This window comes from Eumetopias jubatus, unplaced genomic scaffold (genome assembly GCF_037043125.1).
Source record: "Eumetopias jubatus isolate StellerSeaLion01/CBP00866 unplaced genomic scaffold, mEumJub1_p1.0 scaffold_14, whole genome shotgun sequence".
NCBI lineage: Eukaryota > Metazoa > Chordata > Mammalia > Carnivora > Otariidae > Eumetopias > Eumetopias jubatus.
The window spans coordinates 90657667-90946024 of record NW_028274820.1 but is presented as its reverse complement, the minus strand read 5'-3'; the positions used below and the strand labels follow the sequence as shown (position 1 = coordinate 90946024).

General features: G+C 38.4%; 3 protein-coding genes and 3 pseudogenes across 8 annotated transcripts; 3 read left to right on the top strand and 3 right to left on the bottom strand.

Moving 5' to 3' along the window:
* Positions 1 to 1873: 1873 nt before the first annotated feature.
* STMP1 (short transmembrane mitochondrial protein 1) lies at positions 1874 to 18015 on the bottom strand. Its single transcript, XM_088018392.1, has 5 exons — positions 17957 to 18015; positions 15981 to 16117; positions 15539 to 15888; positions 3719 to 3772; positions 1874 to 2749 (listed from the first exon to the last, which is right to left on the bottom strand). Exons 1-5 carry the CDS (start codon positions 18013 to 18015, stop codon positions 2675 to 2677), a joined length of 675 nt encoding a protein of 224 aa, XP_087874518.1. The 3' UTR covers positions 1874 to 2674.
* Positions 18016 to 22891: 4876 nt separating this feature from the next.
* NUP205 (nucleoporin 205) lies at positions 22892 to 101192 on the bottom strand. The gene is made up of 43 exons (XM_028106277.2): positions 101146 to 101192; positions 92868 to 93010; positions 91163 to 91334; positions 88780 to 88924; positions 88241 to 88400; positions 87544 to 87772; positions 85188 to 85352; positions 80672 to 80847; positions 77889 to 78005; positions 77567 to 77704; positions 75119 to 75269; positions 73906 to 74111; positions 72060 to 72242; positions 70407 to 70457; positions 69600 to 69809; positions 66673 to 66772; positions 66107 to 66244; positions 64785 to 64974; positions 63198 to 63318; positions 61347 to 61428; positions 60903 to 61067; positions 60467 to 60591; positions 58750 to 58864; positions 56705 to 56854; positions 56054 to 56125; positions 55547 to 55704; positions 54943 to 55023; positions 53739 to 53930; positions 52829 to 53096; positions 52640 to 52738; positions 44650 to 44798; positions 43228 to 43419; positions 42233 to 42354; positions 40312 to 40450; positions 38219 to 38345; positions 33530 to 33606; positions 30916 to 31044; positions 30571 to 30697; positions 27444 to 27610; positions 25779 to 25902; positions 25215 to 25343; positions 24811 to 24884; positions 22892 to 23217 (listed from the first exon to the last, which is right to left on the bottom strand). The coding sequence occupies exons 1-43, from the start codon at positions 101171 to 101173 to the stop codon at positions 23065 to 23067; spliced, it is 6039 nt and encodes a 2012-aa protein (XP_027962078.2). The 5' UTR covers positions 101174 to 101192; the 3' UTR covers positions 22892 to 23064.
* Positions 101193 to 112805: 11613 nt separating this feature from the next.
* On the bottom strand, positions 112806 to 113731 carry LOC114211634 (SREBP regulating gene protein pseudogene; annotated as a pseudogene).
* Positions 113732 to 137806: 24075 nt separating this feature from the next.
* On the top strand, positions 137807 to 282772 carry CNOT4 (CCR4-NOT transcription complex subunit 4). 6 transcript variants are annotated; one of them, XM_028106271.2, is made up of 12 exons: positions 137807 to 138012; positions 200925 to 201190; positions 212753 to 212950; positions 220143 to 220229; positions 221196 to 221297; positions 222024 to 222149; positions 225617 to 225741; positions 244678 to 244735; positions 247728 to 247977; positions 249235 to 249732; positions 280485 to 280697; positions 281378 to 282772. In XM_028106271.2, the coding sequence occupies exons 2-12, from the start codon at positions 201017 to 201019 to the stop codon at positions 281677 to 281679; spliced, it is 2133 nt and encodes a 710-aa protein (XP_027962072.1). In that variant the 5' UTR covers positions 137807 to 138012; positions 200925 to 201016; the 3' UTR covers positions 281680 to 282772. The 6 variants fall into 6 exon arrangements, with proteins under 6 accessions (XP_027962072.1, XP_027962071.1, XP_027962074.1 ...); XM_028106270.2 differs by having other exon boundaries at positions 225617 to 225750; XM_028106273.2 differs by lacking the exon at positions 280485 to 280697.
* LOC148162545 (signal transducer and activator of transcription 2 pseudogene) lies at positions 232756 to 235118 on the top strand (annotated as a pseudogene).
* On the top strand, positions 233978 to 235118 carry LOC148162544 (signal transducer and activator of transcription 2 pseudogene; annotated as a pseudogene).
* Positions 282773 to 288358: the final 5586 nt, after the last annotated feature.

Below are 288358 nucleotides of genomic sequence, written 5' to 3'. Positions count from 1 at the left end.
TAACAATTCAGTCATTCAAGATCAAATCTTGTGAACCAGGAGGTATGATCAAGGTAGATACTCTAGATTTTCATCAGCAACCAAGAGAGTGACCACAGAATGACAAATTTTGCATGGCTCATAAACTGGTTCCAAAAAAATGACTGCAGAAAAATAAAGTATTCTGACCAAAAGCAGCATGTTTGGACCAATATCTATTATTTATTGGGCAATTTGCAAAGCACTGTGCAACACATCACATACATTATCTCAACTGTTTCTCAGGTGAGCCGTGTGAGGTAGATATTGCGTCCACATCTTAGAGAATACAACGGTGTCAAAAAATAAGCCCCTTGCCCATGATCTCACTTCTAGGGTGAAGCCAAAGCATAATATGCTGTTAATCTGTATCACACACCAGGACAAGCTGCCAGAGATAAAACCTATACCCATGAATGAGAGATCCCTGTTTCCAAAGAGAAACAGAACCCCTTTGTTTTAGAATCACACAGTACCAATGTTAGCACCCTCTGAAAAAGTGTCTCTAAATTCCTCTTTTCAGTTTATGGATTCTGCTAAAATGTCTTCAGAAATGGCATTATCAGTGAGCTGCCCAACAAGTCCCTAAAACAAAACACACAATCAAATGGGACTTTATCTAGAGTTAGTGCAAATTACACTTCTAGGGTTTAGTTTATAGCTATACCCTGCACAGATATGTACAGTAACTTTAGGTTCAAAGTTATCACTGTAACAGCAAAAGACAGGAAAACTAACATTCATCAGTAACAGATTAAATGCATTATGGTATATCCATTCAATAAAATCTCATGTAGACAAAAAAGGGAAAGAGGTTTCTTGTTCCTTACATACTGATATGGAATGATCTCCAGTAAGGGGAAATAAAGGGTGGGGGGGCGAGGGGTGAACTCAATACAGTTATGATTTGTGTAAAAACCCCCCCCACACACACACATGTATTTGTTCAGGCACAGAATCCTTCTCAGAGTATACAGGAGACTTGATAGTGCCTGCCTCCAGGAAGAGGAACTAGGAGCTGAAGAAGAGGAGTACGAGAGGCCCTTTGTTCTGAATCACTTTTGTATCCTGACCCAGGGTACAAGTGATGTATACAAATATTTAATTTTTTAAAAATGGACTAATTATATATTTGACAAATTACAATGTGATCTTTCTCTTTCTCTCCTTTTTTTTAAGATTTTATTTATTTATTTGAAAGAGTGAGAGAGAGAGAGCACATGAGAGGGGGGAGGGTCAGAGGGAGAAGCAGACTCCCCCCTGAGCAGGGAACCCGATGCGGGACTCGATCCCGGCACTCCAGGATCATGACCTGAGCCGAAGGCAGTCGCTTAACCAACTGAGCCACCCAGGCGCCCTCTCCTTCTTTCTTAAAGCAACAGAAGTTTACTGAATACACTGCAAGGGGGCAATGGGCAGGACAGCAAAGGAGAGACTGCCAAGAGGTGGTGGTGAGGGGACACAGTTATAGGGAGAAATAAGGGACTACAGAATTCTCCCTTTCTGGCAATCTTAGGGACCGTGACCGGTTTTAAGTAGCCCATTGGTTGGTTAGGGCCTATGGTTTAATGAGCCTGTTTGCGTCAGCTTGGTGGTCACTGTGGGCCCTTTTGCCTTGCTCAGGTTTTTACTGCTCAAGCCTGTTGCCTAAAAGTGGCCTCTCTGTTCCACCCTGACAGATCAACAATGACAAATCTTTGGCAATTGGGTGGGGGTCTCATCTTCAGTAGCTTCTTCCGGCTAAATGAGGAACTTAGAGATGTCCCTACCTACAGGTCAACATACAATGGTGATTTCTGATTGCAGGAAAAAAAAAAAAAACCCTCAAAGTTTCTCATGAGAATCACTATAAAGGTATAATGTAAATACATTTTTAATGTCAAGAGGCATAAAATTTCCTTTACAACTTGTCATTTATCCATCATGTAACGTGAAATGCACCTATAATGCCCTAAGATAAGTAGGATTCTTTTGAGGGAAAAGAGCCAAATCAAAGACACGATTAAGGAAAAACATGCATACTAGACTATGAATTCTACGGAGGATAAGGGCCATTATTTTACATTTTTAAACTAACTCCCTAGTTCCTGACAGGGTTCTCAGAATACAGTTTCTCAGTTAATGAGTAGTAAATTGATTTACTGATTAAATTAGCACTTATGGAGCTGTCTGACAACAGTATATAATAAGTGGATAATTCCGGAGTAACTGGCTTCTGGGCTTTAATTTTAATGACTTTAAAACAACATAATTTAGTACCAAATGTTTAAAACACCCATTATAATCGCTAAGCCGTGTAATCAGCATTATTTATGTCTGATCGGCTATATAAAACTCATCAATTTTTCTTTAGAAAAGAGTAGAAATTCCAAGAATAAAGGAGAGACTACAAATTAAAGGTCACATTTACTAATCTAGCACCATAATTCCAGTCTTAGGCCGTCTCAAGTGGCTGGAAGGAGGAAGGGATGAGGTGAGGAAGTTGGAAAAGGGTGGTTCTTAACTTGTGGCCCCATCTATGCTCTCAAGCGACGTAGGATCTAACAGGAAAATTGTTGAGGCTGGAATTCAAAACAAAAGCTTTTGGTTCAAATGGTAAGGAGGCCCTCAAGAACAGCAGAATCCGTATATCCAGAAGGCAGTGCTGGAGTCCGCCTCATGAACTAGGGGGTTTCTTCTTGGCATCCAAGTCCTTTTTAATTTCTTCTAGTTTTTTAGCCAGGTTTGGTATCTTTAAAGAGAAAAAAGATTATTGTAATTTTTCATCAACGTAATCAATAGTCTTTTACTTCTCTTCCTCCAACAATAAAGGGTTGTTGTACAAGTCTTTATTTTCCTCTGAAAGTGACCTGATAAACAGGCCTCCTAACTGCATAAGAAGGATCTCAGAAGTTGGAAAGTAATGTATGCTCCCTCCCTGAAAGCCAGATTCTGACTTCTCCTTTTATATACTCACTTAGCACCTCAATCCAGTGCCAAATAGAAGCTGTACATATAAACAGTAAAGGTGATATAAATTAATAAAGCTCCTTCCTAGAAAACCATATAACTCAAGTGAAGATTGATAAAGAATTACTTTTGTCACATTAAAAGCTTCACCACAAACAGATCAAAAGTTAGTATCATGTTTCCCTTCCTTTCCTCTTCCCGCCCCTTCCTTCCTTTCCCTCTCTTTACAACACCCCTTCCAGAATTCCCATTCATGGGCAGTTTTGTCACCTGATTTTCAACTTCCCATCTATAAAATGAGGCTAATATAACTCCTCACTTCACAAAATTCTGACCTCCTTAACTAAGCTGCATTATAAAGATCCATCACTAAAATTCTCAGTCATTACTACCACGTAGCGGGTAGTACACTACCAATTAGTCTTTAAATTCCCACTTATCACATAATTTTCCATAGAACTGTAAGAAGACTCTAACTTAGTAATTAATTACTCTGGGCTAACAAACATGGGTCAGGATCACAAGACCATCTTAAATTGATGGGATTTTGCCCTCTTGTGGTGATATGGAGGACAGATGCTTCTGTGAGGTGTATTTTTCAAACAATGGAAAATCTTTCTACAAAATTCAGGACATTTTCCTCAGATTTATGGACTTCATTTATGCTGGAAGGCATACCTGACTTTAACAAAGACAAATCACTACAAATTTGTGACATGGAATCGGGGTGGACATGGATATGGTCACTTACGTCATAGTTCTGAGCCAGATACATTCCAACCACGTTGCCAAAAGTAAATCCAAGCTGAAAGAATAGAACAGGAAGAGTTACACTGGATACCAAGTTCTGTGCCATCTGATACCATACCAAACTATATATAGACAATAGTCTAAGGAGCTCAGGACAGTTCAAGACCCCAGTTTCCAGTCTAGGGCTAGGCAGTATGAGATTCAGTTTTCTTCTATAAAATAAACATAGAAATACTCTCCCAAAAGGTTAAAGAGCATACAAAAGAGAATAAATGGCAGCACTAAACAAATCTACCCTAGATTCTCCCTGACCCCTCACAACCTCCATAAATACTTAACTGTCAGTTCCAGAAACCCAAGCCAAAGAGATGATTTTGTTGTTAAAAGTAATTTGGTTTTTGTCTGTCTTTCTTTTTTGGTTATAACCAAAAAAGTATTGTTACCTCTTGCTACATTAAGTTAAAAATATCCGATTAAAAAGTACTCAACTAAACTGTATTATCTTGGACAATGAAGAGATTTTCACAATTCAATCTCTTCATACCTGAGGCCCAGGGTAACGAAGTGATTTTTTCAGGGTCATTCACAACAAAGGAACACAGAACCTAAATTAGAGTCACACTCAAAACCGAAAATGTATCATGACAGAAGAGCATGGGAAACTCTGACATACAACTGAGACAGCACATGGCTTAGCACTCTGCCATGGGTGGAACCTAATGGGCAGAACACTTAAGACCTGTGGGGGACAAAGATTCCCTAACCAGCTCTTACTCAGTGAGGAGAGACAGGCATGATTTTTAGAGAACTATAAATGCTTATGCCACTGGGTGACTATTTTCCTGAACAAAACCTGTTTCATGAAAATTTAAAGCACTCCATTCACCACAAAAGAACCAAAGCTCATTAAACTTTGAGTCTAATGATGATCCATAATTCCCTGGGGTTTTTTCCTCCAATAATTAACAATCTCCAACAGGATGCCTAATTTCTAATTTCATAAATTCAAACTGGCATTTGTTTTTTTGTTTATCATTTTCTCTAATCGGCATTGCTCCTATTCAATACACAGCAGAGTTTAACAGAAAAAGTATGGCACTTAACACCGTCAGTTCTACATGGTGTGGTCAAACCTTCTCTTCAAGTCAGAGATACATATAGGGAAACAGAATACAGCCTTCCTGAGCTTTAAACACCAAAAGCATAATTTAAATTGGTTGTTAGTTAATTAAGGAGCATAAAAGCAGCTATCCATTCTCTAATCAGAGTCCATTTTCTAATCATTTGATTAATTAGGCACATTCTGTGAAATAATAGTTTTACCAAGTTGGCACCAAGAAGCAAAATGATTTTTTTCACTCCTGTGGGTTGAAACCAGGTAGACAAAAGTTTTCCAAATCCAGAAAGAGTATTATATTTACTTGTAAGAAGGCGGCAGGGGGCGGGGGAGGGGGGAACCAAATGAGAATTTTAGCTCTAACACCAGAGAAAATAACAGGGTGAAAATTTTCAAGAAAAATAGAATTCTGGTTCTACTACTCACTATCAAGCTGTGTAGCTGTACTGATTGGAGTTTGCTGATCTATAAAACACTATACTAACAATGTTCCTTCCAGCTCCAACATTCTAGGATTCCTGGTTCTTACCACGTGTGTCTTAACATAAATATGGCATATCTAATGTTGGCTTCACTTTGGCAATTTCACCAGCACATGAAAAATTGGTAGTTGTTTTAAAACACAAAACAAAACAAAAACTATGGGCCTCTAGACAAGTGCTATCCAGTTCCAGCTTCAGAACACCACCAGGTCTACCACTGGGATATTGTAAAATTAAATACACAACATAAAAGAAATGTTACGTATTAAGTGAAATGTTGAGGAAAATGCATGAAGCCAGAAAAGCATTTATATGTTATTCATGGGATGCTCACTAGGCAAGTTTACACAGAGAAAACATTTTAATCTAATAAAAAATATAAAATATAAATCTGAGGAATGGTGACTCATTAGTCTGACAAGTTAGATTGGAGCCAGATTATAGAAGGCCTTGAATGAGTCTGCAACCTCTCTGCAGGGAAAGATTGCTTAACTTCTTCCAAGCCAAGACCTGGACGCCTCGTCAGGCATCCATCCAGATGGCTGTATGCCACCTCCACGGGGCCCCCTCCACATCACTGATTCCCCCACAGTATTCCCTGCAGAGAAGGTAGTGCAGAAAAAAGAAAAATGACTGCTTCCCAAGCTCAACACTAAATAAATTACTATCACATCCCTTCTGCAATCATATATAGCTGCTTCTCACATGCACATGGGGGACAATAAATGGTAAAACACCAGAAATGTGGGGACAGAGGAGTGACATGAGCAAAGTGGTTAGAGAACAAATGGGTGGGAGGAAGAGGCTACAGCTAAGAGCCACAGGAGGCAAGTCTAGACTGGCCCAGGCAGCGTACATGAGACAGAATTTTCCAGCTCTACAATTACACCATACACTTAGAATCGGTGAAGCTCCTCAATCTATTACAATTCTGAAACCCAAAACTCTAATCAAACTGTTTCACTGTAACTCAATTGGCAGCAAAATCACACCTGACCTGAACTGATATGATACTATTTATAGTCTATCACATTTCAGTGTGAATACTCACTTTTTGCTACAGAAAAAGCAATCTTTTAAGCATAGGATCCTGCCCCACATCCCACTGGAGAATATGTGTAACAGTAAATATTTTAATGTAGGTCATTAAAGAGTGCTATCCCAGAATGCTGAGTTAAATAACAAGGTATATGCAGCTTTAAACCCTTCTAGAATCTTTAAAAAAAAAAAAAAGTCAAATACATCTGGCCCCCAAAGGTTTTGATTAAAAGATTGAAGACCCTTATATACTAAAAATAAATTCATATTCAGCCCTGTGAAGGGATTCTAAAACAGTCCCTACACATTTTAAGAGTTCATACAGGATGTGTAGGAAGAAAAGCTACATTTAAATAAAATAGTTATATAACTGAAGGCAGCAGCCAGTACAGGACCCTGAATGTAACAGATGCAGGAAAAACCATAAATGGGTCATGCATTAAGTGGCCACATGAATGACACAGAAGTGATTCTTCTAAGAAACCATATGTGAAAGAGACCACTGTACCTTAACTTATTAAAGCCTCTAATTATGCTGAGAAAGTATTAAAATTTAAACTGGGAAGGGAACTGAATGTGGAGAATCAAGGCATAAGGTATGAATGAGGAGATGATGACTTGACTAAAAGAAATAGGACTGATCAGAAGAGAATTTGAATTTAGAAATGGAGAGAAATAAGTATGGAGCCCTGGGTAGGGCTGGCTCAGGGACCTCAAAGAGCAGGCAAAGTTTAGTTCCCATGTAACCTCGGTAGGGAGCCAATGGCTACTCTTTACCAGCAACAATATGATGAAAGCACTGCTTTGGAAGTATTCACCTAGCAGCTCTACTCAAAAAAGGCTGAACAATGAATAAGTACAGATCAGAGAAGGCCCAGATTAGTATGGTAGCAGAAGAGACAGGAAGCAAACATGACTGAATTGTTTTTCTTCTTAAAAGTCAATGATGATGATCGCAAAACAGGCTCCCTTAACTATAGAGAACTGATGGTTACCAGAGAGGAGGTGGGTGGGGGGAATGCGTGAGCACCGAGTAATACACAAAATTGTTGAATCACTACATTGTACACCTGAAACTAATATAACACTGCAGGTTAACTATACTGGAATTAAATTTAAAAAATAACAATTAAAATAAAAATCAATGATGACCAATGAAATAGAATGGAGAGTCCAGAAATCAACCTTTACATTTATGGTCAAGTGATTTTTTTTTTACCGATTTATTTATTTTAGAGAGAGAGAGCAGGGGAAGAAGGGGGAAGGGCAAAAGGAGAGAGAATCCCAAACAGACTCTCCACCAAGCTCAGAGCTGGACATGGGGCTGGATCACATCACCTGGAGATCATGACCTGAGCCTAAACCAAGAGTGGATCAACAGACCAACTGAGCCACCCAGGTGCCCCTGGTCAAGTGATTTTTAACAAGGGTGCTAATACATTCAATGGAAAGAATAGTCTTTTCAAGAAACGATGCTAGGGGGCGCCTGGGTGGCTCAGTTGGTTAAGCGACTGCCTTCCGCTCAGGTCATGATCCTGGAGTCCCGCATCGGGCTCCCTGCTCAGCGGGGAGTCTGCTTCTCCCTCTGACCCTCTTCCCTCTCGTGCTTTCTATCTCTCATTCTCTGTCTGAAATAAATAAATAAAATTAAAAAAAAAAAAAAAGAAAGAAACGATGCTAGGACAACTGGATATCCACATGCCAAAGAGAATACGGACCCTTATCTCACATCATAAACAAAAATTAACTCAAAATGGATCAAGACCTAAATGTAAAAGCTAGAACTATAAAACTCTTGTAAGAACACAAAGTAGTAAATCTTATGACTTTGTATTAGGCAACAGTTTCTTAAGCAGGACATCAATAGCACAAAAAGCACAGTTTCTTAAACAGGACATCAAAATTAAAAATGTTTGTGTTTCAAAGAATACTATCAAGGGGCGCCTGGGTGGCTTAGTTGTTAGGCATCTGCCTTCAGCTCAGGTCATGATCCCAGGGTCCTGGGATCGAGCCCTACATCGGGCTCCCTGCTTGGCAGGAAGCCTGCTTCTCCCTCTCCCACTCCCCCTGCTTGTGTTCCTGCTCTATCTCTCTCTGTCAAATAAATAAATAAAATCTTTAAAAAAAAAAAGAATACCATCAAGAAAATGAAAAAAAAAAAAAACAAACCCAATGGAATGGAATAAAATATCTGCAAATCACGTAGTGATAAAGGACTTGTATCCAGAATATAAGAATCCTTATGACTTAACAAAAAGACAACCCAATTTAAAAATGAGTAAAGGATTTTTCTTTTAAAGATTTTTTTTTTAAAGATTTTATTTATTTATTTGACAGAGAGAGAGCAGAAGCGGGGGGAGTGGCAGGTAGAGGGAGAAGGAGAAGCAGACTCCCTGCCAAGCAGGGAGCCCCTTGAGGGCTCGATCCCAGGACTCTGGGATCATGACCTGAGCCGAAGGCAGACACTTAACAACTGAGCCACCCAGGTGCCCCAAGATTTTCTTTCTTTCTTTAAGAGACAGAGAGGGAGAGCCAGAGAGATCAGAGAGGGGAAGGGAGAGGGAGAAGCAGACTCGCCACTGAGCAGAGAGCCCAATGCGGGGCTCGATCCCAGGACCCTGAGATCATGACCAAAGCCAAAGGCAGACACTCAACCCACTGAGCCACCCAGGTGCTCCTGAGCAAAGGATCTGATAGACATTTCTCCAAATAAGATATACATGGCCCATAGCACATGAAAAGATGCTCAATATCACTAATCATTAAGGAAATGCAAATCAAAACCAGAATGAGGTGCCACATCACACCCACTTGGGATGACTTTAATCAAAAAGATAAACAAGTGTTGAAAAGGAAGTGGAAAAGTGGAACCTTCATCCATTTCTGATGGGAACGTAAAATCGTACAGCCACTCTGGAAAACGGTCTGGCAATTCCTCAAAGTTGAGCGCAGAATTACCATATGATGCAGCAATTTTACTTTAGGGTATATACTCAAGCGAACTGAAACATACATCCACACAAAAACTTGTACACAAATGTTCACAGCAAGATTATCCATAAAAGCCAAAAGGTGCAAACAATCCAAATGCCTATAAACTGGTGAATGGATTAACAAAATGTAGTATATCCATACAATGTAATGTTATTCAGCCATAAAGTACTAATTCATGCTATAACATGGATGAACCTTGATAACACCATTCTGAGTGAAAAGCAGTCGGAAGAGACAACATACGACTCCACTTAAAGGAAATGCCCAGCAGAGGTAAATGATAAAGACACAAAATAAATTAGTGGTTGTCCTGGTCTGGGGAAGAGGGGAATGAGAAATGAATGCTAATGGATATGGGGTTTCTTTTGGGGACAATGAAATATTGGATATAAAATTATAGTGGTAATAGTTGCCCAACTCTGTGAACATATATAAAAAACCACAGAATTCTACACTGTAAATGGATGAGTTGTATGATGTAAATTATATCTTAAAAATATTTTAGGGCGCCTGGGTGGCTCAGTCAGTTAAGCGTCTGCCTTCGGCTCGAGTCGTGATTCCAGAGTCCTGGGATCGAGTCCCGCATCCAGCTCCCTGCTCCTCGGGGAGCCTGCTTCTCCCTCTGCCTCTGCCTGTCTCTCTCTCATGAATAAAATAAAATCATTTTTAAAAATCATTAAGATTTGGTAAAATATCAGCTATATGTGATAAAACTGGAAATCAAAGACAACTTCAAGGCTTCTAGATTGGACAAATGTTTGAAAAGAATGGAAATGTTAGAGTGAAAAAAAACGAGGACCACAGAGATAAACAGTTGGCTCTACGTATGAACACCACAAAAAATCAACTCTTTTTTATGTAAGGACACATGAGCTGTTTAATCACAACCACTAAGTCTTAAAAATAAGAAAGCCAACTCCATAGCATTTTCTTATCATTTGCTGCTCAACCCCTTCCCCAATCAAAAAGTTACATCTGTCAATTAGCAAATAAAGCTACAACTTTAACCGGGGATGGCTCCTGGCAATAACCCCAACTGAATACTACCTAACAATTCTGAAATAGGACTCATCAAATCACATTTTCAAAGAGTACACACCCAAACCCGTTATGACACAGAATCTGAACCACCTCATATTTACTGACAAGGGCTTAAATCTAAAAATAATCTCATTAAAAATAAATAATAAAAATAATCTCATTTTATTTAGCAAATATAGCACAGCTAGCATTCAAAAGGATACCTAAAAATGTTTTATGGTCTCAGGTGAGAAAAGCTACACACTGACAAGAAAACCAGAAGTATACATTATCTAACATTAATAAAAAGACAAATTGATAATTTTATTTCTCCATTTAAGTCTAGAGACCTACAGAAGCTGTCTCAAGACTGCTCATTTCAAGGAGGCAAGAAAAAAATTCACCTTTAGTCTTTAAACATTTAAGACTTGTGAAGAAATTATCAACTGTGTTTAGTATCTGCTTCGAGTAATAATAAAACTCATATTCTATACATTAAAACAAAAATCTGCTGAGGATATAACCTATATGTCTTCTACTACCACCACAGAGATGTGCATTTTAAAAATGTAAGCTAGGTTTTATATTCAGTAATTTTCCTTAGACAATGAAGGGGGGGGGCTGTTAATTCTTCAATTGAGCCAGTAAATTAAATAGGCACATTCATGAAAAAGATAGCTGTAACACTTTGGAAAGAGGTCCATCAGGTAGAACCCGTCTGCCTGTTCTCAAAGGAGCTGATTCAAATATTCAAGTATCTTTCGAATATCTGAGAGTAGTAATCAGGCAAAGGAGGAATATCTAACTAAATAAATAAATCATAGTATTGACTAAGTGCCACGTGCTTAGGAAATCTAAACATAAGCTATGTTGCTTCTTCCCCTGGGATTTATGACCTATTCTAGAAAGACAAGACTAAAATAAGTGAAGGTGCAGGGAATAATGCCTCACCAAATGATGGTCTGAATGGGCCACAGAGTTCAAGTGCGTCATGTTAGAAATCTAATGTAATCTCTATAAACATATTAAAGGTGAAAAATCACTTGATCATCAGATGGGGAAATAGCATGATAAAATTCAACAGCCGATCACAACAAAAACTCTTAAACTAGAAATAGAAGAGAATTTCCTTAATGTTAGGAAATACCAAAAACACAAACATCATATTAAAACCTGAGAAGCATTTCCACTAAAAGCAGAAGAAAAACTAGGATATCTGCTCTCCTATTGGAAGTCCTAACTCGAGACAAGACAGAGAGACAAAAATTGGAAAAGAGCATGAAACTGTCACTTTTGCCTTCACTGGAGAGATGACTGCCTTCACAGCATTGCATTCGATTTACTTCCTTTTTAAAATTTTTTTTAAAGTTTATTTATTTAATCTCTATACCCCATGTGGAACTCAAATTCATGACCCCAAGATCAAGAGCCACACACTCCTCTGACTGAGCCAGCCAGGGGCCCCACTTTTTTTCTTAATTAAAAAAAAATTTTTTTTTAAGGAAACTCTATACCCAATGTGGGGCTCAAACTCACAACCCAGAGATCAAGAGTCACATGTTCTACCCACTGAGCCAGCCAGGCACCCTGTCAGTGATTCACTTCCAAGTGAATCCGCAAATTATGGGAGCTAAAAGATAGCTAAAACTGCTAGATACAAAAATCAATACACCAAACTTAGCATTTCTATACATCAGCAATGAATCTGAAAGTGTAATTTTAAAAAGGATGCTACTCACAACAACTAAAAAGTACCTGGAAATATAAATAGAAAAAACAAAGTCAAAGACTATAACTGAGAAGACAGTAAAACATTGATGAAAGACATTTAAGATGTAAATTAACAGGGAGAAGGATAACAGTGATTCATGAGCTTTCTTTATGAAAAGTTTATGGAAAAAGATGGGAGTTGAGAGTAGTTGGGGAGGCAAAAAAAAAAAAAGAGGACAGGCAAAACCAGATGGGAAGGCCCATAGGTGGTCCAGATCAGTAAGACAGCCTAGTCAATCCAAAACAGAGGAGATATGTCGAAAGGCAGTAGTAAAGGAAAAAGGAGTCAGATGAGCAAATCTTGAAAATCTGATGTGCAAGTGGTTACTATCTGATGTGCAGGGACTAAAGACCACTGACAGTTTCTGATCATGTGAATAAGATAATTAACACTGGATGGTTACTCTGGCAGTTGCCAAGAGTGGACAGAACACCAAGGGTGTCAAGGGAAACCCAGAATAGGAGAAGACAGCCTTACTTTTCTATGGCTGATCAGACTGGAGCAGGAGTGCCATGTTTCAAAAAAAAAAAAAAGGACTGAAAAACTAGAATATTCAGGGAATAGGCTAACCAGCGTGAACCTGAAACCATAAAGAATGGACGGAAGAATCAAAGATGTTTCATCTAAAGAAAAGACTAGAGGGGGTCAGGGAGATAGAGAGAGGTACCAAGATAATGCTCTTCAAATGTGTAAAGGATTGTCATGTGGATTAGAACTGCCCTTTAGGGGCGGCCTGGGTGGCTCAGTCGTTAAGCGTCTGCCTTCGGCTCAGGTCATGATCCCAAGGTCCTGAGATCAAGCCCCGCATCGGGCTCCCTGCTCTGCAGGAAGCCTGCTTCTCCCTCTCCCACTCCCCCTGCTTCTCCCTCTCCCACTCCCCCTGCTTCTCCCTCTCCCACTCCCCCTGCTTGTGTTCCTGCTCTCGCTGTGTCTGTCAAATAAATAAAATCTTAAAAAAAAAAAGAAAAGAAAAGAAAAAGAACTGCTCTTTAACACCAAGAACTAGTTAGGGAGACACTGACCAAAAATGATATAGATCATCTAAGTAGAGAGCCTATTTTAATGGGAGGTGATGAAACATAAACTGGAGGCCCCCTTAGTAGTGGAAACTAACGTGTCAGCATGTTAGCTGAACTGTAGAACCTAAAACAACTCTTCCAATTCAAAACCCACATTCCTATACCAGCTAAGCTGGTGTAGCTAGTGCAATGGTGGAGTAAAAGACACCTACTCTACAAACTTGGCAGTGGGGACATAAAGATGGAACTTTCATAAGGTGAGTAATGAAGACCCCATGGCTTAAAACAAGAGCTAACATTTAGAGTGCTGTGTGCAAGGTAGCGTTCTTTTTCATGAATTAACTTCATAGCCTTATAAGCAGCCTTTTAAGCAGGTACTATTATTGCCCAGTTTATGTTGGGGAAACTGAGGCACAGAGCAGCTAAGTAACTTGCCCAAGAGCACGCAGGGAAATATATGTGCTAGGCATAGCAGCTAAATGATATGGAGAATGAAGGAGAGAAATAAATCAAGGATTATGTCAGTATTTCAAATTTGAGACAGCCAGGACTGGAGAACAGAGAAAGAAGTTAGGGGTGAGGCATGTGTTGCAGGGTGGGGAACAGAAGAGGTAATGGGTCCAGATGTGTTGGATCTGCGATAGAGCAGATGACAGGAGATGTTCAGCGGACAAGAGAGGACAGCCAACTGGGGAACTCAGAAAAAGGGACGCAAGGTAGTCCTGGAAGCAGCAGCAGAGGAAAGGTGACAGCATGGCAAGGAACACAGTCCCTGAGGGGGGGGTTGGAGGAAAGAGCAGAGAGTCAAGGACTGAGCCCTGAGAAAAACCTAGTAACCAAAAGAAGGGAAAAGCAGCCAGCACAAACAGGCGCGATTAGATAGGGCCCCTTCCCAGCTGCTGCACCAAGATACTGATCCCCTCAGCCCTTGGAGGGGCCAGCACCCGAGCCAGTCACCTTCACGGGTTCTTCCATAAAGATAAATCCACGTGTGTTATAATGTTAAAGAATGTCAGAAAATACAGACACAAACGATCCAAAAGCCAAGGGAGGAGGGATTAAGGAGGTCGTGCTTAAAGGTACCAAGAGCAGTAGCTGGTGCCAGTAACAGTCCGACAGGCAGTATGCACAGAGCTCCCCTCCTGTCAGGCTTCCCCTCAAAAGCTTCCAAAGTTTCCTTACTACTGTAGCAAAACCTTAAGGAAGCCTCTGCAGTAAAAGCAAAGGGCAGCAGGACCACAGGAACAAGTTTCTGAGACCAGGATGAGGGGCAAATATTTTAATCCCCGGAGGCATGAACAATGAAAGGAATAGATAAGCAATCTTAAATCCTAAAAAAAAAAAGGCAACCCTAGATCTTAAAAAAAAAGTAATTAATCAACGTCCTCTCAGTCTGTCAATGAGCTACAGCTGTACTAGGCTCAATGCTATCATCTTACACTTTGGGGCTGATGTTTTTTTGTTTTTGCTTTTATTTATTTATTTGACACAGAGAGAGACAGCAAGAGAGGGAACACAAGCAGGGGGAGCGGGAGAGGGAGAAGCAGGCTTCCCGCGGGAGCCCGATGCGGGGCTCGGTCCCAGGACCCTGGGATCATGACCTGAACTGAAGGCAGATGCTTGACTGAGCCACCCAGGCGCCCCTGGGCTGATACTGTTTTTAACCTGAGTGTTTCCTACAACTAAAAGGCAGTAATTATTTCTACTGACTCCTACTTAGGGCACTGGAGAAACTTCCAGAGGCAAAAGAACAGCCCTGTCTTTGTTGGGCAATTTATGTCAAGGATACCTCTTTCCTCCTAAGGATTTAAAAAATCAATTACCACCTCAAAAAAGACAAAGGGGGCACTTTAAAAAATTCTCTTTGATAAAATACGTAACATCCCGGAGGGCATCTCCTCTCCAGAGCGCTCCATTTGGCCACCTGGAAGGTAACTGGAACGTTCGCCTGCCTCTTCATCAGAACGAGAGGTAGGAAGCATCAAGATCGGAAGGCAACAAACACTTGGAAGAAAGACTCGGACTTGGCAATGTTTGGCGAGCCCTCCGGAAACCTTTACCAGGCAACCTTTGAAATACACTCGGCTGTGCCAGAAAGCCAGTTTTTAACCGGAATAAAGAGCCATGGGATAGAATTTGTTTACTCACAGTAGCACTCATTTCCCCCCAAAACGAGCCCCCTGGAGGAGTTCCGTGCACACCGGGGTCTGACTCATGCCAGCAACCAGCCATCCTCAAAGTCTGGAAGCCATAAAAGACCTGACGAGGGCTCCCCGAAGCCTCCAACTCTGCCCTTGTGTTTCCGCGCCTCGAGAGGTGGCTTACTAACTTAGAGTTCAGGGCTGGCCCTCCCGGCCTCCCGCGTTCCCAGAAAACCTACCAGCAGGGCCGGCTGGGGTGTGGGGGCAGGACAGGGGAGCCTACCAAGCCCTGGGGCCCCAAAAGCTTTAACACGAGGATCACCCACTGCCTGCCGGGACGGCACAGAAGTGGCTGTGAAAATGCCCGCTGACACCTCCAGGTCTGAGGGACTCGGACGACTGCACAAGTACTGGCCAAGGGGCTTGGGCCCGGCAGACACCAAACCCCGCAGCCCACCCCGACAGGCGACGAGCGGGCGCCGCGGGGACCCGGACACACGCCCAGACCCCCCGAAACCCGGACCTAGGCCGGCTGGACGGGCCCCGGACCCACCCCCGGCCCCTCCTGGGCAGCTCCCCTCACCAGGAACTGGAGCATGGCGGCGGCGAGGAGGGCGCTAAGGGCGGCGGCGGCTCGGTGGGCCGGTCCGAGCCTGCCTCTCCCCGAACGAGGGGCGGAACCCGCCGTGGGCTTCCGGGTCACGCCCGGCCCCGCCCGCGCCTCCCGCCTCGCGTCGCCTCGCCTCACCCCGAGCCGCTCGCGGCGCTGCGCCGCCGCCTGGCGGAGCGCCCCGGAATTACCGCCCGGACCGGCCGACCTGGGGAGAAGGCCCGCGCCCGGGGAAGCCTCAAGTCCCAGGCAGGTCTGGCTGGACAGATTTGATCATTCAGAATCCAGGACGCCAGTCCCCAAATTCCGCTCCTGTAAACCTGGGTCGGGCCTGGGATCTAGATTACTACCAGCGCCCCAACGATTCTGATGCAGAGCCAGGCTTAGGACTCCCTCACCTAGAAGGACTGCAGGAGGCAGTGGATCCCATTCCTAGGTGCAAAGCAGAATCATTCGTGGCGCTTTTGCAACATGATCTACCCAGACCCCACGCAGAATCTGTGGGAGGGGAGGGGAGCTGTACGTTTCAAAAGTGCCACAGGTGTGCTATGTAACCTGCACTTTTGATAGAGGCTAGGTGCTTAAGTGGTTAAGCTAGAGGCCTTTGGAATCTGGCACAGCCACGTCCAATTCATGACTGCCTTCACTCCCTGGCTACTTAACCTCTCTCAAGTTCGCTTTCCTTCTCTGTAAATGGGGCAAATTCCAGCTCCCCGTTGAACTGTTATGTGAATCAAATGAGACAACGTGAGGGATCAATAAATGCTTGTCATGTGTCTGGGGTGGACAGTGAGCTCTAGAAGACCTCTCCTCATCCTGTCTCCACACAGAGCTACCCCATCATACTATACGCCACCTCCTTCTCCTGGTCTTCAAAACCTTCAACAACCTCCGTTAACACACACTTCCAAAGTGAGACCACTTTGCTCTCAGCCTTCTGAATTCACCCCTTATCTGTTATATTAAGTAGAACTCTAGTTCCAAACCATAAAAGCCAAATCATAATAGCTTAAAACATATGGGAGTGTGTTATGGAGATAAGGTGGACAACGATGGGGAATGGGAAAGGTGTCCAGAATTAAGCAGCATTTTCTCTCCATTTCTGCTTTTCTCCATACATCTGCTTCATTGTCCTCTCATTTTGACTTTTTTTCTGCCTTCCAGAATATGACCATTGTTACTGGAGTCTACTCATTAAATGATCCGATAGAAAAACTGGATCACTCTTCCCCAACCATTTTCAAATACCTGGGAATGGAATGCTGATTGGTCAAGTTAGTGTCGGGTGCTCTCTCATCAATTATAACCAGAGGAGTGGGATCTCTTTGAACTAAAGTGCCTGCCAAGAGAGAGATGCTGATAGATGGCTATAACACACTTCATTTTCCAATGTATCTAGATTAAAACAAGACTCAGTCAAATCTTGACCAGTGCTCCTCAAATTCTAATGTGCATTCAAATCACCTGGAAATCTTGTTAAACTGCAGATTCTGATACATCTGAGCTGGGGCCTGACATTAGGCATTCCTACCTAGCTTCCAAGTGATGCTGCTACCAGTGACCTCTGAGATATTTTGAGCTGCAAGACACCACACTGTGAGCTCCATGAAGATGAGGATTTCATTCCGTTCATGACTCCAACCTCAGTGCCCATCAAGTGCTTGGCACAGGCTCTGAGCACAGGATTTATTGAAGTTCCTTGCATAAAACCTTACCCCTTCTCACAGATAAATCCTGAAAGGAAGCCTTTTCCTCTAAGGTGTTTTCAAAGGTTCTTTCTCTTATACCCCCAAATAACCACAAGGAGAGGGGGGAAAAGGGCAGAATTTTTTTGCTACTTTGAGATTATTACTTAAATGTCCTCTGATGAAAACACTTCAAGATTCATGCTTTCCCTTTATCCCTTCAGGATCTCCTGACTTTCCAGGTGGTCCCCTCATTCACCAAAGCCTTTAGCATCTAACAGCCTTCTTTTCGCCTTGCCAAGCTATCATGATCATGGGTGACTCCCAAGGCCACATATACTTGTATTTTCCAGACTCCTTACCTCCGATGACCTTCATCCTCACACCACTTCAGCAATCTACCACCATGTTCATAACCCATACTTTATCATCTACTGGACCTGCTCCACCTTTGAAGTATTATAGTCCCAAATCTTATTTCCTATTTTACCAATTCTTCTATTTTAGCCAGATCTCCAGTCTCAGCTGTTCCATATTCTTAAAAGCTGTGAGCTCCCCTCTGCCTTCACTCCCTTTCCAGCTGGTCTAAACCCCAAGAAATCTGAACTTCAATCTATGGAAACAACCAAGATGCCCTTCAGTAGGTTAGCGGATTAAAAAACTGTGGTACATCCAGACAACGGACTAGAAATCAGTGCTTAAAAAAAAAAAAAGCTATCAAGCCATGAAAAGAACTGGAAGAAGCTTAAATGCATATTACTAAGTGAAAGAAGCTAATCTGAAAAGCCTACGTACTGTATGATTCCAAGTCCATGAAATTCTGGAAAAGGCAAACCTATGGGGACAATAAAAAGATAACTGGTTACGAGGGTGGGGGTAAGCGGGAATGGAGAAATGAACAGGCAGAGTGCAGAAGGTAAGATTTCTAGGGCAGTGAAAATACTCTGTATATTATAGGGATGAATATATGTCATACATTTGCCCAAACCCAAAGAATACACACCAAGAGTGAACCCTAGGGCTTTGGGCGATTATGATGTGTCAATGTAGGATCATCTCTGGTAAAAACATACCATTCTGGTGAGTGATATTGATAATGGGGGGAGGGGGAACTATGCATGTGTGGGAGCAGCAGGTATATGGGAAATCCCTGGATGGGAGTAAATTGGAGGAACCACTGAGAAAAATACTGCAACGTCTAGTGAAATTTAAAATCCTTTTTTTTTTAAGATTCTATTTATTTGAGAGAGAGAGAGAATGAGAGATAGAGAGCACGAGAGGGAAGAGGGTCAGAGGGAGAAGCAGACTCCCTGCTGAGCAGGGAGCCCGATGCGGGACTCGATCCCGGCACTCCAGGATCATGACCTGAGCCGAAGGCAGTCGCTTAACCAACTGAGCCACCCAGGCGCCCGAAATTTAAAATTCTTAATCTCCCTCTCAGGATTTCCACTTCTAGTTATGTAATCCAGAGAGGCCTTCCTACACGTCCTATGTCTCATCCAACGAGACACGTGTGATAAGCATTGCAGCATTGTTTGTAATAGCAAAATACTGGGAATTTAAATGTATGCCAGTGCACCAACAATAGAATGCATAAATTAGGGTATTTGTAAAATGCAGTACCTACCATTCAATATTTATAATAAATGAGTATGAGGGATTATTAAAAACACAATGTTGAACCAAAAAAAGCAAACTGCAAATTGTTCCATAGTATGACAACACACATATAAAGACTAACAACCTGTAAAACTAGGGATAGGTTAAATGGGTGATGGGGATTAAGGAGTGCACTTGTGATGAGCACCAAGTGATGTATGGAAGTGCTGAATCACTATCCTATACCCCTGAAACTAATATAACATGCTGTTAACTGGAATTAAAAACTTAAAACCAAAAGCCCTGTAAAACAATCCTTTTTAATGCTTATGTACACACACATATGTAGTGGAAGCATAAAACACGAACAGCAAATTCAACAATGAATTCTTGACAAAGCTTATCTCTGGGAGAGAAGTAGGGGAATGGGATCAGGGAGTTCACAGGAGCCCCAACTGTATCTACCACAGATTTCCTTAAAAAAATAACTCTGGGGCAAAGATGGTTAAAGGTTTGATGAAATTAGCTTTTTCGGCCGGAACCGCCATCTTCCAGTAATTCGCCAAAATGACCAACACAAAGGGAAAGAGGAGCGGTACCCACTATATGTTCTCTAGACCTTTTAGAAAACATGGAGTTGTTCCTTTGGCCACATACATGCGAATCTATAAGAAAGGTGATATTGTGGACATCAAGGGAAGGGGCACTGTTCAAAAAGGAATGCCCCACAAATGTTACCATGGCAAAACTGGAAGAGTCTACAATGTTACTCAGCACGCTGTTGGCATTGTTGTAAGCAAACAAGTTAAGGGCAAGATTCTTGCCAAGAGAATTAATGTACGCATTGAGCATATTAAACACTCAAAGAGCCGAGACAGCTTCCTGAAGCGTGTGAAGGAAAATGATCAGAAAAAGAAGGAAGCCAAAGAAAAAGGTACTTGGGTTCAACTGAAGCCCCAGCCTGCCCCACCCAGAGAAGCACACTTTGTGAGAACTAATGGAAAGGAGCCTGAACTGCTGGAACCCATTCCCTGTGAATTCATGGCATGATAAATGTAAAGAAAATAGAAGACCTCAAGACTAAAAAAAAAAAAAAGATTTGATCAAATTAAGTATATGACGTGAGGACAGAGTGGGTATCTGCACGTTTATTACATTGATTCTATTATTTGTATGATTGAAGCCATACACAAATCGTTCAAATTTGAATACATGATAAAAAGCAATGGCTAAAAAGGTTTTTGGAAACATAAGTTCACAGTCTTGCCGTATCAACCTATAGATTATTCATTGCAATGGAGAGGTGTGTCAAGCACTACCTTAATTAAGTGAGCAAGCTTAAAATAATGGGACAGACTGATATGTACCTCCTGATACGATATGCTGAAGGAATATCACCCATAGAATTGTAATATTCTTGCCAAAACTGTTTAACCTGAATTAAGAAACAAAAACTGTGGGACCTTTTCCAAAATAGCTTAAAAGTGTCAGGTTAAACAGCTTCTCCCCTGAAAAGGGAGGGGAACTGCTTCTGAATGAAGGGAACATGACAGAACTAAATGTAATGTGTGATTCTTGGTTTAATTCTGGGTAAAAAAATAAAAGTTCTAGAAGTACATTGGGGGGGCAATTGAAATTTGAATACAGACTGAATATTAGACAATTATTAATTGCATTTTATTAGCAAATGTCAAGTGCAATAATGGTATTATGATTTGGAAGGAAATACTTGCTGAAATATTATGGATAAAGGCTCACAATGTCTACAACCTACTTTCAGACAGTTAAGGGAAAAAAAGATAAAGCAAATGTGCAAAATGTTAACAGTTGGTGAAGCTAGGTTAAAGTATACAGGTTCACTGTACTTTTCTTTCAACTCTTATGAAGAGTTAACATTTTTCAAATTAACTTGGAAAAACAGACAAATATTTAGAAGAGACTCAATTGTGTTTGAACAGCTTTTATAGCTTAAAGTTCAGACTTATATACTCATGCAACACTATTTTATGAAGACTGCAGTAATAAAGAAGGTACTCACCTCTTTTTTTCTAATCCCACCAAACAGATTAACTCAGTAAAAACAATGCTTTAAGATCCTACGCTTATTTAGCAGTTTTTAGGACTAGATGAACCTTCCCTTTAAATGCTAAACCTTTTTAAAATGGAAGTTCTACAACATTTGATCCCGTTTGCTTTGCTGCAGAGCACAACAGCCCCTCTCCACACCCCAGGTAACCATGCTGAGTCAGGCAGTGTGTCCTCTGCAGCCCCCAAGGCTGTTAGCTTCTCCCTCCGACTTTATTATACAAATCGCATTCTTGGTCAGCCTTCTAAGCAGCGCACCTGCAGCCGCAATCCTTCCTGCCTTCCCTCCCCACACGTTCTCCAGTGTCCAACTTCCGATCCAGCCTGCTGGGAGTTTTGGAAGAAATGATGGGAAAACAAGAAAACAAAGTTTAGTAAATCTAAAAATCTTCATTTTCAATTTAGCTTCACACTCCCAAGGTCTACAGAATGCTTTGATTCTGTGCCCCAGGCTCCTTTCTGAGGCTCCTGCCTGTGTTCGGATGTCCAGAGGCCTGACTGGAGTGGGTGGGGGTGGAGGAGAGCTACAGTCGCTACCCCATGGTGCACCCACTTATTCACACATTCACACTCCCCTAAGACTTCTATTTATTAGCAGGATGCTTTTCAGCTAAAGACTAATGTTTCTAAGTGGTGGGCAGTAAATTAACTTCAAAATGTAACAATGACAAGGCACTTTTAAAAAGATGCTAAAAAGGGCGCCTGGGTGGCTCAGATGGTTAAGCGTCTGCCTTCGGCTCACGTCAGGATCCCAGGGTCCTGGGATGGAGTCCCGCATCGGGCTCCCTGCTCCTTGGGAGCCTGCTTCTCCCTCTGCCTCTCTCTCTCTCTCTCCCCCTCTGTCTCTCATGAATAAATATATAAAATCTTTTAAAAAAAATAAAAAAAAATAAAAAGATGCTAAAAAGCCATGGAAATGATATAAAAATTTTTTAAAGAGCAACACTACATAACTAAGTACAACTTTTCTGCTACTGCATGAGTCAAGACTCTCTTTCTGCAGTCTCTCCTATATATTAGGCTGAAATAACTGGTGGCTGGAAAGGGAAAAATGGACTTTGAGATGATGCAGTCACTTGAACGTTAAGTACAACTGGGCAAGAAGTAGAGTGGTGATTGTATACGTTCTTTTGCCCTAAACGTAGCCATCATATTAATTACATGAGAAATATCAGCAGGTGATTAGTTTGGGAAATTTCACAATCATTTCTAAGGAACAAATGCAAATTATTATACTATCATTTACATGCAGAAAAGAAAAAAACAATTTTAGGAAAGAGATGGCTTCATTTCTTGGGATTTTTCTGTAATACATTCATAGTACTGAGCACACTATTCCGTTCAAGAACATAGCTATATAGTTTGTTGCCCACTCCACCCCGTGGAGTAACCCTGAGTATCACAGAAGCGGACTGTAGACAACAAAGGGGTAAAACAGTAGAGTTTTCAGACTATGCCTTCAATGTAACATTCAGAATTGTATCCCTAGGGGAAAACCACCACTGTGGAAATTTTATTTGTTGGAGTCCCATTAATGTTGATCATTTTCTAGGTAAAAGTTCAAAAGACTAACCACACGTTTGTTTTGTTTCTTTTTTTAAAAAGTATTTATTTTTTTACTAGTGAGGTTGGAACCAGGCAAAGAAATTTACAGAAAAGATGTCCATATATAAAGAAAGAAATAGCAAAATATTTTTTGGTCATAATTTAGAAACAAACTAATCTATAAAAAGGGGACAGTTCTCCCCAGTTCATCTCTTCCCTAGAAGAGCATGAGCACAGGCTCTCAGTTCCTGGATATTCTCAGCAGTCCTCGGATACGTCTGACAAGAGCTTGTATGAAACTATAGCGAGATCGAACTTTTGAGTATAATCCTTCAATGTCCAGAAGTTTCTTTTGTAGTGATTCTCCAAAAGCATTGATGGCGTCAGCCTGAAGCTAGAGGTAACACAGATGACATGTCATTATTAAAATTACAGTCTCAAATATTTTTTTTATTCTATGTCTTCCAATTTAAAATACCTCTGAATTTTTGTAATGTGGTCCTTTCTCATGCAGCAAAGTAACTAAACATTCACATTTCCATGCTAGAATTTATTGGTATAGAATTGTTTTTCCCTCTTTCCTGTCTGTATAAAAGTGTAAAATCTTAAATAGCAACAACTACAGATGCTGCTGTTGATATATGGGCATATACACAAAAACATTTCCCGAAGGGCAATACAAGAAACTGTTAGGAGTGGATGTCTTTGGGGAAAAGAAACAAAGGGTAAGTTGGAAAGAAGCTTTTACTTTTATTTGATTTTTCAATTAAAAAAAAAATTTGCATGCGTTTATTTTCAAAATATATAAGGAGAGGAAAGGAACCTGGTATACATTTTAGAATTCATGTAATTTAGAATGCATATGTAGTTTTGGATGGATTCTTTTGGTACTATACTGAAACACTAAAATTAAGTGTAAAATTAGATGACTCTACCTGCCTTCAGTTTTGCAGTAAAATCAAAGCACAGAGTGACAAGATTATTTATTAACCTGCATTTCTTCTAACTATAACAGAGCAGTCTAATGAAACAGAAATAGTCATTAATTCAACACATATTTATCAAACATCTTCTGGAAGAACTATTCTTTGGCTAATTCTGCCCATGGCCTCACTAAAATATTGGCTTCCCTAAACAAGCCTAGCCAAAACACGAATTACTATTATGAAGTCACTTAAAGGGCAGATGTAGTCAGGGCTAGGATGAGAGCACGCTATGTATGACGTCTGGTTAAGTATAGTCTGGGGGATGCTCCTTCCTGGATAAAGCCCAACCTTCAGCTTCAAGAAAGGCAGTGACCAAGAGGGATTAGGGAAAAGCAGAGGCTTTAACAAACCAGGGCTAGGGACACTCAGATGCCTAGCAGCAGATCTAGTTATAATTCCATTTATCTAACATCACGTACCCTGCTAACTGCTTTGTTCCCAAGACTCCTATTAGGTTCGTGTGAGGTTTTTACGTTAGTTGTTTTTGGAATGCTCTTCTTCTGTTCCAATATTACTGGTCAAGAGGTTCTTAATACATAATACTGTATCATATTATAGTCTCCGGCAATGGAATTTTTAATGGCTGCTCACAATCTCTCCATTAAATTATTTTCTGAAAAATTAAGTGCTAAGTGACATTTTGTGCCTAAGAAGTCCACAAAGTTAATCTAAAGAAACTGGGAGTTTCTGGATCACGATGCCTACTAATGACTGAACTCTCACTATGTTCTTTCCAGGCACTACTGCCCTAGAAGCCTCACATATGAAACCTCATTTCATTCTGACAAAACTCCTTGAGCCTGAACTATCGTTCCCATTTCTTCGGTGAGGAAATGGAGGATCGAAAGTAAGTCGTTCAAAGTCCCAGAGCTGTTAGGCAGCCAGGTCAGAATCAAAATCAGGTCTTTGCACACAATCCTGAAAATCATCATCATACTAACATACTAGGCTTTTCCTTTTTCCTTTCAAAAAAGAAAAAGAGTATGAGAATAGAACCTCACCTGGTCTATGTCATGTTGGCTCACTCCAGTCAGTCCACTTCTAAAATCCAGGTTGGTTTCTGGAGTGAAGGAATCTGGCAATAAAAGACACAAACAAACCAGCTTTACAAGTATGTATCTATCATACGGTGGAAGAACCTGAAGACCAGGGGACTCTGGAGCTGGCCAGCCTTTAACTGCAAGAAGCTAAAGAGCGGAGTCTAAGATGTTCTTATGCTCCACACAGTCTCCCATGAATAGAAGTAAACTACAAGAAACAGCTATGTCTAATAACTAAGTAGCTCTAGATTGCCCAATCCACTCTTAGTAACTCAGAAACACAAAAAATAAAAGTGTAACTAGTTTTTCAAGGCACTGCAATCTATAGGTATGTATGGTTCGCTAATTTTCAGAATAAAGTTTACCTTGTAGTCTTCTGCTTTTAAATAAGGTTCTGGAGGCAAACAAGGAATCCTGAGAATCCGTGGGCGTGCAGTGTAGCAAGTAGTACTCCAGATGGCGCCAAAGAATAAATAGGCAGGTCTCTATGATAACTACGAGAGCTCGGACTAAAGGAAAACAATCTCATCAAACCAGTTTCCTAGGAGGAAAACAAAGGAGAGACCACACTACCTCCGTGATGTACCCACAGCCTCGGTCTAATAGCGAGGGGAAAGGTTCCACTGAAGGTGTCCCCCCACAAAGAAGGTGTGTTGAGAAGAAGGAGGTGGGGACCGGGGGGTGCTGTGTCCCTGCCTCCTGTCCAGACAGTGACTGTATACATTATCAGGATTACTAACTAAATCTAAAAGATAAGAAAAAAAATTTTAGTTTGGAAACAGATCAGGCATTTTACTGGAAAAAAAGTTATGTCCCTTTTCATGCAGTTTTGATGCCCAAATAATGACAATCAATAAACAGTTCCTACATTTAAAGATTCTCTTAAAGGTCACCATTCAAGTTCCCACTGTGGTTTCCATTAAGGATACAAGAACAAAGAGAAAGGAGTTTGGCTCGATTGTTGATCAACTTCACCAAACGCCGTCTTGCTAGAACATATTTCTGGGCAGTGGAGATTTTCTCAACACCAACAGGCATCACAGACTGGCACAACTGAGGACCAGAAACAAACACAGTATTAGCGATGACATAAACTCTAACAGAAACTTCATGGAAATCTACAGAGAGGGTCACTATGATAGGCACTGCGAAAAACATTCAAAGAAGTTTAAACACCCTTGCAGACAAGTTATTATCTAGTTAGGGAGCCGGTAACAAAAAACTGAGAGCCAAAGTAGTCGAATTCACAAATGAAGATTCATCTGCAGCTTTCTGGAAAAGGTCTTATCTCTGAAACAGACGTTTCCAATCTGCTGAGGGGCCGACCAACCCTCAATTTCCTGTCAAACTAAAACAAAACACAACAGAAGGTTTTTCAAGTCATAGGTTTAACAGTGCCATGGAGAATTTCTGTAACAGCCATCATGTATCTTCTGAAGGAAACGTAAAGTAGATTTCTACAGCAGAAACTAAAATAGGCTCATCAACCCAGAACTCCCTTCATCACACCTCTGCTCGGCAAAAGCACAGTGAGCCAACTCAAAATTCAGCTGCTGGCTTTGGCGGAAGGCACCCTGAAGTGGGGCTGGGAGAGCACCACGTCCTCGACGGGAAAGCTGCATCCCTCTTGCAAGTACTGGTGTCGCCCATAAGCTACACATGATGGGGAAGGGCTGCCAGAGGTAAACCGCCCAATCTCAGGGATTACCTGAACTCCATCAGTTACTCCTATCTTGGGACTTGCTAGCTGTGTGGCTTTGGGTAAGTTATCCAAACTTATAGGACCTCCATTTCCTCATCTGAGAAAACAGGCGTAGCAACAACATCTGCTTCATGTACTGAGACAGAACTTGTAGCTTAGGGCCGGGCACATTGTCACCACCCACTACACGTTCTCTGTGATTACTGGAAGAGTGGCAAGAGGGAGTTTTGACTACTCTGAAGAGTGACATGGAGTTTTTCAGGACAGTTGGTGCAAACGAGGAATGGCAACATGGTTCCACATCCAAGCCGCCGCAGGCCACCAGGAAGCTTCAGCATGGACCAAGGGAGCCCTGGTGTCGTTCAGCTGTGCCAAATGGGAAAAGCAGCTACTGAGGAAGCAAGCCTAGCAACTCAACATCGTTAACTACAATAAACAGCAGCAAGTGATTCTGGGTCACTGAGAGCCATCCCATTTGTCTGAAAAATTCACCCAACAGATACTGAAGATGCTGAAGGCACAGAGACATCTTAACTTAAGGGATCATTTCTATTGAATTAGCCTCTGCAATTGAAGCCCAAGTTTCTCAGCACAGATTTTAGAGTATAAATTACCAAAACTCTTCTTTGAAAGCCAGCTGCCATTCTCCTGAAGGGCAGGCGGTGTCAACAGGTGCCACTACCCTGTCTTCCATGCAAGAGTTCCCCTGCTTACCAGGCGTGCCGCTCCAGAGGGGGACTCTCCTTCAAGCCACACAGAGCAATCATTTCAAGCCCTTTCATCTCACTGCATACATCAACTTTACTCACAGGTCGGACACCAGTACTGTGACCCTTATTAGGAAAAGCAATGGCTTCTCAAATATCTCCACAGCTCATTATAAAATTCATACCTCTTTGATCTCATCTGGTGGAAGCTGCTCTACATTCTGTAGCTTGTTGACACTCCTTCGATGGCTGTCGTAGTAGCTGAAGAAATCATTAGCACTCTGTTTCAACAGGTAGACAATGATGCCCAAACCAGGCAGGCGCCAATATGGAATCACTGGAGCTTGAGTATCTAAAGTTGATAATAAAAAACAATATTCCACTTATAATACCTGTTTTAAACAAGGGATGCCCAGGATTTGAAGGGCATGTAAACTATTATTAAAACCAACCCAAATTACTTCTGAATACTTCTGACAGTTCAGAGGATTAGAGTGGAACTACTGTGATCAGTAATGTGCATAGAGCTAGAGCCCTAAAGAATAAGGAAATTTGGCTGGTGGACACTGATAGAACTCCCCCTTTACTGGGGAAGACCTCTTTGAGAAATCTATCATAAACCTTTGCATCCAGCTCCCCCCTACCCCGACACACACAAGCCATACACACAAGTCTGGAGGTTCCTGAGCCCAGGTTAAGAATTCCTGCCTCACCCTACAGCTCTCATTATATGGATTCATTTCTTGTCTGCACCTTTCTGGTTGCTGAATTCCCAGCTCAAAGTCATTCTCCCAAGAGAAGGAGAACACTGAGACAGTCAAAAAATGTAATTAAATTTAAACTTCAACAACTCTCTTACCACCATTAGTCCCTTTGGGTAGGAAAACAAAATGATCTACCTTTTACTCAACTAGCTTCTGATGAAGGTGCAAAGGAACCATGAGAAGTTGGGAAAGTCATTCATGAAGGGAAGAACTGGAAGCACGGGTGCAAACAGAACAATTTCCTCTTACAACTGAGGAATTCCTTGAGAAATACCTTAGTAATTTCAAGTTCAATTTGGAGATAATCTTTGTTTAATGGCTCTAACTGCCAAGAATACTGCAGGAGAGATGTGCATTTGCTTCCTTCCCCACTATCTCCCTTAACTTTGCTTCAAAGTCAAATTTCATAGGTCTTCATGAGGAGAGGAAGAGAGATAACAGTTCCTTGTCAGTGGATGTTGCCACCAACCAGGACATACTAGACTCATCTGAGTTGCCAGGTTTCCCCTTCCAGTCTTCAGTGAAGATGTGACAGTCTCTACGATACGGAGCCTTCTCCTAGTGAAATTAGGGACCTGGTGCCCAGGCAATATTTAGATGATACCTACTCTGGTAGGAACACATCCAGAAAGAGAATGGTCTAGTGCTGACAGGAGTAGTGCAAAGCCTATCAGGCTTTCTCCTATGCTGATGTGCTCATATCTAGAAAACAGTAAGGTGTGCAGAAGCTACCAGACTTAGACATCAGATAAGGACGGCTCACGACAAACCTGACTACAGAAACAGAGTCTGCAGGAGAGAGTGTGAGGTCTAGGCAGTAGAAATGCTAAAGAAGAGGGCCCTGAACCACAAGCAATAGCACATATACTAAACAGTAACAGTGAAGACCAGCAAGAATGAAAATAATTACAGGTCACACTTAGTCAGTGCTAAGTGCCAGACACTGTTCTAAAGCACTTCACATTGAGTAATCCTTACAATAATTCACTAGAAAAGAGCTTGTTGTTACCCCCATTTTACAGCTGAGGAGGCTGAGGCACAAAGAAGCTAAGTAGTTTTTCTGAAGTCATATCAATAGTCGCTTACAGAACTGGGACTCGAATCTAGGCAGTTCATAATCCGTCTGTGTTCTTCACTGCTAGGTTAAACTATCCCTCTACAACTGAATGTTCCTGAACCTACCACACACATACCCACTCCTTGTCTACAACTGGCAAGGATAAGTATGCTGATTAAATCTTTAAAAAGTCTGAGGAAAAATAAAGACCAACATATAACGCTTCATAAAGTTCATCATCAAGTATTAAAGATCTAAGAATGACCTGGTATGTGAAAGACTGGCTCAAAATGAGAAGAAACCAAATGAAATTTTAATAATTACTAGTGATACATTATTAGCATATGATTAATGTTTTTGAAGAATAAATGACAAAACCACAATTTCATTTGAAAATGTTATGAACAGGTTAAATTCGTTTTATTTTATTTTTTAAGATTTTATTTATTTATTTGACAGAGAGACACAGTGAGAGAGGGAACACAAGCAGAGGGAGTAGAAGGAGAAGCAGGCTTCCTGCAGAGCAGGGAGCCTGATGCGGAGCTCGATCCCAGGACCCTGGGATCATGACCTGAACCGAAGGCAGATGCTTAACCACTGAGCCACCCAGGTGCCCCTAAATTTGTTTTAAAATGTTAGATTCAAGGTAGAAAAAAGGGGCCCCCTTGGACACTTTATAATGAAGTTATAAAGTGAAACAGAAACAAATAGTTCTCAGCACCATTTACATGAGACAGTGGTTATATGCTGTTAAGCTAATATATTTTTCATAACATCATTCTATTAAATAATTTATGTGATTAAGTAATTTTCAGGGAAAATAAGATCTTGAAGAAGTTGAAACTGTGACAAAATGATTTTCAGAAACCTCACACAAAAAGCTTCTGGAAATCAGCAGCAGTACATTGCATTACCAAGCACCACTAAGATCACAATGGGCTTTGTCTTCTGAGTGTCCCACAGGATAACAGCTTTAATCAACCCATAGCCCTCACATTCCAGATCTCACCTACTATGTCCCTAGGAAGTCATAGACTATGTCAGCCTACTTAGCATCTACATTTTACTTTGCTGTGGTATAGAAATTTGGAGCTATACTACAAGACCCAATTTAGACACTGCATTCAGCTTAACATGATTTCACACATTAACTGTCTGTTATATTTGTACATTTTTCACCCAGCTAGCTTACTCACGAATCTTAGAGCCTTTCTTTGGGGTCTCCAATACTATTCAAAACCATACTCTCCCCCCAAAGCTCTTCTAAATTTATCCTCAGAATATCTTGAGGTTCTCTGTCCTCTCAAGCTCTCTAGCCTACCCACGGAACTGACGACAGTACCTCCTACTGATCCTTCCTAAAGTCATTTACAAATTTTCCCACTAATCACACATAAAGAAAAAAACTGCATCTCTCTGGAGCCAACTAGAGCTTGTCTTAATCACACAGCAGCTTAATCCTCAAATACAGAAAGAAAGGAGCAGGCTCACCTTGCCGGGGTCCATCTCTATTAATGGTTTCTGACAGGCTAGGGGTAAAGAGACATACAGCATGCTGAAATGTGGGGGAGCTCTGTAACATGAGTGACTGGCAATATTCCATGACATTGGCACAGATCTACAATGGAAGAATAACAGTAACAAAAATGTCAGTTCCCCAAATGCCCAAGTGTCACGGAATTCCAGATTTGAAGAACAAAGTTATTTATCAATTTGTAAAATTACAACAAAGTTATAAATCAAATTGCAAAATCACTCCCATCTGTTATTTTAATCACATCCTTCCAAAAACACACAAATGTTCAAGAACAGATACACAATGCCCACTCCTCTTACCTGCTGCATGGCCAGTTCGAGTTCATCTTTCTTGCTCACTCTATCTCCCTCCACATTATCATCTTGAAATTTAAACTGACGCAGTCTGTCAGAGCCCCCAAAGCGGCTTAGTAGTCCTAAACACTGACGCTGAGAAAGAGAAAGATACTTTGTTCATATCTAATTGGGTATGTCTAAAATTAGTGACCTCTCCTTGAGGGATATAAAAAAGAAAAACTCACTGGGGAGTGGAATCACTCTTTAAAGAGTCTGATTTCTTACTTCCAACTGAAAAAAATGAAGTTATTAGCCCTATTAAAATTCGCCTTTTTTGCAAATGCCAATTGCTTGGCAGTCAACTCACTAAAAGAACACCATATTTGTTTTTAGCAATTAATCCCCATTACATTGTAAGCATTAGCCAAAGAATATTCTGTATCACACCAAGTAATTCCTTGGTAGATACCCATTAAATAAACACAAGTTCATAAACAATGAGAAGCAAAATGGGATGGCAAATAGACAACACTTTGTCACAAGCACATCCATGATAATTTTGTCTAAGATGGCTCAAATTTAAAGGCTGTTTCTCCTAGGGCCACTTCTGGGGACTCCATAAAGGGGGTGGGAAGACACAAAATGAAAATGTCATCTGCTTGAAATGTTGGTACTTTTCACCTGATATTACAATTTTTCCTAAGGTTCTTGGAAGGAAAGGACGAGCTTTTCACAACTGGAAATATATATAGTGGTTGAAATTAGAGATGCGGGTTCCACTAGGAGGTACCTGACCTGCTTTGTAACCTACAACAGGTTATTTAACCTCCACAAGCCTCAATGTTCACATTCCTAGGGTGCAAATAGCGATTCCTACTCTACGGGATTGTGGTCAGGATTATTTGAGACAATGAATGAATCATATTTACACTTGTATACAGTGCTCTGCACATAATCAGTGGACAATAAACATGTACTTTAAAAACTGGTATCTCACACACACACCTACGTACACATACAGACATACCCAGGTATAATATATAATAACTTATGTAAACTGACGTTAGTTTAAGTAGTAAGACTGGATAGGGCAAAACATATTAAAAAGACAATATAAACTTAGTTTGCCAAAATAGTTATATCTATTTTTAAAATGTTACCTGTTTGCTACCCTTACAGACAAAACAGATGCACTACCACATTTCTAGAGGTCACCTATGAAAGATCCTTCAAAAATATCTTTTTCTCCCTAACAACAAAAAAAATTAGAAGACAAAGAAAGAGAGAGGGAAATAAAGGCAGAGTATTTGGGTTTTACTGGTGAGAGTGCAACCCTTTCCGGAGTTTGATAATGACTCCACATGTTCTGTGTGTGCACCCTTGGATCCAGTGAGATCAGTTAGGTTTATCTAATCTATAGCTCAAAAATTTGTACACAAAAATGCTGATAGCAGCAGTTTTCTTTTGGAAACCTGAAAAAACAGTTCACAAAAAGAGGACTGGTTAAGAAAATTACTGTCTCAAAAACAATGAAATATAAATTTTAATATATAAATACAATTATTCTGAAGCCAATCAAAAGTGAAGCTGTTCAGATCAAAGCAGGCCAGGAGGCTCCCAGAAAGACTAATAAATATTTAGTTGACAAGCTATCTAATACGTTTGGATATATTAAAAGATTACACAACTGGAAGAGAGCTTGGGAATAATTTAGAAGTAAGTACATAAAAACCAAGCAAATAGGGGCGCCTGAGCAGCTCAGTTGGTTAAGCATCTGCCTTTGGCTCAGGTCATAATCCCAGGGTCCTGGGATCGAGCCCCACGTCGGGCTCCCTGGTCGGTGGGGAGCCTGCTTCTGCATTTCCCCTCCTTGTGCCTGCTTGTTTTCTCTCTCTCTCTCTCTCTCCCCCCCGGGGCAAGTAAAGTAAAATAAAATCTTAAAAAAAAATTTTTTTTTTAAAAAGCCAAGCAAGTAAAAAAAAGAAAACAACCACTCACTTTAGGGAAAACATAACGTTGCACCTAGAAGTAACCTATCACTCATTCTTAATCATAAATAACATGTGATCTAATCAAAATTATGATATAATTATGTTGCGTTTCAGTGGGGAGGGAGGCAGTGTTGTGAGAAATGTCCATATTGTACGGTGGAAGAAAAGGAGAAAAGAGATCTAAGGTCTCATCCTCCTCAATGGAAAATCAACAGGTGATTCCTAAAACTTGAAAATAAGCATATTATTTAGATATACCAAAAAATCAATTAAAAACCATCAAGAGGGTTTGCCCAGGGGTGCCTGGGTGGCTCAGATGGTTAAGTGTCTGCCTTCAGCTCAGGTCATGATCTCCAGGTCCTAGGATCGAGCCCCGAGCCCCACGTTGGCCTCCCTGCTCAGCAGGGAGTCTGCTTCTCCCTCTTCCTCTGCCACTTCCCACTGTTCCTGCTCTCTCTCTCTCTCTCTTCTCTTCTTTCTCTCTCTCTGTCTCAAATGAATAAATTAAAAAATTCTTTAAAAAAGAAAAAAAAAAGAGGTTTTGCCCAAATCCAGGAAGCAGAACAGGGAGAATGGATGAAAGGACTGTTATATTTTGCTGTCAAGTCTTACAGGAGCTACTCTTTAAAGAAATAAGAATCAGTTACCTGGAATCTTCCAATATGTCCCTGTAGCTCCATTAGAGATCCTTCATTTACATCAACATCAAGTTCATTTAATATACCTATAAAATTTGGAATGCTTTTAAATACAGTTTTATAATCAACAAAATAAAAACATTAAAAAACCAGGAAGAGTGGTTCTAGCATTTTATATTCCTTATGTATAAGAACAGACACAGACTTGCCATGAAGGAGCTTTGGGAAATACAACTTCACAAAGATTGTAAGTTCACCACTTGTTCATTTATATGCAACCTAAATCTAGACTGAATTCATAATTTTAAAAGGTACTTTAAAGGTTTTGACATAAACCTACTTTTTATTTATAACCATAAAAGTTAAAATTTTCTAAACTCAGCAGTAAATTACTTTCTCATGAAAGAGTTTAGGATATAAAACACTTCTAATGAAATACATTTCTTTTTTCATTTAACTCTCCTAGGTACTGTACCATTTGATTTTTTTTCTTCTCCCTTAAGCAAAATACAGTTTGCACATACACAAAAAAGTTCCAATTCAACTTCTGTTTAGACTTACTACAAAATTCTTAAAGTGATCAACCTCTCATAGTATCAGGAAAAAAAACCCTTTATTTCTATCAAGTCCTCCAAGCAAACCCACTGGTTTCTTCTTTGTTCATGGCTGTCGTCATGCTGAGGATGCACCTGCACCTGTCTCAGTCACCCTAACTTTCTGTTTGCACAATCCTTTTAATTCAGTCCTTACTCCCAAGCATATACTCCAGAGCATGTAACCCAGAACCTTATTCTTTGCTCCTCATAATGACAAGACCTCCTCTTTCTAGATTTCTCAGCCCATGACCTCACACAAACCTACAGAAAACACTCCTATCATTTGGTACATGCTGCTTGCTATACCTCACCTGTACCTCACTACTCTACCCCTTCCCATCTCCACCTCTTCTGGGAGTCTGCTCCCAGAATCACCTTCTTTCCCAGCTTACCAAAATCTACCCTGCCACAGAGGATTCTTCCTCACTTTTTGAAAATATGTTCAGGTCTCCCTTGTACTCCAAAACAAAACAAAAACAAGCAAAAATCTGGTTAATATCAAATTCTTGAAATATTTTTTCCACATTCGCTGCTTGCAATTTTAAGCCCTTCTTTCCCATCCTACCCCTTGAAAGCTGGATCACGTATCTAATACTGTCATGGAATTCAGGTCTTTTCCTCTTTGTCCTCAAACTTCCTGATCTCTGCAACATGTATTGCTATGCCCCAGTTCTTTTCTTCCACCGGCTGCCTCTGTTTAAAAAGACTACTTGGGGCGCCTGGCTGGCTCAGTCAGTGAAGCGTGGAACTCCTGATCTCGGGGCTGAGTTCGAGCCCCACACTACGTATAGAGATTACTTAAAAATAAAATCTTTAAAAAAAAAAAAAGGCTAGCAATTCTCAGTTTCTGTAAGACCCTTCTGCTAAGTGTCAATTGAGTCCTCTGTGTACCACCTGTATCGCTCTCAACTCCAAAACACTCTCCAGAATATTTTTGATTTATGGAAAAAAATTAACCTGCTGGTCAGTATTTGAGGACGCAGGACATACCCAGTAAAAGGCTAGGCAATAAAGGGGACACAGTTATAAATGGCCTTATAACTTAATGGTAGCATTTAAGACAAAAAAATATATACAGTAAAATTATGGAAGAATACAAAACAATATGTCATCAAGGGCTACACTGTGCAGAGTAGGGTTGATAGGAATTAAAACTGTTAAGAGTTTAAAAAAATTGGGGAGGGTATTCGGCATTATCTCCCCCCCCCCAAAATTTAAGTATATATATTTTCAGACCAAGCACTGTCAGGAATTTATCAAGCCTACCAGCTCAAATCTACAAAAGCACTTATGTACACACACACACACACACACACACACACCGTTATTAAATGCCACACTGTTGGAAATTTAAAAAAGACTGGAAACAGTCAACATGTTACAGGGGTCTGGTTAAACAACAAAGATCTGGTTAACTCTCACAAATGGACAATTATGCAGCCAATTTAAAAGACTGAGGTAGGAGATCTATGTGATGATGAGAAAAGATCTGGAAAAAAGAAGTTACAGAGCAGTGTGTATAGTATGATTACATTTGTGTAGGGAGGGGACAATTTTACACCATATGCACAGAAATTTCTAGAAAAGTAAACTGATAACTAATTGCTTTTAGATAACAGGAACTGCTGGTCATGGTACTTTTTACTCTGTTCTTTTATTTTGTTTGAATTTATCATGAGCATGTTAAAAAAACTGCTTTTCCGAATACAATCTTAATACATTGACAGGGTCAAATGATGCTATTAGCAAAATACAAAAATTTTAGGCATTTAAAAAAATTAATGACAGGAGCCTTCATGAATAAAACCACCTTACCAGAGGATTTGATAAAAGGTAAATTCTCTTTATACCTAACTCAGCACTTCTAGGTGAGGATGGCAGAATGAAGTAGCATCACAGAATGTCCCTCCTGTTGGAGCACCTGGGTGGCTCAGTCGGTTAAGCCTCTGCCTTCGCTCAGGTCATGATCCCAGGGTCCTGGGATCAAGTACCGCATCGGGCTCCCTGCTCAGTGGGGAGCCTGCTTCTCCCTCTCTCTCTACCCCTCCTCCCTGCTCTCTTGCTCTCTCTAAATAAATAAATAAATAAATAAATAATAACTAAAAAGTGTCCCTCCTGTCATCAACCTACATAATGAACGAAATTCACCAAATTTCGGTGGGGAGACTTATGCCACAAATACTGAAAAATGGTGATGGCAAAGGACAAAAAACCAGAAAATTCTGGTGAAGTAAGCAGAATGATTCAGCTCATGACCTTATTCCACTCCTCAGATGCAGTGTGAAGGAAAGAAGATAGACCAAAAACTCTTGCAAATTCTCATGGAGACTCAATTTGCAGAGAAGCCTTTTAGAGTAATTAGGTAAGGCCTAGAGAAATCAAGGGAAAAGCGTTAGGAGGAGAACCACTACAAAGCACCGTGGGACCTTAGTAGAAGCAAGAAGGACGACGGTCTGACTGGTATCATCTAAAGACACTGGGATGAGCTGGGGAAATGAGCATAACAAGCCTCCAGGACTGAGATACGCCACGACTGGGTGGAGTGGAAGCTGCACTCTCCTCAGAATAAGCACGGGCTCCCAGGGCTTGCACGGGCACTGCCCTCTGCCCTGCCAAACACGCTTCCTCTCCCAATACAAAGGGCTCAAGCACTGATAACCCCTAGAGAGGAAAACATATCAGGGTTGGGGCGGGTGGAATCATGGGCTGGCCTCAGACTTGGTAGCAACATAAAAATGGAGGTAGTAGAGTCTACGAGTTAACTGCACAGGCTCAGAAGCCATACTGGCTGGGAAACCACACCACCAGTATTATCTATGTGACTCTGGACAAGGCAACCTCCCTGTGCCTCAGTTTCCTTGTTTGTAAAATGTGGAAAATAATAGTTCTACCTCGTAAGACTGTTGTGAGGAATAAATAAATATACTAAGTGTTTAAAATAAGTACTTGGCACACTGTGCTTAATAAATATGAGCTATTATCATGAGCTACAAGGTCTGAGGGAAATAAAATCATAATCAGCTATGCCATGATTCAAGAACAGAGGCAACCTTTAGACGTTGATAAACATTAGAGAATTCAGGGACTATAATACACTTTTTTTTTATTATGTTATATTAATCACCATACATTACATCATATAATATACTTTTCTTGGGGGAGGGGACCTCAATACAAATTAAAAATACCAAGAGATAGGGGTGCCTGGGTGGCTCAGTGGTTAAGTGTCCAACTCCAAGTCTTGACATCTAGCCCGGCACCGGCTCCGTGCTCAGTGCAGAGTCTGCTTTTCCCTTTTCCTCTCCCTCTGCCCTCCCCCTGCTCACAAGCGCTCTTTTCTTGCTCTCTCTCTCTCTCAAATAAATAAAATCTTAAAAAAAAAATAGCTCTTATGCTCTCATAGTAAAGAAACATTTGTCTTGAATTCAGCAATGTCTTCAGTTTCTCTTCAATTAATTCTTTAATCTGTTAAGTTCCTGTAAAATTAGGGGTGCCTGGGTGGCTCAGTTGTTAAGTGTCTGCCTTCGGCTCAGGTCATGATCCCAGGGTCCTGGGATTGAGCCCCGCATCGGGCTCCCTACTCCACGGGAGGCCTGCTTCTCCCTCTCCCTCTCCCCCTGCTTGTGTTCCCTCTCTCGCTATGTCTCTCTCTGTCAAATAAATAAATAAAAAATCTTAAAAAAAAAAAGTTCATGTAAAATTAAATAATTTTCTAAAACTGCACGTAAAAGGTAATCTTGTTCTCTTAAATCACCTCAGTATGTCTCCGTCTCCATCTCTCCTGTATATGCATATACAGAAAACAATGTTTGAGAAGCTACTCACCAAATTGTTAACATGTGGTGATTGACTAAAAAAAGCACTTGGTAATTTCTAGGTAGTGAGGTTTTGAGTAATTATTTTCTTGAACTCTTTGAATTTTTTGGTATGATCATATATCATTCTTATACATATAAACTTACTAATTTAAAAAAAGCAGTTAACTCTTAGTACCAATTTCAAATAAGTCCTACGTACCACAAAGCCATAAAAGCCTCATTCTATTAAGTGTACGTCAGTCTGTAAAGAATTATTCAAAGTCCATCCAACATAATTAACTCACCAGGAAGTGCTGCTTTACTGATAATTCCTGTTAGCAGAGCCAGTTCCTGCAAAGACCCAGCACTCACATCCTGACAGCGCAGGATTGCTTGTATGGTATCAGAATGTGAAATGAGAAACTGCAACACCTGAGCCGAGGAAAAGGAGGGGAAACGGAAAAAAGGGAGGTCAAGATTAGCAAATTTTTTTCTACATCTGTAATTCATCTTTTTAATAACGCTGAAGCACCAAGTTCGATGTAATGAATCATAGTGAATGTATATAAGCAACTGTCTTTTACATTTATAGTTTATTTCTTCAAGAAGCAAATATTTACCTAAAATTCATAAGAAAGCCAAAGATAAAGATGATTTCAACTTTTAGAAATTACTGTATTTAAAGGCTAGAGTAGAAAAGTATAACTTATAACTACTAAATGAAAACTGGGCGCCTGGGTGGCTCAGTCGTTAAGCATCTGCCTTCGGCTCAGGTCATGATCCCAGGGTCCTGGGATCGAGTCCCACATCGGGCTCCCTGCTCCGCGGGAAGCCTGTTTCTCCCTCTCCCACTCCCCCTGCTTGTGTTCCTGCTCTCACTATCTCTCTCTGTCAAATAAATAAAATCTTTAAAAAAAAAAAAAGAAAACTATTACTTAACCCTTATTTAATTTCTTTTTGTCCAAATGGACCTAGAACAGGAGTAGGTATAAAAATGATTCACTGAATTTAAGTTGCTCTATGAAAATCTGACTAGCCTGACATAGGGACAATCACATTAAAGCTTTTGTTAAATTCTCCTTTTGATATAATATGAATGAGATAAAAATCCTGACCTCCAAACTCTGGCCTTCCACCGTGGCATTTTCTAGTGTACTTTCATGGAGGAATCCAATTACTTTCACATATGATGTCTCCTCAACTAGATCATAAATGCCCTGAAGGATGAAACTATGCCAAAACAGGCTGAACATCTGAATCACTCAGGAACTGTGCCCCCTTTTATTTTTTATTCAGATTCCTGGCCTTAACCCGTAAATACTGGACGTAGAACTCTGTAATCTTTTTTTAAGTAGGCTCCATGCTGGGCCCCAATGTGGGGCTCGAACTCACAACACTGAAATCAAGACCTGAGCTGAGATCAAGAGTTGGACGCTTAACCGACTGAGCCACCTAGGCGCCCCTAATTTTAAAACAAGCTCCTTGGGGGATTCTGCCACAGCCAGTACAAGAGTGGCATTAGAGAATCTTACATCATCACAAAGTCCCACTTCTAATAAAAAAAAAATCTTAATCTCAATTAAGGAGAAGACAAGGAAAGTCTTTGAGTTTTAAAGAACTGATTCAAAGGCCACATATGGAAGTGGCAGGATGTACTAACGCAGCATAAAACAAGGTGCCGTGTTAGAGCAGCATTCTACCTTGGTGACATAAGCCTGACACTGATGGCAGGGAAAGGACCTAAAATTACTATAAAGTATTAGGACACAGTTCCTGAGGGTGTCATAATCATAGAGCAATACAATCAAAAACTTCAGAGTCATTCTTGATAAGTCTAATCAGTGAATGGCTAAATTATACACTGTATTATTAATTTAAAGAAACAAAGATTTTTTTTTGAAGGTTTCATTGAAAAGGGATGAAAATAAAACTAATTTCTGGTGCTCAATGAAAAAAAATTTTATGTTAGAAAATGCACTTATCTCAATTACTTCATCCTCTAAATATCATAACCCAATGGGCCATTATCATCTTTCTTTCATATTTTCTGCAAGGTCTAAAATATTGTATGGACTCTCAATAAATCCCTGGTTAAATTACATTTTAGAAGCCAGTTTATTCCTATCACAATAACCACTTCCTTTTACAGAAGAACAAACTTAGAGATCTTGCTTTCCCTCTCACTATTCTATTCTTCGCTGTGGGGTTTCATTCAAATAAGAGTCAAGAGCAGGCCAATGAAGTTCACAGCAAAGCAAAAGGGGCTGGCCTTTGATACCCAGGGCTGCCACACAGAGTGTGACTAAGATAAAGTCCGGGCGCTGTCGATGCCTCGGGTTTGTGCCATGATAAAAGGAGGACTCTGCGTGACGCCTTCTACACCAAGGGCTCTTCTCACCTGCCCCGCTGCCTGTAAGTGCTGGGCTGTGCTGGACGTGAGGATGACCTGGCACAAGCGGAGAGCCGGGAGCAGAATCTGCCGATAGCGGTCCACCGGGGCAGGGATGAACACTGGTGGGTCTCTCATGCCGAACATGCTTCATTCATTTCCACCCAACAGAGAGAGAGCGACAGTCCAAGAGTTAAGGGATGCTAACAGTTCCTGACCACCTCCATGTCAAACAATCACAGGTGCCTGATTAAGATGTGAAGCTACTAAGGAGAATTCTGCATCCCATACCAGCAGTAAAAAGTTATTTCAGTTCTGAAAAATCTTGGTAAAGAAAATCTGCATAATTTGAAGACAATGCTTGGAAGTTCCTCAACATATTTATTCTACTCTAAATGCTCCCGTGGGCCACAGAAACTATAAACAAGAAACAGATAAAAACGGAAGTTATTTTCTCCAAATTTCCCTCTCCTGTAGGCAAAGCCAGAAATGAGTCTACGTTGCCCATTATATTAAAAAATCAAGATTTTAAAAAGTTAAAATGAGGCTGTAAAATCACTTCACTTTTAAGATTAGGTACTAATAAACCATCATTTATTGTAAATGTTTGTATTTAAATTTTTAGACAAAAGAAAATGGTTGCCTATTGAAGAGAAGGGAATGGAAGCAAAATATGGAATAAGAGAAAGGCTTTGCACAGACAAGTGATTAAATGCCAAGAGCTGAGGAATGTAATTAACTCAATCCTCTTTACCTAAGGGGAAAATAATAACTCTCACGTTTAAAATTTTAGAAAGCAATATAAAAAAAAAATTTCTTTTCTGGAGGTAAAATAGTTCTACAGTTAATCCTGATACACTCAAATATTCAATTTGGCAATGGATCTTTTGAAGAAAATTAATAAAACTGACCTAAGTGTTATTTACTGCTAAGAGGGTATGCTAACAATGTTGCAGCCAGGTAGACAAAAATGAGGGGGGGGAACCCATATACAAACTGAACCAAGAAATCTGTTAAAAAGCTCGAAACTTAGGGGCACCTGGGTGGCTCAGCCGTTGGGCATCTGCCTTCGGCTCGGGTCATGATCTCAGGGTCCTGGGATTGAGCCCCACATCGGGCTCCCTGTTCCGCGGGGGGCCTGCTTCTCCCTCTCCCACTCCCCTTGCTTGTGTTCCCTCTCTCACTGTGTCTCTCTCTGTCAAATAAATAAAATCTTTTTAAAAAAAAAAAGCTCAAAACTTAAAAAATTGTTTGACTAAAAGATTTCAAATGTGCAAGAAGTTGATAAAATGCTACAATGAGAAAAATGTAAAATACTATTCAAGTCATCAGGAATAGGAAATCCACAACAAATTATAATTTCACTACAATACTTTAAAGGATCACTATAACTAAAAGTAAACGTTGTTGTTTTTTTTTTAAGATTTTGTTTATTTAGAGAAAGAGAGAGCATGAGCAGGAGAGGGGTAGGGGGAGAGGGAGAGAGAGAATCTCAAGCAGACTCCGTGCTGAGCTCAGAGTCTGACATGGAGCTAGATCTCACAACCCTGAGATCATGACCCAAGCCAAAATCAAGAGTCAGACAATTGACTGGGCCACCCAGGTGCCCCTAAAAATATATGTTCTATTGAACAGAACACTAAAGTTGGGAAGAAAAACATTTACTAACAAAATGGCTCTATTTCCCTCTTACATTACTGCTCTAAAATGGAAAGCATTAGGTCCCTCCTACTTTTATTCTTACTAGCAACTTCCACTTATTAGGAAATGGCAGGGACATAGGACCCAAAAAGAGTCATCAGGATGAAAGAATACTGCTCAAACAGAATGATAAACCAATGGCAAAATTATGTTTGGAATATCTTTTTCCCTCACTGACCCTTTACAGTGAAGAATTAGTAAGGAAACACCAATGTATATGGACACTTACCCCTGTGGGTCCATCTCTGGGCGCATGTCATAGACCTGGCATTGTGCCAGTCTCACTATCACCCCAGACCTCAGCAGCTCTAAGGCACCCTGCTGTATCTTAGCCACTCTTGTAAGAAATGCCTAAGAAGTTACAAAGGGAAAAGCATCAGTACAGAAATCATATTCAAGGGCCTGAGATAAAAATGAGACTCTCTCACAGCACATCTGTGATCTTTAATCATACTGAAGAGAAATTCTGAGCTAGCTATGCAGGGGCACACACTACAGTTCTCACAGGATTCTGTGAGGACTGAACGGCACCGTATATCTCAAATGTCGCATCCAGTGCCTTGGCATGAAGTAAGTGTTCAACTCAACTATAGTTTCTCTTATCATCATGTGGGCATATGCAGGGCAGGGAAGATTGTTTTGCACACAACTGTATCTCTAGTACCTAGTGCCACACCTGGCATGTAGTAGGTATTTAATAAATACTTATGGAATAAACAAAGGAGGGAAAAGAACTTTAATAAGGAATCTAAGACTTCAGTGCTCCTGTTATTGTGACACTGTAGTATTTGCAACCAGGAGGAAACAGAAAACAAATTTGGAGGAAAGGAGATAATGGATTATATACTGTACTGAAAATCCTGTGTTAAACTAGAACCAGCACATCTACACTAGAATGTTCACCAGGCAACTAACAGAATCTGAATTTTATTGTGAAGAGACAATTTTGCTCATTGCTCTCCTCAGAGGACTGAGTGTCCTATCATTCGTCAGCAGCAGCAGCCTGAGCGAGCAGCAGTTCCATTACCCACCAACCCTCTCAGGATCACTTCAACTCAACCTGGCATGCTTAGAAGATGCATTTCTAACACATGTTCCAAATTTCAAACTCCTTAAAAGATGGAAATATTCAAAATGGCAGCCACATTAATGTCCTTTAATACAGCTATAGCTCTAAGAGGAAGTGAGCTGTTGATCTAACTTCAAATGAATATAAAGCCTTACCATTTTGGATTCGTAAGTATAAAGGGCTTTTAAAAGGGGAGGTTGTGGAGTTAGTAAGCTCTGCAAAGTATGGTCATCTTCTACCAAGCTGTCCACAAGCACCTTCAAATAGCCACTGTTAGAAAGATACAAAAGCCACTGCTGCTGCTTATCTACGGAGACAATCCGATCAAGTAGAGCCAGTGCCAGCATCTGAGGGAAGAACAAATCACAGTCCGAAACACGGAGACGGCCACCAAAATCATCGACAGAAACTGACTTTATGTGAAAACACTTAGAACTCTTCTTACAAGAGGGATGGTAGCTTAAAATAACATTTTCTTTTTTGTTTTTTGTTTTGTTTTGTTTTTGAGAAACTGAAAGCTATGTATACAGAATCTCGATTTATCAATAAAAGGCGGAAAGGGACTTTTTAAAATAGCTTTTTTTCCTAATTGTGAAGTTTTACATGCTCATTACAGGAAACCTAGAAAACGGAGAAAAGCATATAGAAAATATGTGGTCTGATAAACACTGCTAATCCATTTTGGTCTCTCTCTTCCCAGTTTTTTTTCAATGCATAAACACACTTAAACTTTTTTCAACGTAACTGAGAACTTTCTACACAGTTTGTATTTTATCCTATTTCTTAAAATCTCGTTTCCCACGGTCTTCAAATACAACTGACCCTTGAACAACACGGGCTTTAGGAGCACAGTGGAAAAACCACGTGTAACTTTAGACTCCCCACAACTTTAATTACTAACAGCCTACTGTTGACCCGAAGCCTTGCTGGTAACATACATAGTAGATTAACATATATTTTCTATGTTCCATGTACTATATACTGTATTCTCCCAATAAAGTAAGCTAGACAAAAGAAAATGTTATTAAGAATATCACAAGAGAAAATACATTTACAGTGCTGTACTCTACCAGTCAAACAAATCTACGCAGTTCAAACCCACGTTGTTCCAGGATCACTTGTGTATGATTCAAATGCTATGAAATTCTCCACTAGCAGGAAGTTACCTTCTCTCTGCACTATCACCAGTCTGACACAGTATTTTAAAGAAATAGAAATGCAAATTCCCCTCCACAAAGCAGAGAAAGACATATTCAGTATAAAAGCTGTGCACCCAGCATTCTCTTAACCAAGATCTTCCTTTAGCAGCATTTCTACCAGTGTAGGGCCAACCTCAGAGTCAGCACAAAGATTATTCTGAGGGAAGATTCAGAACAAACTGAGATTCTGAACAGAATTAAACAAAACATATGAATAGACAATAGAAATGCCAAATCACAACAAATAAGAAAATTCACTAAAATATATTACAGAAAACAATTCTCAATATGCAACATGCATTTGAAAGTTGATGAAGTTTGTACCTTAATAAGCCAAAATATTTATTTAATTACTCTACTAAATGGGAGTTACTGTACCCTTCCAATCTCATGACCATCACAGGCATCTCGACAGACCACTTCCATGAGGGCAGCGCCGTAGCTCTCAATGATGGCTATGTTTTCTCGCTGTAATTTACTAAATACATCTTCAGGGGCTGTCAGCCTTTCCCACATGGTTTTCTTGGCTAAAAGGGTTATAAAAGAAAATATTTAAAACACTCCAATAAAAAACAGTTTGGTAACTGAGTAATTACACCTCATACACACAAGAAAAAAATCCCTCCATTACTGCATGTACCCAAAGGCCCACCAACCAATGGATCCAGGTAGATGAACTTCAGGGACCCAGTGCACACGTTCCATGTACACTAAGATAACAATGGTATTAGGAAAAAGATAAACTAACTATTCTTAAAGAAATCAAGATGAATTATGAGACTACAAGAGAACCAATATCCTGTGTTCATTTTGCTAACCAATCTGTTTTCATCCTTTACTGGGATCTATGAGAAATGTGGCTAAAAAAATCAGGTACAATGTAGACAAATATCTGCTTCCCAAAAAATCAGATGACTTCATTCTTTTATATTTTTTAATTGACATACTTATTAAAAGAAAAAGTATACCTTGTATGATGGCAATTTAGATAATTAAAGATATGCTCATACATTTTAACATGAGATTCATGTAAACCTTCTAGAAAAGCTTCAAAAATATATTACATAAAGCCATGACCTATATTTGAAGCCAATCCTATGACTTTTTTACTACATAGCAGCTATCTTTCAAAATTAGGGAAAAGTTCTCAAGATGAATTGATCAGAATGGAGAATAAAAATGAAGCAGGCTTCATCATGAAAAATAAGAGTTAATCCACAATGTGGCCTACACTCCATTATAAAGTTTGCAGCAGGCAAACTTCCAGTATTAATAATATTTTTTCCCTAAGTATTTTTACCACTACTATGAATTTTATTTGTCATACTTATTTTTAATCTCAAATAGTGTCAAAGGAGGGTACGGTTTTTACATCTCTCACTATGTCACTTCCTTAGGTCATATGGTCCCATCTACTTCTCTGCCTCATCTTCCACTCTTCACCTCTCCCACCAGCGGCCACCACACGAGCCTTTCTGTCCCTGCAATTTACCACTTTGGTCTCAGGATCTTTGCACTTTGATCTCTCACGGTTTTCCTCGGGTCTTAGCATAGCTGCCTCCTCTTCATCATTGCAGCCTCTAATACCACTTCTCAACTACCTCCAGCACTCCCTACACGTACACACATATACAACACAGTACTGTCGTATTTTCTGCATAGTACTGATTTACCAAGACCTCAGGCGGTGTTACAGTGGGATTCTGTTTTGTCCACCACTAGTCTCCCAGTATTTAGCCCAGTCGTTAGCACAGTAGCACCAGTATTACTGACAGACTAACAGCTTAGAGAAAGTTCAGAACTTTGTCCCAGGAATGCCACCAGATGCCCTCAGGATGGGTAATTCAAAAACCCAGTCTGGGGCACCTGGGTGGCTCAGTCGTTAAGCGTCTGCCTTCGGCTCAGGTCATGATCCCAGGGTCCTGGGATCGAGTCCTGCATCGGGCTCCCTGCTCCTTGGGAGCCTGCTTCTCCCTCTGCCTCTCTCTCTCTCTCTCTCTCTGTCTCTCATGAATAAATAAATAAAATCTTAAAAAAAAAAACCCAGTCTGAGGAGCTATGGCATTTTTTCTACTTTACACATAGGATTGCCACAAAATTCTGTTTGAATAAAGGTTTTGAGTAAAAGTCTGAAAGCCACCACATTATAGTTTGTTTTAGCCACAAATTGCATATTTCAAACATGGCTGAAATGAGGGTAGAGGGCTGCTGGAACATTACTCCACAGACTCTTCCACAAAACCCCTAAGATACCCGAGATACCCCTAGGGCTTCACAGTGAAAACTGAAAGCAGTGATTTGCAGAAACCAGGATAGGTGTCATAGAAATAACTTGATTTTCATTTTCAAACTGTGAATAAGATCTCCAAGTTCCACATACTATTTATTAACAGCACCACCTAGAAATAAGAAAATTCTAAGTCCGCAATTTAATTAGAACTTTCTTTTAAATCTTCCATCTTTAGAGGGTAAATGAGCTCATTAGAAACCACCAAGTTAGTTTCTTATACACCAAACCGTCCCTTCTTCCAACATACCTTATAAATCACTGCCATGCAAGCTTTTCTAAATACCAACTTCATATCACATTTCTCAATAATTAAAAATGGCTACCAACTGCTTAATCCAACCACCTCTAACTAACACTGCAATTTCATTTTCAAAGTCATCAATAATATGGTCCTACCCTCTCTACTTGACTTTGCCATCAACCTTCTCCCTTGCTTATACGCAGGACATCCTCCTTAGTCTTTACTCCCTCCTAGTTTGAAGTCTCAGAGAAAATAATGATTACTAATACTCATGTATTTCATGACTTATGCAAGGCAGGGCTGGTGATAGCTGGGACCCTTAGGAAGCAGATACTGAGGTGATCAGCGTACTGGACATTTCCTAGGGAGTGCTCCGGAGAGCAACGCCTGTGCAAGCGAAGGCAGGAAGCAATAGACTGTCTTGTCTTTTTTTTTTTAAGATTTTATTTATTTATTTGAGAGAGACAAAGCGAGAGAAGGAACACAATCAGGGAGAGTGGGAGAGGGAGAAGCAGGCTTCCCGCCGAGCTGGGAGCCTGATGTGGGGCTCGATCCCAGGACCCCGGGACCATGACCTGAGCCGAAGGCAGATGCTTACCGAGCCACCCAGGTGCCCAACAGATTGTCTTTTCTAACCATCTTTTTAAAAAAGATGAATTGATATTACGGTTTCATAAAGAACAATATTCTTGCTCAGAGGTGCCTGGGTGGCTCAATTGGTTAAGCATCTGCCTTCGGCTCAGGTCATGATCCTGGAGTCCCGGGATCGAACCCCACATGGGGCTCCCTGCTCAGCAGGAAGTCTGCTTCTCCCTCTCCGTCTGCCGCTCCCCTTCACTTGTTCTCTCTCTCTCTCAAATAAATAAAATCTTTAAAAAAAAAAAAGATTATTCTTGCTCAAAAGTCACAAGAGCGCAAAAGAATTATGACAATTTCTAATGCTTACTTATAAATAAAGTGTAAAACTAAATATCATTAACTTGTCAAAATTAAGGGAAAAGAAAAGCCAATTTAAAACAATTAAAACATGGGACGCCTGGGTGGCTCGGATGGTTGAGCATCCAACTCTTGGTTTCGGCTCAGGTCATGATCTCATGGGTTGTGAGATGGAGCCTCGTGTTGGGCTCTGCACTCAGTGGGGAATCTGCTTGAAGATTCTCTCCCTCTGCAACCTCCCCTCCACTCATGGGCACACACATGAGCTCTTTCTCTCTCAAATAAATAAATCTTAAAAAATAATTAAACAGTCCCGCATCAGGCTCCCTGCTCAGTGGGAAGCCTGCTTCTCCCTCTCCCACTCCCCCTGCTTGTGTTCCCTCTCTCGCTGTGTCTCTTTCTGTCAAAAAAAAAAAAAAAAAAACTTAAAAAATAATATTAAATAAATAACCGAACATGTGAGAAAAGCTTATAATAAAAGTGTTTAAGATTGCAACAATTTAAACAATTTTAAAATTAAGTAATTGAACGAATATCTTCCATACAGCTATATCAATCAGCTATAAAGTTGGATGATAAGCTCCTAGAAAATGAAAAGTTATTAATGAATCTGTTTTAAAAGCAATATAATCCATTTTACTGAGATAACAATAGAACATTCAAACAGAGCTAATCTCGTGGAGATAAAACTAAGAAAGATGTACTACACTCTCTGCTCCAAAGTGTTAGCATGACTTCATAAAATGGCTTTATAAATAAACTTCTATTGAAAATATTAACCCACTAAAAAATGTGTATCTTTGTAATTATCAACCTGTCTTTAAATGTGAAGTATTTTTATAATACTAAGGCTTAAGAAATAAACCAAAAAAAGAAATTAAGAATATAACAATGGTGCTTCACATTAAACATTTAGGCTCTGGTCAAATTATCCATATTTTCTCCTAGTGGTACTGATAGAAAAGAAAATAAAAGGTGAAAAGAATACAGACAAAGAGAGATATTCATGATGTCAACTCTTGTCAACTAACCCCTAAGGATTACATACGCAAAAGCAATGTCAGATTTTAACTATACTGTTCTTAACTAGAAAGACATATAAGAATCTTCCAAAGAATTTACTCAAAGAATATATGCTTTTGTTCCTTCCCAGATCTGCATTGTGAGCTCGAGGCGATGGAATCTACCAATAGGGATTTTCAGAAAGCTACCTATATGCTTAAGAGCCATTTGATTTCCTTTTCCCTAAACTGTAAGCTCATAACCTTTGCCCATTTTTCTACTGGGTTATTGATTTGTAGGTGTTCTTTACAAACTAGAAATTAATCCTTTATAACATGAGCTACAAATACATTGCTGGTAGGTATTATCTATCAAATTAAAAGGAAAAAATTACAAATTGCAAAAAGACAACAACAACAAAAAAGATGAAGATCTGGTCAGGAAAAGCAACATTCTATTACAAATTGAGAAAACTGAATTCTAATCTCAGATCTGTCACAGACAAGCAAGTCATTTCGTCTCTGTAAGTCAGATTCCTTTTAAACAAAACAGGGAAAATAGCTGCCTAGAATTCAGTATACATAGTTATGTTAAAAATAAAGTAGGGGCGTCTGAGTGGCTCAGTCGGTTAAGCGTCCAACTCTTGGGTTTCAGCTCAGGTCATGATCTCAGGGTCTTGAGATCAAGCCCCGTGTTGGGCTCTGTGCTCAGTGCAGAGCCTGCTTGAGATTCTCTCTCTCCCTCTCCCTCTGCCCCTCCTCCTGCTTGTGTGTGCTCTCTCTCTCTCTCTCTCTAAAATAAACTCTTTAAACAATAAATAAATAAATAAATAAAGTAAAAGTGGTATGGAAAAATAAGTATACAGACTTTAAAAATTCAGTTTCTGTTTTAAAACAAAATAGAAAGTAAGTACAGAGTCAAAATATACACATACAAAAAGGCCCTCAATAAATATTTATTGAATTTAATATTTTTTTTCTTTAAAGTAGGCTCCATGCTCAGTGTGGAGCCCAATGTGGAACTCGAAATGAAGACCCTGAGATCAAGACCTGAGCTAAGATCAAGAGTCGGATGCTCAACCAACTGAACCACTCTGAATTTAATATGTCTAATTTGAAACTTAAAAACACTAGTATCTAGGGAATAGTTTGCTATTTAAAGTAAGTCAAAATAAGCAGCAATCAAGTGGTAAAAAAACTAATTAAGGGATGAAATTACTCTGAAAACCGATCATTTGAAAATAAAAACAAAGGAGAATTTTCTTTCGTGGTCCTACTACTTTTTTTTTTTTTAATTCATTTGACAGAGAGAGAGACAGCGGGGAGTGGGAGAGAGAGAGAAGCAGGCTTCCCGTTGAGCAGGGAGGCCGATGCAGGGCTCGATCCCAGAACCCTGGGATCATGACATGAGCCGAAGGCAGAGGCTTAACCGACTGAGCCACCCAGGCGCCCCACGTGGTCCTACTACTTTATCACATCTTGATAATGATGCCTTATAAAAAGCAATGTTGTGGCGCGCCACCTAGTGGTTATGTGGTGATTTTGCCATATTCTACTAAACAGAATGTTACAAAAGTTTTAGACGAGAAAAATGGGGAAGGTGGGAGGAGCAGAGAGTGGAATTACTATCTCTCTTTATAAAAGCTCTTATCTGTTTAAAAAGCTTCTCTCAACTATTATTTAATGACTTTAAAAATATTTTTGTGGGGGGCACCTGGGTGGCTCAGTTGGTTAAGCGACTGCCTTCAGCTCAGGTCATGATCCTGGAGTCCCGGGATCGAGTCCTGCATTGGGCTCCCTGCTCGGCAGGGAGTCTGCTTTTCCCCTCTCATGTGCTCTCTCTTTCTCTCTCTCTCTCATTCTCTCTCTTTCAAATAAATAAATAAATAAATAAATCTTTAAAAAAAAATAAAATAAAAATATTTTTGTGGGGCGCCTGGGTGGCTCAGTTGGTTAAGCAACTGCCTAGGCTCAGGTCATGATCCTGGAGTCCTGGGATCGAGTCCCACGTCGGGCTCCCTGCTCAGTAGGGAGTCTGCTTCTCCCTCTGACCCTCCTCCCTCTCATGCTCTCTGTCTCTCATTCTCTCTCTCACAAATAAATAAAATCTTAAAAAAAATAAAAATAAAAAAGAAATATTTTTGTGCATTTTTTAAGTGGGCAGGGCATTTCTATAAATATATCATTTGGCTATTGTTACCTTCTAAGAAAGACATGTAAAAATATATAGCCAGTAAGAATAATATGAGATGATCTGGGTCTTACATACAGAGTGGTTTTTTAAAAATCTGTGTACAGGGGCGCCTGGGTGGCTCCGTCGTTAAGCATCTGCTTTCGGCTCAGGTTATGATCCCAGGATCCTGGGATCGAGCCCACCATCGGGCTCCCTGCTCAGCGGGAAGCCTGCTTCTCCCTCTCCCACTCCCCCTGCTTGTGTTCCCTCTCTCGCTGTGTCTCTATCAGATAAATAAAATATTAAAAAAAATAAAAATCTGTGTACAAAATAGCAAATACTTATAAAGGTTCTCAGAAGGATACCAGGAGTCCATTACCAAAAGGTACTTATGACAAGTTCTTAAATAGCAGAATAACTCTGGTGTAGCGTATTATATAGTCATCTGCTGGATGGTTAAAAATATTTTTCATACCCAGAGACCAAAGAGTCCAGGTTATTACTCCTAATTAAAAATGCTAATTATATTTTAGAAAGTGGATTTATCAATATTTTTAAATAGGTATTACCTTTGACCAAGAAATTCTACTTCTTGGGATTTATCCAAGAAAAACTTCACATTAGTACAAAAAGACACATGCACACTATTGATGAGACTTCAAACTGGTAGAATGCCATTTGGTAGAACCTACTAAAATAAAAACATGCATACTCTTTCACATGGAAATTTCACCATGAAAGATTCTTCTTGAAAAATACACAGGCATATAAAAGAATATTTGATGCAGCACTTTCTTGACAGTAAAAAATTAGAAATAATGTAAGTGCCTATGAATAATGCAAGCGGGGAAATAAATGTTTCCATATTATGGAACAACAGTCATTTGAAAAGATTCAACTAGGGGCGCCTGGGTGGCTCAGTTGGTTAAGCAACTGCCTTCGGCTCAGGTCATGATCCTGGAGTCCCGGGATCGAGTCCCACATCGGGCTCCCTGCTCAGCAGGGCGTCTGCATCTCCCTCTGACCCTCCTCCCTCTCATGCTATCTCTCATTCTCTCTCTCAAATAAATAAATAAAATCTTTAAAAAAAAATTAGAAATAATGGAAGTGCCTATGAATGATGCAAGTGGGGAAATAAATGTTTCCATATTATGGAACAAGTCATTTGAAAAGATTCAACTAGGGGCGCCTGGGTGGCTCAGTCGGTTAAGTGGCTGCCTTCAGCTCAGGTTATGATCCAAGGGTCCTGGGACAGAGCCCCACATCAGGCTCCCTGCTCAGCGGGGAGCCTTCCTTCTCCCTCTCCTACTCCCCCCCTGCTTGTGCTTTCTCTCTATCAAATAAATAAATAAATAATCTTAAAAAGAAAAAAAGAAAGAAAAGATTCAACTAGATATGCACTGTGATGTACTGCAAAGGGAAGAAAGACATGGACACACTAAGTATCGCATATTGTTCAGTGCGACCATAGACAATAGAGGGAGTTAAAAATATATATAAGCTAAAGTGGTATCTCAGGGTTTGTTTTTATAGTACTCTTGTACTATCTTCTTAATTTTAGAAAATTAAACATTCTTCCTTGACTTCAGAGTAGGCGCTTTAACGATTCCATAAAGACTCAACAATTTGTTACAGCTTTGCTTAGCCAAAGATGGAAAAGGGCCTTTTTTAAATTTAAAGTAACCAATCACTAAAACAGAAAAGATTAGGAATGTGTCTAGTTCTACCTGCTTCTAATGTGTCTGGTTCGTCTGGTCTCTGGGCGATCTGTAAATAATACAACAGAGAGCCATATAGGTGTGTCCTCACTCGCTGGAATCCGCCACCTAGGGAGACAGAGAGTAAAAGTCTCTTTTCAAATTAAAGGTAAAACCAATACAAAAGGTGTAATTTATAAGAAATTTAGATGAAAAGACCTGTCTTCAAAATGAAGTCCAAGAGCTTCTTCAATATAATGTGAAGCGAAGAATCTCCAATAGAAGCAAAACCCACCACGGGGTTCTCTGCAGGAGGAGCGGGGGTGAAAGAACTCTCAAGCATAAAAGCATAATGGGTCTCTCTGGGTCCCAAGACTAGTGGTTGCTTCTGTTCCGTGCGAACGGCCTGGCTTAGGTGAGCAGTCAGGGTGAACACGGCACCTGCCACCACCGGCATTAACTCCTGCGCTGCTTCATCATCCAGGACCTTAAAGCAGAAAGACAAATCAGAGTGAAGACTGCGCTTTCAGCTACAGTCATTACGAGTTTTATATGCATTTAGCTTTCCAAATACCATAAGAATGTAAAAATGGAATGGCACTGTTCAAAGCAAATAAAAGCTAATATATATCAAAAACTAATGATGTAATGTATGGTGATTAACATAACAATAAAAAATTATTTAAAAAAAATAAAATAGAACTAATACCTAAAAAAAAAAAAAGCTAATATATAGAAAGAAATTTAAACATGATGCTGGTAACACGTGTTCTTAACAAGAAAGGATTCCTATCAAAATTCCTTAGGGAGTATTTTAATGTAAATTCACATAAATGGTCTCACCACCAGAGTGTCCCATCCAGTATGTCCAGGGTGGGATCTATCCCTGTATATTTTTAAAAAGCTCCCTAGATAATGATATATACTCTGGTTGAGAGCCACTACTGTACAGAAGCCTTTCTCAAGGAAAGTCTTCAACACTGCCAGTGCACAGCTCTATTTATTCCTCATATAAAGGGGGGGGAAGGATGGTGGCAAACTGTGTTTAAATGGTATACAAATATCTGTTCAGCAAAGGAAGTAATTAAGAAATAAGGAAGTTTAGGAAGCCATTTAGGAAGTACGTCACCTTATCATGCACATCTTGTAAAATATCACGAATAATCAGTTGTCGATCCTCTGCTTGAATGAGGTCCTGGGGACAAGCTGTCAGTATAATTTCTACCAGCTGTCTCCATGACTCTAACACATGCCGTTTTGCATGAAGACACTGCAGCAATTTGTTTCTTCCTACCACATACTGAAGTATAGTGCTGATTTCCTAAAGCCACAGAAATTGAATCACAAGGTTAACACATGGGCAAATAATATCTTTTATTAATACAGTCCCATTTTCTTTTAAAGTTTATTTATTGGGGTATCTGGGTGGCTCAGTTGGTTAACAACGTCTGACTTCAGCTCTGGTGATGATCTTGGGATCCTGCAATCAGGCCCCACATCCAGCTCCCCGCTCAGAGGGGAGTCTGCTTCCCCTTCTCCCTCTCCCTTTGCCCCTCCCCCCACTCGTGCACGAGGGCACTCTCTCTCTCAAATAAATAAATAAAATCTTTTAAAAATAAATAAAAGTTTATTTATCTTTTTTAGTAATCTCTACACCCAATGTGGGGCTCGAACTCACCACCCTGAGATCAAGAGTCGCATGCTTCTCCAGCTGAGCCAGCCTGGAGCCCCAACAGAGTCCTATTTTTAACTCTGTTCATCTGAATACATTTTTAGTACACTTTGGAAACCTTCCACATGCATGCCAATAAGCAGAGGTGACAGGGGTAGAAATGAGCTTTTTAACCCCACTTTCTCTTTGTATTGTCTACTTACACTTACTCTCGAGCGCTAGTTGCCTAAAACTCAAGGTCAAGGGCATGTTCCCTTGACACATCTTTTATTTCTTTGCCTCTTGCTTTGGCCTAGCCAGCTGTGTCTCCACGTATGTGGTTCTTCCCATCTGACCTCTTACCATTACTCCCCACCTGTGATGACAAATGACTCTCTCTTCCCTCCCTGACAGAGAGCAAGGGAAGTCTAATACACAATATGGACAGGTTGCAAATCCTTAACTAGCGTAGCAGAATAAGATTTTATTTCTTCTGGCATCCAGACATTAACTTCAGTTTAGTTTATAAAAATTTTAAAGTCAAAATGAAAGATTCCATTAACGTTTAATTTTAAGCAGTTTACTAATTAATCAGCTATAAGTCAATTTACTGTTTTGTTTTCTAACTGGCAGTTAAGTAGTTTAAAAAGGTTAAAACTAACATACACTCAATGGGGCTTACCTCCATTAGTAATGGTCGCTGGCCTATGGCTGCCATACCCTGAAGGGCATTTACTTCAGCTACAAGAACCCTGTGAAGCAGCTATATAATTGAGAAAAGAGAGAAAAATCAGACCACTGTAGACACTGACAGAACAATACCTCTACCAATTACTATAAACTGCCCTAGAGGGAAAAGTTTTGGATACCTTTACATATAATCTTCAAGTGGCACTGTCCAGCTTCTAGACACAAACTTTAGGTACCCCTCACATTACTAAGTGGTACCAAAGAGCCTCTGTAGTAGGTCAGTTGGTGCAAATGCCCTTGGGTATCTTCTTCCTATTAGTGAGGCCATTACCATTTACCTGGTAGAGAGTTACATAGCTAAAACCATTCCATAGCTGGGCAGCATGACTGCTCTCAGGAAGGTGATGGGGAAACTTTTAAAGAGGTAAAGTTAGTGTGGCCCATTCAGTTTCATTTCCCAGCTGTTTGAAAAATGAAAACACAGCCCAATAAACCAATATCCTTATCAGAAAACAACAACCGTATGGTTCTATTTTTGTCCGATGACTCAAAGTCAGAAGCCCTTGATACTGCACACACTTCAAAACAATCCTCACCTTGACATTGCAGACTGTCTGTCCCCGTAAATTCTTGTGTTCACAGTTAGCAATAACTTGTTCGATCTGGGCCCGATCAAAGAAATCTAACTGCAAGGGCTCAGGGATCTCCTGACTGAAGTCAATCGAGTCAAGAATACTTAGAATTTTTCGACGTACTAGAAATAAATAAAAAGTAGTTCAGTTGTACTTGGGACAGTGAAGAGAAAAGCAAACCATTGTAGTCAGCTCACGCCCAAAGGCAGTGCTATGTTCAAGCAAGTCCAGCAACAGAAGACTGTGTTGAAATCTAAATTTGACTTTATTTCTAATATATCCATTTACAAAAATGTTTTTCCATTCATTCATCCTAATTACAAAAAAATTATTTCTGAATGGCAAATAATCCTTTCTACAGCTTTTCTATACCGTTCAGAATTTGCAGATACAGGAGTAATAATTACCTCTTGAAATTTTAAGCAATTTAACATATATGTATAAAGTCATTACAGATTCAAAGGTCTTTACCTTTTGTAGCAGTGTCAAAGTGAAGGAACCCAGAGACAGACCTATTTTCATCTTCTATTCCTCCTTCACCATCTGTTAGAGCATCAATAATAACAGATCAGGAAAACAACAACATACTTGTAACATTTATTTGGAAATAACAAACATAAGGTATTTCTTTTTCTAGGTCATTGTTGCTAAGTCAAAGAGCCCTCCGCAAATGGATAATTGAAATGCAAAGATGATGAGGACTTACCAACAACATTCACCTAATTCTTTCCGTCCCTAGGAGATCTACTTCACAATTGTAAAGAGGATAATCAGAACTCCAAAAGAGGCAGGACCCAATCATGCCAATGAGATGATTAGAAAAGCTTGTTTAATTTGCATGTATAACACACATTAAAATATCATGGGTCATGCTGGCTTAGTGTGACAAACTCCACTGAATATTTGTGGATATGAATATAGCAGAATGTGGATGCTTCAAACAATAATAAAATGGCAATTATGGGATGATTTAAAAACTTTGTGTTTTAAGGAAAAAACTTCTAAAGACAGAAAGAACTTCTTTGACCTACAATCACATGCTAAGCACAAGACTGTTGTGCTTTCATTCACAAAGAACAGTCAGCAGCACAATAAAACAAATGCCAACACGAACACACTGACCTGAGTACGGTTTCACAGGCATGTCATCCAATAAGAGGTGTAGGAGCCTCTGGGTATGTGACCGTTGACGATTCAGAGAAGTTACCCTTAGTTCTATTGAGGCAGTCTTCATTAGCCATGACATCTGGTTCAGCATAGACATTTCATACTCTGCAAGTTACATACAGAAATTTAGTTTCATAGAGTAGTAACACAGGATCATAACAGACCTAAATTCCATAACTCATCAGATATTTTCCCATGTCACATTGTCAATTAACTTATAAAACCTGGCATCATAATAATTTATCACTCTAAGAAAATTAAAAAAGCAAAAACAGATGCTAAGAGAGAAAAAATAAACAAGTATATGTCTATAAAAAATAAGCCAAAGCAAATGAAGAACAAAAGAGAATCAAGTTTCCATTACCAGAATAATTTTATATAGATCTAAGTCTGTCCTATTTTGACATTAATATGGAACTTCATACTTAAAAAAAATTCTCAAATATATAACTTGTAAAAAAAAAAACCCTAACATACAGTTTGACTTTTATTTCCTAAAACAAATACACAATGCATGATTTTACGGTATCTCTGAAGATAATCAAGGACACCCGATTTAACATATAACTAGGGTTGGTTTTTACACCACAGCAGCCACTCAAGAGCTACAGCCATGGCCTGAGCTACCCTATGGCTGTGGGCCTCACCAAGGGCCACAAGGTGACCAAGAACACGAGAAAGCTGAGGCACAGCCACCACGGGCACCTCACCAAGCACCCCAAGTTCATGCGGGACATGATCTGAGAGGTGTGGGGCTTCACCCCACGAGAGCAGTGCACTGTGGAGCTGCTTAACGTCTCCAAGGGCAAGGGGAAGAAAACAGTGCAGAAACACACCAACACCAAGAAGATGAGAGGAACTTCATGATGTCCTGGCAGCCACGAGGAAAGCGGCTGTTGAGAAGGACCGAGCCCCTCCCCACTCTGTGCAAACTAAAACCTTTCCAGAAACAAAAACAAAAATGAAACCTATAATTAGGATTGGGAACCACTTACAGAAGTTTTTGAATCCAATATCCTTAATAGGCCTGATCTGAAGTCCTAAATTCTAAAAGTAGAAACATAAAATACACCAAATACTACTATTCCCACGGCCACCAGCTCTACTGCCAATAAGCAAAACCAGATGGATTTTTAAAAGACAGATACAGTAATAGATAAGACATTAACTTTTCCTCCTAATTAGGTAGAAAGGAGGGTTTCTTAAAAAGCTTGTTATATAAACAAAATCTTAGGACTAAAAACAAGACATGCTTATTATGAAAATGAAGTGAAAAATTTTTTGCCATTATATAATTCCCAAGGGCTTCTCACACCATCACTCTAAAAAGCAGATTAGTAGCTGATAATTACTAGTAATACAAATTTATTATGAAATCTGTGAGCTTACATTTCCCAAAACATAAAGATACAAAATAATCTTCAAAAACCTCCACAGACTACAACTGTCTGGATATAATATGAATTCAGAAAATTGTTATAAAATGATCAAAAAGAAAATTATATAAAGTAGAATCCTATAAAACATAGCCTGGGATTGTGGTGGTCAGGTCAATAAACTCAGTTATAGTTTCCACTGTACTTAGTTTTCCATTTCTCGTGTCAAGACCTGAATTGGTTTCAATATATACATAAGAAACAAAAGTAAAACAAGAGATCTTAATTATTAAGCACCTTCACTTAAAAAATCTAAATTTCCAGAATCATCTTATATATTTTCTTATCTCTTCAACACAATTTAAAATCTTTATTTGGTAGTGTAAGCATCAAATTCTATCCTTGACAAGCTATTTTTAAATAATTTTATGCCAACAGCTAGAACATTGAAGCTTCTCAAGAACAAATTACAAAAGCAACCCAAAATAAGCAGCGAAGTAACAAAATGAAACCAGAATTCCACAAGTACTGTTAACTGCTACCCCCCCAATGTTGTATAAAAAAAAATCACTCAACATGGACTTTACAAATTAGTTATAATAGTGTGGGGAAATAATGTCCTACCTTTGTTAGAAAAAGGTAAATGTTGCAACTGAGAAAATAAGAAATCCTGGCTGGTTCTCAAGTACCTCATAGTAGGACCGGATGTGTCAGAGCACGCACACAACTGATATATCACCTAAAGAGTTCAAATGAAATAAGAAAATCCCCAAATCATTTTCTCTGTGTTAAAAATTTTAAGATAAAAGGTGACCCAAGGTTTACTAAATGGAAACTAAGACCCATCAATGACTCAAGCAAAATGGATAAACACATATATAAAACAGATGCTCAGTTACAAGCAGTTGTTGGTACCCCAACTTAAGAAAACATATTGGAATATAATTGAGAGTGCTGATGACATCATTATAGAACTAATCTTTAAGTCAGCCTAAGTATATTAATACATACAGGTTAGTATTTTAACTATTATTAATAGCGAATTACTCGAGGTAACTTCTAAAAATTATACTGAGTAGCAGCGCATCTGCTTTCCGATCTGTCAGACTCTCCGCCGTCACCCTCTCTCCACCTTTCTGTCTTAAATCTGGCTCCTTTCACTTACTTCACCTGCCTAACTCCTTTAGCGTCCATGATTAAGCTTATCAACTATTTCTACCTAAACATGTCGAATTCTAGAGCACTGCTAAAATGCCCGTCAAGGGCGCCTGGGTGGCTCAGGTGATTGAGCAACTGCCTTGGGCTCAGATCATGATCCTGGAGTCCCAGGATTGAGTCCTACATCAGGATCCCTGCTCAGTGGGGAGTCTGCTTCTCCCTCTGACCCTCCCCCCTCTCACTCTCTTTCTCATTCTCTCTCGCAAATAAATAATTTTTTAAATAAATAAATAAAATGCATGTCAAGTTTGTTCTCCCATTAAGGAAGAATTCATTTTGATTCTGAGGAAGACCTAGATTACAGGCTTTCCTTACAGGACTTACAGTGAAGGGCTGTTTGGACAGCCAGAGGACAGGAGAAAACTGTAACAGATTACAAAAAGAAAAATGGGAGAATAATAAAGAAAAAGCTCCAGGTCACTAGAAGCCAACGATGCCTTTCTTATTCTGAAAATGTGAATCAAGGGTGCTGTTGAAATTGAGAAACAAGTCGCATCTTATAAAGCCTAGTTTTTCAAACACAAAATGAGTAAGACAAGAAATAATCACAAGTGAACACAGGCAAAACAGAAGCTCTCAGTACAGTTTCAACTTTGCACTAATTTGACTTTCCACCACTTTACATTTAGCTCCAGCACTGGAGTCACGTGGTTCTTAAATCGCGCTCTCACCCACAGTCCTACATTCTCAGCTAAGTCTCACAACAGCCCGCTGCACACATTAAACTCAGAGAAGTTTCGTGCCCCACCCAAGCTGATTTAGCTAGTTAAGGGGCAGAGATGAGAATCAGAGGTCTTCTGACCCAAATCCACTACTGTCTTCACCAAAAAGAAACAACTTGAAATGGCACCACCGGACACTTTCTACACTACCAGCTCAAAATCCATCTCAAAAATCTAATTTCCCTCATTTTTCAAAGGAGTGACATATAGGATCTATAGATCTATAGGAACTTGGGGTTTGTGCTCCATGGATTTTTATCTATAAATGAAAGACTAGCCAAACTACCAAATGAACTCATTTTAACTCAAGTCTTACTGTTATACTTCCATATCTGTGATATATTCAAGCATCTAGTTAAATTTCTTCTACTAAGTGCTATTAAATACAGCCTTCTGTATACCTGGTAACATAGTTCAGCGAGTTGAGGAGATTCTCTCACTGCCACCGGGCCTGTTCTCCCTTCAGTTCCCTTCTCCAAGATGTTTAAAATGGCATGAAGGCACGTCCGAGGGCAACCTAACACTCCTACATGAAACCAAAAAGAAGTTCAGCTTTTTCAAATTTCTTCATTAAAAACTTTAAAATCCCTTTAGAAATATTAAATTCCATAAATATATGCTCCACTGTAAACACACTTTCAAATACTGACACAGAAAATTAATAAATGTTAATTTTCCAAAGCATAATTTGTCGACTTGATCTAAGTTCTAAAGACTTACTTACCATATGACCTCTCATTTCCAGTGAATTATCCCATGAGCCCAGAATTCAATGAATGACCATTTAGCTACATAAAACCGAAAAGAAATCAATGTCTATGTGTCTTCTGGTTATACCTGGATCTTGCAGGTTTGTGGTACTGACAGGTTTCTTCAGTTCAAAGCCCAGGAGATAGAGAGCAAGGTTGGGTGGGTTGCGTTCCAGAGAGGTGATGAGAAGATTCAAGATGTGGATTCTTGTTTCATGACGGATTCCAGCTAACTTCTTTTCAAGTTCTGATCCTTAATGTGGAAATCCACAAAACAAAATTATAAAATAATAAACAAGTCAACATAAGTCAAGTTTAAATACATAAAGCTTATATTCCAAACCTCCACATTCTCTTAAAGTTCACTTCACCAGCCATTAGAGTGAGTGCAGATTTAAGAGGTTTCCAGAAAGCCTTACATGTTTGTGCTAGCAAATTCTCAAACTTCTCTTGTATCACCAAGAGACCGTCAACAGTTTTCTTTATATTATTTATAAAGAGTAAAAAATGTACATGTTAGTAGAGGACATACCCTCTTCTAGACGTACAAATTCTTCTGTATCTTCACTATCCAAACACTCCACAAATCCAGCCATCAGCTTCTGACTTACACTCTGGGGTCATATAAAGATTTTTTAAAAGACAAATTATAAACTTCTTAAATATTAAAGAAACTATGATAAATATGCTACGTATTATAAACATTTGTCTACAAAGAAAAAAGGCAAATCTCTAAAGTATTTAGGTTTCAGTTTCGCTTTTAATTAATAGCAAACTCAGTTCCTTAAATTCCCATAAGTTAGCTCTCTATAGAAATAATTAAAGAAACAAAAATGTTTTAAGTTTACTGGTTTCAAAACTTGCTTCCCTAATTTTCTTTCCCAAAAAAATCAAACCAGTTTTTAAAAAAAAATAACAAATTGCCATCTCATGACCTCTTCATTGTATACCCAATGCTATGAGATCTTAACTAAACTATAAAATAAAATTCTCATCTTCTCTCTTTAGAAATGTATTGCTTATTAACAGTTTTACGTTTCTGGGCTGGGCTGAGAGATTAGACACTACCCCATCTCCTCGAGGAATCTAGCAGGATATTAAAATTGGTAATAATAATTCATACTCAAATGTATATGAGTGAGCTGAGAACCCTCACTTTCCACATCCCCTATCAGGTAGTTTTTGTGGGGGTTTTTTCTTACAATTGATTAATGGAACTTCAATATGTGGGTGATATATTGACTGCCAGCCCAACAAAAGAGGATTCTGATGAAAAGACAATCCTCTCTATCATGTAGTTTTCAAGAACCTTATCCAAAAGCCAGATTAGACAGTGGTTCTCAACCTGGGTGGCACTGCCACTCCAGACAGCACTTCGAAATATGTAGGGGCATTCTGAGTTGTCACAACTAGAGTTTAGTACTGACAGACACTGGCAGGGGACCAGGGATGCTAAGAGTCTTGCAATATGAGGAAGAGTGACACAGAATGAAGAACTGTCCCATCCAAAATGCCAGAAGAGTCTCTGTTTTATTTTTTAAAGATTTTATTTATTTGAGAGAGAGAGAGCATGAGTCGGGGGGGAGGGACAGAGGGAGAGGGAGAAAGAGAATTTCAAGCAGACTCCCCACTGAGTGTGGAGCCTGACATGGGGCTTGATCTCTGGACTCTGAGATCATGACCTGAGCCAAAATCAAGCCAGACACCCAACCAACTGAGCCACCCTGTCACCCCAAGAGTCCCCCTTCTAAAACACTGTACACAACAAAATTCAACTAGCTAAAGCAGTGATTTCTAACATGAAGATAGAAGGGAAAAATGCCTATAAAGAGGGGAGGAAAAAGTAGATTCCCCAATAGTAGCTATTCAGCATAGAACCGAGCTATTCAGAATAGAAAGAGATTATAAATTAGATTAATAGAAGAACATCTGAAAACTGTCTACAGTACAATATCAAATGAAGTGACACAAATGTAAGTTACCAGAAAGCCACAACAGTAGACAACTCAACAGTGAGACATGTTCAGAATTGTACAGGCTCACTCAGACTATGGTCAGAGTGACCGACAGAGCGAGACAAAGGATGGAGAACACAAGCAGAAGCCACATTTACAAACCTCATCACCTTAATGTACTCAGAGGGGCAAGAGTCTCCCTCTGCCTACCAGGCACACACGACAGCGATTGGAGCATCACTGTGGATGGTGTTCTCTTCAAAACAGAACACAGCCCAGTACATGGATGGGTCTTCACCACCATATATAAATATACTTACTCTCACAGAATTTTTTCATAAACACGAGTAAGATTCCTCCACAGACACCATGACTTCCGTATGTACTCAGAAAGCACCAGAAGAAATAACAACACCAAAATCAGTTACCTGGTCATGTGTGAAATCTCCAACCAATTTTATCTGAATATTGGAATTGCAAGAGATACAGCAGAGGATCTTGGCACTTTCAAAAGCCAATTCCGGATTAGTATTGCCATGATAGAGGTATCTTTAAAACAAAAAAACATTTGACAAACAATGTGACAGAACTTTTGGCTTTTCACTCCTCTCTACAAGGAACATTTAGAACCAGGTTATATGGCACTCTTGGGTAAATGAGACAAAGGTTTCCATTCTAACTAGATGTAGTCCGTTATGGGTTGAATTGCATCCCTCCAAAATTCAATCGTTGATATCTGAACACACAGTGCTCAATAAGGACACACAGCAACCTTATTTGGAAATAGGGTCTTTGCAGACAGTCAATCAAGTTAAGGTGAGGTCATTACAGACAGCCCTAGTTCAATGACTGCTGTCCTTATTAAAAGGGGGGGATTTGAAACAGACACACACACACAGGGAGAACACCATATGAAGCTGAAGACAGCAATCCAGGTGACGCCTCTACAAGTCACAGAACACCAAATACTGCCAAGCAAGCCACTGGAAGCTAGGATATATACAGTGATAAGTTTTCTTCCTAGCCCCTAACCGCCAAACTTCCAGTTTCCCTAAAGGAGACAAACTGTATATATATATATTTTTTATTAGTTTCAGAGGTAGAATTTAGTGATTCATCAGTTGCATAGAATACCCAGTGCTCATTACATCCAGTGCCCTCCATACTGCCCATCACCCGGTCACCCCTTCTCCCCACCCACCACCCCTCTCTAGTAACCCTCAGTTTGTTTCCTAGAGTTCAGCATCTCTTGTGGTTTGCCTCCCTCTTAATTTTCTTCTTATTTTATTTTTCCTTCCCTTCCCCTAAGGTTATGTGTTTTGTTTCTTAAATTCCACATGAGTGAAATCATATTTCTTTCTCTTATTTTGCTTAGCATAATACCCTCTAGTTCCATCCACAGCGCTGCAAATGGCAAGATTTCATTCTTTTTGATGGCTGAGTGATATTCCATAGCGTGCGTGTGCACGCGCACACGCGTGTGTGTGTATACACACACACAGACACATCTTCTTTATAAATTCATCTGTCAATGGACACCTGGGCTCCTTCCTTTGTTTGGCTATTGTGGACACTGCTGCTATAAACATTGGGGTATATGTGCCCCTTCGAATCACTGTGTTTGTATCCTCTGGATAAATACCTACTAGTTCAATTACTGGGTCATAGGGTAGCTCTATTTTTTTAACTTTTTGAGGAACCTCCATACTGTTTGCCAGAGTGGCTGCACCAGTTTATATTCCCACCAACAGTGTAAGAGGGTTCCTCTCCAGGAGACAAACAATATTAAGATAATGTCATTTTATACTTGGAAATGTTTAGGATACGGAATCCATTAGAAAGAAAAAAGAAATTGTAAACATCAGAGTAATTAAAATCAGAAGGGCTAAAGAAGACAAGAACAAAATGAGCCCCCTACCCCGCAAGTAATGAATGAGGGATCTGACCAGATTTGGAAATCAAAGGTAGAATGCCCACGTGTTTTTGTCATTTTTCTACCTACAAATGTAACTTACCTGGCAATATTCACCACATTATCAGCCTTCTTCGTTCTGGGATTGATTCCCTGTAACAGCTGTTCTAAAGGACAGACTATTAGAGCCAGCTGACTCTCTCTTAGAAGATCCATAAAGAGATTTTCCTTTTGCAGAGTCAGATTGAGAAGTGCAAGACAATGCTGCACTGCTTTCTCCAAGTGTTTCTTCCCTACAAAAAACATAAACTGAAGTTAGAAAGTTCTACATGAATCTTAGAAATGCATAGTTCTTAGGAAAACAAGCTAAAGGACAAGTTCTAGACTCAAAAGGCCCTCAAGTGTTCACTTGCAGCAGCAACTTCATAAAACTACTCACTCATGCCAATTCACGGTAATTATCGTAACTTAAGATTACCTGTATGCAATGGCTTCTCAGTCATTTTCCCTTACCTTATCTCTTTCTTGATTATTTAGCGAAATGGTTCCCAGATGGGGGGGGGCGGGTGATTTAGGCCCCAGACGACACTGGCAAGGCCTAGAAATACTTTTGGTTGTCACAACTGGGAAAGCACTACAGGCATCTAGTGGGTAGAGGCCTACAACGCACAGGACGGTCCCCACAACAAAGAATTATATGGCCCAAGATGTCAATGGCACCAAGACTGAGAAACTGATTTAGACTAATACATACTCATTGCAGAAAAATCTGCAAATAAAGAAACTGAGAATTTGAACAAGGATCATCTACAATCCCACCGTTCAAATTTAAAATACATGGACTGTGGAGCCAAACTGCCTAGGTTCAAATCACAGAGCTACAACTTACTGTGGGAAGATATGAAACCGTTTTGTTGCATCAATTTCCTCATTTGCAAAATGGAAATAATAATATCTAATAATAACAGGGCTTGTACGGATTAAATGTGTTAAATGTGCTTTTAAAAGCATCAAATGCATACTAAGCACTCAATAAATGATGATAATTAGCAGTAGTCATATTAAATAAAACCTATTGAACTCTATGTACCAGGCACTAATTAAGTGCCTTTACAAAAACTATATGAACAAGAAAACAAAAAGTATATTAGATTTAAATTTAGACATGTTTAAGACATTAAAATGAAAGATAATCATAATTACCTATAAAAAACATGCAATGAGACACAGTTTTATAGTGAGAGTCTCTGTACTCTTTCGCTTTAAATATGCTTTTACTGCATGACTCACTGAAAACACCACTGTACATATGGAGAATCTCACAGTGAAAAAGAACTTCAGAAATCATCTATTTTAACCCTCCATCTACAAAAAAGTGAAAATATGAGAACTGTTTTCACGACATTAAGACATTCAGGCACATACCAGGGAAAGGGGCATAGGTATCCAGCTGCTTAACGCCTTCTTCCAGTAAACTAAGGGCAAGCTCCAACATTGGTGACTCATTCAGAAGATGATACATCAGACTAAATCCTGGTGGCTTGTAGGCTATGATTTCTTCTCCTAAATAGAACACGACACAATCCAAAAGACAGTCAGTTAGTATTTTTGTCACATCCTTGATTTACATGTAATGTATGAGACTTGTAAATTAAATGGCATCTAAATGGGCAAGTTTCAATTCAAAGACAAGGACACAAACGGTATACAGCTGTAATTCCCAAAAGGGCTGTTTTGCTCATAGCAGTTAGTTCCTACAACATGTTAACTCATCAAAGAATCTGTAAGGCAGTGTTGTCTTTCATTTGGCGAAATTTTACTTTATTTTCTCTTGCTCAGAACAATTAAAATAACTAAAATAATGTAACAAAAAAGATTACACTCTAACTTAATTCATAAACTTAGAAATAATTTGTATCTTATAATTTATAAATTATAAATAGCTTTATAAATAGCTGACAGCTTATTTGAAAGTGACAGAATTAAATTACCTTGTAATTCCACAAACTGGTCTACAAAATCTTCAAGTTGAGGCTCATAATCTCTGAGCAATTTATAAAACACCTCCAAAACAACCTCAGCAACTTCCCACTACAGAAAGAAACAAATGTTACAGTAACAATAAAACAGTCCAAGGTGACAGCCTTGCTAGACTTTTCATTCCTCCCACTTTTCTCCAGAACATGAAGACACTTCTCCAAAGTGTCAAATATTTCATATTTTCTCTAAAAATCCCAGCTGTAAAGGGTCTGAGAAATCATCTAATCACTCTTATTTCACAGAGAAAGCAAGTGAAGCTCAGAGCATGAGTAACTTCCCCAAAACCATAAAGTTTAGTAGCAAAGGTAATGAAAATCAAGCCCTGGACTTCTATTCCCAGACCAGTATTCCATCTTATGGCTCCAGCCAAAGAAGTGAAGAAGACTCAATCACTGCTGGGCTTGCCTCTAATGACCCCATTAACACCTTTCTGTTAAAAAACGTTTTTAAAAACAATGTACAAGGAAAAATATTTATGCCAAGGGAAAAATACATACAACAGTATAGACAGTAAAATTAAAACTTTATTTTTAAAAAAATCCATTGTATAGAATTTATGAAGGCTGAGGTTGGGAACTATAGTTAGGGTGTTTTTTGTAATTATTATTTTAAAATCATTTCCACTGCACATAATTTTATCAAGACTGAGTTTGGGAACTGGGACTACACAGTGATTTTTTTTTTAATTACTATTTTTTTTAAAGATTTTATTTATTTATTTGACAGAGATAGCAAGAGAGGGAACACAAGCAGGGGGAGTGGGAGAGGGAGAAGCAGGCTTCCCCCTGAGCAGGGAGCCCGATGCGGGGCTCGATCCCAGGACCCTGGGATCATGACCTGAGCCGAAGGCAGACGCTTAATGACTGAGCCACCCAGATGTCCCTAAATTATTATTTGAAAATTATCCACTTATCTATATTTTCCCAAAATTTCAAGATCATTTACTTAAATAAAAAAGGTTTATCACCACATAATAATGGATTTTAGGATTGGTAAATATATACACTGGCTCTAATAGTCTATGTTATTTATCTCAATCTAAAGCACTGTTTTTATGAGAAGCTAGTGCTCTAAAATACAGTAATAGAGGGCGCCTGAGTGGCTCAGTTGGTTAAGCGACTGCCTTCGGCTCAGGTCATGATCCTGGAATCCCAGGATCGAGTCCCGCATCGGACTCCCTGCTCAGCAGGGAGTCGGCTTCTCCCTCGGACCCTCTCCCCTCTCATGCTCTCTCTCTCTCATTCTCTCTCTCAAATAAATAAATGAAATCTTAAAAAAAGAAAAAAATAAAATAAAATACAGTAATAGAAGTTAAACCTGAAGAAGACTTTCAAGTGCAAAAAATTCATGAAGTTGAGGGAAAAAAGTCTGAGGGTAAGTATGCTGGGGCAGTAGCTAGGGAAAACAGCAGCACTGGAAGTGTCCATATGCGTGAATGAAAAACAATAACGTGGAAAGAATATGGCTGACTGAAGCTCTAAACACTTAGGTCATAATGACCTTTTTAAGAAAAGGCAAATAAGCTACCTAAGACAAGCGCAAAAACATATCAGAACATCTTGTTAAAGAGACCGCCATTCTTAGTGTCCATTATTTGGTCACCGAGGTAATTTTAGTACTTAAACGTACACCCCCTCAGTGTTTATTTTTACTGTGTGAGAAGCAAAAATCATAAAACAACTGACAAAAAATGAATTTCAGTTACTTGGGACTAAATATGAGAAACAAACTGTCCAACAAAAGGGGAATGAATACATGAACCATGCTAAAAACAAGTAAGGATCATGCAGTCATTAAAGAGACTGTTTTCAGAGAATCTTTGATGGCATGAAGAAGTGCTCATGATACCATATTTAGTGGCCAAAAAGAGATGCAAACTAAACTAATTATCTCAATTAAAGTATGTATGTATAGGAAAAAGACTAAGTTATTCTTCCTTTGGCAACAGGATTATGGATAATATCGTTACTTCTTATATTTTCTACATTTTCCTAATTATCCCAAATTAGCACAAAAATTATTTTTATAATCACTAATACAACAAAGAAACCCAACAGGTTCAAAAACAGCAAATTATAAAAATAAAGCAGAAATGTCCCTACAAGACACATCCAAGCGTATTCTGTGAGGCAATAAATATTATTATAGACTAAGTGAATTACGTCAGAACCTGGAAGGGTCTCTTACATAGCTTAGAGGTTATGAGCTTGAATGTGGAATCAGAGTCCTAGGTTCAAATCCTGGTCCTGGACCTTAGGCAAGTTCCTTAACCTTGCTAAGCCTCCATCTGTAAAGTGGGAATATTAATAGTACCTGCCTCATGGTAATATTGGAATTACATAAGATGATATATATAAGTTCAGTTCTGAGTGTGTTGCAACCAGAGCAAATATGTATGTAAATGTCAGTGCTCCCTCAGGCTCCATTGGTGGCAAACATTCCTGACGGATCATAATACGCTTTCCCACTAAGCCAAGACTCCACAACCCAAAAGAGCTACTAAATCAACAGAAATTGGTGTGCAAATTTAAAACTTATTTCAATCCCTAAACAAAAAGGACAATGTGTTTCCAACTGACAAAGGTATGACATTTTTGGTTCAATTTTGGTCCAAATTTGTTCAATTAAGGATCTGAATGACTATGAATTCATATCAATTAAACTACTGAGCACTAAAAAGTCAATGCTTTGGTTTTAATGCTGAGATTTTTTTTTTTAATGCATATAAACTAATCAGATCATGGACACATCAGTATTAAGACTATGAATTTTACTGATTGGCAAAAGCTAAAATGAATTTATAGCATCTTATATCTTTCATAAAGGAAAAAGCAGCAATAAATGAATAAGGACAAAAAAGGTTTTCTCTGAACATTACCTTTTCAGCTGCTCTCCGGTAAGCTCTTGTGCGGAATCGGAGAAACACAGAATCTCTAAGGAACTGCAAATAAGGGTCAAAGCCAGGGGGCCGCAGGCCAGCACCCAAATTAGAAGGAAATGAGCTCTCCACCAAAGTACTAATAAGCTGGCAAAAAGCCCGAGTCAGTGGGTATTCTTCACACCGGGATTCTATTTCATTTAGTTCAACCTACCAAAGAAAAATAAAGACATTTAGTAATATAAAACAATCAGCTATGAAGTACAAAACATCTTGCAGACATTGACTCACTAATTGAACTTACGATCACCACACCAAAAGAAACATAATATACATCACCATTTTTCATTTAGAGGAAAAGACACAAAAGTAGTATATCTAGATCAATCAGATGGAAGAATTTCAAATTCCCACATATTGTTCCTAACTGTGAATTAAAAATAGAAATCTTACGTGTTTCTTTATGAAAAAGAGAGGGGGAGCGTAGAGAGAGAAGAAAAGAAACTAAAACAAGTAAATTCTCACTTCAGGTTGACCCAAGTAACCTAATTAAATTGAATTTAAAGCAAACTTTCAGCTTGGATGGCTGCCATGTAACATCCTTTCCCAACTTTGAAACCTAAAGTATTCTGGTTCCTCTCACGAAAAATTTCATCTCCATTTCAACACTGACCAGACAACACTTCAAATGAAATTATATTAAATTTGAAAATTAGAGGAACCTAACAGGGTTAAGAAAAATTTTTGTTAATTTTCACCATGTGACTGTATGAATAGAGAGCATTTAAACAAAAAGGAAAACTTTACCTCGATACCGATAGCTTGCCTCTGGCTTGGAACCCTTACGGTCTGCAGTATCTTAAAATAGTAAGAAAACGTGTTAGGAACATCCCCCACTCCTCAATGAAAAGTAGTGGCTCTGCAATATAATAGTCATATTCCTCACACAACACATGCATGTATCTTCTGCTACTGATCAGAAAGCACAACTGAGGAGTCTGTGATGGGACTTTCATTAGCAATTGTGTGGGATTCAGGTAGAACCTTCGATTATCTGGGCTTCAGAAAACTAGTAGTTTCTAAGCGCACACAAGAAGCATATGCAGCAAATTTCCTCTGAGATATTCTAGGAATAAATCTTAAGAGGATTTATGGGACAAAATCTCACCAGTGTTCAAGACCAGCCCTACAATTAGCACCAGAAAACCAATAATTAAATTTGTTAAGAAAAGGTCTGTATAGGTTTCTTGTGTGGGCAAAAGTTCTGAGTTAAGATGTTCTGACCTGACCTTGCTAGGGACATAAGCAGTATATGGTATAATTAATTACACTTAATGTTATGTTATTTACCACTCTTACAAGCTGAAAATATACTATCAGGTAGGATCCTTTAAAAACAAATCTTGCTCTAAGAATAAAAATGTCTAAACCCAATCATATTTCATTTTCAGTATAGAGGAGCACTGAACACTTAGAACACTAAGTGGTGATATACTCATAAGTGAAAAAAATGATGTATTAATACTAAACCTAAGGGCACACACCAGCTCCCTGCATTTTGCTCTTATAAAGTATCATTACATCTTCAGGACACACGTTAGAAAATAACTAGAATATTTTACTGCTTCAAAATGGTGTTAGAATCACAGGTTCCTATATGTTTTATTATTTTTAGACAAACACATATTCCACCTAACCATTTTCCTAGAGATATTTCTGTAAAGCACATCCTTATTCTCCTTTTTAATCTTAGGTATATAGTGAATAACTATACCTTCACAGAAAAATTCCAATAGGCCTTACATCTAAAGAAATAAAAGTTAATAGACACACTTTTTCTTTTGGGATGGGACAGGAGGACATAAAAGGAAGCAACAGAAAAGAAAAACTGGTATTCCCCATATTTAATGAGTACAAATAATGTCTGAAGGCTTTTATCAGCCTGGTCTTTTTTTTTTTTTTTTTAAGATTTTATTTATTTATTTGAGAGAGAGAGAGAGAGCACATGAGAGGGGGGAGGGTGAGAGGGAGAAGCAGACTCCCTGCCAAGCAGGGAGCCTGATGCAGGACTCGATCCAGGGACCCCAGGATCATGATCTGAGCCGAAGGCAGTCACTTAACCAACTGAGCCACCCAGGCGCCCTATCAGCCTGGTCTTAAAGACAGAGTTGAGGAATTCTGTCCATTTATTAATATCTCACAGACACTGAAAAACAAAGTCTTAAGAGAAGAACCTATCTCTGGTAACCTAGTGAAGCTGTCAACTGATCTAAAGCGAAAAACCTAAGCCTGTTAGTTTCTGATGCTATGGCTCGGTTCTAAACCACCGGCTCGGTACTAAATCATCAACTGGGAAGTTCATGGCGTACTGTTAAGTTGCAAATTGGATGCCCTTGCTTCTACCATATTATCAAGCCTCACTTTCCAAACTGTAGTAAATAAGAGAGCTTGTAATGCTACCTGAGTGTATTCCAACGACTGCCAAAGGGAAGCAGCAATTTCAGGGGATTTTCCAAAAGCAGCAAGGGTCTTCAGCAGCTCTGCTTTGAGAACAGGGGGAATACTGCATTGCAGGAGTCCCAGAATCACCACAACCGGGGTCCACTGAGGATGTTCACAGAGTGCCAGACGAGCATTTTCACTCTGGGCATCAAACACAAAAAGAACAAGAGAGACTTTCCCATCTTTAAAAGCTAAGAAAAATGACCAGCAATCATCTAAATTGCTAGCACTTATACTGAGTATTCATAGGCTTAATACATACTAAAACAAAGATAAGCCTATGGCTTATGCTTGAGGTGTACCAGTGGATCAAATCAAATTACAGCTCAGTCAATGTAAGGAATAGGGTAGAAAATAGCCTTTTAGAATTACTTTTATAGCTCTAAGTATGGAAAATAATCCATATGAGATAAATGGTCTGCCAGGGTCACATAAATCTTACCTAAGCACTTGTAATCCTTTCTGAAACAATGTAGTATGTTTTTTACTATAATATATGAATGAATACCTTTTAGTTTTTTGAGAAAAAAAATGAAGATATATGTGGTATCAAATGCCACTTTCTTTTTAAGTAGGCTCCACACCCAGCGTAGAGTCCAACACAGGGCCTGAACTCATGACCCTGAGATCAAGACCTAAGCAGAGATCAAGAGCTAGATGCTTAGCTGACTGAGCCACCCAGGCGTGCCAATACCATTCCATTTTAATTCAACAAGAAATAACTACTAACTTTATGGGGGTTTTTTGGTTTTTTTTTAAGATTTTACTTATTTATTTGTCAGAGAGAGAGTGCATAAGGAGGGGGTAGTGGCAGGCAGAGGGAGAAACAGGCTCCCCGCTGGGCAGGGAGCCCAACAGGAGGCTCAATCTCAGGACCCTGGGATCATGACCTGAGCTGAACGAAGGCAGACACTTAACAACTGAGCCACCCAGGCGCTCCCTAACTTTATGTTTTAATGTTTAATAATAATGTTAAGCATTCCTAGAAAAGCCAAAAAGTTAGAAGACACTATTCCTGTCCTTAAGACAGAATGTCTCACTAAGCAATTTTGCTCTAGGAAATAATAGAACTAGAAGAGGTTTCTGAGAAGAGAAATTATGTAATGAAACTCATGTTTCTCATAAAGACTAATTTGATAGTGAGGGATAAGATGGTTTGGTGTAAGAAGAGAATAAAAGTAATTCAGTAAATAACTTTTCTTGGTTTTTTTCTTTCTTTTTTTTAATAAAAAACTTTTCTTTTTAATTAAAAATATTCTTGGGGTTCCTGGGTGCCTCAGTCAGTTAAGCAACCAACTCTTGATTTGGGCTGAGGTCATGATCTCAGGGTCGTGAGATTGAGCCCTGCTTCAGGATCCGTGCTTAGCGTGGAGCCTGCTTGAGATTCTCTCCCTCTGCCCCTCTCTGTCCCCCACTCGCACGTGCACTCTAAAAAAATAAATTCATTAAAAAATAAATTTAAAAAATATATTCTTTATGTATACATAACACCAACACACACATCCACACCTATGTTAGGAAACCTTCTAGAAGGATGTGCAGCCACAACTGATTCTTACTTGCCCTTCTGTTTTCTTTCAGGCATACACTATTATTTTCCCACTAGCTGACAGCAATAAGCTGGGCTACCATTACTACACCCTCTGAAGGTAAAGAAACACAGAGCTTAAAACCAGAATTTTATAAATGCAAAATTCATCACTCATAAACTTCAAGCATTTCATGAAAATTTGGGAGTTCCTTAAAATGCCCCTGTGCTAGAAAACAAATAAAATTACTCTCACATACTGTGGATGATAATTACCCAAGTAATGATGGTAGAGGTGAGCTGTAAAAAAGCAATCAATCCATCCTGCTCCTTCTGGGTGATGCCACGTGAAGGAAGGTGACGGTACTGGACACTATCTGCGCTCGGAAGATCCTTCCGGAGGTGTTCATGGTAAAGCATTAAGGAGTGAAAGAAATGTTCCCAGGAAACAGGACTGCCACCTGTTCCCTGAATATTTTCAACTGTAAAGACAGCACAGAATTTTGTTTCAAGAATGTCTAAGCATGTGCTTGGAAATTGAGGGAGGAAAATAAATTTAAAGCAATAAACTTTGACTTTGTCCTAGATAGAGTGTGTTGTCTAAATTAAGGAGTGTGTTGAAAAAGGGTTAGAATTCCTCTGTAAACTAAAACTCTGGATTAATTTTTCCTCAGGGCTAACAATGGGTGGTGCCCATATAAGTGCAAAGGTAAATTACTGTGGTTGTCAGTTATCTGCTTTATATCCATAAGAGTTCTCTGTGTTGTACTGTAATTATGTAGGGCTACTTTCCCCATCAGATAATTCCTAAATGTGAGCTTCAATTCCCAAAGAGGTAAGTGCAGTCTAGATTTGTAAATTACACTACAAGCAGGCCTTGACAGAGTAGCCAGAACACTGGCCTTAGAGCTGGCAGATCTCAGTTCCAATCCTGCTCTTCCTCGTGACCTTGGGTAAATTACTTCTCTAACCCTCAGTTTCCTCACATGTAAAAATGAAAGTAATAATATCTACCTAACAAAACAGATGCTTAATAAGTATTTCTTTCTCTTCTCTTTTGCAGTGTTTTAAATTTAACCAGACTCAAGTCTGAAAATTAAATGAGGAAATTGGGAGGGTTGACAGAGAAACTCTAAGTACAGAAATTTAGAAAACAAGTACTTATGAACATGAATTTAAAAAAATCAAACTCATGTGGCCAGGGTATATATTCTGTTTTGAGTACCAGATGTGTTCTTCAAAGTTTTTATGTATCAATTCTGATTTCTTAAACCGAATTACATTTTATAAAGCAAACAGTAAAACTGCCCAATCTGTGAGACCATCACTAATGCATAAAGCTACTAATGCGCTTCTTTCCCATTATTATAAAAATAATATATACACCTGGTAGAATCTAGTACAAATAACTAATATTCTTTAATGGGCAGGGTGATAGTGAACTCAAGAATGTCACAACAAACTTAGACAACATCCAGATTTTTCTTACCATGACTACTACCATTGACTTTAAGCAGGCTGAAACAGTAGTGAGCACACTGGGGCCCATTGGCCAATCCCTGGAGCATTTTCAAATAAGGAATGTAAATCGTTGGAGGCAATAGGTCACCCATTTGCCTAACAAACTTTGACAAGACAACCTGAAATAGGGAAAAATCAATAGTTTACAAAAAGCTTATCTTAACTTTTAGGTAGCATGGACTAACTAATAAAGACTACATATGAACTAAAACTAAATGCTCTAATTTGATAATCTGGTATTCTACTTATGAAAAATTTTTTCAAGATCATCATTAGCAATTTAATGCAATTATAGAATACTTTTGTGAATATAAAGTACAATTTTTTTTAAAACATCTCAATGTCACAGAACATAAGACTACTCACATTTTAAATATATAAAGCAATGGAAGAAATTTAGTCCTCTAAAATTAACCAGCAAAGTCAGATATACTTGGAACCCAGGGTTCATGAATCACAGTCAAATTTAGTATGAAGACCTAGGAACCTGAAAGAATTTTGGATGCTAACCTAAATGTACTGTTTTGTGTTCAGCCAGTACCACATTCCTACATTCCTGTTCCGTAAATCCACTTCTTAGTTTTTCCTTTTATCTTGCTTATTCCTTAAATCTAATACCAAAAATACTATTCAGACATTGAGGCTCATTGGTTGTAATTCAGAACTGAAAATGTTACAGATCTCTGGAAATTGTTGTTAAATCTGTTAGGTATAAATGATTTTCTAATTATGGAGAAAAAATCCTTATTTCTAAGAGATATTTATTTACCCAGTAAAAGGGGAAATGTGCTGCTGTCTATAAGTTACTTTAATGTACTCCAGCAAAATCAAAGTAGTAAAAATAGCAGTAGTAGATGAAGCAAACAAGGCAAAATGTTAACAGCTATTATATTGAGATGTTGGGTGTTCATTATAATTATTCTCTCTCCCAAATGCTTGAAATATTTCATAATATAAAGATTTTTTTAATCTTCAAAAAATGTTAATAAGCCATTCTCCAAAACATTTTTTAAATGCGGAGAAAAATAAATGTAAGAAATGCAGTAAAAAGGCATCTGATCTCAGACTCGAGCATAACTGAAAATTATTTGACATAAAGCTTCTAGAACAGCAAATCCCAAAAAGATGAAGATAGATACTGCAATCCATCTTATTTGAGACTGCATATCCTACTTAACATAGGATAGAAAATGGACTTTTTCCTACATTATCTACTGACTCATAGGCATTTTGTCATCAATTCTAACCTCTAAACCTTTCCTTCTAGTACTTTTATACCTCTCCTATCTTCCCCAACTTGTTAAGAATGGTATATATTGGGCGCCTGGGTGGCTCAGTTGGTTAAGCGACTGCCTTCGGCTCAGGTCATGATCCTGGAGTCCCGGGATCAAGTCCCACGTCGGGCTCCCTGCTCAGCAGTGAGTCTGCTTCTCCCTCTGACCCTCTCCTCTCTCATGCTCTATCTCATTCTCTCTCTCAAATAAATAAATAAAATCTTTAAAAAAAAAAAAAAAGAATGGTATATATTGGGGATGCCTGGCTGGCTCAGTCTGTGGAGCATGCGACTCTTGATCTCGTGGTAGCGAGTTCGAGCCCCATGCTGGGTGTAGAGTTTACTTAAAAATAAAATCTTGGGGACACCTGGGTGGCTCAGTCAGTTAAGCATCTGCCTTTGGCTCAGGTCATAATCCCAGGGTCCTGGGATCGAGTCTCGCATCAGGCTCCTTGCTCAGCAGGGAGCCTGCTTCTCCCTCTGCCTGCCACTCCCCCTGCTTGTGTGCTCTCTCTCTCTCTGACAAATGAATAAATAAAATCTTTAGAAAAATAAAATAAAATAAATAATAATATCTTAAGACAAAAAGACAAAAGAATGATGTATGTATTGGTTACTGTCATGCCTGTTGAGTACAGACTAATACTAATACCAATAAAATTCAAATAAATGATACATAGGAAGACTAGACACCTTTCTCTCTACAATTTGACACATACCTAGTATGTTACAAAAGGCTAACTACGTATCAGAACTTAAATTTAAGAGTTTCAAATTTCCAGGGCGCCTGGGTGGCTCAGTTGGTTAAGCAACTGCCTTCGGCTCAGGTCATGATCCTGGAGTCCCGGCATCGAGTCCCGCATCGGGCTCCCTGCTCGGTGAGGGGCCTGCTTCTCCCTCTGACCCTCCCCGCTCTCATGTACTCTCTCTCTCTCTCATTCTCACTCTCTCAAAATAAATAAATAAATCTTTAAAAAAAAAAAAAAGAGTTTCAAATTTCCTTAAGAAAACAGTGTAAATTTCTAAGTTACACAAGAGGTCAGTTGTGTTAATGGCAATAACATCAGGAAATAACATTTTTTCATGGTTCAAGACTCCCAATTATCATACCAAGGTAGAAAAGTAGAAAAACTAAGAGCTCACCTGGCGTTGAGGGGGTCGCTGATGAGCCACCCCAAGGTAAGAACCCATGATAGTGGAAGTCTGAAGAGGCTCTGAGGGACACCAATATTCGAGAGCAAGCTCCAAATTAAAAGGGTTCTTTTTATATAGCTCACCAATCTGCAAAGTGTAAGCAAAGACTGGGTGAAAATGCCTATAACTCAACAATTACTTTTAAGTGAAAATTTACATTTTTATGGAATTCACTTGTAGATTTGAAACATTAGAAGTGAAACTTTCTACAGTTAGGGAATAAATAATAGAAGGAGGGAGAGATGACCATCCATCCAGTGTAATGGCTTACCAAGAGCATTAAGTGTTCCAGATCTCTTCTAAGTGAAATGGGAGGTTCATTACCCATCTGCATACTCATATGAATTATTCGAGCATCTTCATCTGCCCGATTCCTCAACTGTTTCACCTATTAAATACATTACATAGTTTAATATGGAAATTTAGTATATAGGTTAATAATACCAAAATCAGGCAACTGTCTAGAAGTGATTACATAATAGAAAAACTGTTTAAACATCTATTCCACATTAATGGCATGAAGAAATATGCTAGGAATTTTGTGATACCACTATCCATAATTTAAAAATATCTTAAAATGTCAGTGCATTTTCCAGTACAGAGAAGTTGAGTCTTAACTACAGTATTTCTCAAAAGGAACATTACTGACATTTTGAACAGGACATTTCTTCACTGGGTTGGATCATCCTGAACACTGCAGGACAGTTTAGCATCTCTGGACTACCCACTTCCACCAATAACTCCACCAAAGATTTTAACAAGGAAAAGTGGTGCCACTAATTTCCCACTCTCTGAAGGACATTATTGCACTGGCTGAGAAACATCACCTTATAACATTCGTGTGAACTAAACGCCAACTGATAGAAGAAACTACTCTCTTTTAAAAACAAAACAAAAAAAGCAGGACAAACCCACAATTCAATACTCCTCTCTCAATATTTATTAGAACAAGTATACACAATCTGTAAGGACATGGAAGGCTTAACACTATCAACCAACTTTCCCTAATGGGCATTTACAGAATACTCCACAGAACAGCAGGAGAACATACATTCCTTTCGTGTGTGCATACAACATTTTCCAAGATAGGCCATATTCTGAATCATAAAACAAACCTCAGCCAATTTAATATAAATTGAAATCCTGTAGAGTATGTTCTCTGACCACAACAAAAATAAACTAGCATCAGTTACAGAGAGATGCCGGGAAGCCCCCAAATATTTGGAAATTAAACAACACTTCTAAATAATCCACTGATCAAAGAAGTCTCAAGGAAAATTAAAAAACATTAAATTGAACAAAAAGGAAAACACAACATATCAAAATTTATGTGACACAACTAAAGCAATAATTAGAGATAAATGTGTAACATTAAATATTTGTATTAGAAAAAAAGGTTTCAAATCAATAATCTAAGCTTCTACCTTAATAAATTGAAATTAGAAATGCGAATTAAGCCCAAAGCAAAAAGGAAGAAAATAATGTAGAGCAGAAATCAGTAACAGTGAAAACAAAGTATAAGAAAATCAATGAGGCCAAAAGCTGGTTCTTTAGGAAGTTCAATAAAATTGATAAACCTCTAGCCAGGTTAATTAAGAAGACACACACACACACACACAGAAGATACAAATTACCAAAATTAAGAATGAAAAAAGAAACATCATTACAGATCCTACTAATAGTATAATAAAGGAATATTGGGAATAACTTTATGCCAATCAATCTGAATAAAAAGGACAAATTCACTGATACACACAAACCAAAGCTTGTTCAAGAAGAGACCGATAACCTAAATACTCCTATTATCTACCAAAGTACTCCAATTATGTGAATTCACTCTTTATGTTATTCAAGCCATTTATGATTATCTTTCCATAACTAAAGTCCCATCTGGACTACTGATTAGGAAACACTTAAGACTTAACCTTTCTATGACTTCATTTCTGCAAACGTAAAATGAAAGGATTAGCATGCTTCTTCCTATTCCAAAATTCTGTGATATTAATCTATCAAGTCCTTCGAGGTTACTGAGGGTTCAGGTTTTCTGTTAAAGTATTCCTTGACTATTCTAGTCCTGAGGGAGCTATTCTTAGCCTAAATAAATCCATAAATTTACTGTCTATACCTCTCATTTACTGTTACTACCTAATCTCTCCAACTAGATTATAAATTCTTTATTGGTAAGGAATGAGTCTACTACTTATTTGTCTTCTTCACGACTTCTAGTATAGTACCTGGCACACAGGAGAAACTCAACAAACACTTAATTCATTAAATAATGAATAAGCACTTCACTCCCTGATCGTTTGTTGCCACTTGAGGTAGTCTTTCCATTTGCCTTATGTGTTTCAGGAGGTATGGTAGCAGAACTGTACTACAGTATTACAAGTATAGGTCCTTTAGGGTGTTTTTAAATACACACACACAAAAAGTGAGTTCATAGGGTTTTACGCCCTCATTTATTTCCTGCCCGCATTTTGATGGCTTCCTTGGAACAAAACTGCACAAAAAAACATATGCTCTGGAGAAACTGTCTGAAATGGCTCTAAGAATCCCTTTTTGGATCAAAGTTACAGCTTGAACTCTTTATTTGAAAGTAGCCTTTGCATTTGTTTCTTAAATCCATTACATTACCTGTATGCATGAAGTCCATTTATACACTATAAAGAGTCTACACAATTATCTATAAGACTGGAGATTTTCCACTATGCCTCTTCCAAATCATGTATAAATATATCAATACGACAATCTAAGCATTGATCCCTGGGGTATCATGACGTTAACAATTTTCTACGCATAGTAATTTAACTATCACTCTCTCCTTATAAACTATTCTCAATGTCAAATATTTTGTTCTTTTAGCTTAGTCTCAATTACCAGGTCTTATTTCATTTTCATGAATTACTAATTCAAAAGCTGTAAAACAACTATTGTCAAATTATAGTCTACAATAAAAGATTTTATTAATTTCCAAACATAAAGTGAATTGACCAGTTTTATTATTTCATAAAAATTTTCCACTATTTTTTACTTATCTTACATTATTATACCTACCTTCATTGGCATAAGTGCAAGGAAATCTGTGATGAGATTATGGACTCTACGGATATAAAATTCCTCCTGATAGAAGTTTTCTGACACCACTACGGATTCAGTGAGGAACAGGAAAACATTGTCAGCAATTGCGAGCTCTGCCATTGCTTCATCTGCTTCTGTAAATTCAGCCAGAGCTAGAAATATATTTAAAAAACAGCACATGAAGGGTAAGTTATTAAACTAGATTATAACATTTCAGAATACTCTCTTGATGTTTCAAAATTCAGGTATCTTCTGAACCTTCAAGCATGTGCTATGTAAAAAATAAGACTGTATTACTGTAATAGACTCACAAACACAAAAGAGCTACTGAAAAAGTACATTAGAGGGGCGCCTAGATGGCTCAGTCGTTAAGCATCTGTCTTCGGCTCAGGTCATGATCCCGCGGTCCTGGAATCGAGCCCCGCATAGGGCTCCCTGCTCCGCAGGAAGCCTGCTTCTCCCTCTCCCACTCCCCCTGCTTGTGTTCCCTCTCTCGCTGTGTCTCTGTCAAATAAATAAATTAAAAATCTTAAAAAAAAAAAAGTACATTAGGAAACCATGTGCTCTTCACAGTAACAACATGAGCAATAAAAAATTACTTCAGAGATATATGATGTAACACTGATACAGTAAGGGAGTTATTATCAAAACATTAACATATGAAAATGACGCTAAGGCTTTAATCTCAATGAAATGAACTAGATCATTCAGAAAAAGTCTTCACAGCTAATAAGTGAGACCAAGACCTGAACATGACCACCTAAGTAACTCTTCTAATTTGATAACAAAGTAGCAAAAATTGAAAAACTAAACCTTAACCTAAACACAAACTGGTCTACTTGTAACTTTTTTTAGCTTTTTATTCAAAATATTTCAAATAGGTATCTAAACAGACCAATATAATGAACCACCACAAAACCCATCAGCTAACTTTGATGTTATACATTTATGCAATCATATTTCATCTAGATCTCCACGTATTCCCAAATGAGATTTAAGCAAATGCCAGACAATTTAACATTTCATTTGTACATATTTCAGTATACAACTCAAAAGAATACTTTAAAAACAAAGAATTAACCCTACATACAAATAACATTATACCTTAATACCATTATATCTTAAAAAAAAAAATTCCTCAATATCAAATATCCACACAGTAATCAAATTTACAACAGTCCCATAAATGCTATAAAAGATTTTAGTTTGGTTTTTTGCTTTTTGTCTTTTTGTGCAACTTGTTTGCTTGAATAAGATCTACAGATTGTTTGAGTGATACATCTGTAGACTCCTCCTGTATCTTTTTAATTTTTCACTTGCCCTTTCTCTGCTGCAGAAACTGGACTTTTATCCTACAGTTTCCACAATGTGGTTCGATATCTATCCCAGTGGTATAGTTAACATACTCCTCTGTCTTCTGGTTATACTAAAAATTGGTAGTTTGATCTAGAGACCTGATATGACTTACATTCAATTTTTTTGGTAAAAGTATGTCACAGGTGCTGCTGTGTCCTTCCATCAAAAAATACACCGTTGCTTGCTTCTTTTAAATTTACATATAAAACTGCTAGGTAACTGTGGTAATCTGGCTTTGGAAAAGAATTGTGTGTAGTTCATTCTACTTGAGCGTTATACAGACCAAATACAGAGTATGCTACTCAAAGTACATTTTCATTGCCTTGAAAAGGGTCAGGAATAGATAGATGTAAGCCAAGAGTTTCAACCAGAGGAAAACAGATAGGTTTTTACGTTTTATTTTGCATTTTGAAATAAAGCCTGCATATCTACCCATACCATACAAACTCCTTGAGAACAAAATAGTTTAATTCTTTATGACTAATACTTATTAAAATTTCTAATTAAATATTAATAACAACTAATTACAAACCTTCACTTGAATTCAGAAATACTAGAACTTAAATCACATGATCAATTCAAGAACTATTTCTTGAAGACTATTTAGGTAATAAAGCATCAATTTTTTTTATTATGTTATATTAATCACCATACATTACATCATTAGTTTTTGATGTAGTGTTCCATGATTCATTGTTTGCGTATAACACCCAGTGCTCCATGCAGAACGTGCCCTCTTTAATACCCATCACCAGGCTAACCCATCCCCCCACCCCCCTCCCCTCTAGAACCCTCAGTTTGTTTCTCAGAGTCCATAGTCTCTCATGGTTCATCTCCCCCTCAGATCACCCCCTTCATTATTCGCTTCCTGCTATCTTTTTTTTTTAACATATAATGTACTATTTGTTTCAGAGGTACAGGTCTGTGATTCAACAGTCTTACACAATTCACATCGCTCACCATTGCACATACGCTCCCCGATGTCTATCACACAGCCACCCCATCCCTCCCACCCCCCCCAGCAACCCTCAGTTTGTTTCCTGAGATTAAGAATTCCTCATATCAGTGAGATCATATGATACATGTTTTTCTCTGATTGACTTATTTCACTCAGCATAATACCCTCCAGTTCCATCCATGTTGTTGCAAATGGCAAGATTTCATTCCTTTTGATGGCTGCATAATATTCCATTGTGTATATATACCACATCTTCTTTATCCATTCATCTGTCGATGGACATCTTGGTTCTTTCCATAGTTTGGCTATTGTGGACACTGCTGCTATAAACATCGGGGTGCACGTACCCCTTTGGATCCCTACATTTGTATCTTTGGGGTAAATACCCAGTAGTGCAATTGCTGGGTTGTACAGTAGCTCTATTTTCAACTGTTTGAGGAACCTCCATACTGTTTTCCAGAGTGGCTGCACCAGCTTGCATTCCCACCAACAGTGTAGGAGGGTTCCCCTTTCTCCACATCCCCGCCAACATCTGTCATTTCCTGACTTGTTAATTTTAGCCATTCTGACTGGTGTGAGGTAGTATCTCACTGAGGTTTTGATTTGGATTTCCCGGATGCTGAGCGATGTTGAGCACTTTTTCACATGTCTGTTGGCCATTTGGATGTCTTCTTTGGAAAAATGTCTGTTCATGTCTTCCACCTATTTCTTGATTGGATTATTTGTTCTTTGGGTGTTGAGTTTGATTAAGTTCTTTATAGATTTTGGATACTAGCCCTTTATCTGGTATGTCATTTGCAAATATCTTCTCCCATTCTGTTCGATGTCTTTTGGTTTTATTGACTGTTTCCTTTGCTGTGCAAAAGCTTTTTATCTTGATGAAGTCCCAATAGTTCATTTTTGCCCTTGCTTCCCTTGCCTTTGGCGATGTTTCTTGGAAGAAGTTGCTGCGGCTGAGGTCAAAGAGGTTGCTGCCTGTGTTCTCCTTTAGGATTTTGATGGACTCCTGTCTCACATTTAGGTCTTTGTAAACTGAGTGTTAATGTCTAAAAAATTTATTGAAATTTGGAGTTTAATAAAGTTTCAAACACTATAAATTAGCGTAGTAAACATGTTTGGTAAGTTTTTCAGAAGTCTATGAAGAGAGTAGTAACTAATTTTTCAAAATTCCTATTTTATTAAAACTTGTCTGGGGGAACGTGGGTGGCTCGGTAGGTTAAGGATCTGCCTTTGGCTAAATTCGTAATCCCAGGATCCTGGGATCAAGCTCCATATCGGGCTCCCTGCTCAGTGGGGAGCCTGCTTCTCCCTCTCCTGCTCACCCTAACTGTGCTCTCTCTCTGTCAAATAAATAAAATCTTTAAACACAGGGGCACCTGGGTGACTCAGTCAGTTGGGCATCTGCCTTTGGCTCAGGTCATGATCCCGGGATCCTGGGATCAAGCCCCGCGTCAGGCTCCCTGATCAGTGGGAGGCCTGCTTTTCCCTCTCCCTCTGCCTGCCACTCCCCCTGCTTGTGTTCTTTCTCTCTGTCAAATAAATATTAAAAATAAATAAATAAATAAAATCTTTAAAGACAAACAACAAAAACTTGTCTATATTATTTCAAGAATGGCCTTTTTTTTGAGAGAGAGAGAGAGTGTGCGTGCACGCGTGCACACAAGTGGGGAAGGGGTAGAGGGAGAGAATCCTCAAGCAGACTCCCCACTGAGCACGGGAGCCCTGAGATCCGACCTGAGCTGAAATCAGGAGTTGGATGCTTGACCAACTGAGCCACCCAGGCACCCCTAACATATTTTATTTTTAAATAATACTAATTTTTAATTTGTGAAAAATTATTTTGTGAAAACCAAAGAAGAAAACATAAAAAAAAAATAGTAAATTTTAATTTAAAAAATTATGATACCGCCATTTCAAATTTTACACTCTTAAGGAAAAAAAGAAGCTAAAAGAGCACTGTCACTGGCTCTAATAAAGAGAAATAATATTTCATGAAAGTTCTTTCGGGAAACAAGAAAAAAAAATTGGTATTTCACCACATTCCAAAGCTTCATTTAACACAACTCTAGATACCTTCCTGTGCTCATGCTTATATATGTCAAAGATAATACTTCTTTCAAAATACCATTGAAGTTGATATGTTCTTTCTCATAACTAAATTACCTACAATCAATTTACCTGTCACATCAGGTAGCTGAGATATTCCTCTCAATGCCAGTGCCCAGGCAAGTCTAACAGTGGCTTGCAGCCCAGGCAGTTTCCAAAGCTGTGAGTCTTGAAGGCGGGAGTGAATTGTTGCAATGTACTGTCTTTCTGTCAACAGTGGAAGTTGATGAATCATATCTGAAAACACAAAAATAGACCACTATACCGAAAAGTAGAAAAATTCTCACTTTTGATATACAAGAGTAATGTCTAAAAATCAGAAATCAGAGTACTCTTATCAAATAACTGTGGACTAATTAACATTAATGTTTGACAAACCAAAAACAAAATTATCACCACAAAAATTATATGCAAACAAACTGAAAGAGGCAATCGACAATTCTAAATTTTAATTCTATTTTTTTCAATTTTTTTAAATAAACTTACTATAAAAAATTTAAAAAACAGTTAAAGAGTCACTCATTTTTTCCTGTATATAAATTCTAAAATATATCAGGGTGCCTGGCTGGCTCAATCGGTTGAGCGTGTGACTCTTGATCTTGGAGTTCTAAGTTCAAGCTCCACATTGGGTGTAGAGACTACTTAAAAATAAAATCTTTAGGGGTGCCTGGGTGGCTCAGTCAGTTAAGCATCCGACTCCTCATTTTGGCTCAGGTCATGATCTCAGAGTCATGAGATCGAGGCCTGTGTCAGGCTCCATGGAGCCTGCTTAAGATCCCTCTCTCTTCCTCTCCCTCTGCCCCCACTGCACTGCTTGTGCATTCTCTCTCTCTAAAAAAACAAAATATAAAATCTTTTAAAAAATAAATAAAAATTAAATATAAATCAATGCCATTTAAAGATCAAAAAAAGATATAATTTGGGGCACCTGGCTGGCTCAGTTGGTGGAGTGTATGACTCTTGCTCTTGGGGTTGTGAGTTCGAGCCCCATGTTGGGTGTAGAGGTTACTTAAAAATAAAATCTTTAAAAAAAAAAAGAATTTTACTAGAGAAATGCCTGAATTTAAAATATCAAGCAAAAACTGGCCAAAACAAAGGATCCAAATTGCAAACAAGTATCTACTCTGATTATAACAAATGAAATTGCTAAATAATACTAATTTTCAATTTACAGTTCAATTATACTATGGTACTTCAAACAAGCACAGGATTCTGAATAAATACTAAAATGGGAAACACCACTAACACCTAAGAATTCATTTATTTTACTTCATTATTTTCTTGTACTTCCTTTTGATGTCAGTGGTTCCCAACCTTTAACAAAGAACACATTCTGTATTTAATTTCCTGTTTTAAAAGTTTCCATCTACTACTATACATGTACTCTACTAATTCACTTCTCCCATTTATTAATCAAACATATACAGAACAACCAACAAGAAATTACAGTCAAAATGAGTTAATTAATATAAGCATCCTAAATTTATAAAATTACAACCTAATACAAAACCTTCCATTTTAGCCTATGAAACCTTCCAGGCATTTCATTTTGCTTTTGAAAGTCCCACTTACAAGTTTCCATGAACACAGTCTGTCCCTACTTAATTCTGTGCTTTACTTCATTCAAGACAGGAAATCTGACGAATGTAGTAATAGGCAGCATTCCTAAATGAGCACAGGTAGCACTTATTCTGTGACATGCAGAGCACTGTGTGACAATTTGACTGGAGGAAAGGGGTACTTAGGTTTTCCATAAGCCTTTCCTAATGCCTAAGGATGGTCACCAAACATGAGTGGAAAATGTCTATCCTCCTTACATACTTAGAGAACACGCCGATGACACGATCAAAAGTGGACAGAGGTAATGATGTAATGTATGGTGATTAACATAAAAAAAAAGTGGACAGAGGATAACTTTTCAAGTAAGTATAAATATCTGTGCTGTTAAAAGGCAATAATCTTCCAATAATCTTCGGGAATCATTTTTGAGATCCTCATTTCTAAGCAGTAGTTTATGAGGTTACCAAGTAAAAGTATTACCCACTTCAGAGAAAATATAAATTAGAGAGGATGTATTACTAAAAATGATAGTTATCCTCCCTTAGAATGTTTTCATGAAAGGTTTGAAATGTGAATAATTAATATAAAGAAACAAGCAATGAATTGCACATGCAGAACTCATGAACATGTATTACATAACTTTTACCACTTTCCTATTCCAAAACTGAAAAGGACAATAGAGATATCCAACACGGTACATATTTTTAAAAAGGTGATCTTACTGATGAATTACGCACACAGGAAAAAATACAGGAATAAAATATACAATTTTTTATTTTAGTAGTTAAAATATTGCCCTTAAGGGTAACCTCCAAAATTTAATCTGATTTTTTTAAATAAAGACATTAATAGGTATAAAATTCAATACCATCTCTTTCCTCTGTGCTTTGTTCTATAAAACTGATATCAAAGCAGTACAGAAGCGCCATAAGAAGAGCCAGATTCACGGCATCCAACGAGCCATTAGCCTCAACTGTCACTTTTTCCAAATGGCCAATAAGAAGCAGAGTGTCATCTTTGCCTAAAGGTGACTGACAAGCCCAGGCAAAAAGGCTTTCTGCCAGAGACTGCCTGCACTCCTTGATGAGATCAGAAACCTAGAGATAAAAATGTATGATCATCAGTATACATAAATCACAGTGAAGCCTGGTCTTATTCCAAAAAGTAAACTACCTTTTACAAAGCTAACTAACTAAATAAATCTATCTGAATCCACAAGTAACCCTAAAATCTCACCTCTAGAATTCTAAACAAACCCTATTGTTAATTCCTCATTTTAAGTTCCAAGCTCCTTTATGTAATGAAGGAGCTTGGAACTTATGTAATTCCTTGGAACTTCATGTAATTCCTTCAAGCGTTCATTCCAGAAAAAGAGCTACAATAGCACATAAGTGACTAGAAAGAAGTGAAAACAGCTGAAAGTCAATTTTGGATAGAGATGCCTATACATTTCAATGGACATTAGCAATTTTCCTATGCCTGTGTTAGAATGTTCTAAATGCCATGACTTTTCTGCCTGAGATCTGACACAGACGACCCATGAACTGATCTCATTGAACCCTTGCCTCTTTTCGGTGTTTTTCACTGCCCAAACCTCTCTCCCGCTGTAGTTTCTCAAACTCATTGTTCACATCAATCTGTGACACCAGAGTAAGGACTTTATAAGTCAATCCTTGCTCCATCAGCTCCTCTGTAAAGTGGGTTGTCATGGAAACCAGCTCTGGACTGTAATGAAAAGAAATCAATGGAGAAAGTTACAATGAACAGTCACGTCTACACTTCATCATACAGATACAGCAAGCGCTCTTGACAATAATGTTTCATTACTAGAAAAAAAACAGGATGAATTGTAACTCAGCTCTTTTCATCCTTGCTAGGTAATTAGGCATCAATAAACTTCTAACCATAAATAATTATTTTTTATTTGTAAACTAAATAAAGCAGCTTTAATCTGTCACTCTTTGCAGAATACTCAGTTATGTTACATATTTTACTTAAATTATACATACTAAAAGGAGAAATTTTTGTTATTTCTAATAATTAAAATAACAATCCGACAAGTAATTTCCAAAAAAAGCCCTGAAATCCAAAGAAGCAAACAGACCTGAGTTCGAGGGTCCATGTTTTTCCTCGTCTGGACTGTATCAAGGCTTTCAGGGAGTTTGCAATGCACCGTTTTCCATCCCAGTATAAAAGAACAGCTACTAATCCTCTGGTGAGACCAGGAAAATGTGGCTGTTGGTGCTCTCCTAGATAGGGGAGTTTAGAAATAATTTAGTAAATACGTGTTTAGGAGACAAAAAATTACTATACCAATGTTCAGTTCAAAGAAATCACAGAATCTCAGGGTTCAAGAGGTCCTATGGTCCTCTACTCCAAACACCCACCTACTGTCTTCCTCCTCCCACATCCTCAAGAGGCCATCCAATTTGTGCTGGAACACCAGTACTCACATGGAACTCACCATTTCCCAAACTCTCAACCTCACCTTCATCCACGATTTCCATATGCTGGTCTCACTGCGGTCCACTGAGTCTAATAATAGTTAATGCCCATTTCCCCCTCTTTCACATGAAGTCTTTCAAATGTTTAGAAGTTTCTTCCCCTAGAGTTTTCTCTGAAAAGTAAATAACCAATTCCTATGTTTCTAGTTCACTCGCCCTTTCAACTGCTCTCTTTTGAATAAGTTCCACTTTTGTCTTTTTTAGTTTTTGTTTAATTTCCTAAGGCTAGTTGTCTTCTCCCCGAAGTCCAATCACTCCAGTCTCCTGTAACCAAATTCATCTTGAAGCTCACACCTCTGCACAGCCCATTCCTCATGCCTAGACGCCTTTTGTCCTCCTGAGTGCACACCTATTCCATGTGACATGTGCCTACTCGTATTTCAACACCTAGTTCAGGCCTCATGAATTTTGTGACGACTTCTCTGTACACCCTGAGGTCAATTTAATCCCTTTGCCTCTGGACCATCACTAAATCTTGCATAAACTGGCATTAATGCACTTTAATGTATAATTACTCGTCTCCATATTTTTCTTAATTACTAGACTATGAGCTCCTTTACACTAGTTGAAGTTTCGTTCGTGTTTCTATCCCTGGAGTCTTACCACAGTGCCTGGCCCATGATAAACATAAAATAAATGTTTGTTAAATGCAAGTTCTGAGTTAAACTAAAAACTCAAGCCTAACCAGTTAACATTTCCCGCAATAGAGTGGGAAAACTACCTTCCTATTTCTCAGTATCATACTTTTTTTTTTTTAAAGATTTTATTTATTTATGAGAGACAGAGGGAGAGAGAGAGAGAGAGAGAGAATCAGAGGGAGAAGCAGGCTCCCAAGGAGCAGGGAGCCCGATGCGGGACTCAATCCCATGACCCCGGGATCATGACCCAAGCCCAAGGCAGTCGCTTAACCAACTGAGCCACCCAGGCGCCCTCAGTATCATACTTCTTTTAATGCAGCCTTAGGTCAAAAAGGATTTTGGAAGCCACATGATATCTTTAAACATAGGAGACTTTCTTGGGGCACCTGCGTGGCTCAGTCGGTTAAGTGCCCAACTCGGGTTTTGGCTCAGGTCGTGATCTCATGGGTCGCAGGATCGAGCCTCTCGTGGGGCTCCATGCTCAGTGCGGAGTCTGCTTGAGATTCTCTCCCTCTGCCCCTCCCCCCACTCGCGTGCACTCTCTCTCTCTCTTTATATGTAACTATTCTGCTTAATGCCCCTGTCAGCAACTTCCCATTGCAAAATAAAATCCAAGTAATTTTCTTTGCCTGCAAGACTAAATATACTCAGATTCCTGCTCTCTTCCTTAACTTCCCTTGCCCTCCCCCATCTTTGTGAGGCTCCTGCAACGTTTTACCCATGGTCTCATTATTCTTTAGTGTGCCTTTGGCCTCACCTCAAGCACTTGCTGTTTGCTCTGCCTGGGTCACCCTTCTCCAACAACTCTGGCACCTTGTCATCATGCAGGTCTCAGGTCAAATGTCCCAGAGAAGCCTTCCTTAAGTATCTAAATTAGAGTTGTCCCCTAGAAGCCCCCATCTCTCTATATCACATGGTTTTATTTTCTTCCTCATACTCAGTGTTACTAAAATTATCTTATTTCTAAAAAAAAAATTATCTTATTTCTAACCTATTCATTATCTGAATCACCTCCTCAAAAAGAACTCCAAAAAAGCAGTGAACTTACTTTCTTACTCATTACATGACAATAAATTCTTTGTGCTATAAAATTTGTGAGATGCTGCCAATGACTCTTTGCTAGTAAATTACCATGTAAAAGCCTATTTTAAAACAGTTAAATTACCTTTAACAATTCCAATCACTAAAGCCCTCCCATTAATCAAAGATAAACAGGAGATATTTTGAATATGGTATTTCAACTAAACTACTTTGGGATCTGAATGATACAGCCCTTTAAACCCTGAGTGAATGACTTTATAATTCTGTACTATCTTACCACAGATTCACTTAAATGTCAACCTACCGGCAAGGAGAAGCTCAACAGCTGCCAATTCTCCAATATCAAAAAGGTCACTAAGGATAAAGGCCTCTTTAATGAGCTGTTCAGGAAGAAGTCTGGTTCCCTGTTGACCCTGGATAGCAACTCCCTCTGTACTGGCTTTCTGAACCTTCTCATGTTGTTGGACATTTTTTGGCTACAATGGTAAAAATAAATAAAATCGTGGAATGAAAATAGTATACTGAAGACAAAGTCTTAAATTATTACCTAGAGAAGTTAATTCATGATAAGGCAGACAGGTAACATGATGGAAGAGGTACTGCTTATCAGACACTCTACAATTAGACCTTTATGACATGACACTTCCTATTACCTTCAACACTTATGCTGTTACTATCTTCTCAATAACTGCTTCTGCTAAACTCTGAAATACAAAATGTTGAGAAAGCACAAAAATAGTACACTATTTTTCAAATTTGTAAGGAATGTTTCTAATTATATATTTCATAAATAAAACATAAGGCCTTCAAGTGGAAAATAACAAATGGATATATGAATTGTTGAATCAATTAGGAGGGCTAAGGATAGTTTGTTAATATATTATGTAAAATGCAGTCTTATTCCCAAAAGTCTTACTTGATTCAAATATTTAACAAATGACATACAGTATAGAATTACTTGATGGATCATAAAATTTTAGAAATTTACATCTTATAAAAGGTCACATGGGTCATTTAATCCAACTCTACTATTAGCAGATGGAAAAGCGGGCGCCTGGGTGAGGCAGTCAGTTAAGCTTCCAACTCTTAGTTTCGGCTCAGGTTGCGATCTCAGAGTCATGAGATCAAGCTCTGCACCGCCCTCCACTCTTAGTGTGGAGTCTACTTCAGATTCTCTCTCCCCCTCCTTCTGCCCTTCCTGCTCCTGCTCACTCGCTCGCTCGCGCTCTCTCTCTCTATAAAAAAATTAAACAAATCTTTGAAAAAAAAAAAAACAAACAGATGGAAAAGCTAATGCCCAGATAAGTCAGGTGACGTCCCTGTGCACATACAACTCTAGTGGTAGAGCCAAGACTGGAACTCAGCTCAACTGGCTCCCAGGCTACAGCTCTTTCTACTAAAGACAGCAAGGGAAAAAAATAAAAATAAAAAAGCTAAAAAGCAAAAGGCCATTTCTGGTAAGACAAACAGTTCTTAGATAGTCTTGTTAGTCTATAAGAGAAAATTATCAAACAGCAAGGAAAGGAATTTCCAAATATACATTCCCTCCACTGAAGTACCCTATTCCTGGTTGAAAAGGATTTCAAGATGCAGTGATTAATGACACGCAAGAATTAATTAGTTCAGCTAATACAACTTACATAACATTATGAAGAGTTAAAATGTTGAAAGTGTACCTGGAAATAAACAAAATAATCAATCTTACTGAGCTTAGATATATTAACTATCGGTCAGAAATTCCAAGGAGGCTCATATTTCTGGAATATACTAAACCTTCTACATTGCATTCAAATATTACTAAGATATCTCCTGGCTAGAGATTACAGTATTAACATCTGTGGAGAACAAAAAGGTAATAACTGCTTCTAGGAAAAATTACACTCGTAAAGAACACTTGAGTCAAGGCCTAGGACAAGTAATATATTTCATTCACATGCATTAAAAATGTACTTGCTCTTTAACCTTTAAAAAAAAAAAATATCCAAGAAGCAAAAAAGAAAATTTCCTACTGGGTTTCTGAACAATGAGATGAAGTCAGGTTTGTGTTTCTTCAAAATCATGTCAAGAAGGTGGACAGCTTCAGGCTGTCTTCTCCAAAGAGCATTTCCCACCGTTTGCCAAATGTCTTTGTAAGGACCCCAGAGACTGGCAGCTTCAAGAAAAAACAAATAAAACAAGCATCAGATAAAACATACATGTGGAAAATAACATCAGGGTACTGTCCACACATTTCAGTCATGCTCATCATATCTACTTCAAAATATACAGGGTTATACCTACAAACCAAACATTAATATAAAAGCATATATATCAGGTTTCTCAAGTGACAATAAAAACATTATTTTACTTAATATAACATAAAGTAAATCCTGACTTTAAACTGGAATATCTGCTATGGTTTTGTCACTTTTTTAGATGTGTGACATGGAGCAAGGAAATAACCTCTCTAAACTTCAGTTTCTGTACATAAATAATAGAGAAATCATCTATGTCATAGGGTTGAATTGATTAAATGATATAAACCAAGTGAGACACAATACAGTGCCTGGCATATTGTAGGCACTCAATAAATATAAGTGCTTTCTATCCTCCCTATTATCCAAATAAAAGCAGGAGTAGGGGCAAAAGATTAGATTTTGTAAAACTTAGCAGCTGGAAAAAAGCACTTTATTTGGGCTGGGACACTAGCTATTAAAAATCAACATAGAAATATGGAACACTTCTATAAATTTATATAAAAAGGATCACATTTTGATTTGTAAAGGTAATAATAGTAAGTAATACTGAGTTTTTGCGACTGAGCATGGTTCTAAGCTCTTCATATTATTTTATTTCAGAACACTATGAGGTCAGCACTATGTCTTCCTCCATTTTATAGATATGGAAACTGAGGCAGAGAGGTCAAGAAACTCACCCAAGGCCACACTGGATAGATGAGTCATGAACCCAGGCAGTTTCTCATCAGAATGTGCCTTAACTGCTAAACTATACTGTCTCTATACATAACACTTGGAAAACGAAAATGTTTGGGATAAATACAGGTATTTCTGACATATCTAGTAAATGAAAAAATTAAGATCACATCTAGATATACCCAGACAAATTCTTTTTTTTTTTTTTTTAAAGATTTTATTTATTTATTTGAGAGACAGAGAGAATGAGAGAGAAAGCACATGAGATGGGGGGAGGGTCAGAGGGAGAAGCAGACTCCCTGCTGAGCAGGGAGCCCGATGTGGGACTCGATCCCGGGACTCCAGGATCATGACCTGAGCCGAAGGCAGTCGCTTAACCAACTGAGCCACCCAGGCGCCCATACCCAGACAAATTCAACCAAACTCAGCCAAATTCACTTATCTAAAGATGTTTTAAGCCCTTAACAATAAAATATTACAGAGGATAAGAGAAACAATCTGGTCTTTAAAAACTCCTATCAAGTTTTGAAGACAAAGCATACTTAAGTGAAAAATTTTAGTAACAATACAATAAAGGGAATATGATTGTTGCCACAAAAAATAAATAAGGATTTCAAAAGACACAAAACGATGGTTAAGAATTTCTAAGGCATGACTACACTTGTGCAGCAATTTGGGGAAAATCTGGGTGACAAAGAGCAGCCAAGGGAAAGTGGGAGCTAAGGCTCAAAGACAGGTATGAAAGTATAAAAGAGAATTCAAAGAGCCCCAGTGAGGTTAAAGAGTTGTGACTTCCAAACTTTTCTGACTATAATCCATGGTAAGAAATATTCCGTATCTCAATCCAGTATCCACTTATATGCAAAACTGAAAAGTTGTATAGAAAATACTAATATTCGTTCATTGTATCAATGCACTCCAAGATTTTGTATCCTGTTCACTATTTTATTCACTATATAAATTCACTATATTTATTTTAGACACACTATTTGAATAATACTCCCTGAAGACCCAAGCTTCTGTTTGCAAACAATCAAATATGGTACCCGTATGTGTTTATAAAGACTTTGAAAGGGAAACTAGTCAAAACCAATCAGTCGGGGCACCTGGGTGGCTTGGTCAGTTAAGCGTCTGCCTTCGGCTCGGGTCATGATCCCAGAGTCCTAGGATCGAGCCCCGCATCGTGCTCCCTGCTCAGCGGGGAGTCTGCTTCTCCCTCTCCCTCTGCCTGCCGCTCTGCCTACTTGTGCTCTCTATCTCTCTGTCAAATAAATAAATAAAATCTTAAAGAACAAACAAACAAACAAAACCAATCAGTCATTCCAGAAACTTGGAACTTATCTATAGCCTAAACTGTTAAGGGTGGCGTGTAACCATGCTTAACTGCTATCTGAGAAAACACAAATCCAAAGAAACCTACCAGGGCAGGCAGGGCAGACTCTGCTGAGCACGGAGTCTACTTGAGACTGTCTCCCCTCTCCCTGCCCCTCCCACCTGTCCCCCCTCTCATGTGTACACTATCTCTCTCTCTCTCTCTCTCTCTCTCAAGAAGAAAAAATAAATAAATCTACAGGGCAGTAAGATGGCATGATAATGTAACCTAATTAAATGTGTTAATTGTTCATTGTCCTGTGAACAATGTTGTCAGAAAAAGGCAATGCACTGGGAAAAAAATTTTTTAAGGGGGAATGTGCTGGGAGAGGACAGACTAAACTAGTCAAACCAGATCATTTATTCACTCAACAGGTATTTACTGAGGGCTTTCTATGTGCCAGGGACTATCAACCAAGCAAGACAAATAGGATCCCAGTCCTCACAAAACTTAGAGATTGACACAGAGAAAGACATTAGACAAAGAATTCAGAAAACAATTACCAATATAATAAAAGACAATGGAGAACTACAGAGTGCTAGGAGAACATATAAAAGGGAGAACCTAGCCTAACCTAATCTGAAGATCAGGGCAGGAAGCCAGAGGTCTTTGGTGTGGGCATGTGGGGGATGGGAATCAGCAGGTCTAGACCTCACATAAACAGCAGTCTACTCCCTGCTTTGCTTTCATTCTTGCCAATTTTCTGATTAAAAAAATATAGCTTGTCATATAAATTTCTAGAGTAAAAAAATGTGCTGACAAACCAACACGAGTACCAGTGCAGATATACTTCCCATTAAAGATCAATACATTGAAATACTGGGCGCCTGGGTGGCTCAGTTGGTTAAGCGACTGCCTTCGGCTCAGGTCATGATCCTGGAGTCCCGGGATCGAGTCCTGCATCGGGCTCCCTGCTCAGGAGGGAGTCTGCTTCTCCCTCTGACCCTCTTGGATCTCGTGCTCTCTCTCTCTCTATCTCATTCTCTCTCTCAAATAAATAAATAAATAAAATCTTTAATACACTGAAATACTGGTTTACCTGTCTTTTGAGTCTCGTTAAAGAAAATCAATTGCTAGGATCCAATCAACTCTGGATATACCAAGAGCCCGCCAAAATGAGAACCTAACCCCTAGATCCTGCTGATTGCCAGTGAGGTACTGGTTGGATGCTAACTAGCTAATCTCCCTAGAGATCATTTTCTTGGCCTTCTCTAACTGCAAAGGATAGAGCAGGTTTGAGTCCTGGATTCCAGGCCAAGATGGAATTTTTCCTATTAGTAAATAGGAAAGTTTCAAGTAGTAGATGACAAAACGAAATTGGTACTATAGGGCAATGGTGTGGTTGCTGGACTAAATAGAACCACAGAAGTGTCAGGAACCTAGGATGACAGGTTAAGTAAGTTGCTAATAAGGTGATAGAACCTAAAGTAGGATGAGGGCAGTAAAATCACAAGAAAAGGTCTGTTAGTAGAAAAGAGCCCAAAATAATAACTGATTGGCACAGGGTACAAAAGAAAGGTATCAAGGGGAGCCTGGCTGACTCAGTCGGTAAAGCATGTGACTCTTGATGTCAGAATTATGAGTTCAAGCCATACACTGGGTGTAGATTATTTAAAACTAAAATCTTAAACAGGAAAAAAAAAAGGAAGAAAGGTATCAAAAACAACTTCTAGGCAAATTTGAAACTTGCCTTACCACAGGTATTTAAAAATTCTGAGAAAGAGCTGACAAAAGTAAATTCTCTTAACAGTCACAATATATTGAGGCACCGGGTGGCTCAGTTGGTTAATCATCCGACTCTTGATTTCAGCTCAGGTCATGATCTCAGAGTTGACGGACTGAGCCCTGAGTGCACCTCCACACTCAGTAGGGAGTCAGCTTGGGATTCTCTCTCTCCCTCTACCCCTCCCCCCCGCCCCCCCCAAGCATGCACACTCTCTCTCAAATAAAAATAAATAAATCTTTAAAAAAATAAATAAAAGTAACAATATACAACAGAAACTCTGAAGAACCAATAAATTTCTTTGTATTAAACATACTTAGCATTATAAGCTGACTGAGTTATAGAGAAAAATTCTATTTCCCCCCCTTTTATGAAGCTGAGAGGCATCCAGTAACTGGTCAAAAATCTACCAAAAACCCCATGTATCCTGGCATCCTTAGTCTATCATTAACATCAACACATCACGAAGTTAATTGCAACAAAGAGTTTTCATTGGTTGGCTAATTTTCATAAATATTTTTCTGTGATTACAAATGAAAAGAGGCTATAAATTCTTCCAAATTACTAAATGTTTTTTTTAAAGATTTTATTTATTTATTTGACAGAGAAAGACAGCAACAGAGGGAACACAGCAGGGCGAGTGGGAGAGGGTGAAGCAGGCTTCCCGTTGAACAGGGAGCCCGATGCGAGGCTCGATCCCAGGACCCTGGGATCATGACCTGAGTCGAAGGCAGATGCCTAATGACTGAGCCACCCAGGCGCCCCTACTAAATATGTTTTAACATAAGTGATCTGTTCATTTGAGAAATATATTTTATTTAATGTTTAGGAATACCTCCAGCAAATCACATTCATTCACTCATTTATCATGTACTCGGTACTGGTGAGCTTACAGTGTAGGGACAAAACACAGTAATTATATAGTCAGACGTAAGGGTAATATCCAACTTGACAAGTGCTATGAAGAAGAGGTACCCAGGGCAAGAGATGACAGAATCGGGGAATACAACCAAGTCAAGGAGGTGAGGGAAGGGAAGGATTCCTTGAGGAAGTGATCATTAGTTGAAATCTGAAGGATCAAGAATGGAGTTAACTGAAGGGAGGAAGGGAGAACATATATCCAGGAAGAGAGGACAGCACATGGGTTCCCATGGGAAGAGGGAACACTGCCCTCTCAAAGAATGAAAAAGCCAAGGGGCGCCTGGGTGGCTCAGTTGGTTAAGCGACTGCCTTCGGCTCAGGTCATGATCCTGGAGTCCCGGGATCGAGTCCCGCATTGGGCTCCCTGCTCGGCAAGGAGCCTGCTTCTCCCTCTGACCCTCTCCCCTCTCATGTACTCTCTCTCCCATTCTCGCTCTCTCAAATAAATAAATCTTTAAAAAAAAAAAAAAGAAAAAGAAAAAGCCAAGAGCGCTAGAGTACAGGAAACAAGGGTTTGGTAAGGGAGGCAACTGGCAGAGCAAGCAGGGCTCCCCAGCCCAAAGATTTTGGTCTTTGCCCTAAAAGATCAAACAAAATAAAGTTTTAAAGTCTGAGGTCCTTAATGAAATAGAAAAGCACATTTACCTTACTGAAAGCTGTTTAAGAGGATGGGCAGAGACCAGAGTGGGTAGAGGAAGAAAAGGTATGGAAATGGTACCAGTGTATACTGACAAATCTTTTGAACGGTTTGACTGTGAAGAGAAGCAAAAGGATAGTAACTGGGAAAAGGCATGAGATCAAGATCAAAAGGGGAGGTTAGTGGAAAGAAAAGAGAGAGAGGTGAATATAGAGGAGGGAAGGGGTCTACTAGGGAGGAGGGCATAAAGGGTGGGATTTAACTTAGACACAGGGAAACTGGTTAAAAAGGGTATAGATATATGTAGGTTTAAAGTTTTTAGGGTGAAAAAAGAGAGTGCATGCCTACTGGCTCTTATTTTTCTCTATGACTAGGAGGCTGAGGGATCAGTTACAAGTTAACGTTTTGAGGAGTTGTGGAAAAAGTCTGAAACAGTCACTGCTGTGAACAGGACAGGGGTGACAAGACTGCCACAGAAAGCCTGCTAACCACTGTCAGTGGCTGCTTACTGACAAGCCTGTAGGTCTCCTCGGCTAGACTGATACAGGTCTCAATACCAGTAAATCACGCAGCTGAAACTCAAGCAAAGGTCTTAGAATCTACAACCTCTATTTTTCCCTGTCCACAACTATAAGATGTTTGTTTGGTTTTTTGTTTGTTTTGTTTTGTTTTGAATTGTAGTAAAGACAACAACACAGAATTTGCTATCTTAAACATTTTTAAGTGTACAGTTCAGTAGTGTTAAGTGCATTCACACTGTTGCATAACAAATGTCCAGAACTTTTTCATCTTGCACAATGGAAACTGTACCCATTAAACAACTCTCCATTTCTCCCTCCCCTCAGGCAACCAACATTCTTTGTTTCTGAGTTTGACTACTTTAGGTATCAAATATAAGTGGAATCATTCAGTATTTATCTTTTTGTGACTGGCTTACTTCACTCAGCACAATGCCCTCAAGGTTTATCTATGTTGTAGCATATGACAAGATTTCCTTTATAAGGCCAAATAATATCCCACTGTATGTATATACTACATTTTGTTTATCCACTCATCTATCTATGGTCCTTTGGGCTGCTACCCTAGAATGTTTAATTAAATATACATATATTCTCCTGACTCAGCTGTGAAAAATGTTTCCCTTCTATGTTATCAATTAAACACTCCTGTCACAAGGCTTTATTATACAATGTATACTCTTTGCAGTTGTTGGTAACTCCCTTTCCTTGTTCCTTCATTGATTTATGTTTAATGATAATAACTTGGGATATGTACTAAAGAACAGTATATAACCACACATGTAATATGCAAGCCTTGTTTTTAAGATTGTATCCGGGTACGAGACCAGAACAGAAATATTTAGGACATAACTTCATGACCAGCATTCATATACATGAAAATTTGATGTAATAAAATGAATTAGGTTGTGCTTAAGTAGTTTAAGCACCTAAGACTAGCTTACAATCATTAGGTGTATAAATTTGGGGATGTTACTTAACTACTCTAAGCCTTTATTTCCCAATCTGTAGACTGGGGTACTTAATAGCAGCTACTCCATAGGTGTACAAAGGGGATTAAATGAGATAATGCAAGTACAACACTTAGTCCAATGCCTGGGACATACCAGATGGTCAATAAACATAATCCTTCATCATTATAAAATAATTTATGACAGTGTTCCTGAAATGGCTTGCTTTGCAAAATTCAGATTTAGCAACTTTACAAGAATATCAGTCCTGTGGAAAGCAGAACCAGCACTCCCACCCACCCCCCCAAAAAAAGACTACATAAAGAAAGGGGGGGAAAAGCGCCCAGTAAATATTACTCTTGAGTGAGATTCTCTACTAGCGTTTACCACACAGACATGCTCTTTAAATTGAATCTAAGAAGCTAACCGCACCTCATCCTGAGCAGGAAATACTCCGTTTTCAAGACCATCCTGCCCTGTGCAGGACTTTTGGCATCCTTGCCCCGCCCATCAGGCGCTAGGAATTGTGACAATCAAAATGCACCCACTCTTTCAAAAGCCTCTGGGAACGGTACCGCCCAAGGTTGAGAATCACCAAAAGAGAACCCACCCCAAATCCTCTAGAGTCCTTCAACTACCTTCTTGGTTCTACCCTGCCCGGAAGATCTACCACTCCAAAGGCAGAGTATACAGGGACGCGCCACATGCGCAGAGCTCAGAGTCATCGGCTGAGCCAGTGGCACCGCCTCCCCAGCCACCTTCCAGGTTGCAGGCTTCATAATCAAAGATACTCGCTTCCTACAAGACCGCCCAACATCCATAAGGGACTGCGCTGCCTACTCTGAGGTGCGAGCTTTCAGCCTGCGCTTGTAGCTAAAAATTATCTCGGGTCCTCTGGCCTCACCGCCGGAGACTTGTGTGTCTTGACGAAATCCGGGCCAAAGACACATAATGGGGTGGGGAGTTGAAGGCACCAAGCTCAGCCCCTGGCTGCAAGAGACTGCACGCGGGGTTCCAGTGGACCAAGCCTCCGTGCCTCCACCCTAAACCCCAATTCCAGAGCTAGAGCTGCAGCGCCGACGCGCGCCATTCAAACTGGGGAGGGGTGGGACTCTAGGCCCAGAGCTAGGGAAAAGCAAGCACGATACACAAGTGAAGGCCTGGATTGCGAGGAACCTCACAGTCCGAGACTCTCCCTCAAGAACCAACCATCGCCCTGCCCGACTGTTTCCTTCCTGTCCTGGCCGCCCTTACCCGAATTTACCGCCAACAGCGTCGCCATCTTGGAGGCGCACTAACGGAGCCCTCCTGTCGCACGGAAGCCCCAGAAAAGGATGAGGCTGCCCGAAGCTATGCCTGAACAGAAAGGTATCACCCTGTCTCGGAATGGCACTCTGGACTGACTCAGGCGGACAAAGACTTGAAAATTTGCTGTAGGTCTTAGATGTCAATTTTCGCCGCGATATTCTCATTCAAATTAGGCGAGGGCAACCAGCACGGAGATGCGAGGTCCTCGATATGACGTTAGTCGTGCAGTGCGTTCTGGGCCTTGTAGTTTCTATTTAATGAGTGAAGTTTAAGTGGAACAATAAGACAACGAGACTAATTATTGAAATTACGGCTATTTATGATATTATAAAAGACATAAATAAATTGAAATCATTATCTCCATGTCAAATTAAACCTTCCTTGCATTCTTTGAGGAGTGGAGTGGGGTGTAAAGTATATAAATCTTAAAAAGCCATTTATCACTTATAAACTAGGTTTTCATTATGTTTCAATATACCAAGTGTGGGGCGCCTGGGTGGCTCAGTCGTTAAGCGTCTGCCTTCGGCTCGGGTCACGATCCCAGGGTCCTGGGTTCAAGCCCCGCATCGGGCTCCTTGCTCGGCAGGAGGCCTGCTTCTCCCTCTCTCCCTCTCCGAGCTTATGTTCCCTCTCTCGCTGTGTCTCTCTCTGTCAAATAAATAAAATCTTTAAAATATATATATATATATACCAAGTATGTTAGGTCAACATAGTTGCATAGATTTAAACAAATCAAAGTGAAACAAATCATAACTTTTTATTATGACATTTCAAATGTGTACAAAAGTAGAATAATGAATGCTCAGCTTCAGTCACATGGCCATTTCCTGTAATCCACCCCTAAACTCCAGGAGAGATTATTTTGGAGAAATTTCCAGACTTATCATCTCATAAATACATAATATTTTTCTACTTAAGCACCCCCAAATAGCTGGATTTTCTTTTTAGATTGATTGATTGATTGATTGATTGATTTGAAAGAGCGAGAGAGAAAGCATGAGCAGGGGGGAGGAGCAGAGGGAGAAGGGTAAGGCGACACCAGGCTGAGCAGGGAATCAACATGGGGCTTGATCCCAGGACCCGGAGATCATGACCCCAGCCAAAGGCAGATGGTTAACTGACTGAGCAACCCAAGGGCCCCCAAGTAGCTGGATATTTTTTTAGTTACTAAATTTTAGTTTGCTAATTTTCAAACTAAAATATAAAGAGTCATTAGCATTTACTATCATATGCCAGATGTTTATTACAAATTTGACATCATTGGACAATGCAATAATTATTATGTTATCTCATTTAATCCCTGAAACAACTCTATTAGGAAAATGATGTTAATTATAGCTACTTATCTCAGAGATGTTCCCTGTGCCTTACAATCTCAATTTATCAACTCCAACATTCCGCTGAGGATGGGAGGAGATAAGAGTTTATATTTCTACTTCATTGTTGGAAATCAGAATTACATAATTTAGACACAATCCGAGCAGGCATGTTCATTCTTTTGAACAAATAGTGTTGGGTGACACAATGTACATTAGGTGGAACACAGAAGTCATTGGAGATTTTTTTTGAAAGTCATTGTTTTATAGACACAAATGCCAGACTACCATGAAAGTGGTTTTAAGGAGTGAAGGGGAAGAGAAAATGAAAAGGCAAAGCAACATTTCCTGAAGTTTAGCATGAAAGGGAGAAAAGTATTGAGCAGAAACTTGGCAGAGAGCGGCATTTAAAAGATTTTCTTTCTCAGGACAACTATTATAAGCCCTCCTTCCCTCCACCCCTGCAGGCCCACACACTTCTCTCTCAGCAGATCACTTAGCTTTCTATGAAGGAACACTTAAACTTCCTGCCACTCCCCCTCACCCATCACATTTACAAGGATTTTTCACAGGTTCCTCAATCCATAGCAATCGAGATATTGCCATCACAACTCCCCTAAAACTGCTCTCAGGATGGTCACTAATGACCCATTGTCAACCCCATCGCACTTTTCCGAATTTCTTAGAAATTCTTTTCCCCCTTGACTTGTGCCACACCATCCTTGTTGGTTTTCTAGGTCTTAAGTTTCCTGTATGGACTTCTCTTTCTCCTCTCACCCATTAAATGTAGGTCTTTCCTTTGGGTCTCTATTTCTTCATTCTACTTGCTTTCTCTAAGAGATCTTACTGCTTCACATTACCCCCTGTTTGCTGATGAATTCTCTATTTGAATCTCTAGTCCAGTCCTCTCTCCTGGGCTTCAGATTTGCATATCCAGCATGTCTACTCCACATGTCTATTGATCATCACACAGTCATCTCAGAATCACTTAATTAATTAATCCCAAACTTAAATTAGCACTTTCCGGGGCGCCTGGGTGGCTCAGTCAGTTAAGTGTCTGCCTTCGGCTCAGGTCATGATCCCAGAGTCCTGGGATCGAGCCCCGCATTGGGCTCCCTGCTCGGCAGGAAGCCTGCTTCTCCCTCTCCCACTCCCCCTGCTTGTGTTCCCTCTCTTGCTGTGTCTCTCTCTGTCAAATAAATAAAAAAATAAAAATTAGCACTTTCCTCCTAAAATTCTGCCACCTGTATCCACCCAATCGCCAAAGTCAGAAATCTGTTAGTCATTCTATATGCTTCCTTCAACAGCCAAATCCTACTCATTCTATCTCACAGATATTTCTGGAACCCTTTTTCTTTGCTCTGTTCCCTATGTCATTGTTCTCTTCAGGTCAAGCTTCTTTTAACTTGTATTTTGCAATAGCCTCTCATAGGTCTTCTTGATTTCCATCTCATCCGCCTCTCATGGACCCCAAAGTGATTTTTCTTTTTTTTTTTTTTTTAGGATTTATTTATTTGAGAGAAAGAGAGCACATGCATACACACATGTGTACGATTTGGGGAAGAGGTTGAGGGAGAGAATCTCAAGCAGACTCCCCATGCAGGGCTCCATCCCATGACCCATGAGATCATGAGTTGAGCCGAAATCACAAGACTGAGCCACCCAGGTGCCCTCCCAAAGTGATTTTCAAATACACAAATCAGATCCTGTACTTGCCCTGATCAAAATTCATCAATGAGCTCTTACCCAAAAGTAATATTTGAAAATTTCTTAGCAAGGAACTCATGCCACTTCCTCATCTGGTTCAGCCTCCTTCTTCAACCTCCTCACCCTCACTCTTCTCACGCAGTCATCTCTTTTTGCTGATCCTTCTGAACTATTTTCTATTCCCCAAGTACAACATACTTTCTTGTGCCGTGTATGAATGAATGTCTTTGCACCTGTTTTTCTATATGCCTGGAATGCCCTTCCATCCCTTCCCTATCCTATTGACCACCCATGAAATTAACCTCCCAAATATAACCCATCTTCCAAGTCTGAGGGCCTGTGTTAATGCTGCCTCCCTGGGCGCCTGGGTGGCTCAGTCGTTGGGCATCTGCCTTCAGCTCAGGTCGTGATCCCAGGGTCCTGGGATCGAGCCCCGCATCGGGCCCCCTGCTCCGCGGGAAGCCTGCTTCTCCCTCTCCCACTCCCCCTGCTTGTGTTCCCTCTCTCGCTGTGTCTCTGTCTGTCAAATAAATAGGTAAAATCTTGAAAAAAAAATAAAACGGAACATTTAAAAAAAAAAAATGCTGCCTCCCTGATGGTATCTTTGATTACTCCGACTAATTCAGGGCTTTCTTTCCCTACATCCCTCTTGTACTCTTAGTCATCCCTATTATAGCCCTACATGCTGTGATGACTGTCACCACTAAAACTGTTAGCTTCTTGTGGTAGACTGCTATTAAAAGGACCCCAATGAATCACACATCCCTGAATTCAAGCTAGTGTGTAATCATCTGCCACACTGAATCTGGGTGGGCCTTATGACTTGCTTGGGCCAAAAAAATGCAGTGGAAGTGATGTTGGGCAAGTTCCAAGGACTGAAGAGGCATTGCTGCTTCTACTTTTCCTCTTTTGGCGCCCTGAACATCACATGAGGAGACCTGAGCTTGACTCCTTGAAGATGAAAGACCATGAGGAGAGAAGCCTAGCCAGCCTCCAGCTGTTCCTATTATCCCAGCTGAGATGTCAGATATGAATAAAGCCATCTTGGATCCTCCAGGCCTAGCTGAGCCACCAGTTGACTACAATTGGGTATGTAAGCCCAGCCCAAATTGCAAAATTGTGAGCAAGTGAACACCTATTGTTTTAAGCTACAGTTTTGTGGTTTGTTATGCTCAAAAAACAACTGCTTTGGGGCACCTGGATGGCTCAGTTGGTGAAGCATCCGATTCTTGATTGCAGCTCAGGTCATGATCTCAGGGTTGTGAGATTGAGACCCACGTTGTGAGATTGAGACCCACATACTGGGAAGGGAGCTTAAGATTCTCTCTCTCCCTCCCCCTCTGCCCCTCCCCCCAAAACAAAGAAACAAACACAAAAAAACTGATTTACTCCAACAGCAACTCTGTCTTCTTATATTTATGTTCCCTGCTTCTGCCACATCTCTGGCTTGCAAGTACAATTCAGAAAAAACAGTTTGCAGAGCTTGGTGCTTCCATGATCCACTGAAAGAAAGAGAGATGGAACATATAATTGTGGTTGATGGTTCAGACCCTAGAGCTCGGCTTCCTGGGCTCAGATTCTTTTAGCTGTGAAACCCTCCTTGGTGAATCAGTTTCCACACCTCTAAATGGGGATGATAATATTAGTACCTTCACAGAAGAATTTTTTTGAATTTTATTTATTTATTTGAGAGAGAGAGAATGAGAGAGAGAGAGCACGAGAGGGAAGAGGGTCAGAGGGAGAAGCAGACTCCCTGCTGAGCAGGGAGCCCGATGTGGGACTCGATCCCCGGACTCCAGGATCATGACCTGAGCCGAAGGCAGTCACTTAACCAACTGAGCCACCCAGGTGCCCACAGAAGAATTTTTTTTTTTTAAAGATTTTATTTATTTATTTGGGAGAGAGAATGAGAGATAGAGAGCACGAGAGGGAAGAGGGTCAGAGGGAGAAGCAGACTCCCCGCCGAGCAGGGAGCCCGACGCGGGACTCGATCCCGGGACTCCAGGATCATGACCCGAGCCGAAGGCAGTCGCTTAACCAACTGAGCCACCCAGGCGCCCCACAGAAGAATTTTTAAGAAACTTTTTGTAGAGACGCCTGGGTGGCTCAGATGGTTAAGCATCTGCCTTCGGCTCAGGTCATGGTCCCGGGGTCCTGGGATCGAGCCCCACGTCCGGGCTCCCAACTCAGCGGGGAGCCTGCTTCTCCCTCTCCCTCTGCCTCTCCCTCTGCTTGTGCTCTCTCTGTGTGTGTGTCTCTCTCTCAAATGAATAAATTAAAAAAACTTTAAAAAAAGAAGCTTTTTGTAAAGAGCTTAGAATGTGCTGTATGAGTGTTTGTTAAATAAAAATCAATTGTTTCTAAGGCAAAATAAGTGCTAAATGGAGGTATAGTAAATTACTTAAAACTAGTTTAGCCAAAAGTGCACTGCAGGGGCGCCTGGCTGGCTTGGTCGGTAGAACACACGACTCTTGATCTCAGGGTTGTGAGTTTGACCCCCACGTTGGGTGTAGAGATTACTGAAAAAAATAAAACCTTAAAAAAAATAAAGTGTACTGCAGGGGCGCCTGGGTGGCTCAGTCTGTTTAAGTGTCTGCCTTTAGCTCAGGTCATGATCCCAGGGTCCTGGGATGGAGCCCTGCTTCAGGTTCCCGGCTCAGCAGGAAGTCTGCTTCTCCCTCTCTGTCTGCCCCTCCCCCCCTCAAATAAATAAAAAAATCTTTTTAAAAAGTATACTGCAAATGTGGAAGCATGCAGCAGTTAAACAATGTGTGGCTTCTCTGGGGTTAGGGGTAGGACTCTGTCCCAATCAAATTGATCCATTATTTGTAACTTCCCTCACTGCCCCTACTAGTTGAGTTTTAAATGTATACACAAAGTGCTTTGAGATCTTAAAATAAGTTTTAAATGTATACACAAAGTGCTTTGAGATCTTAAAATAAGTTATTTCTTATTTGGAGTCTGGGAAATGAAAATTAGGTAAAATTACACAACGGAGGTAGCACTTGAATGGACAGATGATAGGATTTTGGAGGGTCCTGAAAGTGTATGGGACAGGAAATGGGGGAACAAACCAGTGAAAAAGTGACAAAGTCCAAGGTTTAGTATTTACAGAGCTGCAACACCTTCTCTGGACAAGGCTTAAGAATTCAGATGAGTTTCCAGTTCTATGATTTTCCACATCCTGCCCAGTGGAGGACCCCGAGGCATGACAGATTCATGGCTATGTGTATGTGTTGACCCCAGCCAGTGGCCAGTTAAGTTTGCAGTTGCAGAACCACTGGCCTTGGCGTACTGGTGGTCTCTGGTGGACTAGGAAACAAATTAGCCCTAGATTTTTCCCTAGAGATGCACAACCGCAATGCATCAAGTAGGTTTGTTAGAAGAGCTTCCCCTTCGTAGGCTGCATCATCCTAATAGCCTCCTAACTGGTCTTCCTGCCTCTGGTCTCTTCTTTCCAACTCACATCCCACACCATAACCAGAGGGATCACTTCATCCTCTCCCCAACCACCCCCACATCCTTGTCACCGGCCTGAGGCGAAGTGTAATTCTTAGAATAGCCTACAAGGCTGTTCATGATCCAGGGGCGCCTGGGTGGCTCAGTCGTTAAGCGTCTGCCTTCGGCTCAGGTCATGATCCCAGCGTCCTGGGATCGAGCCCTATGTCAGGTTCCCTGCTCAGCGGGGAGCCTGCTTCTCCCTCTCCAGCTTGTGTTCCCTCTCTCACTGTGTATCTCTCTGTCAAATAAATAAATAAAATCTTTAAAAAAAAAAAAAAGGCTGTTCATGATCTGGCTCCTACAGGCCTCTTCAGTTTAATCTCACATCTACTCCCGTAGGCTCTTCCTCAGTGACTACTGCAGCTACTAAGATACACATTCTCAGCCCCTCCAGCTCCCCAAGACCCTTTATCAGAACAGCCCTTTTCTTCATGCGGTATTCCCTCCAGCTACTGTATCACATCTCCCTTCCCCCGAATCCTTGTTGGCACTCTCTTCTTTAGCCCCTCTGGTCGGTCTTCTCAGGAAATCACCTTCCCCCACCCCACCCTTACCTGAGGCTAGATTAAATGCCCTCCTGTAAGAGTGCCTGGGTAGCTTAGTCGCTTAAGCTGAAGCATCTGCCTTTGGCTCAGGTCATGATCCCAGGGTCCTGGGATCAAGCCCCGCAGGAGGGAGTCAGCTTGTCTCTCTTCCTCTCCCTCCACCCCTCCCCCGACTCTCTCTCTCTCTTTCTGTCTGTGCCTCTGGACTGAAGGCTCCACACAGAGGAGTAGAGATATCAACAGGTACCCAACAAACGTTTGCTGAGTGACTAAGGGTGAGGAATGGTCACACCATTGTCTTCCACTCATTGCCAGACTATATTGTGGACCTCTTGAAGACAGCTTCATAAAGCTGTCTCTCTCCAGGTGTCTCTCTCACACCATCTCTCTCACAAGCCCCTGAATACTCTAGCATAAGAAAGCCAGGACCCTCTTTCCAAGATGCATGGACTACCAGCACAGACCTGAGGGGAGAGGGTCCTCCACATTTCCTCTTCTGAAGAACACCAGGGCTCCAGCTAAGGAGCTAATTAGCTCCAGCTAATCGCCTTGAGAGCTTTTCATGTTGGTATGTGTGGGAACTTGGTCCCGACAGAAGGTGCCTGACACAGAACAGGAAAATGAGGAGTAGAGGAAAAGTGCTGGTGGTGAAGTTTTTTTTTGTTTTTTTTGTTTGTTTGTTTTTTGTCTTTAACCTGATCAGGAGTCTGGATTGTACCCTGGGAATTCACAGGGCACGAGTGTGTGAAGGATAGTGGGGAGTTACTGAGGAAAGCAGAATTCGGTCAGAGGGTGATGACAGAGCACAGCATTCATCCCATCGGAAGAACACTCCAAGAGAAACCATGCACAAGGAACAAGAAACCATTAACTGAAATAAACTACCGCACTGTTCAGGGCATGATGTAAACTCAGAAACAAAGGACAATGGGAAATATTCCCTAGTGCAGACAAATGCAAACTAGATGAATTAGAGAAAAGAGACTTTAAGAAAAATTCCAGATTAACATGAAGCTGTTGTGTAGGGGTCACTTCTCTGCTTCAATTTGGCTTAGGGACTTTCTTCCCCCTTCCGGGAACCGTTGAGATTCAGGAAGAGACTGATACACAATGTAAGGTACAGCGTGCTGGCAGAGTGGAGAAGAGACTTTTAAGGCAGGTTGCCTGGAATCTGGATTTCTACTTTGCCCATGACTTACTGTGGGAGAGTGAGCAAGTTATTCAACCTCTCTCAGTCTGAGATTCCTCATCTAGTAAAATAGAAATGCTTTCCTTAGGAGCGCCTGGGTGGCTCAGTCGCTTAAGGGTCTGCCTTGGGCTCAGGTCATGATCCCGGGGTCCTGGAATCGAGCCCCACATCGGGCTCCCTGCTCAGCGGGAAGCCTGCTTCTCCCTCTCCCTCTGCCTGTCTGTCTGCCTGCTTGTGATCTCTCTCTCTCTCTCTGTCAAATAAATAAATAAAATCTTAAAAAAAAAAAAAAAGAAATGCAGGGCTCCTGGGTGGCTCAGTCGTTAAGCGTCTGCCTTCGGTTCAGGTCACCATCCCAGGGTCCTGGGATCGAGCCCCGCATTGGGCTCCCTGCTCCGCGGGAGGCCTGCTTCTCCCTCTCCCACTCCCCCTGCTTGTGTTCCCTCTCTCGCTGTGTCTCTCTCTGTCAAATAAATAAATAAAATCTTTAAAAAAAAACGCTTTCCTCAGAAAGCTGTGAAGATTCAGTGAAATAACACATGAATTTAACATAAAACACTTAAAAGACATTCTGCTGTAATAAGGACGATCAGACTAAAGTATGGGAATTAAAGAAAAGAAAAAGGAGCCATGGAATAAGAGTGTCTGATAAAGATGTATGAATGCAGTACTAATAATAGTTTAGCATCAATGAATTCTATTAATGAGGCTCCCACAGTAGTATTAACTCAACCATGTTACACAACCCTATACATATTAAATTACACATTTAATAAGTGCATAAGTAGTAATAACACTAAACGCTTTTAAAATTAGATAGAAAATTGATGTGGCTGCAGGAAATCAGAGTTGAATTTACTGTGATTTTAAGATTTCAATCTCCAGCCACAAGTGTGACAACTGCAAGGCAAGGTAATCATTTTTTAAATGTAATTTAAGAAAAAAAAAGTACTATCCAGCATTGAAATATTGTTGCAACTTGGGGCTGCTCTAAAATTACATTTTTATAGTACCTAGAACAATGCTGGGTACTCATTATTTTTTATTGTGATAAAACATACCTAACCGAAAATTAACCATTTTTAAGTATACAGTTCTATGTCGTTAAATACCTAGAACAGTATGTAATACCCCATGGTGGAAGATCAATAAATATTTGTTTAATGACTCACTGTACAGGAGAAAAAAGTCGGTATACAAGGCAGAGTTAGAGTGAGAGAGAAAGAATATAGAGAAGGCTCGAAGAAAAAAACCATAAGCAATATTAGAAAATATTTCAAATTGAATGAAAATTATGTCTCTTGGAAAAGCAAAGCTAATTAAATATATGGGGAAGGAGAAAACAAGTAAGTGGAAATCAATCAAATAGAAAATGGAAAAAGAGAAAGCCAATGAAATCAACCGTTCGTTCTTTGGAGAGAGAAAATAAAATTGATGAATCCTTAGCTTGATTGAGCAAGAAAGAAAAGGAGAAAAACACAAATTGTCAATATTGAGAAGGAGGAAGTGTCACGTCAGATGCTACATGCATTTAAAAGATAGCAAGGTTGTGGTGCCTGGGTGGTGGAGTCGGTTAAGCATTTGACTCTTGATTTCAGCTCAGGTCATGATCTCAGGCTTCTGAGATCAAGCCCCAGGTTGGGCTCTGCACTGGCTTGGAGCCTGTTTAAGATTCTCTCTCTCTCCCTCTCCCTCTGCCCCTTCCGCCTTGCTTGTGTGCTCACATGCACACTCACACACTCTCTGAAAAAATAAATTAAATAAGTTAAAAAAATAATAGCGAGGAAATACTATGAATTACTTCATGCCAATATATTTGACAACAAAAATGAAGTGGTCAATTTTCCCTCACAGACAAAAGTTTCTAAAATAGAAAACCTACATAGCTTTATATCTGTTAATGAAACTGAGCTTGTAATGATGAAACAAATCTTTGGATAGGCTAGCCCAGGTCCTCTCTCCACAGGACACTGGCAGTCACAAATCTAGGTCTTTTGCTCTTCTTTTCCCAAGAAGACCACTCTGTTTCTGTTAACAAATTTTTGCTCTGCTTTGTTGTTCATTTTTTTCCCCCAGAATTAATTCAATCGGCAACCTCTTGATGAGATTGGGACACACTCTGGTCTCTGGATTGGACTCGGTCTTCCAATTTCTAGAACACATTTGTACTCTGTCTCTTAGGATTTCCAATCGTCTTAATGTTTGTTTTCCCCCAAATTCATATACTGAAATCCTAATTCCCAATGTGATGTATTAGGAGGTGAATGAGATTAATGCCCTTATAAAAGAGGCTCCAGAGAGCTAGCACACTCCTTCCACAAGATGAAGATGCAATGAAAAGTGTACAACCTGGAAGAGGGCCCTTACCTGACCATGCTGGCACCCTGATCTTGGACTTCTAACCTCCAGAACTGAGAAATAAATTTTGACTGTTTGTGAGTCACTCAGTCTATCATATTTTGCTGTGACAGCCTGAACGGACTAAGAGAGGATTTCTTGCAAATGACCATTTCATGCAACAGTGTAATCACTGTTTTCGTTTATAATCTTGATTAATTTTGCTCTCAGATTAATTATTTGGCAAATTAATTGCTTAATGAAACTCACTAAGGAGTATGAGAGTGGAGACCAACTTCCTCCCCAGCTAACTTTTCAGCAACTAGCTGAAGTACCTGGCTCAACAGACAGCTGAATGTATGAATTGTGAATATGCAAGGTAAACTTTTTTTTTAATAAGCTGTTTTCACATTAAATCTGTTACATTGCTCATGAATTCAAATAAGCTCCAAAGAAAGGCTGATACCGGGTGCCTGGGTGGCTCAGATGGTTAAGCGTCTGCCTTCGGCTCAGGTCATGATCCCAGGGTCCTGGGATCGAGTCCCGCATCGGGCTCCCTGCTCCTTGGGAGCCTGCTTCTCCCTCTGCTTCTCTCTCCCTCTCTCTCTCCCTCTGTCTCTCTCATGAATAAATGAATAAAATCTTTAAAAAAAAAAGAAAGGCTGATACCAGTGACAACCCACATAAGACAGACTCATCCACCAGACTGAGTATCAAAAAGAATGAGATGGTAAAACATCCAGACAGGCACATTTCTTTCACTTACAAAGGTTGACTTAGCATCACGAATGCACATAGAATCCCAAAAGTCCAATGCAAACTAAATAGATTTTTTTATCAAACCTTAAAAAAACAATTGCCAGACACTTCACCCTCTGAGAAAGCTTATTTAGGGGGACAAACTACTTTGGGAAGATAAGTCTCCTTGAATATATTCGGCTATCAAGGCACGGCATCTTCCTATATAAAAACCTCATTTTCACACTACTCCAAAGAAATCCAATAAATTACTTACTGGGCTCGATGAATCTTCAATGATAGAGGTGCCCCGGAGTGCCAACACCTCCCTCCACAAGCTCGCCTGTTATTTGTTCTTGAACGTGACCCTCTGGCGTTTCCAAGCCGCTTTACCGAAGCACGCGGGAAAGCCCAGAGCTGTGTGAGGTCAAAGAGTACGACACAAGAACTGGCCAAAGCCAAGGCTTCCACGCGGTATCTCTCTTCTTCCAAGCGGACTAGAGAATGCTGGAGCGTGGCTTCAGGCCACAAGTTCTTTGGTGGAAAGTCCTCCATGCCCGTCATTCGGGGAAGAGCAAGCTCGGGAGGGCTCTTTCCATAGCAATACTTGGCCACGGGAGTCCCTATAGGTGTTCTTGTGCTGCAGTCTCCGGGATAAGGTCCCGCATTTGGCCAAACACAAATCAAAGTGATCTTCGACGCCATGAAGAGGTTCTAGAATGCCATGGCTGCCAGGTGCAGGGAGCGCTCCCGGAGAAGCAGCTTGCTGGGCTGCAGGCAGCGGGATGCGCAGTCCTCCTAAGCTGCCTTGGTGCAAGATTGCAGCGGGACTGCTTTGTGCCAGGGACATTGACCTTACAGCCGTCATTCACCAGCAAATCCTTCCTTTCACAAATGTAGCCTAGTTGGTCCGTGATGAGGTACTTACCGCGAATGGGGTTCCCGCACGGGTGGCCAGGCCCACTCCTCTTGCCTAGGGGAAACTGCACTTGACACACAACGGGCTTGTCGAGGTCTGGAACCTGGGGGAGATTCCGATCCCTCACTGCCCTTTCCTCCTTCTTAAGGGTGCTGGTGAGGAAGGAGAGAAGCAAGAGCCTGAAGACCAGGGCGAGCACCCACGTCTTCCGGAGAAGTGGGTGCCACACAGTGGCCTCCAGGTTCACCGCGTCCGCCCGGATGCGGTGCGCGGCGGGCGGTCAGCTGTGCAGGCCCCGCTCCTGGTCTGCATGGCCCCTACCCCTCCTGGCAGTTGCGGGCCCCGCCGGCTCCCCAAGGATAACCGCTTTTTTAACCTCATTCCCCGATTCTAGGGCATTTTGTTACCTTGTTACTATTTCATTAGGCACAATTTTCACAAAATGTGTGCTTCCCTTTTTGTAGTGTTTTGAGTATTTTAAGTAGGAATAATCCTGTTTCCAAGTTATGGGGCAGGAGATTAAGTACAAGAATCCCTTCAACAACAAGAACCAGTCTAGGACTTGAAGTAGATATGGGTCGGTAGTACTACTTTCAGTTATGCAGGACATTTCCATTTGGGGCTAAGCAAAAGAGGTTAGAATGACACCTGAATCAGGGCCTCCCTAGAATCTGTCACCTCCCCCCCAAATGGGCCATTCTGGCTTTCTTGACCTCTGACTCCTCAGCAGCACCCCCACCCCTAACCTGCTGATGGGTGGGTGACTTAATGGAGCTCTGAGAAGCATCTATTTGCTGCTCAGATAGGAAACTTGAAGCAGCAGCAAGTGGAGACCTTCGCCGGGCAGGGTGGGGGGGGACTTGCTTGCAGGGGCCACTGCTGGCCTACTGACTCCTGGGTACTTTGAATCACGACTCTGATTGCAGAGTCCTCAGCTGGTCCAATCAGTCCTGGACTTCTGTTGGAGGTGGAACTGTATTCTTATAACTAACCTCGATTTGCTGACCCTGAAATATGGAGCTGAGTAGCCCAGTTAAACTTTGGGACACAAGTGGTTAGCTGGGTAAGTGGCTCACTCTCTGCCTCTGTCCCAGCCCGAGTGGGAAGGACCATGTGACTCAGAAGGGTAAAGACAAGACAAAGTTGAGAATGGAGGCTGTTCAAGCAGGTGCTGCTCATTACCTAGGAGCTGGGCAGAGACCTGGAAACCGACTTTGAGCTGACAAATGTGTTGCAATGGAAGGTCCCCAGGAAGGTTGGAGGACAATAGAGAACAGAACCTTGGGAGATGGCCTAAGGCTGTGAGACATGAAAGCCAGGAGGTTGTTGAAGAAGGCAGCCTGCAGGCTCACCCTGAGTCCAGAGGTACTACTGTTAGGGAACCATCCCAACCTAGATGATCACAGTGTGATGCCAGCTCGCATTAAGGTGATCTGACTCAGGAGCATCAGGCTGGCTCAGTGAGTTAAGCTTCTGCCTTCAGCTCAGGTCATGATCTCAGGGTCCTGGGATTGAGCCCTGAGTCAGGCTCCCTGCTCTGTGGGGAGTCTGCTTCTCCCTCTGCCTCTGTCCCTCTTCTCTGCTTGTGCTCTCTCTCTCTCAAATAAATAAGGTCATTATTATTATTATCTTTTAAAGATCTTATTTTTATTTCTTTGTCAGAGAGAGAGCACGCCCAAGCAGGGGGAGTGGCAGGCAGAGGGAGAAACTGGCTCCCCGCTGAGCCAGAAGCCCAATGTGGGACTTGATCCCAGGACCCATGATCCATGACCTGAACCGAAGGCAGACACTTAACCGTTGGGCCACCCAGGCGCCCCAAAAAATAAAATCTTAAAAAAAAAAAAGATGAACTGACTCAGTGAATTTCAAATTGCAACTTGTGACCCATTAGTAGATCCTGAAATAAATTTATTGGGCCTATTCCTCAACTTTTTTAACTAAAAAAAAATACAAAATACAAAATATAACAGAAAATATCAGTGTCTTAGAAGTAATAAGGGTATGTTCCGATTTGTAAAATTTTGTTTCAGCTCTATTTTGTGTAAGTGTAAACTAGGTCTTCAGGCAAAATGTATTTCCAACTAGAGGTCATGTAAACAAAGTTTGTTACCAGTAGCTCTAATTCCCCTTGCTCTGATTTCTTGCAGTCTCATCAAACAATCTATTGATTTGAATTTAGTTGCTCACATAAAGGAGACAACATTAATCAGTGAGTATAAGTATTCAGTTGCTTGATAGTTTTATTTCTCACTGTGGATTAATAAACTGGCATTCTGATTTTACTAATATCAATCTCTTCTGAATTCTTTTTTAAAAAGATTTATTTATTGGGGCGCCTGGGTGGCTCAGTCGTTAAGCGTCTGCCTTTGGCTCAGGTCATGGTCCCAGGGTCCTGGGATCGAGCCCTGCATCGGGCTCCCTGCTCGGCGGGAAGCCTGCTTCTCCCTCTCCCTCTCCCCCTGCTTGTGTTCCCTCTCTCGCTGTGTCTCTCTGTCAAATAAATAAATAAAATCTTTTTTATTTATTTTATTTATATATATAAAAAAAGATTTTATTTATTTATTAATTAGAGAGGGGGGAGCACATAAGAAGGGGGAGGGGCAGAGGGAGAGAATCTCAAGTTGACTCCACACCAAGTGTGGAGCCCACCACAGGGCTTGATCTCACGACCTTGAGATCATGACCTCAGCTGAAACCAAGAGTCAGACGCTGACTGAGCCACCCAGGCGCCCCTTTATGAATTCTTTTTAAGCATGAGTCAATTCCCTACTGCCCACACTCCAATGGGTAATTAACAAAACAGATTTCCAAGCCAGCCAGTCTGAAGACTGAGTATCAGAACAGGATTGTTTCAAAGCAATGACATCCTTACTGACCTTTTCCTTGCCTTCCTCACCTGCCTTCCAACTACCCTCCACCCAGTAGCCGAGGTGGTCTTTTTATAACATAAATCCAGTCTTGGCACTCCCCTGCCTAAAACCTTTAACAGTGTGTCATTGTATTAAGTTGAACGAAGTGAAATCACTGGTCGAAATGAAAATCAATGATTTTACACTGATCAACTTAAAATGGGAACTTCTTGTGTACTTGTATGAGGACTTGTATGAGGACTTGTATGAGCTGGACCTAATCTCCCCCGCCTTTACCTATGTTATCTTCATCATGCAATGGCTTTCAATTTTTTTTTTTATGGCAATCCATAATAAGAAATACAAGAAATACATTTTAGGGTTGCCTGGGTGGTTCAGTTGGGTAAGCATCCGACTCTTGATTTCAGCTCAGATCTTGATCCCAGGATTGTGAGTTCAAGCCCCATGTTGGGCACCACGCTGGGCATGGTGCCTACTTAAAAAAAAAAAAAAAAAGAGGGGCACCTGGGTGGCTCATTCGGTTGGGCGTCTGCCTTCGGCTCAGGTCATGATCCTGGGCTCCTGGGATCGAGCCCCGCATTGGGCTCCCTGAGCAGGGAGTCTGCTTCTCCCTCTGCCTGCTTGTGCTCTCTTACTATCTCTTTCTCTCTCTCTCTCTCTCAAATAAATAAATAAATAAACCTTAAAAAAAAAAAGAAATACATTTTACACTGTGATCCAGGATCCGCATATACATAAGCAAACATAACATGCTTCATGTCTTGACTGATACATAACTTCCTGAGAAGCCTTCTTCAACCAACCTGTGCAAATGGATCCCATCCTAACCTTGATTCTCTACCATTGCATCCTATTCATTTTTTACAGTGCTAAGCATAATCCGAAGTGCTACATTTACTTATTTATTTGTGAGAAAGAGAAAAGAAGTCCCCTGATATCCAGGAACTGACCTGATGTTATCACTTAGGCCTTGCTGTTGCTGAGCTGGCCTGGCACTTGCAGCCAGGTCTTGATATATTCCCAGTGAACATAAACAATATCATAATATCACACAACATCTACATGAGACAAGGGCACTTTGTGACCATGATGAATCAAGACCAAAACAAAACCACTCATAACCAGGTGCCTGGGTGGCTCAGTGGTTGAGCGTCTGCCTTTGGCTCAGGTCAGGATCCCAGGGTCCTGGGATTGAGCCCTGCGTCGGGCTCTCTGCTCCTCGGGAAGCCTGCTTCTCCCTCTCCCCCTGCTTGTGTTCCCTCTCTCGTTGTGTGTCTCTCTGTCAAATAAATAAAATCCTTTTTAAAAAAAAAACACTCATAATCATATTTGAGCAGAGAAAACATTAACAGTCTCCAAGCTACAGAATACCAAATATTTTCCCTTCAGCTAATATGAGTGACTGCCACTTCTTTCCTAATTATAGCTGTGGGCTCCATGTAAATAAGATATACTGATGTGTCCAATCATAGAATTACTCCCAGTTCCTGTAAGCACCCAATACTGACTAAAGCTTTGTTTCCTGGGACCTTTCCCAAAATTACTTAACCTAACCCCAAGTCTTTTAAGTCTTTCTAAACCCTCTTACCGAAATGCCCCATGGCTCCCCATGGTGTGTGTTCTCCTGCACAGCAACGAGTTAATAAATCCAACTTGTTCAGCCTCAAGTATGGTTCTCAGTCTATTATTCACCAGGATATCCCCTGGGACTTGCACAGTGCCCGCCACTTAAGAGGTGCTTAATATCTTGGATAAACAAATAGATGAATGAGAGTCAGAATAATTAATTGCTTAATTTCCACCTTCCTGCGCCGAGGTGGAGGACCTGTCTGGGTGGCTGGCTGATCTTTCTAGGAGACAGTGTTCTGTCTCACCGTGTGTCTTAGAGCCATCAGCTGTTATTAACACCCTCCTTAAACGCTTGGTGATCTCTTCTATAACCATCTCTCCTGCTAGTCAGAGAAGTTGTCAGTTCTTTTAAACATGCTCAAACCTAATTCTTCCACAAGCTTGGCTTATTGCGTTCTCAGCACTTAAATATTTTCTAGATTACAACTGGCACAGGTGAACTCTGATCCCTGGATCCTCTGTGATGCTCTTTCCAAGCAAGAATTTCTTAGACAAACTTCTGACTCTGTTACCACCCCATCTAGCTATGTGTAATATTTCATCTCTATGCTGAGGTTCACTAACCTTCCATAATTTTTAATGATCTCTTTCTGATTATAACAATAACCGATGCTCATGAAAGAGCATTTAGACAACACAGAATGGTGCAAAGAATAAAAACTGAAATTAGCCACAATCCTACAGCAACACCTTGATTTGATTTTAGTTGGATGCATAGATATTAATATAAATTAATAATATATGTTTCTTATATTTTTATAAGAATATTATGAGCATTACCTTCATCATTAAATATTCTTCAAAATCACCATTTTCAACTTTGTTATTTCATTCAGAGAACATTACATGCTAAGAACTCAAAAGCCAGAATTCAGTGTATGGTCCTTAAAGTATGTAGCTGTTCTTAATAGTGAATATTTAGATTTCTTCTAATTTCTCATTGTTATACATGCTTCAGTGAACACCTTTCTGTATGAATCATTGTCCACATTCTTCAGAAAAGTTTCTTAGAAGTAACATTATTAGGGGCGCCTGAGTGGCTCAGATGGTTAAGTGTCTGCCTTCAGCTCGGGTCATGATCCCAGGGTCCTGGGATGGAGCCCCACATCGGGCTCCCTGCTCAGTGGGGAGCCTTCTTCTCCCTCTGCCTCTGCCTCTGCCTCTCTCTCTCTCTATATATATATGACTCTCGTGAATAAATAAGTAAAACATTAAAAAAAGAAGTAACATTATTAGTTTAATATGCATGAATTTTTTAATACTCTCAATAGGTATTGCAAAATTGTTTTAAAGACTTTACATTTCTGCCAGAGAATGTACCTGATTCTCTGACCTTCACCAACACTAAATATTACTATTTTTTTTCAAGATTTTATTTATTTATTTTACAGAGAGAGAGACAGCGAGAGAGGGAACACAAGCAGGGGGGAGTGGGAGAGGAAGAAGCAGGCTTCCCGCAGAGCAGGGAGCCCAATTCCGGGCTGGATCCCAGGACTCTGGGATCATGACCTGAGCTGAAGGCAGACGCTTAACGAATGAGCCACCCAGGTGCCCCTAAATATTACTATTTTAAAACATATATCATTAGGAAGATTTTCTTTTTAAATGGTATCTAATTTTTAAGTTACATTTTTTTATTGCTGGTGAAGTTCAGGAATTTGTTCAAATGAATTTCTTTAAGAATCCAAATATTCTCTCTACCCTATTTCAAAAACAAAATTAAATAAAACATAATGCCTTTAAAATAATGTTATAGAGTAGTTTTCTTACATAGACAAACTATTTATTATAGGACCTCCGTGAATATGAACCAAAACTGAGTCAAGTCTGATCCTGAGAGACAGTATTTTAAATCAAAACAGCGGTGGCAAAGCCAGGATGTGCAGTTTATATCTTGATATACCACATTAACTTCAGAGTTATTGGCAGGGGGAGAAATTGCTAGGTCATAATTTCAAGGCAACAGGGCTTAGAAAAAGATTTCTATAAATTTTGCTTATTTATCACGTGCTCCTGGGTGAAGCCATGACTAAGATAAGAGACACGAGGGAAGGGAAGAACGTGTATTCCAGACAGAAATTCATCTCTGCCAAAGGTTCAAAAATACCCAGACATTTCCCTAGTGGTGTTTTGCAATTCTTCGTATTTGCATTTTTCTCATAACAAAGACCCTAGCCTGCAGCCAGAGCTGTTTTACCCCCTCGAACATTCTCTGAACAAAACTGCCTGGATCCAGCTTTCTATTTTTAACCCCCTTGAAACTCTTTTTGAATTAATCACTTGATCTGTGTGTGTGAAATATTCTCTGAGCTCTGAATACCTTCAATTGTGTTACATTCTATTCAGGTAAATTTGATCCAACAAATATTTATTGAGAACCCACCGTGAAAAACAAATAATTTTTTTTAAAAAGAGGTCTGTAGGAGTAACAGAGAGATGAACACATAACCACAATACTCTGTGACTCTCCATGTGATACAGATGGATATAAAGGATCGTAAAAATACAAAGAAGGGACAGTAAGAAAAACTCCTCTTAACCTCCACTCCTTTTGTTGAATGGGTGGATCAAGGGTTTTTAAGGAAATAGAGGAGAAGAAGAAAGCAATTTTAGTTTCTTTCCCATGCCTACAAACCTACCCCTCTCGAAATTTAAGCCCTAGTTAGGCTCCTAGATTGATCTGGAATTGATCTGGTAAGTAGCCAAAGCTTTGGGGCAGCAGATGGCTGCAGATTTATTGGACAACAGGAATGGACCATGAGAGTGGCCAAATGTGTTGAAAACCAGATCAGGGGGCGCCTGGGTGGCTCAGTCGGTTAAGCGTCTGACTTCAGCTCAGGTCATGATCCTGGGGACCTGGGATTGAACCCCACATGCGGCTCCTGGCTCAGCAGGGAGCCTGCTTCTCCCTCTCCCCCACCTGCTCATGCTCTCTCTCTCAAATAAATAATCTTAACAAACAACTAGATCAGATCTTATAAGAGGCAAACGCATGTGCTGTATTTCCAATTTTTTACCACTTTATTGAGGTACGATTGACGTGTAAAAAGCTTTACATATTTAATGTATACAACTTGGTGAAGTTGGGGATAGGTATGTACCATCACCACCATCAAGGTCATAAATATATTCATCTCCTCCCAAAGTTTCCCCCCTCCTCCATTATCATTATTATATTGTTATTCGTGTGTGTACCTGTGTGTTAAGAACACTTAAGAACTACCCTCTTAGCAAATCCTTAGCTAAGGCACTATGCTGTATAGCAGATCTCCAGAACATATTTATCTTGCATAATTGAAACTTTGTACCCTTTGACCTTCACCTCACCCTCCCCCCCGCCCCAGCAACCACTTCTACTCTCTGCTTCCATGTGTTTGACTGTCTTACATTCCACATATAAGTAGATCAACTGCGTATCTAACTGCATGGACCTCTGCAGGTTATGAAGTCCTCCTTCCTTCCTACATTATCTCATCTGTCTTTATACCAACTAGGTAAATGAGGAATTATTATTCTCCAATTTGAACAGATGAGAAAACTGAAGCTCAGACAAGTTAAGTGACTTGCCCAAGAGCATGCCCAGAGTGACACAGCTCGGCATAAAACATAAGTCTTCTGACTACAAGTTCAGTGCTCTTTCCAGAGGAGGAATGCCCAAATAACATTATAAGGCATGCTGGTATTATCTGTACATGCAATGGCTCCAGCTTCTAGAATTTTAAAGGTCCCCTTTCAACCTGTACTAAAAGCTAGACCTAAAAGGAGAGGAAGTAGGGAGGAAGCTTTTAGATATACCATTGATTTAGGCAAAAGATGCAGGTGAAACATAACGTTCTAAAATTTTCATGTGTCTCATAAAAAGGAAGGTAAAACTAAAGAAGAGAGCTAGACAAGATGAACTATAAGAGTATCATATTATTATCCGATTTTCGTGATGTGATAATAATTATTAGGTAATAATACATAATACTCAAGTACTACTTATTATTAAGACACTTACATAAGCACTTACAGTGCTTACTGTATTCTAGGTACTGTTTAAGTATTTTAGATATGTAAACTCATTTAATCCAGCCTCTAAGAGGCAGGTACAATTATGATTTCCATTTTATAGATGAGAAATTCGAGGTACAGAGAGGTAGTAAGTTGCTCAAAGTCACACAGGCAGGATGTGATGGAGCCAGAGAGCTGGACTTCCCAGGGCAACTTAACCACTATTCTGTAACTGCCTCTTTCAATGCCTGCAAAACTTCTTCTTTTTTTTTTTAATTTTTTTTAAAGATTTTATTTATTCATCTGAGACACAGAGATAGAGAGAGAGAGAGAGAGAGAGCATGAGCAGGGAGAGAGGCAGCGGGAGAAGCAGGCTCCCTGCTGAGCCAGGAGCCTGATGTGGGGCTTGATCCCAGGACCCCGGGATCATGACCTGAGCTGAAGGCAGATGCTCAACCACCTGAGCCACCCAGGCGCCCCAATGCCTGCAAAACTTCTAAGAACAGCCAGACTTTGCTTTGACTTAAGCTGGGGATGTGCCTCCTCACCATGTTTCTGTAACACCTTACATCTTCCTGGTCTAAACACTCCTCACGTTTTCTGTTAATCATTTATTTAATTGTCTTTCTCCATAGTCTCAAAGGTATGGAGGCAGATGCTGTGACTCGCTCATTTACCACTGTCACCCAAGCGCCTGGCTCAATGCTTGGACCACTGTAGTTGCTCAATGCAGACTTGTTCAAATAATTATTCATCTCACAAGCTCTTCTATAGTGTTGACCATGTGCCAGGGACTGTGCAAAGAGCAAATATTTAAAAATCCTATGAGGTATGTACGATTTTACAGATAAGGAAACTGAGGCACAGAGAAGTTGAGTAATTTGAACAAGGTCACGAACTAGCAATAAATAACAAAGTCAAGATTATAACCGAGGCTGTCTGACTTTGAAGCCCATGTTCTTCATTACTAGGCTGAATGAATACATGAATGAATGCATGAAGTATCTATCTGGGGTGCCTGGGTGGCTCAGTCATTAAGCATCTGCCTTTGGCTCAGGTCATGATCCCAGGATCCTGGGATTGAGCCCTGCATTGGGCTCCCTGCTCAGTGGGAAGCCTGCTTCTCCTTCTCCAGCTCCCCCTTCTTGTGTTCACTCTCGTGCTGTGTCTCTCTCTGTCAAATAAATAAATAAAATCTTTAAAAAAAAAAAAAGAAATATCTATCTGTATGTACTATAGAATCTGGGGTTGCTGTTCCTTAGGCTTTTGTGGTCAAGTAGTTTTCTTAGTGGCTTCTTCATGGTTTCCTTTATGGCTTGGATTTGTTACTTTTCTTTGGCCTCCTCCAGTGGAAAGAGGATGGACATTACAATTGCAACTTGGCTGAGTGAAGTACCAGATATTTCTGTTTCAGTTGTTCTGCTTTTTATTTAGTCTCTACAAATGTCTCAAGGTGAACATAGCTGAATAAATCTTTGGAAAGGAATTAAAGAACTGAATTCTCATAGCATTGCAAGATGTCAGTAGAGTGTCAAGTGGGAAAAAATGGCTAAAAGATTATTTTATTTCCAAACATGCAGCATTATTTTGCTGATATCCTCAGATTCCAAGCAAATTGTGAAAAACATTGAAATACAATTAAACATACATATTTAAATATTTAAACAGAAACTTCTACTATGACATTTTTATAGCTTATTATTTACTTGGTTTGTCCTATAAAAGCTTATGCCATGAAAATAGGATCCTCATTTTTTTATTATTTTTTATTTTTTAAAGATTTTTATTTATTTATTTGACAGAGAGAAACACAGTGAGACAGGGAACACAAGCAGGGGGAGTGGGAGAGGGAGAAGCAGGCATCCCGCCAACAGGAAGCCTAATGCAGGGCTCCATCCCAGGACCCCGGGACCATGACTCGAGCCGAAAGCAGACACTCAACGACTGAGCCACCTAAGGGCCCCAGATCCTCATTTCTTAAATACTGTTTGATACCTACTGGAATACCAGGAGGAAAAAAAAAATGCACAGTTGGGAAGTAAATGTGCCTGAACATATAAGGATTTTTCTTTTTATTCTTAAGTCTCTTTATTGGTATTTCAAGGACTCAGAAAAATCACACAGAACTGTGCCCTGAACAATGGAGCAAGAATTAATCATGATCAATCAAGTGTATATTTTCTCCCACTTTATTCTCATCAGAGTCTGAAATATACAGGCCACTTCAATGTGTGGCACTGGGCTTCGTGGGCCTGATGGTGTTCAGTAAATACTTGTTGAAGAGAGAGTAACAGAGAAGGAAAGATACAGTTCGATATCCAACCCCTATGTTCCAGAATGGTTCTTCAAAAACGCAGATCAGCCTCTCCAAAGAAATAAAGTGAAACCAAAAATCCTGTTTTCCCAAAGTTTTTGTGGCAATCAAACCCAGAGGAGAAATCAGAAAATATTTAAACCACAAACCAAAAGTCTTTAAATGGAGTAGTTTTTCAAGGTCTTCCAGATGAACTATAAATTATTATAGTCTTTGTCTCTGTCTCTGGATTTTCCCCCAGTAGAAGGAATTTATTTTGGTACCACATTGAGTGTACAGTGCAAAGAATCTCTCCGTCTCATCTTACCTCCCAAGCCAACAGATTCCTCTCCCAGAGGGACTATTACTAGTTTCTTGTAAATCCATCTGGAGATGTTCTTTGCATACACGTTTTTTTTCACAAATGATAATATACCATACATAAACTTCTGTCCCCTGCTTTTTTTCACATACTAGGACATGATGGATAGGGCTCCACACCAGTATATATATAGATCTGTATCATCCACTTACGTGACTCTGTAGACTTCCATTATTAATATACCATAATACCTTTAGCCTGTCCACTATCATTGGACAGTTGGAACTTACATTTTGCTATTACAAACAATATTGAAATGAACATATTCAAACATATAGACCACAGGTAGTTTACAGGGAAAATAACATTAGGTAAACACTGAAAAAGGACGTTCTTTGAAACCTTTTTTAGGGCACTTATTTCCAAGGGCATATTAATAATCAGTTCATTGTGGTGAGCACCTGCGTTCAATCTTGCATTGTCTTGACTTGAAATACATTCCATAATTTCTTATTATTTCTTAGACTTTTATTTATTTATTTATTTATTTATTTATTTATAATTTAAGTAGGCTCCACACCCAATGTGGAGCTCAAACTCACAACCCTGAGATCAAGAGTCACATGTTCCACTGATTGAGCCAGCCAGGTGGCCCTCTTAGACATTTTATTTTAAATATTACTTTTAAGAATAATTTAAAAGCTAGGATTATGTAGGTTTCCTCCAGAAAACTTCTGTTTCCTTCTACCAAGTGCCTGATTGGGCTAGCAGTCAAGGGCAGGACTGGTTGACCTACGTCACCCACTGGAGAGTATCTGCCCTTACATTCTGAAGTAGGGCTTTCCAGGGTCCCAGTCAACTGCAGAAGGTTGAATTCTAACCCCTATTCCTTTAGCCGCAGATTCCATGAAGCCACCCCACTTTTCAGCTGTTCCCCTTAAATAAACTAATGGTCCTAGGGCACAAGCAGTAGTCCTTCCGCATATTTAACAAGTAAGGGGGACCTTTATCTTTGGCACCCAAAAGACTTACCTTTGACCATTGGCCAAAGGCAGGTTTGTCTCTTAGATGCTTTTTTTTTTTTTGCATAAGCAAATGCCCCTTGGACAGAAATGGCCTCAATCCATCTGTTTAAGCTCCAATTCCTTCCCAGGTCAGGGCCCACTATATTATTATGACTTTGATGCTTTTTAAAGTAAACACTTCCGGCATTTATCAAAAAAAATTTTTTTTTTTTTAAGATTTTATTTAGGTACGCCTGGGGTGGTTCAGTTGGTTAAGCATCTGTCTTCGGCTCAGGTAATGATCTTAGGGTCCTGGGATTGAGCCCCATCAGGCTCCTTGCTCAGTGGGGAGTCTGCTTCTCCCTCTGCCTGCCGCTCCCCCTGCTTGTGCTCGCGCTCTCTCTGACAAATAAATAAATAAATAATCTTAAAAGAAATAAATATTTTATTTATTTATTTGAGAGAGAAAAATAGTGAGAAAAAGCATGAGCAGGGGGCAGGGAGAGTTCGGGAAGCAGGTTCTCCGCTGAACAGGGAGCTCAATGCGGGGCTTGATCATGATATGATACCCTGGGATCATGACATGAGCTGAAGGCAGATGCTTAACCAAGCGAGCCACCCAGGCGACCCTATCCAAATTCTTTTTAATGGTCTTTAGTGAAAGGAAAAAAATGATTTATATTTAAAGAGCCTCCAAGAACCAGAAAGTAGAGTAAGATCTGGATGGTCCCTCTTTCAGTGTCACAGTAAATTAGATGATTGTTCAGCAAATATTCACTTCCACCCAAACTCCATGAGAGGAGTCTACCTCCCAGTTCTTTTGATTTGAACTTGGTCATGTGATTTGCTTTGCCTACTGAGATGTTGACAAAGTGGTGCAAGGAGAGGCTTTAAATGTACTTATATATTTGGGCCTGCCATCCAGCATCCCAGCATCTCTGCACTACCATAAGAAGAACTTTGCTCAGGAAACTGCTGCCCTTCAGCCTGGGCCCCAGAATGAATACAAATGAGGGCAATCCTGAGCTGAACCCACAGAGGAGACAATCCCAGCTGGATTTGCAGTTTGAAGCAGAGCCCCTCAGATAAGCCCAGTTTAGATATGATGACCCTCAGCTGACCTGCAGCTGCCGGAGAGAAAACAAATGATAATTTATTTTTAAAGATTTTATTTATTTATTTGACAGAGAGAGACACAGTGAGAGAGGGAACACAAGCAGGGGGAGTGGGAGAGGGAGAAGCAGGCTTCCCGCAGAGCAGGGAGCCCGATGCAGGGCTCGATCCCAGGACCCTGGAATCATGACCTGAGCCGAAGGCAGATGCTTAACGACTGAGCCACCCAGGCGCCCCCAAATGATAATTCTTTTAAGACGCTGAGTTTTGGGGGTAATTTATTACACAGCACTTTTGTGGCAATAGCTAATCAGACAAGTAGCCTAGCAAGAAGCTGGCACCAGATCGGCATTATTGCAACACACAAAAAAGGCCATTATCAGAACCTGAGCTCCAGAAGCTTTTCTTTGCTGACTGACAGTCATTCCCAACCAGGAGGTTCTCGTTATGCATAATTGCCTAGATGTCCCCCCGGTCCCCCAATCCCATTCTCTGTATGTACTTAAAACATCACAGGAGTGTGGTCCTGGGACCACCCCTCCCGCACCACACACACTTTTTTGCAAGGGTATACCAGTCTATTCATGCCAGGCTTAAATTAAGCAAATGTCTGTGTAAGATAACGAGGGATGCTACCTTGCTGCATCTCCAGTATGTTCTCCCCACCAAATCTTATTTTGCATGTACACTATCCAGCACTTAGTGATATGTGTGCAAGGAAAGGTTGGTCAGAATCATCTTTTTTTTTTTTAAGATTTTATTTATTTATTTGACATAGAGAGAGAGAGAGACCGCGAGAGAGGGAGAAGCAGGCTTTCCGCCGAGCAGGGAGCCCGATGTGGGGCTCGATCCCAGGACCCTGGGATCATGACTTGAACCGAAGGCAGACGCTTAACGACTGAGCCACCCAGGCGCCCCTGGTCAAAATCATGTTCCTTGCTATTACTGAAAGCCAGAAATCCCACAGGGTTAAAAAACCCATTCCCCAAACTTAGCCAATTTTACTGTTTTTTTTGTCATGTGCATTTTTATTTTATTTTATTTATTTATTTGAGAGAGAGAGAATGAGAGATAGAAAGCACGAGAGGGAAGAGGGTCAGAGGGAGAAGCAGACTCCCCGCTGAGCAGGGAGCCCGATGCGGGACTCAATCCTGGGACTCCAGGATCATGACCTGAGCCGAAGGCAGTCGCTTAACCAACTGAGTCACCCAGGCGCCCATGTCTTGTGCATTTTTTAAATCATTTCCGATTGTTATTGCTGATATATAGATGAATGCTATTGATTTTGTAGGTTGATGATGAATCCAACAACCTTGCTGAAATCTCTTTCGTTTTCATTGTTTGTTCATATATTCTCTGGAATCTCTCCACTGACAATCATAATATCTGTATATAATGAGAGTTGTTCTCGTTCTTCCTAGTTGTTGTAGCTCGTTTCCTTTTTATGTCTTTTTACATTGGCTACACCCTCCAGTTTGACATTAAATAGTAACTATGGTAATAGTGAACGTTCTTGTCATGTTTTAAAGAAAATGCTTTTGAAATTCCCCCATTAAGTGTAATTTTTGCTGTAGGTTTCTAGTGGATTAAGGAAGTTCCCTTTTATTCCTAGTTTGCAAAAATGTAAATTTTAATCATTGAGCATTGACTCTTACTGAAAGCTTTTTCTGCATCTATTAGAATGATCATATGTACTTTCTATTTTAATCTGTGGATTTGGTAAATTATACTGTATTTATCTCTGTAAGTGGAAAAGTTGAGTAAGAAAAGTTGAGTAAGAGAGATATTATCTATTTCTTGAATGATTGCAAAATATTAGTGTCTGCAAAATATTAGTGTCTTTCAGGAGCGGAAACCTGACTACTAATTCAATTCTTTGATGAGTATGTCCTTGAATAACAATTGTTTTCATTGTGAAACATATCACACAAAGGAGTACAAAATGTATTTGCATCTCTTAAAAATAATACTAACATGAACACCTGTGTGTCTACAGGATCCATCAAGAAACACACCAGCACCAAGTTCTCTGCATAACCCTCTCAGGTCATGGACCTTTTTCTCCCCATAGAGATAACTGAGTGCTGAGTTTTGTATAAAACATTTCCTTGTTTTTCTTTGTAATTTTTTTTTAAGATTTTATTTATTTATTTGACAGAGAGAGACACAGCGAGAGAGGTAACACAAGCAGGGGGAGTGGGAGAGGGAGAGGCAGGCTTCCCGCCAAGCAGGGAGCCTGATGCGGGGCTCGATCCCAGGACCCTGGGACCATGACCTGAGCCGAAGGCAGACGCTTAACAACTGAGCCACCCAGGTGCCCCTTTCTTTGTAATTTTAACTCTATGTATCTCTGGGCAATATTATTTAGTTCTGCCTATTTTTAAACTTTGTATAAAATGTATCATATTGTTAATTGTTACATGTATTCATCTGTGACTTTCTTCCTTTGCCCTATATTTTGTTTCTGGGAAAATCATTCTTTGAGGGGCACCGGGCTGACTCAGTCAGGAAAGCATGCGATTCTTAATCTCAGGGTTATGAGTTCAAGCCCCCCGGGGGCATAGAGCCCACTTAAAAAGAGAAAATCAGGGGTGCCTGGGTGGCACAGTTGGTTGGGTGTCTGCCTTCAGCTCCGGTCATAGTCCCAGGGTCCTGGGATCGAGCTCTCCGTCCGGCTCCCTGCTCAGTGGGGAACCTGCTTCTCCCTCTCCTTCTGCCTGCCACTCCCCCCCCCGCTTGTGCTCTCTCTCTCATTCTCTGTCAAATAAATAAATAAAATCTTCTTTAAAAAAAAGAGAAAAAGTTCTCTGAAATTGAAATGCGTAGCTGTTGTCCTTTTTTTTTTTCCTGTAGAGTATTACACCATATTAAACTACCCTTATCCATTCTACTCTGATTGACATTTGGGTTGTTTCCAGTGCTTTTGCTTTTGCAACTAATGCTGTCATTGAGTCTCCTGGCATAACGGGTGTCAGATTTATACACACTCATTTGTACATACACCCCCCCTCCCCCCCGCCCAGGAGTGGAACTGTTTGGTTGTAGGGTAACATATCAACGGGTCATTTGTATTTCCTCTTAAATGAGTGATTTAAAAAAATATTAAGGCAGCAAACTACAGCGTGTGGGCCAGCTACCTATTTTGGTCAATAAAGTTTCATTGGAACCAGGGCCAGGATTAGGGGAAAGGAATTGAGGCAGGGTTTTCTAAATTTAGTGTTGGATCTTCTAATTTTTATTGTAGTATTTTGCTCATCGTGGAATTTTTTGCCTTAATTTTGATTTTAAAAAATGTTACATCGGGGGCGCCTGGGTGGCTCAGTTGGTTAAGCGACTGCCTTTGGCTCAGGTCATGATCCTGGAGTCCCGGGATTGAGTCCCATATCGGGCTCCCTGCTCAGCGGGGAGTCTGCTTCTCCCTCTGACCCTCTCTCCTCTCGTGCTCTCTATCTCTCATTCTCTCTCTCTCAAATAAATAAATAAAATCTTTAAAAAAAATGTTACATCAAAGTATTATTTACCTTGATTCCTACATCTTTTGGTGTTTGCTTAAATTTTGTTTGTTTTCTTTTTTAAAGATTTTATTTATTTATTTGACAGAGAGAGACACAGCAAGAGAGGGAACACAAGCAGGGGGAGTGGGAGAAGGAGAAGCAGGCTTCCCGCAGAGCAGGGAGCCCGATGCAGGGCTCGATCCCAGGACCCTGGGATCATGACCTGAGCCGAAGGCAGATGCCCAATGACTGAGCTACCCAGGCACCCCTAGATATCTTTTAAATAGCAGAACACAAAGGGAAGGGTTTCAAGTAGTTTGTCTACATGAGTGAGAAAGAATAGGCCGCTGTATTAATTCGCTAGGGCTGCCATAGCAAAGTACCACCGACTGTGTGACTCAAACAACAGGAATTTATTTTCCTACAATTCTGGAGGCTGGAAGTACAAGATCAAGGTGGTGGCAGAGTTGGTTTCTTCTCAGGCCTCTCTCCTTGGCTTGTATGTGGCCCTCTTTTCCCCATGTTTTCCCTCGGTGTGTCAGTGCTTGCTTAAATTTTGTGCCCAAAGTGAAGGCCTCCATCGCCTAACCCTAGTCCCAGCCCCGCCCTAGTCTAAGCCACTTATCATCTCCACGCTGTACTTCTGCAATAGCATCCAAACTGGTCTCTCCACTTACACATTTGCCACTTATCTTCGATCCATTCTCTACAGGGTAGCCACTCTGACCTTTTGGAAAGACAGATTGATTTATGTTACTCCTCTGCTCCAAACTGTTCAATTGTCTCTTACTCTAATTAGAATAAAGTCCAAATTCCACGTAGAACCCCAGATAATCTGGATTTTGCCTTCTTCCCTAACCTCATCTACTACCGCTCTGCTTTTGAATGCCCTAGCCTCACTGGCTAACTTTCCATTTCTGGAATATGCTAACTCATTCCTGCCTCCTGGCCTGACACAGGCAATTCTTTTTTTTTTTTTTAAAGATTTTATTTATTTGATAGAGAGAGACACAGCGAGAGAGGGAACACAAGCAGTGGGAGTGGGAGAGGGAGAGGGAGAGGGAGAGGGAGAAACAGGCTCCCCGCCGAGCAGGGAGTCCTATGCGGGGCTCGATCCCAGGACCCTGGGATCATGACCCGAGCCGAAGGCAGACGCTTAACGACTGAGCCACCCAAGCGCCTCCACAGGCAATTCTTTAAACGGGTGATCCTTTCTAAACCTTTAAATTTTAGATTAAGTTATCTCTTGAGAGAGGTTTTCCAATCTAAAGTAAATCTCCTCCTGATAGTTCTATTGTTCTGTTCTTTTTCCTTCCTAATATTTTGCCAACACAGAAGTAGAGTTTTATTTGCTTATTACTTGGTTTCCTTGTTCTCTGTCTTCCCTTTTTAAGCCCAACATCTTTGAGGGGTTTAGTGCTTTCCTCCCTACCAACACTCAATACTTAGCACTCCACTACTCACTAAATAATTAAAATGAAGGAGAAAAGATAAAACTCAGAGTAAAAGGGTTTTTGGGAAAGAAAGGGCCCCCAAAGAAAGTGGTATTGATATTCATTAATATTAAAGCCATCTGGCCATGACAAGGGACATAAAACTGATCATTTCCTTTGACCCAGTAGGTTTACATTTGAGACTATACCCCAATAGTAACTTGGAAATTTTATTTATTTAAAATATCCACATATTAATAATTTATGAAGGTTGACAAAATTGGAAACAACCCATAGTGCTGGCTGCCCATTAACCCTTCCCTGTTTTCACTCTCTTCAGCCTAGATAGGCCGACCTATACACTCTGCTGCTGTGTAGAACCCAAGTACATAAGCACTGTTAGAAAAAAATCACTAAGTTGGACAAAATACAATTACCATAATTTTCAAGTTCACCAATTTCAAATGTGCAATCGTTACTTCTCTGCAATCCTGTAGTTCCTTCAATGAAGCTGTTTTCATTCTCTCCAGATGTTGTTTAAATGTTCACTGTTCTTCTCTTATCAAAGGAGTCACCATCTGCAAGGCCATTTAGACCAGAAAATCCAAGAGCCATTTATGAGCACACTTCCCTTACCCAGTTCATCACCAAGGCAAAAGGAATCTCCCCCCCCCAAGACGTATTTATTTATTTCAGTGAGAGACAGAGAGAGTAGGGGAGAGGGGCAGAGGAAGAGGGAGAGAGACACCCAAGCAGACTCCCAGCTGAGTGAGAGCACAGAGCCCAGTGGGGCTCAATCACACAAGCCCAAGATCAGACCTGAGCTGAAACCAAGAGTCGGACTTCACCAGCCCAGTGCCCCCCAAGGATATCTTGAATTCATTACCTCTTTGCTATCTTAACTGTCACCCCAATCAGAACCACCATCTTGATGCCTGAAATGTTCTTTAAATTACTTGCTCTATTTTCACTCCTGCTTTTCTCCTATCCATTCTCCACACAGTGGAGTGTTCTTCTATTTTTTAAAAAAATGCTTACAAGGAATTCATATACATAACAATAAACCAATAGAGCAGTTTATAAAGAAAAAGTTATATTCTCCCCCCCACCCCTTTTCATTTGCAATCCCCCAAGGTAACCAACCACACAGTAAATATTTGATGTGTATGTATCTTCCTATTCTTTTTCTGTGCTGAATGAGAATGTATTCACATATTTTTGGATTCTTTTTTATTTCTAAAAAATGAATTACATTATATACCATATATTGTATTGTAATTTACTTTTTTTTTTTAAGATTTATTTTAGAGGAAGAGAGAGCACGCCCATGCATGCATGTATGCATGGACATGAGCAGTGGGGAGGGGTAGAGGGAGAGGGAAAGAGAGAATCCTAGGCAGGCTCCACGACCAGCCCAGAGCCCAACAGGGGGCTTTGATTCCACAACCCTGAGATCATGACCTGAGCTGAAATCAAGAGTTGGAGGCTTAACCGACTGAACCACACAGGTGTCGCAACTTACTTATTCTTTTTTTTTTAAAGATTTTATTTATTTATTTGAGAGATAGAGAATGAGAGACAGAGAGCACGAGAGGGAAGAGGGTCAGAGGGAGAAGCAGACTCCCTGCTGAGCAGGGAGCCCGATGTGGGACTCAATCCTGGGACTCCGGGATCATGACCTGAGCCGAAGGCAGTCGCCCAACCAACTGAGCCACCCAGGCGCCCGCAACTTATTTATTCTTTACCAAACAATAATATATCATGGACATTCTTTCAGGTCAATATAGAGCTCTTTCCCTTTCTCTTTTTTACTTTTTTTTTTTTTAAAGATTTTATTTATGGGGCGCCTGGGTGGCTCAGTCATTAAGTGCCTGCCTTCAGCTCTGGTCATGATCCCAGGGTTCTGGAATCGAGCCCCGCATTGGGCTCCCTGCTCTGCGGGAAGTCTGCTTCTCCCCCTCCCACTCCTCCTGCTTGTGTTCCCTCTCTCACTGTGTCTCTCTCTGTCAAATAAATAAAATCTTTAAAAAAATTTATTTATTTATTTGAGAGAGAGAGAAAGTGAGAGACAGAGCATGAGCAGAGGGGGAGGGGAAGGAGGAGGGGCGAGGGAGCAGGAGAAGCAAGGCTCCCTGCTGAGCAGAGAGCTTGATATGGGGCTTGATCCCAGGGTCCTGGGATCATGACCTGAGCCAAAGGCAGCGCTTAATCGACTGAGCCACCCAGACACCACTCTCTTTCTCTTTTTTAGATAGCTCTGTAATATTCCAGAGAATGGAAGTATGAAATTTAAATTAATAAGTTTCCCAGTGATGGACATTCAGTAGCATGGTCTTTTAAAAATGTAAATCAGATCATGCCTTTTTCTTTCAAAGGCTTTCCTTTGCCCACAGATTAAGATTTACATTTCCTACAATGGCCTAAAAGGCCCTGGATGATCTGGTGCTTGCCTCTCGTTAAATTCACCTTCCACCACTCCTCTCCTTGCTCACTATACCCCATACTAACTAGCCTTCTGGGAAGGTTTTTTTTCCCACCGCATGGTCCCCGCATTTTTTCTTCTCTTCCTCTATAAAGATCTTCCCTGACTATCCTCTACCCCAATAATCAAAATTGGGTTCCCCTTTTATACTTTCTCATAACATCTTATAAAAACCTTCACAGAATTCATTGTCAGTTATAATCATATATAGGAAATTATATTTATATATCTGATTATTTCATCTCTGCCTCATCTACTAGGCACCATGTATTAGGACATATACAGTGTTTTGCTGACCTCTGATTTACTGTGCTACCAGCACCTAACACAACGTTTGAAGGTAGAAGACATTTTTTTTAAGATTTTATTTATAAGATTTTATTAATTTATTTGACAGACAGAGAGAGAGAGAGCACAAGTAGGCAGAGCAGCAGGCAGAGGGAGAGGGAGAAGCAGGCTCCCCGCTGAGCAGGGAGCCCAATGCAGGACTCGATCCCAGGACCCTGATATCATGACCTGAGCCGAAGGCAGACACTGAACCACTGAGCCACCCAGGCGCCCCAGTAGAAAACACTTCCTGCATGAATAGATGATAGATCCCACATTGAGGAATCATTAAGCAAGTCGGGTAATAGAATTTTTTTTTTTAAGATTTATTTATTTATTTATTTGACACAGAGAGAGAGAGAGAGAGAGAGAGAGAGAGAGAGAGAGCGTGCACACAGGCAGAGGGAGAGGGAGAAGCAGGCTCCCCGCTGGGCAGGGAGCCCAATGTGGGGCTCGATCCCAGGACCCTGGGATCACGATCTGATCCAAAGGCAGATGCTTAACCGACTGAGCCACCCAGGCGCCCCTCAAGTCAGGTAATAGAATTCAAAGTAAATTAACTTTTATTTTATTTTTTTTTAAAGATTTTTATTTATTTTTGACAGACAGAGAGAGATAGCGAGAGAGGGAACACAAGCAGGGGGAGTGGGAGAGGGAGAAGCAGGCTTCCCACTGAGCAGGGAGCCTGATGTGGGGCTCGATCCCAGGACCCCGGGATCATGACTTGAGCCGAAGGCAGACGCTTAACGACTGAGCCACCCAGGCGCCCCGTAAATTAACTTTTTTAAAATGACATGAGAATTACATGTTATATGGATAAACCTAAATGAAATGATATACATATATAGATACACATATGTGAAAACTTGGTAATATAAAGCAGTAAAAGGAGGACTGGCATGAGAGGGCACTAATTTGTTAGCAACCTAGGAAACGGCACTTCTCCCCCGGTAGTCTCCATCAATGAACTACCCTCAGCAGGTGTGGTATTGCCCCTACTGTTGCATACTCTAGGAGGTATTACTGGCCTTTAGAGAGCAGAGGCCCGGAACCGAGACTTCTTGAAAAACGTGGGCCTGTTCCTCAATGAAAAATTTTGTGTCCCTCACAACTCTGAAAGGCCCCAGTGTAGGGAAAAACCTGTGTATGACTATCTGTACCCAAAACCTGACCTATTTTACATATGAACACAAAGCTGTTTTTTATTTTTACATAATTATAACAGCAGACATTTTAGGAATGTATCTACAGTGGACACTGAGGACAGATTAATGTTGTTCACCAGAGGCGGCCGAGAACACCATACCTGTGTCAGTTGTAGCTTTCACATTCATGGGGATTTCACTTATAAGTGTAGCCACTTGATTTATGACTTGATTATATTTTCTAGAATGGTTATGCCTGAACATTTATATTGAAACAGAAATCACTGTATTATAAATTACTTCCTTTACACTTTTTATATTATATTTTATATTTGATTTAAACCCGAATCATGCATGTATGCAGGTTATATTATCTATGAATTTCATTTTAGGCTAATAAAGGAGACATTATGAAAGTATTTGTCATTTAAAAAAGGTGTGTTGGGTTAAAACAAGGTTGTGAAACATTGATTTAAATAGATGAGGACTAAGATCCCTTTTAGTTCTTAATGCAATGGACCCTTATCTTTAATAATGGAAAGGATTCCTTTTATTTTGTTCTTTTCATGACTTTATGTTATAAAACTGGTAATATAAAAAACACATTTAAAAAAACACGTCTCCTACACCAAATGTTTTTAGATGGTTACCTAAAGGTGAGTCCGAATGATTTCTCGAAGGTTTCCTTGCTAGATAATAATTTCATGATTCTAAAATTTCAAATTTATGGTTGTGAGTTTATCACATGCTTTAAATTTTCACCAAATAATTGTTGTCTCTAGGCTTGATAGTGAATAGACTGAAACACAAAGAACCGATGTATTAAAAAAAAATGAAATGAAGGTTTCTCACTATGAGATTAGGTTCACAGATTTAAAATTGCAACCTCTTCCCTTATTCCCCAACTATTTTAAATTTTTCATCTGTTATGATATACTATGCATTTTAATCATATATTTTATTTTTATTTTTTAAGAGTTTATTTATTTATTTGACAGAGACAGACAGCGAGAGAGAACACAAGCAGGGGGAGTGGGAAAGGGAGAAGCAGGCTTCCCGCCTAGCAGGGAGCCGGATGCGGGGCTCGATCCCAGGACCCTGGTATCATGACCTAAGCCGAAGGCAGACGCTCAACTACTGAGCCACCCAGGCGCCCCTTAATCATATATTTTAAAAATTGATTTCGTCCTTCCCCTTTTCCTTCACCCCAAGACAGCTAGAATAGATACAGGAATTCTTAGAGTACAAACAGGGAATTTTGTGTTTTACTCACCAGCGTCTTTCCATGTATCAAACAGTGCCAGACACACAGGATGAGCTCAGTGAATATTTATTGTATGAATGGGCGAAGAATACACGCAATAAGCAAAACTGAGTGCTTCGAGCGCCCCTTTCACCAGAGTCCTAGGAGACAAGCGGGAGTCACCAGGAACTTGATTTTTGTGATTAGGGATTCCTCGGCGCTCGTACGGATTGAGAGTACTTTTTTACATTCTTTAGGATGTACTGATGTGTGGTGGTTTGTGAACTTCATGCACAGAGCTGTACACAGGTAGAACACCAAACTAACTTGCATCGAAGTCCACGTAATCTCAAATTTGTATCATCAGAAACCCGTTTTTGTAAGTGCACGGGTCTATCGTTCTCTCGTGCATCTGTACAGGACAATCTGGGATACTTCACCGGAGATTAACGCTGAGGAGGGGATCAAGGTTGGTGGCTCTGAAATGCGCAAGCAGGGGAAACGACTTAACGCTCACTTTTCGCAAACAGACGCCAATTCAGAATCAAATTCTCACCCTAGATCAAATCCCGCGCTCCTCCTACCGGCAACCTACCTCTACCCCGCCCCCTTTGATACCTATGGTGGGCGGGGCAGAGAGGAGCCGTTCCCGGCTCCCCCCAAATTGGTTAAGCTCGCCCGAGTTCTGTTATCCCATTTCTGAGCAAACACAGAGGAAACGGAGCAGCCAACGAAGACCGTCGACCAAATGACAGCGGAGCTTCACAGGCGGACAGAGAACGAAGCAAAACACGAAGAAAGGCAGGAATCTAGCTGCCACGTGAGGCGCGCGATCCCGTCCGCCCTCCGAGCGAGAACTTCAACTCCCGGCTTGCAGCTGGGCGGTTATCCTCCGCGGACTATAATTCCCAGGGTGCTGCGGGAGCGACCGCCCGCCTCTCCTCCTGCTCCTCCCCCGCCCCTCCCGGCCGGATCGGCGTGCGCCTGCGCACCGGAGGCCGGAGGAGTCTTACCCTAATGTAAGATGGTGGCCCGTCTGGCTGTGGAACCCACCGAAAACTGAGAGTCTGTATCTCAGCCGTAAAGGTCGGACTCGCTGAAGCAATCAGGCCCGGTTCTGAGAGTTTTTCCCCCGACACTCGTTCAGTGGTCTCTTGTGAGGACGCGGCAGCGCGTGGAGTCGGCTAAGGGAAAAGCGAGGCAAGGCAGGCGGGTGAGTGTATGCGGGGCTGGGCTTACGGGAAACCCGGGGCTGACCGGCTACGAGAGAGCGGAGGCTTCGCTGGGACTGTGCAGGCCGCACCCCCCTTTCTCCCCACCCCCCGCCTCATCTTCACCCTCCTCCTTCTTGGTCTTCCTCCTCCTCCTCTTCTTCTTCCCTCTCCCCTCTACGCCACAGCAGTTTACCACCAGGAAAAGGGAGCCGGGCAGAAGGCGGCGCGGCGGCGAGCACCGACTCCTTGGAAAATTTCCTCAATTGGGGAGCCGAGGCGGATTCTCGTCTCCAGCTCTCTCCCCTACGTTTCTGTAGGGGCAGAAATCTTGGGTCTCAGTACTCCCTTGTTTCCCCAGCCCTCTTTCCCCTCCCTGACGTCCTTGTCCCGGTCTCCCTAGACCCAAGCCATCCCTTCCACTCTGACCCGAGTTGCTGCTGCTCATCAGTCCCACTACTCATTGCCCACTCGTCCTACTGTTTGTTTTTTGCTCCACTGCTACCACTCTGGAGTTAGCCTTTGCCCCCCTCCGGTGCTTGCAATCAGCCCCTACTCTATCGGCCACACTGGCGCTTCTTCCGATTTGCAGTCGTTCCTTTAACCACATCTGTCATTTTAAAAGCTGCCCCTTAAGTATCTAGATTATGCGGCTGCTCGTTCTAACCCACCTGTTTCCCAGCTTTCTTGGGAATTGTCTGTTCCTTCCGTCTTTTCTATCCAGATTCTTTCAACATACACTTCCAGAAAAAAAGGGATGCCCCGTGTTGGCCCCTGAAAAGTCAAGTTGGGAAGTGAATTGAGTGAGGTAGGATACTCTTAAACGTTATGAGTGGAGATCATTTATTCAGGCTCCTCGGGAGAAGAACGTTTTCTTTTGGCTTTCAGGGATCTATTTGTGGATTTTTCGCTCTGTTGGGACGTGGGGGTTTTTTGTGTGGTGGTTCCCCCCCCTTCCCTTCTATTTTTGACTGGCTTCTCCCTGCTACTAAGCATTCTACTTAATTACCTTTCCCCGGGACACTTAATGTGAACTCTGATTATACCAACAAATATTAGCCTAGGCGTTTCAAAATAAGATAAATCTGGCATACAACCAAATTAATCTGTGAACTCCACAAGAAAATATGAGATTTTTATTAATCTGCTGGTTATATGTGGGTTACAGATCCTTTCCATATTGAAAATTGATTATTGACTGAGTTATATTGAGGATCGGCTTAATTGATGACACATTTATGGTTCGGGTGGAAATTTCCTTTCCAGCCAATATCAGACTTACTTAGTATTTTTGGATTTGGGAAGTTCTCTCTTTTAACAAATTGTCTTCTCTCGAAAATTCATTAGGTATGTATGCAAAAGGAAAATGAATTTTTTTTTTTCCTCCAAAAGTAAATCCCCATTTTTTTCCACAGAAAAGAAGGGGGTTGGGAAAAGAAATGACAAAGCTGTGCTCTTGTATGCATTTGTTGGCACTCACTGTCATTATTATCTACATTAAAAAGCAGAAAACTAGGAGCAAGGGGTGGCTGACGATGTCCATTTTTTGATGAAAGCAAAATTGAAATGCCCTGACTAATGGTATGAGGAGCCTGTAATCACACCAGTGTGAAATAAAGAATTATCAGAAAAACAAACAGGATTACATAGATCAGATACGTATATTTCAGCATTTCAACTTTAAACATAAATAAGACACTGTGTTATATGTAAAAATGTTAAAAGTCACAGTAGCAATTTCATGCATCAGTATACCTCTTGCAAGAGTAATAATACCTTAAGTGTAAATACAAATACATACAGTTACCCTTTTAATCACTTTTTCACATTGCTGTATTTTGATTTTTATAAATTTTATCTGTAATACTTGAGGAATCTTCATTTGGCATTCTATTTACTTGATTGTGATAAATGATCTGCTTTATCAAATATAAACCAAGGTTAGAAAAGCTGTTTATAAAATTTCCTTCTTCTTTTAGCCACTTAAGCCCCAATTTGGGGAAACTAAATAAATCCCTACTCTTTGAGACTTGTAAGCAATTTCTATAGCAAGACTTGTCCTGAGGTATAACTTGAGGTTTTTCTTTAAAAAATTACTTATATTTAGTTTATCAGTAGAAACATGTTTAATACAATTGGTCTTCAACTCTAAGTAAAAGCATCTGTCGTTTTCTTTTGTCATACACTGGTGGAGAAGCTTTCCACTTTGTACCTGCAAATAATACCAACTACACAGGTTTAGGAAACCCTTGGCAGTCATACTTGGCTGATTTGTAAGCAGTGTGTTCTAGGAGAGGACTGTTGGGCAGAAAAGTGTAAATGATTTTAATACATCTTTTGTAAAGATATTTTAGCTCACTAAATATATTCTCAAGTAATTTTCTTCACTCTACACTTTTGCAATCATTAGATTCTTAGTTTCTGCACTTTAAAGTCAAAATGAATTTACTTTGGGATCTTTAGTACATTTGAAGGAGGTATTTAAATTTTTTTTGACATTTTGATAAAGTGGGAGCTGTAATTTCAGAATGTTTTTGTATCATTTAAGTTTTTAGATATAACTTGAAGAACATTGCAACTTCATACTTCCGTGGATTTGGTTTGTTCTTTTTTATGATAGATTGGAATACTTTCTGCCAGGTTCAATAGTTGAATTCTTTAGATGAATAGATGATTTCTATAGGAAGGTTTACTTTAAAGTTACTTTAAATTAACTTATTTTAAATTAACTTATTATATAAAATTTGTTTCCATAAAATTGCATAGACAGGTCTTTAATTTTATTAGGATGAGATAGTTAATAATCAAATCACAAAATGCAGGAAAAGAAAATTTTGTACTGTCCTTCAGCTTCACTGGCAATAACTTTCAACTCGTTGCTTTGTAAAGGAGAGTGTTGCTTAAGGATGAACTTCTTTCATTAGGGGAATTTTATTTTAAAAATGATTTTAAATGGCTTAAGAGAACGAAGAAAACATTTTCTCAAGGCTTCCCTTTTCTTCCCTACTTCTGGTTTTAAGATGAAGCTACACTCTTCATTTTACTGTGTGTGTGCACGTGTGTCTTGTACCTGCAAATAATACTCAATTGAATCTATTTCAATTCATGTTATTATTTTTATAGACCATTGAAGTGAAATAGAAAGTTTTAATTTGTTAAAACTTCAGCCTCTGCTGAAAATTCAGTTAGCTTTCTGTCATTAAGTGTAGTCTTGACATTTTGTGAAGGAAGATACATTTAGCTCAGGTGGTTCCAAAGAAAAACAGTAGGGAAATAGGTTATAGAGATTTTTCGTGTTCTAGAAGTAGTATAACTAGAATGTACCACATACTATTCTCAAAGGATTTCTTAATCTAAGTGGAGCTTGTAAATGGTTTTTATCCCACTGGAATAGCATGTATTGGATAAAACAACACATTCTGAGGTTTAAAAAATTTTATGTACTTAAGAGATACTAAGAAAAATCTGCAAATGCCCATTCTTATATATAAAATGTGTCAATATGTTAATATCCTTGGTATCCTAAAGATAGTTCTTTTTTTTTTAAGATTTTATTTATTTGAGAGAGAGAGAAAGAGAGACAGAGAGTATGAGAGGGAGGAGGGTCAGAGGGAGAAGCAGACTCCCTGCCGAGCGGGGAGCCCGATGCGGGACTCGATCCCGGGACTCCAGGATCATGACCTGAGCCGAAAGCAGTCGTCCAACCAACTGAGCCACCCAGGCGCCCCACCTAAAGATAGTTCTAAATATTTTTTTCTTGGAAGTTGAGATTATACAAATTATAAAGATGGCATAATTTACTCAATCATGTAGTGATGCAAAGAAAGAAGATAAGTGGGGCTTTTTAATCACATATTTAGTGGTTTTCTGAAAGAACTTTTTTCCAAATTGCTTTTAATCTTATTATGTGGTCTTTATTAGAAAAGAGTGTGTGGTAAGTGTTAACTTTTTTATTTTTTATTTTTTTAAAGATTTTATTTATTTATTTGAGAGAGAGAGAATGAGAGACAGAGAGCATGAGAAGGGGGAGGGTCAGAGGGAGAAGCAGACTCCCTGCTGATCAGAGAGCCCGATGTGGGACTCGATCCCGGGACTCCAGGATCATGACCTGAGCTGACGGCAGTCGCTTAACCAACTGAGCCACCCAGGCGCCCAGTGTTAACTTTTTTAAATGTAGTAATATAATTCAGTGGGTTTTGTCACATTTCTTTTTCATGGTATAATTCTTTTACTTTTTAATCAGAAATTAGTTTATGGAAGAGAAAATTTAAACACTGTTTTGGCCCTTGGATTAGCTTTCCCATAGCATTTTTTTTTTTTCATAAGGGGAGAACATCGATGCTACCAAAAAAATGATGATTACTTGTACTTGCTAGAAAAAGTTAATTTTCAAGATAGTACAAGTACAAGGGAATTTGAGGATGAGTTTATTTTTCTCCTAAGAACTGTATTTGTGAGGAAGGTTTCGTTCTTACTAAACTCTGTTTATGCAAGAGTGTTGTCCTGTTTTAAACTTTAATTGCATTGGGTGATGAGGAGATGATACGTTGCTATGAGGATAAACCTTGTTATTTGTTTATGTGTCAGATATCGTTTCAAAAACAAATATTTTTTTTAGGTATGGCAACTAAAGTCTTACCTCTTGAGTGTTCAGAGACAGTATGGGGAGGGAAAATCAAAATAATCATATTGTTTTATTTCTAAAACCAGTCTGGAAAAAAAATAAGTCAGGGCAAAATAAGCAGTGTAATTAGAAGAATAAAATGCCAGCATTTAAAGGTAGCTGGTGTTGCATTCCTGCTTTTGGAAGAAGTTAATGAATGATGTTGTAGGGAAAATACTGATTGAAATTTTAAAAGTAGCTATAGACTGAAGTATCGGAGGGGTGGAGCGTTCCTTAGCAGCTACAAACAGATACATTGTCATTAAGCCAAATATCTGAAATTTCTTAACCATGTTTTTCAGTCTTTGGAATAAAGAGGAAGTGCTAATTTTTCTGATTATTTAAGAACCTTCTAATTCATTCCCTGTTGAGGGCAGTAGGTGTCTTCAGATTGTGAGCTTCCTGAAATAATACTGGCTGACTTGTGTTATTGAACATTGATTGTAGCAACTTTTTTTCCCTACCTTTTGTATGCTTATGATTTTTTCCTGATGTTTTTTATTTTTTGAGGTTTGGGTGGACCTTTTTGTGAATGCTGTGATTGAATGAAAATTTGAAATGTAAACAGTATTGCTTTTGGTAGTAAGATTAATTATTCTTTTGATAGAGAACCCCTCCGATTTTGATCCCATTTTTTTCCTTTAACTGATTTTTATTCTTAGAATTAGGATGCTGCAAGTTCCCTGTCAAATTAGATCTTTCCAGAAATTTTTTTCTTACTCTGAATTGGGACCTAGGTATTTGTTGAGTAAAGAAAATGTTATAATATATTTCGGTTTTGTCATTTAAAATGAAGTAAAGACATTATTAGTACTTTTTAAAAAATAATGTGAAAAATTTTAAACAAGTTTAAAAGTAGACACCAACTTCGGGGTGCCTGGGAGGCTCAGTTGTTAAAGCGTCTGCCTTCGGCTCAGGTCGTGGTCCCAGGGTCCTGGGATCGAGCCCCACATCGGGCTTCCTGCTCAGCGGGAAGCCTGCTTCTCCCTCTCCTGCTCCCCCTGCTTATGTTCCCTCTCTCACTCACTGTCTCTCTCTCTCTGTCAAATAAATAAATAAAATCTTTAAAAAAAAAAGTAGACACCAACTTCTTTGTAGTTATCACTCAGCTTCAAAGGTTATTACCTCATAACCAGTCTGGTTTCACCTATATCCCTACTTTACCTCTCATCCCTCTGCTCTTTGACCTAGATTATTTTGAAGCAAATCCTAGTCATCACATTACTACATTTGTACTGGAACTCTTTTGACATAATAAAATAAAATATCTTGATATTTTATCAAGATCATTTAATCAGCTTGTCAAATAGTCTTTGAGTACTTACAGATCCACTTTCTGCACTATGACCCAGCCTCTTAAGAGTGTATTATCTTGGGGCGCCTGGGTGGCTCAGTCGTTAAGCGTCTGCCTTCAGCTCGGGTCATGGTCCCAGGGTCCTGGGATCGAGCCCCACATCGGGCTCCCTGCTCAGTGGGGAGCCTGCTTCTCCCTCTCCCACTCCCCTGCTTGTGTTCCCTCTCTCGCTGTGTCTCTCCCTGTAAAATAAATAAATAAAAGCTTAAAAAAAAAGTTTATTATCTTGTTGGGTAAATTTTCATAATAATACAACTAGCACTATCCAAAGCAGTATCCAAATAATGGGCGGTATACATAGTCTGGGTCCATTATGTCAGTGTAGGGATATCGTCAGACTGAAGTTCTAGGAGTGAGGCTTCTTAGAGAAAGTGGGACTTGAATAAAAAATACATACCATCTGCATAGGGCGAGCGTCTCCAGAACATTCCATATGTGAGCAAACACTGGCTGTGACCAGCATGATTTGAAAGGGATGTAAGTAGTCTGACCTCAGTGGAACAAGGTCTTAATTTCTGAGAATGGTGTCAGATAAGTTAGTATACTAGGGTAGAGCTAGGTTATGAAAGGTATATTCAGCGTCAGGTTGAATTTGATGTGCTAAACTGTAAGGAACCATTAGAGTTGGTCAGGAGGCAGGAGATAACATATTAAAGGTGCTTTTTTTTTTGAGGGAAAATTGCCTTTCAGTAAGGTGCATCATATTTTGGGGTTGACAGGTAAGTTGAATGTGAAAAATTAATGATTAGGCCACTGAGGTAAGGGGCCATGGAGAGAAGTTAGTGTTGAAGTTCTAGAGGATTTGGCAGCTAATTTATTTTCTCTTCAGTCCCTTACATTCAGAAATAACACCAAGGTTTTAAAGAACCGAGAACTGAAGAAATGTGGTCGACTTATCTTTGATAGTAAACTGCAATTTATTATCCAGGCCTAGCTTTTGGAAGGGAAGTGATGCATGATACTCGATATATAACAACCTTAAAAAATTTCTGTAGAAAATAGCTACCAGTGTCTTAAAATAATTTTAGATATTCTTTCACTAGGGAATGAGAGTGTGGACAGTAAAAGACAGTCTTAATTACATGATAGTAAGAGGGGCTCCTGGGTTGCTTGATAGGTTAAGTGTCCTGAGTGTGGAGCCCAACGCAAGCTCGTTGGGCTCCACACTCAGCGCAGAGTCTGCTTGAGATTCTCTCCTCCCTCTGCATCCTTCCCCTATGCTTGAGTGCTCTCTCTCTCTCCTTCTCTCTCTCAAAAAAAGAGGGGGGGGGGAAGAAAATGACATGAAAATAAGAGATGGAAGATATCTCACTTGTAAAAGAGAAATTTATGTCTCATCTGTTTCTTGTGTGTGAATGAGTTGAGAAGGAGTATTAGGAAACTTATTTGAACAGTTTGTAACCAGTATATATTATTAAATATCTGTAAAGTTTAATAATGACCTGATGAGAGCAGAAGAAATGGCAGAAAATTCTGATGAAGTAGGGCACTAACTATTGTCAGCTCCAAGCTCCCTTAAGGATGGATAAGTTTAGGTCAGCAGGCTAGAGAAGAATGTAGGGACATTATTAAATGGAAATGCGTTCTTTGATTTAATTTGTTATACTCTGCTTTGCAAAGGTATTAATAAAAATAGATCTGGCTAAACAGCCCTATTTTTATTTGGAATTTTCCTTTTTTTTTTTAAAGATTTTATTTATTTATTTGACAGAGAGAGAATGCACATGAGCAGGGGGAGGGGCAGAGGGAGGAGAAGCAGGCTCCCTGCTGAGCAAAGAGCCCGATGCAGGACTCGATCCCAGGACTCTGGGATCATGACCTGAGCCGAAGGCAGACACTTAACCAACTGAGCCACATAGGTGTCCCTATTTCGAATTTTTCTTAAGTTACGAGACCCCTAAAGTTCTTTTCTTGTTTTGTCGACTCTTCATTAAACCAGCTTTTTCATCCGTTTTGTATTTCTGGAAAATTTTGCGTTTGTTTTGTGAAGGAAAATTTTACATTTTGTCTTAAAGCAGGAGGGGGGGAAGTAGATTTGCTTCTGGCTTTGTAAATAATCGATGAATAATACTGTATTGCCATTTATTCACTTACTGCTTCCTTCAATATCACATGTATTCTCTACAGCATATAGCATGTGGATCTTAAGGATTCTCACAGAGTCTGAAAACACCTCAAGCTGAGGGTACTTGCAACAACTTCACAATTAATCTTTATTCACCAATCATTTTTGGTCCTGGTATTATAAAAGGTATGACCTACCATAATGCCATGGACCCTTTAGGTACTTAGGAAATATTGATAAGGATACGGATGATGATGCAACATAGTACATTATTGGGACATGTCTGTTTTTCCTTAACATTCCCTCCATTCTACGACCTCCTTACTCTTGATAACATGACAGAGCTATTTTTGACATTTTTTACTTCTTTATATAGCTGGTCATGTGTGCTTTCTAATATGGTCAATAGAATGGAAAGCTGTTGCCTTCTTGGTTTAACAGGGGCTTTAATATGTTAATTTTGGATTTAAGATTGAGTTGAGATCCCTTCATGCAGGAAAATCTTGAGAAGGATTGTATATCTGGTATATTGTATATACCAGTGTATGTGGGAAGGAAGTATCAAGTACACAGTATAAGAGAACCTTAGTATTTGAGAATATCTAAAGTGGTAGCTGCCAATCCATTCTTTCCCCAAGAAATTTTAATTTAGTCCTTGGAGTATGGAGCCATTTATAAAGGTTACAGTGGGTAGTAGTGGGGAGAAAATGGTTCACTGCTCCAAAAAAATCTCTCTCAATTTTAATAACTTAAATAAATCTCAAATTATTAATAGTTGGCTTTTTTTTTTTCATTCACGTAATTCTTGGGAAGGAGCTGACTTTGTGTGAGTGGCTTTGGGGTTGCCTTGGGCGGCCAGGAGGGTGGGTATATTGTAAACCCAGGAAAGGGGAGGGGAGGCAGAAAATAAAGTGAGAAGACTTCAGATTCTAGCAATGGCAACTCTGCATTTTTGGCTAAAGCATTGCTCAGCTCCTTTGCTGCCTTTGGTTACATACTTCAGGGTTTTTTTTTTGTTTGTGTTTTAAGGTTTATTTAGAGAGAGAGAATGGCTATGGTGGGAAGGGGAAGAGGGAGAGAATCCCGAGCAGGCTCCACACCCAGCACAGAGCCTGACATGGGGCTCAATATCGTGACCCTGAGATCACGACCTGAGCTGAAACCAAGAGTTGGGATGCTTAACTGACTGTGCCCCCCAGGCGCTTCAAGGGTCTTTTTTTTTTTTTCTAAGTTACATTGTTAGTACGAGTTGGGAAGGCTACAAACTTTAGCCATTTCCAAATCAAACTAGTGTTCTTGTCCAGCCTTGTGCATTTTAACCTCTACAGCTCAAAGCCTGACAAGATTTGTCTTTTCTCTGCCAGAAGGAAAGGGGAAACAGGAAAGAGAAGAAAACGATAGGTATGATACTTCTCATCTGCTTATATGTTAGTGATGTATTATTCTAAGACTGTTCTATGGAAAATCCTCTGCCTTTTATTTTTATTTTTATTTTTATGTATTCAGTTATAAAATACCTTCATGAATTTACCAAATGAGTCCTTAGGAACCTTTTAAAAGGTCCTTTGGGGGGGGGGACGCCTGGGTGACTCAGTCGTTAAGCATCTGCATTTTTTAGCTCAGGTCATGATCTCAGGGTCCTGGGATCGAGCCCCGCATCCGGCTCCCTGCTCCACGTGAGGCCTGCTTCTCCCTCTCCCACTCCCCTTGCTTGTGTTCCCTCTCTCGCTGTGTCTCTCTGTCAAATAAATAAATAAAATCTTTAAAAGAAAAAAAAAGGTCCTTTGGTAGCCATGGAATTAGTGATAGGTTGAAGAGTACCTATATAAGTTGATGCTTGGTGGTACTTTTTTGAGATTTCTTGCTGCTACTAAAATCTTCCCTGTCATACTGGACACAGTCCTAGATGTGAGTTTTGCTTCCAAAAAGTAAACCTAGGAATCTCTTTTTAAGGTAGCTACCTTCCCTGCATTGTATTCAAGTCTGTTTTGATCCTGATGAAAGCAAGTGTAACAGTAAAATATTTTAATACTGTCATGCTAACAAAAGAACATTTGTTAGTCATGTGTTACCATATATTCTTTTGTCATGCCTAGCGAATATTTTCAGCAGCTTTGGTGAACTCTGAATAATATATGATGTGTTTGTGTTTACAGATTATGTTTTTTTTATTTTATGTACTACTAAATTCTACAATTTTTAAAACTTGATATATTAAAAGATATATTTTCTTATTTGGAGAAAGGACTAACTTAAATGGTTTTTCATAGTTGAACAGAGTTTTTTTGTTTTTTTTTTTTAAAGATTTTATTTATTTATTTGACAGAGAGAGAGACAGTGAGAGAGGGAACACGATCGGGGGAGTGGGAAAGGGAGAAGTAGGCTTCCCGCAGAACAGGGGGCCTGATGTGGGGCTCGATCCTAGGACCCTGGGATCATGACCTGGGCAGACGCTTAACGACTGAGCCACCCAGGTGCCCCATAAACAGAGTTTTTAATAGCTTCTCATTCTCTGTGCAAGCCCTTCGAATTGTCCCCTATTTTTATTTATTGCTATTACTGTGAGTATGCAGTGTAGTATGAAGCCAGACTGCCTAAATGTAAATCTTGACTCTACCATTTATTACTTGTCAGACCTAGGACAAGTTACTTTACCCTGTGTGGGCCTCAGCTTCCTCATTTGTAGCATGGAGATGTGAGGATTATCTGTGGAGTAAATGAGTTAATATGTAAAGTGCTTGGAATAGTATTTGGCACGTGGTAAACCCTGTATAAGTGTTTGCTATTATTATACATTATTATACATTTGAAAGAATCAGAAAGTGTTCATTTTTGAAGACTTGTTTTTTTTATTCAGTACTGTTTTTAATGTTTAGGTACTAGACATATGTTTTCAGTAATTACTTGACAAGCTGGAAACACAAGTAATGTGTGTGAGGGGACAATTGAAAGACTGGCCTGCCTGGAATTCTTTTGAATCAGGGAGTATTAGAAAATGAAACTTGGTAAGTATGATAAAAAATGATTATGGAGTGTTTTGAACTGAGGCAGAGAAATTTAGATGTGGTTGTTAAGAGGGCAATCATTGCAATCATGGTAAGGTTCTTTTTTTTTTTTAAGTCAGGAGAGTGATGTGTTTAAAATAGTATTTAAGGGAAGATGGTTTTGAGTGTCCTTGGTAGCATAGAATTATTTGATTTTATGTGGACAGAGAGTTTTTTTGTTTTTGTTTTTGTTTTTTTTTTTGTCCTGTTCACTGATCTACCTTAAATGGCCTAGACAGTGCCTCAGATAGTAAGAGCTCAATAAATACTTATGGGATGAATGAATCTTAAGGGAGACTGTGAGTTAACAGAGAGAGAAACACAAAGGGCTCAAATTAAACTTTTGGAACCTCTGCCTTTAAGGGGTTGAAGTGAGAAAAGTGTTATTAAAGGAATAATTGGAGAGGTAGAAAGAAGATGGAAGAGTTTAAGTTTCAGAAAACAAAGAGATTTTCCGGTAGAGAGAAGTCACAAAGATGAGGAATAGGAAAATCCAATATGGTGTCACTTCAGTTTTAAGAGGAAAAGAAAGTGACATAGTCCAATATGACATTCAGGGCAATGAGAATAGAGAAAGCTCTTTGGCTTGTGGTGTGATGATCAAGAACGATGTTAAAGCAATTTCAGTAGCCTGGGAACGTAAATCATATTGGGGGGAAGGTTAAGGAAGGTGTAAGTGCAGACTCTAGGTAAAGACCATTCAGTCTAGAAATGGCAGGAAGACAAATTATAATAGCAGCTTTCATAGTTCTTGAGTGTGTACTGTAAGGGATTCTATTTATTAGGAGAAAACTTGCAGTTTGTGCTGAATGTTCTTGTTTCATAATAGAGAAGACTTATTACACACACTGTTTCAGGACTCTGCCACTTGCTAACTCTAACTCTCCCTTGTCACATGGAGGCAATGACAGCATGTATTTCATAGATCTGTGGTAAGGATTAAGTTATTGAATCTTTTTAAAACCCTTAGAACAATGCTTGGTATCTGGTAAATGTTTGATAAATGTTAGCTATTATCATCATCCACTGTTGAGGTATAGAGAGTAGGATTGGAGGTCACATAGGAAAAAAAAAAAAGAAATTAATGAAATCATTGCCAAGTAATGTCAAGAACTACATGGAAAGACCTTAGAACCTTTGCTCTGTCTTTCCCCTCAGTCTGAAGAAACTTTTCCAAATATCCACATAGCTACCTCAACTGCTTCAGATCTTTGGTCAAATGATCTCCTTTTCAATAAGGCCTACCCTGACTATTTTTTTATAGTTAGAACCTGGGCCCCTCTCCTTTAATATTTGCATTGTTTTATTTTTTCTATAATATTTATCTTTGTATATATCGTATAATCCATTTATTCTTTTTTTTTTTTAAAGATTTTATTTATTTATTTGAGAGGGAGAGAATGAGAGATAGCATGAGAGGGAAGAGGGTCAGAGGGAGAAGCAGACTCTCCGCTGAGCAGAGAGCCCGATGTGGGACTCGATCCCGGGACTCCAGGATCATGACCTGAGCTGAAGGCAGTCGCTTAACCAACCGAGCCACCCAGGCGCCCTCCATTTATTCTTTATATATACTATTTGTTGCTGATTTCCACCTAGTAGGGTAAGGATATTTGTTCCCTGATGTACCCCAGGTTCTAGGAATAGTAGTTGGTACATAGTAGTAGGTGGTCAATATATGCTTGCTGAACTAATAAATTACTCTGCCATTGAGGTGGGTTTTCTGAAATTGGTGAACACTATGTAGAAGTTGACCTCAAAGATTTCCTCTCCTTTCTGAAATAAGTCCACTTTGGTAGTGGTTTTCGTGGCAATCTCTTGAGAAATCCATTTAGCTGAGAAAAGGAAAATGTAAGATGAATTTCTTTTTTGCTATAATGATTACATTTTACATTTGATTAGGTAATAAAAGCTTACCGTTGAGTGCTTATTAGATACTACTAGGTACTGTTCTAACCTCTTTATTAGTTTTTAAAAATTCTACAATCTTAAAAGTACATTATAGTTTCCTTGCAAGCCATCTTTAGGGATGGAGGGGAAGCCCTTTGCCCTGAGACTAAGCCTGCTTCCCAAGACTGTTGTCTTCTTTTGACAGGGAGCTTCTTATATGTCATTCTTCCCTCCAGTATTCACAGCCTTGACACTGTTACTTGCCTGAAGTATATCTGGACTAATCTCATTATATCCTTTATCCCTTTTTATGTCAGTCACCACTAGTCTCATACTTTAATCCCCACAGGGTTCTGAACATTTCTAGTTCTTTCACTCCTCTCCATCATCAGCAAAATTTCTTCTATCCTTGTTTTTTTCCTGAATATTTTCCTCTACTTTCTGCTTTCCTGAAAACACTGCTTCCCCTGCAGTCCTTTTACCTGTTGGCTATTAAGTTTTTCATTTTTTTCTTGTATGCCATCATCAAAGGTCAGTGGGGAGTCCCGTACACTATGATTGAAAACTGTATTTCCCATTCTGACCTCCTCCATATAGGAGTTGAAGAGGGAGCCTGGTTCCACTGAGTCTGAAAAATGAGGCAGTTACTTTCCATTCACCTCCCCTCCCTGCAACTTGTCTGTTAACAGGTTATGTTGTCCATAAACCCTTGTTTGCTGTCATCTGGTGCACTCTGGGTTCCATCTTCTCTTTTCTTGACTGTTACAGCTCCTAGCTCACTGTTACTCTTGCTGATACTCTGCGTCTTTTAATTCTTCATAATTTCAACATATGCCATCTCTGATCCTACTACTGTGGCCTTCTCTAAATTATTCTCTAAAGATTTTGCTCACTGTCTCATCTCAGTCACTCACTCCGTGGTTGTTACACCTTCTTATTACTTCTTATTAATGACTTGAACCCGTCCATGATTTTCAATTCATGCAGCCCCTCTGCCATCTATCTTTTCAGCTCATTCTACCTAATACCCTAACATAACAATCGTTTCCTGTCATTAGGACTTCCAGTCCACAGACTGTCCTTTGCCCCCTTGATTTTCTTCTTACCTGTTATACATTCATTACCTAGTGATCAATCATTATATTCACTCCCTTTCATATGCCCTCTACTGTCTTGCTCCTCTTTTACTTCTTCATACTTTACTTGGTAAAACATCAACTCTAGTTAAGTCAGATTCTCTTGAGTACTTCACATCTGCACCTGTGTGGCTAAAAGTGACTGAAGAATACAACTATGATGAGCACTCTCAACTTTAGATTAATAGTAAGAAACTTCAGGTGGCCCTTAATATTGTCTGGCAGTCATAGTCTATTTCTTTAGTCCATTCATTTTTCCCTCTCCCAGATGTCTTAGTTATACCCTTGCCTTTCTTCTTAGACTTCCAGCCTTCCTCCTCATATTCACTTTGAGTTGACGGACTTGCTTCCTCTTCCCTTGAGAAAATAGAAGCTGTCAGAACATTTACAGACTCCATCTGTATATCTACGTACCTGATGGTCTGACTCACAGACCTTTGCCTTCCTTCTGTTACTATAGATGAACTGTCTTTGCTTCTGTCTAATCCAGTTCCTCTGATTAATGTATTCGATCCCATCCCCTTTCATTTACTCTGAACATTGCTCTAAGCAGTTCTCCTCCCTCTCTTCAGATCATTAATTTTTCCTTTTCTGGATCATTCCCATTAATGTGCAAACATGCTATCATTTTTAGCCTCATAAAAATATCTTCTTCTGCTCTTCTCTATTTCCATTGCAGCAGAATCCCCTAAAGCATTGTCTAAATGTACTTGTTCTGGTTATTTTCTCATGTTTTCTCTGAAGCCTGTTCCAGTCAGGCTTTGGCTCCTACCACTCACTGCACTAAGATTGTTTTTGTTCAGGTCTCCTAACAATGACAGTGGTAAATCTAGGAGTCATTTCTTTGTATTATGTGATCAGTCTACATTTGACAAGTTATTTTCTCTTCCTCTTTGATATACTTGTTTCATTTACCTTTTAGGATACCATATCCCCTTGGTTTTCCTTAAAACTTACTGACTGCTCCTCCTTAGTCTTTCTTGGTAGATTCTCTTTGCCTACCTCTAAACGGTGGATTACCCCAGGGCTCAGTACTTGATTATCTTGTCTATTTACCCTCACTCCCTTGGTGATGTCTACTAGTTTCGTGGCTTTGAATATCTTCTTTTTTGGGGTGGGGTTGGGGGGGCACTTTGAATATTTCTAAATGTTGATGGGTCTCAAATTCATTTCTCCAGCCCAGACTACTCTCTTCAACTCCAGATTTGTATATCTAGTTGCCTACTTAATGTTTTCACTGGGATGACTGTTAAATATCTCAAACTCAGTATGTCCAAAATAGAATTCATGCTCTTTCTTCCCATATCTGCCCTCCCCTACCTGCTTCACCCACATAACCTTCCTCATCTCAGGTTGGCAGCTTTTAGTTGCTCAGGCCAGAAGCCTTGGCATCATTCTTGACTCTCTTGCTCTCACACATTTATTCCATCAGGAAATTCTTGGCCCTGCCTTTGAAACATGTACAGAATTCACCCAGTTTTCACCATCTCCACGGCCACCGTCATCTCTTGCTGGGTAATTGCAGCAGGCTTCTGAGGGATTTCTCTACTTCTACCCTTTTCTCTATAGTTTGTTAATAATATAGCTGTTAGAATGATCCTTTGAAAACATCAGTTAGATGGCAAGAGATCTTGCACCACATTTAAGAAATTTCATTTGAGTTGATAAGATTAGAGATTGTTCTAGTCTGTTTTATTTTACTAAATCTCATTGGTACAGATGGCATATTTAGTGTAGACTTTGATTATACCCATTTTTATGGGTGAGCAAAGAGCTGTCAGGGATGGTTCATGGTCTTCCTCTTTTCACTAACCATTCTCTCTTTTTTTTAAGATTTTATTTATTTGAGAGAGAGTGCCCCTGCATGAGTGGGGGGAGGGGCAGAGGGAGAGGGAGTGAGACAAGCAGGCTCCATGCTCAGTGCCAGGCTTGATCCCAGGACCTCAAGATCACGACCTGAGCTGAAGTCAGACACTCAACTGACTGAGCCACCCGGGTGCCGCACTAACCATCGTCTTTGCAACCCTACACACAGAAACACTCAACACCTATATCCCTTAAGAAATTGGAAAGAGAAGGTCTGAGTTGGTTACTATTTCAGAAAGTTGCTTTGAATGTAAGAGTGGACCACCCTTTCTTAATAGAGTTCCGCTGTTACTTCATTACTGCCACTAACGTCCTTTAGCAAAGTTTGCTTTCCCTCATCCCCTGCCAAATTTAATGTCCTCTCTACCCCTGCCCTTTTTGTTTTTTCCTACTCCCAGATGGAAGTGTTGTATTTCTTAACTTTTGGCTCTATTTGAATTAGTATTTTATACTCTAAACTCTTTTTACATATCCTGAAACCCATTCTTAGGGCTGGGATAGGAGTTGGTTTTACTTTTGTGAATAGAGTTTCCAATAGAATGATACTGAACATGATAGTAAAAGGGGAATTGATACAAAGAGGTGAAAAAGAAATGATGTGTATAATTGTGGGGAAAATGAAAGTACTTGTCATAATGCTAATAATTTCTGGAGGAATTGTACTGCATTTAAAGAAGCTTGGAGATTGTGGTGAAGAAAGAATTTAACAGCTCATTTTTTAAGTTTCTTTGAGTTCTTTTCTCTGAAGGCACATGTTCTCTAATCAGTTTTCTTTTGAGTCCCTTTCAGAAAGTTTTCTTGTATTGGGATCAACAATCATATAAAAATTACGATATTGTATATATGTTGCTGTTGATTTCAGATCCTTTCAGATTATTGTGCTTTTAATCTGGTCTGAAGGTAGATATATGCCTGTTTTCTCAAGCCATTTCTTAGATCTGTGTTATCCAATATGGAACCTATGAGCTTCCAGTGGCTGTCAAGCACTTGAAATGTGACTAGTCTGGGGCACCTGGGTGTCTCAGTCAACCAATTAAGCATGTGACTCTTGATTTTGTCTCAGGTCATGATCTTGGGCTCATGAGATTGAGCTCCAGGTGGGGCTCCGTGCACAGCATGGAGTTTGCTTGAGATTTTCTCTCCCTTTCCCCCTCCTCTTGCTTGTGCTCTCTCTAAATAAATAAATAAATAAAATACCTAAATAAAATCTTAAAAAAAAAGAAAAATATGACTAGTCTGAATTAAGATGTGTGCTAAGTGTAAAATACTGGAGTTTGAATGCTTAGTACAAAAAGATGCATTTTGAATGCATTGGGTTAAATAAAATTACTTTTTGGTACTTTTTCTTAATGTGTCTAGTAGAAAATTTAAAAAATTGTAGTGGTTTTCATTTCTCTTGGACACTGCTTACCTTTTTTTTTTTTTTTTAAAGGTTTTATTTTTAAGTAATCTCTTTACCCAGTGTGGGGCTCAGACTCACAACCCTGAGAACAAGAGTTGCATGCTCTTCTGACTGAGCCAGCTAGGTGCCCCTAAACTTACCTTTTTCTTTGCCCTAATACTTTCAGTTTTTAACTCAGTTAATTATCTGTTATGTATTCAACTAAAAATGAATTTGGTATTACGTATTTTAAAAGTATTTTTTTCTGAAGTTAAATACTTTTTTTTGTTTGTTTTTAAGCAAGCAGGGGTTTAATAGTGGTCAGCGTGAAAGTACATTCTGAAGGTGGGAGAACAGGGCAGGCCCGGAAGTGGCAACTGCCTATATTGTTATCCTTTTTTTTTTTAAGATTTTATTTATTTCTTTATTTGACAGAGAGAGAGGGAGTGAGAGAGAAAACACAAGCAAGGGGAGTGGGAGAGGGAGAAGCAGGCTCACTGCAGAGCAACGCTCCATCCCAGGACCCCAGGATCATGACCTGAGTCAAGGGCAGATGCTTAACCAGCTGAGCCACCCAGTTGCCCCTATTTTTTTTCCAAGTGCCCCTATTGTTATCCTTAGTATTAATGTTCTCAAGCCCTGAGTTTTAAGTATTTGACTTTTGCCATACCCTGCTCATGGCACTACATAAGCATAAATTATTCTTTATCTCCTTTGCCTGGAAGAATTTTGAAGGAGGAACTTAAAAAGTATCAGAGTTGATCTTTTATTTACTTTACTTCTTAATATTAGACTATTTAATAGTACATTTTACAATCCTTCCATTATTAACGTATAACTTTAAAGGCAGTGTTTATCTGGTTAAAAAAAAAAGGATTGAAAATTTTACATATGAGGAAAGAGATTTTGTCTGCTTAAACACAAAACCCAGCAAATGAATAAACAATCCAAACCCCTGCTGACTCAGTCTGCTGTCTAGGTTTTATAAACTTTGATAAACTTGGGCCTTAGCACCCATTACTGCTGTTTCCCCCCCCATGTTACAATACTTTATATAAAGATTTAAGTTCATGGTTTTATTTATATTTTCTTTTTACAGCTGTTGAAAAAAAGATTTATCTTGGGGTCAGTGAATGTTTTTACAGAGGTTAAGCTTTGAACTGTGTTTAAGTCCAAGAGGCATATAGCTCAGATCTGGGTAGTGAACAACTGATAATTGGGTAGCTCTGGATTATTTAAAGGGAGATGTTGACTTCTGAGCTCCAAAATATATTTCATTGTAATCCACACTCTGTTGTTACCATGGACATATTAACAAAAATGGCTCTGTTAAACATTTGAATATTTACAGAAGAACTATTATTTTTATTCTCATCCAAAGAGTCCACCGTACATCCTTAGGTATTGAAAATTATATAAAAGCACACTCACAAGAAGAGTGCAAGAAGTAAAGTTTGGTCCAACAAACTTGAATCTTTTTTTTTAAAGCTTATTTATTTTTAGTAATATCTGCACCCATTGTGGGGCTTGAACTTATCACCCCTAGATCAAGAGTCTCATGCTCTTCCGACTGAGCCAGGCACCCCCCTTGAATCTTTTTTAAAAATGACTGAAATTGATTAAAAAAATAGGTTTTATAAACAAGGACAGTTGGGGAAAAGAAGATCTATGGCAAGAAAAGAACAGAGATAATATAGATAATAGGAATTGTAGAAAGGAAGAAGGAAAGTGAGCTCATTAAAGTTCACATTCTTGGATGCTCAGTGGAAAGATAACTTTGATAGGCTGAAAAAAAGATTTTGCTACTTGTCAATTTTCTGGAGCTTAGAATACCGTTTACCTTTTTGTTTCCTCTAAGCTTTGAGCATAGGCCCAATTTCTGTTGGCTGTGCAGTCTTAGATTTAGATTGATCCATAAGAATAATTTGAAGGGGCGCCTGGGGTGGCTCAGGAGGTTAAGCGTCTGCCTTCTGCTCAGGTCATGATCTCGGGTCCTGGGATTGAGCTCCTCGTTGGGCTCCCTGCTAAGTGGGGAGTCTTTCTCCCTCAGCCCCCTTCTTGCTCGCGTGTACAGGCGCTTTCTCTCTCTCTCCTTCCTTCAAATAAATAAATAAAATCTTAAAAAAAGATTTCTGAATCCATCTATGGTGTGCATATCAACTGTTTTGTTCTTTTTAATTGCTGAGTAGTATTTCACAGTGTGGATATACTACAGTTTGTTTAACCATGCATCTGTTGATGGACATACTGGTTTTCTGTTTTTTGGCAATTGCTAATAGAGCTGTTAACGTGTGTACAGATTTTTACATGAACTTAAGTTTTCATTTCTCTGGGATAAGTGCCCAAGAGCACAAATGTTGGGTCATTAAATAAGTTCATATTAGTTTTAAAAGAAACTGCAAGACTATTTTCTAGAATTGCTTTCTGATTTTGCATTCCCACAAGCATTATATGACTGATTCCGTTTTTTTCCAGATTCTAATGAGATTGTGTATTATCCTTTTTTTTGTTCTGTAGTTCATTCTGATAGATGTGTAGTGATACAGTTTTAATTTGCAGTCCCTAATGGCTAAAGGTGTAGAATGCTTTTTCATTTGCTTATTGACCATTCGTATATCGTCTTCGGTGAAACGTCTGTTTGTCTTTTGCCCATTTTCTGATTGGATTTTTTTTTGCTGTTGAGTTTTGAGGGTTCTTTATATATTCTTGATACAAATTCTTTGTCCAAAATATGGTTTGCAAATATCTTCTCCTACTCTGTAGCTTGTCTTTTCATCCTCTTCATAGGGCACCTCACAGAGCAAAAGTTTCTGATTTTGATGAGGTCAGTATGTCCGTTCTTTCTTTTATGTATTGTGCTTTTTGTGTCAAGTCTAAGAATTCTATGCCTTGTCCTAAGTTTCGAAGGCTTTCTCTAAAAGTTAATAATTTTACATTTTACATTTAAGTGTATGATGTGTTTTGAACTAATTTTTGTATAAGACATGAGGTTTAGGTTGAGGTTCTTTTTCCCTTTTTCTTTTAAGTACAGTTGCTCTTGCACCATCTGTTGGAAGGGCTACCTTTCCTCCAGTGAATTCCTTGCACACATGTCAAAAATCATTTGGGCATATTTGTAAGGACCTATTTCTGGGTTTTCTGTTCTCTTCCATCCATCTGTATGTCTTTCTCCATGAGTACCACACTGTTTTGATTACTGTAGCTATGCAGTAAGCTTTAGTATCAGAAGAGTGATTCCTCCCACTTGGCTCCAGGTGTTGTAGGACTTTTCCCTTTTCATGTAATTTTTAGAATAAGCTTATCTATGTCTCAAAATCTTTCTGAGGTTTTGCTGGGAATTGCATTACACCTATAGATCAATTTGAGGAGTGTTGATATCTTTACTATGTTGTGCCTTCCAATCAGTAGTCTCTCCATTTATTTGTCTTCTTTTATTTCATTCAGCAGCATTTTGTAATTTTCAACATACAGATCTTGCAAGTTTTGTTAGATTTATACCTAAGTATTTCAGGTTTTTTTTTAAAAATTTTTATTGTTATGTTAATCACCATATATTACATCATTAGTTTTTTGGTGCAGTGTTCCATGATTCATTGTTTGTTCATAACACCCAGTGCTCCATGCAGAACGTGCCCTCCTCAATACCCATCACCAGGCTAACCCATCCCCCTGTATTTCAGGTTTTTTTGGTATGATTGCAAATGGCGTTGTATTTGTAATTAGATTTTCACATGTTTATTGTTAGTGTACAGAAATTTGATCTTTATGTGTTAATCTTGTATCCTGTGACCTTGCAGAACTCAAAATTAGTTCTAGGGGATTTTTTGTTCAAGGGGATAGTCCTTGGGGTTTTCTAGTTAAAATACCATATCATCTGCAAATAGGAATAGATTTTTTTTTCTTTGTTCCATTCTATTTGCTTTTTGTTTCTTTTTCTTACTTTATTGGCTGGCTGGAGCTTCCATAATTATGTTGAATAAGATTGTCGTCCTTACCTTACTTGAGCTTAGAGGGGAAGCATATGGTTGGCACCATTTAAGTGTGATATTAGTTGCGGGCTTTTTGTAGATGTTCTTTACCAAGTTGAAGAAGTTCCCCTCTATTCCTAGTTTACTGAGAATTTTTATTAATTTTGTGGAGTGCTTTTTCTGTCAATCAGTATGATCATTTTTTTCCTTTAGCCTTTTGATATGGTGGATTACATTGATTTTCAAATGTTAAATCAGCTTTGCATAACTATGATAAATCCCAATAATCTTTTTATATATCACAGGACTTTATTTGCTAATATCTTGTGCAGGGTTTTTGTAACTAAGTTCATGAGAAATATTGGTCTGAAGTCTTTGGTTTTTGGCACTATGTCTTATTTTGGTCTCAGAGTAATACTGGCTTCATAAAATGAGTTGGGAAGTATTTCTTCCTCTTTAAAGGAAAAATAGTGTAAAATTAGAATTAATTCCTTAATTTTTTGGTAAAACTCTCCAGTGAAGCCAACTTAGAGGATTTCTTTTTCCTGAGCTTTTAAACTATGAGTTCAATTTCTTTATTGTTTGTAGGACTTTTCAGATTATCTGTTTCATCTTGCTTGAGTTTTAATAATGTGTTGTTTCTGAAGAATTGGTTTATTTTTTTCTAAGTTGTTGAAATTATAAGCATTAAGTTCTTAGTATTACCTTATTATGGCTGCTGGATCTCAGTAATAATCTGCTGTTTCATTCTGATATTGATGATTCTTGTGTTTTCTCTTTTTGTATTTGTCAGTCTTGCTAGAGGTTTGTCAGTTTCCTCCCCCCCTCCCAAAGAACCAGCAGCTTTTGGTTTCATTAATTTTTCTGTCTTGTTTTTATTTTCAATTATTTTGATCTCTGCCCTTTATTATTTCCTTTCTGTTTACTTTCCCCTTCATTTTGTAGTTTCTTGAGGTAGGAGCTAACATTATTGATTTGAGACCTTTCTTGACCTTTCTTTTTTTCTAGTGTAAGCTGTTCTATAAACTTTCCTCTGGTTACTGCTTTAGCTGCAATTCTACAAATTTTGATATGCTGCATTGTCATTTTCTCTTAGCTCTGTGTATTTTTTCCTCAACTTTTTATTTGTTTATTTAATTGAAGTAGAGTTGAGACAGAGTAGCTCTATTTTATTATTTTCTTTGAGACTTCCTCTTTGGCTCATGGATTATTTAGCAGTATGTTGGTATATTTTCAAGTGTGGGGAGATAATTTATTAATTTCTAGTTGAATTTCATTATTTTTTTTTAAAGACTTTATTTCCTTATTAGAGAGAGAATGAGAGAGAGCATGAGAGGGAAGAGGGTCAGAGGGAGAAGCAGACTCCCTGCTGAGCAGGGAGCCTGATGTGGGACTCGATCCCGGGACTCCAGGATCATGACCTGAGCTGAAGGCAGTTGCTTAACCAACTAAGCCACCCATAATGAAATCCATTATGATCAGAGAACATACTATGTATGATTTCAATCCTTTGAAATTGGCTGAGTTCTGTTTTATGGCCCAGGGTGTTGTTTATCTGGCTGAATGTTCCATGGGCACTTGAAAAGAAGGTATGTTCTCCTACTTATTTTTGACTCTACCTCATTTTCGGGAATATCACCTATCTCTTCCTGTGGAACTCTCTTCTTACTCTTGCCTGATCCATTTTATTTGTTCATGTCCCTTATTGCTGGTTTGTATAGCATCATTGACAATAACTTTCTTTTTATTCTTACTTCCTCCCCCTTATTAAGAATTCTTTATTTCCCATAAATCCTTTATTTCCATGTCCCATGTCTCATTTTCTGTAGTTTTAAACAATATGTAATATTCTTTGTTCTAAATTGTCACTAGTTTTTATGTTGGCAGTGTAATTTATATTTATACTGGAGGCAAGTTAGCCTTAAAATATTACTGCTCCAAGGTGAAATATTGCAGTATGTTTTTGTTATTTTTTCAAAAGCCACCCAGAAAGTATGATTCTCTGGATAAACTTAGACTGAATTAGGAATTATATGATAAGCATATTCCTAGGAATTAAATGAGAGGAAAATTTGTGTCCTCATGATACTTTGTGGGACATAAGACGAATGCCTCTGCAGTGGTTCTAATATATAAGACATTAGACACCAGATGCTTAATGGACTATAGGAATTCAGAAGAGGAATAATTAAAGGATGTGGACAGGATTAATTTGTGCAGTCTTGTGAAAAGATAATACTTGACTGAATGGTAGGTGGAGTGGGAGAGGAAGTTGAAATGAACATTATCTACCTAAGGGGACTGCTCTCCCAAAATGAGCATGGCCTGTGGGAAGGAGAGTGAGGAGGACATTCTGTGAGGCAGTAGGGTTATGCAGTAGTAGGAGGGTAGAGAGGGTTCCTGAGCGCAAGGAAAGAATTTAAATTTGAACAGGAATCTGTAAGCCAAATTAAAGGTTATTAATTTGAAGAGTTACTTGAAGAATGCTGTACATATAAAGCATTAGCGTAACCTGGGAGCTTATTAGAAATGCAAAATTTAATACCCCACCTCAGACCTATAGAATCAGAATCTGCATTTTTAACAAGATACCCAGCTGATTTGTATGTATTGTGAAGTTTCATAAGCACTGGTCGGAAGGGAAGTTAATCAGACAGAACTGTATACAAATTGGATTCTAGAGGAGAGAGATTTCATTTAGATCCTATATTAGTTATCTTGTTGAAATTGAGACCAGAGGGTGTGTAAGAGAGACCTATTAAAGGAATACAGTCAACAGGATTTAATGACCAGGATTTAGAGAATGGAGGAAGGAGCTAAATCGAAGATTATGATCCAGTTTTGGCACCAGGCAGTTGAAAACTGGGTGGGCCATTGACAGGAAATAAAAAAAGCCTGAGTGGCATAAAAAGCTGTGATTATTCTTTACTTCTAAGCCACTAGAACTTTTTGTTAACAGAAAATCAGCATAATAATAACACTGGAGAAAATTTTGGAAAAGGAATGAAAAAAATGTATAATTCCAGATCCTAAAATAAACAGCATTTTCATTTTTTTGCATGTTATCATGGTTTCTTATTAATATGAGAACTTGTTTCTACATTGTTGTGTTGTAAAGCCATTTTGTTTGCCTTAACAATTTATTCTGTAAATATTTTTCATGCTTTTTCAGAATTTAATTACTTTGAAAGGACTTTTTTTCCACTATAAAGTATATACACTCTCACTTAAATTTTTAAAAATGCAAATTAAAAATAACAGTGATTGCAGTATTTACATTTTAGATTGGTAAGCATTAAAATGTTTGGTTCTCATGTGGTTCTAATAGGTTTTAGTGAGAATGCAGATTTGTGTAACTTTTTAAAGGGCAATTTGGCAGTGTCTGTAAAAACTAAAACTAAAAATTGCACATACCATGCTTGATCCAGCAATTTCATTTCTAGGAGTTTTTTTTTTACAGATTTACTGGCTCTAGGTCACTTAATCTACAGGTCAGTTTTGTCATGTTTACCAATTCTTCGTATCAGTGTTTTCAGGAAAATATTTTCCTAGTGAATATGAACAAAATTAGATCATTTCATGGGAGAATTTTTTGGTATACTCTGATTTCTTTCCAGTCCTTTGAAGTTTTTTCCCAGCATTTTCTACTTTCTCTACAGTCTTTTAAAAAGTTATTTTATTTATTTATTTTAGTATTTTGGTATTTTTAGGTTTCTTTTGTTAATTTCAAAGTGCATATACCAGCCTTGCTTTTTTGTTTTTGACTAAAATTTACAGCTATTTGTATTGGATGGAATGATTTAAACAGCTTTTGAAGATTTTTGATGAGATTTGGTTGACAGTTTTCTTTTTGTCCTCATAACATTGTCTTAAGGAATGTTCGACTTGTAAGCTAATGGTCATAGCTTGGTTGATTTTTATGAGTGTATTTTATTTTCCAAAAGACATTTCACAGTCAGTAATCTTTATTTCACTATCGATCTAACATGTGTTTACTGTAAATGTGTACTGAAAAATATCTGGAGCAACCATACCAGTAGAAATGCTAATAAGAATGATATTAAGGCATTGGGAATAATAAAATTAAAGACTGGAATAATGAAATACTTCATTCAAGCAAGAATGTGAGCAAATGAAAAAAAGTGACCTAAATCTCATCACAAAAGACAAATTAAAAATTGTAATGACTAGAAACACAAAATTAACAAATCTGTTTATTAACATATTAATAAATACAAAATATCTGTAGAAATAATAGGGGTTTACAGGGGTTCCTGGGTGATGCAGTTGGTTAAACAGCCGCCTCTTGGTTTCCGCTCAGGTTGTGATCTCAGGGTCATGAGATTGAGCCCTGTGCCGGGCTCCTTGCTCGGCACAGACTCTGCTTGAGATTCTCTCCTCTTCTCCCTCAGTTCCTCCCCGCTCCGTTTAAAATAAATAAATAAATCTTTAAAAAAGAAGTAATATTTATAAATATAACATATCTACATTTATTTCCATATTAATATATATGTAAATATATAGATTGAAAATACATATTAAATTATTAAATATAAATGTACTTATATGTACACACTATATTATAAATACATATAATTGTTAATATATGAATGTAATATAAGTAATATATAATTGGGTTCATATGTCTCATGTGTTCAGATCCTTGAGATGAATTTGTAAATTTGGTAATTTCAGTGAGTTTATTGTTCAGCATACTGAAGTTTGGAGAATTGGTTTGTTTCTGATACACTAATGCACAGGAACATATGTTTAAGGGTGTGCATTGCATTATTGGAATACCAGAAGACTGAGAACTACTGAAACTAATGTCAGTAGGGTTTGTTAAATTATGTGTGCATTTCTTTGATGGAATATGTTGTAGCCAAGAAAAAGAGTGGAGTATCTATTCAGATAGAAACATTCTTTGTGTATGTTAAATGGTAAAGGGAAGGCTCAAAATAGTGTACCTTGATAGTTCAGAAACTGTTCTGTACCTTTTCATTTTCAGTTTAAAAAGATGTATTTGGGTGGGGGGGAATGGTGTAATTGGGTGATGGGCCTTAAGGAGGGCATGTGATATAATGAGCACTGGGTGTTATATGCAACTGATGAATAACTGAACTCTACCTCTGAAACTAATGATATGCTATATGTTAATTAATTGAATTTAAATAAAATAAAATTAAAAAAATTTATAAGTATATGTTTATATATATCTGGAAGAATACACAAGAATTATTTACAGTGGTTGCCATTGAGGCTTTAAAAGATGGAAACAAAAGTTAATATAGGTACACTTGTTGTAATTTGATTTTTATCATTTTTACTAGCTAGTAAAAGTAAAATATTTCTAGTATATATTCATTGCAGAACCCTTGAAAATGACATGCTGAAGTCTCCCAAAGCTAAACTTTTGTTTGCAAGTTTGTTTTACTGTGTTTCCTTTCAGTCTTTTTATTTTATGTTTTACTTTTTTGTGTTCATTTTACTTACCATAATATTAGTGTTTTCCTGTTGTCATATATTCTTTACCGTACTTTCTGAAATAAGATGAGGACATAAACTCACAATTATTTTTGTCAGTCACTTATTTTTTTTAAAGATTTTATTTATTTATTTGTCAGAGAGAGAGAGAGAGAGAGAGAGAGAGGGGAAGAGAGCCTATGTAGGGGGAATGGCAGGCAGAGGGAGAAGCAGGCTCCCCGCTGAGCAATGAGCCCAATGTGGGACTCAGTCCCAGGCCCTGGGATCATGACCTGAGCCAAAGGCAGACACTTAACCAACTGAGCCACCCAGGCATCCCTATCAGTCACTTATTATACCATTAATATTCTGACGTGAAGGTTGTATATTACTTCCGACGTGAAGGTTGTATATTACTCCATTGACTGCCTGGTTGATAACTGATCTTGTGGGTTGGGTGGATGGCCTCTTCCTTCCTCATGGCTGCATAAATGTGAATTTTAATCAGATTATCTTCTGTGGAAAATTGTGTTGAATCATTTAAATTTTTTGGTCAGATTTCTAGATAATGACATTACACTTTTCATTTCAGACGTTTTTTTTTTAACTGAAATTATTTTTACTGGGGTCAATTCTTTGCCTTTTACATTTTACAGCAAACATGTAATTTATTGATCAGATTTTTGTCCTTATATAATTTTACAGATTATAGTTGGTGTTTGCTAGTTTCCTTTCGATCTTGCTTCTACCAAATTGGATTTTCTTGCATACTGTACACTGAAATTTTGTCAAGAAGAGTTAATTCATCAGGTTTTAGGCAGCAGTGTATTTAACACATAGAGTTTTAGTCTGGTCTGCTTAATTTTGTTGATTAATTCTGCCATTAGTATTTTGTAACAATTGGGTAAAGGACTGATGTTTAGCTAATCCTTGAGAAATCATAAGCAGTTTCTCTTTGATATCGTAGGACTCCTAACTCTGTTGTCATATTCAGTGAGTCTCCCAGTTCTTTTAATTCTTTTGTATTTAGGTTGCTTTTCACCTTAACGGTACCAGTCATGATGTTGGTTTCTTGGTGATGAGCTTTTAAAATAGAGAATTCTGTTTTTATGTGACTTACCCATATCTTTGATAAAGTTTTTTCATGTAATTGCCAGTGGTGGTTCTGTTACATAGGCGACACTTGTGGAAGACAGTAAAAGCAGTTTGGGTGCTAGAAGTACAGATCTTTGTAACGGACTTAAATCAGACTGTGTAGCTCCTTCAAATTGCAAGATGTATTAACTTCACTCTCAAGTGTTAAGCAAGGTTGAAACAGCTTACATTTCTTTTAGTGAAATTATTCACTGGAATATTGCTGCACAGAGGATAGTGTCATTATAGATTTTGCATTGTATTGATTTTCATAAGGATTGAACCAATTGTAATGCTATCAGCAGTGTGTAAGCATCTCAATTTCAATATATTTAGAATTTGGTATCACAATTTTGAAACGTTTACTTAACTAGGGAGTAAAATGGTCTTGTGGAGTTGCTTTTATTTACACTTTCATTTGCTTTGTGTAGAAATTTAATAGGAACAACAAATCAGAAGCAGGTTGAAAAAAATGTTAACTCTTAACCAGAACATTTGGTTATGTAGCCTTCTAGCTCTGTGTTAATGTTTTGAATCAAAACCCGTTTAAAAATTAAGATTGGTTATTAGCATAATGAAATAGAGTGTCCCTGGAAGGAAAGTCATAAAGAGTACTATTGTACTCTTGAAACAGAGGAGTTCTTTTGTCTGATGTCCCTCTCATTTCTGAATAGAATAATACACTACTTTTATCCTGCAGTTTGACAATTAATACTGTGCTTAATCCGTCTCTCTGTGTCTACTCGGTTCAGTCCATTAAAAAAAACTTACTTTTTAATTCTTTGCCATGTTAGCAATACCATAATATATTTTTCTGGGATGTGAATAAACTGCTTTTGTCATGTTTTGATAGTTTTTCTTGTTTATTCTTTTTACTTAGCCAAAAAATATTAGTGTAGCCCCACTTTTTCCTTACTGTTTTTGAATATAGTTTTTAACTATAAGTAATTTAACTAAGAGGTTTAGAAATCTTTTAAAATAATCTTTAAATTAAGCATGTCATAGTTCATTTGTCTGAAAACAGGGAACACTTAAATAGGTTGAGTATTTTTATTTACTTTTCTATTTATAACACTTGTTAGAACTCTTATTTTGTTTAGAATTTTTTATAATCTGTGAGGTGTATAATTAACTTTTTTTTCTTTAATTTCCTTTCAAACCAATCATTTTAGGGCTAGTTTGAGAATGTTGCTTAAGTCATATAAGATGCTTTCTGCCATGACCTACTTGTAGTGAGGAACAATTAATGTAATAGCAGTATCTCGTTTGGCTAGTGAGTGTGCTGTATAACTCTCTGCTAGGTTAGGAACACTGCCTTCAGGGCACTAGCATAAGGCTATTTGAGTGACAAGATTATCACATGTAACGTAAGATAATTATGAGTAATGCAAATCATTGTGTACTCAGGAGCTGAGTAAATGGATTTCACAGAAGGAAAAGAACAATCAATAATTTACTTTCAAGGCTGTTTTCTACCTTTATCTCTTGATGATTTGTTTCCCAAAACAATGTTACCAGATCCCTTTAAAATTAGTCTTTTAATTTAATTTTTTAAATTTTATTTATTTATTTGAGACAGAGCGAGAGAGACAGAGCGTGAGAGAGCATGAGCGGGGAGGGGAGGGGAAGGGGGAGGGGGAGAGGGAGAAGCAAACTCCCTGCTGAGCAGGGAGCCCGATGCAGGACTCCATCCCAGGACCCTGAGATTATGCCTGAGCCACCCAGGTGCCCAAAATTCATCTTTAATTTGTCTTTTCATAGCTACCTATTTACAATTTTAGGACCATTTGGAAGGTGGTGCTTGTAAGCTTGTGTCACAATTCTCACAATAATAATGGCAAAAATGTTCTGTAGTTTAAGTTGTGGAGGTTTGTTTTGTTTTGTTTTGAGGTATCTCATGTTTTACAAGTTACCAGTTGTTTTTTTTTTTCAGTAGCTTGAGTGATATCTTATTGGATTTGCATGCATAGTGACTTTTATCAACCAGAATCTCCTCTCTCTATTATACCCAGTTGACTCACTGAAGGTTTGTTGGTAATTTAGGATAATTATCTTGAATAGTCCAGATTTTATACTTCTAGGACATGTACTGGGAAACTTACCCCGACTTTCCTCTTCTCATTCTCCTACTATGTGCTTTGCTTCCCTCCAAGTCTTTCCCAGCAGCTGAATAGTTGAACCAAATTGTAATAGAGTAGGCTTACCTGTAAGAACTCTACAGGCACGGAGAGCAGATAAGTAGAGATTTTGTTTATGGGTTTTTTTAAAAAGATACCCAAACAGTTTCAGTGAAATACAGTGAAATATGTGAGTGATGTATAAGTGAGTGATAAGCAATAAGTAATGAATATATAGTAAATGATAAAATATGTGAGTAATAAGAAATGTATTGAGTGTTAAGTTGTGATAAATGCTTGCAGCTATGTAACTCATACCTCTGTTGAGATATATAACATTCCAGTCACCCCAGAAAATTCCCTCCTACCACTTTGTACTCAGTACCTCTTCTCCACAATCAGTCTTTGTTCTGCTTGTTATCAGAGCTTAGTTTTGGCTGTTAATGGAATTTTATAGAAGTAGGATAATTTTCTGACTGGTTTCTTGTACTTAGTATAATGCTTCTGAGATTTGTCCATGATATATGTGTGTGTGTGTGTGTGTATACATATATATATAAAATATATTAGTTATTTTTTATTATGAGTACTATTTACTATTCCATTGAATGACTATACCTCAGTTTGTTTATCCAGTCACATATCAGTGGACATTTGGTTTGTTTTCATCTTGGCTGTTATGAATAAAGCTGCTTATGACCATTCATGCATTCATTCATTTATTTTTGAGAGAGCACTCATGTGAGAGGGGAGGGGTTTGGGGGAGGGGCAGAGAGAGAGGGAGAGTCTTAAGCAGGTGCCACACTCAACGTGGAGCCCAACATGGGGCTCGAACTCACGATCGAGCTAAAGTCAAGAGTTAGACGCTTAACCAACTGAGCCATCTAGGTGCCCCTGATCATACATTTATAAGCCCTTTTGTGGACATATGTTTTCATTTCCTTGGGTAGGTATCTAGAAGTGAAATTGCTAGGTTTTATGGTAAGTGTATATTTAAACTATTTTCCCAGAAGGGAGTGGGGGCGGCAAAAAAACCCCCACAAAAAAGACCAATTTTCCCAAGGCAAGTGTTTGGAGCATAGTATAGAGGGGAATGGAAGTGAGATGACTCTAAGGCTATACCATGAATGACTTTTATAGTTCATATACTTTTATCCTAAGTACAATATAAAGCCGTGGAGGAGTTTAAGATAAGAGAGTAACACCATTAAGTATGTAATTTTATTCTGACTTCTTTTTGAAGAGTGGATTAAAGGTGAGACTAAAGAAGGAAGATCCAGCCAAGATACTCTCCCTTGTCCCAGAGGACATAAAACTTGACCCAAACTGACTTAAACAAAAGGAAACTTTTTGGGTCACATAAATCAGAAAGTCCAGGCATATCATTCAGACTCAAAGCTTTATTAAATATCTGAGTTAAAAATTTATATTTCATCAGCCCTTACAAGTTTGAACTCTAGATTTGTTTATTCAAGTCATCCTCATGCCTGGAAAAGTGCCTTGTACATAGTAGATACTCAATATTTTGAAGAATGAATGTATATTCTTGGTTACCTGTGGGAGTTATATTGAGGGTCATTCTTGAAACTTACTGCTTTTCCTTACTCTAACATCTAGACTATCCCCTAGAATATTTCTCAAACTTGACCACTTTTCTCAATCTCTACTGTCTTTATGCTTTTTTCCCTCCTACTTCTCTTAGATGATCTTTTGTGATCTTCATGTGCATTCTTTTTCTCCACTGCAGTCTTTCCGATGTTGGAATTATTCAGGCCTTGGCCCTGTATCCGTTTCTCTTTGTGCCCTCCCTGAGTAGAAGGGAGAATTTTTTTTTTTAAGATGTATTTATTCGAGAGAGAGAGAGAGAGAGAGCACGAGTGGGAGGGGCAGAGGGAGAGGGAGAGAGAATCCGAAGCCGACTTCATGCTGAGCACGGAGCCCGACGCTGGGCTCAGGATCCAAGGATCCTGAGATCATGACCTGAACCGAAACCAAGAGTTGGATGCTTAGCCAACTGCGCCACCCAGGCACCCCTAGAAGGGAAATTTTTTTAAAAAGGAAGATTAAAGGTGTGATACTAGGTGTAAAGCATGGAGTTTACATGACTTTGATATACATACTATTTGCTATAAGGAAAAAGAAAATATACCAATGGTTACTATAAACTGAAGTTTAGGGAAGGAATGCATATGTAAAATTTGAGGGAAAATTTCCAGTAGAGTTCTTTCTGGTTTGCTTGAGAATAGAGAAAATATATTATTTCTTTGTTTTAGGAGTTTACAAATTGAGTGCCCAGAATTTTAATGTACACATCAGGTAATCTGTAACAATCTTATTTTCTTTTTCTTTCTTTTTTTTTTTTAAAGATTTTATTTATTTGAGAGAAAGAATGAGAGAGAGAGAGAGCACATGAGAGGGGAGAAGGTCAGAGGGAGAAGCAGACTCCCTGCCGAGCAGGGAGCCCGATGCGGGACTCGATCCCGGGACTCCAGGATCATGACCTGAGCCGAAGGCAGTGGCTTAACCAACTGAGCCACCCAGGCGCCCTGTAACAATCTTATTTTCTAAGCTAGCAAATGGCTTTAAAATCTGTAAAGGAAATTTTAAAAGAAAGGGTGATGTATAATTGAGTTAAAGCACAGCGTATATGTTTTCTTCCCACTCTTGACTTTACTGTTCCACCTTGTATTTTCCTCAGACATTCAGATTTTCTGGAAATTTTTATATCTTTACATCACAGACTGTTGATTAAAAATGGTTGACTCACAGTGATGATGGGGGAATGTTAGGGGCACCATGGAGTAGTCACAGTTGCATAGTATTTGTACAGCTATGTTTAGTACTTGGCTGATTTATGTTTAAATCTGGAAGAACCTGAAATTTGCATGTGTAAGTAAAGGTCATTGAGTGTATAGTAAATTTGTTAATCACCAATTTTTCTCCCTCAAACAACATCACCATCATTATCACCTAGTACTATATCTGACACATAGTAGGTACCTAACAGGATTTGCTGTATTGATGTGATGAATTTTAGTTCTCTAGAAAGTTCACATGGTGAGAGATAAACATTACTAAAAATTACTAAATCCAGTTGTAGATATAGAAATGTGTTAAGGGAAGAGTAAGAGTTTGACTTAAATATCTAGTCTATTGGGTCCTTTTTATAAAATTTGAATTTATTTCTTGTCATTTCTCTTTTCCTAGACATTTCAGTTTACATATAACCCTGCCCCAATGTTCTTTGTATTGTAGTATTAATATGACTTTTTTTTTTAAGATTTTATTTTATTTATTTGAGAGAGAGAGTGAGAGCACAAGAGGGGGTAGGGTCAGAGGGAGGAGCAGACTCCCTGCTAAGCAGGGAGCCTGATGCGGGACTTGATCCTGGGAATCCGGGATCATGACCTGAGCCGAAGGCAGTCACTTAACCAACTGAGCGCCCCAGTATGACTTATTTTTTAGTATACTTTTCTTTAATATTTTGTTTTAAAAAATTTTAAATTTACTGTTAATCACACAAGTGATACCTTTTTAGAAAAAAATTCAAACTGTATAGATAAGGTAAAAGTACCACTGTCCATTTATTTATTTATTTTAGTTCTGTTTAGTTAACAGTGTCATTAGTTTCAGGTGTACAGTATAATGTTTCAGCACTTCCATACATCACCGTGTGCTCATCACGACAAGGGCCTTCCTTAATCCTCATCACCTGTTTAACCATCCTCCCACTCCCTCCCCTCTGGTTACCTCAGTTTGTTCTCTGTAATTAAGGATCTGTTTCTTGATTTGTCTCTCTCTCTTAATTTTTCCCTTTGCTCATTTGTTTCTTAAATTCCAGTATGAATGAAATAATATGGCATTTGTCTTTCTCTGATTGACTTATTTCGCTTAGAATTATACTCTCTAGCTCCATCCATGTCATTGCAAATGGAAAGATTTCATTCCTTTTTATGGCCGAATAATATTCCACCCCCCCACACACACACAGTATATATATATATATATATATATACACATACACACACATATACACACATACACATGAACGTACACATATATACATACACACACACACGCACACACACCACAGCTTCTTTATCCAGCTTCATCAGTTGACAGACACTTGGGCTCCTTCTATTATCTTGGCTATTATAAATAATGCTACTGTAAACATCCTTTTGAATTAGTGTTTTGTATTCTTTGGGTAAATACCCAGTAGTACAATTTCTGGATCATAGGGTAGTTCTATTTTTTAACTTCTTGAGTATCTTCCATACTGTTTTCCACAGTGGCTGTACCAGTTTGCATTCCCCCCAGTAGTGCAAAAGGGTTCCTTTTTCTCCATCTCCTTGCCAACACCTGTTGTTTCTTGTGTTTTTTATTTTAGCCATTCTGACAGGTGTGAGGTGATACCTCATTGTGTTTTGATTTTGCATTTCCCTCATGGTGAGTGATGTGGAGCATCTTTTCATGTGTCTGTTAGCCGTCTATATGTCTTCTTTGGAAAAATGTCTATTCATGTCTTCTGCCCATTTCTTAACTAGATTATTTCTTTTTTGGGTGTTGAGTTTGATAAGTTCTTTGTAGATTTTGGATACTAACCCTTTATCAGATGTGTCACTTGCAAATATTTTCTCCCATTCTCTAGGTTGCCTTTTAGTTTTGTTGATGGTTTCCTTTGCTGTGCAGAAGCTTTTTATTTTGATGGAGTCCCAACAGTTTGTTTTTGCTTTTTTTCCCCTTGCCTCGGGAGACATATCTAGAAGGAAGTTGCTATTGATGATGTCAAAGAGGTTACTGCCTTATTCTCTCTTCTAGGATTTTTGTGGTTTCAGGTCTCATAGGTCTTTACTCCATTTTGAATTTATTTTTGTGTTTGGTTTAAGAAAGTGGTCTGGTTTCACTCTTTGCATGTTCCTGTCCAGTTTTTCCAATACCATTTGTTGAAGAGACAGATGTTTTCCATTGGGTATTTTTTCCTGCTTTGTCAAAGATTAATTGACCATATAATTGTGGGTTTATTCTGGATTTTCTAATCTGTTCCATTGATTTATGTGTCCATTTTTGTGCTAGTACCATACTGTTTTGATTACTATGGTTTGTAATAAAACTTGAAGTGAGAATTGTGATGCCTCCAGCTTTGTTTTTCTTTTTAAGATTGCTTTGGCTGTTCGGAGTCTTTTGTGGTTCTATACAAATTTTAGGATTGTTCTAGCTCTTTTTTTTTTTTTTTAAGATTTTATTTATTTATTTGACAGAGAGAGACACAGCGAGAGAGGGAACACAAGCAGGGGGAGTGGGAGAGGGAGAAGCAGGCTTCCCTCTGAGCAGGGAGCCCGATGTGGGGCTCGATCCCAGGACCCCAGGATCATGACCTGAGCCGAAGGCAGACGCTTAACGACTGAGCCACCCAGGCGCCCAGGATTGTTCTAGCTCTTTGAAGAATGCTGGTGGAAAAAAAAAAGAATGCTGGTGGTGTTTTGATAGGGATTGCTTTGAATGTGTAGATTGCCTTGGGTAGTATTGACATTTTAACAATATTTATTCTTCCATTCCATGAGCATGGAATGTCTTTCCATTTCTTTGTGTTATTTTCAGTTTCTTTTATGAGTGTTTTATAGTTTTCACAGTGCAGGGTTTTCACCTCTTTGGTTAGGTTTATTCCTAGATATCTTACTATTTTTGGTGCAGTTGTGTGGGATTGTTTTCTTAATTTTTCTTCTGCTTCACTATTGGTGAATAGAAATGCAACAGATTTCTGTACATTGACTTTATATCCTGCAACTTTACCAAATTTGTTTATTCTAGCAGGTTTTTTTTTTTTTTAAAGATTTTACGTATTTATTTGAGGGGGTGGGGAGAGAGCATGCATGAGTGGTGGGGAAGAGGCAGAGGGAGAGAGAAGCAGATCAGCAGGGATCCCGAAGCGGGGCTTGATCCCAGAACCCAGTGATCATGACCTAAGCTGAAGGCAGACGCTTAACTGACTTAGCCACCAAGGTGCCCCAGTTCTAGCAGTTTTTTGATAGAATCTTTTAGGGTTTTCTATATAGAGTATCATGTCATCTGCAAATAGTAAAAGTTTTACTTCTTTCTTACCAATTTAGATATATTTCTTTTTGTCTTACTGCTTTGGATAGGACTTCCAGTACTATGTTGAATAGAAGTGGTGAAAGTGGACATCCTTGTCTTGTTCCTGATCTTAGGGGAAAAGCTCTGTTTTTCACTATTAAGGGTGATGTTAGATGTGGATTTTTCATATATGGACTTTATTATGTTGAAGTGTGTTCCCTCTAAACCTACTTTGTTGAGGGTTTTAATCATGAATGGATGTTGTACTTTGTCATTCTTTTTCTTCATCTTTTGAAATGATCATGTGACTCTTACCCTTTCTCTTATTGATGTGGTGTATCACATTAATTGATTTGGGAATATTGAACCATCCTTGCAACCCAGGAATAAATCCCACTTGATCATGGTGAATGCTTTTTTCATTTTTTTTTAAAGATTTTATTTATTTATTTGATGGAAAGAGAGAGCCAGAGCGCCTGGGTGGCTCAGTCGTTAAGCGTCTGCCTTCGGCTCAGCTCATGATCCTGGGGTCCTGGGTTCGAGCCCCGTATCGGGCTCCCGGCTCAGCGGGAAGCCTGCTTCTCCCTCTCCCACTCCCCCTGCTTGTGTTCCTTCTCTCGCTTTGTCTCTCTCTGTCAAATAAATAAAATCTTTAAAAAAAAGAAAAGAGAGAGAGCCAGAGAGCACAAGTGGGGTGGGCGGCGGGGGGAATAGCAGGGGGACTGGGAGAGGGAGAAGCAGTCTCCCCGCTGAGCAGGGAGCCTGATGTGGGGCTCGATCCCAGGACCCTGGGATCATGACCTGAGCCGAAGGCAGACGCTTAACGACTGAGCCACCCAGGCGCCCCAGCGAATGCTTTTTTTTTTTTTTAAAGATTTTATTTATTTATTTGAGAGAGAGAGAGAAACAGCATGAGAGGGGAGAAGGTCAGAGGGAGAAGCAGGCTCCCCGCTGAGCCGGGAGCCCGATGTGGGACTCTGATCCCAGGACTCTGGGATCATGACCCGAGCCGAAGGCAGTCGCCCAACCAACTGGGCCACCCAGGCGCCCCGCGAATGCTTTTTTTAATGCATTTTTGAATTTGGTTTGCCAGTATTTTGTTGAGAATTTTCGCACTTTGTTTATCACGGACATTGGCTTGTAATTCTCTTTTTTAGTAGTGTCTTTATTTGGTTTTATTATCTGGGTAATGCTGGCCTCATAGAATGATTTGTAAGTTCTCTTTCCTTTTCTATTTTTTTGTCCACTGCCCATTTAGATCAGTTAGATAGCTAACTCCCCTGGTCAGTTTGGCATACGTATTTCTGAGATTTTATATATATACACGAATGAATACATACTCTTAAAAAATAATGTTTAAAATTATAGGTTTTTGTCAGGTACGTTTTAGGAAGCAATCTGCATTTTCTCTTCTGGTTTTATTACGTACAGTCAGCACTCTTGGTACATACACCTAATGAAGTCCTGTCCTTTTATTTAAAATTACATGAATTTGTTAAAACCAGAGTATCAGCTTAGAAAATAAATCAGATTTATGAAAAATCTCCTTAATAGTTGAGCTGTCTTCCAAATCATCTTCAGTGATTTAGTGCATCAGTAGCAATTTGATGTATAAGGTACACTATGTATACAAAGAAGTACTCTCTAATTTAGATTCTTTTATTTGAAATTAGTAAGGCTTCAATTTATGTTTGTTATGCCTTGGAAAAAGCTTTTTTGTGTATTAACTTCTGTTTAGATTTTTCTAGCCATCATTTTATAACACTAAAATTAAGAACCATTTATTAACATTAAACAACAAAACATTAGACCTCATTAAATAAAACTTAGAGTTCCTTAAGAATGGTGACAATTTTATTTATTTTATTTTATTATTATTATTTTTAAAGATTTTATTTATTTATTTGAGAGAGAGAGAATGAGAGGGAAGAGGGTCAGAGGGAGAAGCAGACTCCCTGCTCAGCAGGAAGCCCAATGTGGGACTTGATCCTGGGACTCCAGGATCATGACCTGAGCCGAAGGCAGTCGCTTAACCAACTGAGCCACCCAGGCGCCCAAGAATGGTGACAATTTTAAATTTTAAAATCATAGAATGTTGATTATCATTAAATGTTTCCTAAGTAGCATTTTATTCCTGTTGTTGGTTATCATATTATTTGATCCTTTTTTTTTTTAAAGATAGTATTTTTAAGTACTCTCTACACCCAATGTGGGGCTCTAACTCATGACCCCAAGATCAAGAGTCATATGCGGCACTGACTGAGCCAGCCAGGTGCTCTTGTTATTTGATCCTTTTAAAATTTGTGCTTAACTGCAGAGGTTTAATGTAATCATTTTGCATTTTTAGAATTTTAGAATCAGGAGAGACCTTAGAGATTTATCTAATATAGACAGACAAAGAAGCCTCAGGTCCATAGAAAGTCAATTTTATTTTACAGACAAGCCACAGGTCCATAGAAAGTCAATAACTTGACCAACTTCTCAAAACTAGTTATTATAAGAATTGGAACTATAACCCAGATATCCTCTTCTACATTCCTAGTTTTCTGACCCTTTCTAATCTTGAGTCTAATTGAAATAGAGAATGTGTTCAATATTTGCGTGTTTAAAGGTCTTCATTAGTAAGAAATCTTCCAGAACCTATAAGGACAAAAGCATTTGTGGGAAGGATTGGTGTATTCTTGTGAGAGAGTCTTAGGTCTTTGTTTTAGGGACATGTGGTTGATAATTACCCAGTCTTTCATTATTCAGTCTCTTTTCCTTCTTGTCCTCCTCCTTTCTCTTTGAGTGCAGATAGGAAGACTGTAAAGTAGACATGTAATACTGGACAAAAATAGGGAGACTGGATCTAGGGACCTAGGGTAAAACTGGAGTAGGTTAATAATTTTTTGTAACTTTCTGTGCTGATTCTGATGTTTCAACCCAGTCACTAGAAACCAAAGGAACCAAAAACAGTAGATTTTTATTTATTTTTTTATTTTTGAGGGAGTGGAGGGGAGGGGAAGGGTGGAGGGAGGAAGAAAGAATATTAAGCAGGCTCCATTCCTAGCATAGAGCTCAACGTGGGGCTCGATCTTATGACCCTGAGATCATTACCTGAGCCGAGATCATAACCTGAGCTGAAATCAAGAGTCGGACGCTTAGGGGCACCTGGGTGGCCCAGTCGTTAAGTGTCTGCCTTAGACTCAGGTCATGATCCTAGGGTCCTGGGATCGAGCCCCACATCGGGCTCCCTGCTCAGCGGGAAGCCTGCTTCTCCCTCTCCTACTCCCCCTGTTTCTGTTCCCTTTCTCGCTGTGTCTTTCTCTGTCAAATAAATAAATAAAAAATCTAAAAATAAAAATAAAAAAAAGAGTCAGATGCTTAACCAATTGAGCCACCCAGGCTCCCCGAATACACTTTTTAATATTTGTTGCATTTCTTCCACCTGTTATTTCTGAAGATTTTCTAGATAAAGCAAAGACAGGGTGTGGAATAAGATGGGAACATTTAGGTGATGATATTTATTCCTGTAACTATGAATCATTATGTTAGCCACAGTTGCAAGTACAGAGTTTGTTAGCAGTAGCCTTTCAAAGAATATCTTCTGAATATTTGATAAAAGTAGTTGAAGAGTTACAAACATTAGCAAAACCACTTACCTGTGATAAACATTTTGAAATTGTTCATGTCGTTTTGCATACTAGCCTTTATAATTTTAAAAATTAAATTAAAATTTTTTTATCTAGTCAGGATAGGAGTTGGGTAGTCTTATGGGAGTTAAAAGAAGGGTTCATATGAAAAATAAATTTCTTCCTTAAAACTCACTAAGAATCAAACTTATTAGACTATCCAGTAAAATATGGTGACTGGCACACACCACCCAGAATTCTAGGGTAACTTCCTGTCTTCATGGGTCTTTAGAGAACATAGTCTATGTCAGGGGTCAGCAGATTGTAGCCTGCAGACCACATCCTGTCCACGGACTGTTTTTGTAAGGTCTATGAGTGAAGAATGGCTTTTACATTTTTTAAAGGTTGTAAAAGTTAAAAAAAGAATATGCAGCATAGATTGTTTATGGCCATCAAAGCCTAAAATATTTACCACCTGGCCCTTGAAGAAAAAATTTGTCCATTTCTGATCAGAATCAGATCAAATGGTAAAGGTTCTAAATTGGCCACAGAGAACCAAGTCAGCACATTCAGAGTTACAGTAAAAGTAATATAAATAAAATCAACAGATGGAATGTTTGTTGCAATATTGTTTACAGTAGGAAGAAAATTTAAAAGAGTTTTATAACAGGGAACTAATTAAATAAATTACAGGACATATGTCTAGTAGACTATTATGCATTGAGAATCATCACCCATGATTTATGCAAAGGAAAGCTGTTAATTGCATTAAGCAGGAGACCAGATTCCAGAACAGTGTGTGCAACATGGTCCTTTTTTTTTTTTTTTAAGATTTTATTTATTTATTTGAGGGAGAGAATGAGATAGAGAGAGGGCATGAGAGGGGAGAGGGTCAGAGGGAGAAGCAGACTCCCCGCTGAGCGGGGAGCCTGATGCGGGACTTGATCCTGGGACTCCAGGATCATGACCTGAGCCAAAGGCAGTTGCTTAACCAACTGAGCCACCCAGGTGCCCCCCCCCTTTTTTTTTAAAAAGATTTTATTTTTAAGTGATCTCTATACCCAGCATGGGGCTCAAACCCACAATCCCAGATCAAGAATTGCATGCTCCACCGACTGAGACAGCCAGGCGCCCCTGATCCTTTTAGTTTTAAACAAACATATAATGTCTGTGTAGGTGCAGAAAACTTTATACACTAGAATATGGGATTATGTGTGACTTAAATATTTTTTTTCTAATTGTTGCTTTTTTGTAATTGCTGATTATTTTTTGGTGAAGTTAAATAATTGACCTTTTGCTATGGAAAAATTGAACAGAGTTTGAAGTCACAAAGAACACGTAATACATTAATATGTAAAATAGTGTTAGAAGTATGGATACCCTACTGAAATTTAGAAGTCTTTGGACAAATTAAAGAAAATAGAACTGTTAAAATCCTCTTCCAGTTACAGTTTTTTTGTTTGTTTATTTTTGTTTTTTAAGTAGGCTCCACACCCAGCATGGAGCCCAGTGCGGGGCTTGAACTCATGACCCTGAGATCAAGACCTGAGCTGAGATCAAGAGTCGGATGCTTAACCAACTGGGCCACCCAGGCAACCCTAAAATCTTCTTAATGTATTAGCCTAGACGTTCTGTAGGCTGAGCATGTAATGATGGCATTTTTGTGGGCTATTCAAGTAAAATAATACAATTTTAAGGAAATTTCCTCACAGTTTGAGGTACCATGTATCATAGAGAAACATTTCCTTCCACAAAGCATTAGTTGGTGTCACTTTCAAAGATGGAATTTTCATGGGCACCTGGGTGGCTCAGTCGGTTAAGCGACTGCTTTCGGCTCAGGTCATGATCCTGGAGTCCCAGGATCGAGTCCCGCATCAGGCTCCCCGCTCAGCGGGGAGTCTGCTTCTCCCTCTGACCCTCTCCCCTCTCGTGCTCTCTATCTCTCATTCTGTGTCTCTCAAATAAATAAAAAAATCTTAAAAAAAAAGTAGAATTTTCACTTAGACCATGAAGTTTAAATTAAAATGTCGTTTCTTCCTTCCCTTTGTCCCTTCATCTTCTTTACCATTTTTAAACCTTCCACAGTATGTTATTGATGTACAATTGATAGAAAGTAGAATATTGACTTTTTATGTAGTATATATACTTGTCTCCCAACACCCAGATCAATATATGGAGCATTTTTATCACTCCAGATAGTTTACTTGTGCTCCTTTCCAGTTAGTACCACAGCCCGTCCTAGGAGGTAACCAGTCTGAAATTTTGGTTAGCTTGGCTTATGTAACCTGGGATCGAGCCCTGCATGGGGCTCCCTGCTCTGCGGGAAGCCTGCTTCTCCCTCTCCCACTCCCCCTGCTTGTGTTCCTGCTCTCGCTATCACTCTCTCTGTCAAATAAATACATAAAATCTTAAAGAATAAAAAAATAAAACTTTATATAATGGACTCATATACTTTTTTGTGTTTGACTCCTTGCTCTTAACATAATATTTTTCAGATTTATCAAAATAGTTATTTGTATCCATTTCTTTTTCATTGTGAAGTAGTATTCCATTGTATGAACATAGCAAAATTTATCCACGCTGCGATGGACATTTGAATAATTTACTTTTTTTGCTGGGGGAGGAAAGAGACTATTATGAATAATGCTGCTGTTAACCTTTTTCGTGCAAATCTTTTTGTAGGCATATGCACTCATTTCACTTGGGTATATATTTAGGAGAGGAATTTCTGGGTTATAGGGTGTGTGAATAACTTTATTAGAAACTGCTAGTTTCCGAAAGTAGTTGTCCCATTTTACACTCTAATCAAAATGTGGCAGTTCTAGTTGCTTCCTTCCCTCACTAACACTTGGAATTCTTAGGTTTATTGATTGTAGCTATTCTGATGATTGTGTAGTGATGTCTCTGTGTAGTTTTAATATGCTTTTCCCTGATGACTAGTAGTGTTAGACACATTAAGTGCTTATTGGCCATTTGTGTAAATTGTATTGTCTTTTATTATTGATTTGTAGGAGGTTTTTTTTATGTGTTTTGGATATGAATTTTTTGTCAGATAAATGTTTTGTGAATGTTTTCTTGCAATATGTAGCTTTTTACTTCATTAATAGTATTGTTTGATGTGCAGAAGGCTTTAATCTTGATGAAGTCCATTTTATCAATTTTTAGTTTTGTACTTACTTTCTTTTATGTGCTGAGAAATCTTTTCCCTTGCCCGAAGTCATGAAGATATTCTCCTAAGTATTCTTCTGAAAGCTTTATGTATTTTCTCATTTATTTTATTTTATTATTTTTTAAAGATTTTATTTATTTATTTGAGAGAGAGAGAGAAACAGCATGAGAGGGGAGACGGTCAGAGGGAGAAGCAGGCTCCCCACTGAGCTGGGAGCCAAATGGGGGACTCGATCCCAGGACTCCGGGATCATGACCTGAGCTGAAGGCAGTCGCTTAACCAGCTGAGCCACCCAGGTGCCCCTCTCATTTATTTTTCAAATTGAATTATTTGTCCCTTTATTTTTTCCAGGGGTTCTTCATGTATTTGAGGTATGAGTCTTTGTCAGCAGTATGTAATTTGGCACTCACATTTAACTCTGTGATTGATCTGAATTAATTATGTATGTTAGGTAGAGATTCACTTTTTTTTCCGCATAGATGCTGGGTCCTCACCTCTTTCTCCCTTGAATTTTATTAGTGTCTGTCCAAAAATTAAGTACCAGTTAAATGCCAGCACTGTTTTAATTACTTGTAATTTTATAGTAAGCTTTGAAATTTGGTTGTGTAGGTTCTCCAGCTTTGTTATTCAAGATTGTTTGAATATTCTAAGTCCTTTACATTTCCATATAAATTTTAGAATCACCTTCTGTATTTCAAGTTAAAAAGCCCAGTTGGATTTGGGTTTGGATTGCATTGAATGTATACATTAATTTGAGGGCAATTGATATCTTAAAAATACCAAGTTTTTCAATTCATAAACATTGTGTATCTCTCCATTTATCTTACATTTCTCTCTGCAAAATTTTATGATTTAATGTAGGTGTACCTCACATATCTTATTAAATTCATTTCTAGGTATTTGATGTTTTATTTGATGCTATTACAAATGGTGCTGTGGCTTTAGTTTCTGTCTCCATTGTATATTACTAATACTTAGATATACAGTGGGTTTTTGTATATTACTTTTGTATGCATTGATCTTGCTAAATTCACCTAGTTCTAGTAGCTTTTCCCCCCCTTCGGATTTTCGATGTATGAAGTTGTGTCATATGCAAATAAGGACTGGTTTTAGTTCTTTTCCAATTTTTGTATCTTTATTTTTCTTGTGTTACCATATTGACTAGGACGTCTAGTAAAGTGTTGAATAGGTAAGTTGAGAGCAGATTGTCTTGACTTGTTCTTGATTTCAGGGAAGGTGTTTAGTATTTCACCATTAGGTATGATATTAGCTGTGGGCTTTTTATAGGTACTCTTTATCGGATTGGGGAAGATTCCTTTCGTTTCTAATTTGCTGACAGTTTTTATCATAAATAGATATTAAATTTTGTAAATGCTTTTTCTGCATTTTTTTGAGATGATTAGCATTCTTTTTTATTCTGTTAATATAGTGGATTCCACTGATTTTTTTTCATCTTAACTTTGCATTCCTGATATAATCACAGTCATGATATTATTTCTGTTAATATATTTGCTGTATTTTGTTAGTTTTTGAAGGATTTTTGTGTCTGTGAGGGTTTAGTTCAGTAATTTTCTTACAATATTTTTGTCAGGTTATGCTAACAGAGTAGCTGTCTTATAAAATGCCTTGGGAAGTGTTTCATTTTCCGGTCTTCTCTGAAAGAGTTTGTCTAAGTTTGGTATTATTTATTTTTTTTTAATATTTGGAAAATACACCCATGAAGCCCTCTGGAAAGGTTTTTAAAAATAAATTACATTAACATTTAGAGGAAAATCAAGATTTTCTATTCTTGGGTTAGTTTTAAAAACTTGTGTTTTTGGGACATCTGCGTGGCTCAGTCAGTTAAGCATCTGCCCTCTACCCAGGTCATGATCCCAGGGTCCTGGGATCAAGCTCTGCATCAGGCTCCTTGCTCAGCAGGGAGCTTGTGCACGTGCGTGCTCTCTCTCTCTCTCTGCAAATAAATAAATAAATAAAATCTTTATGAAAATAATAAAAAGTTGTGTTTTTACAGAATCTGGACATTTCCTGTTGTTAAAATGTATTGGCTTAAAGTTCCTTCTCATGTTCTCATTTATGCTTTTTACTATTTGTGATATCTATAATTACCTTTTTTATTATGACACTGGTAATTTGTGTTTGTTTTATACATTGTCTATTTTGAATTGCTCTTTTTTTTAAGATTTTATTTATTTGAGAGAGAGAATGAGAGAGAGAGCACATGAGAGGGGGGAGGGTCAGAGGGAGAAGCAGACTCCCTGCTGAGCAGTGAGCCCGATGTGGGACTCGATCCCGGGACTCCAGGATTATGACCTGATCTGAAGGCAGTCGCTTAGCCAACTGAGCCACCCAGGCGCCCCTTGAATTGCTCTTTACATATAATATTGCCTGACTTAAAAATTTTATCTAACATTCTGGAATAACGTTAATAGTAATGATAGCATTCTATATTATTCCTGATTTTAGTGGAAATCCCTTTAATGTCTCATCATTAGGATGTATTGGGGTAGATATCCATTATTGTTATAAGATAATCTTTTCCTAGTTGATTAAGAGATTTTTTTATAAGGATAAGATAATTGGATTTTATTAAATGATTTTTTAGCATTTCTTGAGATCACAGTTTTTTCTTTTGATCTTTTGAGGTGATAAATAATTTCCTATTATGATGTCTTTCCACTTCTGGGAAAACTCTGCTTAGTTTAATATTGTTGATGTGGTTTTGCTAATATTTAGGATTTTTGTATTTATGTTTTCATGTGAATGATCTGTAGGTTTTGGTATTAAGTTTATGATGTTTTGTCTGTTTTCCTCCTCCTTGACTCCCTATTTTTCTCTCTTATCCTTCTCTACAATTATTAAGCACCTACAAAGTACAAAGCACTTAATACTTATCCTTGTTCCTTACTGTAAAGCTAATTTATTTATTAAATAGTCTTTGGGAGACATAATCTTATAAATCTAATTTTGCTAGTTAAGCAGATCTTTTCACCTAATAGGTTGTAGTCTGGATTGTTACTCAGAAACATTTTAAGCTAGTTCTTCTGTGGTTCTTTGTTCAATGTAGATTGCTGCTTGGTTAATGTATTCTTTTTTTTTTTTTAAAGATTTTATTTGTTTATTTGACAGAGTCATAGAGAGCACAGATAGGCAGAGTGGCAGGGAGAGGGAGAAGCAGGCTCTCCGTGGAGCTGGGAGCCTGATGTGGGGCTTGATCCCAGGTCCCTGGGATCATGACCTGAGCCAAAGGCAGCTCCTTAACTGACTGAGCCACCCAGGCGCCCCAGGTTAATGTATTCTTATACATGCCTGTTGCTTTAACACAGGATTACCTCATTTAAAAAATTCCTATTTTGTGCATTAAAGCTTCTAGAAGCATTGCAGATGTTACAAACAGTTTACCATAATTTGCCTAGTCCCAGAAAATTGGTGAAATGGTAACTGCTGAAGTTATAGCCACTATCAAAGTTTAAACACTTTCACATGTGTAAGTATAGTAACATTGTTTACAGTTATCTACCACATGCTATTATACCTGTATATTGTTAGTACCAACAGTTTGATTCTTAAAACTTTCCTCCCATTGATACACTGTAGTTTTTATAATAACTAATGGTTGCATACTTCATATAGTAAGACTATAGCTATATTGCAAAAAATCCCATTCTTTCCCCTCACTCCAGGGCCGGGAGGGGGATTATAACAGGATAACTAAATGGTGACTTAATTTTAATGTTTTGTTTCATTTTAAAGATTTTATTTATTTGTCAGAGAGAGAGAGGGAGGGAGCGCACAAGCAGGGGGAGTGGCGGGCAGAGAGAGCAGGCTCCTCTTGAGCAAGGAGCCCAGTGTGGGACTCAGATTCCAGGACCTTGGGATCATGACCTGAGCCGAAGGCAGATGCTTAACTGACAAAGCCTCCCAGGCATCTCTTAATTTTAATTTTTTATTTTGGCTGTTTGCTCTTTTATTCCCCCTTTCTCCTTCAATCCCTCACCACCATTGTTCATAAAAGGTGTTTTCTCTTCAGTTAAAACTCAGCTGCTTCCCTTGTAATACCAGTCATTATAGTTTACCTTTGGCTGTTTTCCTTTCTTGTTAAAACTTAACTTAGACTCTAATAATTATTTTATCCAACTTCCATGTCTTTATTTTGTTGCTTTTGCGTTTTTCATTACTCATATTTTACTTTCATCATTCCTTTTTGCACCTCCATCTGAATTTCTTCCTTCTATGAAATATGAAACTGCATACAGTTCTGAACTTACAGGTAATTTTCTCACTCTTGTATTTTTGTATACAAGTAGTATGATTATTTGGAACTTACTGAGGCTCCCAACATTGGAAACATTTTCTAAACATTTAGTAAGTGTTGATTAACATCACTCAGAACAGTTTTACTTACTGCTTTAACATGTGTTATTCAGAATGGTCTTGGTTTTATTGTAGCTGTGTATGGTAGGTATTTCATTTCTCAGGTACTGTATTTGTTTCCTGAAATTTATCTAATTGGAAAACAAGGCTGTGTCTACACATTACTTGAAGTTTTGTGAAATTTTATAGTAAGAGTAATGGAGATGCAGAAATAATTTTTTATATCCTAAAATAGTGCTAGTAGTTTCCTGTTGCATGCTGGAGCAACTCATTAGGGTCTGTTAAAGTAAATGCTTGGAGTGGAGAGAAATCATGTGTTTAATATAATACTAAAAAAGATTTCCTTAGGAAGAAGGTTAAGAGAAATAGATTTGAAAGAAGTCCAAGACTTAGACTGATGCTCGGATTTGTGACTTTTCTCTGTTAGTTTGGAGCAGGGGTCCCTGCTGCTTGTTTTTCTAAGGCCCAGGAGAGGGGTTTTTACATTTTCAAGCGTTTGAAAAAATAATCAAAAGAGTAATATTTTGTGATATGGGAAAATTAAGTGAAACTCAAATTTCAGTGTCCATAAATAAGTTTTATGGGAACACAGCCACACTCATTTCTTTATGTATTGTACTGCAGCAGAGTTGAGTGATTACAGTCTGTATGGCCCACAAAGAATAAAATAGTATTCAGCCCTTCACAGAAAGTATTTGCTGACTCCTAGTTTGGAACTTCTCTTTTAGTGAGTGTTAGATTTTTTTTAATGGGCTTTTAGGACCTTCCTTCCTTCCTTCCTTCCTTCCTTCCTTCCTTCCTTCCTTAAAGATTTATTTATTTCTTTATAGAGATGGAGGAGTGGGGCAGAGAATCTCAAACAGACTCCTCGCTGAGCAGGGAGCCCCACTTGGGCTGAATTTGACAACCCTGAGATCATGATCTGAGCCAAAATAAGAGTTGGATGCTTAACCAACTGAGCCACGCAGGCGCCCCTGGGGCTTTTAGTTTCTAAGATGGCAATGGTATGGATAAGTTACTATATTTTTTATTCCACCGTTAGGTAAATAATATCTTCCATTTCCTCAGAATTTAGGTGCACATATGTTTTTAGTCATTTTTTAATTTTTTAATTTTAATTTTTTTAAAAGATTTTATTTATTTATTTGACAGCGAGAGGAGGAACACAAGCAGGGGGAGTGGGAGAGGAGAAGCAGGCTCCCCGCCAAGCAGGGAGCCCGATGCGGGACCCGATCCCAGGACCCTGGGATCATGACCTGAGCCAAAGGCAGACGCTTAACGACTGAGCCACCCAGGCACCCCTTTAGTCATTTTTTTAAACTATAGGCTTAAATTCCACAATATTATTTGAAGTGTATAATTATTTAAATAGATAATTTGGCTGCAAGAAATGAATATAATTTTTTAAAAAATATGTTCTTTATAAATTGCTTCACTTGTTGATTGTGGATTTTTACTTTTTAACTTTTTGTTTTAAAGTATGTGTATAGAGTATACCTATATGCGATTTAAAGATTAATAAAAAGTGTGTCCCACCCAGCCAAAAATTGAAAGGATGGTCTTCCTCATTAGTCAGTCAGTGCTTGCCATGAAGTAGGAAGACCGAAGTGGTGGCAAGTGAAATAATTTGGGGATGGATGAATTGGAACTGATCTCTTGGTGGAAGAGGAGCATGCAGCATGCAACCTGGGATCAGAGTTTAAGAGGTGTTAGAATCTAAGTGACTGGGTGACATTTGGATATAAGTAAAGAAGAGGTCCCACTTAACCATGCTAATAAACATTTTTGTTTGTTTGTTTGTTTTTAATACTGAGAGGATGAAACTGGCTCTTGCACTTCAGTTTAGTATTTTTGCCTGACTGATTTTTTTCTATCTTATCTGTTACTACTGGTATACTCTAAACTGATGTACAGACACATCTCTAAAAGGACTAATTTATGTTCAGAGTGACTAGGAGGGTTTTGAATTTTTGATGCTTTGATTCATTTGTTTCAAATAGTTCTCTGGGTCAGTCCTAAAAAACTATAAAATAGGCACACCCTTCTATCAGGTGCTGCCCCCCCCCAAATAGATCTGGGTTTTTTTTGTGGGGTATTTTTGTTTTATTTTGTTTTTCTGAACGGAAAATACACTGGTATACACAACTTCTGTTGACAACCTGTGTAAGTATGGTAGAGAACTAATTAGCACACTAATTAGTCTCTGCTTTGATTTTATGCGGATTTGATTTTATCTTATTAATAACACTTTCATCAGGCTTAGCCTTTAATTTTTTTTAACTCCTAGCTTTCTTCTGAGAGAGCAGTAAGCTAATAGGAAACATGTTGATGCTGATTCTCTAATTATACATTCAAAAGTTTTTTTGTCTCATCACTTTGTGTCTTTTTGTCAGATGCACTTAATTTTTAATTTAAAATAGTTTTTCCCTTTATAAATGTAAATGTTTATTTTCTAAAAATTGGAAAATAGGAGGAAGAAAAGAAACTGCACATAGTCACCCTGCTATTTTGGCATTTTCCCTTTGAATCATTCTTTGTATTCCCTCCCCCCTTGTGGGAACCTATAATTTGCTATACATTTGCCTGTGGCACAGTGTTGAACACAATAGATGTGATCTTTGTACTCAAACGATTCAAAGCTTAGTAACTTTGAAGTTATTTTTAAAAATTAATGTACTATAATAGAAGAAATGCATTAATATAATGTCTTTTTACAGGACTCATACACAAGGCTCGTTTCCAATCCATACCGTTTCTTTCATTGTTTCTGTAGATGTAGTCACTATTACCAGCTTATAATTTTTTCTATGATTTTTTAATGTAAAAAGGTTGTACAGTACTTGCAGTTAAATTTTTTCATTCAGTATGTTTGTATATGTGGATCTACCTTAGTCTTTCAAACTATTGTATAGTATTTTTATTGATTTACTGTATTTTTGTCATTTCCTATTGATGGACATTTAGGTTTCCCTTTTTTTTTGCTATTACAAAAAAGTGCTGGAGGTGTTTGTATTTGCCTTAGTATATGTGCAGCTCTTTCTGTGTGGAAGATACAGGGAGGTGGGATTAGTAGATCATAGAGAGTATGTGGTTACCCTTGAAATTTTACTGTTCATATTCCTCTTAAAGTTGGACCTTACGGGAGCTTATCTTACATCACTCTTCTCCAAACTGACATGTTGTTATTGCTTAATATTTTATTTTATCCTTGTTAAATCCAACAAATTATACTGTTCTATATAGAAGTACATGATTTAATTTGCATACATTTTTACCATATTCTTTTCTCACTGTCTCTTCTTTAATCTGTTTGTGAGATCATTTTCCTTCTTCCTGAAGAACATCTTCACAGTTTCCTTCAGTGGAGGTCTCTTACTGGTAAACTGTCTCTATTTTTGTTTTAATTTTTAATTTAGCCTCATTCTTTTATCAGTTATTTTTAGCGCTTTATCATGGAAATTTGTGAGCATACGTGAAAGTAGACCAATAGTGTGATGAAACCCAGTTATTTCTATCCCATAGTTTCTGTAGTTACAGACATTTTACCATTCTACTTTCATCTCTTCCCCATTGTGTCTCCTTTCCTGCTGAAATATTATATCATGAAGTCTGTAAATACTTCAGAGTGTATCTCCTGTAGAAGAGCTTTGAAAAATGTTAAAAAGAAAAAAAAAGATAGCAGGAAGGGAAAAATGAAGGGGGGGAATCGGAGGGGGAGACGAACCATGAGAGACTATGGACTCTGAGAAACGGGGAGAGGGGTGGGGGGATGGGTTAGCCCGGTGATGGGTATTAAAGAGGGCACGCTCTGCATGGAGCACTGGGTGTTATACGCAAACAAATGAATCATGGAACACTACATCAAAAACTAATGATGTAATGTATGGTGATGAACATAACATAATAAAAAAAAATACCCAAAAATAAATATAATACTACTACTATCCCTAACTCACAGTAATTCCTTAATATCATCTAGTATGCAGTCCATGTGAAATTGTTGATTATCTCAAAAAATGTTTTATGATTTTACTCTCATTCTTGAGGGTTATTCTTTTCTAGGAAGACAATTGTAGGTTGATAATTTTCTTTCAGTATCTATGTATGTCTTTCCCTTCTGACTTAAGTTGTTGCTGTTGAGAACTCAGCTGTAATTCTAATTATTCCACTGGGTGAGAGGTCCTTTTTAAAAGTCTGCTTTTTAAGATTCTTGTTACCTTCAGTGTTCTGCAGTTTTGCTGTCTTATAGCTGGATGTGGGTTTGTTGATCCCACTTAGGTATATTGTGCTCTCTGGGTCTGCAGATTATTTTTAACCATTGTGGGAAACCTGCAGCTGTTATCTTTTTCTTTTAAGACTGAAAAAATTGAGGAATATACAGCAACATATAAAACATGTACAGCAAGTGTCTTTATAACCCGGGTCAAAAATAGAATATTTCAAGTACCCTCAGAATTTCTCAGATACATCTCTTCCCATTCATAACCCTTTCCCTTTCATTCAGAGGCACTCAGTAGTCTGACTTTTATTACCTTGTGTGCATCCCTGAAATAAATTTTATTTGTTGAAATGTATATGACAACAATTATATTCTTCTTGCTTTCTTTGCTCAACATTGTTTGTGAGATTCATCTGTGGTGTTGTGTAGCTGTAGTTCATTTTCTTTTCTTTCTTTCTTTTTTTTAAGACTTTATTTATTTATTTGAGAGAGAAAGCAGCAGCAGAGGGATAGGAGAAGCAGGCTCCCTACTGAGCAGGGAGCCCAATGCGGGGCTTGATCCTAGGACCCTGAGATCATGACCTGAGCCGAAGGCAGATGCTTAACTGACTGAGCCACCCAGGTGCCCCACTGTAGTTCATTTTTATACGGCCATTATTTCTTCAGATATTATTTTCTTCTTCTTTTCTCTCCTTTTGTTCCCATTATGTGTATGTTGATGCACTCAGTGGTGTTTTACTTTTCTCTGAGGGTCTGTTCAGTTTCTTTTTTCTTTTTCCTCTCTGTTTCTTGGATTGAATAATCTTTATTAATCTGTATTTGATTTTGCCACTTCATTCTTCTGACAGTTGAAATGCACTGTTGAGCCCCTCTAATGACTTTTTTATTTGTTATTATACTTTCCAACTCCGGCATTTCATTGTTTTTTTTTAATAATATTTATCTCTTTATTGACACTCTATTTGATGTGACATTGTCATCATACGTTACTTCTTTATGGTTTTCTTTAGTTCTTTGAATATATATGTAAATGGCTCTTTGAAGTCTTTGTTAAATCCGACTTCTGGTGGCTCTCAGAGGCAGTTTCTATCGCCTGCTTTTTTCCTTCTCTATGGGTTATACATTCCTGTTTCTTTGTATGGCTAGTAATTTCTTACTGGAAACTGGACATCTTATATAATATTGTAGCAACTCTGGATACTGGTCTCCCCTGCCCCTCTCAGCCCTTATGATTGTTACTTGCTTATTTTTTTCTTTTTTTTTTTAAGATTTTATTTATTTATTTGACAGAGAGAGACATAGCGAGAGAGGGAACACAAGCAGGGGCAGAAAGAGAGGGGGAAGCAGGCTTTCCGCAGAGCAGGGAGCTCGATGCAGGGCTCGATCCCAGGACTCTGGGACCATGACCTGAGCCGAAGGCAGACGCTTAGTTAAGACTGAGCCACCCAGGCGCCCCGTTACTTGGTTATTTGTTTAGTTACTAGGTGGATTATTTTAGTGAAGTCTGTTTCCCTCTTGCAGTGTTAAGCATCTGGTGTTGTTCCTAGGGGGTGCAGATTTGGATATGCCCACACTCACCCAGGGATTTTTCACAGGGCTCTCTTTCACTGCCTCTTTCCTTGACCACACCTACATGTTAAGCTCCATTAATTGCCACCTGCCTGCTCCATTGTTTTCAACAATGCCTTAGGACATAAATTGTTTCTCAGCTTGATCCAAAAAATTGGAGCTCACTTGAAGGGATAGTTCTTGAGTCAGAGCTTGAAATTTGTTCTGACCCCAGGAGGGCTCATCCCAGACGGTTTACAGGTTAGCCTGTTTCTGAATCTCCTACCATTTGTCCTTCACCACAATGTCCGAGGTTTTGAGATTGCCCTTAGGCTTGAACTTCACACTCTGTTGCAGACAAAGTCAACATTGGAACAATGTTGGATTGGAACGGTCTCTTTGGAAGAGATTCAGAGCTATTGGTTTTAAGGCCTGCTTTACCTTTCTGGTAAAGTCTTTGGCTCTGGCTGTGGAATTGGGTAGGAGAGAGAGTGATGTGTTTTTCTCTTTGTGTTTCACCCCCAGTTTAGGAACTGAGCACTTCTTGGAGGTATATGTGGTAGTCTCAGGTCACCTAGTCTTGCCTTTCCTGGTGTGGGACTTCTGTTTTCCAAAGTAGCTGAGTGGAGGACAATCTGGGTCCTAGTATTTTCAACATGTAGCAGCAACATAGGACCGCTTTCCTGTGCGTGGCAGTTGAGTGGAAGAGAGGTGCCCTTATCTGCACTTACCTGGAACTTAGCTTTAGCATCAGGTAGCTTTGAGCAGAATGAGAAACGCTGACGTCCTGCTCCTCCTGGGAAGATTGCTCTTGGTCTGGTAGGTGTGGTGAGAAGGTACTCTTTGTTCCTGGCTGCACCAATCTGAAATTTCAGCCTCACTGAGCCAGTAAGGGGGAAGGAAAGAGAGGGAGTAGGTTTTGGTTCAAATACTACACAGTCTTCTGCTTTTCCTGAGTTTTAGATTTTCTTGAGAAAATGTTTCTTCATTTGCCTCATACCTTAGGATCATTTTTGTCTGTTGGGGTCACTAATGTATCCCAAAGACATAGACTAGAATTTGAAACACAGTAAGAACTGAATAACTATTTTATTGAATCACTAAATAAATGAAGATAAAAAAGAACTGTTAGAACGGCAGAAACTTCATTGGTCAGCTATCTAACTTTTCTAATAAAGTGAGAACCTTTGTAAATAGAAGGAATAAATGTTATGTTGTACTGGATACAATTAGAACAACTGGTTAGCTTTCTTGATAAGAGAGCTTAAATGTGCTTTTACCTTTTGTTTTTTAAACTTCCCCCTTTAAAATACTAGTCATTGTTAAGTTCTGCCCACTATACTTTAAGTAGTGGTGTAGTAGTCTATACCGAAGTGGTTTTTTTTTTTTAAAGATTTTATTTATTTATTTGAGAGAGAGAGAGAAACAGCATGAGAGGGGAGAGGGTCAGAGGGAGAAGCAGGCTCCCCGCCGAGCCGGGAGCCCAACGCGGGACTCGACCCCAGGACTCTGGGATCATGACCCGAGCCGAAGGCAGCCGCCCAGCCAGCTGAGCCACCCAGGCGCCCCTGAAGTGGTTTAAGTTAGATCTTTTTTACTTGAATCATTTTAAATGTGTATGGAAACTTTTTTTACAGGAAGGAAACTTGTAGCAAATTTTTTTTTCTTTAAATTGATAATACACATAAATGATCATATTCAGTTTTTAATATATTTTAATTTTCATATTAGGTTTTTAAAAAATATATTTGTATGCAAAGGTTGCATTTCCTTATTGCTTTGATTTGAATGATTTGTCATCTTGGCTGTCTTTGATTTGTTCAGCTGATAAATTGGTGGTAATTTTAATAACAACTCTCCCAAAATCAATGATCCTATTCCTCCAGCTGCAAATGAATGCATGCAAATTAGCAAATTACTTTTAGTATTGAGTATTGCATCATAAGTAAATAAAAAAAACCTTTGCCTTTTCAGTGAGATGTTCAGAGAAGTCTGTTACTATGTCTAGTATGTGTTTGCTACATATGGACTTGAAAAGATTGGCAGTTTTGTTCAGTGAGTCTTCTGATAGGTACCTACACATTTATGGATGAATAAATAGGTACTTCCCCTTCCTTTACCCCCTTCCTTCCTTCCTTCCATCCCTTCTTTCTTGCTCTCCTTCCACTTGACAAATTGTTACATGCCACCAGCTGTTCTGAGATTTTTGGATATGCCAATAAGTAAGACAGTTTTTTCCCTCCTGGGGGTTACTTCTACTGGAAAAAGATTTGGTTCATCTTCTTCCACCCTTATCTACCTCTTCTGCCAAAAATGCTGAGGGGACATGTTATAGTGTGTGAGATGACTTGGATGCTGATTTTGATTTACATCTTCTGAAAGTAAAATAATTTACTAAATGAACACGGTGGAGAGGTCAAAAGCAGTCCCACATAATTGATTCTTTTATGTATAATGGCATCTTAACCTTTATGAAGGAGACTTTAAATTCTTACGTATTTTTCTAAAACATAAATAAGCTTTCCTCCTGTTCCTAAAGGTAATACAGACAGTCTTGAGTTCCATAGTATATGTGTATTCATGGTATATGTATACTGGTAATTTGGTACTTAATTTAAAATGGGGAAGTATTGTTGATATTTAGGCAATCAGCTTATCTTGCCTTTTTTTTTTTTAAAGGTTTTATTTATTTATTTGACAGAGAGAGACACAGCGAGAGAGGGAACACAAGCAGGGGAAGTGGGAGAGGGAGAAGCAGGCTTCCCGCAGAGCAGGGAGCCCGATGCTGGGCTCGATCCCAGGACCCTGGGATCATGACCGGAGCCAAAGGCAGACGCTTAACGACTGAGCCACCCAGGCGCCCCTTATCTTGCTTTTTTATGTAGCAAACTGTTCAGTCTGTTTTTATGACTTTGTGTATTTTATTATATAAGTAACATGCTTTGTGAAATAGGTGCCTAATATAGAAACAGTGGATATCTTAGAATGTTGTTTCCTATTTTTGAAGAAGGTTGTCAGTCATAAATGACATATAACAATAATTTATTCCTTTTTTTTTCATTATTCATTCATCAAATAAGTGAGTACTTACTCTTTACCACCAGCCATATTGTAGCTGCTTGGTATACCATTGTAAATGTGATGTGCCAGGTAATTTCTCTGCTTTCCTGAAGTTTCCTTCTAGTGAGATTGGACTGGTTGTTAAATAAGAATTTTATAGTTATAAAACAGTGATTAAGTAAACTGTAAGTGGTGTAGTATTATACTTAAAGGTTTTAAGAAATGTTAGTGTATAGTTCTATGTATATATATTGAGTATATGGTTTTTATGGACACTTAAGATGCTATTCTGGATACCCTTCAAAGTCTGTGTGTGTACATATTTCACATCTGTAAGTAGCTTTCTGTTACGTGTTGTTACAATATATTTTGGTTGTGTAGTATATCCAGCAGTATAAATTGCAATGCAGTGGAGTTGCATCATATACACATTTACCTTATCACAAAATCAGCTGTGAGATTGGCAAAAAATTAAAGGATTAATGACTTTAAGTAAGGAACCAGATACTTGAAAAATTTTCTCAAAAGTGCTGTTTATACCCCATTTAAGTGTGTATAGTGTATATTTTTCTTTTATTGATTTTTTATTATAAAATATATCTAACCCCAAATTTGTCATTTTAAGTATTTTTAAGGGTACAATTCAGTGGCATTAAGTACATTCACTGTGTTGTGTAACCATCACCAGTTTTTTTTTTTTTTAAAGATTTTATTTATTTATTTGACACACAGCGAGAGAGAGAGAGAGAGAGAGCACAAGCAGGGGGAGTGGCAGGCAGAGGGAGAAGCAGGCTTCCTGCATGAGCAGGGAGCCCGATGTGGGGCTCGATCCCAGGACCCTGGGATCATGGCCTGAGCTGAAGGCAGCGGTTTAACCAACTGAGCCACCCAGGCGCCCCCCCATCACCGCTTTCTATTTCTAAAACCTTTTTTACCATCCCAACCAGAGACTCTATATCCATTAAGCAGTAACTCCCCATTCTCCCTCTCCCCAACCCCCAGTTACCTCTACTCTCCTTTCTATGTCAGTGAATTTGCCTATTCTAGATACCTCATATCAGTGGAATCATATGATACTTGTCTTTTTGTGACTGCCTTATCTCACTTAGTACAATGTTTTCAAGGTTCATCCACATTGTAGCATGTATCAGAATTTTATTCTTTTTATGGCCTAATATATTCTATGTGTACACTACATTTTCCATTCATCTGATGGACACTTGGGTTGTTTCCATCTTCAGCTGTTGTGAATAATGCTGCTGTGAACATTGCTGTACAAGTATCTGTTCAAGTCCCTGCTTTGAGTTTTTTGGGTATATATCCAGAAGTGGATCATATGCTAATTCTATATTTAACTTTTTGAGGAACCACCAAACTGTTTTCCACAGTGGCTACAGTACTTTACATTTTACAGTATATTTTTATACAGATTTTTTGAACAGGGTCCTAAGCACAAAAACATGTATGCAGCACTTTATGAGTGATTTTTGAGCATGGTTTTGAGTACGGTATTTTTATTTTGTGTACTTCATCACTACTCTTTGGTGTTTCAAGAGCATTATATTTATGTCAATTTATACTGTGTTGTGGTATTAGTTTCAGTTGATCTAGAGAATAAGAACTTGGATAATGTAGAGATTTTCTGTAGTATTGACTTTTTTGAAAAAGTAACATCATTTTCACTTTTTGGAAATGCACATTTCATACACAAATATATGCAGCTGTGACTTCAGTGATCATAATTTCTGTCTTACCATGCTGGAAAGGGCTTGGGTTCTGAAGTTGGTGGTCTTACTTTTGAATTGTATGTTTTAACCCTTAGAGCCAGGTTTACCACATAGTCTCAGTTTCACCTTTTATAAAGGGGGTAATGTGTTCTTACCAAGTCACTGTGAGAATTAGATAGTGTATGTGAAAATGAACTTTTTTTTTTCAAAATTAATTACTGAATCAGAAACTAATCACTTCTGTCCTAAGAACCCCCACACCTCCTCCAGGAAGTCGTTGACTTGACTTACCTTTTTCATCTAAAAACATCTTTCTGTGTCTTATACCTTTATAAATCTTATTGTTTTAACTCATTTTATTTTTATTTTAATAGACTAAATATTTATAGTATATTAAATATTTATAGAACATACAATATATAATTTTAATATAAATATTAATATTTATGAAATAAAATTATTCTTTTTTTATTAAATATTTTTTTAAAGATTTATTTATTTATTTATTTGAGAGAGAGAGAGAGAATGAGAGATAGAGAGCATGAGAGGGAAGAGGGTCAGAGGGAGAAGCAGACTCCCTGCTGAGCAGGGAGCCCGATGTGGGACTCGATCCCGGGACTCCAGGATCATGACCTGAGCCGAAGGCAGTCGCCCAACCAACTGAGCCACCCAGGCGCCCTGAAATAAAATTATTCTTAAATGAAAATTTGGGCTAAGGTATTTGGAGAGGAGAGAGTTTATTTCAAAGCTTATTTTAAAGCTCAGTTCAGTGGTGTTACATAAAGGAAATTTCTCTATACTTGAATTTTCATTTAATTTTGCATGTCCTAGCATTTTTCAGATGAATAAATTGAGTCCTACAGCTTTTGAGTGTCTTAACCAAGATCATATAGCTATTTAGTGGAGGGATGAGGCAGAAATCCGCTCTTTTACTTTGTATTCCAGTGTTCTACCACATTAGACTTCTCTCCTACATTTTACCAGTTCTGTGATTACTTTGACAACAGGCTTGCATGGCATCTCTCCATGGTACTAGAAGTGTACAAAATGCCCTCGCACTTGTTTTAACCATCTTAAGGGACTTCTTGCTGTTTTGTTTCCTTTCCTCCCTCTAAACTGGAAAATACATACTCCTGCAGACCCTTTAAACATTTTTTTAAGGGCCCCTGGGTTGCTCAATCGGTTAAGTGTCTGCGTTCGGCTCGGGTCATGATCCCAGGGTCTGAGATCGAGTCCTACATTGGGCTCCTTGCTCAGCGGGGAGCCTGCTTCTCCCTCTTCCTCTGCCTGCAACTCCCCCTGCTTGTGCTCTCTCTCTCTCTCTCTCTCTCTGTGTCAAGTAAATAAATAAAATCTTTTAAAAAAAATTTTTTTTAGGGGCACCTGGGTGGCTCAGTTGGTTAAGTGTCTGCCTTTGGCTCAGGTCATGATCCCAGGGTCCTGGGATGGAGCATCATGTCCTGCTCTCTGCTCAGCGGGGAGTCTGCTTCTCCCTCTCCCTCTACTCCTCCCTCTGCTTGTGTGCGTGCTCTCTCTCTCTCTCTAATAAATAAAATCTTAAAAATTTTTTTTTTAAAAAACAAGCAATCAAAAAGCAAAAATTCAATATGTCATCTTTTATTTATGGTAATTTACTTTTTGGAAAGCTTTTCAATTCATAAATCCCAACTGTTTACCTCCCAGCATCCCATAAATTACCTCACTAGAACTCAAGTAAGCTATTGGTTGTGGAAGTAATATCATGCAATCAAAAGTACATTAGAGGGGCGCCTGGGTGGCTCAGTTGGTTAAGCGACTGCCTTCGGCTCAGGTCATGATCCTGGAGTCCCTGGATCGAGTCCCGCATCGGGCTCCCTGCTCAGCAGGGAGTCTGCTTCTCCCTCTGACCTTCCTCTCTCTCATGCTCTCTACCATTCTCTCTTTCTCTCAATAAATAAATAAAAATCTTAAAAAAAAAAAGTACATTAGAAGTGTAGATAGCACCTCTCAATTAGTTTCATGTTGGTGGAGACTATGAGTCTGTTTTTCCTGCAGGTATAGTCTGGGATATTCAAGTTGGAGGAGCTATTAGAAATCATCTCTAATTTTAATATATGAATAAACTAATTTTATATATGAAAAAACTGATAGTAGCAAAATTGGGTCTGCAAACTGGGATTCTGGAATTGTTTATAAATACATATACCATGTCTTTAAAAAAATTTATTTTGAAGTAATTGTAGCGTCTAATAGGAAGATACTTTATTTTTCTCCTAATTATTAAAAGTCAGATTTATGGGACACCTGGGTGGCTCAGTTGGTTAAAGCGTCTGCCTTCGGCTCGGGTCATGATCCCAGGGTTCTGGGATCGAGTTCTGCATTGGGCTCCTGGCTCAGCAGGGAGCCTGCTTTTCCCTCTGCCTGCCACTCTCCCTGCTTGTGCTCACTCTCTGACATAATAAATAAATTAAATCTTAAAAAAAAAAAGATTTAACTTAATTTTCAAAAGATGAAAATAATTCATAGGATTTGCCGTTTGAAATACAAAAAGAATATTTTGTAACAAATCAGATAATACAGATTTTTCTAAAATAAAATTTTGAAAAAAAATTAATTTGAAAAATAAAATCTACTTAACCTCCATTTGTCTTTTTTGATAAGGTAACATTTTGGTGTATAACCTTTTATGTGCTTTATTTTCTTAGAGAAACAAATCAAATATATATACATACAGGGTATATATATTTATGTGGAAATAATTGTCTATATTAGTCTCCAGCTTGATTGATTGATTTTTAAAGATTTATTTATTTGACAGAGAGAGACACAGTGAGAGAGGGAACACAAGCAGGGAGAGTGGAAGAGGGAGAAGCAGGCCCCCCACTGAGCAGGGAACCTGATGCGGGACTCGATCCCAGGACCCTGGGAGCTGACCTGACCTGAGCTGAAGGCAGATGCTTAACCAATTGAGCCACCCAGCATCTCCAGCTTGATTTATTTTTTAATCTTTAATATATTTTTAAGATTTTACTTATTTATTTATTTGAAAGAGAAGAGCACAAGTGGTGGGTGTGGGGGAGGAGCAGAGGGAGAGGGCCAAGCAGACTCCGCACTAATTGGGGAGCCCATTGCAGGGCTGGATCCCACGACCTGGAGATGACAACCTGAGACAAAATCAAGAATCAGATGCTTAACTGACTTAGCCACCCAGGCGCCCTCCAGCTTGCTTTAAAAAGACAAACCAAAACCAAAAACCCAACAACTATATAATAGACATCTTTTGATTCAAGACATCCAGTTTATGGCTATATCATTATTTAGTTAATGATTTCCCAACTGATGGACAGTTACTTTGCAGTTTTCTGCTCTAGGAACAGTGCTGCGAAAAAGAGCAAAATACTTGGTCCACCTGTGTGCTTATGTGGGATAGATTCTAAAGTGGTATAAAGGCATGGTTAACAGCACAGATTCAGGGGCTAAGACTTGCTGGAATGAATCCAGGCTGCACCACTTAAGAGCCGGGCAACTTAAGGCAAGGTACTTTTTCTGCTCTCATTTTCTCTGAAAGAGGAACTTAGATCATTGATAATCTTTACTTTCTGGGGAGACTAACTTCTTTGATAGGCTTATGCGGAAAATACGCTCTCAACTATTTACTAACCAGAGAGGTTGATCATCTTTTCATATGTTGTAATTATTTGTAATTCTGTGAATTACTTATTGTCTTCTGTTCTTTTTGTTTGACTTAATTGCCTTTTTAAAAATTGCTTTGTGAGATTTGTTGATATACTCTGGACCCTAATTCTTCATTATATATAGTGAATATATCCTTTACTCTGTTGCTTGCCTTTAATTTTGTGTTTTCTTCTTTCCACATTACTAAGTTGACCATATCTTTCTATGTAGATCTGTCTTTAAAGTAGATAGACCAGAATTTTATTATTGCTTATAAACTGGTCTGTCCTTACCATATTGATTTATGAATGTCACTGTTACTAAATATTAAAATCTCATAAATTCATGGTTCTGTTTCTAGAGTATTTAGGTTTTTTAATCTTTTGTCTATTTTTGTACCCATGTCAAATTTAAAATTACTCTAGCTTTGTAACAGTTCAGTATCTGATAGCACAGATTCCCACATTTCCCTCCTAGAAGTTTTAAAGCAGTTTGTATGCATTTACTCTTTCTTGTAAACTTTAGGATAAGTTTGTTGAATTATGTTAAAAAGAAAACAAACACCTGTTATTTTGATAGAGATTGCATTGACTTATATTTTGGAGGCTAAAATAGTGATTTCAACTTAATGTTTTAATTTACCATTGACTTTTCTAAATTGTTACATAAAGATTTTCAACTCCCCATAATCTAAAATGATAAATTATTTAATTTTTCAAAACACTTTGGAGTATGGAATCTTTTTGGTTTCTTCCCCCTTCCTTTTTTGTGTAGGATTTTGTACCATTACCATAGAAATAGTTTTTTGTTTTATATGTGCTTATTTTACCAGAAGTTTTCATTGGCATAATAATACGTATTTGATTGTAAACCGTTGGGTTCTGTGGCATATTTTTTCAGTTCTAGTCTTTCTGTGGTAAAGGTTTGATATTAACATGTAATTATAGATGACTGAAGCCTTTTCTATTTCTTTAGGTTTATTTTGTCAACACATTTATTTTCTGACACATTTTAGAATTCTGTAAAACTCCTTTAGTTATATGGCAGCATTACTAGCTTTTAGGTCAAAGATAAGACAGTGTAGAGTGTGTTTTAAGGCTGTATGTTATTTATTTCCCTAAAATGTGCTATGATTAGGTGCTAGGTTAGTATTAAATGTTTTATGTAGAAAGGCGGAAGTTCTTTTGTCTTTCTCTTGAATCCAAAAGATTAGTAATGCTAGACTTTTTATTTTGACATTCAAAACAACTTCAGAATTCTATTCTGAAATCTCATCTGAGATGATAGCAAAATTTGTTTGATTAATGTTTTACAAATTTTTTGTTAATATGGTTCCTGGTGGTTAAAATGCCATTTTTTCCCCAGTAGTAAACAGTATACTTTGTTTCTTCTCATGCAGGTCTTTGAAGTTCTACAGTTTAGTTCTCAGTGCTGAACTTCCTTCTCCCTTAAGTTATTATAAACTTTTGCTGCTGTTTAATAAACGTGAAGATGTCTCGCAGTCCTGATGCGAAGGAAGACCCTGTGGAATGTCCTCTTTGCATGGAGCCCTTGGAGATAGATGATATCAACTTTTTTCCCTGCACCTGTGGCTATCAGATTTGCCGATTTTGTTGGCATCGAATTCGCACTGATGAAAATGGGCTTTGTCCTGCATGTAGAAAGGTAAATACTCCAAAGTAACTTTGTGTACAGTTTTTTTGCCCCATGCATATGAGTAAGTAGATTTAAAAGAATCTACAAACCTCAGGTGATTTTATGTGTAGCATTATATTTTTAAGGTAATAAGTAGAAAGACACTATATGACCTTGGAAAAGTCATATAATCTCTCTGGTTAACCTTTAGCTTTCTTATCTGGAGAGATTCACAAGATCAGTGGTGCTGGATATTTAAGAGAAATAGGAGTAGAGAGGCTGTGGATTTAGATAGGATGATATGAAATTGGAAAAACACATTCAGCTGGGAGGAAATTCACTTTAATTTTCTAGTACAAAATAGGGAAAAAGTTTTGACATTTACTAAAAGAGGTCATGTGTTAAAATGACGGAAATGCTGCTTCAGAAGGTAATGGTTACTCATTTGTTGAGTCTTTACAACTCTAGGCTGTAATGCTATCCCCAATGTACATTGAAACTAGGCCTTTCAAGTAACTTGTCCACAGGCATCAGCTAGTGGGTAGTAGGTTTGGGATTCAAATATAAATCTTTTGAGTCTATTCTAGCTCTAAATAGTTCTATGATTTTTAATATTCCTGGGTCTTGTTTAAATAATCAGGCACAACAGTTACAGTATAGTGAGTGGCTTAGAATGAGTGGGATTGCTGCATTTCTGTTTTGAAGGACTTTATTTGTGATCTAGGGGCTAATGTAAATATCTATTTTTTTTTTTTTTGCCTTTGCTTTTCAGTGTCTGTCGGTATGGTTTAAACTTTTCTGTTTACCCGTTTCAAAGAGCTCTTATATTCATTACTACAAATTTTGAGAAAGCAGAATGTGTTTTAGATACCTAGAATATTTATCTCTCAATTTCCTTACCAGAGAGATTATATCTCAGAAGGCAATGCATTATCCAGTTGTTTTTTTAATCTAGTGGGCATGTAATATATATTACATGAATGAAAAAAGGTTAGCTCTAATTAAGTGTTGGAGTTTATATACAGTATATATATGTAGTATATATAACATGTAATAGATATTTATAATGTATATATAGTATATCTTTTTGTATAGTTAATGTATTTTAGGGATGTGAATGAAAAGCAAATGAAAACCTTAATATTAACTTTGGTCAAGATTTGTAATAAATTTGTGTTAGTGGATTTTAAGCATTCAGTCATATTTTAAAAAGTGGTTCCTGGTCATTCCATAAGAAGACAATTGTATTGGGGTGCCTGGGTGGCTCAGTCGTTAAGTGTCTGCCTTCAGCTCAGGTCATGATCCCAGAGTCCTGGGATCTAGCCCCACATCGGGCTCCCTGCTCAGCGGGAAGCCTGCTTCTCCCTCTCCCACTCCCCCTGCTTGTGTTTCCTCTCTAGCTGTGTCTCTCTCTGTCAAATGAATAAAATAAAATCTTTAAAAAAAAAAAAGAAGACAATTGTATTGAACTGTTCTGTTGAAAGTGGTAATTTTTAGTATAGCCCGAGACTATAAAGCTTGTGAAGTCTTTTGACTTCTTAAGTTTATCTCTTTTTTTCTTTGGGTGTGCTATGAAATCTTAATAAAAAGACTACTTGTTAAATAGTCATTAGAGAAAAATCTATTATTTGAGGAAATGGCAGAAAAATTCAGTTCACTTTTAGGGGATTACCTAGAATCACTTTAAATTCTTAGAAAGTAGAGAAAAAAGTAGAAAAGTTTTAAGGATAAAGCAAAATAATTTTAGCAGAGCTGGTTATCAATAAAAGTGTGCCTTTCTGGGAGGATAAGCAAGTATGAAGAATCGGAAAAACAGTAGGCCATTGGGATCAATTTAAAGAAAGAAGCATTAGCTCAGACATACTCAGGATAAGGCTGCTGAGAAAAGATAAGAGTAGTGGTGCTTTTAAAAAAGATCCTAAGGAAAGTATCCGTGTGGTTTCCTGAGGGTTGCATTGGAGCAAGATATGGGTTCAGCCTAACTTTTATGCCATGTAGCAGAGACAGATGCTCTCTAGCTGGAACACTGATTATAAATTTGGGTCAGAGCCTTAAGGTGAATGGAGATACTTGTCCTCCTTGCAGTCATAAAAGAGCATCCTGCAGTAAACAGAAATAGCATTTATAGGCTGGTTGACAGAGTTCTTACATGTAAAAATGTGTAAGAACCAAGAATTAACAGACATTTCAGGAATACCAACATCAGTACCAAAAATCAGTAAATAAAAGAACCTAACAAAAGTAAGCAAACAGAAACATTTAAAAGGGTCATTGGTGCTTCTCAAACAAATAAAAGAGAATGGCATATCTATATAGAAGGAATATTTTTTAAAGAGCAGATTAGAGATCTTGCAAATGAATAATCTTATGGGTGGGCTGAAGAACGAATGAACAAAGTTTAAGAACAAATTAATAACTTGGAAGATTTTGCTGAGTATTTTTTTTTTTTGCATCATATAGTACAAAAAGATTTTTAAAAAGCATGAAAGAGAAGTTAAGCAGCATAAAAGATCTGGTTCTAATCTGCTAAGAGAAGTTACAGAAGCAGTGAAATAAGAATGGATGGGAAGGAATAAAGAACCACTAGAAGGAAATTTCTTGTGAAAAGCAGTTGTCCTTAGAAGGGCTGTGTGAGTAGGAGACAAGATGACTGAAAAATATCAACATCTATTAATAGAATTGTAAAATTTTAGAATATCTAGAATAAAGACAAAGTTCTCAAAGCTTATGGGAGGAAAATGCATAGACTACAGAGGAACAAGAATAAAACTGATACTGGTGTTTTTGTTTTATAATGATGGAAAAGAGAAAATAATTGAGAAATTTGTTTTTCCAAATTTTTGAGGGTAAATGACTTGAGGAATTCTCAATTTCATTCACATGTAAAAGCATAATAAAATATTTTCCAGACATAAAAAGATTCATAAGGTTTAATATCCACTATACAGGACAAGTAGAAGAGTTGGTGAGTGTGTAAGGGAAGTAAAGAATGGCCATTGACTGAGATGGGGAAGACCTCAGTAGGGACAGGTTTTTGAGAAGATCAGGAACTCAGCTTTAGACATGTTAAGTTTGAGATTCCTATTAGAAATCTAAATGGAGAAATTGGTTAGGTGAATATTCAAATTTGGTTCTGGTATGGAAATATAAGTTTGAGAGTTAGCATATAGAATGTATTTATAAAGTAATACTGGATGAGATCACAAGAGAGGGTCAATAGAAAAGATGAGAGATTGTCTAAGGATGGGCATCAAAGTTCTCCAACATTTATAGGGAAAAAAAATCCATATTAAATAATTTTGAGACGACCTCCTTCAGGGTTTCTAAGTTATAATCTTTAGCTGTGGTCTTTACTGTTAAGTCAGACCAGGAGGATTATTTTTGTTTTAACTATAACCTTCTGCTTGGTCTGTGACTATTTGACCTTGCTCCTGCTTGTCTCATGGCTGGAGTGGGTCACGGACAGTAGACGGTGCTGACCACAGAGTCTTGGCTTAGCTTTGCCAGAGAGTGTGCTGAGCACACTTAGCACATGTAGTTATGAAGCTGCCTGTCTTAGTCCCTGACTAAGTCTTTACATCTCTGGAGACCAGCCTCAGTGATTGTGTTAACGCAGGAAGACCTCAAGTGTTGCCCGATGCCTGGAGAAGACCACGAAGCCATTTACACATAGCCCAGCCCTGCTGAAGATGGCCTGCAGAGGCCACTCTGTGAAATGGCAAATCAAGATGATTTAAGTAAACTTGGAGATGCAGGTGGGGAGTTGGTTGAAGCAAGCCCTGATTTGGGTGCACAAATGAAATCTGCTTGTTTATGTAAACGGCCTCTTTGCTTTAGTATTTTGAGAAGCAGAGAGGTGGGCAGGTTTTACAAACCAAGAAAGTTTAATGTTTCTCTTTGGTCCTAGTTGCCATGCCTAAAAGGATCAGAAAGACCTTCCGTGTTTCCCTAAACTAAGGCATAGGCTACCTGGTCATTCCTTAGATTGTCTTTGTATGTTCTTTTAGTGCAGCATTTCTGAGAAAAATACCTGGTGGAAACAGCAGATGTGGGAACACAGGTCGTATACTGATGTAGCATCATACGGTATTGACTCACGTGGAAGCCAGACTGGCCAAAGAGACGAAAACTCTGACAAAGTTACTGTTATTTTCATCTCAGAAGTAACAGAGGATATTGCATTCATGAAACAAGAACAGGATAGTCTAAAAAAGATTCAGTGAAGGATAAACACTGTTACTAATAATTAAAATATAGCAGAAATAACAACAAAAGAGTTGGGAGACGAATTTGAGAAAATTTCTTAAAAAGTAGTGCAAAAAGACAAAGGAGATATTCTTATTTGATAAATATTCTTATTTGAGAGAAGAGATAACTATGAGGATCAATCCAGGAGGTCAAATGCTAAATAAGTTAGTGTTCTAGAAATAGACCACAGTAATATAGAAGGAAAGTTATTTCAGAAATATGATTGAAGAATATTCCCAAGACCAAAGGATATATTTCCAGATTAAAAAGGCCTATTGAGTGCCAGGCACAAACTATTTTTAAACAGAAAACTGAAAACAAAGAAGTTCTGTAAGCTTCCAAAGAGGAAAAAAGTAGGCTACAAATGAAGATCAGGCATCGGAATCATTTCAGAATTCTCAAAAGCAAGACTTGAAGACTGAAGATATTTCTGAAGGAAATTTATTTTCATCCTGGAACTCCATATCTTCCTGTTAAGTGTGAAGGTACATGAAAAGACCTTTTCAGACGTGAAAGATCTCGAATTTTTTTTTTTTTTTAATCTTCCGTGCATTCTCTCTCAGGAATCTACTGCAGAATATGCCCCTCCCATGAAGGAATGAAGAAAAGAGAATACATGGGATAAAGGACAGAGGTGACCAAGTACATGGGATAAAGGACAGAGGTGACCAAGTACCGGAGCGATGCAGTGGGATCCTGAGATGGCGGGAAAGAGGGCAGCCAGTACAGAATATGGCAGACCAGAAAGTTGCAAGAGAAGGTCTCTACAAAAAGATAAAATTGAGAGAAACTTGGTGTTTTAAAAGAGAATTGTGTTGTGAGGCCATTTCAACATTTGGAGGAGATTTGATGGTTGAATCTAATCAGACGGTTAACTCTAGGGGAAACAAAAAGCTGTACAAGAAAAGTAAAGTAATCATATTATGCTGCCATGGCTCAGATATGTTGTAGGGGTTGAGATTCCCCCCCCCATACACATATATTGTTACAGCATCATTTGTAGAAAAGACTCTCTCTTCAGTACTGAATGGTTTTGAACTCTTTCTTAAAATCCGTTGCTCATAAATGTGTAAGTTCATTTCTGTCATCCACAGACAATTGTTTCTATCCTTATGCCAATACCATACTGTCTTGATTACTCTAAGTCTTCAAATCAGGTATGATAAACCTTTCAACTTTGTTATTCTTTATAGAATTTATTTTGGGTATCTAAGACCTTAGCATTTCCACATAAGGTTTTTAATTAGTTTGTAATTTTGTACAAAAAACCTACTGGGCTTTTGATTGAACTTGAATAAACAGGTCAGTTTGAGGAAAAATGACATCTTGAAAATGGTGGCTCATCTCGTTCATAAATAAGGTTTATCTTTCCAGTTTTCTAGGTTTTAAACATTTATAAAACCATGTTCTGTAGTTTTCAGCATATGGAGTAGTATAGCATGTTTTGTTATATATTTATCTGTAACTTTTATGTTTTCTGAGCTTCAACATAATGATATTTTAAAAATTCCATTTTCCAGTTCATACAGAGAATAATTGATTTTGTTAAATAGATTACTTAGGCTTTTCTACATAGATGATCATGTCTTCTGTGAATAAAGACAGTTTTACTTCTTTTCCAACCTTTATGTTTTTAAATTATTTTTCTTGCCTTATCGCACTGGGTAAGCGCTCCAGTAGAGCATTGGAATAAAGTGCTAAGAACAATTATCTTTGTTCCCAATTTCAGTGGGAAGCATTATTTCACAATAAGTATGTTCCTGGCTGTGTTTTTTGTAGATGGTTTTTTATCAGGTTGAGGACGTTTTCTTTGCTTACTGAGAGTTTTTATCACGAGTGGGTGTTGCATTTTGTCAAATGCCTTTTCTGTTTCTTTTGAAATCATCATGTGTTTTCTCCTTCATTTTGTTGAAATGGTGATTTAGGTTGATTGATTTTTGAATCAACCTTCCCTTCCAAGGATAAACCTCATTTGATGATGATAAATTACCCTTTTTCTTTTCAATTTGCTAATGTTTTCAGAAAGATTTTTATGTCTGTGTCATGAGAGGTTTTTATCTTGTTTTTTTATTTAATTTATTTTATTTTATTTATATTGTTTTTAGATTTGGTATCAAACTAATACTCGCTTCATAAAATGGGTTAGGAAATGTTTCCTTGTCCTCTGTATTCTGAAAAAGTTTACATGTGATTGGTATTACTTCTTTTTTATTTCCTCCCCAAATTCATTATTGACCTGGACTCTATCAGAGTGTCTTTATTGGAGAGCTGCCTATGGGAACTGGCTATCAACAGGATTCCTCTATGTAGATTTCTGGAATTCTTTTTGGACTAGTTCCTGCTTTGTGATATTTTGCCCCATAAATTTCAGTTGCCTCAGCCTCTTCAGGTTTTGATCACTTTCCTCTCTGCTCAGTGTGATTGTTGGACCCAGCCAGCGTCCAGTAAGTGCTGGCAGAGCAGAAAGCTAGGATGGTTTTCACTCATGGTTTTCACCTGTCTCATTTCTTTTTTCTCAGTAGTCACGGATTTGCTGTTCATTACCTATATTGTTTGATGTCTGAAAACAGTTCTTTCATATATTTTGTCTTGTTTTCTAGTTGTTTATGCTAGTAGGCCTGGTCTGTTACTATCTCCTCTGTCACGGCTGAAGGTAGAAATGTATAAGTAACATTTGAACTTTATAATAATGTAATTGTGAATGTTGACCTAACCAAAATTAGGGTGGAAGGTTAGAAAGTAGACTTGGGATGTATGGTTAGCCTGGGTGAAAGAAACCTATATTGTCAATTTGTATGATGTGATAATATGTAGAACTGAAAAAGCAAGAGGTAGCCATACAAGCATCTTATTTAATGATGTGATAGTAAATGACAAAATAATGATCTAAAAGAGTCTAACAGGATTATTTCCAGGGAGAGGCAACTGGTTCAGGGAAAGAAGAAAATGAGAGATTATTCTTTTCCCCAGTAAACCTTGTAGAACTGTTTGACTAGAAACATATACAGAAAATTATCAGTGAAACTACGGAAATCATAGGAAAGAAGGTATAATAGTACTGGTATTAGTCATAATCAAATTTAAGATCAAACACATTTTAAAAGGGAAAAGAGGAATTTTTTAATTGCTAAGTGTCCATAGAGTCATGGAATTTTATTTACTTAACAGTAGCTCTTTGAAGTATATTGAGCTGATACAAATACCAGGAGAAACTGTATCCATATCCATAATGGAGAGAATTCTAACTTCTATATTTTAGAGTTTGATAGATGAAATAGACCCAAAAAAAGGAAATGGAAAAAAAAATTTTTTTGAAGATTTTATTTATTTGTCAGAGAGAGCACAAGCAGGGAGAGCGGCAAGCAGAGGGAGAAGCAGGCTCCCTACTGAGCAAGGAGCCCGATGTGGGACTCGATCCCAGGACCCTGGGATCATGACCTGAGCTGAAGGCAGATACTGAGAGACCTGGGCATCCCAGGAAATGGAAAATTGAATAACACGATTAGCAAGCATGTGTGCTTGTACATGCACACAACTTTGTACAAATTAATATAAAACTTTGTTGTTTTTTTTTAATTTATTTATAATCTCTACACCCAACATGTTTGGTGTTTTGTTTTGTTTTTTTGGCAGCAGATCATATATTTGTTTAAACAGATAAGCATTATTGTTTTTAAATCTGTATCAGATAATTCCAGTAGCTAAAGTCTGTGAGGAATGTTTCTACTGGTTGTTCATGTTGTTTTATTTCTTTGTGTGCTTGGTTATATCTATGCCTGCTTCTTGGTTGTTGTCCCTGAATTATTTGTAGAGTTGTCCAGGGCCTAAGGTATTTTTGCCCTCCTCTAGAGAAACTTTCATTTGTCTTCTGCTGGATCCTATAAACAATGCTGTTAGAGGTGCCTCAAGCATAATGGGCGCTGGTGGGGCCAAGTATAAAGTTCTAAGGTCCCTAGGATGCAAATTTTCCGGAAGGTTGGTTTCAGCAACTTCTTCAGGATGTTTTTCTTCTATCCCCATTTTTCTTGTTCTGACCTGTCTGTAGTTTGTTCTTATCCTGAGACTGAAAGAGTCTTTTGGGGGACGGGCTGGGTCTCAGCTTAACATGGGGTTGAGTTCCCCAAAGACTCTTCACCTTGGGCTAGCCCTGGGCTTTGAATGCTGACCCTCCCTTCCCATTTGTTGTTACACAGATTTACACTTACTCTCTGGATTTTGACTTTTATATAGAAGTTGGCTTGGGACTTCCCCACTGCAGATCATTACTGTTTCTAAGATATTGGTTAAAAAACAAAACTTTATATAGTATTTTTCATTGCTTCTAGGAGGAGGAAAAGTTAAGGCTGTGCATGCATTTATTGGAAAACAAAGAACAAAAAATAAATTAGCTTATTTCTAGGTTAAGAAACCAAAAAAGAATAGTAAACATTGTGACAGTGGAAGCAGGGATTAAGCAGAATTTGGTGAAATAGAAAAAAAGTAGCATTTCAATAAAAGTTAGAGCTGGTTCTCTGAAAGACAATAAAATAAACTCTTGGCAAGTCTCATTGGAAAATAAAGAGAAAAAACATAAAAGATACATTAGAAATAAAAGTGGGACCATAACTACACACATGAAAAAAAGTAAGTGATTACACTAGAGACTATAAATCATCATAATTAATGGTTTGTCAGTTGATCGTCAGATTAACACTATTAAAAATATTTTAAGGGGAGGGGGGTAGGGGGATGGGTTAGCCTGGTGATGGGTATTGAGGAGGGCACGTTCTGCATGGAGCACTGGGTGTTATGAACAAATAATGAATCATGGAACACTGCACCAAAAACTAATGATGTAATATATGGTGATTAACATAACAATAAAAAATTTATAAAAAAAATATTTTACACATTAAAACTGCCACATGCCACAGGTGCCATATTTTGCATTAGTTTGATATATAACACACAATAATATATTTAAAGAAAAATTTCCCACTTGTACTTTTTCATTTGACGCTATATTCCTAGAAAATTAAGTTTAGTATACGTGTTTCAGTCAAAAAGTAAACCACATGTATTTTTCGTCTCCCGTTTTTAGTCTTTCTCCCTTGCTTATCTCTTTGTACTGGCTTATTAATGTTGTGTCATTGGGTTTGTGGAGTAGGTGTTTCTGGTGGTGTGTGTGTGTGCTGGAGCAGCTGTCATGGAGTGCATGCTTTTCCAACGTTTTCTGGAGCCTTGAAAAGTTAAGATTTTTTTAAAAGAAAAATTAACCGTGCTAAATTCTCTGTTCTAGAGAGTAGCTTGGCGTTCATTTGGCAAATATTTATTGAGTGCCTAAAATGTGCATTTCTAGCTTCATATTTCATCCTGGAGAAAGACTTCAGGTCATGCAAAAGTCACACGAGTTACCAAGTCAGCTGTTTTATATGCCTCCTACTCACAAGTCAGTTCCAGTATGCCAAATAGGACCAATTAGCTGGAAGATTCAGATTTTTATTTTATTATTTTTATTCAGATTTTTGAATGTGGAAATCAAATGGTATGGGTGCTTGTGTCTTCTAGGACCACTAAGAGTTATGTCTGAATATTTAAGAATGGGATTTTTGGAGACCTTATGATACTACCAGTAGAAGCTGAGGAACATAAAAGAGAAGTCTCACTTTCTTAATTGCCTTCAGCATTAATCTGAGTGTGTTGACAAATTCGAGGGTTTTTATTTTTGTGTTTTACTTATGTATGAAAAGATGAAAGTACCTTTATGTTAAAAGCATAGCAAGATTTCAGGCTTTTGAATACTGTCTCCACTCTACCTTGTTCCTGCTTTTTTTCTTGATGACATCATTTCTGTTAGTCCCTACTCCTATATTCTGATAGATACAATTTCCTGTTTCTGGGATCTCTTCATATCCACTTAGATATGATCTTTCATTTATTATTAACTATTTATGTTTTAGGCGGGGAGGGGCACAGGGAGAGAGAGAATCTTAAGCAGGCTCTACACCCAGCATGGAGCCTGATGTAGGGCTTGATTTCACAACCCTGAGATCATGACCTGAGCTGAAATCAAGAGTCGAACATTTAGCCGACTGAGCCACCCAGGCGTCCCTATTTTTTGATTAGTAGTAATAATAAGTGACTTATTGAATGCTTATGTGTAGGGCACAGTTTTAATCACTTTATAAATGTATATCTCTTCTAACTCTTACAGAAACCCTCTTAATAAGGTACCGTGATTCCTATTTTATAGGAGAGATGACTGAGGCAGGCAACTCACATAACTTAAGGCCAAGGTCTCTCAGATAGTAGAGAGGAGCCAAGATTTAAAGCCAGGCAGTGTGATTCCATAGCTCTTATTCAGGCCACCAGTAGCCCTGGCATTAGCAGTAGGAATAAAAGCAATATTGTAAGGACAAGAAAGGGGAAAAAATTACAGCAGTGTAATTGCTAGTATTTATTGAGGGATTACTGTGTGCTATTCATGATGATAATGGCTTTATGAGAGTTACTTTACTTTTACCGTTATGCCTCACACTTTAAGATCATTTTCATCTTACTATTGAGGATACTGAGGCATAGAGTTTCATTAACTTGCTTAAGTCCACATGGCTAGTAAGTGTTGGAAACTAAAGTCAAACTCCTGAGCCACAGTATCTATGGATTGTTGTTTATTTGCCCATTTATATTCCTTTTAGATTGACAGTGAATTAAAGAATAAGTACTTCATTAATCTTCCAGCACATAGTAGGTTTTCATTAAGTATTTGTGGATTATAATATATAAACCTATGTTTAGATGAGATAAGTTATACTCTTTGCCTCTTACACAGCACCCTGGAAGCTTTCTTTCCTGTCAACTTTGCTAGACACTATAGGGAATTACCACGGTTGTATTTTTTTTTTTTATTATAGAACCTTTGGTGGTTTTTTTTTTTTAAAGATTTTATTTATTTATTTGACAGAGAGAGAGATAGCGAGAGCAGGAACACAAGCAGGGGGAGTGGGAGAGGGAGACGCAGGCTTCCTGCCGAGCAGGGAGCCTGATGTGGGACCCGATCCCAGGACCCTGGGATCATGACCTGGGCCGAAGGCAGACGCTTAACGACTGAGCCACCCAGACGCCCCTTTGGTGGTGTTTTAAGTTTTAGTGTTAAAAGTGTCTGTGCTAAGCTCTAAAAAAATAAGTATTTTAAAAACTTTTATCTTAAATTTATTAAAAATATTTTAAGCAATTAAAAGATTTAGGAAAAGGGAGATGTAACAAATAACCACATACCTGTCATCCAGAATAATAATTGGTTTTCATATAGCTTATTTCTTTCCTTATTTAATGCTAACTTCTATGTTTGTTTTGTGCTTAAAGCCATATCCAGAAGACCCAGCAGTTTATAAACCACTCTCCCAGGAAGAATTGCAAAGGATAAAGAATGAGAAAAAACAGAAACAGAATGAGAGAAAACAGAAAATATCAGAAAACCGCAAACATTTGGCTAGTGTACGTGTTGTACAAAAAAACCTCGTCTTTGTTGTAGGTCTCTCTCAGCGCCTAGCAGACCCAGAGGTAAGTCCTCTTTTGTTTTCTTTCTCAACTTGACATTTTTTTTTTCTTTTTTGCCTATCTTATTTGGAAATAACAGCTAACCTTGCCTATTTGCAGGATTCCCCTGAAATTAAAACTTAGGAGAGAATGGGAAATGATTTTTTAATTATCTCTAAGAATCCAATGATCAGTTGTGATCTTAGGCAAGCGTCTTAATCTTTCTTGGCCTCATTTTCTTCAGTTGTAAAACGAGGCAGTTGAACTAGATCGCTGAAATCTCCTTTAGTGCTAATAATCTATGAAAGTTGGATAATGGTTCTATTTTGCTATTCAGGCTAACATGTGACATGACTACTCGGTTTCTTTCCTCTTTTCTGCAGCTATATAAGGATCACAGTGGACATGCAGTTACATGAACCCACTAGAGATCTGTATTTTTTTTTAATCCTGTCCACATAGTGATTCTTGGTTATTGAACAGTTATAGACCTGCTGCTCCACATTCATTTTAAGCCAATTTTGGGGAAAGAATTGATTGAAGGAAAATAATGGACCAGGTTCTTTGTCATTTGTTTGGAGGCAGGGGAGGCCTTAATCCTTTTGTTCATAACCTCTTTTTTTCTCCTTTCACCACCTGCATTGAAGAGTAATGTTGAGCTTATAACTTTCCCTGATACCCTTGGATGTACATCTGCTAATTTTCAGTTTCTCATGTAGTAGGAGGTGCTGACTAGATTGATGGGAGAGCAGGTAGAAGCTGATTGACAGCCAGAGTGTTTGCTTCAGTAGGAGAGAGTTGGATTTGGGGGGTCTACCAAAAGTACTCCTTGAGAAGGGTTTTGGAGTAATGCTCATCATCATGGTACCCTAAGAGGGAGGATTATAGTGAATATGCTTAGGGAGGTGGGACTCTTCAGACTTGGCTAAGTGGGCAAAGGCCCCCACAGAAGGAAACTTAAAGGAGTCTAAAAATTGATTTTGTAAAAATCAATTTAGAGAGAATAATACATAGTTATTAATGACGAGTTTACTATGTAATTGAGTCTGTAAAGGGCTTCAGGATCAGTAGAAGAGAAAGTCAGGGAGACCTTACTAAGAAAGCCTTTATCATTGGCAATAAACACAGAAGCAACTCCAGAATTACTTGGACTTAAGTCCGGGGTTACTGGCATCAGTGGGCAGCATGAATCCTTCAGGAAACGATGTTCTTTCCAAAGCCAAAGGGGGCTGATCTAGAGATCTACAGGAAAAGACTTCAGTAAGAGCTGTTAAGGATGAGAGCTCATTTTAGGCCTATGACTCAACCTCTGCAGCCAGTTCTTTCTTGTTTTTAATTCCTCAGGCAGGCAAAATCCCACTTCCCCTGTGACCATTTTCTTGAACACCACTACAACTCTATACACCAGTCCTTCTGTCTTCCCCTTTCAGCTCTACCTTTTTTCTAATCAGAGGGCACTTCTTGCCTCTGCAAGTTTTTTATTTTATCTGTCTCTGTTTACTCCTACTAATCTTATTGATTAGAATCTACTTTGGCATTTCTGAAACTGCTATTCTAGTAAACTAATGGAACTTTTATTTTGATTTGACGACTCTTGAATATGCATGTACTTGATTTTGTTAATACATCCTGCCTGGATCCTGTCACCTATAGTACTGGAGGCATATGGGGAGCAGCCCCTGAAAGCTGGCTAAAATTAAGCCATAGTCTCAGTCTGGTGTTTGGATTATAGGTTTTCTACCTCCTCTTTAGATTCTGTGATTTGTTTTTATTTACTTACAGAGGTTTCTTATTTCCACTTCAAATGACATGACTCCAGTAACATTAATCTGAAGAACTATTACACAAAAAAAATTAATCTAGGTGGTATCTAGTGAGAGAGGGGTACTTTATCATGAATCTAAATGTGCCTTGAAAAAACACTCTACTTGTTTTATACTTTTGAAATCATTATTGCCTGGTGAGAGGACAGTGAATTTTTTTAAACATTCATTTCTCTCATTTATTTCTCTTGAAACTCTAGGAAGACCAAAGACCAGTGTTTTATTTATTCAGTCCTACCACTTCGAAATAATATAACAAATTCTCTTAATTTATTGTATAATCTTTTCAGTTTGGAAAACTGAAAAGTTGGCTTTATTAGAAAACTTGGTTTCAAGTTGTTAGTGTAACTTTCAGGTCAAAGAAAATCTCTATTTACTTATTTTTGGACGATGAACAATTTGATATTTGACTGAATTCCGATTAGCAAAACAGGAGAGTTTAGGGAAAATTCAGGCTTATTTGAAAATAACTTTTGTGCATCAGAAAACTTAATACCAAGATTGATTGTCAAATGTATTCCTCTGTTGATCAATAAAATATATATATTTTTTAAGGTTTTATTTAAGAGAGCATGAGCTCAAGTGGGGGAGGAGTAGAGAGAGAGGGATTAGCAGACTCCCCGCTGAGCAGGGAGCCCACTGGGTTTCCGGGATCATGACCTGAGCCAAAGGCAGATGCTTAACCAACTGAGCCACCCAGGTTCCCCCCAAAAAATCTATTTTAGAAGATCTGGTAGGTAATTAGAGGCAGTGATTAGAGGTAATCATCTTCCAAATCCTAAAATTTCAGATTTGCTGGAACCTAATTCATTCATTTTATGAATTAACTCTTGAATACTTACCATGTTTTAGGTACTTTGATGTTGGAAATAAAATAATTCAGCTAGCCAGACTCGTTCTCTACCCTTAACTAACTTACAGACTATTGGTAAGACAGGATTTAAGTACTTTTTTTTTTAAGATTTTGTTTATTTATTTGAGAGAGAGAGACAGAGATAGTGACAGAGAGCACAAGTGGGGATTAGAGGGAGAAGCAGGCTTCCCGCGGAGCAGGGAGCCCGATGTGGGGCTCGATCCCAGGACCCTGGGATCATGACCTGAGCTGAAGGCAGACGCTTAATGACTGAGCCACCCAGGCGCCCTAAATTTAAGTACTTACAAGTGTGCTGGGGATTTATAAACAGGGAAGTACAGAGTTTTTTGGGATACATATAATAGTGGGGAACTTGGCTAGTATAGAAATCCACAAAAAGCCTCCCAGAGGAAAGGATAAATTAAGAATTACTAGAGATTGGCTAGGCAGCAAATAAGGACAGGAGTGTCTCAGGTATGTGGTGGTCCAAGAGGCAGCTTGTTTGAGGAACTAAAAGACTTAAAAGACAGAACCATGATATTTTACAAATGAGAAATTGAAGCATAGGGAAGTTAAGTGACTTAGTTAAGTGACCTGGGATCACACAGCTACTTCATAGCAGAGCCAGGACTAGGAACCACCCACCTTCCCAACTGACCAGTTTTTTAAAGGTCCTATTCCAATGTATTTTACACTGACACTTGGTCTGTTGTTCATCCATTCCCCTAATTTATCCATTCATCCTTCTGTCTCTTACCAAGTTTATTTTCTCTGTAGTATCCATGACCACTTGACTTTGTTACCAAAGAATATATAGGAAGACATTTTAAACATTAGGCATGTCATTGGGCATTTATAACTCTCTCACATGGCTTTTTGTATTCTATATTATTTTTGTTTTGTTTTGTTTTAAAGATTTTATTTGTTTATTTGACAGAGAGAGAGGAAAGAGGGAACACAAGCAGGGGGAGTGGGAGAGGGAGAAGCAGGCTTCCCACTGAGCAGGGAGCCCGATGCGGGGCTCGATCCCAGGCCCCTGGGATCATGACCTGAGCCGAAGGCAGACGCTTAACGACTGAGCCACCCAGGCACCCTCTATATTACTATTAAAGCTGGCTCACTGTGAAGTAAATATATGATATTTTGAATATATGGACCATGTAGTGATATGCAGGGTGTTTTACCTACTCCCCAGGCTTCTTAATCACTAGAATACTGTTTTGCTAGTTGTATGTTTAGGTAGAATCTGGAGTATTTATTTAACTTAATATAGAAAGTTTAAATTACTTGGGGGCGCCTGGGTGGCTTAGTCGTTAAGCATCTGCCTTCAGCTCAGGTCATGATCCCAGGGGCCTGGGATCGAGCCCCGCATCGGGCTCCCTGCTCAGCGGGAAGCCTGCTTCTCCCTCTCCCCACTCCCCCTGCTTGTGTTCCCTCTCTCGCTATCTCTCTCTCTCTGTCAAATAAATAAATAAAATATTTTAAAAAAAAAAGGTTTTAAATTATTTGAATTTCCCTTGCCTGGGCAGGCCATTTCTTATCAGCCATAGGCCATTTTGCTAATACTTTGAGGCCCTCCAATGTTCTTTATCCATGTAATTCTTTTTGTTCAGTGCTGAAACAGTTATTTTTCGGTTAACATTTATTGAGTACTGGGCAGTGTGTAAGACACTGAGTATACACCAGTACAAAGGTAGTCCTTGCTTATTTTCAAACTAACAGTATAATACACTATGAGAAGTACTTTGTGCTGTGGAGGCACAAGAGAGAGCACCCGATCTTGTTGGTGAAGTATGTACTCTTCCACTATCTTTGGGGCGAAGTGCTCCTGGTACAGGAACTGTACAAGTTCTTCAGGATGAGAAAAATGTCGGTATGCAAGTGATTTTTTTTGGGGGGTGGCTGGAAGACTAGAGTGCAGTGGTGAGAGATGAGGCTGGTGAGGTTAGTAGTAACATACTATGAAGGGCTTTCTAACCATGCACAGGAGTTTGCACTTTATTCTAAAGGCAGTGGGAACCTGTTGAATGTTCTTAGGAACAGTGACATGGCTAGATTTGTGCTTTGAAAATAATCATTCTGGCTCCAGTGTGACATGTCAGTATAATTATATACAAGTGTTATGTTGTATTGAAGGTTTTATACCCAAATACTGGACAGAAACTGTTTCCGTGAGTTGTTTTCAACCTTATCAGAGCCAGTAACCGTTTTTAAAAATATTTTATAACACTCTTTGACTTTTATGAAGTGATTTCATGATATAAAGAAATAAAAGGAGTAAAAGGGAAATAATTTATAAAAAACTATTTCTACATGTAAAATTTGGGTACCACTACTCTAGAACCTTGCTACTCAAGGTGTGGTTTCTGACCTGGTAGATTAGTATCCCCTGGGTGCTTATTATGTAAAGTCAGGCCCTGCTTCAGAGCTACTAGATCTGAATATGTAATTTAACTGGATCCTTAAATGATTTGTATGCATATTTAAGTTTGGGAAGTACTGTTTTTAAGTACACAATAAAATAGTAAGATGCTTGCATCTGTGTGCAGAATCACTGTGTGACACCTACAAAGGCAGATTGTTATAGATATATGTATCGGCAATCCAGATACTATGAAAAGCCAATGATGTGATTTTTCTGAAATAACTCTTGGTATAATTCTGAACAAAGCACTTGTAGCCGTACCTTAATTACGTATTATTTGCTTTCCTATAAATTCAACATATGTCAAAACTGTAAGGAACTACTTTTGATTTATATATAATGTGGAATTTGTTTCTAGTTTCACTTAATTATAAATAGGTTTCTCAGCTACGTGAATGTCTTGTAGAACATTCAAAAGTTGTGCAGGACAATTCTTTACTGTGCAGGGCTAGCCAGAGCATTGTAAGCCATTCCTGGCTCCCATCCACTTAACATAAGCATGGCCTCCCAGTCATTTTGACAACCTCCCCCAATAAAAGCTCCCACAGATTTTTTAAATGCTCCCTTGAATGCTGCCTTCATTGAGAGCTACTACCATAAACTCAGATGTGATTTGAGATGCTGATGCAGCACAATGTGTGACCAGTCTGAACTCTTTGAAGCAGATATTTTGGTTCTGAAGCCCTGTGCTGAGTTGGTGTACATCCAGTTGGAATATTGAGTGCAGTTCTAAACGCCACCAGCTGGGAAACTTTTCAGAATAAACTCTTCCCTACTCATCAACCCTGAGACTTTGCTGTGTACAACCTGAGGGTCATTGCTTTTGCCACTTAATAGTCTCTTTTGTCTTGGGGGATTTGGTGGAAAAAAAATTGAAAACCAATACAGTCACCTCATCTTATAATCCATTAAAATTGGCTATAAGAAACATAACAGCCTTGTACTTACAAGAACCTAAAGTAAAATGTGGTAAAAATAATTATGTTAATTAATTTGAAAACTGTTAAGAATTAGTGATACCGCAGTCAGACTGTTTCACAAAGCTTTGATTCTTTCATATGCAGAACATACTAGCTAAGTTGTAAGTATGTGAGAATGTTATCGAATTAGGGTGTTTGGAAAGAATACTTTGCACACACATGGACAGGTATACGCAGAATGCTTTCCTTGAGAGAGAGCTTGCTTTTTGGGAAGGTTGTAGGAACAGTAGATCTATAGATAAATTCTAGGAAAAGAACAAAATTTAATTTTGAAGTTGTTGTGAATTAAAAGGAGAGGTTTTTGTATCAAGTTACATATTAGTCAAATTAGCCAAGATCAGGTAAGTCTGTAAGAGTTAAATCAATGTATGTAGTGATCACGAAATGAAGTGACACAGGTGCGAGGGGGAGTAACCACCAAGAAGTAACCAGGTAGTAGAGAAAGAAATGTATAAATTTGTTTCCTCAGTTTTTTTCCATCCATCACCACATATATCACTGCATGCATGTATGTTATTTACCAGGAAAAGGGAGGAAAAAAACAGGAGATAATCAAGAAGTGGTAAAATTGACACAAAGAAACTAAGTACACACACACACACACACACAGCATGAAGCTAAGGTTGAACATTGTTACCATATTTGCAATTTGTGGTTTAACATAATATATCAAATGTTATATACAATAGATTTATGAGTAAAGACTCTACTATGTTCTTGAGTTTCTGTCTCTGTTTAATGCATAATTATTTTGGTCATTGTTTTGAGAATTACTTTTTTATAAGGATTATTAATGAAAATGTGGTTAAGATATGTGATCTGTTTGGTGTTTAAGCACACTGTGAAGGTAGGATCCCATGGATTATTGGTGCAGATATTAGAACATAGTGGGTGATACCAAATTTAGGGAGTCTTAGTTTCCATATAGTGGGTCAATGAAAAATAGCTTTTAGACTCTGTTGATGATTTTCTATAGGTTAACCATACAAATTGTAATTAGGAAATAGTTACATTTATTAGAAAACTTTAAAAATTATTTTCCTTTCACTGAAGAGGGTTGGGGTATGTCCCCATTAAAAGGATAACATTGATGAAAATGGGGACACATTATACCTTATTTCTTCTTCTTTTATAGGTTTTAAAACGACCAGAATATTTTGGGAAGTTTGGTAAAATACATAAAGTTGTCATCAATAATAGCACATCATATGCAGGCTCACAGGTAACTAATTATAGGGATTTTTGCCTTTCCTCCCCGTGGTCTAGGCTTGGCCTGGGCTGTTGAAAATCTGCTCTCTGGGATTTTCTAGAAAGCCCAAGGGTCAAGGATTTGAGCAGTGTAGTGACCTCTACTGGTGGGGTGGGGGAATTTCTGGTGCTCATCTGACTTCAGGACTTAAGAGTGAATTGATAGTAGTAAGAAATAGTAAAACAAAGATTAAGTGATGGTTTGCGGGGGGAGTTGAGTCTATTATCAGGCAATGTAATAATTAGATGATGATTTCCAATTAATATTTTCAGATATTGAAAACTTAATAGAGCATCTTTGTTATGCTGGTATTAGCAGATAGAATACTCGCAAATTGCATTTATTTTTGGGAGAACATAATTTGACACGTTGTCTATAAATTTTATTTTTTTAAATCTAATTTTCAAAGTTTGTTGTAACCTTGACGAGCCTGTCAAATGATTTACAAAAATAAATACTAAGCCAGAGATGATATGTTATCCATATTATATTTTAGTCTACTTAAAATCAGATAAGTACAGTTGTTTTAAGATGAGCTAGGATATGGTTTAATCAAAGCTACTACTATTTCTGATTATTGTCATTATTATTATTTTTAAGATTTTTATTTATTTGACAGAGAGAGAGAGAGAGAGAGAGAGAGAGAGTGAGAGCAGGAACACAAGCAGGGGGAGTGGGAGAGGGAGAAGCAGGTTTCCTGCTGAGCAGAGAGCCCAGTGCGGGGCTGGAGCCCAGTGTGAGCCTTGATCCCAGGACCCTAGGATCATGACCTGAGCTGAAGGCAGATGCTTAGCGACTGAGCCACTCACGCGCCCCTATTATTAATGATAGTTGTAGTAAAGGTCTTAAGAATTCCCTAGGCAGGGTACAAAGGAATTGATTTTTTTTTTTAGAGTTTTTCTTGAATTTGAAACTAGTAACAGTGTGTTTTCACTTTAGGGTCCAAGTGCCAGTGCTTATGTAACCTATATCCGGTCAGAAGATGCTCTCAGAGCCATACAGTGTGTGAACAATGTGGTAGTAGATGGCAGAACACTTAAGGTAATATGGTCCTCTTGATTTTTTTTTTAAGGGGGAAGAGATAAAATGTAAATAGGGGAGAGCCTACCATTTACTTATTATATTTGGAGGGAATCTATTTGAAGATTGCTTCTTAAGCATCTGTACTAACCTGTGACAGCTAATTTGTTTACTGCCAGCTTATGTAGGGTCTTGTTTTACCAGGTAGGAATAAACACATTCATTATCAGGTGATAATCTTTAAAAATCTATATTTACACATAAATCTTATTTTGTGAAAATAGGATCTATTATTCATATCAGAAATAAAGAATGGTTCTAATTTGTCGTCCTTAAGGATTTGGCCATTGATCAATTAAGGTTTGAGTAAAGGGTCGCACCAAGCCATGCTTTATATAAATGGAAAAAGGATGACATAACTAGAAAAAAGAATTTGCCTAGGTGCCTAACTTTTGTAACGTGAAATAGATTTTGTGTATCTTCCCTTCTGATCTCTAGGGAGGATGATTTGGGTACTCAAATTCTGGAAAACTTAACTGAGGTGTTTTCTTTAGTTCTTCCAAAGGAGCATCATCTTTAATAGATCCTGCTAGCAATAGTTTAGTTCTCCAGTATTCAGAGTCATACCTCTTGTTTTGTCATGTCTGTGCCTCATTTGAGGTGAAGTGAAAACAACAAACATGGAAATTCTCATTGTGCCAATTCACATTTTGGGTCCTTTTTCCCCCCTCCCTACTCTTTCTGCAGGCATCTCTAGGTACAACAAAATACTGCAGTTACTTCTTAAAGAATATGCAATGTCCAAAGCCCGACTGCATGTATCTACATGAATTGGGGGATGAGGCGGCCAGCTTCACAAAAGAGGAAATGCAGGTAGTAAAATAATGTGAATTAAAACTTTGCAGAAAAGGGAGTATTTTTCTTTATAAATTAAAATTGCAAAAGCAGGAACTAGGGATTTAATTTTTTTAATTGTTATTAAAGTAGCATTTTCCAGTGTTCCATGGAATGTCAGTTCTACAGAATATTGTTATAATAAAAATGGGTCTGTAGTCCATTAAGTTTGAAAATGCTAGATTAATGAAGATAGTTTTCTTTCCTGCAGGACTTCTCAGAGTCTTTAATATGCTAATACATATCCAAGAAGGGAATGTACAATCAGAACTTAATTGACCAAGAAAAGCATTTTGGTAAATGCTACTTTAGGGGGAATATCAACAAAATGGAAGCTAAGTGGGTTACTGTAATTATGAGGTTTTTTTTCCTTCCTGATTTCCACTCTTTATAGAACATGCTAGAAAATAATAACCTATCAAATGTTGCTGATAACCTAACATTTTTATAAAATGATTCTTTCCATGAAAGTGTACTGAGTCAGTGTCCTGTGAAGGATGAACTGAAGGTTTATTATCCTGTGTTCTTTTTTATATTTCCTGTTCTCTGTTCTCCTTTCAATTTGTAGTATTATAAACATGACAAATAAAAATGTTGACCATATGCATATTAAATGAGGATTATACCAAAGCACAATGCTGCACTTCCCTATTAACAGATGAGGACATCAGATTGTTGCTGTGGACTTTTGCACATTTAGAAGGTAGAGGGGCATTGATTGCCACCTTGGACTCTCCATGTCAAACTAGAGAAAGTCTAGTAGGGTCTCCGTTAAGAGCAGATTGTTAAAATGAAATATTACCCTTTTTTTGACTTGAAGTTATTTCAGATTTAAGTTCCGTTATAATCAATTCATTGGAATTTCTTGATTGTATTTCTTTATGGTCCAAAAACAGTGTTAAAGTAAGGTCTCTGTGATATTTAATGGGAACAGATGACTTCTTACTTAATAAATGCTTGTTGATTTTTTTTTTTTCTTTTTTTGGGTGAAACGTTCTGGATAGAATCTAAGGTTGAACCATTCCAAACTAAATTTTGACATGTAGAGAATATGCATTACTCATGCTACTATTACAGTGAAAATTTCTGTCAATAATCTCAGCCCTAGTTGATCTCATTTTGAGTATTATTGAATTGTAAACGAAAATGGACAGACAGTCCCATGGAACTGACTTGTAATGGGATTTAACCTGTCTTTGTGGACTGCCCCTGTAAAATCATTTGAGTATTAGTTTTAGTTCTTAGTTGCTAATGAAAGCCATAATATCTCCTGAAGTATTGATTGTAGAAAAAAATTTCAAGGCTATTCAGTGTTTTAAAGGTATAAAATCCACATCTAACTGTATTTTTTTCTTAATAATTTAAAATACATATTGTGATGAATATCTGCTCTTCTTTATGTGAGCTTAAAATTAATTTGAAAAGAGGTTTCTTTATTAAAACAGTTCCTCTATATAGAAAGGAAATTTGAACAAATTATATCATGGCAAAAGTCAGATCTTTCCTTGTTACTGCATAATTGAAAATTTAGTACCATATGAAATATTTATAGATCCATTTGGAACAGGCAGGAGCCCCCTCAAAACAGGGCACAGTGCATTGTGCAATGTATATGATACAGTCCTACTTGATTAGATGATGTTGCCCTTGCTTGTTTTTATTGTTTTGTGTTTGTTTTGATCTGTGCCTTTCTCGGTTTGGTTTTCCTGTAACATCTAGTTAGACACACTTCTAAAATAATTAAACAATCCTGAAGGTAAGTAAAAATGTCATTTCAGTCATGATATACATGCAAATCGTAAAAAGTTGTTCAAAGTAATTTCATTGTAACTTATTTTTTTTAAGATTTTATTTATTTTTGAGAGAGAGAGTGTGGCACGAGAGGAGGGAGGAAGGGCAGAGGGAGAAGCATACTCCCCAGTGAGCAAGGAGCCCGATGTGGGACTCCATCCCAGAACCCTAGGATCATGACCTGAGCCGAACGCAGACGCTTAACTGACTGAGCCACCCAGGCGCTCCTCATTGTAATTTATTTTTGTGTATGACTAATTTCCAGAGGCAGTCTTTGCCTAATTTCTCCGATAACGTTTGTGACATTGTCTTCTGATATACAGCATCCAACTACGGAAATACAGATTTTGTTGTATATAGAACACTGATCTTCAAACTTTCTGTAAAGAGCCAATTAGTAAATATTATAGGCTTTCTGGGCCTATCTGGTCTTTGTAGTAAATACTCAAATTCTTCTGTTGTAGCAGAGACAAGCCATAGACAGCAAGTAAATGAATGAGCATGACTATTCCAATAAAACTTTATAAAAACAAAGGGGCTGGGGCTGCCTGGGTGGCTCAGTTGGTTAAGTGTCTGCTTTTGGCTCAGGTCATGATCCCAGAGTTCTGGGATTGAGCCCCACATTGGGCTCCCTGCTCAGTGGGGAGTCTGCTTCTCCCTCTCCTGCTCCCCCCTGTTTGTGCTCTTTCTCTTTCTCTCTCTAATAAATAAATCTTTTTTTAAAAAAAAAAGGGCGCCTAGGTGGCTCAGTCGTTAAACGTCTGCCTTTGGCTCAGGTCATGATCCCAGGGTCCTGGGATTGAGCCCTGCATCACTCTCCCTGTTCCATGGGAAGCCTGCTTCTCCCTCTCCCACTCCCCCTGCTTGTGTTCCCTCTCTCTCTGTCAAATAAATAAATAAGAGAGGGAACACAAGCAGGGGGAGTGGGAGAGGGAGAAGCAGCCTTCCCGCCGAGCAGGGAGCCTGATGGGACTCAATGCGGGACTCAATCCCAGGACCCTGGGATCACAACCTGAGCCGAAGGCAGACGCTTAACGACTGAGCCACCCAGGCGCCCCTAAAAAAATAAAATCTAAAAAAAAAAAAAACAACTAGAGGCCCTTTTCAACCTATTTCCCCATCATTTATTTAAGAATGAAGTCTTCTAACAGGCCATTACAAAATTTTCAGAAGATCACCAAAAAATATTAATTTCTCTTTTTAAAAGAGATGAACACATTGTAAATAGTACACAGATAAAAAGTCTTAATACATTTTTCATTATCTTGACACACAGTAAGAACTCCATTATTTTGTTTTTACATAAAAATTAATGTATTTTAAGCTCCAGACCAGGGACTGGCAGTTTACTACCACACAGGCACCCCAGGCCTCTAGTTTTTTGAGCTGGCAAAAAAGTTGTCTGTTAATATGTTTTTCTGCACAATAAATGGTTGATGAAATCCTTAATTAATGGCATATATATCATGTAGTTTTGTAGGAAGAACTTTCATTGGTCTAGCAGTTCTGTGACATCATCCTCACGGGGTTCTCTATGCCATGAAAAATCCTTACATGTTTATTTAGGATATCTTTAATAATTGAGAAAGTAAGTCGTCATTTTATGCCAGCCATTTTGTGAACCCCACTGCAGTTTTAATTTCTTCTTCCATTAGGCGGGTAAGCACCAAGAATATGAACAGAAACTACTTCAAGAATTATATAAGTTAAACCCCAATTTTCTTCAACTATCTACGGGTTCAGTTGATAAGAATAAGAACAAAGTGACACCACTGCAGAGGTATGATACGTAAGTACCGATATTAGTATAATCAGACACCTTACCTTCATGTCTGTCGATCCCCTCTTCTCATTTTACATCTTCTTCAGGCACAGTTCTTCTTGACAGTGTCTATCATTTGTGCAGAATTGTTGCATTATATAGGAAATGTTGAGTCACAGTTTCTGGGTTTGAATGTTTGCTGCCTGCCGCTCCCTGGTAATACTTCAGATGAGCCTCTTGATGGCTACCCCTTTGCGTTGATTTGCAGACTGCCCTGGACCCTGAGAACACCCTCCTTGAAAAAAAAGGAATTAAGGGATGTTGGTTATTGAAAGGCTCTTATTACCTAATTAAGGTTTCCCCTGATATAATGAGGGGGAAAATATTGTAAAAGGGGGAGTGGGAGCTTTCTGAAGCATTGTATGTTGGGGACCCAAATATCTGTGGTGTTTTAGTCGCAGGAATCATTAAAGTCTTATATCCTCTGAACGAGAAGGATTGAGAATCTTACTCATCTTACGAAACAACTTACTTTTGTGTAGACCTGTATTATGTCAATGTTTAAATGAATTTATAGTCTAAGGTACAGAGTCTCATTCTGATATGGTGATCTTCACATTTTGGGTTATATTTGGTCATGGCCTGTCAGAAAATGGTATGATTAATAAAAACAATAATTTTGGGGTTGTACTCTGTCCCGAATGTTCCTTAAGTTTGATGTGTTAGGATCTTGTTAATGTTTTTTAATTTGGTAAGTTTAATTTTTATAAAATGAATTCATTTGAAGTAAATAGCTATAATTAGTTTAGATATGTTCATTTTCTTTCTTTCTTTCTTTTTTTTTTAACTTATTCCAAAGTTAAATTTGTTTAAAGTGATATTCTAAATGTCTGGTTGTTACTTGTTATAGTCCAGCATTTAGCACTAAAGTAATATAAGGGCCATTTTTCAAATGTAGCTAATAGTAACTACATATATTGTCATCAGGTCAGTTTCTTTAGCAACCTATTCTTGTATTTAAATTCTTGAAGTCCTTGTTAAGTTTATTCACTTTGATGGTAAAGATTATTTAAAAAGCTATTCAAGTTTGTTTATATACACACACACACATATGCACATGTACATACATGTGTATATAAATATATATTAAAGAGGCCACAGAGCAAAACATAAAATTACTGTATAGTAAACTATGTGAAATTTGTTTATATCAAAGCTAAGAATTAAAGCTAAGTCCAAAAGAAATCTTTTTGGGATGATAAGCTTTGTCCCTTTCTGTTGATCTTTTTGTACCTACCCCTTTCTACTCCTGGATGTTTACTTTGTTATGAACCATATTCTATTACTTACCTCATTGGTTGCTAACTCAGTAGTGCTTCATATAAGAATGGGGTTACCATAGTAAAAATTTTTTTCAGATGCTTTTAACGTTTATATACATCACTGTTCTCATTAAAAATGTCATTCTAATTAAAACCATATTCTGGGTTTATAGCCCCTAGAGAATTCAGACCAGAAATTTAAAATTTAGATCATCTCTTTGAGATAATGTTTTTTATTTCCCAAATATAAAAGTAATATTGTATGTGAACTCAGTACTCAAGACATTTGCCCTGAAAATGATCTGATGTGTTTCCTGCAGTGTGTATTTCTTTGTAGTCCTTTTCCTTCTTGTGAATGTATATATACACAAAATACATTTGTTTGTTATGTTTTAAAACTTAACACTCATTATTATGAATATTTTCCTTTGTCATGAAAACAATTTTTTATGGCTGCATGGTATTTCATTATACATGAGCATTTGAAATTTATTAAAGCAACCTCCTGCTGGTGTATACTATTTTCATTTTGGTGCTCTTATTTATGACACTGTGATGAACATTTTTTCATATAAACATTTTGGTTATAGCTTTGATGCTCTTTGAAGTAGAACTGCTGAGTCAAAGATGATGAGTACCTATTTCCTTGAATTGAATATTTTTTCTGCACATTTGCCAATTTGATAAAAAAGCTGTCTCATTTTAATTTGTATTTGATTAATAGAGTGAATGAACTTCTTATAGATTGTGAATTCATATCTGTTTGTTATGTTTTATTGATGTATTTAAGTGTTGTATGTGCATTATACAGAATTAACTTCCCCAATTAGTTGACCAGTCTACTTGTGTTTCAAAATACTTGAATTTATGAATCAATTGTGGAAGAATTTCTATTCTGCAATATAACATTGAGTGTTCTAAACCAATAGCATGGTATATCTCTCCAAGTCTTTTGTGTCTCTTAGGAAAGAATTTGTTGGTGTCTTTTCCCTGCTTTATTGTATTGCATCTCCCAACACCACCTCTTCCTATTTGAGAATTCCAAGGCTAAAAATTAAAGACCAGTTTTAGAAAGTGGTGCTATCAGGCATCCTTGTCTCATTCTTTATAGGGCTATCTCCCTATTTTATAAGGCTGTCTCCAGTGTTTTATTCACTTGTAAATGTGATTTTGACCATTTATTTGAAGTAAGTATTTTTAATCACAATTTGAGAATACCTTGTTATTTTTAATTTGTTGAGTTTTTTTTCTTTAGATTGAAAGTGAGAATTGACATTTACTAAATGTCCTTTTGGCATTTATAACAAGTATTTAGTTTTTCTTCAACGTATTTTTTTGTAATCAGTTATTATTAGATTTACTAATATATTACTGACTTTGCCTTCATATAAAGTGTAGTCAGAACCCATTTATAACTGTTTCAGTAGCAGGAGGGGAATGTCCTGGATACCACGGAGTAAAGGAAGGAGAAAGGGAGATATAAAACAAAGTACTCATTTAATAACTGCCCAAAGCCAGTTGTTACTGAACCTCAGCTAGGACCAGAATAAATCTTGACACGGTTACCTGTGCTTTGCATAAGCACACAATATAGGAAGGTTTCTTTGGGGATGGAGAAGGGTTGTTTTTTGTTGGTTTAATTCAGGTCCCCCAAATTTAAGGACATGTGATGGCCCAAGGTAGAGAGAGTTCTTGTTTTGGCAAGCTCCTATAGCTTGTTTTCTTTCCATGCCACCCCTGCAAAAGATTAAGTTCAACTGACTGTCAGTGCTGCTGAAGGTCTGCTTTGGTCTCTATTTCCACATTGTCACTGTATAGGGTATAGTGGTAGGGATGAATTTGTAGATAATTTTCCTTCTTCCCATAGGGAAGACTTGTCAAGTTAGAAAGATGAACAGTATGACTCTTTCCATGGTCCTACCCAGGAGATAGGTTTTTCTTATTCAAGATAAGTTGAGAATTAAGCTTTGTAGGGAAGAATGAAAAAGAATGGTTTCTTTCTGTCTCTTCTTGTCATTCACATGTAGTGAATAGCAGTTATACAAGAACTGCAGGAAAACAAAACCTGGAACCTTTATGAATTGATAGTAAACCTAAAATGTAGTTTCCTGTTATTTCTGATTAAGCCAGAGTACAAATATTAAGAGTATCATGCTACTGAATCCTCACTGAACCCTGACATGGTCCTGATACAGATATAGAAGTGAAGTTTCTGTAGTGTGTCTTACTCCTATTTCACTTAAGTGAACAGTAAATTATGAAAGGGTATATGCCATTTGTTCTCACCACCCCCCATTATGGTGCATTCCAGAGTATATCAGTCAGATGGAGTATAGATGTGCTGGTTTTCTATATTAATCAGTTACTTTGAAATGAATACAAATGACAAGAATGGGGAATAAGGAAACCATGCAGTAGTGATGCTTAGTTAAGGACTGGCTATTTTAAGTTTGGGGGTTTGAAATACCTTCATTTAGGTTGAGACACTAATTGTGCCCCAACTGGAAACTGTGAAAGGAATAGTAGCTAGATGGGCTGCTGTGCCCAGGGACAGTGAGTAGGCCTACATAAGAATTTGGGGAGCACATTATTGGGTATATAGATCACTCAAGGTAAATGGTTATGACTTGACATTGTGGCTTGGACAAGCCGCCATTGAAGGTGTGGGGATGTTCAGCTTTAGACTGAGGTGAGAAGAGGGTTGGTGTCTTTTGTGTGCCTTTAGTCTCCGTTGTCCTGTGTGGGAGATACCATTGTTCTCTTGCCAGACCAGGGACTGGCAGAGGCCCGGGACGCCATTGTTACCTTATTTCTGGCAAGGAAAACTGGGACTGGCAAGGTTCAGAGAGTTTAAGTAATTCACCAGTATCCCACACAAATAAGTGATAGACTGGATTCTGACCAGAGTTGCTGTCGCTTTTACCCCCAGGCTCATTCTCCCACTCTGCCACTGCTCAGTCTAGAGGAGGTAAAATTCTTAAGAGACTTTAACTTGAATCAAAAACTCTAACATGAATCAAACTAATTGACTTAAAGAAGACTATGTCACAACTAATATGTAGTTTGACCTTGAAGATCTCGGGTCTGGAGATTTATTATCTCAGGATAAATTGGATATACTATACATCCCAGGAATGAATGGTATTTTAAGCAAAAGCTTTCCTAAACTACACTTTGGTGGCAATAGAGGAAAAGCTAAAAAAAGGAAAATGACTATAGGAATTTGTCAGTTTTTATTACATCAAAGGAAAAATGCATGTCTTTTTAAAAACATAGCTATATCTTTATTGAAAATCAAGTATAAGCTTTGATAGACTGCGTGCATAGTCAGAGTGCCTTTTTTATTCAACATGATGGGAGTGGTCCCTGCATGAATCTTGTTCTCCTACCCTGACATCATTTAGTCTGGTTTGATTTAGAAAAGGTATGGTCCCAGAGACTTGTTGAAAATAGTCTTGGGTAGAGCTTGTTAAATCATGAACAGGCTTCAGCACATCTGTGAACTCTCTGAAATTTTATCAGATTTTGTGTGTGTGTACATTTTTCTGGAGAGAAGACCCATGACTTAATAATAATTATAAATTGCACCTGTGTGTGTTAGTACTTACAGATAGAAGTGATTTCAGCAGTGATTCTCAAACTATGGACAGGCGCCATGAGAGATGGCCTACATTTTTTTTTTTTTTTTGGTAGAATGGATCCCCAGAAAGGCATTCCCCCTTTTATAATAGATAAATGATTTGCAGTTCCCTACTTTTTTTTTTTTTGCATGAAACTCAAGGCAACTTACTAGTAAACTAAGTAGATGAATTAGTAAGATTTGCATTGCCTTCTGGGTGTGTATATTAAAATTAGTGAGCTATAAGATTTTTCTGACCTTTGTTCTCAGAGTCTTTTTTCTTATTTCTCCTAAGAAATTTTATTCCCATTCTGTATTTGGAAATAAAAAGTTACTGCACATGTGCACATACATGCTGGAAAACTAGTACCAAGTTTTGGTGTCTTGTTCCACCTACATAGAATATTTTCAAGAAAGTTAGAGAGCCACTGGTATTTTCTTTCCCAGAGGGTGGGGTATAATGAGTGTTGGGGGATGGATAGTTAAAATGAGCAGTTGTGTGTTTAAATTCTACTTAAGTATATAGTATGTTTTAAAAGATCAGCCTTTATTACTGAAATACAAAATTAAAATGAATAGTTGGAGACAGTTTTACTTGCTGCTTTTGAAAGCTGGCCACAGCCTGTATGTTTAGGATGGTAGATGTTTATCTTTCAACTTTAATTTTAATAATTGAATTTTTTTATTACTAGTAATCAAAACATTTATTTTCGCTCATGCTCAGTACATCCTGGAGTAATTGAGAAAATTCCAATTAAAATTGTATTTGCCAAACTATAATCAGTCCAGATTATTGACGCATTTTTTCTTACCATGTTAATAGCTCATTGTGCCACATTATGTAAGAGGTGGCCATATTTTAGTAGTAAAGTAATACTTGAGATGTTAATGTATATTGAAGCCTGTATCAAATAAACTCTGTAAAGGCAAGCTACCTGTCTGTACTTTAAATTTGTCCTTTGCAGTAGCAGCTGTAGATCTCAGTTATTTAAGACGGGCAAGCACGAAAAATTAAAATGAATTCTTCTGAATGAATATGGAGTATTTAATTTAGGAGCAGTGTGAATATGTATTTGTATATACAGTAACATGACACTGAAATTTGGAAATGTCCATTATGTTGACATTAAATTATACCTTATTTCCGAAATGCAACCATAGTTAGCACAATCATGGAGACTTTGTCTTTTCAATATGATGAACACGAGGACTAGACCTTCTCAGTATTTTTTCTGTCCCCACTCCCAATCTGGAAAATGGTCTTTTCTGTGATCCTTCTCCTATGTAACTACTTGTTTTATGTTGCAAATTTTAGAAAGCCGCCAAGAGACTATTTTCAGGAGTTTGATGGCATCGCTACCAAGAATTAGAAAGGAAGTCAAATTTGAGCACTATCTTTGGGGCAAGTTAGAAGCTAGCATCTGAAGATCCAAACAGAAGAGTAGCTGTGTCACACTGCCTACTTGCAGATAGTTGTAGATCGTGGTTTCTTTATCTGTAAAACCTTTTGAATTTGATATTAATGATTGCCTCTAGCTCTACAGTCCAGTAACAGCGCTCCTCTTCAGTTCCACTAGTGTAGTAATCGTCAAGATACCAGGTGTTGCCGTTAAGACTAAATCAGCATCTCCAGAAACAGATTCTGGATATACACTCTCTATTTCAAAAAAATAAATATACATATTTATTTAATGCCCCATAGCACTGGGTTCCAACTTTTGGGTTAGTTGAAAAATACTTACTCCTGAGAAATCTATAATCTCACCATAGATTTCAGAGCTATTTAGGACTAGGACTTTAAAAAAACTCAGTAAGACTATTTCTACAAAGATGTTACATGTTTACAAATTTTCATTTACAGACATTTACACACACAGCATTGCCTTCTGGAAATATCTTGATTGTGTTATGAGACCCACCTACCTTTTAGAACTGCTTAGTCCCACTTGAATCCAGTGCTTTTCAGTTAGTTGTGTGGTATTTAAAGATTTAGGTGTTTTGATTTCTCTTTCTCAGCATTATTACTGGGCAACGATGATTCCAAGGCTAACATGCCATTCCTTCAGTTCTTGGACCAAATGAACTCTCAGTATGCCTGCTGCAGCCAAGACCCTGAGTGCTTGTTGCTACAGCAGAACTTGTGAAAATTCTATTGGGACGGTCAGGCCTTTCCTCAGGGCCCTACCCAGTTGGCTGAGATGATGTTTAATCTCTTTAATTCTGATTCAGGCTCAGAGGGCTCAGTCGGAGCAAGGAGAGGCAGACCTCAAAGCACCTGTGGAGAGCCAGCAGCAGGAGATTGAATCCTGGAACCTGGAATTAAGGGCTAAGATGGAGAAGCTGGTGAAATCCATCAGCCAACTGCAGGACCGCAAGGATGTCTTCTACTCGTGATAGAAGACCCAGCCCCAGTGAGGATGTCCTCTTTAGACCCCCATCAGACCAGACATTAGCAGCTTCTGGAGGAAACCCCGTGAATGGGACAAAAGGAAAAAGGAGGTGCTGGGTACCTTTAAAGCACTGCTAAGCCATTACCTACCCTAATCAAGCTACTGCCAGAGTTGGAGGCATGGAAAGTCCAGCAGCGAAATGCCTGCATTGGCATTGGCACCTGGACCACAGACGGAAAGTTGGAGAAGTGTTCACGGCTGGAGGAAAGCTGTTGTTTTTTTATCTGTATTAGCTGCTGGAAGACCTGAAGGGACTGTGTCACCTGGTTAGCTATCAGGATGACTCTCTAACCAAAGAGGAAGGTCCTGTTCATAGCGTTGCTGAAGTGTCTGCTTCAGAAAGCCTTTGTGGTAGAAACCCAGCCTTGCATGGCCCAAACTCCCCATCAGCCCTTCATCTTCAAGAGTGGGAGGAAGTTTACTGTCCTACAAGGCTGCTGGTAAGATTCCAGGAAGGCAGTGGGACACTGACTGCAGAAGTCCCCATCGACAGGAATCCTCCTCAGTTACAAGGTCTCCAGAAGTTCAACATTCTGACTTCAAACAAGAAAACTTTGACCCCTGAGAAGGGGCAGAGTCAGGGTTTAATGTGTAATTTTGGCTACTTGACTCTGGTAGAGCAACATTCAGTTGGTTCCAGAAAGGGCATCATTAGGGACTGCTGAGGGTGATGGAGGAACTGTACATTATCAGCGTCATGGTTGGATACACCTACCAGGGTCTGAAGCAGGAGCTGAAAACAGATAGCCCTTTGTGTGATTATTTCTAACCTGAAGCTACTCAGTTGCTTGGGCCTTGGTTCTTTGGTTCAGTCTGCTCAGCTTAAGCTCTCAGAATCAGCAGTTCTTTTCTAGCCCCCACCCCCCTCGCCCCCAGCCTACCCAAAGCCCTCCTGGAGCTTGCTGGGCCCTGCTCTCAGTTGGCAGTTCTCCTCCTGTATTGGCCGAGACCTTGACCTGGAGCAGCTGAGCATACTGAAGGACAAGCTGTTTGGGCAGAACTCTAGGATTGAGGGTACATTGTTGTCCTGGGCTGACTTCACGAAGCAAGAGAGCCCCCCCACCCCTGTGCAAGCTACCATTCTAGACATGGTTGCACAAAAATCTGGACTTGGTACATGACCACCTGAGGAATCTGTGGAATGATGGCCATATCATGGGCTTTGTGAGCTGGAGCCAGGAGCACCAGCTGCTTAAGAAGACCCATCTCTGGAGCCTTTCTGCTACATTTCAGCAAATCATTGGAAGGGGACATAACCTGCTCCAGGGTGGAACCTCAGGACAGTGATAAGGTGATCTACTCTGTGCTGCCCAACAGCAAGGAGGTACTGCAGTCATTCCTGCTGACTGAACTCATCTGGCACTACCAACTGCTTACTGAGGGAGAACATACCTGAGAATATGTTGTATTGCCTCTATCCCTGAATCCCCTGGAGTGAGGCTTTTGGGTACTACCACCAAGAGAAAGTTAATCTCTAGGAACAGAGGAAATACCTGAAACATAGGCTCCTTGTGCTGTCTGTAGACAGGTGGATGAGCTGCAACAACCACTGGAGCTTAAGCTGGAGCCAGAATTGGATTCATTAGGGCTGGAGCCCAGGATGGCATAAGGGCCAGAGCTAGGCTTGGAGTTAGAGCCACTGCTTGAGGCAGGACTGGATCTGGAGCCAGCACTGGAGCCCACACTAGGTGTGGTGGCACAGAGAGTGCCAGAGCCAATCCTGGGACCAGAACTGAAGCTGGAGCCTATTCTAGAGCCATTCCCAGGGAAACCCAGGAGACAACTACCGTTGCTCTATGATATGCTTGTAGTGTAACTTGAGATGCAAATGAAAGTGGGGCCCCTGTGCATTTTGGTGTTTCCTGGTTATGTTAGAGGAACAGACTTGTTCAGAAAGAGGCCTTTCTGAACAGAAGTGGCTAATAAACTTTGTGCTGACCTAGAAAAGAAAACTGTAGATTTTTTGTTTGCTTATTTTTAAATAAAAAAGCCCTGTGCAGTTTATCTTAGTGTACCCCATCTTCTTTCATCTGGTATTATGAGGACTTGGCAGTTCTTGACAAGACAGTAGTCCATTTCATGGAGTAGGTGTCTTTCTTCCATATTAAATGTGGTATTTATTAAAGTTTGTTTTCCTTTCTTAAACTTCTTGGCATGATAATGGGTTGGTGGATGTTGAATGTAAAACAACAAATACTTAATATGACTATAACTTAAGCAGACACAGAGCTTGTTGAGGAAGGAAGTTCACACCCAGTACTAGGGAAGTTGTGAGAACTCTGACCTGTTAGTGGTAGCCTTGGGATAAGTGTTACCTGTCCAGCCATTAGAGATCCAAGGAGTTCACATTTATTAGAATTGGAATTTGTAAATATATATTTTTTTCTGTTGAGATTATACATGCATTTGCAGGGATTCTCCCATCTGTATTTTCTTTTGCACTGATAAGGTTGCACTTACACTGGCAGGTTTAATTATAATTTGACTCTTTACAGCCTACATAGGAAATAAAAACAATTTTTAGTTTTATCTTTATTCTTAAAGCTTTTCATTTATTGTTCCTTGAATAGTTAATTTTAAGGTAAATTGAAAAAAATATTAAAACTGAGTGGAACATAAGCTTACTGATACCTTGCCCCAATCCTGTTTTTTTTAGCAGCTGTCTTTGGTTTAATGACACTGATCTAGAAATTTTTAAGCATCTTTGGTAAACCTTTCCCGTGCAAAGCATCGAATGCTATGAATCAGTTATGAAACCTCAGTTGGCATGGTGGACTAGATGATATAAGTTAATTGTAATCCAGAAACATTATCAAGATTTATTCTGAATGCAGTGTTTTCATTGATTGCCCTTGACATTAGCAAGACTAACCTCACCTATACTGAAAATTATTATTTAGTGCTCTTTAATGGTGGTGGCTGAGAACCTGAACTGAGGTAAAGACACTGCAATTCTTCCTTTGTAATGTCTTGCTTTCATCCCTTGTTTCCATTATTTCTGTTTCCTCTCACCTTTAAGCCTTTATTCTCATAAGAATAGTGTAAGTTTGGGGAAGATGGTGGAGTAGGTAGCACCAGGAATCTGTCTCCCCACCTGGACAACAATTGCACTGGCAGAATCTGTTTGATGTAGCTATTTTGGAACTCTGAAATCTGTTGAAGGCTTGCAAATTCCATGGAAAGACTTGGGTTAATTTTGGTCAATTTCAGCTCCTAAGCCACGCTTCTATCTATCCTCTACCTCCAGCCACTTGGCAGGCAGCTGTGCACATGTTTCTGGAGCAGCTTGCATGTAGCTTGCAGAGCCAGGGTGGGCAAAAAGACCCTGGCTTTCATATATTGAGGATCTTTGCTCTAATTGCTGATTACTGCTTCTGATCACAGAGGTGCAGACAAAGAAGCAGGCAACCATTGTTGCAAGCCCCTCCCCCTCTGGCTGAAATGATACCCAGGGGATTTAAAGGACTAGTGTCCTTCCCCTCTTTTCCCCTTTCAGTTTTTCCTTTTCCTCCTTTTGGGTGCTAGATATTAAAGACTAGGAGATTCAAAAACAACTGCATATTGGGAGAAATGTAGGGTTCGTGCATGGCCAGAAAAAGGCTCAGAAAAGACCTGAGAAGACTTTAAATTTATACCTAGGGCTGATCTTTCGCACAGAGACAGCCTGCAAAAAAGCAAACATAACAAAAAAAGCAAACAGTGAGGAAGGGGGAGAATCTGATTTCTAAAGGTACTACATTACTAGACTCAAAGGGCCAGTGTTCAGTAAAAAGTCACAGTTATGCATATAAAAGAAACAGAAAAGTATTGCTCATTCAAAAGAAAAGAATGATCAACAGAAATTCTCCCTGAAAAAAAAATGGCAGATATAGTAGACAAAGACTTTTAAAAAAACTCTTTTAAAGATTCCTAAGGAACTAAAAGAAGATGTGGAGAAAGTAAGACAAAGTATGAACAAGAGGGAAATATCAATTAAAAAAAGTAGGAAAGCAAAAAGAAATTCTGGATCTGAAAAGTACAGTAATTTAAATGAAAAATTCACTAGAGGATTCAAAGGCAGATTTGATTAGGTAAAAGAATCTGTGAACTTGAAGAAAAGACAATGGAAATATTATAATGAGTTTGAGGAACACAAAGAGAAAAGACTGAAGAAAAGCAAACAGAGCCTAAGGGACCTGTGGGACACCATCAAGCAGACCAGTGTATGTATTGTCAGAGTTCCAGAAGGAGAAGAGAGAGAAAGATGGCAGAGAATATTTGAAAAAAAAAAAAAAAATGGCTGAAAAATCCCCAAATTCAGTGAAAGAAATGAATACAAATATGGGACAACCTTAACTCTATTTAAAATGAACTCAAACATTGACACACTTATCAACCAGAATCAAGTCAAAATTTCATAATCAAAAATAAAATCAAAGTCAAATCAAAATTTTATTAAAATGCCAAAGACAAGGAGAATCTTGAAAGCAGCAGGAGATATGAATCATCATGTAGAAGGAATCTTCAGTAAGATTATCAGCGTATTTCTCATGAGAAACTTTGGAGGCCAGAAGACAGTGGGCCAATATAATCAGAGTGCTAAGAGACAAAATCTATCAACCAACAGTTGTCTATCCAGCAAACTTTCCTTAAAGAGTGAGGGAGAAATTAAAACATTCCCAGATTAACAAAAACTGAGGGAGTTTGTGATCTCTAGACCTGCCCTGCAAGAAATTTGCTCAAGGGAGTCCTGCAAGGTGAAATGAAAGAACACTAGTAAAGGTAAATAAATGGGCAAATATAAAAACTAGTGTGATTGTAACAATGGCTTGTAACTCTACTTTTTGTTTCCTACATGATTTAAGAGACCAATACATTTAAGGTTCAATATATTAGTGTAAAAGCTAAAAGGGGTTGGGATTGAACTGTAAAGGAACATAGTTTTGGTATGTTATTGAAATCAAGTTGATATAAATTTTGAGTATTATAATTTTAGGATCCTAGTTAAATATAATTCCCATGATAACAAGGAAAGTAACTCTAAGATATACACAAAAGGAGATGAGAAAGGAATTTAAACATTTCACTAGAAAAATATCAGCTAAACACAGAAGATAGTAATGCAGGAATTTGTTGGGGGGAAAGCTATAAGGCATGTAGAAAACAAATGGCATAAAGGGCATAATCACTACTTCCTTATCAGTATTTACTTTACATGTAAATGGATTCAACTCTAATCAAAAGACAGATTGGTAGAATGGATAAAAATACATGATCCAAGTATATGCTATCTACAAGAGACTCATATTAGAACCAGAGACACAAACAGGTTGAAAAGATAATCCTTGAAAATAGTACACAAAAGAGATCAGGGGTGACTATTCTACTATCAAACAAAATAGACTTTAAATCAAGAGAGACAAAGGACATTGTATATGAATACAGCAAGAAGATAGAACATTTAAACCTTTATGCACCTAATGACAGATCATCGAAATATATGAAGCAAAAACTCACAGAATTGAAGGGAGAAATAGTTCTACAATAATAGGTGAAGACTTCAATACCCCACACAATAATGGATATAATAACCAGATAGAAGATCAGTAAGGAGAGAAATTTTTTTTTTTAATTTTTTTAAATTTATTTGAGAGAGAAAGAGCACACAAGCAAAGGGAGGGTCAGAGGGAGAGGGAGAAGCAGACTCCCTGCTGAGCTGGGAGCCTGACGTGGGGCTCGATCCCAGGACACCAGGATCATGACCTGAGCCAAAGGCAGACGCTTAACCAACTGAGCCACCCAGGTGCCCTAGTAAGGAGAGAATTTAAACATAACTCAGCTGAATCTCACAGACACCTACAGAACACTCTCCCCAACAACAGGATACACGTCATTCTCAAGTTGATATGAACATTTTCCAGGATAAGATTATATGTTAGGCCACAAATCAGTAAATTTAAAAATCTAGATACCATACTGAGTATCTTCTCACCGTGGTGGGATAAAGTTAGAAATCATTATCAAAAGGAAATCTGGAAAATTCAAAAAATTGTGGAAATTAACGCTTTTAACAACTAATGGATTAAAGAAAAAATCACAAGGGAAATTGGAAAATACCTAGAAATGAATGAAAATGAAGAAACATTAAAACTTAACGGGAAATAGCAAAGGGGATGTGAAGGGGGAAATTTATAGCTACAAATGCTTACATTAAAAAAGACCCAAAGTCAGCAACCTTACTTTACAACTTAAGGAAATAGAAAAATTAAAAAAAAAAAAGGAACAAACTAGATCCAAAGCTTGCAGAAGGAAGTAAAGATTCAAGCAGAGAAAGATGAAATAGCAAATAGAAAAACAGTAGAGAAAAACAATGAAACCAAAAGTTGGTTCTTTGAGAAGATGAACAAAATTGACAAACCTTTAGTTAGATGTAGACTATGAAAAACCACAGAAAAGCCTCAAATTACTAAAATCAGAAATAAAAGTGGGGACATTACTGCAGATTCTACAGAAATAAAAAGAATTGTAAGAGTACTGTGAACAATTGTATGTCAACACACTGGATAACCTAGATGAACAAATTCCTAGAAACACAAAACCTACCAAAACTGTATTATGAAGAAATTAAAAAAAATATGAATAGACATATAATTAGGTTATCAAATCACTAATCAAAAATTTTTCAACAAAAGTGGTGAATTCTACCAAACATTTAAAGAGGAACTAATTACAGTCTCTCAAACTTTTCCAAAAAATTGAGGAGGGACCACATCCTAACTTATTCTATAAGGCCAGCATAACTCTGGTACCAATGCCAAAGACATTATGCGAACACCACAGACCAATACCCCTTATTTACACTGATGCAGAAATCCTCAAAAAAATGCTATCAAACAGAATCCAGCATATTAAAAGGGTTACAAACCATGATAAAGTGGGGGTATATTCCTGGAATGCAAGGATGGTTTAACTTAAAAAATTGAGCACTTTCATGTGTCATATCAACAGAATGTAGGATAAAAAATACATGATACCTCAATTGATGCAGAAAAAGCATTTGACAAAATTCAGCACCCTTTCATGACAAAAACAATTAATGTAGGAAGGAAACTACCTCAACATTATAAAAGCTGTATATGAGGAACTCACAGTGAACATCATACTCAGTGGTGAAAGACTGAAAGCATTTCCTCTACCATGAGGAACAAGGCAAATGCCCACTTTTACTACTTCTATTCAACACATTATTGGATGTTCAAGCCATACCAATTAGCCAAGAAAAAGAAGAGACATCTAAATAGAAAAAGAATAAGTAATATTATCTCTTTATAGATAATATGGTCTTAATATGTAGAATGTCCTAGGGATTCCACACACAAACAAATGGTTACAACTAATAAATGAATTCAGTACAGGGTACAAAGAAATCAGAACTATTTCTAAGTGTAAACAGTGAATAGTTGAAATTACAAAAAATTCTGTTCACCATAGTGTCAAGAAAAATACTTAGGAATTCCTAAGCAAGGAAGTTAAAAACTTATACAATGAAAATACGACACGTTGCTGAAAGAAATTGAAGATACATAAATAAGTGAAAACACATCCCACGTTCATGGATTGGAAGACAATATTATTAAAATGTTGCTTTTACCCAAAGCTATCTACACATTCAGTACATTGCATATCAAAATCCCTGTGATTTTTTTTTTAAAGATTTACTTATTTTAGGGAGAGGGAGAACAAGCAGAAGGGATAGAAGGAGAGGATCTCAAGCAGACTCCGTGCTGAACACGGAGCTGAACACGGGACTTGGTCTCAGCCTGAGGTTACGACCTGAGCTGAAACCAAGAGTCGGCCACTTAACCAGTTACGCTATCCTGGTGCCCCAGTGATGGTTTTTGTTTGGTTGTGTTTTTTTGCAGATAGAAAAACCCCTCCTAAAATTCATACAGAATCTCAAAGGACCCCAAATAGCCAAAATAATCTTGAAAAAACAGAACTGGAGGGCCCACAGTTCCTAATCTCAAAACATAACTGCAAATCTGCAGTAATGTAAACAGCATGGGATGGGCATGAAGACAGATATATAGCCCAGTAGGATAGAAAAGAGAACGCAGAAATAAACCATCACATAGACGGTTAAATGGTTTTTAACAAGGGTACCAAGATCCTTTCCCCTGTGGGGGAAAGAAAAGTCTTTTCAACAAATGGTGCTGGGAAAACTGAATATCTACATGTGAAAGAATGAAGTTGGATCCTTACTAAACACCATATTCAAAAATTCAGAATGGATCAATGACCTAAATGTAAGACCTAAAATAATTATTGACTATAAATAAAGCGAGAAACTTAAGCTCAAGGAGTTAAGTTTATTCAGGAATAGCAGAGGAACTGCAATTTGGAACAAGCAAACTGTAGCATGTTACAGGCAGGTCCATTGAAGATTTTTGGTAGGTTGTATTTATGGGCAGGGAATGGAAAGAGGGGAGAGTTCAGTTAGAGTCCGCTAAAATCAAAAACAGGAAACCAGCCTTGAAAATTTTCCCGAGCAAACGAAATCCTCCCTGTCACACAAACAAAGCTCAAGTCATCCCATTATGTGAGATCAATCCAATTTGAGCCATGTTCCATTCATGCCTCTGGCAGAACTTTCCAAGGTCAACACAGGACAACCTCTGATCATCCTCCCACCCAAGAAAATTTCAACACTATCCACTTTCTGTAAATTGGACATTTCAGAGGACTCGGTCTTTTAGTCCTTAGGTTTACCATCCTGGGGGCACATATGTGAGATTCTCCATCTTGTATTCTCCGGCTCTGTTTTAGATTGAAGTTCTTTCACACAACAAAACCATTAAAAGAAAACACATGACTAAAGCTTTACAACATTGGATTTGGCAATGATTTCTTGGATAGGACACCAAAGACACAGGTTACAAAAGAAAAAATAGATTGAGCTTAATGGACATTTTAAAATTTTGTGACTCAGAAGACACTGTTTATAGTAAAAAGGCAACCCACAGAATGGGAGAAAATACTTGCAAATCATATATCTGAGAAAGGATTAATAACCATACTAATATAGAGAACTCCTAAAACTCAACAACAAAATCAATACCCTAATTCAAAAATAGGCAAAGGACTTGAATAGACATTTCTGCAAAGAGGATAGATGGTTATTGAGCACATGAAAAGATGCTGAACATCACTAATCATTAGGGAAATGCAAATCAGAACTACAGTGAGATACCTCCTTACATGCATTAGTGTGGCTACTATCAAAAAAGAAAACAGAATCACTAAATTCTCCTGAAACTAATATTACACTATGTGTTAACTAAGTAGTTAACTAGAATGTAAATAAAAACTTGAAACATTAAAAAAAGAGAGGAAAAAATAAAACAGTAAAAAAAGCAGAAAACAGAGTTGGAAGGGATGTGGAAAAATTGGAACCCTTACGCTGTATGGGTGGGCATAAAAAATGGTACAGCCACTGAGGAAAACAGTATGGTAGTTCCTCAAAAATTAAAAATAGAATTACCATATGATCCATCAATTCCACTTCTGGGTATACAGCAAAAAGAATTGAAAGCAGGACCTTGAGGCGATATGTGTGCACTTACGTCTTAGTGCACAGTAGTTTAAACATGGAAGCAGTCCAAGTGTCCATGGCCAGATGCATGGACAAGCAAAATGTGGTATAAATACAAAGTTAATATTATTCTGCTTTAAAAAGAAAAGAAAAGAAATACTCTATGATTCCGCTTATGTGAGGTATGTAGTCAAAATTATAATGACTGGGAGGGAGGAGAAAATGGGGAGTTTAGTGGTATAGAATTTCAGTTTTATAAGATGAAAAGAGATGGGGATAGATGGTGGTGATGGTTGTACAACAAGGTGGAATGTATTTAATACCACTGAATTGTACACTTATAAATAGTTAAGCCAGTAGATTTTATATGAAATCTGCTTTACCACAATGAAAAAATTTTTTAGAAAATATTACAAGTTCTTCTCATATCATCTGTCCTATGTTCCAGTCTGTTCTTCACGCCACCACCAAATTAATCTTTCTAATACTGCTTTGTTTATATCATTTCTGTGCTCAACAATTTCTCTTGGCCTCTGGTGTCTACCATTTGTCCATGTCTCCCACTGTTGTCAAAATCATCCTCTGTGTTAGCTAAACTAATTACTTAACTAATTACTTAACTTTTTCCCAAACCCATCTAGGACCTTTTGATGCATGATACACTTGCTATTCCTACCTTTAATGTTCTTTCCTCCTTTTTCCCTTTCCTCTCCTAATGTGTAAATCTTTTTAAGGACCTACATAAATTTGAACTCCCCTAGGAAATATTTCTTAATTGCCCCACTTATGGTGGCTTCTCTTTCTTTTAAAGACCTATGATATTTATGGTTTAAACAATTCATTTAGTAACTGGCTAAATGGTTGATGTTTGTTCATGTTTACCTATCTCATTTCCCCAAATGTCTCCAAACTTAGTGGGCTCAAAGCTATATCTTAAAATTATTTGTAATACCCATTTGACCATAAAATGAATTGACTTATTGCTATTTTGTGAAAATAATCACTAAAGGTGCTGTTTAGTGAATTCCAGACCTATTTTTCAAGAGTCACAAGCATCTGGTGATGTTTATGCAGAAGATACATTGGGTATTCTGATTCGGTCCTAGCCCTTGTTAAATTTTTCTAGAGCAATTAAATGTGGTACCAGTAAAGTTGTCTGGCTGTCAGGGTAACTTTGTATATATTTATAGCCAATAAAATAATTTTGTGAAATTTAGAATCTTAATTTGTTTTGCTGTAATACTATATCATATTAGTATTTGGGTACTGATACTTATCTTTTATTCATGTGCTAGGTTAAATACAGTTAGTTATGGAAATGCCTCGCTAGGTCACGGTTGTAATGCTTGTAAAGATTTTGTTTTGTTTTTAAGTCAGCAATTCTTTGTTACTTTACTGTTGTACTGCATTTTCCCTATATGGAAATCAATTTTATGTCTTTGTTTAATAGTAAATAGTTTACACAAAAGTTTCTGTTTTGTGTGTGTGCATTTATACACACACATATGCCTTGTCTAGGGTTGTAAGTAGGCTATTGAAGTAGTAAAGGAAATGTATTGCTCTTAAAAACCTGTAGAGAACATTTGAGTGACTTTTATGCCCTCTGTTAAACACCTGGAAAAATAGGTGAGTGTTATGTCAAGAATTTTAATGGGGAATGTGTTTATTGTGTGCACAAAACTGAATAATGGATTAAATTTTTGACCTACTACAATAGTACTCCTATTAAGCAGTACCTTCTTTTTTTCATAAGTTATTGTTTCACCCACTGTTTTTGGAGAATCTCATTAGAACGTAAGTTGCTCAAGGGTAGGGATTTGATCTTATATTTCTTTGTATCCTCAACATCTCAGTTGATATCTTTATATCATAGTGTACCAACAAATGTTAAGATAATAAAATGTCCATTTTTCTGGCTTTTGGGGAGTTTGTTTTTATTGTGTGAGAATGACTTTACTCTGATTTTACTTGATGTGTTTTTTCTTTTTACAGCCCCATTGACAAACCTTCAGATTCTCTCAGTATAGGGAATGGTGATAATTCCCAGCAGGTAAGATTTTGATTCTGTATCGCTTCATTTATCTTCCATTCCCTGAAATGGTATTCTATCCAAGTGAATTTTCTGGGTAGTAGAAAATACTTTAAATACGGAAACAATTTAAAAATACTGTTGGTGGATATCTTTTAAAAATCTATTACAATTAGTCTTCCTTTCTTCCACAGAATATTCTGTATTAGAGTATAATTTTAACCCTTTCTTGATGACTCAGAATTATCCTTATGACCACATGTTATATTGTACTGTGTGGCAATATATTAGTGTCCTAAGAATCTGCTGATGCTATTGGTCTTTTTGACCCTACTCCAAAATGGTCTCAGACTAGCATGCCTTCTTCATTCTTGATTTTAAGAGTTGTTTCTCTGCTATGTGCTCCCCTCGTTGCTTGTTGTCAACTTTAATTTTCTGTTTCTCACAGTGTCCTTGCCCCCAGCAGTTTTCCCTTTCCCCCAAACGACTGTGGGCTTTGAAATAATAAACCAAATAGTTCAAAGTTGTATCCGCATTGATACTGAGTGAGGTTCTGATCTTTCTATACTGCTTTGTATCATCTTGTCTAGGTGCTAGTTTTTCACTGCGTAATTTTCTGTACACCTTCTTATATTGGTACAGAAAAATATAGTCTAATCTGTTCCATAAAGAATGGCCAGTTCCCCACAATGTTTGTGAGAAACTTAGAGATCTAAAAAAGACTGCTTTTCCAGAATTTTTACTCACAGGTTCCATAAAAGAATTTGAAAATCAATATATCCTTTGTATGTCTTAGGTTAACATTAAAGATTTTTTTCATGTTAACTTAAGAATCATTGTAAAGGATATAATTTTCAGGATATTGTTAATATTGGTATTTTTAAATAAAAGCACTACATTGCTTTTTAATAAATATCTAAGAGATTCAAATATTACAATATTTTGTTGCTCTGTCATTCATTTTTAAAAAATACACACTTTTTTGTAAACATCAAATTTTATATCATTCTGTGTTCTTCTTGAACTCATTCTTCTACTTCTGCTATTACAGAATTTTATCTTAATGCAATATAGTTTATTTTTTTTATTTTTTATTTTTTTTTTTAAGATTTTATTTATTTATTTGAGAGAGAGAATGAGAGAGAGCACGAGAGAGAAGAGGGTCAGAGGGAGAAGCAGACTCCCCGTTGAGCAGGGAGCCCGATGCGGGACTCGATCCCAGGACTCCAGGATCATGACCTGAGCCGAAGGCAGTCGCTCAACCAACTGCGCCACCCAGGCGCCCAATATAGTTTATTCTTGACAGGCATATACCTCTCTCTAAAATAGATACAAATTTTCAATTGGGAACTATTTTTTTCTGACACAAGGCTTTAAATGCCAGTTTTCTTTCTTTTTAAAAATTTTGTAAAGAATTATTTACTTACTTGAGAGAGAGAGAGAAACTTAAGCAGACTCCCCCTGAGTGCAGAGCCCATTGTGGGGCTCAGTCTCAGGACCCTGAGATCATGACCTGAGCCCAAACCAAGGGTCAGAGCTTAACTGACTGCCCCACCCAGGTGTCCCCCAACTTTCTTTCTTCTGAATTTTTACTCATAGTTTTGATTTGATCAAAGCAACTTATATAAATACAGATTTTTGATAAAAATTAATTATTAAACACAAACTCTAAAATTATGTTAGAAATTTATTTCTTAATGAAATATTGACAGGGCTATTTTAAAATTGGTTTTCATGGGGCACCTAGGTGGCTCAGTTGGTTAAGCATCTGCCTTCAGCTCAGGTCATGATCCCAGAGTCCTGGGATCGAGGTCTGCGTTAGGGTCCCTGCTCAGCAGGAAGTCTGCTTCTCCCTCTCCCTCTACCCCATCCTACTTGTGCACAAGCGTGTGTGCTCTCTCAAATAAATAAATAAAATCTTAAAAAATATATAAATAAATAAATAAAATTGGCTTTCATGTATCCATGGATGAATATTACCTGTTGGTACAAGGAGACAAGTTTCAACAGCAATGTTAGTCATGTTTTCATTTTTGTAAATGTCAGTGCTGAGTATTGTCTCAGTATCAAATTTTTGAACTCCTTCTAAGTTAAATACCTAAGAATAATATAAAGATTTATTACAAAAATTATTTTTAATGATGTGTTTAGAAATAACGTGATTAGATCTTCTTTCCATTTTGTTTAAAACTTAAGTATTGGGGCCTGGATGGCTCAGTCGGTTGAGTGTCTGCCTTTGGCTTAGGTCATAATCCCGGAGTCCTGGGATCGAGCCCAGAGTCAGGCTCCCTGCTCGGTGGGGAGCCTGGTTCTCCCTCTGCCTGCTGTTTCCCCTGCTTGTGCTCTCTCTCTCTCCCCCTGACAAATAAATAAATAAAATATAAAAAAAAAAAAACACTTAAGTATTGGGAATCATCTAGTTTGCAAAACAATCTAGTCATTAGTCACTCTCATCACCAACCTGAATATTTTTTTTTTAAGATTTTATTTATTTACTGGAGAGAGAATGTGAGTGAGAGAGCATAAGAAGAGAAGCAGCAGAGGGAGAGGGAGAAGCAGACTCCCCACTGAGCAGGGAGCCCGACTCGGGGCTCGATCTCAGGACCCTGAGATCATGACCTGAGCCAAAGGCAGCCGCTTAGCTGACTGAGCCACCCAGGCGCCCCCAGTCTGAATATTTCTAATAATATTTTTGTTGCTCTCATAAAGTTTTCACTCTTGGTCAAATTACTATAGTTAGATCCCAAAGAGTGAGCAATAGTTTGTAAAGTGAGAGAAGATAGGTTCTGAAAGGAGAGGAGACTGGCTTAGTCTTTTCAAGAAGGAATCAGTTTTAGAAAAGAATACATATGTAATTGACGGATTTTTAAAAAATTCATGTTCTCATAAAGGAGTCTTTAAGCACCCCAGTTTGAAGACCACTGTTCTAATGCCTTTTGTTGCAAGCCTTTCTGATGGTGGCTTATTAAAGTGTATAAACTTCTATTGATTATTCTTTTCTTATTTTATTTAGATATCTAACAGTGATACGCCTTCACCACCACCTGGTTTATCAAAATCCAATCCAGTCATCCCCATCAGTTCATCCAATCACAGTGCACGGTCTCCTTTTGAAGGGGCAGTAACTGAGTCACAGTCGTTATTCTCAGATAACTTTCGCCATCCCAACCCGATCCCAAGTGGGCTTCCTCCTTTCCCCAGCTCCCCACAGACATCCAGTGACTGGCCTACAGCACCAGAGCCACAGAGTCTCTTCACATCAGGTATACAGCAATGCTACTGCATGTTAATAATTTTACTCAGGCTGAAATGAGACCTTGCTTAATGTGTTTTTACCCCTTTAAGCACCCCCACTCCCTTTTTCATAAAGTTGTAAACATTTAAAGGGCATGGAGTGGGATGGTTAGATAAGTAGCTGTATGACTTAGGACTTAATGTGTTAACAGATTTCTCCAGAAATCAAGGGTTAGATCATTTTTCTGATAATAAAATGCTTATTCCTCTAAGAATTTTTAAGGGCTTACATTTTTAATCATATTTGTGTTTATATAGTTAAATTTAAGATTTTTTTTTTCTCCAGCTGATGAAGAGGTATGTTAGTTAATATTGAAAGTTATATTTTGGCATTTTGAGCCATTTTCATTTTTATTCATTTTATGTTTTCTTATTAATGTGAAGGATGGCATAAAATTAACATTGAAAATATAGTACCTATTATCGAAGCAGACAGTTTTAAAAAATACATAAAGTTTAAGTAGATATTTTTTGATTGTTACATTATTTTTTCCTAGATTATATAAAGCATATATTCAAAATTACACTTTGTCTTTGATAAATATATTTTAAAAAATAAACCTCTGAAACAAATAATATATGTTAAAAAACAAAGAAGATAGTAGGAAGGGAAAAGTGAAGGGGGGAAATCGGAGGGGGAGACGAACCATGAGAGACGATGGACTCTGAGAAACAAACTGAGGGTTCTAGAGGGGTGGGGGGTGGGGGGACGGGTTAGCCTGGTGATGGGTATTAAAGAGGGCACGTATTGAATGGAGCACTGGGTGTTATACGCAAATAGTCATGGAACACTACATCAAAAACTAATGATGTATGGTGATTAACATAACATAATAAAATAAAAATTAAAAAAATAAACTTTACTAATTGAATTCTGTTACATCATATTTATTACCTTATTTCATTGAAATGACTTTCTCCAGGTTTTGGTTATGAATAGCTAAAGGTGTAATTTGGGTTTCAAGTACTTTATTTTCTTTGATTAACAAAATCAGTCTATATCATTCAGTTTTTGAAGTTGGTAACTTAAGATGAAATCATTGCTAGAAGTATATGAGACCTTTTATAATATTATAATCTTAATGTGCTAAGAAATAATACAGATTTTGGATATATTTGCCTTTATCTTATAATATGATGTGTTTAACTTTCACTAGTGTGGATACTCATTAAATACATGAGTGAGCTATGTATTTTAAATTTATCACTAATTGTCTTCCCAACAGAAACAATCCCAGTATCATCCTCTACAGACTGGCAAGCAGCATTTGGCTTTGGTTCTTCTAAACAACCAGAGGACGATTTGGGTTTTGATCCCTTTGATGTCACTCGAAAAGCCTTAGCAGACCTGATTGAAAAGGAACTGTCAGTCCAAGACCAGCCTTCCCTTTCGCCCACATCTCTTCAGAACTCCTCTTCACACACTACAACGGCCAAAGGTCCGGGCTCTGGATTCCTGCATCCTGCTGCACCGACAAATGCCAACTCTCTCAATAGCACCTTTTCAGTCTTGCCACAGAGGTTCCCTCAATTTCAGCAGCACCGAGCAGTTTATAATTCATTCAGTTTTCCAGGCCAGGCAGCCCGCTATCCTTGGATGGCCTTTCCACGCAATAGCATCATGCACTTGAACCACACAGCAAACCCCACCTCAAATAGTAATTTCTTGGACTTGAATCTCCCGCCACAGCACAACACAGGTCTGGGAGGGATCCCTATAGCAGGTAGGTTCATTTATAGCCTTTGAGAATTTGTGAATAACTCATGCCTTCAGGTTGTTGGGTGGGTAGGGTGGGAATTTTTGAATAACAGAGAACACTTATTATTCTTGGAAATTATGGGGAAAAAAAAGTCCTTATCATAATTTAAAAATTTTTAATTGGATGGATGCCTTGTAATATTGAGCTTTATAAGGATGGTGGAGTATTATACCTAGTTATAACTTGGAAGCATTTTATTTAACAGGGTAGTTACCAAACTTTCGTATGGAATATAAATGCACAAAGAAAAAGAAAAAAATGTGCTCTGAAATTATGGTGCCGGAAAATCCAACATCATGGTACAAATTCCGATTATACATTCTAAAAATAAACTTATTCAAAAAAATTTTTTTGAAATGGTAATTAGTGAGAGCATGAGGGATGAAGCCACTCTAACTACTTTTGGCAATTACTTATTTTGACTGATACACACGCGCAAACACACACACAAACTGTGCTCTATGTTAATAAAGTACTTAATATTTGAGAACTCTGATTATTAATGTTTCACAGACATATGTGTATACTTTCTGTGAAAAAGCAGTTGTTCAAGGAGAGATACTTTCCCTTTTGGTCTGTCATGTTTTTATTTCTGGGGAAAATACTAGGTTCCTCATAAGTGATACCAGAATACTTCTGGTTTTGTACTGCTGCCCTTGAAGGTTTCAGAATTTTGGGGTTTTAAAGTCCCATGTAACATTTATTAGATCAAGTGACCTCTATATCTAAAGGAATCCTTCTTATTAATAGTTTTTTTTTTTTTAATTTACTTAAGTTGGGCTTTAGAGATGACTGGGAAAAGAGAGAGTTTGTTTCTCTCCTGATTCTCTCAAGTAGTATAGAATAGTCCCTCACTGTGTTACATAATTCCTAAAATTTATTGTTATCCCTTGTCATGGCCTTTAAGATATGGCATGGCATAGTCTTATTGTAATAATGTGCTGTTAACTAGCAAGTCGTTTGTTTTCTTGTTTTTAGCAAGGTTGATAGGTGAATTTGAAGAGATCCATCAGAGTTCTTTGGCTCTTTGGCCATTTCATTTTCAAGACAAGTAGATGGGTTAAGAGAATATGGTTTGTGACTTTTGATATAGTGAATTTAACAGTTGATACAGTGAAGTTAATTTACATAAGCATGATACACCAATGTATTGGTTTGTATATCAGTGGGACTCATGATATTTGTTCATTTGATTATGGTAGTTAGTAGGTAATTCAGAGTGACATTTTTCAATCTTCTCCTTCTACGTGATATTCACTTGTGAAACAGTTAAGTACTCAGTTCCTGATACTGCTTTTTTTTCTTCCATTCAAGACAGCATATTAGAGTGTAATTTTGTTTTGTTTTGCTTTAATCATTTAGAAATGTGGCATTTTAATGACTAGTAGTGTATCTTATAACTGATTATAACATTAAGAGTTAAAGTTAAGTTCCCCTAAATATCCTAAACATTTAAAAGTAAAATATTAAACCAGTTATAGTGAATATTTGGGTCCCTGTTTGCCCAATAATGAACTAGGCCATGTGGGTAATGTAAAAGAACTCTAAAATATGGATATTATTTCCAGGTATTTTGCAGTGTAGTTGAAGAAATAAATTTAATACTATGTATGAGAGTGGTAACTATATGATAACTGGAATCTGAGAGATCTCATTTGAGCCTATAATTGTTGGGGAGGCTTCACTGAAGAAGTAGGAATTGATCTGTACTATGGTATCTTGGATTTGGGTTAGTGGGGAAAAGAGAAAGACCTTCTATACTGATGGGAACTCCTGAATAAAGGCGTGGAGGCAGGAATTAGTATGTCATTTCATTAAGAGGCAATAGAACTGCCTTCAGCAATGGGAGGTGCTTATGTATTGTATAAATAGAATGGACAAGAACATGGGGAGCTCTGACAGGGAGGCAACACAGTGTGGAGTTGATATGACAGGAAGAAGGGTGCCTTTGTGGGACTCCAGTTCTTAGCTGTCTTCATTGTATGCTTTTATTTGACTTATTACATGACTATGTTCAGTAAGTTATCTGTTCTTCTGATTTCACAGTTACCATATTGTCCATTAGCACAAAAAGAATAATTTTAACCCAAATATTTCAAACCAGTATATATTGTGAAAATGCCACAGTGGTAATGAATAATTACTGATTTGTGAGTGTAGTTGTCCTCATGTTAGTCATTTGAAATCTTCATCTAAACTAGATACTTTCTGAAAAAAAAAATGTGGCATTAAATTATGGTCTTATCTTTGTGGGTTTTCTTTTTAACATATACTCAAACATAGAGCATAAAATACTTTTTTTTCCCAGAAATTCTAAGAATGAAGTCACCAACTTGTAAGTTCTGAATCATTGTATTTTGTGGGAGGTTGGGAGAGTTTGTTATTTCAGATTTTCAGTTTTTGACTATGCATACTTGTTTGGTATTTAAATGGTGACTTATGATTAAGCTTATTATTAAGTTATTTTTAAGTCTCTGATGACAAGAGAAACTTTAGTTTTAATGAAAAAAATATTTAAAATTGTTATTAAGAGTTACACAGAATACTCTCATGTCCTATAAATATTTGGCAAATATCTCAGGAAGATGAATGTGCTAAACCTCAAAACAGAATAGTTATATAATTGTAGCCAGATCATTTAGGATTTTCAGTAACAATTAGAAATGACAGGAAGTGGAATTCTGGAAAACGATGTACATTTTAACTGTGTCTAATTTGAAGCAATTTAATACCTAGGCAGTATCTGCTTCCCCCACCCCTAGTTGTAAATCAGTTGTACTTGAGTTGAACTATTGAAATAGGTTCAACTTTGTATCCTGCAGTGAATATCATGGTATCTTACCAGGGTAGCTGTTGGTGAAGTCTTCATAATGGAGAGTACCTACTGTTTCTATGATACCTGCCACTTTAAGATATGCTTAGACAATATTCAACACTGGAAAAGGCACGTATATTTATATATTCTTTAGATATGTAGAGCAAAACAGGGTCCCTGACCTTTAGGAGCAAATACTCAGGTGTCAGTCACCTATATATCCTACAGATACCATGTCTATATTTATTATATATTTGTATTTAAATTTTTAGTTTTGGTTTGTTTCAGTTAAATTATTAAAAATTGATATATCTGAAACCTATCATGGGAAGGGCAGTTGCCAGAGGTTTGACAGAAATGCAGCTTCTATTTCTTATGCCTACATGAAAACTTTTTTTTTTGTTGTTTAAAATTCATTGTTTTCTTAACTAGGTAAAATCTTTTTAGCAGCATTTGCTTGGCTGCGCATCCAGTTTGCTAAGCCTAGAAGGACTTTGGAAATAAATATTCTTGGGGAAAAACTTTGATTAGTGGACAATTATAGTCGGACCATTCAGATCTCTTTCGCTATTGGAACCATGTGCTTTTGTTTAAGAAGTGACTTTTCCTAAAAAGTGACTTACCTTGTTCAACTCCTTCTTTTAGAAAAAGCAAAGCTGTGTTCCAGAAAGGTTAAATAATTTGTTAAAGGTCAAACATTCAATTAGTAGTAGAATTAGGACAAGTACCCAGATCCCACATTCAAACTGAAATGTTTTTCCACTACAACATTGATATTCACCTTCACAAATGAAGATCACTGGCATGTGCTTTAACTTGGCTTTCTTCCCATAGTAATTGATTGTTGCTCTCACACACTTGCAGGTCCCTTTTTATCAACAGTATCTATTCATGAGACAATTGGCCCAGCTCAGGGATATGGCCTATAGCTACAAAATAGAATGAAGTTTATCAACTTGATAAAATTTAATCTCTTGTGTAGTCCTTATTAGTACCATGTTCTCACCAAGAACTCTAGTCTAAGATTTCCTCTACACAGCCTCCTTGCTGTGTACTTGGAGTTTATAGAATCTTGGCCAATTTACTGAAAAATTATGAAATAACCTGTTCTAAAGGCTGAGAAGCCTTTCTTCATGTTGTCAGTTAAATCTGTCAGTTAAGTACTTCCAAATGTAATTTTGCAGATTTGTTTTTCAAAGAACTCTCTGCCAAGATGTTTTTATTCCATAATGCTAAAAATTGTTTGGAAAACAAAAAATAGTCTCAGTCTGTAAGCATTGTTGTTTATACTTAGAAAAATACTTGAAACTGTTTAGGATTGGATTTTTTTCATGTTTTTGTTTATTCAAATTTTACTCGTGAGAGGACATTTTTCTTTAAATTTTATTACTGAATTAGCTATTTTAACAGTGACTTGATTGGATTTTGAGTCATGTGTGAAACAAGTCACTTTCAGTCCAGTAATTATCAATTATAATTAGGAGAACTGATCTCATTTTGTGTATAGTTCTCTGACCTAGAAGTAGTCATCTCGCTTTCAGTCAATTGGATCGTTGTATTGTTAGCATTTTATTCTTTGCTAATTCCTTCAGAAGTACACAGTGAATTTTCAGATGCTGTCTGGTAATTTGCTGAATTAATATTTATATCTTTTTATTTTTTATAAACATAATTTCTACCTCTAAAACATGGACTTGTCATTTTTCCTTTTGAAAACATGTTTTCACATCTGTGAACTTACTTTCAATTTTTTTCACAAAATACTGTTAGGAGGAGTATCTGAATTTAAAAGGGGTCCAATTGGCTTGGAAAAGAATGGCTTTCCTGGTCTTTTTTTTTTTCCTTTTGTCTATTTATAATCCTAAATCTATTAAATTTGTTCTTATATCTGACATAGTATTAAATTGAAGGGTGTGTTTATAGTGTAACTACTTTCTAGGTACTTGATAAGTTTATATTTTAAAATTCATGTCTTGTTTCACACCCGGATTCCAGCCATTAAGCATGTATTTTATATATGTATCAGTATTCCAAATATTGAAATCATTTTTAAAGGGACTGTTAACAAATCTAGTCACCCATAACTAGACCATGACTGACTTTTCCACAGGGGAAGAAGAGGTGAAGGTTTCGACCATGCCACTGTCAGCCTCTTCCCATTCATTACAACAAGGACAGCAGCCTACAAGTCTCCACACTACTGTGGCCTGACAACAGAACTGAGAGGAGAGGATTAGACTCTGGGGTGCTTGCATGGGCAACCGGATTTTTGCATGATTCCTTTCTGATTTTGCATTTAATGTATACACCCAAAAGAGCCAATATAAACGTTCCTCATGCCTACAACTAGTGTGTTACCTCATAGTTGCTAAAGTATTTCTTCATTAGGCCTTTAACACGATTTATTAGCATAATAATTTTGGCATTGTTTCTCATGAGTGATACTATTTTTAACTCACACAAATAAACTTGTAGTACTAATTAAGATCCCAGATGAGATTAGCTAGAATTGTTCTTGTTTTGGCTCTATAATTGAAATTATGCAAAGATAATGGTAGTTCCTTGTTTTCTGATTTGTGAAAAAAAATGGTAATATCCTAATATACTCGTGAAAAAATTGAAAATTAAGATAATGTCTATTGCATTTCTTTGAATACTTGAGAAGAAAGAAAACATATAAAACAAAATTGGTGGTGTTGTTTAATGCTCAGAAGGATGTTGTCAGCAATTATTTTTAGTTGTATGGATTTATAGCCTATATTAATGCATTACATGTTTAGAAACTGTTTTTGTTGTCTCTCATTTGCACATTTGCACTTTCTTTTTGAATGGTTGTTAATTATATATAGAAGGTTAATTATTATAGACTAAATGCAATATCTCTTTTCTAATGCACTGCCTAGTATACCAGGAAATGCCTCAGAAACAGAATTTCAACTTACAGTTGATTTATCAGAAACTTGAATATGGGGTAAACATTGTATGTGAGAAGCAACCATAGTAGTGTAACATTTTTATTGAACAAACGGTAGTTCTGTGAGATATCTGTTTGGAAACTTCGTTGTTTAATAATGAAATGTGATAATAAAGCTATTATTACAAGTACCTGGCCAGAATGAGACTAAGGTGGAGGAGAAGAGATTGGGGATCCTCTAAAATTAGGCCATGTAAGATGTCGTAGATAATTTTGATCACAGAGGATAGTGAAGTACTTTGTTAGGACATAATGTGAAGTGATGTTTTTGGATAATACACAATTTTTTGAAATAGTTTTAAAGCTGATAATGAAAGCAAATAAACTGAATTCAATTCCGAGCAGTGGACAAAAGCTGATTCAGAAAACATGACCATATTCTGCCTAAATTAAGCATCTGGGAAGAACGGGGAAAGTCAGCTCTCCTCTTTACGTTTTCAAGAAACAATTGTGATAAAAGATATGCCTTTATTTGTTAAAACTATTAAAAGAGTAATGTGACTACCAAGAAAGAAAGCCTAAGGATTTTAAAATAATAATTATTATTTAAAAACACGTTATTTGTGTTACTTAATATCATGTTGGAGTTTTCGAGGTTACCTCTCTATATGAAGTCTGGTTATTTTCTATTAGCTATAATACAGCAAATGAAATGGCTTTGTCCTCAGGTATAGTGGGTAAACTAAAATCTATTCTTAGATACCCTTTGATTTGGTTAACTGAGGTGTGTAGGAACACCTAACTAGCCATTTAAATTATTTTTGTAAGATTCTGCGTAAGTGACAATCTCTAATTTCTATTCAAAAGTGACTGTAGGGCAGCATTACAAGAAATTGAGAAAATACAAGTAAATTACTATAGACTTATTAGACGAAAACCTTTTATCATAGGTTAATTATGGTTTCATTTTTGCTTTAAGAGGCAAAGACATCCGCTTAATGTCTCCTGTGGTGCTAAGGTTCCTAGGCTTTGGGCTTCCCATAATGAAGCTTACTAGTATGTAGCTTTCTCCAGCCATCAGTGTAAGCCTTTCATCACCTGGATCTTTTTTCCAAGACAAATGGTTCCTCCCATTTACTTTACTTCTCTGTGTTGAGAGAGAGAGATACACCTGTTATACAAGGCTTCTTTGCTGTGGTTGCTTTCTCTCTCCTTTCTCCTTCCTAGCCAAGGCCAAAAAAACCGTCAGATAGTTTGTCTAGACTTGCTAGAATCCAAAATTCTCTCCCTGCCTGCTTCTCCATCCTTCACACTTTTGACACACACCATACATCAGGAAAATGTGTCTTGGGCACTTAGGCTTCAACTGAATTATTTTCACATTGAAAAGCTAAAGATTATCCTTTAACTTCATAATTTCGAGCCTAGAATAATAAGCCTCACCATTTTGCTTACCTAATATTTCATATAGTGTGTTTTTTTTTAAAGTGAGGTCTTGAAATCATAGTGGTAATTCATTATATTAGCACAGAAGAAATTACACAACACATAAAATACCGCTTCACATAGCAAGTAAGTTGATGAAGCCTAATGATGGTAAAGAATGAAAAATTCTAAAAAGCTTCAGATTAGTTTTTGTTAAATTCCTGCATGATGAATGTGTCATGCACAAGGGAAGCTTTTTATGCTTTTACATCCTAATTGTAAATGCCAGAGTTCAGAACCCTTTGGGTGTACTAGCGAAGTTACGCATTTGTAGGTATGTATAGCTGTCTGCTTTTTTCTGGGGAGAAAATCAATAGTTACTAAATTTATAAAGGGCTTGGTGACACCCCACTCCACCTCCCACCCCCGGAAGAGAAGTTAAGAACTGCTACCCTGAAATGGCTTTAGTGCCACTGTAGGAAATAGAGACCTGGAGTGAATGATTTAAGTCATGATGAATGTCAAGTGCCTCTTTTTATTTTCTTAAAGATTCCATTAGAGAATATTTTCTGGTTAATAATATTTTCCTTTTCGTTCTGTCACATTTTGTTTTTCCCGGTGGTGCTTTTGTATACTCTCCGCTTATTACAACAAAATATTAGTCAGATGTTTGAGTGCCTATTCTGTATAGTGACCTTTAGTTAGGTCTTGAGGGTTGAATAAAGCATAGATCCCATCATCAAGGATAACAGTCTAATGACAGTTTTTTTTCAGATTGTTTCTGTAGGGTCAGCTCTTAATATATTTTAACAAGTACCTCCACAGTGGTCTAGACTCATTTTATTATTCATTGCTCTGACAGTGGCACTAACATAGGGCATTAAATATTAATACCCCAAATTTTAAAATACATGATAATTTGGAGGGAGTGAAAAAAAATCTTAATAGGGAAGACATACATTCACGATTCTGACTTCAGTATCTTAGTCGTGTGTGTATGCTGTCTCTCTTAGTGTTCTAGGTGTTAAATAGAGCTTTCTATATATGTGTTCTTTCAAAGAAAACACTCGAATGCATTGTGTCTGTGCACATTTTTTACTGACATTGTTCCTAGTTGTATGGTGTTCCAAGCACCTTCAGGATTGCCAGAGCTTCTGCTGTAACACAGGTCCATAAGGGAGCTACTCCCACAGAGGCATTGCTTCAGAAAGCCAAGAAAAAGGAATGAATTGCAGGTGCATAGAAATCTTACAAAATGACGACCATTGTGTTATTTGTGCATACATTAAAAACTGGGGGATGTTTTATCCTGTTGAGTTATAAGGTTTTAGATTTTTGTTTATTTGATCTTGAAGTTTTCCCAAATTTGCTTAATTGGTTTTAAGAGATGGATATCATGCAATTAAAAACACAACATTTTTAAAAGATTATCTTATAAAGAGGTGATAACCCAAAACAATGATATATATGTTTTTTTCTATAAAATATGGACCAAAGTTAGTTATCCAGTGTCAAGCTAGTCTTTCTGCCCTTAGTGCTATATCTTTCTCCTCTCAACCTTTTTTATCTGAATGAGTACCTACTGTATTGTCTCCTTGTGCCGAGTAAATGGCAGTAATATATGCAGGTATTTACACATGAAATGTTTAGCGAACTAATCAAACACTATGCTGATAAAAAAGTGAAAATGGGAATTAAAAAAACTAATGTAAGCTGGTTCAGGGAGAGGCTTCATAAAGTCTGGGGCTTTTTTGGAAGGATGGCTGAAATTTAAATGATATAAGGGGGAAATACAATAAAGGGAACAGACTGAACAAAGAACCAGAGACAGAGATTGCAGTGGTCTCTAGTGATTAGGAGAGAAGGACAGTAAGAAGATGGACTCGTTTGAGGTATATAGGTCATAGAGAAAGGTGGAGTATACAGGTCATACAGAAAGGTGGAATTAGTGTGCAAAAGCCTTAAAAACTGGGAAGGATAGTTTAGTCTTGATAATGGATGTGGTCAGTGATAGAGAACTCTAGGTTCTTTGCTGAAGATGTAACTTGACTGTAGCATTTTAAAAAGATTAATTTGGTGATGTGTTTGCTTGAAATTAGGACCACTTCGGAAACAGTTTTCGGTATGTATATTGCTGGGCAGTACAAATAAGATGGCCTGGATTAGAACAGTAATAGTAGGAATGGAGAAGAAGTTAATGAATTAGAAGCCAGAAAACATGAGATCTAAGAAAAGGCCTAGGTGTCTGGTGAGCTTTAAAAATGTAACTTTCATAAAGGTACAGATGGAAATCAGATTCCTAGGATTCAGAGGAAAAGTCAAGGATATGGATGCAGCAACCATTGATTACTTACTTAAGACATTTGGCACTTAAGGGTAAGAGAAAGACAAGATGCTTACCAGAAGGGTGGTAGATCTTAGAATGCATTGCTTTAAGGTAAGGTGGATATTTAAATATTTAAAAGCAGAACATATAGAGCTATTTGAGAAGAAGACATGGACAGTGCTAAAGAGAGGGCAGACTAATCCAGTAGGGTAGCAGATTTCTCTAGTGCTGGGAGGAGATAAGCTCCTGAGATGAGGTTATGGACTTATCTTTGAGAAGAGGGCATTGTTCTTTGTAAGGACAACCAGAAAATCTAGGAAAGAGAAGGTGAGATTAGAGAAAATGAGAACACAAGAAGGGACTCTTAATCAGTTATTATTGAATGCATATTGTGTGAGAATGGGGGTGAAGAGTGGAGTTGGGACTCAGTAAAGAAAGGCGTTTAAATAAACCTGTGAGAATAAGCCTAGAAGTACATCAGAAATTCAAGAATTGCTGGGTAAAGATAAAGATCAAATTAAAAAATTTCAGAATCCAAATATGTATGGTTTTGTATGTGTTTCTCTGGTTCTGCACAAAGCATCAAGGATAGACAAAGCAAATATTGAGAGTTTGGTTAGAAGGTTAAAAGTCTCTGGCCATTTTTCTGCGAAAAAGAAAAGGATACAAAGATACGCAAGAAGACAACATTGAAATACCTAATCTTGTGGTCAAGAAGAGTCCACCAAGGCAGAAAAGAACCAATAGTGTGTGTTAAAGGGAGTTCAGTGACTTTAGGTTTTGGTGAGGTCAAAGAACAGGTATAGTGTTGTTAAGGGAATGACAGATTAGGGTACTGTGGTCAGCATGATGACGGTTCAGTGCTGAATGATGAGTGAGAACCAGAGAAAGGATGGTCTATAAATGTGTAACATCAGAGCTGGGGGTTGGAAAGGCAGTTAGCTTTCATAAACTCTACTCACTTACCTTCCAGCCATTTCTTGAGAGTGAGAAAGCAGACTGCAGGAAAGAGGATTGTAGAAAGCATGATACTGCTTGGGGAATCCTGGGTCAGGTTTTTTAAGTTGATGACCCAAAGGAAAACTGCCCCCGTGGGATAAACGTTCCTTCCTCAGCACAGGAAGCACAATGCAGGGGAAGGCTTGGGAAGAACCAGGGATGAAACTGGACAGGTGTAGGTAAGCCCAGTGAGTGTAAGGGATGGTGAACATGTTATTTATGATGTGGAAGGTTTAGAGGCGGTAGGTCTGGTAGTTGAAGAGCCCAAATATGAGCTAGTTTCTCCCAAGCACACATACAAATTGAAAAGAACCAACTCCTCTTACTTAGTTGTACTGGGTCATTGTGCTTTATTTATATAGCACATTGGAACTAAAAGTAGTAGATTGGTGAAGAGTAGGAGAGAGAGAAAGTCAGAATTTTATTACAACAGGTTATAAAAATATTTTGACAGTGTGTCCCTGAAGAGAATAGATACATATAAGCCTACAAGTCATTGAACTAATCTATTCTTGTACTCTACATACTTAGATGTGACCTCTAGGGAAAGTTGCTGAAGATAAAGTGAAATGGAGATCTACATTTTTTTCTTTATTCAGTTAATAGCAAATATACTTAGTTTGGAAGCATTTTTAATTTACTGACAACGTATTTTTTTAACTCACTGGACTTGATCCATATATCTCAGCTGATATATCAACGATGACATTTAAAAGCGATAATACTTCAGAGTACAAGTCATTGCTCAAGAATACTGTTTGTGAAACCATGCTGGTGGATCAAGAGGCCACTGCTCCTTCGATCTCCTTTCTGCCCTGTGATTTGCTGCCATGAGTATTACTCTTACCAACCATATATTGCTCGGGGTACCAGCCTTTAATACCAGCTTCCTTAGTCAGGAGCTTTTTCCAAAGAATCACTCTTGAGAATTCAAGATTCATTAAGGGAATCTATTCTGTTCTGTAACATTTCAGAGAGTCTACCCTGGGTTTGAGTTACACAAAAATCTGGTTTATACCTGTTAGGTACCTAGAACTGAAGGAAAGCCTAAGCAATCTAAGCTGCTTGAGAATTGAACTGAAGTACCTAGAAGTTCCATGAAATGGAACTTCCAGATGGAAGTTGTACTGAAAGAACCAATCCGTTCTCTCCAGGTTCCTTCAGACCATGCTTCCTATGGCAGCTATTGACTTTACTTTGTTCTTAGTCCACTTCACATGTGCGATTCTTCTAAGGGTTCCTGGAAGCTCTCAACTGACCCAGAAAGGTACCGTGCTTACAACAGTTTTGTTGTTCAGCTCCTGTTTGGTACTCAGACCCGCTATTGTGCTCTATTACAAAGCAACACTACAAAAGCTTCCCCCACCTCCATAAAATGTATAAAGCTTCTAAAGCACCCAGTACCTTTTTTTGTTAAATAGAAGTGAAATTCACACAACATACAAATAACTAAAGTGTACAATCCAGTGGTCTAGTACTGTTCTTTAATTATCTCACTGTTACAAGAGCAAAATAAATAACCCACTCCATCTGTGAGAATTTTGGCTTATTCTTTGTTGGGCTGTGTGCACCTGGACTCAAATGTTTTACCCTGTAGGCTGAAAGGCAAATATTAAACCTTCGGATATCCCATACTTCTTCACAACAATACTTAAGATTGTGGGTGAGGCAACGTTTATATACCGCCCTTTATAAAAGGGAGGAAGGCAAGGAGCTATAGGTAATAAAGCTTTAGGATACATGTATTCCTGAGTAGGTAAAAATGTTTGAAACAACCATGTGAGTAGTTTTGAAATAGCAATAATAATCTTTATTTGTGACATTTGATTAGCATCATGTAAGAAAAGGTTTGCTTAGCAGAGGTATACTATAAGCGTAGCACTCTCTATGGGTGTGAGGGTGAATGTGTGTGTGTGCACGTGTGTTGTTTATACTTAATAATTTTCATTTAAAATTCTCCACTTAGTGAATGTAGCAGAGGAAAAAGTCTCTGGCCATTTTTCTGCGACGTTTCATGTATTTATTCCTGTTATGTTCTGCTTAATTCATATGTTCAGGATAAATGATGCATTTATAGTCTTTCTAAAATTTTTTTTAAAGAAATAAAGACCCTATTTAAACGCAGCAAGGCTATAATACTGATGCCTTTCTCACCCCTGGCCATATTTTATCTGAACAAATATTTTCATAGCTTTTTCTCATCAGATTTCAGTCTCACTAGTAAGCATACCTGTCCCATGTTTGGACAGGCCTAAGGATAATAAGAAAACTTCTATTAGAATAAATTTCAGAGCTTTGAAATCTGGACATACTCTTTAACAATCTGCCTTTTAAAGACCAAGTAATAATAATGCTAATAATAAACAAGGCTCAGAAGGATTGTGATTTGCCCAAAATCACATTCTAACAACAATTTAAAGTTCTCTTAGCCCTCACCATCTGAATTTGCCTTCAAACATGTAACTCAAGGAGAAGAAAACTTCAAGATTCAGAATATATCTCTTCTGTAAACTTTGTTGTGTCTTACGGTTTGATTATTATAGTAGTTCTTGCAAGTCAAGGGCTTTCAACTGTGAATGTCAGTGCAAATAATGAAGGCTTTCAAAGTGTCCATCTACTGACGACTGTTATCACAGATCCTGTAAGTTGTGGAAACTGGTTTTAAATGTGACCCAGTGGTCTTGGAGTAACATTAGTGATGGGTGGAGGGGGGTGTAACCTAGCAGGTACTCGTAATGTAGACTTAAACTAATTACCAATGTCAGAACTAAAGTAAAGATTAAAACAGAGGTGGAATTAAATTTACCCAGGATTTTTCTGCAGTACCAAAGAGCATTTAAGGAGCAGCATGCATGATCACTAGACTGGTGACATCTCTAATATTACAGAATGAAAAAAAAAAAAAAACTTATAGTAATGGCACCAAGATGTACTACACTCACACTAAAGCTGTCATCTCAGACTCATCTTGAAGAACTGCTATATGCTACACCATGTAAAACAATAGCATATCTGCTGATAATGTTTCAATCAAGGAGGTTGTTGTTTTCAGCATAATGAAACAGAGGGAAAGCTCCACAAGGATTTAAAGATGATAATACCATCACCATCTCCAAGAAGAAATGCAGGAAAGCTGACTGCAATCAACTTTTGTAGCCTAGTGCTGTTTCCTTATATGGTGAGATCTTATCCCAAGGACTGTGCTAACATTTACACTCTGTTATCAGTCTTGCATACTGAAATCATGTGTCTACGGAGCAGAATATAGTGATCTGGAACATTACTGGGTTATTTTTTAAGTGTTGTCATTTTCTATGTTGGCATTTGTAAGAAGACCGATACCCTGAAGCTGTTTATTTTTTCCTGTATTACATCTATAAATTGAGTATCCAGCTAAAGGTAAAGGAGGCCCAGGGTTATGAATTCATCAGCCAAAGTAGGAAGTATGTCATTGGCTTTAAGCAGAAGGTTGGGTTACATACCATTGTTCCACTTATGTTAAAAAATGAGTTTTAATTAAAACTTATAAATATGGATTAATGATATATATGCCCTAACGGGCATCCCCCCCCCAACCCCCAATTTAGGGTAAGATTTGCTATCAGATATGTTTCTTTTTACTTCTAAACTGTTCATTAATTAAAGTAACTGTGGCCTTCCCCAGACCCAGATAGATATAACATATCTTGAGTTTTGGCACAGTCAGTGCTGTTACGTGTAAACTTCCAAGACCTCACCTATTTTATAAGTGATACTTGATTGGAATGAAGCCGATTAGTAAAATAAGCAAAGATCTCATAATTTCCAAATACATACATACATCCCTGCAACCTCTGTTTTATAACACACTTTCAGGTTTTAATTCTTGACCACCATGAGTCTTATATTAACACCTTGTGTTCACTTCTCTATTTGGTTTTTTCCTTTCTTTGGATAAAGAAGAAAATCATCTTTCCCTGTATAACTTTTCACAATTAGAGAGGGAATGCTCTACTAGATCTTAATGTGCACTCCCTATATGATTACCCTACAACATCCCCAGCAGGCCCGAATTTTCCCTTTTCACAGGAGAAAGCTCTCCCTCTCAGGCTGCTGAGTGCTTATTCGGGTCTCTATGATCATTTATCTCCCAGTTACTGCCCCAGGAACCAGTCTACCATCTTTCAGCTTATTTCCAAACCGGCATTTAGTTTTAAGTGATCTTTTTTTTTTTTCTTTCTCTCTTAAAACAGCACATTTAAACAGTAAGCATAGTCTGAGTTTTGGAGTAGATTAACAATCACTGCAACTGTTAAATGTTGAATTGATAAAGATTTTTGACATTGTAAGACCGGTATTATCCACTTTCCCCAACTTCTGAGTTATTTAGCTCTTTTAAAAGTCATTTAATACTTCCAGACAATATGACTAAAATTCAGTGTTTTACAAATATGTGTAATTTTTAATAGAATTAATTTTTTTTTCACTGAAATGATAGTTCTAGTTCAGTATAAAGGTCCAGGATATGGTGAAATAAGAATTTCTGATTTGAGTTTGAGAATGTATTCACCTGGTCTTCTTTCCCTTCTTTCCTTCCTGCTTCCTTCACAGTAGGGCTCAACATTGATTAAGAATTGGTTCTGTCAAGGGCGCCTGGGTGGCTCAGTTGGTTAAGCGACTGCCTTCGGCTCAGGTCATGATCCTGGAGTCCCAGGATCAAGTCCCACATCGGGCTCCCTGCTCAGCGGGGAGTCTGCTTCTCCCTCTGACCTTCTTCCCTCTCATGCTCTCTCTCTACCATTCTCTCTCTCTCTCAATAAATAAATAAAAAAAAAAAATCTTAAAAAAAAAAAAAGAATTGGTTCTGTCAAGACTATCTTTGGCAATCTTTTTCAGATCCAACTATCATAAATCATAGCTAAGGATGAACACTTAAATAAATGTATATTTTAAATGATTTTTAAACTAAGGCCCCTTAGTGGACTGGTGGTGAGCATTTAAGCCTTTGAATTCATCAGGGTTTTTTTGAAATGCCAATTTCCACAGGAGTATTATCTTTTGTAGGTCTGCAAAGGATGCATTCTTACTAGGACTAATTCTTTTTAAATTGAGACATCACTTGAGAAATGGAAGCACAAAAGTTTTTTATTTCCCCTAGTTGTGAATAAATAGTATAGAGGAAGAAACAGCAAAATAGTCTTTTTTTAATCAGACATTTCATATAGCTAAAATAGCTAAATTTCACAATATACATGCTTGTTTTGAAAATCAAACATTTATTTGTAAAAGAATCCCAAACGTTAACAAATATCTCTTGGTTTGTAACTAGTACAATGAGGAAGAACTCTTAAAGTTGTGTGCTTGCTTGGTCTGTTGGGTTGGAAATGTTTACTACCATATACATCACCATGACTATACCCATATCTGTTTGATTTAGTTTTTAGTATAAAATAATGAGAAAGCTATTTCATTTCCTGAATTTTTTTTCTGAAATTAAGAAATAAAGCAAATTACTGTTTTAAAGTCTGAAATGATACTTTCTAAGAATGAAGCTCAGAGCTGGGTTATGAAGAATTTGTCAATTAAAGTCGTGTTTCAGAACATGGATAATTTTAGTCTTTTTTGGGAATTTTTCTGACTTTGATTTAAATCCATAAGATAAGATAGGAGCCATCTTTCAGGAAAAGATGAGACTGATCTTCACTGTCAAAATAAAAGTAAGCTGTGTAATTAAAGGGAGTACAAAACTGGGTTTGGTGTTTTTTAATAACTTAGGAAATTTGGAAATCTTTTAATATGGAAAATTATGAACATCAGAAATCTTAGGTATTTCAGTAGACACATAACCATGTGGGGATTTGCTGCACAGGTAGCAAAATACTTTGGTTATGAAAACAAGCCCAAAGAGGAACGTATACCCCCATAAAAGCGTTTTATTGGCGCTGAACAATCAAAAGCTATCACTGACTTTGTTCACAATGGCCAGCCTGTAGTGAACCACTAAAGAAAAAACAACAAGCAGAACAGCATCACTTTTAGGAAAGAAGATACAGAGTAGACATTCAGAAAATGTTGAGTGAAAGCTAATGGTTGAGAGAGTGATACTGGTGTCTGAATACTTCTGGAGGCCTGCAGAACCTGGTGTGCTTTGTGTTACATCTAGACGTCGGAAGCGTTTACTCAGATTCGTTTGCACATGAGTTATAACTTACGTCTTGGTTGTACTGTGGCATTCATTGTCGATTCCACTCCACGATCAAACCTTTTCTTCTGTCTTCTTTGTCTCTGAACTCTGGAAATCTCGGCTCTTGCTGTTTACTTATTTCTTCAACACCATCCCCACAAAGCACTCTCACAGTTTTTAGAATGTCACCTAGGGCGCCTGGGTGGCTCCGTCGGTTAAGTGACTGCCTTCGGCTCAGGTCATGATCTTGGAGTTCCAGGATCAAGTCCCGCATTGGGCTCCCTGCTCAGCGGGGAGTCTGCTTCTCCCTCTGACCCTCCATCCTCTCATGTGCTCTCTCTCTCTCATTCTCTCTCTCAAATAAAGAAATCTTTAAAAAAAAAAAAGAATGTCACCTAATAACACTTTTTTCTTCCAGTTTCTCATTTGTGATACCCATAAATAAATACGTAAATACATAAATGAATATACATATGTGTGTGTGAATGTGTGTACATCGTCCCCTAAAACAGGCACATATACACAATTCAGAAAGTCTTTTAAAGGCAACTAATAATTCTTAAAGAATTTTTTCTTTTGGTGAAACCAAAATCTATTTCCCATTTATACTTCTTGTCAAATATGTGAAGGCGGTTACCACTTGTCTGGTAACTTCTAGAGGTAGATGAAGCATTTTTAGGCCTTCCAGCCATTTTACACTTAGCATGGATTCTAGTTCTCTCTGTAGTCTAGTTCTCCTCTGCATTTATTTTGATTGGACAATAAATGTTTTTCTTAAAATATAAAGCTCACACTTTAATAATCCTGATGTGTTCAGATAATAGATCTATTTTTTCATTAAAACTGTTCTTATTCTATATATTTGTATATTCCTCTACAGTTTACAGAGTCCTTTTTTAAAAATGTCCTATGGGCATAGGTATTACCCCCATTTCGTAAGTGAGGAAACTGAGGCTCAGAGTGGTTTCCCTTGCAGTTTGCCCATTGTCCTACAATTGCTAATGTAAACACTGCACATCTATTTACAGTCTTAATGTTACCATTTTAGACATTCCATTACCCATTTGTCATATTAGATATAAGCTATTGAGTAAAACCACTAGACCCTTTTTTCATACATATGACTGGTTAGTTAGATCTCTTTCATATTGTACTTTCCTAATACATTTTTAAAAATCTGAATGTGTATACCTCTTAAATTTTATGCTTCGATTTGATGAGGTTAGAGTATACCGTTTGTGTATCACCATCTTACAAGTTTGTCTTATGAAAGAACTACGAGATTTTAAAGAGATAGATAAATGCTATTGGTAACATTAACATTTATGTGAAGAATTCAATGATTTTTAATTAAATAGCTGTAATTTTAATTACTGATTCTGTCATCTCTAGAATTGGCTTCCATTTGGATATTTAAATTAACTTTGTGGGTTTTGCTGAGCTTGATAAAAAGTATGGAGTCAAAGATAAGGGAAGCAGTATCACAGAAACTTACTTGGTTTTTAAATTTTATTTAAATTCCAGTTAACATACAGTGTAATACTCATTTCAGGTGTTCAATACAGTGATTGAACACTTCCATACATGACCCTGTGCTCATCACAAGTGCACTTCTTAGTCCCCATCACCCATTCAACCCATCTCCCCTGCCCATCTCCCTTCTGGTAACCATCAGTTTGTTCCCCATAGTTAAGAGTCTGTTTCTTGGTTTGTCTCTCTCTCTCTCTTTTTCCCTTTGCTCATTTGTTTTGTTTCTTAAATTCCACAGATGAGTGAAATCGTATGGTATTTGTCTTTGACTTATTTCACTTAGCATAATACTCTAGCTTCATCCATGTCTTTGCAAATGGCAGGATTTCATTCTTTTTTATGACTGTGTAATATTCCATTGTATATTTATACCACATCTTTATCCATTCATCAATCAATGTACACTTGGTCTGCTTCCGTATCTTGGCTATTGTAGGTAATGGCTGCTCTAAACATAGGGGTGCGTGTATCCCTTTGAATTGGTGTTTTTGTAACTTTGGGTAAACCCAGCAGTGCTATTGCTAGTTCTATTTTTAACTTTTTGAGGAATCTTGATACTGTTTTCCACACTGGCTGTACCAGTTTGCATTCCCCCAGCAGTGCAAGAAGGTTCCTTTTTCTCCACCTCCTCGCCAACACCTGTTGTTTCTTGTGTTTTTGATTTTAGCCATTCTGACAGGTGTGAGGTGGTATCTGATTGTGGTTTTGATTTGCATTTCCCTGATGGTGAGTGATGTTGAGCATCTTTTCATGTGTCTGTTGGTCATCTGTATGGCTTCTTTGGAAAAATGTCTATTCATGTCTTCTGTCCATTTTTTAATTGGATTATTTGCTTTTTGGTTGTTGAGTTTTTATAAGTTCCTTATGTATTTTGGATAGTAACCCTTTATCAGATATGTCACTTGCAAATATCTTCTCCCATTCTGTAGGTTGCCTTTTTGTTTTGTTGATCGTTTCCTTCGCTGTGCAGAAGCTTTTTATTTTGATGTAGTCCCAATAGTTTATTTTTGCTTTTGTTTCCGCTGTGCAGAAGCTTTTTATTTTGATGTAGTCCCAATAGTTTTATTTTTGCTTTTGTTTCCCTTGCCTCAGGAGACCTATCTAGAAGGAAGTTGCTATGGCTGATACCAAAGAAGTTACTGCCTGTGCTCTCTTCTAGGATTTTTGTGGGTTCAGGTTTCATAGATCTTTAATCCATTTTGAATTTATTTTTGTGTTTGGTATAAGAATATGGTCCAGTTTCATTCTTTTGTATGTTGCTGTCCAGTTTTCCCAACACCATTTATTGAACACACTGTTTTTCCACTGGAAATTTGTTCCAGCTTTGTCAAAGATTAATTGACCATATAATTGTGGGTTCACTTCTGGGTTTTCTGTTCCATTGATTTATGTGTCCATTTTTGTGCCAGTACCATGCTGTTTTGATTACTATAGCTTTATAATATAACTTGAAGTCGGAATTGTGATGCCTCCACCTTTGCTTTTCTTTTTCAAGATTGCTTTGGCTATTTGAGGTTTTTCCCCAATCCTAAACAATTTTAGGATTGTTTGTTCTAGCTCTGTGAAAAATGCTGTTGGTATTTTGATAGGAACCACATTAAATGTGTAGATTGCTTTGGGTAGTGTAGACATTTTAACAATATTTGTTCTTCTAGTCTATGAGCATGGAATGTCTTTCCATTTCTTTATGTCATCTTCAGTTTCTTTCATCGGTGTTTTATAGTTTTCAGAGTATAGATTTTTCACCTCTTTGGTTAGGTTTATTCCTAGATATCTCACTGGTTTTGGTGCAATTGTAAATGGAATAGTATCACAGAAACTTTCAGGCTGACACACAGTACCTTAAGTTTTGTAAAAATTCATCTAAACACTGCTGTTACCCAGTGCTACACTTTACATCTTATCCCAAAAGATTACCGTCAGAGGACTTACCAGAAACGGCTCAATTCAAGATATATTATACTTAGGATATCCTAGAAAGCCCATCCAAGGAATAAATTATTTTGATATGATTGCTTCTTTATAGAAATGCATTTTGGCTCTCATTGATCCCTCTATTCCATTTGTTTAATGGAGTTGATGTGTCAGTGGGATGGGAAAGTAGCTGGTTTCAAAGTCTTGAGTTTGTACAGGCAGCAAGCAGAAGAAGAAAGGAAAGAGACCATGGTAGAAAGAAAGAGGACATTTCCAGTGGAAAACAGTTGTCAGGTAGAAGCTGCCTCCATGACTACCTACCTCTTCCACTTGAGAATTAAAGTTTAACTTCCTGTGCGCTTCAGTTGAAAGGAAGCTAAGGTTCTAGCCAGAATGCTGCATATTATTTTCCATGAAATATGCCCCCAAATGCAAGCAATAGAGCAGCAGTGCTTGCTAAACCTGTCACTCATTTCTAAAGAAATCATCCAGCTCCTAATCTGTTTCAAATTTTCCCAAGAACTAATTATAAGCATTTTCCCAAGAACTAATTATAAGCTCTAGCTTCTAGAGTCTGCCATTTTCTCCTTTTCCAGCACTTATCTTAACAGTGGTTTTGTGATCACATCTGTGAGGATTAATTCCCTGGAATAGAATTAATTCATTTTGCACCTAAAGATTTAAAACTCATTTAAATTGAGTGGATGTTCTTTTATTGTCTTTTGCGTCTTTACTGATTTACAGTTCTCTTCTCCACATTGCTTAATCTGTCCATTCTGGTTTGAGGATTGTGCTCTTTTCATAAAGAAGATGGAAAGAAGCAAAATGAAGATGGAACTGCATAGCCCTGCCTTCTCTTGGGGCTTAGCATTATGACACCAGGCTGCACAGGGGCTTTTCCTAATTTTCTCCTATTCCAAACTTAGCTTTTTCTTGCCTTCAACATTGTCCGCAAGCTTCAGATCATTACATGTTCTGATTTTAGTCCTCAAGGATCATGACACTCTTATTACAGACAGGTAGGTTTTTTATCTCCAACCATTTTTCCTGAGCATTCTTTTCAATTCTAATTCTGTGTGATTCTCCCTCTGTTAACAATTGGTTTCTTTAGATTTCTCCCCAGTTTCTTTTCTTGTTAGAATCATTTATTCTTGCATAATCAGAAAGTCATATTTTAGCATCTTCTGTGGCCTATGAATCATTGTCCCTTATAACCATGGGACTACCCTGAGCCATACTTTTTTTTTTTTTTTTTTAATGTTTTGTGGAAACCTGTTTTCTCCAAAAATCTGGAAGCAGATGTTCAGGGCTGTTTGTTTAGGGAACATTAAATACCTGTTGAGGTCCAGGTTTGGGAACTGTTCATGATATACGAAGAGCATTAAATCAACGCTCCTTTCCTAGAGGAGCTCATAGTCTAGTAGACAAAAGCTTACACATAAACAAGTATTTGCAGTGCACTGTGGTAATTGCAGAAAGAGCCAGGATGCCTGCTATCCAAGAGGACCAGTCTAAAGTTATTCCCATTTTTTGATTCTGTAAATCCTAAAATGATGTCACAAACTCTTAGGGCTTCTGTTATGTTTGCAACAGCCAACCAGTTCTTTGTCAGAAGTCCAGAATAAAAGTTTCCCTCCTTGTTTCCACCTTGGGAAAGAGAGACTGTCAGGAAGTCAGTTTTATTAGGTTTATCTTCTTCTAGCAGATTCAGACCTCAGAGATGTTAGGGGTGGTTGACAACCCCCCATGTCTGTGTAGTTTTATCATTTGTCTTGGTGAAACCATATTCTGGTGACTTCTATATGCTCCCCTGGATGATAAGCCCCCCTGATTGTCTTTGCATTGCCTCACAATGCTTTGTTCATAGTGCTCAGTTTTGTGTTCACTTGAATGCTTTCCTTTATGCTTCCACTTTCAGATTTTATAGGTTTCTTAGATTCGATTTTTGCCCTTCTGGTCCTTTAGCTCTGTTGCTTCTATATTCTGGTTCAGGTTCCATCTAATCCACTCTGTAATGCTTCTGAGATGTATTTATCTTTTGCATTAACTTTTAAGTGTACTTTTTCCTGACTCTGTATATAGCTTTATGTATAGACATCATTCCATAAGTATTTTTCCATTTTAAAAAAGTAGATTCTCCTTCCTTAGATCCTTCATAAAACAAACAGCTGGATTTTTTCCTGGTTCTCATTGGATGATCTGATTCTCCCCTAAAATAGACTTATAGGAACATTCTAGAAGAAAAAGGTACACATTGTACAAAACACATCTACTTATATTTTGAAATATTTCTACTGTAGTTTAGATCTACTGCTCTGTGTTCTGTATGGAATGTCCATGTCCTCTTCAGTCATCTTCTCAAGTCACCACTTACCTGCATGCAGAATGGAAGAATAGTTTGTTTTCTTCTTTATGCCCATAGGACTTTGTTCATACCAGAAGAGCATTTAGTATCTCCCAAGCATTCCTTATTTAATTTCGGTGCATTGGATTTTAAAAAGTGTACATGCATCTCAAACACTATTGAAAACATATCATTATAGTGGCTCTTTTCCCTCAGTTGACATGCAGAAAAGCCTTTTGCTCCCCCCCCCCGCCCCCCGCAAACCTAGCTGATTCCTGCTTTCAGAAAGATTTGCATCTCTTTGGAGAGAATGATTTGATTCATAGCATTATACAAATATGAATTAAACAGCCTTTTTAGGGGAAAGTGATTTTTCAGCTCTTCTCAAGTTGGATCTTTGATTCAGCAGATATCTTAAGGCACATCAAGTTTCTAAGACAGCAACATGCTGAAGGATATACAGAATACACCCTTACAGGCCTTGCAATAGAGTTGAGAGGTGTGAGTTAGGGTGAGCAGCAACCATAGTGGGGTCACAGCAGTTTGCTCTGCCCAGTGAGTGTGGTTCAGGCCACAAGTACTGTTCTAGAATGATCTGAGTGGAAGAGAAAAGACTTAAACTTTTGGAAGAGTGAATAAAAATTAATTAGAAAAAAGCAGGAAAACATTCTAAAGAGGGAAAAAAGCATGAAATAAAGGCAGAGTCCAGGAAGCCAAGGCCATATTTAGCTGACCCTCACGGCCTCTCTATTCCTGTTTATGTCATTTCTGCTTCTTTCTATTAGTAATAAATTTTGGTTGTTTTTTATTATTACTTTTTTTCAAGTTCCTTGTGTTCTCAGAACTTTTTTTCATTTGCGTTCTTAGGATTTTTCACTTAGTTTAATCTCTACTTTCAAATCTATTAAATCCTTAACATTTTGTGCCCCAGTAAATCTGCTCTGCAGTACTGGCCTGTCCTGATTTATAATAAGCATAATCCTAGAAATCTGAGCGTCATTTCTTTTTGTTTAAGTAGAATAACATTTTTTTTCATAAACCTGAAGGAATTTATTCACAAAAGTCATTTTCCCTGCAAATTTTAGTTTATAAATTGAAATTATTTCTGAGGCTCACCTAAAAAGGACAGCATGCCGATACAATAAAGCTTGCTTTCGAGTTCTGGTAGGAGAAATTTTGTATGCTCTTTAAAGTTTGGTTTAACATATAAGGACAAGCATAATTCATTTATATTTGAGTTGCTTAGAGATATGTTATTGAAGTTTGGAGAAGGTTTAGGGTTTTTTAAAATCCTGTCCTGATGGAGATGCACTTCATCCAAAACTGATAGGAAATCATACATATAACAGGGTGAGGTGGGGTAGGGAGGTGGCGTAGAGAGGGGTAGAGCCTGAGATAGGATGACTGTGTGTCCTTCTAAAAATGCATGAATATTTGAGAGTAACTGGCAAGAGTAACATAATGGGAACTAAATTTCAAATGTACAACAGCTTGTACCAAGAAATATTTGTTTCCCTAAGTAACCTAGCCACTGGAGGGAGCCTTTGACTTTGACTGTAAAGGACAGCAATAAAGGAAAGGAAGATAAAAGCTTTTTGGAAAACAAGATCAGGTTGCCAATCGAGGCTTTGAGGAGTAACCATTAGATAAGGCTTAAAAACTGGAGAGCAGAATAAACTCTTCTAGGCGTATTTGGGACTCTTGATGACTGCTGCCCGGTTGGGGAGGATTTGAGCACTGATGGGAATTTAACTTGAAATTCAAGATGTCTCTGCCACAGGGATGGCGGATAAGAATGGAGTAGCCTAAGACTGAGGATGTGGGCCAGTTGTCCCTAGCAAACATGAAAGTAGAGAAATGGGTGGGTCTGTGAATTTAGCTGCAGCTAGCCAGTTTAATTAATAAGGCCTATGTGTTTCTAACAAAAAGACCTTACAGAGGTGGTGCCAAAAAGAAGGTAGAGGCAAGGCTTCCAAGAGGAGACAGAAAATCCTGACCTGGTGGTAGAGACGGTATTAGAGGAAACGAATACTTGGGATGGCCTTCTGTTTTCAGGTTCCCCTTCTGTGTGTTTGTTCTCACCGTGTTGTCATTGCATACAGATCTCCTGTCTTCACGCCGAGCAGCAGGTACTGGTTTTCGAATGCAGTCTTACCTGGCACCCTCATGTGTGACATAGATGAGAGCAGAATGGGAGGGGGGTGTGCTGTCCTAGCGCCCTGGCCCCTTCGCTTCCTCCCCAGGGGCTCCTGAGATGGTTTTGCAGTCCGGAACCAGTCTGAAAATCAGTCTTCAGGTGAAGATTTTATGTATTAGCATAAAAAAAAAACTCACTAGCTTGTCACCAGTGACAACTTATAAAGAGCAGGTTTTCCCACAATTTTGCTATCAGTAGCAAAGTTTTGCATTTCCTAATGATGAACACATTGCAGTTAACCTGAGGAACAGAAAGAGAAACCCGCTTAAGCCACTGCAATGCTGTGTGTTCTTGCCTAAACCATTCATCTTTTCCTGCTTTAGGACTTTCTGTCAAAGATCTGATGTCAGAATACAGCTTAATTTTATCTTATAATATAGTTGACCCTTGAACAATGCAGGAGTTAGAGGCACTGAAAAGAGAAAATATGTTTAATATAAATATTAAAATCTATTTAAATATTGAAATACATTTCATAGTGCTGTGCTGAAAAGAATCCACACGTAAATGAACCCGTGCAGTTCAAACCCATGTTGCGTCAGGGTCAACTGTGGAGCCATTGTTTATAAGACATGCCTTTCTCTATGCATCCTACTTCTAGTTGGTCTAAGTCTAGTGTTGTGGATGTTTGAGGCTCAAGGTATCTGTGGAGTAAATAAAACCACTCTGTGAATGAATGATTGCTCCTGTCCTTACCCACCCCCCGCCCCAGACATTTCCGCGTGCGTGCCTCACTGGCCTCTCTTTTTACTAAACCTTGTAGCATTTATTAATCACATACAACCCAGTGGCATTTCTTCTGTTGCTTGTCCAGACTGTCGTCGTCGAATATTTCCTGTATTCACATTGTCTCACCGTCTTGACTTTAAACTCCTTGAGAACGGGAGACAAAGTTGAAGTTGTTTGTTCTCCTTTGCATCCTGTACGCCTTCAGTAAATAGTTGCTTTAACTTTGATCTTGGCCATCTTTACACATACATTTTATAATTTTTGTTGTTGCTGTTGTTGCTAAAAACCAGATTTGTCAACCTGCTTCGTGTGCTGTGACCAACGTGTGATGGACTGGGTGTTAGGTAATCGGCAAGCTGGCCGAATTTTAGACATAATTTCTTCTCTGTGGTGTGCTGGTCCAGGGAAACTGAAAGTATACTGATACTTCTTACTCAATGGCATATGAGAATGTGGTATCTGGCACCTTGAAGGTATTTTAAATTTTATGTCTTTGAGTTCTATACTGAAAAATAAAACTACTACAAACAACTTGACCTGCTTTCCTGCCCTCAAATTATTTAGACCCCAAAATAGTATTTTGTTGTACATATCTGAAAATTATAAATTAAAATTAGTTTTTTTTTAAAGATTTTTATTTATTTATTTGAGAGAGCGAGAATGAGAGAGAGAGAGAGACCACATGAGAGGGGGGAGGGTTGGAGGGAGAAGCAGACTCCCCGCTGAGCGGGGAGCCCGATGCGGGACTTGATCCCGGGACTCCAGGATCACGACCCAAGCCGAAGGCGGTCGCCCAACCGACTGAGCCACCCAGGCGCCCTAAAATTAGTTTTTTTAACATTATAAAACATTTGAACGTTATTGGCAGTCCTTTAAAAATATACAGTTCTTCCCAGATGTATTATACTACAACTAATTAAATGCTTTAAAAATCAAATAGTATCTAATTTCTAATTGAAAATACGTTCAGTAACTTGATTTTCATTGTGCTTTGCTTGTGGAAAGTTTAAGGTGCTTTCCCATATCTTATTTGTCTTTGCAATATTTTGGTGGTGAGAAGACTTATCATTTAGATCAACTATATAGTCCCTCTGTGAAGATGCTGGGTGTTATCCCTACATTCCCAAGGAGGAGACTGTTTGTACAGAGCCAGTTTCTGGCAAGTGAGGAGTCCTCTGCCTTGGCTTTTTGGAAAGTTTACTGTCTATTTAGTATTGAGTACTGATAAAAAATTGTTATTAGGCATTTATCAAGTAATAAATGGGCTTCAGATTGCTTTCTCTTCTCTCATTTTATCCCTACAAGAGAGTAAGGCAGATGTTATTCCTACTTATGAAATAGGGCCCTGGGATATTAAGAGACTTACTTAGATGCCTTAGGTTGTATTAATTACCAGTATAGAGCTGACTATACAGGCTACCTGCAATTTTCAGCCCAATATTTTCTCCATTAGACCTACTGATTTGTACATTCTCAATGGCACCCCAGTGTGAAGTCCTGTATCAAGAAAGGGAAATGAAGTTGCATCGAGTTGAGTCCAGTGATCAAAGTTCTGGTACGATCTTAAAGGGAAATATGTATTCAAGTGGGATTTTTCAGAGCCCTAGATACAAAGGAACCGACTTCCTTTGTGTCAGTGGTTCTCAACCAGGGACCATTTTTGGCTCCCCCAGGAATCACTTGGCAATGTCTGGAGACATTTCTGGTTGTCAGAACTGGGGTGTGTGAGCTCCTGGCATCTAATGGGTGGAGGCCAGAGATGCTACTAAACATCCTATAATGCATAGAACAGCTCCTCCCCGGCAACAAAGAATTATGTAGTCCAAAATATCAGTAGTATAGAATAACCCCTGCTAATAACCCCTGCTGTTGTGTATTGCAAGGAATGGATTACCAGAAGCCCTTGTTACCAGAACAAATTTGAGTCAGAGGCAATGGGGGATGGGGAGGTAAAGAAGGTGAGTTCAAGTGTGGCTGGACTAAGAGAGCTATTTTGATGAAGGGAGGCATTAGTTAATTTCCTTTCATTTGCCCTTTCTTTGTGCCAACACTTGGCATAGCAACAGTGGAGAAAGCTGAAGAAAATTGCTCTTCTTGTTCGAAGCTCCTTGGAATTAGTGGTCCCATTCCAGGAGCTAAAGATGTCAGTCCACATCCCTGTGACACTTGCAGCTTCACTGTAAATCAGTCATGCATGCTCTCAGGGTCCCAAGATGTCTAGGTACATGACTTTGTTTTTTTGACAAGATAGTAAGAATTATAAACTAGCTAATTTATTTCTCAAGCTATCTTATAATCATAGTTCACGTGGGATGATCTGAGTTTTTCACTGTTTCTGTATCATGTGCCATATGTGAGTTTCTTTGGTCAACGTAGAGTTGACCCTTAAACAGCTTGGGGTTAGGGGCACCAAACCCCTGTGCAGGCAAAAATCCACGTATAACTTTTGACTCCCCAAAACCTTAACTACTAATAGCCTTCTGTTGGCTGGATTGCCTTACCCGATAACATAAATAGTTAATTAACACATATTTTGTATGTTATGTATGTTACAGTAAATTAAGCTAGAGAAAAGAAAATATTACTAAGGAAATCATAAGGAAGAGAAAATACATTTACAGGACTGTACTGTATTTATCGAAAAAAAATGTGCCTGTAAATTGACCCATGCAGCTTAAATCTGTGTTGTTCAAGGGTCAGGTGTACTCTTGCTTGATTTCATTAGTCTAAAATCAGAGAAACATCTTTTAAAAAACTTTGTTTTTTAGAGCATTTTAAGTTTACAGCAAAACCGAGTGGAAAGTGCAGAGTTCCTGTATATCCCCTACCCATGCACAAATGTCTTTTGACTTTATTGCAATACTAATTTTCAAATAAACTTTATATAAATGCAAGTATTATTCTTTTAATGCGAAATTAGGTGTTCCTTAGTTCCAGTACTCATTAAACGTAAAGCAAAATTTTGTAAGGAGAAAATTGGTATTATTGAGTTATGGGGTATTTTCTTTTTCTCGATTTGGTGGAAAAGAGGGGCTCAAATCATCTGCATAGGCTTCTTACTGACTTCAGCTACTTAGTTCAAGAGCTTTATCTTCCTCAGAATTTCCCCATGTAGTTATACATCATCTTTTTATATCAGGGGGATTTTTTTCCTTCCTGGGAAGCTTTCCTTGTTTAGAGTTCAGTTTCTGGTTGATTGAAAACCATTTTAACTTATATGGTCTGACAGTTTGACCGTTTATTTATTTATTTATTTATATTTTTGGATTTTTTAAAAAAAGATTTTATTTATTTATTTGACAGAGACACAGCAGGAGAGGGAACACAAGCCAGGGGGAGAGGGAGAGGGAGAAGCAGGCTTCCTGCTGAGCAGGGAGCCCGATGCGGGGCTCGATCCCAGGACCCTGGGATCATGACCTGAGCCGAAGGCAGACGCTTAACGACTGAGCCACCCAGGCGCCCCAGTTTACCACTTTAAAAGTTCGAATGTGGCATAGCCACCAAATCTTCCTGTAATGGAGGGTATTTTAGAACTTTGTTAGTGTGATCTTGTTAGTACCTCATGCAGTTGGAGCCAGAGTGAAGATGATGATTGCATTGTTGATTAGAACCCCCCCCCCAACCCCTGAATTGACTGCGGAGTCCAGTTTGTTCCTTCAGCCAAAATATTTGTCTATCCTGCTAATCATGGCCAATAGATACACTATAATATTGCTGTGTTTCTTTTTTGCCTCCTTTTAGTCATGGGTCTTATAGGCCCCTGGGTTTTCCCTTAAGTATTTGACCCATTAAAAAGTCAGTTAATAGTCTGTACCATGTAGATCAAGAGAGAGAGCTTGGTGTTATGAAAAGAAACAACTCAGATAAGGTCTGGGTTCAAGTTCTTACTATACCAGTTATGTGACCTTGAGCAAATTATTCTGGAGTGTATTTCTTTATCTGTTAAATGGAGATGATTCTCCCTGCTCTGCCTACACCACAGCATGAGGGTCAAATGAAATAATAATTGACTATGAGAGAGCCTTGTAAATTGTACAATTCAGTGTGGATGTAAAGTAGGATGCAGACAGAAGGATGAGTCTTAGGAAACTGCATTGATTGTGAAAGGAAAGAAGGTTTGAGGAATTTATTTTCCCTTATCTTGACTTGTCTGTATGGCGTAGATGGCCTCTTCATCATCTTAGTAATTCAGGGATGACTTTTGTTGGGTTTGGTTGTAGTTTTTTGTTTTTTTTTCCTTTTTATAAATAAGGTCAGTAGGGTTAAATGCTTCACTTGCTGAAACATGATACCATTTGGCATAGAATAGTAATTGGTGCAAAGCAAAATTATAAAAAGAAAATTCTGAATTCACCAAATAGCATACACTGCCTGATAGAATATCGTCATCATCATCATTGGTGATTGCTAATCAATTCTCTATGCTCTTCTCAAAAAGCTTGGTTGATAGTCTGACCTACATTCCTGTTTCCAATAAAACAATTACTCTGGTAGCTATGCTTCACTCACTCTTTCCCCTCCAGCCAGTTAAAGCATGTGGATTCTGGATGGTAGTAGATCAAGTTAGTTCAGTCACAATTTATAAAAAGCCTTTTTACATTGATAGTGTCTTGTCATATATGACATTATTCATAAATAGAACCAGAGAACTGACTGTAGGACTCCAGGACTTGAGTTTTAAATGGTCGGTGGATCTGTTGGAATAGAGTAGGTAGACTGTGCTGGAAATTATCCCATCTGAAAGGTAGCTTCGCCCCTGCCTACTCAGCCTTTATGACTAACGGAAAAATACTCTCTTCAAATTCAAAAGCCTATTCATTCCTGCCTTTCTCCTCTGAAATGCATTACCAGTTTTATCATAAGGAAGAACTTAATTCTTTTTCCTTTTCTATTAGCTTATGTTTATTCTTCATAAAATGACTTTTCTTCCATTTAACAGGCTCAGAAATGAGCTCCTGTATTGAACTTTGCAGGCTTCATAGAGTAAATCAGCTCAGCTGGCTAAATGCCTCACTGACTGAAACTTCATAATGTAGCTGGAACTCAGTTGTGCTCTGGAGCATGGAGTCTTTAAACTGGATTATCGATTTACAAGCGCAAGATGGTGAAATGTCTATAAGAAGGACGAGGCGCTCCCTCTCCTGATCCTTGAGCAAGTCTTTCCTCGCTGATTTCAGGGGCTCTGAGCTCATGAGCAAAATCCTAACCACGTTTATCTTGCTTAGGACAGCCCATCTTAAATGCTCAGTAAAGAAAGAATAATTCTTCTCCCGCTTAACCACTAAAGAACAACATATGTTTCTAACGTCAGCTTTTTATTTTTTTTTTATCTTTCATTTTTTTGTTGGTAAATCTCCCAGACAACAGCAGTTCTGTAGAGAGTTTAAATATGAAGGAATGGCAGGACGGGCTAAGGGCACTTCTACCCAACATTAACATCAACTTTGGTGGACTGCCCAATTCTTCCTCCCCCTCCAACGCCAACCACAGTGCACCAACGTCCAACCCTGCCACCACCGACAGCCTGAGTTGGGACAGCCCTGGCAGCTGGACAGACCCAGCCATCATCACAGGTAACTTTCTCCCTCCTTCAGCCCCACTGACTGCCATCCGTTTGGTTTTTAGCACCGATGAGATAAAAAAACAGAGGTCTCTTCAACATAAGCTTCTTTTCGCAAAGCCGCAAGCGTGGGGTGGCCGGTTTCGCTGTCGGGGTCGTGCAGTCCCCGGGGACTCTGTCGGCCTCGTTGTATGAGGTACTTGATGCCTAGGTTGGTTCGTTGGGTGTAAGGAGGTGCTCACAGCATGTGTGTATTTTTCAGGTCTCAAAGCACAAAAGTATCTGACTTACCCTTTTAAAGGAACATACTCCACTTTTTAAAATAAAGCTCTCTATTATAAGGCTCTCTTGTGTACGTATCCCCGTCAGAGAAGGAGAAGCGCCACTGGGAAATGATGGCGTCCAACTGTGGGGACTCGGTTTTGCAGTTCTGCCTCTGTGACAGTGGGGGACAGTGTCTATGTAGTGGAAGAGGAGGCACGGGTTTCTGTCACGATGAATCGTCCTTGGGGGTGGAGGAGCCAAAAGAACATAAGGTTAAAAAGGTCTTCTTTGGAAGGAGTTGAAGACTGTCATTTTTCTGTTTCTTTTTGGGTAAACTAATCATACCTGAAACATTCTCTGTTTGCTGGCTTTCTGGTTCTTTCTGCCCAAACTCACCATTTTCCCTCTTGTTTTCTTTTCTCTCCTCAGGTATTCCAGCAACTTCAGGAAACAGTTTAGACTCTCTTCAAGACGACAATCCTCCACACTGGCTAAAATCTCTTCAGGCCCTCACAGAGATGGACGGCCCCAGTGCGGCTCCGTCACAGACCCACCACAGCGCCCCCTTCAGCACACAGATCCCCCTGCACAGAGCCAGTTGGAATCCCTACCCTCCTCCTTCAAATCCTTCCAGCTTCCACTCCCCACCCCCAGGCTTTCAGACAGCCTTCAGACCCCCCAGCAAAACTCCCACAGATTTACTACAGAGTTCCACACTGGACCGCCATTAGGGAAAGAGGAGAAACCATTAGAAAATGCAGGATTTGTCCCACCCTGTTTTCTCCCTCTCAGCCCACCCACTGCTCCCTGCTCATCTCTTACGTTCTGAAGAATCCAGTTCCTGATCAATTTTTTTTCTCCCCACCCCCAGATGCAATGCGATCACAGGGTCATGGCCATCTTTGGTTTTTTTTTTTTTAATTGTAAAAGTTTCTGTTGATCCAGCATTTGAGTGACACTGTTGAATGTTTCCTAAAAATGCCTTTTTTAAGGAGGAAAAAAAAAAAAGAAATCAAAGGGCAGTCTCAATACTTAGAAAATTACTGTCTGTCTGTTGCGCATAATAATGACATAATCTGCTTAGCAGAAAATGACGATTAATCTTTAGGAAAGGTCAAGTAAATGCATTATCAACTGCAAAAGTTTGAAAACCAGGTTAATTGAAATGAGATTGCTAAGTGCATGGGGGAAAGAAGTGGTCCTGGCATCCATCTTGTATTCAGCTTATGACTATTGCAGGGAAAAATGCTTTTAATTTAATTTAATTTTTAATTCTTTCGGCAAGTTGATGGAGAGGACTTGTGTCGTTAAGCAAAAGAATTTATTGGAAGTTGGTAGAAAGACAAATTGATTTGTAGTAGTAACTGGCCTATTGCTAAAGAGTTTATAAGGAGGGAAGAAGTGATTTTTTTTAAAGGGAGAAAAAAATTTTTGGGTTTAGATTTAAAGTAAATTCAAATGTTTTAAAGAAAAAAGTATTCACAGACTACCTATGCATAATATAAAAGCTGAAATATACTACAGTCTTTCTCCTCTGTCAGAATCTTTTTTTTCTTTTACCTTAAATTCGCCTGACTAGGGCACTCTGAGATAGCACTGCTCTGGGGCCATCTGATCACCATCAGGAGCAAATCTCTGACCTCCTTGCCTGCCGCTTTTACTTAACCCTGTAGTTTCTGGATGTTTGTGCAGTATTGAAAAGACAGGAGAAAAGAAAACAGAAACCTGGTTATAACCTGACGCTAAAACTAAAAACAAGGAAATGTACCTCTTTCTTCAGAATTAAAACTAAAATCTTAAATAAAACAGAAAACTTGATGATGACCCTTGGGTGGTTCTTGGTTTTGTTTTCCATTTTGTTGTATTGTGACCGCAGTCATCAGATGTTTCTGTTGATTTTACGTGTTCAACACTAGGAAAAATACTACAGAGGAAGAAGTGAGAAAGAGAATTCATCTAATTGTCAGTCTTGGCCATCTTTGAAGATCAGCGCACCTTGTCCTCAAGAGTTGCTCTTCCTGCAGGTTTTGGCAGAAGATACCTCCCTGTGCTATTGTATTATGCAGACCCAACCTTCCCAGCTGAGAAGCCTCATGTGCCAGGAAGGAGCAGATGAGCTGTTGGTGTGCTGAGATGGTGGTTGGCTTGGGAGGCCTAGGGGCACTAGCCAGTGTGGCGTGCACGTAGCCGTGCCGTGTGTGAGTGCCGTGCTGGGAAAGAGATTGGGAGACCATAACGTCTCTGATGGAGACATCCCACAGACGGATCTTCGATGGCCAATCCATTCTAGGGAGTACCTCACAGTGGGAAGATGGTCACCCCACTGACCAGAAGAGGGTGGGGGACAGAGCGAAGTGTTCCCTACCAGATTCCTAAGATCTGTATGGTTTGCATTTCCTGGCTTGGATTACATTCACAAGTCCAAAACTGGAGTTTGCACGTTTTCAGCCACATCCAGTAATGGAATCGTTGTTGAATGAATGAAGTAGATCTTCTAAATCGTGCATTCTGCGCTTTCAGGTTGATTTCTTTTTCTTACCTATACTTTGTACTTCAATTTGCTACAAAAAACAAAATGCACAAAGAACAGTTTCAACACGGTTTTAGAAAAACAGGATAGTCTCAGATGTCACCACGAATAGATGTTACCACATGAATAGTAAATTGGTTTTTTTTATTTGTTTGTTTTTTAATCAAAATGTTACTGTGATAGAGGACTGACTAAAAACTGCAGACTCTCTTTGTCCTGTGAACTTGGCTTCGGTCTCCCGAATTTTCACATTGCACTACAAAGGGATGGGTCAACACACAGATAACATTCAGGTAGCAGTGAATTGTAATCAAGGCTTTTGGGGGCGGGGGCTTGGATATTCCTGAGATACGGATATATCAATAAAAATGTTGCTTTTTTCTGTAAAAGAAGGGAAATTCGACTTTGCCATCTGTGCTGTGATTGTTCAGTGAATCATGCATAAGACTATAAAACAAATATTTAAAGAAATAATAAAAATAAACACCTATGTGCCTACCACCCACGTTAAACGTGGAACCTGCACCATCTTGAGGACTCCCTCCCTGCCCGTCTCCACTTACACTCCCTTTTCTCTTTTCACCATCTACAAATAACCATTATCTCCATTTCCATGTTAACCTTTCTTTTCTTTAGAGTCTTGCCACTTAACGTATGTCTCCCTGAATAATACATTGTTTGGATTGTAAAAGCTGAGCTGTAAACCAAAACCTAGCTGTGTGAGGAAAGGGCAGTACTGTCACTGTTAGATCAAGGCTTTCAGAAGATCAACAAAACCTTCTCTGGGTCATAGTTGGCTTTAGCTTCCCTGATAATTTATATGCCGAAGTGAATCCTGGAAATCAGAGTCCACCATAGTCGGGGCACATGGCGGGGCTGGTATGTGAGTCCAGTCCTGGGTGTCGGGCAGAAAAAACACGGTCTGAACAAACAGTCTTCTGTTTTCTGTGTCTCAGCTCACCCTTGCTTCCCTCCAGTCCTCTGGAGTGCCAAAGCATCACCTGTGTGTTTGGGGTGTTGAACGTAGGCTGATCTATTCACCCTCCGGGGCATGGTGGAGAGAACAGAAATGCTACTAGGTTTGGTCAACATCAGATAAGTACCAGAAAGAACCTGGACCAAACTGACAGGCAGCCTTGACATAAGAGCGGTGGGAATCATAGTATCGACAGCACTGGGGATGTGTCTCCGGGGTCACCAGACTGCAATCTGGTGCACAGCTGCCATTCCTGCTCCTTGCGCCTCACCCCTTTCTTGGGCCTTCCCCCACCCCCGCCATCTTCCTATATGTTCCATCCTACTCATTTTTTTTTTTTTTTTTTTTTGTGGGAGTGATATCCTCCACTAACTTCTTGAGAATGACGTGTGGGAGATAAATATTTTAGTAATTTGCATATCTGGAAATACTCTCAGTTGATAGTTTAGTGGATACAGGATTCTAAATTACAGATATTTTTCCCTTTAGAACTTTATAGGCATTAGTCTACTGTCATCTTGCTTCCAGTATTGCTGTGAAAAAAGCCCAAAGCCATTCTGATCCTTTATGTGTAATCTTTTCTTTCCTCCCTCTCTGGAAACTTACAAAAATTGTCTTCCATGTTCTGGAATTTCACAATGGTGTTCCTTGGTATGGCTCAATTTTAATTCATTGTGCTGCACACAATGGGCACACAGATTTTTAAGATCTAGTAACTCATGTCCTTCAGTTCTGGGAAATTTTCTTACTTCACTAATGCATTTCTTGCTATTATTTTCCCTGTCTAGAAATCCTGTTACTCAAATATCGGACCTTCTGGACTTTCCTTCTGCTTTTCTTTTTTTCCAATTTTCCTTCTCTGTCTTTTGCTCTTCTTTCTAGGAAGATTTATTACAATGTTATTCTTTATATTTGTAGTTTTGTATTTGTAGAGTTGGTTTTATCTATTTGCTTTGATCTCCATCTTCTCAGATTATCTGCTCATAAATAAGACTATAAAAAGCTGATAGGAAGTTTTGGAAGCATGAAGCTTGCCAACTTTGGAAGATCTGGCTGGGCTATGTGTTGGAGAACCCCTACCATCTTTCGGCCTTTTCTCCTGGGCTGGTCAGTTCCATGAAGAGTCATACGAAGGCTGGCCTAGAGGGTAAGGGTCTGACTGCCAGAGCTATTTTGGTAGTCTCTGTATTCATTACGCATCTATTCCCTTAATCCCTGTTTTGAGTTCTTTCCTTTCCAGGGGTTAAGTCTCCAGATATCTGCCCATTTAGGAGACAAGTGGTTGCACCATGGTGTCGAGTTGGGAAAGGAATCTAGGGAGCTAACTTCTTACAACAGCTTTCTCAGTCATCTTTGTTTATAACCCCACTCTGCACACTTTACCCTTGGTTCTAGGGGCACCTGGCACTGTCTGTTTCCGTATTCTTGAAGATTCTATGGTGTAAATTGCGTTGGGTCTCAGTTTCCCGAATCTTAGCTTGTGGCTTCTCAGGTCACCTGAGTTCACTCAACCAATCTATTTTGTAGGTTGCCAGTTTTGTTCTGCTGTCTCTTCTTACATCCTCCCTGTTTTTTTCTTTATTCTAATTTCAGTAGATCTTTAGGGAGAAATGAAATTAAATATGTAGGTTTAATCTGCTATCTTGGTCCAGATTTTGCTCTGATTTTATAAGTTAAGAGACATAATTTGTCAGGCAATAGGGTAGGGGGAGCTTCTTGCTATTGGCCAATGAGCACTAGCCGCCATATTGTATATTCCTTGGTTTGAATGGCACCTGCCCACATTTGTTTATCTTGAAGTAGTTTCTCTGAAGAAGTTTTTAACATCCTCTTTTCCAAGGAAGCTCTTTTGACTTACAATCAGTAGTTTGCATTCCAAAAGCTTGTCACACAGGGGATTAAATGGTTAAAATATTAGTCTGGATGTTAAAAGGCAAGTTTTACTGTAGTTTTTTTTGGGGGGAGGGTGTTGCAAGTCATATGGATGTGGGTCATTTTCTAGGCTACATTGAATTAGAACGACTCTAGAAATTGCAGAGGAGGCAGGAATCCCCTATCCTTAACTGTATATGAATTGTAACTTGTGAATAGGTAATAACTGTCAACAGTGTCTCTCCACAAGGATTATGCCGCAATGGCCAATATAGAGCGGAATACAGATAGTGCTCTCGTGCTCTCCCACACGACTGCCTGAACTCCCAAGACATGGCGTACACTGCACATGTTATTTGAGTTTTCTAGCTAATTTTTACTAACATCATTTGATTTAAGGTCCTTATTATATTTAAGGTATGTAAACTTTAAAAATTTAACTTACATACCTTAAACATAACCGTGAAACATATCCTGTCAGATGGAGTTATTTCTGCCCAAGTGGTCTATCCAAGTGAAAAATGACTCAGGTCATTAGCATGAATTCTTTAAAAAACCAAATACTCATTTTGTTGCAAAAAGCAGTACTCCTTTGTGCTTAACACATTGCTAATTTAGTCCAGATATAGCCTTCAGACACTCAGGCAGTTTCCTACCAGAAAGACCTGCCTTCAAAAATACATTTCTAAAATTATTTTTGAACAAATCAATTTAAAGAAATGAGTATCTAATTAGAAAAATCCCTTTAAAGGGTAAAATCATTATGTTATTAGGTATAGCCCAAATAGGTTGGGAAAGAACATTAACATTGGCCCAAATATTTAGGGCACATCTGATAAGAAAGAATTGGCCATCTAAGGAATGTATTTCACATTTGATCCATCCCTGAGGGAAACTGGATGTAGCAGGCAGATGTTTGTAAGTGTAGTCACAGCACCTCCTTCCACAGCACCCCTTCATAATTGAAGGAAGTAGGTGTACAAGAGCAATAGAAATTATTCGGCCAAATAGAATTTGTGTGGGGGGGGGCTGGCGGATTTAAAAATCCCGGGGCTTATAAATAAGCATTTCAAGAGAAATAATGATCTGCAGCTTTCTTATTTTCACCTTTACTCTTTGCAAAACTAAAATGCTGTTATTAAAATGCCATGCATATTACATATAGTCTGGAAGATTTTTTTTTTATTTTGTTCCAGTAGCATGCATTCCTCAGCTTTTATCAGTCTCCATAATATGCAAAAATAGATGAATAAGCCCAAAGTTGGGTTTTTGTCCCGGGTCACAGATTTAATAGCAGAGCTAGAACTAATTGTCACCCATCCTCAACCACATTTATCTATGACGTCGGTCATACTCCCTTTTTGTTCCAAAGCTGCAAGTGCTTTGTGAAATTTCTTGTTTATAGAATGCCTATGATAAGGGTGGAATGAGCTGTTTCTCCTTTATTTTTACTAAGTGGTGGGGGAAGAAAAGGGTTTGAAGAGATACTCTTTGTCCCAAATCATAGAGTGTGTGTCAAAGGTTGGTTGGGAAATAGGACCCTTGTGGACTTCGTGACTATTTTGTGCTTATATTGCATTTTGTTCACATTAAATTAGTCCATCAAGTTAGCCAGTATCTTCTGGATTTTGTACAGATAAGGAACAAAGACAAGGTAACTGTCTTCAAATATCTGAAGGACGGTTATGTAGGAGAGGGCATAGGAAGAAGACACAACTGAAACTAAAACATGAAAAAGAGATTGGATTTAATTTAGTCTAACATTTTTTTCAAACATCTACCATGGGCCAGGCATAATGCCAGATTCTTCAGGCGGTACAAAGATAAGATGATCCTCATTCTCATAATCTGAAAAAGTGGGGCGAGTCAACTCTAAAATACAACTGAATGTGAATGTCAGAAGTACAAAATGTCAAAGTAGCTCAAAGAATTGAGAGCTTTAGATAAGCTGAGACTTGGGGGTGGAGAGTACAGTCTGAGCAAAGAAAGACTTTGGGACTAGATTGCATAGGATATGTTTGGGGATTGCATC

What these genes read in the sequence shown, in the direction of transcription:
- STMP1 (XM_088018392.1), bottom strand. Translation starts at nt 18,015, where the DNA reads ATGGGTTATGAACATGGTGGTAGATTGCTGAAGTGGTGTGAGGATGAA. An exon ending in GAGGATGAAGGTCATCGGAG is followed by an intron (nt 16,118 to 17,956) that starts GTAAGGAGTCTG and finishes CCTTCTCCCCAG; the next exon opens with GTCGGCCGGTCCGGGCGGTA. An exon ending in ATCTGGCTCAGAACTATGAC is followed by an intron (nt 2,750 to 3,718) that starts GTAAGTGACCAT and finishes TTCTCTTTAAAG; the next exon opens with ATACCAAACCTGGCTAAAAA.
- NUP205 (XM_028106277.2), bottom strand. Translation starts at nt 101,173, where the DNA reads ATGGCGACGCTGTTGGCGGTAAATTCGG. An exon ending in TACAAGATGTGCATGATAAG is followed by an intron (nt 53,097 to 53,738) that starts GTGACGTACTTC and finishes TTCTGCTTTAAG; the next exon opens with GTCCTGGATGATGAAGCAGC. An exon ending in CAGTAAAGCAGCACTTCCTG is followed by an intron (nt 33,607 to 38,218) that starts GTGAGTTAATTA and finishes CAAATTTTATAG; the next exon opens with GTATATTAAATGAACTTGAT.
- CNOT4 (XM_028106270.2), top strand. Translation starts at nt 201,017, where the DNA reads ATGTCTCGCAGTCCTGATGCGAAGGAAGACCCTGTGGAATGTCCTCTT. An exon ending in CATCATATGCAGGCTCACAG is followed by an intron (nt 220,230 to 221,195) that starts GTAACTAATTAT and finishes TTTTCACTTTAG; the next exon opens with GGTCCAAGTGCCAGTGCTTA. An exon ending in CCACTGCAGAGGTATGATAC is followed by an intron (nt 225,751 to 244,677) that starts GTAAGTACCGAT and finishes TTCTTTTTACAG; the next exon opens with CCCCATTGACAAACCTTCAG.